The 244,012-nt window shown below is 42.7% G+C and overlaps 2 protein-coding genes across 3 annotated transcripts; both read left to right on the top strand.

Moving 5' to 3' along the window:
- Window positions 1-7,953: 7,953 nt before the first annotated feature.
- On the top strand, window positions 7,954-16,395 carry LOC138737119 (mitoregulin). Its single transcript, XM_069887657.1, has 2 exons — window positions 7,954-8,202; window positions 14,787-16,395. Exon 1 carries the CDS (start codon window positions 7,999-8,001, stop codon window positions 8,167-8,169), a length of 171 nt encoding a protein of 56 aa, XP_069743758.1. The 5' UTR covers window positions 7,954-7,998; the 3' UTR covers window positions 8,170-8,202; window positions 14,787-16,395.
- Window positions 16,396-37,058: 20,663 nt separating this feature from the next.
- On the top strand, window positions 37,059-154,575 carry nphp1 (nephronophthisis 1). 2 transcript variants are annotated; one of them, XM_069887655.1, is made up of 20 exons: window positions 37,059-37,190; window positions 51,059-51,117; window positions 54,119-54,179; window positions 55,783-55,928; window positions 59,430-59,619; window positions 64,056-64,157; window positions 72,832-73,004; window positions 88,652-88,700; window positions 101,584-101,668; window positions 104,742-104,836; window positions 109,030-109,158; window positions 116,182-116,256; window positions 122,883-122,993; window positions 123,298-123,380; window positions 126,979-127,055; window positions 127,137-127,230; window positions 135,148-135,260; window positions 138,142-138,215; window positions 138,756-138,800; window positions 154,241-154,575. In XM_069887655.1, the coding sequence occupies exons 1-20, from the start codon at window positions 37,113-37,115 to the stop codon at window positions 154,517-154,519; spliced, it is 2,118 nt and encodes a 705-aa protein (XP_069743756.1). In that variant the 5' UTR covers window positions 37,059-37,112; the 3' UTR covers window positions 154,520-154,575. The 2 variants fall into 2 exon arrangements, with proteins under 2 accessions (XP_069743756.1, XP_069743757.1); XM_069887656.1 differs by lacking the exon at window positions 122,883-122,993.
- Window positions 154,576-244,012: the final 89,437 nt, after the last annotated feature.

Here is a 244,012-nt window from a genome sequence, read left to right as displayed (position 1 = left end):
TCGACATGACGGTGGATCAACACGGATATCATGGAAACTAATGGACACAAGGTTGGGTTGAGATAACAAGAGACTAACTGCCTACACAATTTAATTAGTGAGAATAGTGACTGTTGAGAAACATTGTGGTGAAAAGAAAAAGACAACAATTAAGAGTTAATTGACATATACATGATAGAATGTACATTTGCACAAGAATTCTTACTTGCTGCAGCTGAACAGGTACTTCAATAAGAAAAGACTACAATAGTATACATAATTTAAATAAAAAGAGAATAAATATAATAGATAGATAATACATTTTCAGAGTTATTCTGGAAAAAAGGTGACTTTGCATTTGGGGAGTCAAAGCAGTCCATAATTAATGTAACATGGGGAGGTTGAAAGGCCTGAAGGAAACAGTCAGGTGTGACCAGGGTGATGGGATTATCACTTAATAAAGGATTATACATATTTTTTAAAATGCATACGGTATATCCACCCACCCTCCCCACCACCCACCTATCCACCCCCCCCCCCACCAAACACCCCAAAGAAAGAAGAAAGAGATTATCAATGAATATATAAATTCTAATTTACTCCCATGGAGCCAAGTACTGCCCAGAATGAGTCATTGAGGTTGGGTTAAAGGCACTACTGCGCCTGATCCGGCTTGGGCTAGGTCCCTTACCGAGACTGTGTCCTCCCGCCCGTCCGGGTACTCAACGTAGGCATAATGCGGGTTCGCATGGAGCAGAGTCACTCGGTCAACCAAGGGGTTGTTCTTTGAGTACCAGACGTGGCGTCGTAAGAGGACCAGACCGGGAACTGTGAGGTATGGTCGTTCCTGATTTGGATTTCCTCGGGAAAGAGAACATCCTTTCATGGGGGGTAGCACTGGTCACCGTGCATAGGAGGGAGCGGATGGAGTGTAAGGCACTAGTGAGCACGTCCTGCCAGCAAGAGGTGGGGAGACCTTTGGACCGGAGAGCAAGCGTAACCGCTTTCCAGATGGTGGCATTCACTTTTTCGACTTGCCCATTACCGCATGGGTTATAGCTGGTGGTCCTGCTTGAAGCAATACCACGCTCCAGAAGGTACTGCCGCAGCTCGGCGCTCATAAACGAGGACCCCGTCTCTGTGGATGTAACTAGGGTACCTGAAGATGGTGAAGATGCTGTGCAGGGCCTCTATGACTGAAGAGGCAGTGATGTCTGAGCAGGGCACAGCGAATGGGAAGCGGGAGTACTCGTTGATGGCCGTAAGGATGTAGGTGTTACGGTTGGTCGATGATAGGGGCCCCTTGAAGTCTACACGGAGATGCTTAAAGGGCGGGTGGCTTTGATGACGTGGGTGTTCTCCGGATGGAAGAAGTGGGGCTTGCACTCAGTGCACACCAGGCAGGCTCAGGTCATGGAGTGAATCTCCTCGACCGTGTAGGGCAGGTTGCAAGCTTTGACAAAGTGCGCGAACCTAGTCACCCCTGGATGACAGAGATCCTCGTGGAGTCGCTGCAGCATGTCCAGTTGTATGTTGGTGTAAGTCCCCCTGGAGAGCGCATCTAGTGGGTCATTGAGTTTACCAGGCTGATACAGTATGTCATGATTAAAGGTGGAGAGCTCGATTCTCCACCTGGCGATTTTGTCATTCTTGATCTTACCTCGCTGGGTATTGCTAAACATGAAGGAGACCGCGCGTTGGTCAGTCAGCAGTGTAAAGCACCTGCCAGGGAGGTAGTGTCTCCGACTATGGCCTGGGCCTCCTCTCGACAGAGGAGTGTCGGCTCTCAGGACCCTGGAGGGTCCTGGAGAAGAAGGCTACCGGCCAGCCGGCCTGGTTCAAAGTGGCTGCCAGTGCAAAGTCGGATGCATCGCTCTCGACTTGAAATGGAATGGACTCATCGATGGTGTGCAGCATTGCAGCAGCGACGTCCGATTTGATGCGGTCGAAGACCACTCTGGCTTCGGTTGACAAGGGGTGGTCTTGATGAGTGGCCATGCTTTTTCAGCAAGGTGTGGAACCCATTTGGCATAGTAAGAGAAAAAGCCCAGGCAGTATCTGAGTGCCTTCTGGGTGTGGGGGGGGGGGGGGGGGGGAAGTTCATGAGGGGACACATGCAGTCAGGGTCTGGCATGACCACCCCGTTCTCCACCACACAACCTAGAATTGCAAGCCAAGTGGTCTGGAAGACACACTTGTCAAAATTGTAGGTCAAGTTCAGCCGAATTGCAGTCTGAAAAAATTTCTCAAGGTTGGCATCATGATCCTCCGTGTCACGGCCTCAGACGGTGACATTGTCCAGATACGGGAAAGTAGCAGTAAGCACGTTCTGGTCCACCATCCGGTCCATTTTCTGCTGGAAGACCGTGACGCCATTTGTGACCCGAAAGGGTACCCTGAGGAATTGATACAGCCGCCCATTCGCTTCGAAGGCCGGGAAAGGTCGGTTTCCTCGGCGGATCGGGAGCTGATGATAGGCCGAACGTAAGTCAATGGTGGAAAATACATGGTATTGGGCGATCTGATTCACCACATCCATGATCCGTGGAAGGGGGTACGCATCCAGAAGCGTGAAGCGGTTGATTGTCTGGCTGTAGTCAACCACCATCTGCGGCTTCTCCCTGTTTTTAACAACCACCACCTGGGCCCTCCAGGGACTCGAGGTAGGTTCGATAATGCCCTCGTCCAGCAGTCTGCACACCTTATTTGTGATAAACTTCGTGTGTTCATAACTATATTGCCAGCTTTTGGTGGCCACAGGCTTCCAGCCAGGGGTGAGGTTTGTGAAAATTGCTGGTGGAGCAACTCGGAGGGTGGAAAGACTACAGGGGAGGCCCCGGGGCGGGTGGTTCGGGCTGCTGCTGGCAGGAGGCTTCCGGGAAGGAGTGGTTACAGACAGAGAGTGGAGCGTGAGGCCCCCCAAAGTGCAGGCGCTCTACAATTTTATTAACTAAAATACTGGAGCATATCACAAGTAGGTCGACCAGTCCAGAATGACCTGGTCTGGCTAGGACCAATCCTTTAAGACCTGCCAGTAGGTGTGGCTACACTCTCAGCCAATCACAGTCATCCTACACTACCATCTGTACATAGACACATTGGTGATAGAATCTGTACTATCACAGGGCGTTCCTGTGTTGATGGTCAGAGGAGTGGAGGTAATATTTCTGATCTGCACTGATTGGGGTTTGCCAATGAGGAAGTCAAGGATCTAGTTGCAGAGGGACGAACAGAGTCATAGATCTTTTAGTTTTGCTGATATGTTGGTGTTAAATGCCAAGCTGTAGTCAATAAAACAAGAACTGGATCTTGGTGCTACTGTGGTCTTGCTGATCCAGTGCACTTGCTGCTGACATGTTGTGACAACAGGGAAATTGAAATGCATTCAGGTCCTACCTGAGATAGGAATTGATTCACTCCATAACCAATCTTTCAAAGCATTTTATCACAATAGATGTTAGTGGAACTGACCAATAGTCATTAAGGCATATCACCTTGCTCTTGTTGGGCACCGGAATACTGGATGTTCTTTTGAAGCAAGTGGAGGCCTCTGAATCGCATTGAGAGGTGGAAAGTCAGCAAAAGCTCCAGCCAATTGGTTCATGCAAGTTTTAAGGACACAATCCGTTCACTGTCTGGGTCAGATGCTTTTTGAGGATTCACCCTCCTGAAAGTTCTATTCCCATTTGCCTCGGAAATTGGGAGCCCAGAGTCACTGAGTTCTGTGGGGCCACACAAAGGGCCCACAGAAGGCATTAAGCTCATGCGGGAGAGATGTATCATGATTAATGATTCTGCCTTCGTATTGCCTTATAATTGTGCGCAAGCCCTGCCACAGCTGTCAAGCGTCGTTCTGAGACTCCATCTTGGTGCAGAATCACCTTTTTGCATCGATAGTGACCTTCAGAGGTTGTAACCTGGTTATTCCTGTATATTTCTGAATTTCTGCATCTGAACACCACAGACCTGTCTTCAACAGTTTATGGATCTCTTGGTTCATCCATGACTTCTGATTCAGATGCATCTTGATAGTCTTGGAAGGAAGACTCTTGTCCATGCACTTTTTGATGAAGTCGGTGATAACTGCAGCATATTTATTCAGATTCGGGGCCGGATCCTTGAACTTTGCCTCCGATTCCAGACAGTCACAAAGCTACTCTTCTGTCTCCCCATCTCTCTCCAGCCTCTATCTGTGTGGAGGAAGGAGGAACACAGCCATGTAGGCATGGATTGGAATTCATAGTGCACCAATGGTCAAGTATGCTTGATCCCCTGGTGTTGCAGGAGACATGCTGGTAGAAGTTTGCAAGTTCCTTCTTTTAGCTGGCCCAGAATAAACCCCACAACAGTGTTCTCATGCTGCCCTTGTGGTGTACTCATTGACTCAGTAACTCTTTTTGCCGTGCTTCTTTTTACAGCCCACTCAGAGGAGAAACCTTTTCACTGTATCAGGGTATAATCAGGCAATCATCTTAAAATGAAGGGCAGTTAAGGGTCAAACACATTAGTGGTGGTCATAGAATCACTAGCAGATTTCCTTTACTTGAAGAATGGAAGGAAACCAGGAGGAAATTTAAGGACAATTCTGGAGTTTTGTTTTTAAATGTTGTTTGTGTTAATTTTTAAAAATACTAATTTAAATTGATGGGATTGGAATAAATGTCTCTGCATCAACATACCAGATTTCTATCCTCTACTCCAGTTTTCAACCATGTGTTACTGTTACTATTGGAATCAGGCAATGAAATTTTAGGCCAGAATTAAATCAATTGCTTAAATGGCAATGATTCTTCTTAGGAAGATAAATAGCCTCTTCTTAAAAAACACTTGGGTTACTTGGAACTAGAAGAAACTCAGGTTTTTTTTTTCAATGCTTACTGTTTGTTGGTGCACCCAATTACAATCTGCTGGCAATTGAGGTTGAAAATCCAGAACAAAAATTTGCATTTTAACAAAATTCCTTGCTTACAACTACTTTCAATGTAAATTTTGGGGTTCGATTTCAAATCTGCAGGGGTCATCTACTGCAGCCATTGCTCCTTTTGTGGTCTCCTCTACATTGTAGAGTGGGCATAGTCTCGGTCAGTGTTTCTCAACCCGGGTTCCCCGGAACCCTAGGGTTCCGCAAGAGGTCGCTTGGGGTTCCGCGAGAAACAGTGATAAATAGGCTAATGCATTTTTGAGTAATTTTTGTTTTTTATATTCGTAATTTTACTATACACAGATGGCATATTGTTGGAAAATCCTTGGTTATTATAATAAAGGCTTCAATCTCTTATATTATTTAAAATTAAAACCTTGATGTGAAGTTTCATAAATGAGCAGTATGATTTTTTTGCTTTGCCAATAAATTTGACAAAATAGCGGCTTTTTCTCCTTAAATAAGTTATCCTAAAAAAAATGTTCACCTCGTGAACTACGATAAAAATATAAAAGAGATAGATATTAATAATGGTATATAATAATTTTTATGTAGAGGTTGCTGAGACATGAAAACTATTTCAAGGTTGAGAAACGGTGGTCTGGAAGATCGCTTCGTTTGAAATAACAGGGACCTCTGGTGGCCACCTATTTTAAATCCTCACACCATTCCCACACCAACATGTCTATCCATTGCCATGGGCATTGCCTAACTGAGCTTACCCACAAATTGGAGGAACAACATCTAAAATTCCATCTGGGCACTCTCCAACCAGACAGCATTTCATTTGGAGAGTGGCTGTAGTCCTGTAGTTTGCATCTTTAGAATTCCAAATGCAGTTCATGATTATTGTGGTTACGACCTCCCAGGAGACCTTTAACCACAAGATCTCTTACTAATCCATTTTTACACATGGCCAATGTAAAATAGCCTACAGTTAATATCCATGCTGCTTGGAAATAGCAGTTCCTGATGAATTTCACAAATTCTTCAATGATACTTTTGTCACTTGGATTTGACAATGTAATTGTCAATTGCAGTTTACTTCCAAAATACCCAAGATATTTCCCCATTGATGCTATACCTTATCCAGAGATTACATTTTGGGGCTCTGTTCCCAACTATGTCTCATTTTGGGGGACTATACCCATCCATATCTTATTTTCCCTAGGTATTCATGATTTCAACCCAGTCTGCTTCTATGATCTCCTGTCTGATACAACACCATTCTGATTGGTTACCAATCCCGTTCTGTCTGGTTTCCCTTTCATCTTGTTTTTTTGTAACATCGTATGAGGGGCAGTACGATTAGTGTAGCTGTTAGTGCAACACCAATGACTCGGGTTTGAATCCAGCACTGTCTGGAAGGAATTTCTACATTCTACCCATGTCCACATGAGTTTCCTCCCACCCTTCAAAACATACAGGGGTTATCGGCCAACTGGCTGTCATTGGACAGCATGGGCTCCTGTTTATATGTCTAAATTTGAAAAAAAAAAGCTGGTCAATTGAGCACTCAGTCCTGGTTACCCTGCAACTCCACCTTTGAAATGATATTAGGCATGAATTTGATTGAGACCTCTTTAGGAAGGCCATCATAGACATGTTCAAATATGCTAATCATTTTCCAAAAAAAAAATTACAAGGTGGAAGCCGATTCCAGCCCTTTACAACATGCCACCCAATTAACCGACAACCCTGTGTGCTTTGGAAGATGAGAGGGAACCAGAGCACCTGGGGAAAACCCATGCAGTCACAGGGAGAACATATAAACCTCCTTGCAGACAGCGCTGGATTCAAACCGAGGTCATTGACACTGTAATACTCTTGTGGTAATTACTATGCTGAGCATGTAGGGATTATGAACAGCAACACCTCCCCCCCATAATCCTACACAGAGCCCAGTGTACATTTCCCCCTTTTGACTGCTTATAGGTGCCCTTTTTTTTAAACACTTCGCTATTAGATACAGTGCCCTCCATGCTTAAGACAGACACTTTTTCATTTATGGGCCAGTGCTCCGGTTTTAAATTTGTAATCAAACAATTCACACGTGATTAAAGTGCACAATCCAGAAATTAAGCGATCAAGCAACATCTAGCTCTCATTTGCTAAAAATTTAACTGCAGACAGCCTCCAATCAGTTGACCACCTTGGTTATCAGAAACACTCATGAAACGGCTGGCAGCCGCAAAAGCACAAGGACTGACGTACAAGGCATATTAATTAAGTTTTACAGTTTGTAGGACACTATCCGTAACCACCAAGACTAGGCTGAGGGAACGATAAGCTTTAATATACAGAAGAACTTTGCTGGCCCGGATCGAGGTATAGGAATGGCGGGAAGGGTAAGGTGGCTCAACCTTTATGGCCCAAGACCATGGGGGAGGAGTCCTAGGGCATGAGTCATCAGTGGACAGGCCAGCTCCATATATCCAAGTAACCTACAATAACTATATGCAAAGGAGAAAACAGTTGGAATGAGGTCAAAAAGGGTCTCACAAGGACAGTCCTCCTGGAATGTCTCAAGCCCGAATGAGGAAAGAACACCGTAGTTGAAGAACTGATACATGCTGTGTAGGCCGGCATACTGGAGAGATGAAACTTAACACGAGGATGAATTTGGAATTCTCTATTTCATGACTGGTTTCTTCGTTAACATTGAAGTTGCAACCTTTGGGGTTTGGGAGAGAATGGCCCATAACCATGTTATGTGTAGTTATATAAATCATATTTTTGTCAGATGCAATTGCTAAAACAAGCTAATAATATAGAGGGATTGCATATTCTGGTTTCGGCTCAAAACATCCACTCTCTTTCTCACTGATACTGCTCCACCCACTGAGTTCCTCCAACAGACTGTGTTGGAAGGCAACACTGTGTATCATGCCATGCTGTCGTCAGGCCTTTTTCACAGCGCCGTGCCTTCAGGAGGGCCGCACCTGTGCTCCAGCTGGGCCGCGCCTTCAGGAGGGCCGCACCTGTGCTCCAGCTGGGCCGCGCCGCGAGGGGAACTTCCGCCCTTTGAGTGGCAGCTGGGTCGCGTGGCCCGGACGGCGCCTGCGCAGTTGGGAAGCTGGCCGCCCGGGCCGGCCAAGATGGCGGAGGTGTCCGAGAGGACGTGGCTGCTGGCCGTCGCCCTGTCCTTCGCTGCGGGCTTTATCGTCGGTTGGCAGGCCAACATCACGAGAAGGCGGTTCCTGGACTGGAGGAAGAAGCGATTGCAGTCGAAGCTGATCGAAACGCAAAAGAAACTGGACTTGTCTTGAGGGCCAAGTTGAGGCAACTCCACGCCCCTTCAAGTGAGCAGACCCAGTTGGGGGGGAGATGGGTTAATATTTGGGTCTTCTGGCCCTTCCCATCGCGTGGGGGTCCCTGCACCATGAGGATTGAGGACAAATGGCCTTGTAGCTGCTGAAAGGTGCCCCCTGGACACCGGTTTGGTGAAAATATAGGAATGGGCCATCTGGTCTCGACCCTGCTGTGCCTTTTTCAAGGTCCTGGTTGATCGGTGCTAGCAGCAGCACTTTGCAATGTTATCCTCATCACTTCTGGAATCCCTCAATGGCCGGAAATCTGTCCATCAGAGTGACAGAGCTCCCAACCAATATGCCCATGCTCATTAATCCATTAGTTCCATTTGTCTGTTTGGCCCACATGACAGCTACAGCACAGTCCTTTGGTCCACAGTGTTGTGCCAACCTAATATTTAAAAACAACACCGAAATGCTGGAGGAACTCAGCTGATCTTGCAGCTTCCATAGGACATAAAGATATATTACTGACGTTTCGGGCCTGAGTCCTCCTTCAAGGTATAAGCAAAAAGCAGGTGGGTGTCTGGAATTGAAGATCGGGGAGAGAAAAGGGTGTAGACTTAAGCTTGAGAGCAGCAGGGAGTGCAGATGTGGAGCAGTGAGAGAGAGAGAGAGGAGCAATGAGAGAGAGAGACTCGCAGAACTCCCTTCGAAGAGAGGAAGAGAACTTCTTCAGGGTAGGCATCTCTTGAAGAAATTTCACGCTGGAGTAACTGAATGGAGTGAAACGTGAAAGTCTGTAGGCACCGATTGAAGTAAAAACACAGAAATGCTGGAGACCGGTTGAGTTCCTGCATTAATGTGTTCTTTTACTACAATTATGGCATCTGCAGACTTTTGTGTTTGACTGCCAATCTAATAGCCTACTCGTAACAACTGCTAGAACCTCCATTTTTCTCAGTTCCATGTACCTATCTAACCTCTCAGATTTGAATACATTTAATTACAGGACATATCCAGATTGTGGATCTAGATGACAAGCTACGCTGGTCCCAGCACCGATCCCTGCAGCACACCACTAGTCACAGGCCTCCAGTCTGAGAAGCTATTGTCAACGGCCACTCACTGGCTTCTCCCACACAGCCAATGTTTTTGAATATTTTAATATGAGATTTCACATCCAAAGTACAGAGAACCTATGGATAGATGTTAAAATTCTCAAAGATACACTACACTTAAAATCACCAATGCCTGAAGAGGGCACACAAAATTAGTGAACCGGTGCGGACTCGAAAGGCCAACATGGCCTGTTTCCGCTCCGTAAATGGTTATATCTCTCCATGGTGGGAAGTTCCAAGGATTTGCCACTTGAGTCAAATAAGTTTCTTCTCAAGCCATAGAGTCATAAAACAAAACAAAATAACAGACACTTTGACCTGTCATGTCCATGCTGACCATTATGCCCTACCTTTATTCATCCCACCTCCTGGCACAGTAATTTAGGTGCTCATCTTGAGAGCCTGTTTGCCCTACTCCATTAGGCAGTGCAATACAGATTCTAGTCCCTAGGTGATGATATTATTTCAGAGTCCCTACTTGGGTCAAGGCAATTCTGGATTTGGTGCTGAGCAATGAATTTGATAAGAGAACTTCAGGTTAAAGAACCATGAGGAGCATGATCACAGTATAATAGAATTTACTCTGCAGTTTGAGAGGGAGAAGCTAAATTCGGATATTACAGTTGAGTTCAGTTAAAATAACTACGGATGTCTGAGGAAGAAGGCAGCCAAAGCTGATTTAAAGGGATCCTAGTTAGGAAGATGATAAAGCAGCAGATTTATTATACACAAACTGTACACAATGTCGACAGGTAAACAAGTAAAGAAATGTAAACAACTAACTGCAATTCAGAGAGGGAAAAAAAACAGACGATAAAGTGTAAAAGCAAGAGTCCTTAGATGAGTCCCTGATTGAGTGTGTTGTTGAGGAGTCTGATGTTGGAGAGGAAGCAACTGTTCCTGACCTGATGGTGTGAGTCTTGTGGCACCTGTACCTCTTTCCTGATGGTAGCAGTGAGAACAGAGTGTGTGCTGGGTGGTGTGGATCCTTGATGATTGCTGCTGCTCTCTGACAGCAGCGTTCCTCATAGATGATCTCAATGGTGTGGAGGGTTTTGCCTGTGATGTTCTGGGCTGTGTCCACTACCTTTTTCAGGACTTTATACTCAGGGTGTGCCCACACTAGACCATGATGTAGCCAGTCAGCACTATTTCCACCACACGTCTGTAGAAATTTGCCAGGGTTTCTGATGTCATACTAAACCTTTGCAAACCCCTAAGGAAGTAGAGGCCCTGATGTGCTTTCTTCACAAAGCCATTAGTGTATTGGGTCCAAGAAAGATTCTCTAAGACATTGACTCCCAAGAACTTAAATTTGCTCACCTCTGATCCCCCAATGATCACTGGATCGAACACATTTAGTTTTCCCTTCCTGAAATCAACAATCAGCTTCTTGGTTTTGGTGGCATTGAGTGGGAGATTATTATTGGTGCACCATTCAGCCAAGTTTTTAATCTTACTCCTGTTTGCTGACTCATTGCCTCTTTTTTATACAACCCACTAACGTGGTATTGTCAACAAATTTGTAGGTGGTGTTTTTGTCGTACCAAGCCACACAGGTGTGTACAGCAAGTAGCGTAGGGTGCTCCGTTATTGATGCAGATTGTGGAGGAGATGTTCTTACCAATCCTCACTGATTGTGGTCTGGAGGTGAGGAAATCAAGGATCCAATTACACAGTGGGGTGTTGAGTCCCAGGTCTTGGAGTTTGCTGATCAGTTTTGAGGAGATGATGGCGTTAAATGCTGAACTGTAATCAATAAAGAGCATGCTGATATTTGTATATTTGCTGTCCTGTCCAGGCAATGGCAGGATTTTCTGGGAATAATTTGAAAGATGCAGGATTGTTTCATCTCAAAGATGAACCAGCATTCCAAGGGGAAGGTGAGGCTACTGTAGCTTACAAGGGAAATGAAAGACAGCATATCACCAAAAGATGGCGTATGGTATTACAAAAATTAACAGGAAGCTGGAAATTACAATTTCTCTCACTTCCTCAGTCACCGTTGCATCTGCTCACAGGACGAGGTTTTCCAGGCCAGATGAATCTGCTCACAGGATGAGGTTTTCCAGGCCAGATGCACCTGCTCACAGGACGAGGTTTTCCTGGCCAGATGCATCTGGTCCACAGGACGAGGTTTTCCAAGCCAGATGCATCTCCTCACAGGACGAGGTTTTCCAGGCCAGATGCACCTGCTCACAGGACGAGGTTTTCTTGGCTAGATGCACCTGCTCACAGGACGAGGTTTTCCAAGCCAGATGCATCTCCTCACAGGACGAGCTTTTCCAGGCCAGATCATCAGTGATGTCTTCTCTCTACCACTATCAAGTCAGCCCTCACCTGCATATGCTCCATTACCCACATATCAGCCCTGGGCCCCTCTGCCTCCATGCACAACAAAGACAGGAAACCCCTTGCCCTTACCTACCATCCTCCATGTCCAACATATCGCCAATGTGGCTTTCTCTCCTCCACTATCAAGTCAGCCCTTACCTGCGTATGCTCCATTACCCACATATCAGCCCTGGCCCCCCTCTGCCTCCATGCAAAACAAAGACAGGAAACCCCTTGCCCTCACCTACCACCCCACCATCCTCCATGTCCAACATATCGCCATCTGCCATTTCCACCACCTATTCTGCGATTCCCACCACTAGACACAAATTCTCCTCTCTGCCTTGTACTGGGACTGTTCCCTTCATAACTCCCTTGTCCACTCCTCTCTCCCCACCCTTGGCACTTACCCCTGTGGCCACAGGGGATGCTCCACTTGCACCAACACTTCCTCCTTCACCACCATTTGGGGCCCCAAACAATCCTTCCAAATGAAGCAAAATTTCACTTGTGAATCTCTAGGGTTCATCTACTGCATCTGGTACTCCCGTTGTGGTCTCCTCTATATTGGAGAGACTGGACACTGACTGAGAGATCACTTTGTTGAGCACCTCAGCTCTGTCCGTTGTAACAGCATAGATCTCCTAGTGGCCACCCATTACAGTTCCCCATCCCATTCCCTTGCTGACATGACTGTCCATGGTCTCATGCACTATCAGATTGAGACCACCCATAAATTGGAGGAACACACTTCATCCTCTATCTGAGCACCCTCCATCTGGACAGCATCAATTCCTCTGGTTTCTGTTAAACCTCCCCCCGCCCTTCTTCTTCCCCTTTCGCCTTTACCCCAGCTCTCTGACTCTCTTCCCTTTTCCCCTCTGTCTCCTTTCACAGAGCTAAAATCAATTCTCACCTCTACTCTTATCTTATCTAATTCACACCTTTTGCCTTGGTCAGTCTTCAGTCTTTATTCTGATGCCTTCCTGTTCTGTGCTTATTCCTTGAAGAAGGCCTAAAACGTCAGTAATATTATCTTTGCCTCCTGTGAATGCTGTGAGACTGGCTGAGTTCCTTCAGCATTCCTATGTGTTTTTATGACAATGCCAGCGCCTTCAGACCTTCGTCTTTCACTCCTTAAAAGTCGGATAGCCTAACTTCAGTGGTTGGCAAGATTCCAGAGTCCATTGTAAAGGATGAGCGTCTTGGAATACTTGAAAGCACATGATAAAATAGGCCGAAGTCAGGATGGTTTTATTTAGGGCATATGTTGTTTGACAGATCTGTTGGAGTTTTTTTGAGAAAGTGAATGAGAGTTAGTGGATGTTATTTACTTGGATTTTCAGAAGGCCTTTGACAAGTGCCACACCTGAGGATGCTAAACAAGATAGGAGCGCATGGTGTTATAGCAAAGGTACCAGCATGGATAGACGGTTGGCTGACTGCTAGAATAAAGGCCTTTTCTGATTGGCTGCTGATGGCTAGTAATGTTCCACAGGGGTCGATCTTGCATTTGCCACATTTCACGCTGTATGTAACTAATTTAGATAATGGAATTGATGGCTTTTTGGCCAAGTTTGTAAATGATGTGAAGTTTGCAGATGGAGATTACATTAACCAAGTAGACAATGTTCAGAGGGACTTGGATATGTTGGGGGAATAGGCATAGAAGTGGTAAATAGGGAAATGCATGGTTATGCACTTTGGGAGAAGGAATAAAGTAGACTATTTTCCAAATGGGGAGAGAATTCAGAAAGCTAAGATCCAAAGGATTCCATAAAGGTTAACTTGCAGATTGAGTCAGTCATAAGGAGGGCAAATGCAATGTTAGCATTTATTCCGAGCGGACTTTACAAGACGTTAGTCATGCCACATTTGAAATATTGTGAGCAGTTTTAGGCTCCATATCCAAGGAAGGATGTGCTGATGTTGGGAGAGCATCCAGAGAAGGTTTATGAGAATATGGATTGAGATGAGAGGGTTTGCTTAATATATTTATTTGCATTTTTGCATTTGATGGATTTGGGCTTGTACTCACTGCAGTTTAGAAGAATGCGGCGGGGGGGGGGGGGGGGGAATCTCATTGAAACAGTCCAAATATTGAAAGGACTAAAGAGAATATATGTGGAGAAGTTTCCAATGGTGGGAGAGTTGAGAACCAGAGGTCACAGCCTCAAAATAAATGAATGGCCATTTAGAACAAAGATGAGAAGTTTCTTCAGTCAGAGGGTCTTGAATCTGTGGAATTCATTGCCATAGACAACAGTGCAGGTATACTTAAAGCAGAGGCCTGATAGGTTTTTGATTAGTAAAGATGTCAAAGGTTATGAGAAGAAGGCAGATGCATGGGGTTGAAAGGAAAAATACGTCAACCATGATTTGAATGGCCTAATTCTGCTCCTTGGTATGAAGGTCCCCAAACTTCCAGTCCCATACCTTAAATATCTGCCCTACAGTTTTTGACCTATCTGCTATGGTGATGTGTCCCTGCTTTTAGAATCATTCATGCACAGAAACAGGCCCTACTCGTCCAAAATGATGAAGGGCTTTCCTGATCTGTTTGTAGTTGCCTGCATTTACCCGTATCCCTCTAAACAATTCCTGTCCAAATGTATTTCTTAAATGTTGTAATTGTATCTATCTCAGTCACTTCCTCTGACAGCTCGTTCTAAATACCCACCACTCTGTCTGTGCAAAATCTTGTCTTTCAAGTTAACCATTATCTTTCCCATCATACCATATTCACCTCATAACTCTAAATTCCTCCATCAACTTCTCCCTTAATCTAGCCTACCCATAAATTAATTGATCCACATCCTGATGAATCTCCTCTGCACCCATTCTGGCACAAATGTGTCCTTCCTGCACTGCCAAGGCCAGAACTGGACAAAGTTGTCCAACTCTGCTCTCAGCAATGTTTTGTGAAGTTCTGCTATACCCTCCCTGCTCTTGTATTCTGTCTTAGCTAATGAAGACAAATATTCTGAATTCTATTTTTTGAAATGTTGGCTGCATCAGCAGTGGTATACAATTCACAACTTTCTTGTGTCATAAATTGCGGACATCAGTTAAGTTTTATTGTTTCTTAGCTAAAGCAGATAATTCATATTTTTTTAGATGAAGTTAGAATGTTTCTGTACATCTAATTGTAATTTGTACTGTTGTCACTTTTTTTTCCAGACAAATAATCCATATTCACAGAATAAGTCCTGGAATGGCTGTGAGGAAACTGGTTATCAATTCTGCATTGCAAGATATATGGAGCACAATTTATAAAGCCAATAACTCCTTGATTACTGAGATGTCGACAGAAAGCTATTGCTTCCACTGTTCATCATGGTGCCCAAGAGATTGAAATGCTGCTTTAAAATCTCTTTTTATATGCAAAATATGAACCGATTTAAGTAGTTTCTAAATTTGAAATAAGATTTTTTTATGTGTCTGCATCAGAAATGACAGAAAACATAACCAAAGTTACCAGAACACTTTCCAAGACTTCAATTAATTGAATGTGGAAAATCATCTCTTTTAAAAAGAAATCCTGATTTGTTTGAGAAATTTTACAGAACTGCTCTGGGTTAAAAAGTCACCTGCATCAAACAAATTTAAAGTCTACATGTGCTTGTTTTGTTTTAGTGGTGAATAATAGAATGGTTTAAAAGCAAGTCATTCTTGAAGTTTGAATATTATCAGCTTTCTATCTCATTTGTCCTAATTTTGAACTGCACTGAAAAATACTTCAGTTTTTTGGTTATGTATCTGCCCCTAAAAGTACTGGAACAGTAAATGAACTTCTTGGTAACAAGAAGGATACAGTAGGAAAGCACGATGTTGGATCAGGGTTTGTAAATGCAAATGGTGTAGTATTGAAAAGTTTTACCTCAAGATGAATCGGCATTTAAGAGATAATGAGATTATGCAAATGAAGAAAAATACAAGCAGTAGGAAAAAAATGGGAAAAGAGATTGATCTGGGAAACTCCATAACAGCATGGGGAAAATGGGATTAAATCTGTATTAGTAAATGCTCTGCATGCCAAACTCCAGCCATGTTGAGATGAGCAAGAACCTGTAAAATAATTTGATTTTATCCTTTTCCCTGTTGTCACAATTTGCAGTGTTTGTCACTACTTAAGAGTTTTGTATCTCTTTACAGGGGTGCGCACATTTTTTTTTCCGTTATCGCTGGAAACTGATTGGTGTGAATTTTTTTTTACCCCTCTTGGTTTTGCATTGTGTATGAAAAACTCAGGGCTATGACTGGATAAACGTGTCATTTGGAACACTAAAAAATTCAAAGAAATGCCTTGCTGCAGGTGTCTCAGGTATATCCTTCCTTCTAGAAGAGCTGTTTGAATAAAGCAGGGGATTTTGTGGTCGCGGACTGTGCTCTTTTTCTGCCTCCAAGCATTTGTCTTAGGTTAATAAACAGGTTAAAAAAAAACCTGCACATTTCGTGAAAGCTTCTTTCAAGAAAGAACTTGCACCAGGAACATTGTCATAAATTTTCTACATCGTGTCTTTCTCATACTTTCACAGTTTTTTCTTTCTCTTTCTTCTTCTATTCTGTATAACATCTAACTACATATCGAGTTAACATGTGGTTTTTTAGGGATAGTTAAATAAACTGATGGTATTGTTAATTTGCTTGAAACCAGGTGCAGGGATGGGTGAGTGTGGATTTCAATCATCTGTGGAAACAAAGAAAGCAGTAATATTTATCCTTGGATTTCTTTTTTTTTTATCCTTCAGTGTGTTGCCTTCTAATAAAATTTTCTAAAGATTTAAAATGCCAGTGCCTCTTTGTTGGAGGGAGATCTGGAGAATTCATGGACAGAATAACACTAGCATGGTGAGAAATCATTGAACTCTGATATTCGAATCAATGAAATCAATCGATTATCCATTAAAAAATCATCAATCCGTGAGTAAGTATGATGAACAAGAGAAAAAAAAAAATTCTCTCCTATTAGAGTTTTTAAAAATGCTATCCATCTGAGATTTGATCAAAGTAGGAAGTTTAGAGGATCCAAAGCAGGGTCTCACCAACAAAGTCTCTGCCCAGCACCAATGAGTAAAGTCCCAAATCTGGTAGAGCTGTAAAAAAAAAACTGTCAAAAAAAATCCCACATCATCAAATGTCTGGGTAGCAAAAACTACAATTTTATTATATAATTTGCAATGATAATGTAGCGCCCATTTTGATCTGATATCACATTATGATGCATGAAAGGGATGTTTTGGTTATTTAAAATGGAGACCCCTCCCTGGCTTTAGCATTGAAGGAGAAATAAAAGAGTTGCCCTCTCCATTTTGACGTGTGATGAGAATTATCAAAGTGCAGCGAGGTGCTACTGCAGAGAGAGAAGAACAACACACACACAGATCGAAGGGAAGTCAAGACTGATTTATTGATCTCCCCAGCCCTGATTTTATAGGATGTGACATCACCAGTGAGTTGGCCTTTGATTGGCCATGGTTCCCGCTGTGCAGGCTCTTGGACAGTGAAGCCCATTAGTGTGTGCGGGCTTTCCGCGCTCGCTGAGTTAGTTTGAGTGCTGGTTCGCTTGCCAGGTTGTGGGTCACTACACGACCCTCCCCCTCCCAAGAACTGACGATCTGCTCCTGAGACATCGTGTCTCTGTGTTAACTGGTTGGTTTGCGTCTAGGTGTGCTGGTTAGAGGCAGTCAACAGTGAAAGCCTCTTCTTTCCCGCTTATGTCCAGCAAGCATGTTGACCCATGATGCCTGATCACCTTGTACGGTCCTTCATACAGCCATTGTAACGGTGTCTGGTATGCTCCCCTGCGGATGAAGACGTACTTGCATGTCCTCAAGTCCTTGGGGATGAAAGTTTTTGTTTGCCCATGCTGTGTGGGTGCTCTGGGGCCAGGGTACCCAGTCTTTCCTTGAGCTTCGCCAGGGTTTCTGCAGGTAGCTCATGCGGGTCTTTGGCGGTGGGCACAAATTCCCCAGGAATGACCAAAGGTGCACTGTACACTAGCTCTGCTGCTGAGGCATTTAGGTCTTTTTTGGGGGCTGTAGAGGTCCCCAGCAGGACCCACAGAAGCTCACCTATCCAGTTGGGTCCCTTGAGCCGAGCCATCAGTGCCGCTGCACCAGCCAGTTTACCTGGGGGTGGCATGCTGTGGTATGGTGGAGCTGTGTCCCCAGTAGGTTTGCCAGTGCTGTCCACAGGCTTGAGGTGAACTGTGCACCTCTGTCCGAAGTCATACGTTCTTGGACTCCAAACCTTGCCACCTGAGTACTTATCGGGGTTTGGCGCAGGCCTCCATCGTCATATCTGTCAGTGGGACTGCTTCCAGCCATCTTGTGAAGCGATCGACCATTGTCAGTAGGTAGTGTGTCCCCAGGTCACTGGTAGTCGTCCCACAACGTCTATATGTATGTGGCTGAACCTTCTTTGTGCCAGCTCGAACGACTGGTGGGGAGGGGGGGTGCCCTGATGTGCTGTTGGACTTTTGACGTCTGGGACAGTGTGCAGTTTCTGACCCACTGGCTGACCTGCTTCCAGAGGCAGTGCTGCATGAACCTTCTGGCTACCATGCAAATGGTTTTCCTGATGGCTGGGTGTGCCAGGTTGTATAGCGCATTGAAGACGTCGCCTCCAGGTCGTGGGTACTATGGATTGGGGTAGTATGGATACACTGTTGCCTAGACCTACTGGGAAGTCTTCCAGACAGAGTCCCAACACCGCGGTCCTGTATGCTGGTATCTCTGGGTCTGCCTGCTGCGCTTCTGCCATGGCCGTATAGTCTATCCCGAGGACAAGGTTTGAATGCTTTGCACCACTTTGGTTTTCCCAGCCTTGTGCTTGATGTCGGTGGTGAATTCTGACACATATGATGACAGGTCCCTTTGCTGCTGAGCCAACCTCGGGTCTGACACTTTATACTAAATGCAAAAGTCTGGTTTATGGTCCATAAAGGCTTTGAATTGTCTTCCTTCCAGAAAGTAGCAGAAGTGTTGGACTGTGAGATACCATGCCAAGAGCTCTTGGTCAAAGGCACTATATTTCAGCTCGGGTGGTCGAAGGTGCCTGCTGAAGAAAGCCAGAGGCCACCATTGTCCCTCAACCAATTGTTCTAGCACTCCTCTGACCACCATGCTAGATATGTCCACCATGCGGGCTATTGGGACGTCTGCCCTGGGGTGTACCAGCAAAGTGGCATGGGCCAGTGCTTCCTTCACCTTCTTGAAGGCTGCCAATAATTCCTTGTCCCAGGTGACTTCTTTCTTCTTCCCTGCCATTAATGTGAACAAGGGGCGCATGATGTGGGCCACTGCTGATATGAAATGGTGGTAAGAGTTGATTATACCTGCAAATCCTTGTCGGCCCTTCATCATGTGAGGTTTATTGAAGTTTCTGATAGCTTCTACATTCAAAGGCAGTGGCGTTGCTTCAAGCCTGTTAATCCTGTGGCCCGGGAAGTCGATGGTTTTGAGCCCAAACTGGCATTTGGCCAGGTTGATTGTTAGGCCAAAGTCACTCAGTCGGGTGCATAACTGTCGCAGGTGGGCTGCGTGTTCCTTGCGGTCTTGGCTGGTGACTAGGATGTCATCCAAGTAGATGAATGCAAATTTGAGATCCTGTCCCACTGCGGCCATCAGCCTCTGGAACGTCTGGGCTGTGTTTTTGAGTCCGAAGGGCTTCCTCAGGAACTCTTAACAGGCCAAATGGGATGATGAAGGTGGTCTTTGGGATGTCGTCTGGGTGGACCAGGATCTGGTGATAGCCCAGGATGAGGTTGACTTTGGAGAATATGCGGGCTCCCTGTAGATTTGCTATGGAATCCTGTATGTGCAGTATAGGATGTCTGTCTGGCATGTTGGCCTTGCTCAGCAGTGGTAGTCTCCGCATGACCTCCAACCTCCTGCTGCCTTGGGCATCATGAGCAGTAGGGAGGCCCAGGAGCTGTCCGAGCACCGCACGATCCCCATCTCCTCCATGTTCTTGAACTCTTCTTTTGCAAGGTTGAGTTTTTCTGGAGGGAGGCGACGTACCCTGGTGTGAATCAGAGGCCACTCTATGAGAATGTGATGCCTCACCCCATGCTTGTGTTTGGTCGAGTTGAACTCGGAAGGGGATTCTGCTATGTTGTGGGTGAACTTTGCCTGAGAGGTTACGATGTCCAGAACATTGGCAGTTTTAGCGAAACTGCGTGGAGCATAAACGGATCAGTCATCTTCAGGTCCCAATTCCAAATGGACCAGTTGGGGTCACCAATGTAGCGATGCACTACTGCAGAGCAAGAGAAGAATGACACACACACAGATATAAGTGAAGTCAAGATTGATTTATTGATCACTCCAGTTCTGCTTTTATAGACCTAGCTTCCCACCACTGGGCCCAGTATTCCCGCTGCTGCGGGCGGATGTGACATCACCAGTGAGCTGGTTTTTGATTGGCCATGGTTCCCGCCTTGCAGGCTCCTGGCCAGTGAAGGCCATTAGTATGCGTGGGCTTTCCACGCTCACCATGTCAGTTGACCATTTTGTGTGTCGGTTCACTTGCTAGGTAGCAGGTCGCTACAACAGCTACAAATATGGGTTTCTTGTAAGAAAACAACCTCCGATCTCAATTGTGCAAAGACTCCTTTGCTTCATTGGGTTGTTTAAATCTTTCACTTCCAAGTAAGAACTTTGATAAGATTATTCATGCTTTTTAATTAATGTTACGAAGAAAGGCAGGCACAAATTATCACCAAACTCCAAGTGGCCACCTTGAAGCTGTGCAGTAACACAGCTTAACCAGAAGTTAAAGTTATAGCAACATTGTAAACCCGACACCTTAAACCAAAATACCCACCCTCCTTTCCAAACAACCAGAATCGGAAGGTTGCTGTTTGAAACAGGAATGTGCCCCAAAAAAGACATTTTAACCCCAAAATTCTTCTGCTGTAAATTCTAATTATAGCTATTTTTTCAAAAAAGTTATTATTAATGTTTCCAAAGATTATTTGTATTTAAAGCTACCACCAAAGTGAAAAAGAAAGAATTTACATTAAAGATTCACATTCAAGTTCCTAATGCATGTGCATGAATGTTGTATTCATTCACCCTTTACCATTGTTAGCTATAGAATAAAATGCGCGCTTAATGCATCGATGTCTCAAGCGTTTCTAAGCAATAAGTATCCGAAACACAATTTCAAAAGGGTTGAAACCTAATGACCCCTGCACAGCCTCCCTTGTTGCAAATAACAATGAATGAATACCTTCGTCCCAATCTTTTCCATTCTCCAGATAATAAATTCTCATCATATTTTTAAGAGTAAAATGAAATCTTTCCAAAGCTCCCTGAGTTTCAGGATGGTATGCAGATGAAGTGATCTGTTTTATTCCCAACTCATAAACCAACTTCTGAAACAACCCAGACATAAAGTTAGATCCTTGATCACTCTGGATATCTTTCAGTAATCCAAAAACTGAAAAATCTTTCCAGAGCCTTTACCACCATTTTGGCTTTAATATTTCTCAATGAAATATCCTCTGGAAATCTCAACGCTGTACATATAATTGTTAATAAGTACTGATTCCCAGACTTAGTTTTTGGCAGGGGACCTACACAATCTACAATAATCCTAGTGAAAGTTTCCCCAACAACAGGAATAGGTTGTAATGGAGCCACTGGAGGACCCTGGTTAGGTTTCCCCACAACCTGACAAACGTGACATGTCCAGCACCAATTTACAACATCCTTCCTCAAATCAGACCAGAAAAATTGTCTCAAAATCTTATTCCTGGTTTTCTTTACACCAAGATGACCACCTAAAGGTGTACTATGGGCTAGATTTAATATTTCCTTCTGATAATTTTTAGGAACAACCACCTGATGAATCACTCCCCACTCTTCATTGGCAAGAATATCAAGAGGTTTCCATTTTCTCATCAACCTTTCAAGTGATATCCACAAGCCACTTCTTTAATCTCCTGTTCAGTTACTGCTTTGTTGCTTAAGACAACACGGTCTGTATCTATTTTCTGTTGCCTAATTAACTCTTTCTTTGACGAAGAAAAATCCTTACTCTCACAGTGACCCTGCTCTTTCACAAGTACTTCAGCAGTACTGGGCAAGTCTCTATCAACTGGATCTTCTTCAGCTCTCATCATTTTCTTACAGACCTCGTTACAGCACATGCAGGATATATTTCGCAATCCTCTTTAACCTCATCCTTACTAGGCCGATTTGTTAATCTCAAAACTGACCCAACTTTATCCTCTGCCAAATCATTCCCAATTAAAAACGAGACACCCTGCATAGGTAACTTTGAAATTACTCCTACTACAACAGGTCCTTTAACTAATTCTGAATTCAGCACTATGTGGTGAAGAGATATGACTCTACCTCAGCTCCAACACCTTTAATCAAAGTTGTCTCCCCTTTGTCAGTCTTCTGATCCAGAGTTAAAACATTTTCCAACAACAGTGACTGAGCAGCCCCGGTATCTCTAAGGATTTTAACTGGAACCTGTGATTCTCCCTCCTTTACTGAAACCAAGCCCTCTGACACAAAAGGTTTGAAAACTTCCATAACATCCTTACCAGGTTTGGAACATCTGGTCTCCTTAAATTCAACTGTCTGAATACCTGCTTCTGGTAAAACCTCATTTTCTTGTTTCTTTTTCAATACTAGACAATTTGCAATAACATGACCAGGTTTCTTACAAAAATGACATACAACTGCAGAAGTTCTGTCCTTTCTGTCCTTTATCTTTTCTTTTGTGGCGATGTGAGCAGTGGAAGAAACACAGCCACCACGTTGAGGGTCGTTAACGTCTTTTTATTCACATTCAGCACGTCCCTATAAGGGCAGCATGAGCTCAGTCACCTGGTGCATTGTGACAACATAATTGCTGCCCAGGGTGGGCGCTGGAAGGGATGCTGGAGTCAGAGAGAAACCTCTGACAATGCTATTTCCCCATGGCTGCCCCGCCACGTGGCGATACAAGCGGGGCCGGTTCACCATTAGGATGTGCGCCGCCACACAACACCCCCCTCCCCCCAGAACCAGCAACGCGTTCTGTCGCTTTGGCGGCTGGACTCGGTGCTTGGGCGCGGCTGTCTGCACTGGCGGTCCACCGTAAAAAGTTCCTCTCTCCCTCAACGTCCAGGGTGAAGGTTCTGCCGAACCGGTGCAAGACTTTGTATGGCCCCTTGTATGGTCTCTGTAGCTTGTATGGACCTTGTGGTCCCCTCTGCACGAAAACAAACTGGGCCAAGTTGAACTCTTTGGGGAGATGAAACGGCTGGGTGCCGTGATGTGCCGGGGGTGGGGGAGCTAGGGAGGCCAGTCGCCTGCGTGGTCCGCCAGCAGGTTTTTGTCAGTAGCCGTGGTGTCAGGGTCTGGGCCGAAAAACTTACCCAGCAGGGAAAGCGGTGCGCCATAGACCATCTCCGCTGCTGAAGCCTGCAGGTCCTCCTTGGGTGCTGTCTTAATCCCGAGGAGGACCCAGGGTAGTTCGTCCGCTCAGTCTGGTCCAGAGAGCCTGGCCATAAGCGATGCCTTCAGGTGCCTGTGGAGCCTCTCCACCAACCTGCGGGTCGTATGCTGTGGTGTGGTGGAGGTTGATCCCCAGGAGCTTAGCCATCTGAGTCCACAGGGCAGACGTGAACTGTGCCCCTCTGTCGCTAGTGATGTGTGCCGGGACTCCGAAATGGGCAATCCATTGGCTGACCAGAGTCCTGGCGCACGTCCCCACGGAGGCCTCCTTAATCGGGATGGAGCTACCTTGTGGCCCGATCCACTACCATGAGGACGTAACGAACCACCTTGGACACTGGCAGGGGCCCGATGACATCAACGTGGATGTGTTGGAATCTGTGAACCGCCGGGTCGAAGTTCTGGATGGGGGCTCGCGTGTGTCACTGGACCTTGGAGGTCTGGCACCTTGTACAGTTCCTGGGTCAATTCCACCACCTCCTTCTTCAGCCCGTGCCACACAAAGCGCTCCGATATTTTACTTGAGAGACCATGCTTCCTCTGGAGGGTACACTGTTGGGAGCGCTTCATTCGACTGACAAAATGATCTGATTTCCCTGATGTTGATAATTCTCTTCAGTAGAGTTCTAATGTAATACTTTTCATTGATTTCTTCCAAAATAATGTTTTTTTTTCCAGTGTACATTGGAAAAAAAATAATTTCTGTAATTATATAATACTTTTCTTTCTTTGGCTTGGCTTCGCGGACGAAGATTTATGGAGGGGGTAAAAAGTCCACGTCAGCTGCAGGCTCGTTTGTGGCTGACCAGTCCGATGCGGGACAGGCAGACACGATTGCAGCGGTTGCAAGGGAAAATTGGTTGGTTGGGGTTGGGTGTTGGGTTTTTCCTCCTTTGCCTTTTGTCAGTGAGGTAGGCTCTGCGGTCTTCTTCAAAGGAGGCAGTACTTTAAATACCCTCAATGCTTTCATCACCCCCCCCCCCCTCCTTTCCCTGGGAACTCTAGAGAAACACCACCTTCTATGTTGTTAAAATGCAGATCAATTTTAAATAACCATCCTCCAATCTTGTAACTAGGTCCCTCATTTGAGATTTTACTAATAAAATAGACTCCACATAATCCCTGTCATGCCTCCCTCAGTATTTTGTATACTTTTATAAGATCGCCACTGATTTCTCTGAACTCCAAATAATAAAGATATAATTTCTTTAGCCAGGTGATAGCACTATTTTATCCAAGGAATTAGCCCAGTGAACACCTTGGACTCCCTTCAAGGTATATGCGCGCATGCACCAAGTTTTTGGCCACAAGCCAAATATTCTCAATGCAACATGACCTCCTACCTATTTTTTAATGTTATCGGTTTGGATACATCACACACTACCATACCTTTAGGTCATTGTCATGGGTAAACGTGTACCTCTCACTTTGTTCGTTTTAGATTGGTCACAGTGTTTGAGCTACCGAAAGAAAACAGAGACACACGCCGCGAGAGCACTTCAGCTTATACAAATCTTTATTACTAAATTTAAAGCTGATTTCAAACTACAATATCCAAGCCCTTCCCAATTATACTTATCAACGCTTGGACTGGTCCCAACTGCCGAGGCAAGGCAACAACCGCACACTTGTAGTAGGTTGTCTGGGCGCCGGGAGCAGCCTCTCCACCTCCCCCGACCGGGATGTTGGTTGGACTCTAGAAGTTCTTCTTGCTGAGAGACGTTTCCACCCCTCAGAGAGTCTGAAACTTCAGCAGTGGGACCATGGGTTATATTACCCAAAATTATTACTCACAGCTTATCACTTTGAATAAATGGCAGTCTGCGACCAACAAAAGAACTGCATCTCTGGGCCTCGTGGTGTAAAGTAGATTATGTCTGCTGATTCACACATGCAACTCTGGGCCCCATGGTGGAATTTAGAGTGTGTCATACATTATTCTCAAAGTAGGTTACTGATACTCAGCCTTCCATTGGTTTAAATCCTCCATTACAGTTGTTAACGTCAATTATAAATAATGAATGATGATCACCACATTGTTTGATTACTGACTTTCTGAGCAAAAGCATTTTCCTCAAACTTCCTTTTCGATGGATTCATGATTTTAGACATTTCTAGCAGACCCCTTGCAACTATTCAACTGCGGCTGCTGCAATATATTTACCTACATTTTCTTATCCCTGAAATATTTTCAGAAGGTTTCTTTTACACCCTCTCCAGTGCTTTCAGGCCATTACCCAAAACTGGACAGAATACGTAAGTTATGGTCAAAATAAAAGCTTTATGATGGATTGTCATGACTTCCTATTCATCCCTCTTCCCAAAGTGTAACACTTTCAGTTCCTCAGATTTAAGTTGGATATCTGTATGTTGTATACCTGTCCAGTCCTCCAGCCTGTCCCTAAAACCTTTCACTAACATTTTTTTCCCCATGGCAAGTTTTGTTTGCCAAGAAAGCAGAGAAGTCAAAAGTAATTCCTGTCAAAGGGTGAGGCCAGGGCTGTGCTGTGTCAATAACAGTAGTTTGACTGAAAGTAAAGAAGCATAACCTTTTGTGAAATGCTGGGAGGTGGGACATACACTGAGGGACAGGCTGCATGATTGGAAAGAGAAAGAGAAAGAGAAAGACTGAACCAGTATCACAGATGATGACAGCAGTTTTGGAGCAGAGAAGGTGAGTTACCTGAAGTTGAACAATTCATTGTTGAGTCTGGAGGTTGAGGTTGAGGTACAGTTCCTCAAGTTTGAATTAAGCCTGTTTATATCAGTGTCGATCACTGATAGATAGGTCAGAGTGGGTGTAAGGTGGAGAATTAAAGGAGCCAGCAATAGGGAAGCTCATGATCACTCCTGCAGACTGAATGCATGCTTCTGCAAAGGGCTCAAAGGATTTCTATAATGTAGAGACCAAAACACGGTACAAAAGATTGGAAGAAGGATATGCAAATTGCAGATTTATGTGGAAAGCCTTTATTTCTGGAAAGGGTTTTGTGATGGGTATATTATATTTTATATTATATATAAATATGTTTTTAAAGGAGATAGATTGTAAGGGGGGGGGTTTCGTGGAGGTAACAAACAAACACAATGGTGAACCGGCCCCGCTTGTATCGCCACGTGGCGGGGCAGCCATGGGGAATCAAACACAGCCCTCTCCGGAAAAGTTGAAAAAAAACACACAAAACACAAAGGTACAAGAATAAAAATTAAAACAAAGTAAAAGTAAAGGTGAGAAGAAAATGGCAGCGAAGAGAGAAAAGTCAAAAGCAACGGGAAGAAGAGAAGATGAAAGAACGTCGGAAGAAGAAGGTGAAGGCCTTACCTGTCCGAGGAGGCCCGCCGCGGAGAGGGAAGCCCGCTCCCTAAGGTCGGTGGAAGTCCCGAGCTTGGGACTACAAAAATGGCTCGCGGAGCCGAGTAAAAGTGCGCAACCGCACATGTGCGGCTCCTCGCGCATGCGCGATGCGCATGAAAAAAAACAAACTGACGGGAGGGGGGAACAGCTGAGGAGTCGATCTCCACAGCTGAGAGTGACAGCTGCCACAAGCAACAGGAAGAGAACAGAGAAAACAATGAGAACAAGAAGAGAGCAAAAAGAAAACAAGGAAACAACAGATGGCCAACCCAGAGGAAGAAGAAGAAGAAGAACATCGAGAAATGGAAGAAGAAGGGAAAGGCAGGACAATGGATTTTTTTTTAAAGAATATATGGAATCAGTAAAAGAATGGCAATTACAAGAATTTAATGAAATAAAAAGAAGAATTAAGAGTGCAGAAGAAAAAATGAATAAAATAGAGATGGTCATATCAGAGATAGGAAAAAGAGTGGATAATGTGGAAGAATGAGAAATAATCGTAGAAATGGAAGTAGAGGACTTAAAAGAGAAATTAGAAGAATCTAATAAAAAAGTTAAAGAGGCACATGAGCTGTTAGCTCAGAAGATAGATATAATGGAAAACTATAATAGAAGAAACAATATAAAGATAGTGGGCCTTAAGGAAGATGAAGAAAGCAAGAATATGAGAGAATTTATAAAAGATTGGATCCCCAGGGTCCTAGGAAGACCAGAATTACAGGAAGAAATGGAAATAGAGAGGGCACATAGAACACTAGCCCCGAAACCACAACCGCAGCAAAAACCAAGATCCATTTTAGTAAAATTCTTAAGATATACAACAAGAGAAAATATATTGGAGAAAGCAATGAAGAAAATAAGAGAAGACAAAAAGCCACTGGAATACAAAGGTCAAAAATTTTATCCAGACATAAGTTTTGAACTCCTGAAGAAGAGGAAGGAGTTTAATACAGCAAAAGCGATCCTATGGAAAAAAGGATATAAATTTATGTTAAAGTACCCAGCGGTACTTAAAATAGTTATTCCAGGGCAACAAAACAGACTATTCTCGGATCCGGAGGAAGCACGAAAATTTGCAGAATAACTACAAAACAAGCAGAGAGATGAAGACGTAATGAGAGTAAAAATGACCACGAACTATATGTATGTGTGTATATGGGTATGTATATATATATATATATATATATATATATATTCTCTTGTGTCTTGGTGTGAGCTTGCAGGCGCCTCAGATTGAAGAGACTGCCATCCGTGCGGTACCGGATGTAAACAGCGTCTTCATTGTTGGGGTCTTTCATGGCTTGGTTCAGCATCATGCTGAAGAAGATTGAAAAGAGGGTTGGTGTGAGAACTTGTCCGTGAACTACTCTTTGCAGACGATGCCGCTTTAGTTGCCCATTCAGAGCCAGCTCTTCAGCGCTTGACGTCCTGCTTTGCGGAAACTGCCAAAATGTTTGGCTTGGAAGTCAGCCTGAAGAAAACTGAGGTCTTCCATCAGCCAGCTCCCCCCATGACTACCAGCCCCCCCACATCTCCATCGGGCACATAAAACTCAAAACGGTCAACCAGTTTACCTATCTCGGCTGCACCATTTCATCAGATGCAAGGATCAACAATGAGATAGACAACAGACTCGCCAAGGCAAATAGCGCCTTTGGAAGACTACACAAAAGAGTCTGGAAAAACAACCAACTGAAAAACCTCACAAAGATAAGCATATACAGAGCCGTTGTCATACCCACACTCCTGTTCGGCTCCGAATCATGGGTCCTCTACCGGCATCACCTACGGCTCCTAGAACGCTTCCACCAGCGTTGTCTCTGCTCCATCCTCAACATCCATTGGAGCGCTTTCATCCCTAACGTCGAAGTACTCGAGATGGCAGAGGTCGACTGCATCGAGTCCACGCTGCTGAAGATCCAGCTGCGCTGGGTGGGTCATGTCTCCAGAATGGAGGACCATCGCCTTCCCAAGATCGTGTTATATGGCGAGCTCTCCACTGGCCACCATGACAGAGGTGCACCAAAGAAAAGGTACAAGGACTGCCTAAAGAAATCTCTTGGTGCCTGCCACATTAACCACCGCCAGTGGGCTGATATCGCCTCAAACCGTGCATCTTGGCGCCTCACAATTTGGCGGGCAGCAACCTCCTTTGAAGAAGACCGCAGAGCCCACCTCACTGACAAAAGGCAAAGGAGGAAAAACCCAACACCCAATCCCAACCAACCAATTTTCCCCTGCAGCCGCTGCAACCGTGTCTGCCTGTCCCGCATCGGACTGGTCAGCCACAAACGAGCCTACAGCTGACGTGGACTTTTACCCTCTCCATAAATCTTCGCCCGCGAAGCCAAGCCAAAGAAAAATATATATATATATAGATGTGTATGTATATATGTGTGTACATGAGTGTATCCGTATTTAGAGGAAAATATATAGAGTATAGATAAGAATTAATAAGGGAATGAAAGGGAACAGAGGAAATAAGGAGGGAATTAAAAGAGTGACCTTTGTTATATATGAAAATTGAAATCTTTTCCGGGGTGGGGGCTGGGTGGGGAGGAGTTACGGTCACTGCAAAATCAGTTGACGCTTGCGAGTGAATTCGCAAATCCAAATTGAGAGGGATGTGGTTGCCCGACAAGGGATAAAGGGCAACTCAGGAGGGGGAGGGGAGAATGGGATTAAAGAAGTTTTAGATAGGAGAATAAGGGAAATGTTTGATATTGTAGAAATGTTGTCTTACAAAGTGTTCAAAACAAGAAAGCAGAAATAGATAAGAAGGAAAGGTGATGATGAGGAAACGGAAAGGGAAGATAAACAAAGTATGAAATGGCTACGTTGAACTATATAACTTTAAATATTAACAGAATACATAACCAAATCAAAAGGAAGAAACTGCTAAATTTACTGAAAAAAGAAAAAATTGATATAGCATTCGTGAAAGAAACACATTTAACTGAAATGGAGCATAAGAAATTAAAGAGAGATTGGGTAGGACATGTAACAGCAGCATCGTATAATTCAAAAGCTAGAGGAGTAGCTATATTAATCAGTAAAAATGTACTAATTAAAATAGAAGAGGAAATAATAGATCTAACAGGGAGATATGTAATGATAAAATGTCAGATATATTCGGAGTTTTGGAATCTACTCAATGTATATTCACCTAACGAAGAAGATCAAAAGTTTATGCAAGATATTTTTTTGAAGATAGCAGATACGCAAGGGAACCTATTAATAGGAGGGGATTTCAACCTGAATTTGGATTCAAATATGGACAAAACTGGGAAAAAAATTAACAGAAAGAACAAAGTAACCAAATTTATAATTAAATCGGTGGAAGAAATGAAACTTTTGGATATATGGAGGAAACAACACCCAAAGGAAAAGGAATATTCATATTATTCGGGTAGACATAAAACATACTCAAGAATAGACCTATTTTTGTTATCAGCTCGTATGCAAGACAGAGTAAGAAAAACAGAATATAAAGCTAGAATATTATCGGACCATTCACCCTTGATATTGACAATAGAGTTAGAGGACATCCCTCCAAGAATGTATAGATGGAGATTAAACTCCATGCTACTTAAAAGGCAGGATTTTAGAGAATTAATTGAAAGACAAATTAAAATATACTTTGAAATAAATACGGAATCAGTAAAAGATAAGTTTATACTATGGGACGCAATGAAAGCGTTCATCAGAGGGCAAATAATAAGTTATGTAACCAAGATGAAGAAGGACTATAATCAGGAAACAGAGCAGTTGGAAAGGGAAATAGTAAATATAGAAAAAGAATTAGCAATGAAGGAAGATACAACTAAAAGAAGAGAATTGGCAGATAAAAAAATAAAATATGAAACACTACAAACATATAAGGTGGAGAAGAACATAATGAAGACAAAACAGAAATATGAACTAGGGGAAAAACGCACAAAATTCTCGCATGGCAGCTTAAGACAGAACAAACTAAGAGAATGATATTGGCATCAAAGAAAAAAGACAAACAAATCACATATAATCCAACGGAGATTAATGAAAACTTCAGAGAATTCTATGAACAATTATACCAAACTGAAAATGAAGGGAAAGAAGACAAAAGAGATGAATTTTTAACTAAAATTGAACTACCAAAATTACAAATAGAGGAACAAAATAAATTAACAGAACCATTTGAAATAGTAGAAATACAAGAGATAATAAAAAAACTACCAAATAATAAAACACCAGGAGAAGATGGATTCCCAATAGAATTCTATAAAACATTTAAAGATTTATTAATTCCTCCTCTCCTGGAAGTAATCAACCAGATTGACAAAACACAAAGCTTACCAGATTCATGCAAAACAGCAATAATTACAGTAATACCAAAGGCAGGGAAAGATCCACTCGCACCAGCGTCATATAGACCAATATCATTACTTAACACAGATTATAAGATAATAGCTAAACTATTAGCAAACAGATTAGCAGATTATGTACCTAAAATGGTAAATCTAGACCAAACTGGATTTATTAAAAAAAGACAGACAACAGACAATATTTGTAAATTTATTAACTTAATTCATGCAGTAGAAGGGAGTAAAGCACCAACAGTAGCAGTTGCTTTAGACGCAGAGAAGGCCTTTGACAGAGTACAATGGAATTATTTATTCAAAGTATTGCAAAAATTCAGTTTACCAGAGAAGTATATTAATTGGATTAAACATTATATAAGGGGCCATTGCCGAAAGTGACAGTAAATGGATATATATCAAAGCAATTTAACTTAAGCAGGTCAGCACGGCAGGGATGCCCACTATCACCCTTATTATTCGCGTTAGCTATAGAACCACTAGCAGAATTGATAAGAACAGAAAATAAAATAAAAGGGATTAAAAAAAAGACAAGGAATATAAAATCAGTTTATTTGCAAATGATGTTATAGTATATTTAACAGAACCAGAATTATCAATAAAAGAATTACATAAGAAATTGAAGGAATATGGAGAAGTGTCGGGTTACAAGATTCACGCAAATAAAAGTGAAGCAATGCCAATGAATAACGCAGATTTTTTCAAAATTTAAGAAGGAATCACCATTCAGATGGCAAATGCAAGCAATAAGATACCTAGATATACAAATAAATAAAAACCTCGGCCATCTATATAAACTCAATTATTATCCACGAATGAAAAAATTACAGGACGATTTAGAGCAATGGAAAGATTTACTACTAACACTAATAGGAAGGATAAACTGTATTAAAATGAACATTTTCCCAAGGATACAATACCTATTTCAGGCATTGCCAATACACTTGACAGAGAAATTCTTCAAGGAGTTAAAGAAAATAATAAGGAAATTTTTATGGAAAGGGGGGAAACCGAGGATAGCACTAGATCAATTAACAGAATGGTATAAACAAGGAGGCTTACAACTGCCAAACTTTAAAAATTATTATAGAGCCGCACAATTAAGATACCTATCAGATTTTTATCAGACAAGGGAAAAGCCAGATTGGACTAGATTAGAACTAGATAAAACAGGGGAGAAGGTACCTGAACATATATTATATAAATGGGATGAAAAATTGGTACAACGTAGGAATTCTCCAGTATTACATCATCTGCTCAATATTTGGAAGTAAATTCATGTAGAAAGGAATAAAACAAATTACCAATTACCAAAACTAATGCTGATGCAAAATCAGTTAATCCCTTTTACAATAGATAACCTTTCCTTTAGAGAATGGGAGAAAAAAGGGATCAAAAGAATAGAAAATTGTTTTTCAGGTAATAAATTACTATCCTTTGAACAAATGAAGGATAAATATAATATAACTCAAGATACAGTTTTGGCATACTACCAACTGAGTTCCTACTTGAAGGACAAATTGGGAAGTAGTCTGAGGTTACCAGAGGGAAGTAATTTTGAATATGTGATTACAGATACAATGATAATCAAAAAATTTATAACAAATATGTATATTAAACTGCAAGAAAAGGAGAATGAGGAAACAAATGGTAAAACTAAACAAAAATTGGAACAAGATTTAAACATAAAGATAAAGAAGGAAACATGGTAGAAGTTATGCTCTGGAACTATGAGAAATACAATAAACACGAGGTTACGTATGGTACAATATAACTGGATACACAGGCTATACATTACACCTCAAAAGTTAAATAAATGGGACCCAACAGTATCTGACAGATGTTTTTTTTGTAAAAAAGAAGTGGGAACAACAATTCATGCAATCTGGACATGTGAGAAAGTGGAAAACTTTTGGGAAGATCTAAACCAGATATTAAATAAAATTACAGAAAACAATATACCAAAAAACCCAGAGATCTTCCTCCTAAGTAACATAAAAAACAAAGAATTTGGACTTGATTTGGATGGTGCACAAAAAAGATTTGTTATGATAGCTCTTGCCATAGCAAAAAAATGTATTATGTCAACTTGGATATTAGAAGATAACTTGAGAATACAACAATGGTATATAGAAATGAATAAATGTATTCCATTAGAAAAAATAACATATAATTTAAGAAATAATATTGAAATATTTGAACAAATATGGGAGCCTTACATGAAACACAATAGAGAAAACCTACCGGGGACATCTAGCACCTAAATTAATGAAAGGAGAAGGAAATGAAAAGAATTGACTCAGTGGAATTTCTTGTTTATTTTTATTGAATGACAACATTGTTTGACTGGTTTAATGTATCTTAGATTCTGTACTTTAAATGAATGGGGGGGGAGGTAGGGAGGGTGGGATGGGAGGAGGGAGGGGGGGGAGAAAATGACACTGTATATATTTGAAAAGGAAAATGTATGTATCTTGGTCAATGTGGTTTATGGTGTGAAAAATAAAAAAATTAATAGTAATAAGTTCAAGTTTGATCCTGTTTTTATGTTTAAAAAAACTTAAAAGTAACTTTTGTTTAAGTAACCATTTGTCTTGGTGAATTTCTATTGTTGCTGGGTTTTGGGGTCCTCTGGGCCCGAAACAGTTTTTTTTAACCTTCACAGAATAGAGTGCTGTAAGAAAGGGTGGTGACGGAAGAGCAGAGAAGGGAGTCATAAGAAGATTGGTCCTGATGCATTAACAAGGCTGAAAACTGCGGGAGGTGGGGGTCCTACAAAGAAACTTCTACAGGTGTACTGTGGAGAGCATTCTGGCTGGTTGCATAACTGTTTGGTATAGAGGTATCAATGCTCAAGACAAGAAAAAAAACTCCAGAGATATTAAATCAGCCTGCAACATCACGGGCACTAATCTTCACTCCATTGAGGACATCTACAAGAGGCGGTGTCTTAAGAAAGTAGCTTCTATCCTCAAGGATCCCCTCCACTCGGCAATACCCTCTTCCCTCTGCCACCGTTGGGAGGGAGGTACAGAGAATGAAGGTGAGCGCTGAGCAGCACAAAGACAGCTTCTTCCTCTCTGCCATCAGATTCCTGAATGAAGAATGAACTAGTGACACTACCTTACTTTATCTTTTTCTAGCAATATATATATTTATTTATTATGTATTATTTATTATAGTGTCGCCGAGAATGTTCTCCCAGAATCACAGTGTGGCTTTCGCGCAAACAGAGGAACTACTGACATGGTCATTGCCCTCAGACAGCTCCAAGAAAAGTGCAGAGAACAAAACAAAGGACTCTACATCACCTTTGTTGACCTCACCAAAGCCTTCGACACCGTGAGCAGGAAAGGGCTTTGGCAAATACTAGAGCACCTTGGATGCCCCCCAAAGTTCCTCAACATGGTTATCCAACTGCACGAAAACCAACAAGGTCGGGTCAGATACAGCAATGAGCTCTCTGAACCCTTCTCCATTAACAATGGCGAGAAGCAAGGCTGTGTTCTCGCACCAACCCTCTTTTCCATCTTCTTCAGCATGATGCTGAAACAAGCCATGAAAGACCTCAACAATGAAGGCGCTGTTTACATCCGGTACCGCACAGATGGCAGTCTCTTCAATCTGAGGCGCCTCCAAGCTCACTCCAAGACACAAGAGCAACTTGTCCGTGAACTACTCTTTTCAGACGATGCCACTTTAGTTGCCCATTCAGAGCCAGCTCTTTAGTGCTTGATGTCCTGTTTTGCGGAAACTGCCAAAATGTTTGGCCTGGAAGTCAGCCTGAAGAAAACTGAGGTCCTCCATCAACCAGCTCCCCACCATGACTACCAGCCCCCCCCCCCCACATCTCCATCGGGCACACAAAACTCAAAACGGTCAACCAGTTTATCTATCTCGGCTGCACCATTTAATCAGATGCAAGGATCGACAACGAGATAGACAACAGACTCGCCAAGGCAAATAGCTCCTTTGGAAGACTACACAAAAGAGTCTGGAAAAACAACCAACTGAAAAACCTCACAAAGATTAGCGTATACAGAGCCGTTGTCATACCCACACTCCTGTTCGGCTCCGAATCATGGGTCCTCTACTGGCATCACCTATGGCTCCTAGAACACTTCCACCAGCGTTGTCTCCGCTCCATCCTCAACATTCATTGGAGTGACTTCATCCCTAACATCGAAGTACTTGAGATGGCAGAGGCCGACAGCATTGAATCCACGCTGCTGAAGATCCAACTGCGCTGGGTAGGTCACGTCTCCAGAATGGAGGTCCATTGTCTTCCCAAGATCGTGTTATATGGCGAGCTCTCCACTGGCCACCGAGACAGACGTGCACCAAAGAAGAGGTACAAGGACTGCCTAAAGAAATCTCTTGGTGCCTGCCACATTGACCACCGCCAGTGGGCTGATCTCGCCTCAAACTGTGCATCTTGGCGCCTCACAGTTCGGCGGGCAGCAACCTCCTTTGAAGAAGACCGCAGAGCCCACCTCACTGACAAAAGACAAAGGAGGAAAAACCCAACACCCAACCCCAACCAACCAATTTTCCCCTGCAACCGCTGCAACCGTGTCTGCCTGTCCCGCATCGGACTTGTCAGCCACAAACGAGCCTGCAGCTGACGTGGACATTTACCCCCTCAATAAATCTTCGTCCGCCAAGCCAAGCCAAAGAAAATAATGTAATTTGATTTCTATAAATGTTTGCACTGTGATTCTGCTCCAAAACAACACATTTTGTGAAATGTTCATGACATTGAAAATCTATACAAATAAATAAATAGATAGATACATTTTGTTTCATGGATATGAGAGTCTCAGATGGTTAGTATAAACTGTTCCTTTGGCCGTTCAGCATTCTCACTGTCTGTGGGAAGAAGCTGTTCCTCAGCCTGGTGGTGGTGTTCATTGACTTCAGCTTGGCATTTAATATGATCATTCCACAGAGGCTGGTGGAGAAGCTGTCCTCGCTGTGACTCAACATCTCTCTCTGCAACTGGATTCTAGACTTCCTAACAGAAAGACCACAGTCTATCCAGGTCAGTAGCAGAATGTCGATAATCATCACACTGAACCTCAGGACTGTATGCTCAGCCTGTTCTTATTCACGCTACTGATTCACGACTGCATCGCCAGATCCAGCGCCAACAGTGTCAACAAATTTGCAGAAGACTCAAAGGTAATTGGCCTCATCAGCTGCAATAATGAATTGCACGACAGAGATGGAAAATCTTGTGAAAATGATGCGAGAATAACAACCTGAGTCTCAATGTAGACAAGATGAAGGAGATAATCATGGACTTTAGGAGGACCAGGAATGACCACCTTCCACTACCCATCAACAACTCTGTAGTAGAGAAAATGGAGAGCACAAGTTCCTTGGAGTTCACTTAACTAGTGACCTATCATGGACACTCAACATCTCCTCACTTGTCGAGAAGTATCTGCACTTCCCAAGAAGACTGTAGTGGGCAAGGCTACCGGACACCATAATGCCAAGCTTCTACAGGAGCTCTATCGAGAGCATCCTGACCGGCTGCATCTCAGTACGATACAGTTGCTGCAGGGAAATGGATCGAGGTCAATCCACAGGACCATAAGCGTGGCAGAGAGGATCACTGGAGTCTCCCTCCCCTAACATTCATATAAACCACTCTCCAAAAATAAATAAAAATAGAGCACAAAAAGTACCCCTCCATAAATCTTCGCCTGCGAAGCCAAGCCAAAGAAAGGATTCAGGAATCTGATGGCCGCGGGGAAGAAGCTGTCCTTGCGCGGCTGCAGGCTCGTTTTGAAGCTGCTGTACCTCCCCACCCCCGCCCCCCCATGATATCTGGATGGTTGTCTGAAGAGGGTGTGCAAAAGCAGTGAGGGCCCCTTCCACCTGCACACAGCATCTTGCAGCGGGTCCCCCCTAGGATCAGAACCAACACACCAGGCTGAGGAAGAAGAGAATGCTCCCACTAACCATCTCACCTATTCATCAAACAACATTGATTGATTTGCATATCTGAGAAGTTGTCCTGCACATGTATTGTTTGCCTGGACGTGTGTTAAGTCTGGTTGTGTGTCTGCGTGTTTTGCACCGAGGTGGGGGTGGAGGCTGAGACGGGGAGGATGCATTGGCAGGTTGAATGAATTATGGGGGGTGCATTACTGGCAGGGGTTTGTTGGAGACGGACGCACGCACGCGCAGCTCCCGGCCCCGCAGCAGCGCAGCTCCCGGGCGCGCGGCTGCGCAGCTCCCCCCGCCACGCGCGTGCAGTGACGTCACGGGCTGGCTGCGGCTGCCTTTGGCGACGGTGCCGTGGCGACCGCTCGGAGGCGGGATGGGACGTGCGATGGCTTCGCCGCGGAAAGGATCGCTGCGAGCGGTGCAGGTCGCCACCGACGGCCTGCAGGGCCAGGTACCGGCTGCCTGGATCCAGAGGGCCGGGGGCTCTGTGCCAGGGAAGGGCAGATGCCGACCTACCGGGGAGTGGGGGGGGGTGGGGTATTAGGCGCGCTGGGAACCCGGGAAGGGGGGGTGGGGGGTGGGGGGACATGGAGCCTGGGACAGGGCGCAGAGTTTTGGCCAAGACTCGGGGCTCTAGAGCAGAAGAGATCTTATTCAGGAGTCAATGGGTTATAGATCCATAAAACAGTGGACCAGAAAACGGCTATTCAGCCCATCGAGTCTGGCCCCTCCATTGAATCATCAATGGATCAATTTCCCCACTCAGCCCCTCCACCACCCCATTAACCTTTGATGCCCGGGGCTAATCCAGAACCCATCAATCTCTGCTTTATAAGAGGCTCTGTAAAATCTCCCCTTTAACGGGACAGCAAGGCTAGTGGAGCGGATGGTCCACTGCTGTTATAGCCCCAACGATCGGGATCAGAGTTCAAATCTGGTGCTGTGTGTTTGTACGTACCCCCAGGGTCTGTGTGGGTTCCCCCGGGGGGTGGGGGGCTCATGTTTCCTCCCACCTTACTGGGGGTTGCAGGTCAATGGGCTTGTATTATATGTCGAAAATAAAAGCCCACCTTACTGGGGGTTGCAGGTGTCGGACTCTGGCTTTACCCTACCCTCAATTTAGTCTATGTGTCGTCTGAGTCCAGCGTGCTCATTGAATGAAGTGATAGGAGAAGGTATTCGGTTTAACAATCAGGTTATTACACAGCACAAGAATAAAGCTTAACAGAGCTCTGGTTCAGTTGTTAGTTCATAGGTCACCTGCACAGTGAGCTATTCCCCAAGACTGACCTCTACTGTCCAGTCTCTACAGTTTATATAGCTCAACCTTATCATACAGAACAAAAGTTGGCTTTCTTTGCTAGATTTCTTGCATAAGATTTATCACAAGTAATTTCCTGCTCTGCAGATATCTGGGGTGTGGAGCTCCCATCTTAATCCTCAAGGCCAGAATATCCTGTTGTTTTGATCAGAAATCAATTCATACCCCAGATATTTCTAATTATTTCTTTGTCCTCATCTGGCCATATTCTTCTGTTCTACTCAACACCTCCTTCTGTCTTAGCCTTCTTACTGAGTTAGTTTCCATTCTCTTTGTTTCTGACAGTCTCTGTCAGGATTCTCTTTGTTCTTGTTTGGCCATCGTCTCCTGTGCTAATCAACACCTCCTTTTGCCTTAACCTTCCTACTAAATTGTTTCCTACCTATCCTCTCTTTTGCATTTTGGGAGCAGGCAATTCTAAACCTACTGTAATCAGCCAACTTTGCTACATACTCTGGCTGCCCCTTACTTACATTACTCTTTCCCTTCACCATGAGGTAAATATTAAATTGTTACATAGTACTGGATTCATGTATACAAATTGAATAGTACATAAGCATATATTCTACATATTTTCTATGATTAATTAACCCCTATATTCCAACACAGGTCAATGGGTTTGTATTATATGTCGAAAATAAAAGCCAACCATTTCAACTCTGTGGCCCACTCCTGCGGTGTCGTGTCTGTCCGTGGTTTTGTGTACTGTCAAACCATCAGTAAATTGGAGGAGCCTCACCTAATTTTCCATCTCGGCCCTCTCCAGCTGGATGGCATTAATATCGACTTTTCTGAATTCTGCTAGCCTACTTACTCCCTGTTCTTCCTCTCCTCCATCCCTCTGCCTTTTTCTCCTCCAGCTCTCTACCCTGTTTCCTCTCCACATGCAGAGCCATAACACTGTTTTGCTTGCTGAGTTTCTCCAGCATTGTGTTTTTCACTTCAACACCGGTGTCGAGAGACTTTTGTGTTTTACTTCTGCCTTAAATGCACCCATTTGATGATTTAAAAAAAAACCCACCACTATAATAATGTCTCATTTCTGGCTATTGCTATTTGGTTTCAAACTAGCATACAATCTAAGTGCGAGCCCTTTGGTCCACCATGAACACTGCTTTCAGCATTGGCCCATTGCCTTTTATGCTGTGGTATTTCAAGTGCTCATCTGAACAATTATTAAATGTAAGAGCCTCTACTTCTATCTATACTTATTGTAACTTTGTACAGTTCAATCAGGCTTGTAGCTGAAACATTTCACCTAGGAACCATTCCACCTAGGAACCATTCCACCTAGGAACCATTCCACCTAGGAACCATTCCACCTAGGAACCATTCCACCTAGGAACCATTCCACCTAGGAACCATTTCACCTAGGAAACATTTCACCTAGGAAACATTCCACCTAGGAAATATTCCACCTAGGAACCATTCCACCTCGGAACCATTCCACCTAGGAAATATTCCACCTAGGAAACATTCATCCTTGTGAATCCCCCTGTGATATTTTCAGTACATTTATATTCTTCCTATCATGTGATGATTCACAAATGTAGATACTATTTCGATTGTAGCATAACCTTCCTATTCTTAGAAACCTTAGTTGTAGACTGATTTCACCAATTTTCTCATTGTACTGCTGCCTTCAGTGATCTTTGAACATCTACACTAAGGCCCCTTTGTCCCTTGATACTTCCTTGGGTCTTAACATTCAACGTTTATATCTTTGTCTTCTTTATTCTGATGTATAATACATTTTTCAGGATTAAACTTCAATTGCCATTTCTCTGCCTGTCTTGCAATTTACCAGTTTCATCCTGGAGCCACCCATCAACAGCACCATCAATTTTTGTGCTGTCTTCAAACTTACTTATTATTTCCTCCATTTACAGATGGTGCAGCGTGTGGTGAATGAGCACAGCGAAGAGACTGAGATAACTGGCTGTGAGCTCTGGTATCACAATTGCTTTATTTTGAATCTTGCACTGCTGCCTTTAAGCTCAATCTCAGTCCCACCCCTAATGTCCCGCTGCTTGCGTATGTGACCTCTGGTCTGGACAAGTGGGGCAGGTTCGCCACTACAAGCTTGTGCATCGCCACACATCCACCGCCCCACCCCCCCCCCCCCCCCCCGAACCAGCCTCAATAATCTCAGGATGTGTCAAGGTAGAGGTGTGCTGTTTCAGTGGCCGACCTCCATGTACTAGTGGGGGGACCTGCACTGGGTGCGACATGTCCACAGGCACTGGTTTCAAATGATCCAGCATGAATAACTTCTTTTTTCCCCCATTATCAAGGGCGAACATTGAAGCGTTTCTTTATAGCACCTTATATGGGCCTTGGTTATTCAAGGGGAGTCCTGTATGTGTCCCTGCGCACGAACACAAACTCACAGGAAGAGAAGTCCAGGGGGTAGATGCAGGGCAGTTGACTGTGTCACAGTGGTGCGATAGAATCCAGTTTGTCATGAAGCTTCTCAAGGACTACGATGGTGTTGGCGTCATGCTTAGTTGCTGGAAGGAGGAATTGTCCAGGCACTGTGATGGTCTCTCCATAGATTAGTGCAGCTGAGGAGGTCCTGAGGTCGTCCTTTGGTGCCGTGTAAATGCCCTCGAGAACCCAGGGAAGTTCATCCACCCAGTTGGGCTTATGGATGTGTGCCATCAGTGCCGATTTGAGGTGGCGGTGGAAGCACTCGACTAGTCCATTGGCTTGAGGGTGGTAAGCTGTGGTATGGAATAGCTGGGTGCCAGGAGTCTGGAGAGTTGTGTCCACAGGGTGGACGGGAATTGTGCTCCCTGGTCAGTTGTAACATCTGCCGGGTCACCGAAGCGGGAGACCTAAGTGGTGAGGAAAGCCCTGGATCATGCCTCAGTGGAGACGTCCGGGATGGGTATGGCCTCTGGCCAGTGAGTGCATCTGTTCATCACTGTAACAGGTAGTGGGACGCTCGCGAGCCTGGCAGGGGTCCGACTATGTCAAGATGGACATATTGGAACCTTTAGATTGAGGCATCGAACTATTAGAGTTGATGCTTGGTGTGCTGGTGGACCTTGGATGTCTTTAATTTTTCACCTACTTCGTGACTTGTTGATGCAGGCCGTGCCAAACCAATTTTGCAGATACTAGCTGCACTGTTGAGCAGATGGAGGGGTGCGATTAAACCGTGGATTATGCTGAAAGCCATTCTCCTCCACTGGGCAGGGATGAGAAGATGGGGCTGGCCAATGGAAACGTTGCAGAGGAGTGTAGTGCCGTTGGCATCAAGCGGGAGATCTTGGAGCTGCAATCCTGTGATTACCTTTCTGAAGCTGAGTGTCTCGGGGTTTTTCTGTTGTGCCCAAGCCAGATCACAGTAGTTGATGTCCTGTGACATAGGCCTGGAAAGTGCGTCAGCAATCATGTTGTGCTTTCTGGACAGGTGCCAGATTGCAGTGGTGAACTCCGAGGCATAGGATAACTGTCTCTATTGTTGGCAGAGCACAGGTCGGAGGACTTTGCGAAGGCAAAAGTAAGCAGATTGTGGTCAGTGTAGACAGTGAATGGGTGCCCTTCCAGGAAGTGGCAGACGGACAGGTAGAGGGCGAGTTGTCCTCTTGTCAAATGCACTGTACCTCAATTCAGGCAACCACAGGTGTTGACTGAAGAAAATGATGGGTTGCCATGAGTCATCAGGACCGCGTCCACGGCTGTGTTGGACGAGTCGACTGTGAGGGCTGTTGGTACATCCATCTGTGGGTGTACTGGCATTGTAGTATGGGCCAGGGCTTCTTTAGTCTGCTCGAACGCACTGTGCGTCTCCTCTATCCATTCAAGCTCCTTCGATGAGGCCGACATTAACATGAAGAGAGGGGGCGTAATTTTGGCTGCTGTAGGGATGAACCTCTTGTAGAAATTCACCATGCCCATGAATTCTTGAAGCCCCTTGTCGGTCTGGTGAACTGCTGGATGGCATCAACTTTGTCTGGTAAAGGGGTGGCGCTGGCTGGGGTGATCTTATGGCCCAGAAAGTCTATTTCCGTGAGGCCAAATGGACACTTCTCTGGGTTAACGGTGAGGCCAAACTGTTCGAGGCGAGTTAACAGCTGGCGGAGGTGCGTCATGTGTTCTGCTGGCGAGCTGCTGGCTACCAGGATGTCATTGAGATAGATGAAGAGCAAAGGCAAGTCTCTGCTGACCACATCCATGAGGCACTGAAAGGTCTGAGCCGCATTTTTCAAGCATACATAAGAACTCGAACAGGCCAAATGGGGTGATGATAGCAGGGATCTCATGGTATCCCTGGATTAGGTCAACTTTGGAGGAAAGTTTTGTGCCGTGAAGATTTGCTGCAAAATCCTGGATATGGGGGATTGGGTAGCGGTCCAGTGTCATTGCATCGAGACGTCTGAAATTGCCGCAGGGGCTCCATACTAGTATGGCTTCTCCTTTCATCGGTTGGGCAACGTACTATGTCAGGAATCCTTCTTGATTTCGCCACTCTGGTGGCGATTACATTGTAAATGCCAAATGCAATGTACTAGTTTGGAAGAAGTGCAAGTGAATAACTGAAGAATATTTGGGTTTCTTGGTGGGAAGGAAAGAGTTGAGAGGACAGGTGCTGGATCTCTTGCAGCTGCTGAGGAAAGTGCCATTTAAGTGGTTGGAAGGGGCGAAAGATGTGTGTAAACACAATTCCCATTTTTGCCAGTGTGATGTCTATTAAAAGCAGGTAAATTTCCTTGCCAGTGTGATGTCTATTAAATGCAGGCAAATTTCCAACTCATCGGTTAGTAGCTGCCATGACATTTAAAGAAGACCCAACCACGCAGATTCAGGGATGGTGGGGGAGCCACAGGTTAAGATAAGAACATTGGTCCCTGAGGCTTCTGCTCTTTACCATCCCGCTGTCCAACGTACTTGATGAACTCTGAGTCAGATTACAACATCAGAGAGTGCCGTGTGATGCACTTCACTGAAACATGGTTAAACGAGGACATTGCAAACACGGCAATACAGCCCAAGGGCTACACCCTCCACCGCGCTGACTGGACACTGGCATCAGGAAAAACCACGAGAGGTGTTATTTGTGTCATCATCAACTCATTGTGGGGCACTGATGTGATGGTCATGTCCCAGACCTCCTCCCCCCAACCTGGAACATCTGGCAATGAAGTGCTACCCATTTTACCTGCTGAGGGAGTTCACTGCCATTATCCTGGTTGCAGTGTACATTCCACCCCAGGGTAACATCAAGCTGGCACTGGAGAGCTGAGCACTCTGGTCATTGCAGGGGACTTCAATCAGATCATCCTGGAGAAGACTCTGACAAATTACCACCAACACATCACGTGTGAGACCAGAGAAGCCAACACACTCAACCACTGCTACACCATCATGAAGAACGCCTCCTGGGCCATACCATGACTACACCGGCAAGTCTGACCACCTGGCTGTAATTCTATTCCTGGTGTACAAGCAGAGAATGAGGTTTGCAGCACCAGTAATGAAGACGGCGAAAGTATGGTCAAGGGAGGTGGAGAAGCATATGTAGGACTGCTTTGAATTGGTGGACTGGACTCATCCATAGACTTGCATGAATATGCAACAGGTGTCACCGACTTCCTCAAGGCCAACACTGGGAATTCCCCAACTAGAAGCCTTGGATGAATCAGAGGATTCACAACATGCTGAAGGTGAAATCAAGGGCATTTAAGGCTGGGGATCCAGATCGCAACAAGAAGTCCAGGTATGACCTGCGGAAGGGTACCTCTGACCAAAGTGGCAAGTCCAAAAGAAGCTAGAGAGAGATACAGGCCAGCTGTGACAGGGTGTGTAGGCCGTGACAGGGTGTGCAGGCCATGACAGCCTAGTAAGCGAGGGCGAACAGCATAGATGGCTGTGATACTTCTTTACTCGATGAGCTGAACACTTTCACTGCCCGCTTTAAGAAGGAGAACCCAACAGTGCCTATGAGATCCCCTGCAAAGGCAGAGGACCCTGTAATATCTGTCTCAAAGGCTGATGTCAGAACATCATTCAAGAGGGTGAACCCTTGGAAAGCATCAGGCCCTGACGACATACCTGGCAGGGTACAGAAAATCTATGCCAACCATCTAGCTGGAGTGTTTATGGACATTTTCAACCTCTCATTGCTGAAGTCAGTGGTTCCCTCCTGCTTCAGAAGGGTATCAGTTATCTTGGTGTCCAATAAGAGCAGTGCGAGCTGCCTCAATGACTGTCGCTCAGTAGCATTAACTTCTACTGTAATGAAATGATTTGAGAGGCTGGCCATGGTTAGAATTAACACGTACCACAGCAAAAGTCTGGACCCCTGCAATTTGCTTATTGTCACAATTGCTCTACAGCAAATGGAATTTCGCTGGCTCTCCATTCAGCTCTGGATCACCTTGAAAACAGAAATTCATACATATGGCTGCTCTTTGTAGATGTCAGCTCAGCCTTCAACACATTTATTCCCTCAATGCTGGTTTAGAAGCTTCAAATCCTGGGCAACTGGATCCTGACTCCCTCATTGGAAGACCACAGTCTGTATGATTTGGAAACAATGTCTTTTCCTCACTGACTATTAACACAGGTGCACCTCAAGGATGTTTGCTTAGCCCACTGCTCTACATTCACTATACACTTATCAATGTGTGGCCAGGCTCAATTCCAAAGCTATCTACAAGTTTGCCGATGACACCACAGTTGTCGGTAGAGTCACAAACAGCACTGAGGAAGTGTACAAGAGGGAGAGAGATCAGCTCATTGAGTGGTCTCATGTCAACAACCTTGCATTCAATGTTTGCAATACCAAGGAGAAGATTGTTGACTTCAGGAGGAAGTCAGGAGTACAAGATCCAGTCCTCTTCAAGGGCTCAGTAGTGGAGAGGGCAGGAACTTAAATTCCTGGTGTCAACATCTCTGAGGATCTGTCCTGGACATGTTGATGCAATCACAAAGAAGGCTCGGCAGCGGCTATACTTTGTGAGCTGTTTGAGGAGATTTGGTATGTCATCGAAGACTCTCAAAAACTTCTACAGGTGTACTGTGGAGAGCATTCTGTTCGTTTGCATCACTGTCTAGTTCAGACCTGCCAATGCTCAAGTTAACCCGGCCTGCGACATCACAGACACCAGGCTTCACTCCATTGAGAACATCTGCAAGAGGGGTTGTCTTAAGAAAGCAGCCTCTATCCTCAAGGACCCCTATCACCCAGCCCCCTACACACTGCTACCATCAGGAAAATGGTACAGGACTTTAAAGACAAACACTTGGGAGCACAAGGACAGCTTCTTCCCTGCCGCTGCCATCAGATTCCTGAATAATCAATGAACCAAAGACACTACCTTACTTTGACTTTTCATGCACTATTTTTAATTTATTTTTGTAAAGTGGATTATATGACTGTTTGCACTGTGACCTGTTCATTGACTTTTCCAATGATTGATAATACTGCTTCCTGGGGGGGTGGGGGTGGGGGGGGGGGGGGAAATATATATATTGTGCCTATTTTTAAAAATGCATATTGAATAGTTCTAGTGGTTATTTTAAACAGAACATGCAAATATGTGCTCTTCCCCACCTCACCCCTCAACAATATCACAATTTACATAGAAATAGGTCAGCTGGGACTTTTCTCTGTGGAGCAGGTTGGAGGTAAAGAGGAGTATTTGTGGAGGTCTGTAAATCAAGAGAGACTTGGATGAGATAAATAGTTGTGATCTTTTTCCCAGGGTAGGGGAATCTAAAACTAGAGGCCTTGGTGAAAGGAAAAAGATTGAAAAGGGTGTATCTTTTTTTGCACAGAAGGTGATGAATATATGGAACAAGCTGCCAGTGGAAGTCATAGAAGCAGGTACGATTGTCACAGTTAAAATACAGGTGGATAGTTTTGTAGACATTTAGAGAGATGTAGGCCAAACACAGACAAATAACTTGAATTGACAGGGTCAAATTGGACTGAAGCACCTGTTTCTGTAATGTCAAACACATTAACTAAATATTGGATTATCAATCAGTCCAAATTGTACTGAACAATCATTAAAGTTCAAATATATTGTCAGAGTACATACATGTCATGTCATCACACAACCCTGAGATTATTTTTACTGGAGGTCAGGAAGAATTTCTACTTATCTGTAGTGTAAAAAACTGTACTCAAGAAAATGTATTGGTGAGAAATTTAAACAAACTGACTATGCAAATAGAGAAAAAGATTTCAGTAATAAATAATATGCAAAATAAAAAACCTTAAACGGGTCTCTGAGTCTTTTTAGGAGTCTGATGGTTGAGGGGTGGCAACGATTTCTGAATCTGGTGGCTTGATTCTTGAGGGACATAGCGCTTTCCTGCTGGCAGTAGTGGGAATAGACCATGAGCTGGATGGTATGGAACCTTGATGATTGCTGCTGCTCTCTGACAGCAGCTTTCCATGTAGAAGTTCTTGATGGGAGGGAGAGCTTTGCCTGTGATGTTCTTGGCTGTATTCACTACCTTTTGTAGGGCTTTCAACTAAGGTATTGGGGGGCCCCCCTCCCCCCCCCACTCTATACCAATCTGAAATGTATCCAGTCAGCACACTTTTCACTACACATTTTTTAACATATCTTTATTGAGTTTAATAAAAAAAATATTAATCCAATATATGGTATGAAATGTATGAAAAAAATAATAATACCTCTAATAATACCTAAAGCATATATGGTATAAATTGTGTGTACCCTTCTCAATCAAATCAATTTTCAAAACACTTCAAAAGAAAAAAAGAGAAAAAAAAAACCCTATTAATCAAGCCCTCATCTCTAAACAAGGTTAATTTGCATATTTAAAATACATAGGAAACAAAAGATTACATTGGGAAACCAGACAACACTGCTTAGGAGCATCCAAGTACCCTATTTTTAAAAAAATAATGGTAATACTCCATGAATGGGGCCCACTTTGTATAAAAATTCCTCTTTACATTTTTGACATAATATCTGATTTGTTCTAAACTTAGGAAGGACATAACCTCCTGTAACCATTGAGTATGGGTAGGTGGGGTACCTTCTTTCCATTTCATCAGAATTGCCCATTGTTACGAGCCCAGAAGACCTCAAACCCAGCAGCAATAGATATTCATCAAGACAAATGGTTACTTAAACAAAAGTTGCTTTTAATTATCTTTAAACATGAAAATAGAATCAAACTTTAACTTATCACTATTGACTTACTTTACCTAAATTAACCCCCTTCTAATCCTAAGCGCACGTGTATGTAATGTTCAGAAAAGTTATTTGGTTCGCAATCCAATCTCACTTCTCATTACTCCAAGTTCACTGGTTGCAAGTAATTCTTATACTGTGCACAGAATTTAACATTTCTAAAGTTCACCAGGTTTTGGTGCTTGAAAGGTAAATGGTTACCACTCAGGAAGGTTCTTGTCAGTTTTCAGAGAGAGATTTGTTGTTCCTGTTACTTCCATCAGCCATCTGACGAAACTTGCCCCCTTCAAGGTTCTCCAGATGATAACCTCTTTCTTTCAGGTCACCACAGAGTGCCTTTTTGTTTTTTTTAAAATTCCAAGTGAAACATTAGACAGCCAGTCCTCTCCTCTTGCATGAACCACAAAGGCTTTGACCAGGCTGAATCAAGCATTTACAACCTGTCTTCCACATGGGGTTTTCCACAAGCTTGCAAGCTTGTCCTGTTCCAGTCCCTGTTCCTAGCTGTAACACTGTAGAAGTGATCTGCCTTCTCTCTCTTTCTCTCTCTCTCTGAGAGAAAGCCTGTTTGACTCTCTCTGCTTGCAAAACCACATGACCTTCTTAGAACAGTTCCAGACAATCTGTTGCCTTTTTGTAAACAACAATCTATTAGTGAAGTCTCTTGGGCACTCTCCAAAACTCTTGCAAAGACTGTTGGCCCGAACATGTCTAGCATGGGGCAGAGCTCCAGTATTTTAAATAAGATCTGTTTAAAAGTGTTTGTATGTGACCTACTCCAATAAACCTTTCCCAATTTACTTCCCAAAAAAACATATCTATACACTCTGTCACACCATCAATGAGGCAAATACTAAAATGTACTTTTGTGATGGTGAGTAGTATTTTTCTTATTTAGAAAAAATAATTAGAGCAATTAAGGGGCATGGTTCTAATTTGACCTTAAAAAATAGTTGATAAAGTTTGAAAGTAATTTTTCCAAAAATTTTCTAAACTAGAGCAAGACCAAAACATACGTTTTGAAGCCTCAAAAATTTTACATTTATCACATAATGGATCGATATCAGAATAAAAGTGAGATAACTTGAAATATGTGCTCTACGTACCCCTCCCTTTGATTTGCAACAAACAATGTCGCGCACAAAATGAGGGTTCATTAATCAGATTTAGAACAATATCCCAACCCTCATCTGGAAGTGACAAATCCAGGTCATGCTCCCAAACACTCTTGATCTTAGCTATTCTCAAATCCATCAAATCACTATAAATAATTGATATTGAGCCACTATGAGAAAATTAAAAGTCAAAAAGTGAATCAAGAATGTTTGTTTCAGAAATCTGTGGAAAATCAGAAAGCTTGGACTGAACAAAATGTTGGACGTAAATATCTTGAAAAAATGACTATTGGGTCATTTAAATTTTGCCCTCAATTGTTCAAAACAAACAAAATGATCTCAAATAAAAATATCTTTAAAATTATTAATCCCGACTCTACACCACTCTCTGAAAACTGCATCTGGCAGAAAGTTTTCTTTAAAAAAAAAGGATGATTGGTTATCATAGGACTGGCTAGAGAAAAACTCTTGATTCCAAAAAATTTCTAAATTGTGCCCATATTCTCAACCTATGTCTCATTATCAGGTTATTTGTTAATTTAGAAAAAGAAAGGACTGTCAACATAGATTTTTAAAGAAAAATATGTTGGGCTGTGTCCACTACATTTTGTGGGGGTTTATGCTCAGGGTTATTGATGTCCTCATACCAGACCATGATGCAACTGGTCAGCACACTTTCCACTACGTATCTGTAAAAGTTTGCCAAAATTTTCAATGTCATACCAAACCTTCGCAATCTTCTGAGGAAGTAGAGGCGCTGACATGCTTTCTTCATGTTGATATTAGTGTGTTGGGTCCAGGAAAGGTTCTCCATGATGGTGACTCCTTGAAATTTTAATTTGCTCACCCTCTCCACCTCTGATTCCCCGGTGATCACTGGATTGTACCCCTCTGGTTTTTCCTTCCAAAAGTCCACATTCAGCTCCTTTGTTTTGGTTAAATTGAGTGCAAAGTTGTTGTTAGTGCACCATTCAGCCAAGTTTTCAATCTACCTCCTACATGCTGACTCATTATCCCTATTTTATACAACCCGCTACCATGATATTGTCAGCAAGATACATAATTGGTGTTGTTGTACCAAGCCATACAGTCAAAGGTGTAAAGCGAGTAGAGCAAGGGGATAAATATGCAGCCCTGTGGAGCTCTGGTGCTGATAGAGATTGTGGAGGAGATGCTCTCATCAATTCTCACTGATCGTGGTCTGGAGGTTAGGAAATCCAGGATCCATTTACACAGTGGGGTGTTGAGGCCCAGGTCTTGGAGTTTGCTGAACAGTTCTGAGGGGATGATGGTGTTGCTGTTGTACGCTGAACTGTAGTCAATAAAGAGCATCCCACGTATGTGTCTTTGCTGTCCGGGTGTTCAGAGTTTTATGTCGAGCCAATGAGATAGCATCCGCCATAGACCTTTTGCTGTGGTAGACAAATGGGAGTAGATCCATGTCACAGCTCAGTCGACAGCCTCTCAAAACACTTCATCACTGTGGATGTGAGTACCACTAGTCGGTTGTCATTTAGGCAGGTTGCCACACTCTTCTTGGGCACCAGAATGGTTGAGGCCTATTTGAAATAGGTGGGCGCCAAGCCCTGCCTGAGTGATATGTTGAAGGTATCCATGAATATATTGGCAAGTTGGTCAGCATGGATTTTCAATACTTGGCTGGGTACTCTGTCCTGACCAGATGCTTTCCTTGGATTCACTCTCAGGCAACCTGCATGTCATCCTCTGATATTGACAGTAGAGAATCATCAGGGACATGGCGATGTGCAGTGGCTCTTCCTTGTTCTGGTCGGCCAATGGGGTGTAGAAGGCATTGAATTCACCTTGGAGTGAAGGTTTGCATTTAGACTCCTGTTGAGAGAATAACTGTGTTAAAGTATTATGATGCAGGTGGAGGTGATTGACAGTGATTGGTTCCATTTAGTGGTTGACTAAAGACCAGGGGTTTCTTTAAGCAGTCCTTGTACCTCTTCTTTGGTGCACCTCTGTCTCGGTGGCCAGTGGAGAGCTCGCCATAGAACACGATCTTGGGAAGGCGATGGTCCTCCATTCTGGAGACGTGACCCATCCAGCGCAGTTGGGTCTTCAGCAGCAAAGAGGTACAAGGACTGCCTAAAGAAATCTCTTGGTGCCTGCCACATTGACCACCGCCAGTGGGCTGATCTCGCCTCCAACCGTGCATCTTGGCGCCTCACAGTTTGGCGGGCAGCAACCTCCTTTGAAGAAGACCGCAGAGCCCACCTCACTGTCAAAAGACAAAGGAGGAAAAACCCAACACCCAACCCCAACCCACCAATTTTCCCTTGCAACCGCTGCAACCGTGTCTGCCTGTCCCGCATCGGACTTGTCAGTTACCAACGAGCCTGCAGCAGACGTGGACATACCCCTCCATAAATCTTCGTCCGCGAAGCCAAGCCAAAGAAAGACCGGGGGATAGAGATTCAAAATACAGTAGTGTGTAAAAGATACAAGTGAGATGTGAGGAAAAACCAGGATTTGTTATTTGGAAACTGCTTGTGTGGACATTGGAAAAAGCTCAAAAGGGAATTGGGTTGACTCAAAGAACAAAATAATGTGTCGAGCTAAGGGGAAAGAGCAGGGGCGTGGATTAGTCCACAGCGAATCAAAATACATTTAATGGCCTCCACCTGTGTTGTAACAATATAATTCTATACCACACCATTTTGTTCTGTTCAAGGTTGATTCCTTATTAAAGAAATTGAAGCAACCTGAAAAAAGAGAGGAAGTTTATGAGAGGTAAGTTGTTTTAATATTTGGTATATAATACAAAAATGTGAATGTTAACTTTCAGTACTGTGTCTTTGAAAATATGATTCCATGTGTGTTGGAATAGTGCGACATTACAGTTTCTGATGTGTCGTTATATCGTCATTATTGCCATGTTGAATGTGGCTAATGGATGATTGTTTTTTTTTTATTTTGGATAATAATGGACTCTTTTATTTTAGAACAACAGCTTAGAGGTTTTGATCTGTCTTAGACTGATTTAGACACACATCTGGATCGTAAACATTGCGAGAATAGTCGTGTATCCCCTTCTCTCTCTCTCTCTCTCTCTCTCTCTTCTCTCTCTCTCTCTCTGTCTCTCTCTCACACTCTCTCTCTCTCTCTCTCTCTCTCTCCTCTCTTTCTTCCCCCTCTCCCCCTTTCTTCTCTCCATCGCCACCAAAGTTCTGATAACTCGTGAATGTTGGTGATGTATATATCTCAAGGTAGCATGATGAGCATTTACTCGGTCGGGTCGCTGGGTTTGAGAGCGGCATCATATGTTTCCTGCCCCCGGGACTGCTTCTCCGAATCATGCCCCTTCTCCTCTGGGGTTTTATGGCCTTTGGCCACCGAGGCACTTCCGTGATTTCCTCCCTTTTTCCATTTCATTCTCCTGTTCTGGAACCAGATCTTAATCTGGCGCTCCGTTAGGCACAGAGCACTGGCGATTTCGATTCGCCTCCGGCGCGTCAGATGATTGTATTGTTGATGGTACTTTTACTCATTTCTGTGCTCTCCTTCCATTATTTATCTATTGTTATTTTCTCCCCCATCAGGATCTTGCTGAATAATTGCTTCCTTTTAACAGATTCAGTAATGTTCGTTGAACTATTTTAGTTTTACAACCTTAAAATGTCACACTGCTTTGAATTAAGAATATGTAGCAACCAATGAAAACAGTCAGGTTTTCAACATTTCTGATCTAGACCCTGCTTTAGGACCAAGTATGTGAAGTGGACATAGTCTGTATAAAGAGGTGATGGGGAGGTGTAAGGCAGGAGCTGTCAAGCAATAGTGACTCCAGATGAAGAGGGGTTGCAGAGCATATGGAGCTAGGTGGGAGAAAGAAGAGTGGCAATAGAGACAGAGGTCAGAAGGAGATGTGGATCCTCTAAGGACTGCAGAACATGGACTCTGATTCAAAGGAAGGAAGGTGATGAGTGGAACCAGATAATGGAGGGCAGATGCGAACAGAGTGGGGAGGGATTTACAGAGGAGTGTGTGGGTGATGGACAGGTGGAGCAGGGGAAAGAAAATGCAGTAATAGAGAGCAGGCTGGTGTTTTGATTTGGAATGGAATGGGGGCATGAGAAGACCTGGTTGCATTAGCATGAGGAAAAAAAAGAAACATGAATGTGGATTAGTTGAAATTGGAGAATTCAATGTCTGCACCATTGGGTCATGGCCAACATGGGGGAAATATGAGTACTTCTCCTCAAGTTTGCATTTGGCTTCACCCTGGCACCAGGAGAGACTAAGGACACAGGCTGGTATTGGAATAGAGAAGGAAGTTAGTGTCAAACAACTGGAAACTCAGGATGACCATGTGGACAGAGGATGTGGTCAGCAAAACCATCACTGCTTGATTTCACTGATGTAGTGGAGGTTATATTGAGAGCACTGAATGTAATAGATATTTGCGAGGAGGTGCATATAAATATTTGTCTCACCTGGGAGGATTGTAGGTCCATGGATGTAGTGAGGCAGGGGGTGTTGGATTTCTTTCAGTTGGAAGGAAAAGTACCTGGAAATGGGGAGACATAGGTGGACCATAGAGTCACGAAGAGAATGGTCGCTGTGGAAGGCAGAAAGGGAAGGGAAGTTATGACTGGTGGTGGATCGTATTGAAGCTGGCGGAATTAACAAAGAATCATGTGCTGGATGTGGAGGCTGATGAACAAGGCCAAGGAATCTTTACCTCTGTTCTGTCTGAGGAGGAGGCAAGATAAAAGCTGTGGGAAGTGGCAGAGATGTGTGTGATGGTTCCATCAATGTCTGTAGAGGGAAAGCCTATAAAAGAAAGACATTTCAGACGTCCTGGAGTGGAAAGCCTCACCTCGAAAACTGATGCAGCAGTGATGGAGAAACTGAAAGAAAAGAGTGGTCTCCTTCTGAGAGAAAGTGGGAGGAGGTATAATCGAGGTAGCTGTGGGGGTTTGTCGTAAATGTCATTGGATAGTTTGTCTTCTGAGATAAAGACAATGATCTTGAAAGGGGAGAGAGGTGACAGAAATGGTCCAAGTGAATTTGAGGGCGAGGTGGAAGTTAATAGTGGAATTGATGATGTGTTCAGCACAGGTACAGGAGGCAAGCACCAATGAAGTCATCAATATAGTGGGGATAAAGTTGGAGAGTAGTGCCAGATTGGTTTGAAGTTAGGACTGTTTCATGAGGCTAAGAAAAATCCAGGTGTAGTTAAGGTCCATGTAAAAGGCCATGGCCACACCTTTTGATTTGTAGAAGGAGAAATCAAAAGAAAAGTTGTTCAAGGTATGAACAAGTTCTGATAGGAGGAGCGTGTTAGTAGGGGGAAATTAATTGAATCAACAGTTTGGAAAGAAACTGAGGACCCTCCACTCTTGTGCAACTTGGGGGCTGTCTGTACTTCATCACATTGCCTTAATACTGCAGCACTATTTTATGTTTATTCCTCTCGTGGTGAAAAGCTAATATAACAAAAGCCTGTTTGTTTTCACTCTAAATGATCTCCCCAGCTGGGTCACTTATTTAACAATGTAACATTTGCTCATCTTTTCACCACAATTGAGAGGAAAATTAGAATTTGAAGTTTATGTTTAAATCATGTTTATTTTTAAAAGTAATACCATTTATTCTCAGTAATCTTTTGTGGCATCTCCGCTCCCTTCACAGCTTTTTTTCATGTATCTGCTTAATGGTTTTTTGGGTTCATCGTTTTCATCTATTTGTGTATTTATTGCTTATAATGGATATTTTGATGTTCTCATAGTTGTATTCAAATAAACAAATCTGTCGATGGAACTTTGGATATTCTTCGCAAGTTGAAGAAGGTAAACCATAAATTTAATAAATGTTGACCATCTTTTTCGTTTGAGGTTGATTTTATTTTCCATTTTCAGCCTTTGTTTTGTCACTTCTGCTATGGGAAGAAAATTCTGTTTTAACTACTCTAGATGTACCCTACATAATTTAAGACATCAGTTCTCCCAAAGCCTCCTCCACTCCAAGGAAAACAAAATTTCCAGAGAAAATTGTTTACAACAGCCAAACTAGCTTTTCCTTTGCAATTGATTTAATAGATGTGTTACTCAATGTTGTTTGAATATTATTTGAAAGTTAACGTCAAGTGAATTAATTTGACTTCAGTTCATAAGGCACATTTCACATTTTCTGGAAATAAAATTGTATTTTTAATAACATGTCAGACTCTAGCTATAGAATGATCAGATTAATTGATATTTGTATTTTTCAAGAACAGTTTTATTGCCCTTCTCAGGTTTTTCTGTGCAATTCCAAAGCCATTTAAGGCTACATTACATTTCTTTCCTCGATAAATCTTTAGTTGTAAGTATCACCAACAAGCTGTCCTGGTTCAACTCTTAAGTATGGCTGGCTGAAACATTAGGGGCATTTAAGAGACTTAGAGGCACGTGAATGGAAGAAAAACAGAGGATTACAGGATAGGGAGGGTTTGTACTTTTTTTTAAAAGGAATATGTGGTCAGCTTAACATCAAGGGCCAAAGGACCTGTCCTGTGTTGTAGTGTTCTATGTTCTATAACCGGAACATTACCCTCCACACACATTGTCCTCAGGATGGCTGCGGTGGAGTGGAGACTGTTATCCACCTCTTTGCTGAAGTTGAATCGCAAAATAAGTGTGGAGAAAGATATAGGGGTCTTTGTCATGGTTCATCCCCAGCAACAGTGTGATGGAGGACTCTCTGATTTATGGGCTGTACACACTTTGAGTCTGACATCCAGAACTACTGGAAGACCATCATCTCAGAGAAAGATGCTCTTTGGTCTGCCAGTGTTGGTCTTTCAGCAAACTGGGAATGGTGCTGACTGGCTTATTCGAGGCTGCTGGAGTATGTGCTTGGTGCAGTTTGGTGCAGCCAATGTAAGGGCCCTGTGAGGACCACAGTCTAGAGTCCTCCCATTGCTGGGCACTGAGGGGCTGCGACTGTGGGGAAGCCTCCCTAAAACCAATGGGGGGAGGGGGCGTGACATGTCAAGGTGCCACAGGGGTAGTAATAGGATATTGAGAGAACAAATGTAACAATTTACATGGATGAGAAGTGTATATAATATATATTATATATATATATATATATTTTTTTTTACAGATTCTCATCCATGTAAATTGTTACATTTGTTCTCTCAATACCCTATTAAGAGTGTAAAGAGACTTGAACTCTTGTTTGTAAATGATTTTTCTGGACAAGATATGTCTAATAACAATGTGTAGAAAAGACAAGGTGCCACAGTTGTGGTAACAGGGTATCAGAGAGCAAAGTAACAATGTACATAGATATGACTGGCACTATTGAATGTAACAAGTCTCGAACAGTTTTTTTGTTTGCAAATAATTTATTGTGAATAAAGTATATTTTGGAAAAAAAATGTTGTCACAAGGACGGTTTTTTCCTCAGGCAAATGAACTAACTCACATCAATAACTATGATCAACGGAAACGAGCTGAAGAGAGGCGGCTGACAAGTATGTCAGAACTACTTCAAGAAGTTGCTCGAAGATTAGATAAAGAACGTCTTAAACAGAAAATGGATGAAACTGATAAGTAAGGGTCTGCTAGACTAAATCTTTAATAAATTCACTCTTCTAACAGGAAATGAATTAGAGAGACTTTGTAAAGCTGTGTACATAGTGTCCTTATTAGAATGGATGAGGTAAATTCTAGACATTTTTGTGGTAATAAACAATGACTGAAGTGACAAAGAGTAAAAGGTGGGGTTTGGATTAATATAATTAAATAGACTTTCTTAATATCAGTAAGCTGCACAAATATCCCAGGAACTGTTGAGGAATCTGTAATTTTCTAAAGAATGAGATTTGCTGATGTTTTTCTAATATAAGTATATGGGTAATACTGAATTGAACAGATGGATAACTAAATCTCAACCTACCCAAAGCAACTACTCTGGATTGAACTGCAGAGCAGAATTAAATCAATTAATACATTTTATTGTGTTTGTTTTTAAATTTGTGTTTTCCTACCAATTGCTCATTTTCTGATTTTAAAATCCCAACACAAAGCTGGGACTTTAAATTGGACTTTAAAAACTGAAGGTATTTCTTTGGTGATGGTGATTTTAACTTCTATTCACTCTCATTTCAAGATATTCTTTTTTTTAATTTTCAAATTACATAAAAACAATACATAAAAATAATAACAAAATAAATGAGAATGTTGACAGGATTTCAGGGTCTGAGTTACAGGGAAAGGTTGTGCAGACTGGGGCTTTTTTCTCTGGAGCGTAGAAGATTGAGAGGGGACTTGATAGAGGTGTTTAAGATTTTAAAAGGGACAGACAGAGTAAATGTGGATAGGCTTTTTCAATTAAGAAAGGGGGAGATTCAAACTAGAGGACATGGTTTAAGATTGAAGGGGGAAAATTATAAGGGGAACATGAGGGGAAATTTCTTGACGCAGAAGGTGGTGGGGATGTGGAATGAGCTTCCGGCAGACGTGGTCGAGACGGAATCATTGGTTACATTTAAGGAAAGACTGGATCGTTACATGGATAGGAGGGGACTAGAGGGGTATGGACCGGGTGCTGGTCAGTGGGACTAGGAGGGTGGGGATTTGCTACGACATGGACTAGTAGGGCCGAACTGGCCTGTTCTGTGCTGTAAGTGGTTATATGGTAAACTAAACCAGTATAAACCCACCACACCCTCCCTCCCACCCTCAGCACGCCCCGCAAGGGGAGCAAAAAAAAATATATCAACCAGCTACAAACATAAACTACATAATATCTTAAGCTATTTCTAAACCCATACATTCCAAATAAGGTGACCACATTTGAACAAAAAAATAATTATTATCATGCAATTTGCATATAAATACAAGATCTCAATTCATTGTGCCGATGATTTATGTTTACTTCTACATCATCTTTCCAGGTAATCGCAATACGCTTCTGTGCTACTGCTAATGCGAGACGAACAAAAACTATCTGAAACTTGTCCAATCCCAAACCAGTCAGCGAAACAATATAACCCAGCAAAAACAATTTCTGGATCTAATGGTAATTTAATCTTAAAAAATTTTTCAAAAAAAAACCTCTAATTTTTTTCCCCCAAATGGTTGAACTTTATCACAAAGCCAAACTGCATGTAAAAATGTTCCAGTATGTAGTTCACATCTAAAACAAATCCGAATTACTAAATTCATTTTTTTTTCAGTCTCTCGGGGGTCAAATACACTGATATAAAAAATTATAATTAACCAAACTATATCTTACATTAAATAATTTAGTCACCCCATCTTGGCACATAACTTCCCAATTCTCTTGGGGTACATCATAAGATAAATCACCTCCCCATTTATTTATAGATTTATTAAAATTTGGTTTATCCATACTATCTTGCAACAAAGCATACATATCAGAAATAAAGCCCTTTTTTAATGTATGCGAAATCAGAAACTCAAATTTCATTAATTCAGGTAATTTTATTTCTCTTCCATAATTATCCCTTACCGAAGCTCGAACTTGATAATACACAAATAAAGAATTAACTGATATTCCAAATTTTTCTCTGTCGATTAAAAGAAAGAAACTGTCCTTCTTCAAAACAATCCTCCATCACTTTTATACCTTCAGATTCCCATGTCTTTAAATACCTATTATTCATCGAAAAAGGAATAACCCTATTTTGATATAATGGAATTTGAATTGATATTTCACCCTTCGTACCTATAGCAAAATTCCTTTTAGTCCAAATCCCTAATAAATGTCTTAAAACAGGCATATTATATCCCTGTAATAAACCAGAATCCCACTTAAATATAAACTGGTGAACCTGAGACTCAGAAATACAAACTAATTCCACTTTAGCCCAACTAGGAGGTTGCGTGATATCCGACATTCTATTAATAAATTTTAATTGTGCGGCTTCATAATAATTTTGAAAATTAGGCAATTGAAGTCCTCCTAAAGCATATTTCCACGTCAATTTCTGTAATACTACTCTCACTAACTTCCCCTTCCATAAAAACTTCCATACTGGCGTATTCACATCTTGAAAAAATACTTTTGGAAGTAAACATGGAATCGATTGAAAAAGATATTGAATACGTGGGAAAATATTCATCTTAATACAATTTACTCGACCTATTATTGTCAACGGAAGATCTTTCCATTTAATCGAATCCATCTTAATCTTTCTCAATAATGGTACATAATTTAATTTGTATATCGATTGATATTTCACATCAACCATTACTCCTAAATATCTAAATACTGAATTTTATCAGGCCATCGTAATTTTGTAATCTGTTTACACTTACTATAATCCCCATCTGAAGTTGGCAAAATTTCACTTTGTCCCAGTTTACTTTATACCAAGATAATGCACCATATTGCTCCAAGCATTTTTGCAATTGTTTTAAAGATTGTTCTGGATATGTTAAATATCATTTCAACATATTCCTACAAAAAACAGGAAGTGTTTTTGCCTGATGAGATTATCATAGTGACTGGATGAGATGAAAAATGGTTGCCTGAAGTTAAATGAAATTAAAAGCAGGTTTCCCATGCTGCATTTTAAAGGAATAGGCTGTTCAAAAGCCTGAAATGATTGAAAACAGAACACATTTTAGAATGAAGCTATGATATACAGCATTTATCACCTGTACCATGATTAAAGTTGTCTTTTTTTTGTGCAATGTCATCATAATATCAAAAGAATGTGATGTGAAACTGTTCAGCCCTTTGGGTCAGTATGTTAAAGACTGCTTCTTTTCTGTTCTGTGCGAAACGAGCCAGCCGGAGCCCACGGAGAGATAAATCATGAGATTGCCACGGTCAGAATTTTTCAGTGATGGAAAATGAGGGTAGTTAAGCTTATTTTGGCCTAGATGATGTGAAGTAGCTTAATTCTTCAACACACCAGGTCCTTGTAATGCAAAATATGCGATGTATTTGCATTATTGAAGCTTGAGCTGCACATGCTTGCTGGAGATCTGTTCTCAATGACTTGAAGATACCGTAGCACGCAGAGTTTGATGTGCAGCTTGGAGCTTATGGAAATAACCTATCCAATTCACTTTTGTTAGGAGCACCAAGGACAGGGCGACTGCTGCAAGAAAGAATGATGAGGATGAAGAGGAGGAGGAGGAGGAGGAGGAGGAGGAGGAGGAGGAGGAGGAGGAGGAGGAGGAATGTGATGAAAATCAAGATACTACAAGACTGTTTATTACCATCAGTAACTTTCAAGCTCAGGAACAGCATGATCTGTCATTTAAGGTCAAGTTTTATCATTTGTTTATATCAAGAGAGAAAAATACTCGAATATTTAAAGTAAAATAAATATTGAATAAACTTTACAGTTCCACACTGCTGGACTGCTTTTAATAATAAATTGAGATTTCATTAAGATATCACACCATATACCTTTTAAATGCACACTTAAATCACAAATACATTGGGGGAAAATTTTTGCCTCTTGATAAAGAACCTAATTTGACCAATAAACCCCTGAAATTAGATGGTTTTAAAAAAGAATTACAACCTACATTAGCAGATCTTATTGATCAGATTTCCAGAATCTCTATATCTCGCTTTCTGATTATTAAAAGTTTAGGTGAGGTTCGACTGGTGGAAAGAGGGGGTTGGTGGGAGTGCACTGTTCGCAGGGCCTAAAACATCTGTGAAATGATTTCTCATTTGATACTTGTATTTTACTTTATAATGTTTATGAATGGAAACGTTGACAGATTTTCATTTTTCGTTTGATTTTTGTCTCCTCAGCCCTGAGGCAATAGCATGAATCGTGGCAACACCACAGCTGTATAAAATTTTGGTTACCCTCTATTTGGGATACTGTGTGCAATGTTGGTTAACTCCATTACAGGATGGATATGGAGACTGTGGAAATGGCACAGAAGAGATTTACCAGACTGCTGCCTGGAAAGATTTGTTTTCCTCTCCATGGGGGTCCAATGACTCTCCCCCACCCCCACCCCCCTGGAGGCCACAGCACATTAAGTAAAAGCCTTGTTTTCTCTTCACCTCACATGACATTGTTAAGTTTTTATGAAATTGGTCGGAGAGAAGTATGGAAGAAACCAAAACTTGACTGCTTCACAGTTAAGAGGGGGCCAATGAACTTTGTCCAGAGTCCTCAGGAGCCCATAGCCAAAAAAAAGGTTGAGAATGGCTGCACTAGACCATCAAAGGATGAAGGGAGAAGTGATAGAATTTTACAAACTTTCAACAGGCAGAATAAACAGTCAGAATCTTTTTCCTTGGGTAAAGGAGATGCAAAGGGTGATGAATACCTGGAAAGGACTGCTAAATTAGTAGGAGAAGCAGATACAATAGAGCTTTTTAGAGGCCCCTGGATAGAAACATGACTATTCAAAGAATGAAAGAATATATTATGTGCAAGCAGCAGAATTTTGATTTAATTTGGACATTCCTGTTCAGCGAAGACATCATGGGCCTGTGCTATTCTCTGTTCACACCCACTGCGTTTGGCTCAACAGTCCAGGCATGAAGTTAAAACACAATGCTGGAGAAACTCAGCAGGTCAAACAATGTTCTTTATATAGCAAAGATAAAAATACCTAACTTGCATTTCAAACTTAAGGCCTTCATCAATGTATGGAAATTAAAAGAGATGATTGAAAGATTATATATAAATTGAGGTAAATCTTTGTAATTGTCATTTTAAATGATGGTTCACAGAAAATCTTCACAGCAATAACTGGGAGAACAATGGTTCTATGTCTGTGCCATTTCTTTGGTAGAGCTATTCATCTGGTCTCTTTCCCCTGTGTTTGCCAATTGTTTTCTCTTCTAAAATAAAAAAAAGATATGCACTTTAATTTTTATTATTTACTGAAAAATTAGTGAAAATTCCAGCATAGTATTGCGCAAAGTGACTTGTGCATAAATTGCAAAATGTTAGCTTGCTGACGCAGCAAGTGATCAAGAACACAAATGGGATTTTGGCCTTCATTGTTGGAGGGATTGAATTGAAGAGCAGGAAGGTTCTGCTGCAACTTTAAAGGGCTACATCTGGAGTACTTGAGATATACTGGCTTTGGGGGCAGCACAGACAATGTGCACCTGGTTGATTCCAGAGATGAAGGGGTTATCCTATTAGGAGAGATTGAGTAGCCCTGAATCACTAGAGTTTAGTAGTATAAGGAGGTATCATATAGAGATGTCCAAAATTATGAAAAGAATAGATAAGATTGAAGCAGAAAGATTGTTTCCATTGGCAGTTGAGACTAGAACTAGTAGTCTTGTCTTCAAGATTTAGGGAATAGATTTGACATATAAGGAGGAACTACTTCCCATAGTAAACAGTGAGCTTGTGGAATTGTTTGCCAAGGAAGTAGTTGAGGCTGCCTCAATTAATCTCTTCAAGTTACAAATAGATTTTTGAAGTATGGTGGAATTGAGGGTTATGGGGAACAACTGGTAAATGGAGCTGCATCCATGGCTAGGTCAGCCATGGACTTGTGGAATGGCAGAGCCGACTAGATGGGCCAAATGACCTACTTCTGCTCCTATTTCTGATGTTCTCGTGCACTTTTAGGTAGTTCATTCTGAACAGTTATAATGGCACGTCCCCGGCTGTTTAGCCAATTATCTTGTGACGGGCCCAGAGGACCCCAAAACCCAACAGCAATAGAAATTCACCAAGACAAATGGTTACTTAAACAAAAGTTGGTTTTAATTATCTTTAAACATGAGAACAAGATCAAACTTTAACTTATTACTATTAACCCCCTTTAAATTCTAAGCGCACATGTAAAGTGTATATAAATTCAGAAAAGTTCTTTAATTCACAGTCCCTTCTCACTTTTGACTCCTCCAAGTTTACTGGTTGCAGGCAATTCTTATACTGTGCACAGAATTTATCGTTTATGTATTTCACCTGGCGTTGGTGCTTGAAAGGTAAATGGTTACTGCTCAGGAAGGTGGTTGTCAGTTTTATTGGAGAGATTTATTGCTCATTGGACACCCATAACTGATTCCTTCCCATCAGCCATTTCAGTGTCTTGCCGAAGAAACTTTCCCCATCAGGGTTTTCCAGATGATAACCTCTTTCTTTCAGATCTCCACAGAGTTCCTTTTTGTTTCCCTTATTTAAAGTGAAACATTATGCAGCCAGCCATTTCCTCATGCATGGACCACAAGGGCTTTGAACAGGCTGAACTAATAACTCACAACCTGTCTTCAAAATGGGGTTTTTCCACAAGCTTCCCAGCTTGTTTTGTTCCAGTCCCAGCTGCTGCTACTGAACTGTAGAACTGAATTCTCTTTCTCTCTCACTCAGAGAGAACCACATGACCCTCTTGGAACAGCCAACTGCACTCAGACAGACTGCAGCTCCAGACCTAATCTTCCGAGTTCGTTCATCTTGCTTTCCAAAACAATAATCCATTACTCCACAGCAGGTCCAATTAACACCTACTTGTGAAGCCCTTATAGCTATTCTTCAACGATTTTGCAAAGGTACCCGGAGCCTGGACAGTCTGGCTTGAGCAGAGCTCTGGCATTTTAAATGAGATTTGTTTTGAAGTTTAATATGTGACCTACGCTAAAAAACCTGCCACATTTATCTCCTTTAAAACATATCTATATGCAATATAAAATAATCTGTCACAATCTTAAATCTATGTTCATTGATAACTGACTATTTTGACAGTTTTTGAACAAGCTCTGCTTTTTCACACTATCAAAATGTCATGATTTTCATCAATATCATATCTCCCTTTAATTTTGCATGCTATCTAAGCAAATCTATCCATATACTCAAGTAAAGCAGGTAGTGCAGTCATAAGTAGAAAAGTGCAGGATATAGCATTCCAAAGACAAAGTGCTGGGAATGGCAAAAAGTACAGTTACACAGTGCAAATGCAATCTTTTCCCAATGTTAACTTTGAGAGTCTGATAACAGCAGGAAATAAAGTCCTTCAATCTGGAGGTTCGTGTTGTCAACCTCTTGTATCTTTTGCCCAACACAAGGGAAAGAAAAGAAGGTGACCGGGATGGGATGGGTCCTTTCATACGTTGGTAGCTTTTCCGAGATGGCAGGAGGTTTAGACTGTCGAGAAGAGGTCTGTTTGCGTGATGTCTTGAGTTGCATGAACTGCTCTCTGCAGTTCCTTGCAGTCTTGGGCAAGCAAAAGGGAGATTTTAACATGTATAAAATAATGAGAATTCTAAATGGTGTAAATACCTATTTCTGTTTGTTGATAGGTTAAAAACAAGAAGTCATTGGTTTTTAACATAACTGTTAGAGGGGATTTTTGTTTTCTACTCGGAGGATTTAAGAATCTAATTCATTGCCTGAAAAAAAAATGGAAGAGAGAAAAACCCTCATTACACACTTCCAAAGATTGTGAATGTGAACTTGAAAAACTGTGACTTGGGCTGTGGGACAAAGATCTCGAAGATTGGATCAGACTGGGTATAGGTCTTCAAATCGTAAAGCCACAATGGTTCCCACCTACTTCATAAAATCGCTATGAGTCTCAAATGTCACCAGATCATTTTCCTTCCTGCACTTGATTTCCCCTGAAGAAACTAAAGATAGTTTTCAAGGATCTTGAGGGGACTTTTATCTTTGCAGAGTCCCTTTAATTGACTTGAGCTTTTTAAATAGTTTGCTCATTGTATGGTTTTACAGGTAATTATATTCTTGACTTGTTCTGATATTGCAGAAAGGTGAAGTTATAACAATCCTTGATCAGAAACCTGATGGATGGTGGCTTGGAATAAATGCTCAAGGAAAGAAAGGTCTGGTGCCTAAAACTTATTTACAGGTCAGTTTTGTAATAATTGTACAATAATTGCAGTGTCTGGAGAAGTATTAAAATAGTGAAAAATAACTGACACTATCTAATGTGTAAGAACTTCTTGTGGTTGGTTATGGAAACTTTAGCATTCATTGGAACAGCATGAAAGTCTGCAGATGCTGGGGTGCTGGAGAAACTGAGCAGGTCATAACATCCAAAGCAAGTAAAAGATAATCATGTTTCAGGCCTGGGCCCTCCGAAAGTCAAGAAAAAAACCAGACAGATGCATAATTGGAGAGGAGGGTGGAAGAGAAGAGGAGCACAGGCTAGCATGCAAGAGATACAGGTAGGAGGGTAGAAGAGAAAAAGGCTGAGAAGTAGTAGGGGAAGAGAGCCAAGGGTAGTTGTCTGATGGAAGGAAGGAAGAGAGGGGGTAGGAAGCTGGAAGAAAGGAGACCGAGGGATAGGGAAAGGGAGAGATATGGGGGAGGGGGTTAACAGAAATTGGAGGTCTATATTGATGCCATCTGGTTGGAGAGTGCCAAGACTTTGTTCCTCTAATTTATGGACAGTCTCAGTTTGGTATTAAGTGAGGCTGTGGACAAACAGGTTGGTGTGGAAATGGTGCATGGAATTACGTATTGGCCACTGGGAGATGCTTGCTGTTGGCAGTGAACAGAGTGAAGGTGCTCATCGATACTATCTACCAGTCTTTGTCCAGATTCTCTGACGTGTTGAAGTGAAGAACTGCTTTAATATCTTTAAATTTGGATCAGAACAAATTTCCAATATAGTGCAAATGATCAGCAAACAAGCTGTACTCTCAAAATTTCAAAGGTAAAATTTTGAGAGTAGAGACTTTGTATGTTCCTGTAAGGATTAAAGGCAAAGTTAGCAGACAGGGGAAACCTTGGTTTTTAGGAGTTATTGGTGATCTGGTTTGGAAGACCTATAGAACATTACAGCACAGAAACAGGCCCCTTTAGCCCTTCTAGTCTGTGCCGAACCATCTTTTGTCTAGTCTCACTGAACTGCACCCAAAATGTATGTTTGGTAGAGATATGATTTTACCTGAAATGACTAAATTTGAGACTTTTCTTATGAAGGTACCAGAGAAGGGTTATATTTCATATATTTATCAAATATTACAAGATGGTATAAAAAGGGTTGGGATAAATCCAAAAGTAAATGGGAAGCGGATACTGGTTTTATTTTTTCTGAAGAGGATTGGTTAGATATCTGTTATGATAGTGTAACTAGATTGATAAATGCATGTTATGCAATGATTAACTACAATTTTTTACATCAATTATACTTAACACCTGAAAAATTAAAAAAGTATGGTTTCATGAATCAGATTTGTATTTTTAATGTGGTGAATCGGTTGGAACTTTTTTTCAAGCTGTTTGGTCATGTATACATATACAATCTTTTTGGAAGAAAATTCATTCGTTTTTAGAATATCTGTATAAGATTAAAATAGTTTGAGATCCAACAGTATTTTTATTGGGTAGTTTGCAACCTCTGAAAGGTTCGGGATTAGATAAGTTTCAGCTTGCTTTTGTATATTTAGCTTTATCCGTAGCGAAAAAATGTATTGCTAGTACGTGGAAAGATACAAATATGATTGATATTAATAGATGGCATAATGAGATGAAATATTGTTTAATAATGGAAAAAATTACGTATGTTTCGTGTGATAATTATAATTTTTTATTAATAAGTGGTTGTTATATTCAGAATATTTACATTTCAATTTACATTGATTAGATCTTAATATGTATATTTAATTTTTCTTTAATATTTTTTCTTTTTTCTTTCTTTATGGCTCTCCTTAGGAGAGTTGGCTGAAGGGGGGGTTCTTTTCTTTTTTTTCTATATATATAAAACATAACGTTCATGTTTATGGTTAATTGTTGTATATGTCATATATTATTTGCTTTTTGAACGAATAAATAAAGTTTAAAAAAAAACTGAACTGCACCCAGTCCATATTCTTCCATATCTCTCCCATCCATGTACCTGTCCAAGTTCTTCTTAAATGTTAAAATTGAGCCGGCATTCACCACTTCAGCTGGCAGCTCATTCCACACTCCCACCACTCTCTGTGTGAAGAAATTCTTCCCATATTCCGCATAAACTTTTCCCCTTTCACTCTTAACCCACTGAGATACTCTGGTTTGTACCTCAGTGGAAAAAGCTGACCTACATTTACTCTGTCTATCCCCTTCATAATTTTAAATACCTCTATCAAATCTCCTTTCATTCTTCTCTGCTCCAGGGAATAAAGTCCTAACCTGTTTAACTTTTGCCTGTAACTCAGTTCCTGAAGTCTGGGCAACATCCTAGTAAATCTTCTCTACACTCTCAAGCTTATTGATATCTTTCCTGTAGTTCGGAGACCAAAACTGCACACAGTACTCCAAATTTGGCCTCACCAATGACTTATACAACTTTAACATAACATCCCAACGCCTGTTCTCAATACTTTGTTTTTTGAAGGCCAATAGAAGGCAAAGCATGGAGCAATTGAGGTGCTTGAGGAGTATTAAAAAAATGCAAGAAAAACCTCAGGAAAGAAATCAGGAAGGCTAAAAGAAAACATGAGGTTACTTTGGCAGACAATGTGAAGGAAAATCCTCAGGGTTTCTACAAGTATATTAAGAGTAAAAGGGAAAAAAATTGGTCCCCTTGATGATCAGAGAGGTCTGCTTTGTATGCAGCTAAAAGAGATGGGGGAGACCTTAAATGTTTTTTTTCTCATCAGTATTCACTCAGGAAATGGGTGCAGTCATGGGAAGTGAAGTGCTTGGTGACTTAAAGCAAATGATATATCCCCAGGGCCTGACAAGGTAGTCCCTCGGACCTTGAGGGAGGCTAATGCAGAAAATGCAGGGGTGTACCCGCACGCTACTTGAAATAAGACACACACATGTAGTGTAGTCAGGTTAAGTTCTATGTTTTATTAGGAGCTCAGGCCTGACTTTTATACTCATGCCGTTCCCGCTGTTGCCCCCCCCCTTTACTGACATCACAACCCGCATACAAAAATAGGTTTCCCATGCGCAAGTACTTTCCTGCATAACAATTCCCATCTTTCCCGCACGCTGTCCCTGTCTGTTGGCTGTGCAGCAAGGCCAGTGCCATTTTGGGGTCACTGGCTTTTAAGCTGCCCTTGCCGTTCATCCATCGGTTCGCTTGTTGTGGCCAGTTTCGCTGCGCTGGCTGCTGGCCTTTGGTTGCGCTCACCACCCAGAGTGCTGGCTTGACCGCCGTGGGGGCGGGCCGCCACATGACCCCCGCCCCCAGAACCGGCACTATTGTCCTTGGTTCCTAGAGGCTGTCTCTGCAGGCTTCAATGGCCTGCCTCTTCAGCGTGGTGCTGGTGTCTCGACTGGGCATGCCAGGTCCAGGTGTGCCAGCTCAAGCCTATCTGTGGTGAAGACCTCCATCTTGCCTCCAACCTCCAGCTCGAACATGGCCCCATTTATGCGGATGACCTGGGAGTGATCCTCGTATGGCCTCTGCAGTGGTGGACGATGTGGACTCCTGCAAATGAAAGCATACTCACAGTCCTGGGTCTTTGGGTATGTTGGTTCTCACTTGTCCCTGCCTGGAAGGTAGAGGTAGGGCCGGTTACAGACTCTTTCCCTCAGCCTGCTGAGGAAAATTTCTGAGTTGTCCTGCTGTTCACCTGGGGATGGTATGAATTCTCCTGGGACCACCAGTGGTGGACAAGTTCATCTGAAGAGGTGTTGAGGTCCTCCTTCGGTGCCATGCAGATACCCAACAGTGGCAATGGTAGATTGACTACCCAGTGAGGTCCTTGAAGACTGGTCATGAGCACAGTTTTGAGGTGCCTGTGGAAATGCTCCACCAATCCATTGGACTATGGGTGGTAGGCTGTTGTGTGAAGCAGCTGGGCACCCCACAGGCTGGCAAGGCTGGACCACAGACTGGAGTGAACTGGGCCCCTCTGTCGGACATGATGTGGAATGGTAACCTAACCGTGCCACCCAGGATAAGATGAGCACGAGGTCGTGGACATGTCTGCCAGCGGGACTGCTTCTGGCTACCTGGTGAAGCGGTCGGCCGTCGTGAATGGATAGCGGAAACCCTGGATTACTGGAAAGGGTCCTACTATATCCACATGGATATGGTCAAACCTTCATTCCGTGGGCCCGAAGTGCTGAGGTGGGGTCTTGGTATGCTGCTGTAACTTGGTTGTTTGACACTGCATGCACGCCTTCCCCCACCCCCTGACCTGTTTCCGCAATCCATCCCACATGCATTTGATGGCCACCAGCCAGACCATGGTTCTGATGGATGGGTGAGCCAACCCGTGGATGGAATCGAAAACCTGCTGTCACCAAGCTGCTGGGACGATAAGTCTGACCTGGCTGGTGACCATGACGCACAGGAGAGTGGTGTTACTTGTGCCGACTGGGATATCCTGGAGCTGCAGTCACGATATGCAGTCCTGTATTGGGGCATCTCCTTGTCCTTCTGTTCCATCTCTGCCAGTGCCACAAAATCCCACTCCCCTTCATAGCGCGTCGATACTTTGCCTGGACAGTGCATTGGCTACTACGTTGTCCTTGCCGGAGATGTGCCTTACTTCTGTGGTGTACTCCAAAATGTAAAACAGGTGTCGTTGCTGGCGGGCTGACCAGAGGTCTGAGATCTTAGCCAAGGTGAAAGTCAGGGACTTGTAATCTGTAAAAAGCACGAAGGACCTGCCCTCTAGGAAGTACCTGAAGTGGTGGATGTCTAAGTACAGCACCAGTAGCTCTCTGTTGAAAGTACTGTACTTCAGTTCTGGAGGCTGCAGATGTTTGCTGAAGAAAGCCAGTGGCTGCCAACTTCCTTGGATCTGCTGCTCTAGAACTCCGCCGATCGTTGTTCCTGAGGCATCCTCTGTCAAGGCTGTTGGAGCGTCTGAGCTGCAATGAGCCAGGAGTGAGGCGCCCACCAGGGCTTCCTTGGCCTTCACAAAGACCACCGCTGACTCCTCATCCCAGGTGATGTCCTTTGCCTTGCTTGCCATCTGGGCGAACAAGGGCCGCATGATCCTGGCAGCTGAGGGGATGAACCTGTGATAGAAATTGATCTTCCCCATGAACTCCTGTAATCCCTTGGTCATATTGGGCCGAGGAAACTTCCGGATGGCCTTTACTGGATTGTGGTGTGGCTCCTTCCCTGGTTATCCTGTAGCCCTGGAAGTCGATGGCCTCCAATCCGAACTGGCATTTGGCTGGGTCGATCATTACGCTGAACTTACTCAGTCGGGTGTAGAGGTTTCGGAGGTGTGTCATGTTTTCTGCTCGCCACCAGGATATCGTTCAGGTACACAAAGGTACCATCAAGGTCTCGGCCCACTGCGTCCATGAGCCACTGGTAGGTCTGTGTGGCATTCTTTAGCCCGAAAGGCATTTGAAAGAATTCAAAAAGGCCGAATGGGGTGATGATGGCATCTTGGGGATATCTTTGGGGTGTACCGGGATCTGATTATATCCTCGCACGAGGTCCACCTTGGAGAAGATATTTGCCCCGTGCAGGTTAGCTGCAAAGTCCTGGATGTGCGGCATGGGGTACCTATGGGATGAGGTGGCCTCGTTGAGCCGGCAGTAGTCGACGCATGGTCTCCAGCCCCCAGTTGCTTTGGGTACCATGTGCAGGGGAGAATCCCATAAGCTATCCAACCGCCATACAATGCTGAGCTCCTCCAGCTTCCTGAATTCCTCCTTCGCCAGATGGAGCTTCTCTGGGGGAAGGCGACTTGCCATTGCATGGAGTGACGGGCCCTGGGTTGGGAAGTGGTGCTGTACTCCATGTAGGAGCATCGCCATGGTGAATTGGGGGCTGAGCACTGCGGGGAATTCAGCCACGACCCTGGCATACTCGTTCAATCGCTGTATGGAGTCCAGGTGAGTGCTGGGAGCCTGGTGTCTTTGAGGGGGAAGGTTTGAAAAGTCTTGGTGTGGACCAATCTATGTCCCTTGAGGTCCACTAGCAGGCTGTGGGCGCAGAGGAAGTCTGCCCCGAGGAGTGGCTGTTCCACTGCGGCCAGCGTGAACACCCACTAGAAAAGGCTGCCTCCCAACTGCATTTGGACCTTGTGGGTACTGTAGGTCTGGATCGTGCTGTTGGCACTCCTCAGAGTGGGGCCCGTCTGCCTGCTCCTGGTATCCTGTCCCAATGGGAGCAGAAAACTGACCTCTGTTCCTGTGTCCACAAGGAAGCATCGTCTGGACTGGCGGTCCCAAACGTACAGGAGGATGTCTTGTTGATCAGCCATCGAGGTCATTAGTGACTGGTGGCCCTGGCGTTTCCCTGAAATGTGCATGGCGGCTTGCACCGGCGGGCTCTGGTGCCCCATCTATGATCGTAGAAACACCACTGGTTATTGGGATCGCCTCCTCTGTGGGGCTGCTGTTCTTTCGGCGGGTCTGCATGGGTCTGGCTGCGGAGTTTATTGACGAGGCCCACGGAAGCTGAGCACTCTTCCTTCTGTTTGTGCTACGACTTTCTGGGGGTCATTCAAGTCTGTGTCAGTCAGGAGTAATTGGACGCCTGCAGGCAGTTGCTCGAGGAATGCCTGCTTGAACATGATGCGGGGCTTGTGTTTGCCCAGGAGGGCCAGCATCTTGTTCATGATAGCTGACGGGCCTGTCCCCTAGCTCATCCAGGTGAAGCAGACGTGTCCCTCTCTCAAACTGTGAGAGCCCGTAGGTTTTGATCAGCAAGTCCTTGAAGACAGTGTATTTGCTTTCTGATGGGGGGTCCTGGATGAAGTTGGCCACCCGGCTTGGTGTATCCCGGCCCAGCACGCTCACCACGTGGTAGTACCGGGTGCATTCTGCGGTGATCTCCCGGATCTAGAACTGTGCCTCAGCCTGGTTGATTCGTCCAGAAGGTCAGCTGCTTGAGAACAACTTCCTGGACAGCTGCCAGTTTGCTCATCGTTGGGTTTAGATGCCGTCTAAACCATCGGGGTCACCAATTGTAGCCACGTGCTACTTGAAAGAACACACACACACACACACACACACACACACACACACACACACACACACACACACTAGTCAGGTTAATCTCTGTTGTTTTAGGAGCTCAGGCCCAACTTTTATACTTCCGCCGTTGCCCCCTTTTACTGACGTAACAACCCACATAACAGTGCGCAGGTACTTTCCTGCATAACAATTCCCTTTTTCCCTACGCGCTGTCCCTGTCTGTTGGCTGTGCAGTAAGGCTAGTGCCATTTTGGGGTTGTTGGCCTTTAAGCTGCCCTTGCTGTTTGCTCACCGGTTCGCTTGTTGGGGCCAGTGTTGCTGTGTGGGCTGCTGGCCTTCGGTTGCGATTGCGGCCCAGAGTGCTGGCTTGATCGCCACAACGGCAGGCCGCTACAATTAGATATAATTGGGCAAGCAAGAGAAAAGCTCTGAAATCCAAGAAAACTTTCTAAATGATGTCCATATTCTCAAACTGTGTTTGAAGACCAGATTGTCAGTTAATTTGTTGAAAGAAGAGGATTAGAGAAGACCCAAGAAGGTGCCAAAATGGAAACATTCTTTGTAAAATTTAGTTCCATTTCTACCCATGTAAGGGGGGGGGGGGGGGGTCAACTTGGTTATCAAATTGCAACAAAAGGATCAGTTTACGAATATTGATTGCCCAGTCATTGAATCTGAAAGTAAGAAACGATATACCACCATTCTTTTTAGATTTTTGAAGATGAACTTTATTTAAGTGGGGACATTTTCCTCGCCATATATAAGATATAAGTGAACCAAGATAATAAAAAAGAGATTTAGGAATAAAAACTGGTATAGATTGAAAAAGATACAAAAATTTAGGTGAAATGTTTATTTTAATACAGTTAATACGACCAATCAAGGTGACCATCTCATTAAAGGATAACTTAACATGTTTAAGTAGAAAACTTTTCCTTAAAACGATGTTTATAATTCTTGGAAATTGTAAGGAGATAAATAAATGGCTGTCTCACAATCTTAAATGGAAAATTAAAATACCTTGGCATACGAGCATTTAAAGGAAAAAATTCACTCTTATGCAGATTCAACTTATACCTTGAAAACTGACTAAATTGAGATAGCAAAGGTAGAATGAATGGTAAAGAAGTATCTAGATTAGATAGAAAAAGAAAGATCATCTGCATATAGGGGAACTTTATGTTCAATGCCCTTCACGTAAATTCTTGAAAAATCCCTGCCCACACAAAAGGCAATTGCTAATGGTTATAAAACCAAATCAAAAAGTAAATGACTTAAAGGACAGCCTTGACGAGCTGACCACATGTCTGATGCTTACTGCCCCATATTCTCCCTTTTTCCACACCACTCTCCTCTAAATTCAATGAGCAGCTGAGCTGACTTGTAGTAGTGTGAGACGTGAGGGGAGTTCTTTGTTCACCTGGACAATGCCGTAGTTTTAGCTCAAGGCTGCAATTTCGCAACTAGTGTAGCCTCAACACAAAAGTGGTGCAGGCTTCACATGCACCATCCATTTATGCAACATATTTGGCAACTTTTTAATTTTACTTGATGCATATCTCACCTTTTTTATATGATTTAATTTGTTATAATTTATTAGGTTTGAAATTGATTGGACTTGCCCAAATATAATTTTATTTTAACATAGATTCAAACATAAATTGCATTTCCAATTTCTCCATTTCTAGGTATACAGCAAACAGAGTCAGGAGACATCAAATAATATTGAAGATGAAGAGGATGAAGATGAAGAGGATGAAGATGAAGAGGATGAAGATGAAGAGGATGAAGATGAAGAGGAAGATGAGAATGAAGAGGAAGCTGGAAGACAATATATTAAAAAAGTACCTGAAGTACAAAGGTATCCTATTACTGTGCTATATTGGTTTCATGTTTTAAATAGATGGTGGTTTGGTTTAGGATTGCCATTATAAACTGAAAGGTTGGTTTGGGGCAAAGTAGAGAATTAGTTGAGGGTCTTGAGAAGGAAATCAGTTAGATTTTGAAGAAGTGTACTGAAAGTATTAAGTAAAATAATTAAAATCTTTCTGAGAATGAAGTAAAATGCTTTGAGTATCTTGAAAAGTGAATTTGGTCATCAGATGTGGGTGGCACGGTTAGTGACCTGGGTTCACATCCGGAACTGCTGCTTGAAGTTTGTACTATTTCCCAGTGTCTGAGACATGCAGGGTTAGTTAATTAATTGGTCACATGGGTATAATTAGGCAGTGACGGTTCATGGGCTCGAAGGGCCTGTTACCATGCTTTATCTCTAATTCAGTGGTTCTCAACCTTTTTCTTTCCACTCACATTCCACTTTAAGTATTCCCTAGGCCATCGGTGCTCTGTGATTAGTAAGGGATTACTTAAGGTGGGATGTGGGTGGAACGAAAAAGTTTGAAAACCACTGTTTTAATTGTCCTTAATTGACTCGTTATGTGCACGATTTCATAACTCCAAAGGAAATGGACCAATGCCATTTTTTCTCAAGCAAAATATTTCAGTAACAATTGGGTCTAGAGCAGTGATTCTCAACCTTCCCTTCCCACTCACATCCCACCTTTGGGATGTGAGTGGGGAAAAAAAAAGGTTGAGAACCACTGCTCTAATGTAAACAAATTGAGGAGGTAATTTCTCAGGAAGGAAACAAATCCTGGGTTTTGTAGAGTGAGGAAGATTATACAGCGTTAATAGCATGGTTTTCTGAATACTAAAACTTTTCCTGCACTTCCAGCACTTGGCTTCAGAGCTGCATTTGAACTGTGGGACATCATTCCATTTCTCATATCAACCTCTTTTACGATTTCCTTGATGAAAGGCTCAGGCCTTAAACATTTGTTATCCTGTACTTCCTGTGGATGTTACATGACTTGCTGGATTTATACAGCAGCGCATTTGTGTATTGCACTCACCCCCAGCATCTCAGGCTATTTTGTTTAACATGAATATTACTTTATTAATTCATTGTACTGCTTTTAAATAATCCAGTTAATTTCCCTTCCTGATCATTTGCTTGCAGCAAAGTGTTTTGGGATGTTCTGCTTGAAGTAGTAGAGCATAAATCCAGTCTTTTGAACGTTTATTTTAAATGTTGGTACAGCCATATCTGCAGAGTTCCCAGTTCCATTTGATGATAAGAGTATGGAAACATTTAAGGCAACCTTGAAAAGGTAAAGCAGGGGCTGCACAGTAGCATAGCTGGTAGAGCTGCTTCCTCTGCTTCACAAGCAACCTAGGCTCAGTCCTGATCTTGGGTGCTACCACATTCTCCTGTGAGGGTGTGCTCTGGCTTTTTTTCCCCACGTCCCAACGGCATGTAGGGTGATAGGTTAATTGTATGGTGTAAATTGCCCTCAGTGAGTAGAATCTTGGGGAACTAATGAGACTGTGACAAAAATAAAAACAAGGTCTTTGGCTTGGCTTCGCGGACGAAGATTTATGGAGGGGGTAAATGTCCACGTCAGCTGCAGGCTCGTTTGTGGCTGACAAGTCCGATGCGGGACAGGCAGACACGGTTGCAAGGGAAAATTGGTCGGTTGGGGTTGGATGTTGGGTTTTTCCTCCTTTGTCTTTCGACAGTGAGGTGGGCTCTGCGGTCTTCTTCAAAGGAGGTTGCTGCCCGCCGAACTGTGAGGCGCCAAGATGCACGGTTTGAGGCGATATTAGCCCACTGGCGGTGGTCAATGTAGCAGGCTCCAAGAGCTTTCTTTAGGCAGTCCTTGTACCTCTTCTTTGGTGCACCTCTGTCTCAGTGGCCAGTGGAGAGCTCGCCATATAACACGATCTTGGGAAGGCGATGGTCCTCCATTCTGGAGACATGACCTACCCAGCGCAGTTTGATCTTCAGCAGCGTGGATTCGATGCTGTCGGCCTCTGCCATCTCGATGTTGGAGATGAAGTCGCTCCAATGAATGTTGAGGATGGAGCGGAGACAACGCCTGTGGAAGTGTTCTAGGAGCCGTAGGTGATGCCGGTAGAGGACCCATGATTCGGAGCCGAACAGGAGTGTGGGTATGACAACGGCTCTGTATACGCTAATCTTTGTGAGGTTTTTCAGTTGATTGTTTTTCCAGACTCTTTTGTGTAGTCTTCCAAAGGCGCTATTTGCATTGGCGAGTCTGTTGTCTATCTCATTGTCGATCCTTGCATCCGATGAAATGGTGCAGCCGAGATAGGTAAACTGGTTGACCGTTTTCAGTTTTGTGTGCCCGATGGAGATGTGGGGGGGCTGGTAGTCATGGTGGGGAGCTGGCTGATGGAGGACCTCAGTTTTCTTCAGGCTGACTTCCAGGCCAAACATTTTGGCAGTTTCCGCAAAACAGGACGTCAAGCGCTGAAGAGCTGGCTCTGAATGGGCAACTAAAGCGGCATCATCTGCAAAGAGTAGTTCACGGAAAAGTTGTAGGATGTCTGTAAATGTGAGGTTGATAGTTGCCGCAGACTTGGTGGACCTCTGATTCTAAAATGATACAGACATGCTCATATTTTTGGCAACATTTGCTTAAAAGTAAATCATGGACTGTGGTGTATAATGTTAAAGATTGTGAGATCATGAAAGGTGCTATCTGAATGTGTCTTTGTTTATCAAACTTAAAACTAATGACTAAATTCTTCATCATGTTGGAAGTTACAATTCAGATATTTGCTATTCAATGGAGGATGAACAAGACAAATGTTTTTCATGGTTTGTGATATGTGGATTAAATCTGAAAGAAAATAATACAAGTGTTATTGAAGGATAAGGAGGCAGATAATGGATAACCATATAACCATTTACGGAGCGGAAACAGGCCATGTTGGCCTTTCGAGTCCGCACCGGTTCACTGATTTTGTGCGCCCTCTTCAGGCATTGGTCCCGGTAGATCTTCATTCCAAGCAACGTGAGATCATTTTCAAGGTTGGATGCATTTCGAGACAGTCCAGAATGACCTGTTTTAGTTAGTGGACCAGAAAAGAGTTGTTGAAGCAATCTATTCTCTGATGTCCTAAGCACAACTACTATATCTGCAGGAAGTGTATCTCTATTTTTCTTAAGGAAACCATGTGCATCATAAAAAACCTTAACGTTCAATAAGGATTAGATTTTGGGCCCAACATCCATATATTTGTCAATCTGGTAAGTGTAATTTTCATCAGTGTTCTAGTGCTCGTGTCCTTCTAGACTGCTTTGTCTGTAAGGATGAAGGCATGCATTCCTAAACTCGCCCTCTGGTTGCAGCACTTGATGTACATGTCGCAATCTACAGAATATGAATGCACATGTGATGACATAAATGGTTCTGTTAACTGAAAGGGAAATTAATCTCCACTTTGAATAGGCAAATATTCCCAGACTTGCTGAGTTCTCAGAGATTCAGAAAAGCTTAGACTGGACAAATTCAGCACTCTGCATTTAAATTATCAACCATTTGTCAACTCTGCAGGCTATCATTCCTTGTGGATGATGATTGAACTTTAACCCTCCATACTTGTATGCTGGGAAATCCAACATGATCCATTCATTTATTCCGAGACAATTTCTTGAATGACATATTTCACTTGCCATACCAAATAGATGTCATCTATCCTTAATTTTTCATTTCACTCTGAGCACGACGTCATGTCGAAGAGCAGATGTGGGGCCACATGGAATAAGTTGGAGATGACTTCCTGGGAGCTAAAGATTCCGTTTATTTCCCAGAATGCTCATTGGGCATATAGTGCGATCCATTCAGGGTATGTTCTTTGTTGTAGTCTGCTGAATTTGCTATGCTCTGATTCTCATGGGACCAGAAGTCATAGGAGCAGAGTTAGGCTCTTCAGCCCATCAAGTCTGCCCTGCCATGGCTGATTTACCATCCCATTCTCCTGCCTTCTCCCTGTAACCCTTCCTAATCAAGAGCTTACTTATCTCTTAAATAAACTGTTTCATTGGATGTAAAGGGTGTTTCGGTTGCAAAAGAAAATTTCCATAGCTCCAAAGATACTCCATGAATGAAGCTACAAAGACGCAAAGTGTCATTTGTAATGTAGGATTGCAATCACCGTTGAAAACTCTTAACTCTGACATTGATATGAGACAAGTTCTGAAACCAATGGCAGCAACTGCTCAAATTTTCTCCCCTTGTACCACCAAGAATTGAGCAGCGAGCGCTTAACACCTTGAAGCTTAACACCTACAAATTCAACTGCAAGCTTTCAAGCCATTCAGAACATCATTTATATCATCTATTGCTTCCATCTGACAGCATGACTAAGTTGCCATTTCTATGACTTAGCCATTTCTATGACTAAGTTGCCATTTCTACGACTTAGCCATTTCTATGACTAAGTTGCCATTTCTATGACTAAGTTGCCATTTCTTTAAGCATTTCTATGACTAAGTTGCCATATCTTTAAGCATTTCTATGACTAAGTTGCCATTTCTTTAAGCATTTCTATGACTAAGTTGCCATTTCTTTAAGCATTTCTATGACTAAGTTGCCATATCTTTAAGCATTTCTATGACTAAGTTGCCATTTCTATGACTAAATTGCCATTTCTATGACTAAGTTGCCATTTCTATGACTAAGTTGCCATTTCTTTAAGCAGCCATCCAGCATGGCTTTTTGGGGTGGTTAGATTCAGTAATTTCTTGCAAAAAAAAGCATTAATTAGTGCAGATTATATGTACCATGAACAAAAGAAATCAAAATTTTTGATTGTTGCAGCTGTATGGGTACTTCGTGGAAAAAAAACCTAAAACAGAAGTCCTTTCTCTTTTCTTTTTAAAATATTTTTATTGAGAACAAAGAACAAGTCCTTTCTAAATATTCAATTGAATTGAAAAGGCAATAAATGCACAAAATAATGCAAAAAATAACAGCAGTAGTGTAGATTGTCCTTTTGTGGTATTGGAGCAGTCCTTAATTAGTGTAATAAAGGGAGGTTCAAGAGCCGTTGGAATGAAACTGTTCTTGAAGCTAGAGGTGCTAGCCTTCAGGCTTCTGTGCCTGTGTGAAGGTAACAGTAAAAAGAGGTTGTGACCAGGGTGATAGGTTGCATATGATGGCAGCTTTCTTGAGGCAGCGCCTCATATAGATGTCTTCAATGGGTCAGAGTTTGGAGGCCATGATGGTCCTAGATATGTTTCTTATCTTCTTCAGTCTTCTGCGTTCTTGGGCAGTCAAATTACAAACATTAACAAATTACAAAAGAGATGTACCAGGATGTTGCCTGGATCAGAGAACACATCATGTGAAGCAAGGTTGACTGAGCTAGGGCTTTTCTCTTTGAATTGATGAAGGATGAGAGGGGACTTAAGAAAGGTATATAACATTGTGACGTGGAGATAGAGTGAACAACCAGTACTTTTTCCCCATGGCAGCAAATACTAGAGAACATCTGTTTAAAGTGAGTGGAAGAAAGATGAGGGGAGATGTCAAAGATTAGTTTCTTTACACAGAGAGTAGTGGGTGCCTGGAATGCTTTGGTGGTGACGGTGGAGGTTGGTACCATGTGGACATTTAAAAGACCCTTAGATAAGGACATAGATGTAAGAAAAATAGAGAATTAGAGGCTGTGAGGTTTGGAAGGATTAGACTGATGTGGGGTAGGTTGGCATTACATTATGGTTGAAGGGCCTATATTGTCCCATACTAGACAGATCACATGCCTTACTATTTTGATCAGAGGGAAGACCATCCTCAGCTCACAGAATGAAAGGAGATTTAGATGTTTAGACTATTACTTAGTATTTTTGCAATTGGCTCAGTCAGTTTTTTTTTGGAACATTTTAATTTTGATTTTCCAATAAACAAAATATTGCATTCTCTTTCCACATAATATGATTTGCAGAGTCTTTATTTTCTCCCTCCTTACACCCTCCCCTCCCTATCACTTAAATTATAGAAATACCAAGATATAAAAATACAAACATACAAAAACCACATAAATACCAACAAAGACGACGATCCTCCTCGAAGAAAGAGGACCTTGAATCTTAAATAAAAACAAGTAGGTAAAAACACGTTGTCTGCACTGCATTACCCATTTTATACTCTTAATCTTTTACCTGGTGGGATGGATTCTTTTCTCTTATTTTGAGGGAGGGGGGATGTGAATTATATCTGTGCACCTATGCGCCCTCAGATATGGTTGCCACACTTCATTGAATGTGACATATCTTCCGTAAATTGTAGGTGATTTTCTCCAGGGGAATGCAACACTGTATTTCCATATTCCATCTTGTGATATTTAGCTGGGAGTTGGACTTCCACGTAATCGATATACACTGTTTTAATTATACCTAATTGACTTGTTATGTGCATGGTTTCATAACTCAAAGGAAATGAGCCAACAACAATTTTTCTCAAGCAAAATATTTCAATTGGGTCTAGAGCCACTTACATACCACCTTAAGCAATCCCTTACTAATCACTGAACACCAATGGCATAGGGATTATAGAGTGGTATCTGAGTGGAAAGAAAAAGGTTGAGAACCACTGGTCTAAACTATACTTTCCTGTTGTCCCCTAGAAGTTACAACTCTAGAACCTGTGGAAAATCGACCTTTGTAATTTTTATTCAGTGTCCCCATGTCTTTCCAGAAAGATCTCACTTTTGTACATAGCCAGGTGGACAAAACTTCTAATCTCAACACTGCACTTAAAGCACATTTACACACAATCCCCTTTTGAATTAGCGTCTCCATGTCACTACAGCCAGGCAGGGTCATTGTTGGTCCCAGTTTGTCTGTTAAGAAGATCTTAATTGCAGAAAGCAGAAGAATGTTCTATTCGATAACTGCTCAAATGATATGAGCTGCCCTTGATAGTAACAATCTTCAATACACCTGATCCCCTTCTGTCCAGGATCTTATTGCCCATAGTCATTGGTATTAAATTGTTCCTGGTTCAGGGGATTTTAGGAGATGACCTCACCTTCAATCCAATACATCGATTTATTCTTTGCCATGTCTGGCATATGTTTTATTAAGGGGTTATCTGTTTTTTTCGAAACTAATTTGGCGTCCCATTTATATATAAATTCTCCTGCAATCTTTTCTCCTACCGCATGCAACCCAATTTGTGCCCAAGAAGGGGGACCTCCCCCTCAAAAAAAATAAGGCAACAATCCTCACCTGTGACGCCCAGTAGTATTTTTTTTAATCTGAAAGTTTTAAAACCCCCAATTTATATTCCCATGTCAAATTTGCCATGGAGACCTTACCATTCCACAAAAGATTTCTGACCCATCCATTGAACATTTTAAAGAAGCACTGGGGCAACAAAATGGGCAACGTTTGAAAACAATATTGTAGTCTTGGCATCACCTTCATTTTTACACAGTTGACTCTTCCCACCAATGTTATGGGCAGAGTTTTTCATCTAGGCAGATCCTCCTCAATCTTCTGGAGCAAAGGAAGGTAATTTAATTTATTTTTTTATATATAAAATATACTCCATAGGTCTTTATCCACTCTTATCCCCAGGTATTTAATGCCTTCCTGCGGCCATGTGAATTGGCTTTCCCATTGATAGGGTCTATAATCTCCTTTTGACAAAGGCATGATTTTGCTTTTATCCAGATTAACCTTATACTTGGAGACCTTCCCATAATTCTCCAGTATTGTACTCAATCTGGCCAATGACCCCCACGTTCCACCAAACACGCTAACACATCGTCAACAAAAAGGTTGATTTTGTGTTCCATCTGGCCCACCTTGAACTCCTTTATGTCTGGATCCTGCTGAATGGTTTCTTCCAGCGGTTCAAAGCTAGTATGAATAGAGCTGGGGACGATGCACAACCTTGCTTACTAGATCTACTCATCGGGAACACTGGAGACATCTTCCCGTTTGTGATGATTTTAGCCTGCAGTTATAATACAATGTCCATACCCAATTGATAAATGTTTGACCAAGTCCAAATTTCTCCAATGCCTTAAACAGCAAATCCCACTCCAATCTATCAAAGGCCTTCACCGCATCCAAGGATACGGCCACTCCAAGGTCCTCCCCCAACTGTGCCAGGTGTATTATCTTTCTTTCTTTCTTTGGCTTGGCTTCGCGGACGAAGATTTATGGAGGGGGTAAAAGTCCACGTCAGCTGCAGGCTCGTTTGTGGCTGACAAGTCCGATGCGGGACAGGCAGACACGGTTGCAGCGGCTGCAGGGGAAAATTGGTTGGTTGGGGTTGGGTGTTGGGTTTTTCCTCCTTTGCCTTTTGTCAGTGAGGTGGGCTCTGCGGTCTTCTTCAAAGGAGGTTGCTGCCCGCCAAACTGTGAGGCGCCAAGATGCACGGTTTGAGGCGATATCAGCCCACTGGCGGTGGTCAATGTGGCAGGCACCAAGAGATTTCTTTAGGCAGTCCTTGTACCTTTTCTTTGGTGCACCTCTGTCACGGTGGCCAGTGGAGAGCTCGCCATATAACACGATCTTGGGAAGGCGATGGTCCTCCATTCTGGAGACGTGACCCATCCAGCGCAGCTGGATCTTCAGCAGCGTGGACTCGATGCTGTTGACCTCTGCCATCTCGAGTACTTCGACGTTAGGGATGAAAGCGCTCCAATGGCGGCCCCGGCCTCGGTCGAGTGAGGCAGGCGGCGGCCCCGATCCGGGCAGGAGCAAGGGGGAGACGGCGGCCCCGGCCTCGGTCGAGTGAGGCAAGCGGAGGCCCCGGTCCGGGCAGGGAGTGGGAGGCGGCGGCCCCAGTCCGGGCACAGGGAGAGCAGCAGCGGCCCCGGCCCCGGTCCGGGCGAAAGGTAGACGGCGGCCCCGGCCTCGGTCGAGTGAGGCAGGCGGAGGCCCCGGTCCGGGCAGGGAGTGGGAGGCGGCGGCCCCAGTCCGGGCACAGAGAGAGCAGCTGCGGCCCCAGCCCCGGTCCGGGCGAAGGGTAGGCGGCGGCGGCCCCGATCCGGGCAGGAGCAAGGGGGAGATGGCGGCCCCGGCCTCGGTCGAGTGAGGCAGGCGGAGGCCCCGATCCGGGCAGAGAGTGGGAGACGGCGGCCCCAGTCCAGGCACAGGGTGAGCTGCGGCGGCCTCGGCCCCGGTCCGAGCAGTATGGACCGACCTAGGAGGGGAGGCAGGCCCCTCCAGCCCGGGTAAGAAATCTGCATAGGAGAAGGCCACTCCGATATAAAACCTACGACCCAAGGACCTCACTGCCACGTCCCAGCTTGCTTGGCCACGGCACACGAACCATGGGTGTAAAGGGTGGGGCCAGTACTGCGCACACTGCACTCCACCTAAAAGCTCCTTTGCGCAGGCCCGAGGACAGGTCCACGTCCTCCCCCTCAAAAGATGTTCACAAACTCAAGCTAGCATGCTGGAACATCAGAACCATGGTAGACAAGGCTGACAGCCACCGACCTGAACGTCGGTCTGCCCTCATCGCACATGAACTCCTCAGACTTGACATCGACATAGCCGCTCTCAGTGAAGTCCGCCTGGCAGATGTAGGCAGCCTCCAAGAACGCGGGCTACACACTCTACTGGTCTGGCAAGCCTTCGGATGAACGACGCCAGGTGTATTATACTGAGTAATCTAACTTCATTATATGTTGATTGCCTCTTTTGAACAAATCCAGCCTGATCTGGGTTAATTTCAACAGATGTTTCACCAACCAATTGGCCAATGTTTTTGCTATAATTTTATAATCTACATTCATTAATGATATAGGCCTATAGGAGGAGGGTTTCAGTGAATCCCTGTCTTATTTTTGGGATCACTGTAATGATTGCTGTTGAAAAAGACTCCAGGAGGGTATGGTCTCCACCGCCTGATCCACCACCTTTATAAGGAGGGGCATTAAAAGGTCTTTGAATTTTCTATAAAATTTGATGGGTAAACCATCCTCTCCCGGCAGAGTGCTCAGAGTATGTTCGATCTCTTCTCTAGAGAAAGGAGCATCTAACTCTTCTTTATCCAAATTTGAAAGCAAGAAATCATCCATTTTGGCAGGGTACCCCCATTTCTTCCCCCCCCACCCCCACAAATTCAAATTTATACAGTTTTTTACAGAACATACTAAAGGCATCATTTACTTATTTTGGATAATATGAAATCTTGCCTTCCACCCTTTTGAATCACATTAATTCTTCTGCCTCTTCTGCCCTCACCTGCCAGGACAAGTCTTTATGCACCCTTTCCCCTAGCTCATAAAACTGTTGCCTTGATCTTAAGATCAGCTTCTCTGTTTTGTATGTCTACAATGTATTGTGTTTGAGCTTTTTATTCTCTAAATCTCAATATTTTCCTCAGACCCCCAACCTTTGATAATCTTTTTCCAATTGAGCTATGTCCTGTCCAAATTATTAATTTCCTTCATATATCCCCTTTTTATTCCCAATTATATATCCCCAATATATTCTCAATTATCTGGCCCCTTAAATAAGCCTTCAATGTGTCCCAAATTTTGAAAAAAATTATCAGTAGAGGGGCAGTTTATTTCTCAGAACAGTTCTATCTGAGTTCTGACAAAGCTACAAAATTCTGGCTTTCTCAACTGCAATGGATTTATTAGCACCATAGCCTGCCTATCTGGCATTGTGATGGACAAAGTCAGGGGTGAATGGTCTACTTTCCAACTGGGCTGATGCCAGAAAAAAAAATTCTAGTATAGGAATTGTGTGCCTTGAGTTAAAGTAATAGTCCCTTTCTCTCAGATTCAGCCTTCTCCATGAGATTCAAATCTTTCATGAAGGCCAGGGTGGACTTAGCCGCCTTGGCCCTTGTCACCTTCTTGGCTGACTGATCCATGACCGATCCAGGCAAAAATTGAAACCCCATCCAATCAACATATTCTCACCACCCCCCCACCCCCACCTCCAGATACTTTCAAGAATATATCTTGTATACATTTTTCATCATCGAAATTCAGGGTATGTATATCTTCATAGATGTCAAGGATTCTGAGTATATTTGACAATGCATCATCATGTATCTCCCTGACGGGTCAGCGACTACCCCCTGGACCATCACTGGAACATTATTTCTTATTAGGATTGCCACTCCCCTGGCTCTGGAATTGACCTACCCATCCACTTTTTAATTTCGAATGTTCCTGATTTGTAAGATGGGTTTCCTGCAGGAACACTACATCTGCCTGCAACTTCTTAAGGTGTGCAAACATTATTTTTCTTTTAATCATTCCATTTAGCCCATTTATATTAAAACATAAACTTAATTGTTTTACCCATCACCCCAGTGCTTCTCCCACTCCATTCCTGTCCTCCAATATTTACCTTCCGTCCCTTTTGTCTTGTGTCGACTCCTGGCGCAGGTGCTCGTGTACAAAATAAAACCTAAACAAATTGACAAAATCAAAACCAATAATTCAAAAGAATACATAAAAAACCCCACATGGTCCCTTTTCCTTTCCTTCTTTCCCCCACTCCACTCCTACCCTTCCTGGCTCCCCTATCCCCTACAAGGGCACCAACTCCCCCTCCAATCTAGAGCATGCCTGTGGCACCCATCAAACCTCCCCACCTCCTCTGCCACTTCAAAGCTCCCCAGATACCTTTCCTTTTTAACATTAGAACCTTAGTAATAAACGTGTAACCATTTCCCCCTTTTTTTTAAAAGAAAAACTATATATACATTATTTTCAGCCAGATCCCTTCCTGTCATTGACCCATATCATGTCATTATTTTCCTTAGGAATCCTCCTGGGCTATGACTAGGCTCTTAGCAAACCTCGCTGCCTTGTTTGCTTCTGGGAAAAACTTCTCCCCCCACACCACCCCTCCCCCTCCCCGCCCAACCCCCTTGCCCTCCAGGCAGGGACACTTTTAAAGTTTCTGGATATGGTAATGCAAACTCAAGACCTTAATTTTTTAAAAGTTTTTTTTGCTGTATCAAATTCATTCCTATCTTTTTTTTTAATCAATTCTACACTTATATCTTGGGGAGGAAAAAAGAACCTTTCCCCCCTCAACTACTAATGGGCCACCTCTTTGTTACATACAGGATACATTCTCTATGTTGGTATCCCTGGAGTCTTATGAGGACTGAATGGGGTCTATGTCTCGGTCATGGTTTGGCAAAGGGGGATGGATAGGTCCCTTTCACCTGAAGTTCCTCTCCTCTCCTTTCCATTCCCAATATCTCAGGGATCCACCTTTTTTAAAAAAATGCAATGGGGTCTTTCCCCTCCTTCCCCTCTTTTAAGTCCTACAATTTTTGTTATATCTCCTGTTAAGGTTTTATAATATATCTAATTTATCCCAAATCTTTTGCCTGTCGTTTATCTCCATGTCTCTATCATCTTCTAACCTTTCTACACTGTTTTTCATCGTTTTGACCTTCTCTTCTGCCATATTTTGTTTGAAAACTTTATATAGTTTTACAGTCTCATTTTAGCCAGGTGTTATAGGGGAACAATCGTGGATAACAAGGGAAATTAGAGACAGCATTAGGTCCAAAGAGAGAGCATATCAATTGGCCAAAAAAAGTACCACAACCGAAGACTGGGAGCAGTTCAAGATGCACCAAAGGAGGACAAAGGGATTAATCAAGAGAGCAAAAATAAATTACGAAAGTAAGCTTGCGGCAAATATAAAAACCGACTGCCAAAGCTTTTATAAATATGTCAAGAGGAAAAGATTGGTGAAATCCAGAGTAGGTCCCTTGCAGTCGGAATCAGGGGAATATATAATGGGGAATAAGGAAATGGCAGACCAATTAAATTCTTACTTTAGTTCTGTTTTTACAAGAGAGGATACAAATAACCTCCCAAGGATGTTGGGAAACATAGAGACTAATGCAAGGGAGGAACTGAAAGAAATCAGTATCTCTAAGGACATGGTCTTGGGGAAATTGATGGGATTGAAGGCAGATAAATCCCAAGGGCCTGATAATCTACATCCTAGGGTACTCAGGAAGTGGCCATTCAGATAGCAGATGCTTTAAGAATTATTTTCCAGAACTCGATAGACTCAGGATCAGTACCCATGGATTGGAGGGTAGCTAATGTTACCCCACTATTTAAAAAGGGGGGTAGAGAAAAAGCGGGGAATTATAGGCAGGTGAGCCTTACATCAGTAGTGGGCAAAATGATGGAATCCATTATTAAGGATGTAATAGCAGAGCATATGACTAGCAGAGAAGGGATCGGACGGAGTCAACATGGATTTACAAAAGGTAAATCGTGCTTGACAAATCTATTGGAATTCTTTGAGATGGTGACAGGTAAAATAGATGGGGGAGAGCCAGTGGATGTGGTGTACCTGGACTTCCAAAAGGCCTTCGATAAGGTCCCACATAAACAACTGGCTTCCAAAATCAAGGCTCATGGGATTGGGGGCAAGGTATTGATGTGGATTGAGAACTGGCTGGCAGGTAGAAGACAGAGAGTTGGGATAAATGGCTCGTTTTCTGAGTGGCAGGCGGTGACCAGTGGGGTGCCACAGGGATCTGTACTGGGACCCCAGCTGTTCACAATTTACATTAATGATCTGGATGAGGGGATTGGATGTAATATCTCCAAATTTGCAGATGACACTAAGCTAGGAGGGGTTGTGTGCACAGAAGAGGGGGTCAGGAAGCTCCAGTGTGATTTGGATAAATTGAGGGACTGGGCAGATACATGGCAAATGCACTACAATGTGGATAAATGTGAGGTTATCCACTTTGGTAATACTATCCGGAGGGCAGATTACTATTTGAATGGCAATAGATTAAGAGATGGGGAAGTGCAGAGAGACCTAGGGGTACTTGTACACCAGTCTCTGAAGGCGAGCATGCAGGTACAGCAGGCGGTTAAAAAGGCAAATGGTATGTTGGCCTTCATATCAAGAGTGATTGAATATAGGAACAAGGATACCTTACTGCAGCTGTACAGGGCCTTGGTGAGACCCTACCTGGAGTATTGTGTGAAGTTTTCGTCACCTTATCTAAGGAAGGATGTTCTTGCAATGGATGGAGTGCAGAGGCGATTCACCAGGCTGATACCTGGAATGGCAGGAATGACTTATGAGGAAAGATTGCGCAAATTGGGATTGTACTCGCTGGAGTTTTGAATATTGAGAGGGGATCTCATAGAGACCTATAAAATTCTGGCAGAACTGGACAGAATGGATGCAGATGGGATGTTTCCAATGGTGGGAAAATCCAGAACCCGGGGCCATGGTTTGAGGATAATAGGCAAATCATTTAGGACCGAGATGAGGAGGAATTTCTTGACCCAGAGTGTGGTGAATCTGTGGAATTCATTGCCACAGAGGGCAGTAGAGGCAGGTTCATTAAATATATTTAAGAGGGAATTAGATCTATTTATTCAGTATAAGGGTATTAAAGGTTACGGAGAGAAGGCGGGGACGGGGTACTGAACTTTAAGATCAGCCATGATCTCGTTGAATGGCGGAGCAGGCTCGAAGGGTCGAATGACCTACTCCTGCTCCTATCTTCTATGTTTCTATGTTTTTACAGGTCATTGCTCTTCCACCATATTCACCCTTCCAGATACCTCCCCCATGGCCCTCCTGAATTCCCCTATTTCTGATGTTAAATCTTTTAAAACATTCCTCAATCTTTTTTTGGAGGCCTCAACCACTGCCTCCATTGCCTTCATGATGTTTTCTATGTCTCCAAGCCTCCTCCTTCTCTTCTCCCCATTCTCTTCCTCTCTCCTGCCTGTGATGATGACCCTCTTAGTCGACCGCTCTCCCCTTCTCCCTCCGTGTCACTGCCACCGCCACCACTGCTGCTTCTGCTGCTTCCAACATGCAGGTAAAGCCGTTCTCCCGGCTCAGCCTGCTCCTCCACCCCACCCCAGGATACGTGGTTGGGGTCGCCATCTTCCTCCACACATTCTCCCATGCTGCCCCTCTCCACCTGCGGGCCCATCTCCATTGCCACTGTCGCAACTCCCACCTCTGCCGTCTTCACTGCTGTAGCCACTCACACCGCTGCCGCCGCCTTGTCGCTTCCGTTGTTTGCAGAGCTGCTCTGTGGTTGCCAGCAACACCTTCTCTTCGTTGCTCTCCTGCTTGCTGCCTCTCTCGACCCATTCCTGTTGGTTTCTGCGGGTCTCACTTCGATGTGCAGCATTGGCTCTCCCACAGCGACACCTGCACTCTTTTCTGGGCCCGCTGAAAAGCGGGTCCCGTTGTCTTCCAACTTGACAACTTGAGCAGGTAGGTCGTTCTTTTCTTCACACGGATGCCTCGAACAGGCCCTGCCATTTTCTTTGCCACGAGGTCGCCTCTCCTGGTCTTCATGCTGTGCTGGGGTCGCTGTTTCTTTCTGAATTGTCTTTTTTTTCTTTCTTCCCTATAATCTAGAAGTTTTGAACTTATGACTGTGTTTTCTGTCATTTTTCTGGCTGTTTTTTGACTATTTTCACTTGTTTTCTCGGGAACTCTGAGAATCATGTCTACCCCCTCTATTGGCTCAGTCAGTAAATGCATCTAGCTTATCTTCCAATATTTCTAAGAGATTCCTTGCTAACAACCTAAATGTGTCTGATACTGTATGTACAATAGACCTACATGCGCTGAAAGGTTATATGTTGTTAAAGATATTAACAGAATTGTTACTTCTACAGTGAAGAATCAAGATCACACAGGCTGGCTGTCAAAAAAGTTGTTTCAGAGGTAAGCAGATTTTCTAATTTCTTAAATTTACTTCCTTTTCTGGTTTGTGGGCAAATTTCTACATTACTAGTTTGTGCATTAGCAATTTAGGTTTATATTTTTGGACAGTTAACTGGACATAAATGTTGATATCAGAATCTAATCGCAATCAGTTTTAGGTATTTATCTGGCAGTTTATCTCATGATGCCTGATAAGGAACTAAATATTTTGTAATATGTAATTGTCTGACCTGGAGAAAGAAGTAGGTGAATATGATTAAACCAAGATCTATGCTTGAATAAGCACCTGTAATTCTGTTCTGAGTGCGAATCCACTTGTGATTTTGATGACACCCTAGGCAACCGTCATAGATGTTGAGGAGGTGGCGCAGGCTGGCTGAAGCAGACCCTGCTGAAGGCGATTTTTGGAAACCGGCTCCTTCGATGTTTACCTTGTCATCTTCAAGAGCCTTTGGTGAGCATCTTTTGAATGTTCACCCTTGCCCAGTTGGTGGATCATGCCAACCTCATTATGTCCATGATCTCCACATTGAAGATAGAAGGATTGGCTTCTTCTCCTTGTCAACAGGAGTAAATGAAACTAGAACATCTTCTTACTGTGCCTTGTGAAGTACCAGTACCATATCAATCGAAGACGACACCAGCACGATATCAATCAAAGATTAGAGCAGAAAATGGCAGCACTGACTATGCAGGTCCAGTTTTGGGCACGCAACCGAATTCTTGGTCTTAATCGTGGTGGTAGAGCCGACAGATGGCGTATTTGTTGGAAGCACCAGAGATTTTGTGCTGCTACATGGTCCTGTCAGCTACCTTTTGACTTCTACAAATGGGAGCTGGGAAATGACTAGGCCCAGCAGTAGAGGCAACTGCTGTCCATAGGCACATCAGCTACCATCTTTTCCTCAAATACTATCTATCAGGTGTTCAATTTCTTGTCAATTCTGGTGCAGAAATTTCAGTGGTCCCTCCAACTACAGAGGAAAAACAGACACCCCAATATGTCATGTGTTCTTTCAGCCATGAATGATTCTCATATTCAAATATACGGCTAGAGGTCACTCACGTTGGACTTCGGTCTCGAGAAACCTTTTCGGTGGGTTTTCACGGTTGCAAACACGGCAAATTCCATTTTGGGAGTGGGTTTCTTGTCACATTTTTCTTTGTTTGTTGATTTCAAAAATCACTTTCGTGGACCTCAGCTCTTGTATGCAAGTTAGCCAGCATATATTGTCCCTCCATTGTCGTCAGCTACCTGATGAGCCTTCAACCTGACTCCTGCCCTTTCCAAGCCTTGCTTAAGTGTTTCCCTCACCTAGCGACCCTATCATATTGGTATACAGATGTTCTTTCTTTGGCTTGGCTTCGCGGACGAAGATTTATGGAGGGGGTAAAAAGTCCACGTCAGCTGCAGGCTCGTTTGTGGCTGACAAGTCCGATGCGGGACAGGCAGACACGATTGCAGCGGTTGCAAGGGAAAATTTGTTGGTTGGGTGTTGGGTTTTTCCTCCTTTGCCTTTTGTCAGTGAGGTGGGCTCTGCGGTCTTCTTCAAAGGAGGTTGCTGCCCGCCAAACTGTGAGGCGCCAAGATGCACGGTTTGAGGCGTTATCAGCCCACTGGCGGTGGTCAATGTGGCAAGCACCAAGAGATTTCTTCAGGCAGTCCTTGTACCTTTTCTTTGGTGCACCTCTGTCACGGTGGCCAGTGGAGAGCTCGCCATATAACAGATGTTAAGCATACAGTAACCCACCATAGAGAGACTTGGGGTCCTCCGGAGGTAGTGCGGGCTCATAGATTACCCCAGGTCCATCTTAAAATTGGAATTCAACCACATTCAAGAGTTGGGCATAGTCCGTAGATGTGATAACTGCTGGGCCTCACCGTTGAATATGGTTCCAAAAAAAATCTCCTGGGGATTGTCAGCCTTGTGACGATTATCGTGCCCTGAACAATTCTACCATGCCTGACTAATACAACATTCCCATTTTCAAGACTTTTCTGCAAACCTCCATGATAAATATGTATTTGTGAAAATAGATCTAGTACACGCTTACTATTAGATTCCAGTTGAAGATCATGAAGATGACCGTAATGACCCCTTTCAGCATCTTTGAGTTTCTCTGAATGCCATTCTGTCTATGGAATGCAGCTCAGACATTCCAGCAGTTTATGGACCACGTCCTTGCCAACCTCGATATTGTGTTTGTTTACATCGAGGATATTTTGGTCACAAGTGTGGATGAAGAGGAGTACAAGCGCCACCTTATCTCATTGTTTCAGAGGCTTGATGAGTTTGGCGTTGTGATCAACCCCAGGAAATGCGTTTTTGGCACGGCTGATGTTATAATTTTGGGATATAGAGTTACGCAACATGGTACTCATCGTATGAATCAAAAGTGCGATAGATTTGAGAATTTTCTATGCCCATTACGTTTGGCCAGTTACGACGTTTTTTAGACATGATGGATTTTTATCGCCGATTCCTGCTGAATGCTGCTGCATCTCTATTACCTCTTATTGAACGACTAAAATGATCCGATAAGTCCCCGTCCAAAAGACCATTAACTTTGGGAGACTGTGCTGTGCGTATTTTCAGTGATGTGAAGACTGCGCTTGCAAATGTCGTGATGTTTGTGCATCAAAAGCCCAATGCTCTGCTCTCTCACACAGAGCTGCCAGTGCTGTGGGAGCAGTGTTAGAATAACGAGTCTGTAGGCAATTGGAACCTCTGGCATTTTATTCAGGCAAAGAATTGTACGTTTACTCAAGAACTCTTGGCCATCTATCTCGCAGTGAAACATTTCTGCTTTTTATTAGAAGGTCGTCCTTTCACCATATATACAGACCACAGCCTTTTACACATGTTGTGGAGTAGAAGCACACATCTCTGTTCACCCAGAGAGATTCGGTATTTGGACTTCATCTTACAGTTTTCATCGGACGTAGGGAACATCCGAGTAAAAGTGAATGCCGTGGCTAATACCCTGTCCAGGCGCGACATTGACGCCTACTGCCATCGATTTCACCACCATGGCTCGTGAACAGCACATCGATCCTGATCTCATCCAGTATCACTAGTTCAAGTCTGGTCTCCATCTTCAAGATGTGACCCTGGATGAATTGGGTGAAAAGTTAGTCTGCGATTTTTCCATAGGAAGGCCAAGGCTTTTTGTGCTGGTGGCTACAGGTGGGAGATTTTTGAGTCTCTTCACAATCTCGCATCTTGGTAGAAGAGCCTCAGTTAAACTAGTTACAGAATATTTTACCTGGCCTCATGTTAAACGGGATGTTAGATTATGAGCAAGTCCTGCTTTCCATATCAATGTTCTAAAGTTTCCATTTGCACAAAATCCGCGCTAGAGGATTTTGTTGATCTGGATTCCTGTTTCCAGCATGTGTACCAAGAGTTGCTAACCCACTTCTACCATTTCAGGGATATACTTACCTACCCACATGTGAAGACCGGACAACCAGGTGGCAGGAGGAATTCCTATCACAGACATCTCTATGAAGATGGTTGCTAGGGATTGTTGAAGTCCATCTTTTGGTGTCTGGACACTATTACAATGGATCGAGGGTCTCCGTTTGAGTCAACGTTGTTCTGAGCTCTCACTAATCTTCTGGACAATTCTGAGAAACTTATTACTTTTACAAATCTTTTGTTCTTGCTGGATATCAGAAATATAACTGCAGTATAACAATTTAAACGAAGGCTTGTATTCACTGCATAAAACAGTTGCAGTCACAGTGAACTCCAACAAGCAGGAATCTGATAAGGTGCCGATTATTTTTACATATTGGTTGACGATATATATGGGGCAGGGCACTGTGAATCCTTTTTTCTGCTTTGCATTGACAGGGATAGTTGTGTGTCCATCCTAGGATGTTGAGCACCTCAGTTTAACACTTCAACTCTTGATAGTGCAACTGTCCCTATAGCAGCCTTTAGTTCCTGTTGAAATCTTTGGAATTGGGCTTTAACCTATAAAATTTATCAGTTGCTAGAATGCTGAGTCAGAGTTGCTGCATTTGGACAGGACATTTTTATACTACGTAAATGCAATTTATTGTGGGCAAGTATGACTAGAAGCTAGTAATGTGAAATGGTCTTTTTATTTTAGAAAAAAATTGAAGCTGGTATTGGTATAAATATCTGCTTAAAATGTGCTTTTCAGTTAAAATATTATAATAGAAGTTATAAGTGTATATGTGCACTGCATTCTATATTGACTAACAATAAATTGGTCACTGATTGATAGAGAAACAACAAGTTCTGGAGCCACCAGTACAAAACAGTCACTTGTCCCCTTAACTTTCTTCCTGTTCTTCTTCTCTCCCATATTGATCTTTGCCAAGTAGTTATCAAATCAATGCAGTCCAACTAAAGAAATAAATATAGGTAGTTTGAAACTGATATTTCCCTGTCATCTCATGGATTGATCTCAAATGAATCAATGACTTAAGTCTTACCCATGGATATTAAAACCTGCCCATTTTCATTATATTATGAATGACTTAAATTTATTTCTGCCTAAAACATTAACTGCCCAATAATTTGTAAAAAGCAAGCTTGAGTAGGCTATGCACTCTCTTGTTAGTAATTTATTGCTTTATACCACTTATTAAATGAGATATTATTTCTATATTGCAGGAACTAGAACAAATGTTACATATGTAGTACTTGGGGTGTTGCATTATTAGTTATGTCATGCCTTTCAGAGAGAATCTTAAGCCTAGTTCCTGCTGACACGAACAAAAAAGGATATTAAAGGTTACTTCTACCACCTCATTTAATTTTTAACTACATGTTATATCCAATAATTTTAATAGAACTGTAGAAAACTATAGAACCTTCAGTTCTTCTGTGCTGATCTAATATTCTGCCTAGTCCCACTGACCTGCATCTGGACTATATCCCTCTATACCACTCCCATCCATATACCTGTCCACATTTTTCTTCAATGTCAACATTGAACCTGCATTCACCAATTTATCTGGTAGCTCATTACATACCCACCACTCTCTGCATGAAGAAGTCGCCCCCCATGTTCCCTTTGAACTTTTCCCCTTTTACACATAACCCATGTCCTCTAGTTCTTATCTCACTTAACCTTAGTGGAAGAAGCCTACCTGCATTTATTCTATGCCCATAATAATTTTGGATTCCTCTATCAATCTCCCCTCATTCTTCTATGCCTCAGGGAATAAAGTCCTAAACATTTTAACTTTTCCCTATAACTCAGTTCCTGAAGTCCTCACAACATCCTAGTAAATCTCCTCTGCATTCTTTTAATTTTATTGATATCCTTCCTTCAGTTAGGTGACGGAAACTGCACACAATACTCCAAATTTGGCCTCACCAATGTATTGTACAACTATATCATAACATCCCATCTCCTATACTCCATATTGTAATTTATGAAGACCAATGTGCTAAAAGCTCACTTTGTGACCCTATCTACCTGTGATGCCACTTTCAGGAAATTGTGTTTCTGTATTCTGTTTTACAGCTTTCCTCAGTGTCCTATTGTTCACTGTGCATATCCTACCTTGATTTATCCTTCCAAAAGAACAGCACCTCACATTTGTCCTCATTGAAATGCATCTGGCATTTTGCACCCTATTTTTCCAGTTGGTCCGGATCCCTCCGCAAGCTTTGAAAGTCTTCCTCTCTGTCCGATATACCTCCAATCTGCAAATTTGCTGATCCATTTGACCACATGATAATCCAACTCAATTATATAGATAGTAAACAACAATCAATGCAGCACCGATGCTTGAGGCACATCTCTAGCCACAGGGTTCTGGTCTGAGGCACGACTACTTCTCCCACAAAGCCAGTCTGATCCAATTTACTACCTCACCATGAACAGTGTCTAATTCAATTTAATACTTTACTATGAACTCTGAACCTTCTGGACTAACCTCTCATGAGGGTCCTTGTCAGATATATAAAAAAAGTAGACGTGCAGCATGGTCAAAGGTCATTGTGGCTCACGAGCCCGTGCCATATAATTGCACGCAATTGACCTACGGTATGTTTTTGAATGGTGGGAGGAAACAGAGCATCCTATGTGGAGACATGGGGAGAACGTACAAACTCCTTACAGATACCGTGGGAAATGAACCTCGGTCACGATCACGGTCACTTGCACTGAGCTAACCACTATAAAGTCCATGTAGATGACATCCACAGCATTTCCTTCATCATCTTTCCTAGTATGCTCAAAAAAACTGTAAGATTGATTAAAAATGACCTACCACACACAAAGCCAGGTTGACTATCCCTAATAAGTCCCTGTTTATCCAAATATTTTTATAACTGATCTGCTAGAACTCCTTCCAGTAACTTATCTATTACTGATATCAGGCTCACTGGCCTATAATTTTGGATTATTTTTAGTCTTTTTTTAAACAATGGAGCAACATGAGCCACCCTCTCATCCTTTGGCATCACACCTGTGGCTAAGGATGTAAAATGTATATTTCAGAGCCCTTGCAATTTCTACACTAGCTTCCTTCAAGGTCTGAGGAAATACCTTGTCAGGTCCTGGGGATTTGCCATAAGACAGCAAGCACCTCTTCCTCCTTAAACTGTATAGGTTTCATGACTTCAACTTATTTTCCTCATTTCCATAGCCTCGGTGCCAGATTCTTGAATAAATACAGATACAAAAAAACAATTTGAAATCCCCCCCCCCCCCATCTCTTCTGTCTCCATACACAATCTTCAAGAAGATCAGTTGTGTTCCTTATGATTCTTTTGCTCTTAATAGAGCTGCAGAAGCCCTTGGGGCTTTTCTCTACCATGACTATCAGTGCAGTCTCATGCCTTCTTTTAGCCCTCCTGATTTCGTTCCTTGGATTTTTTATCCTCCTCCTTTGCTCCATGTTTACTATACTCTCTCTTCGTCATAACAAGATCCCCAATATCCTTTGAAAGCCAAGGTTCCCTATACCTGTTAACATTCCTTTTATTCCTGACAGGAACATACAAACTCTGTACCCTCAAAACTTCACCTTTGAAAGTCTCCAACTTCTCAAGCACATCCTCACCAGAAAATAACCTCTCCCATTCCACGCTTTCTAGATTCTTACTCATTTCCTCAAAACTAACCTTTCTCCAATTATAGAATCTCAACCTGAGGACCAGACCTATCCTTATCTATAATTATCTTGAAACTAACGGCAAAATGTTCCCCTACACACACTTCAGTCACCTCTCCTGTCTCGTTCCCTAATAGAACATTACTGCACAGTACAGGCCCATGGGCCCATGATGTGTACCAACTCATATATTCCTTAAAAAAAGTACTAAACCTTCCCTACCCTGTAACTTTCTATTTTTCTTCCATCCATGTGCCTGTCTAAGAGTTTTTTAAATGCCCCAAATGTTTCAGCCTCCACATCACAACACTCTAAGTGTGGTTTCACTGAAGATTTGTAGAGTTGCAATGTGACCTCTCTTGAATTCAATCACCCTTTTAATGAATCACAGCATCTTATGGGCCTTTTTAACTATCCTATCAGCCTGTGCGATCTTGAGGGAAGTATGGATTTGAACTCAAAGATCCCTCTGTTAATCCATATTCTTTAGTAACTGACTATTAACTCTATACTCAGCCTTCTGGTTTGTCTTTCCAAAATGTATCACCTCAAACTTATCTGAATTGAACTCCAGCTGCCACTTCTCTGCCCAACTCTGCATCCTTTTTATATCATATTGTAACCTTTGACAACCCTCAGCTCCATCCACAACTCCTCCAATCTTATAATCTGCAACCTTGCTGACTCATGCTTCTGCCTCTTCACCCAGAACCAGGTCCTTGTGGTACTCCACTAGTCATGACCTCCAGACAGAATACCTTCCTTCCTCTACTACTCTCTGTTTTCTACCTCCAAGCCAATTTTTTATCCACACGGCCAAGGTTCTACTGATTCCATGCCTCATGACCTTCTGAACGAGTCTCTCATAGGGGTCCTTGTCAGACGCTTTACTAAAATCCATATGGACTACATCTCCTGCCCTACCCTCATGAATTTCTATTGTTACCTCCTCAAAAAAAAGTAAATTAAACTCATGAGGCACAACCTTCCCTTCACAAAGCCGTGCTGAGTAGATTGTATTTCTCCAAATGCTCCTTAAGAATCATCGCCAATAGTTTCCACATCACTGACGTAAGACTCACAGGTCTATAGTTTCCAGGATTCTGCCTATTACCTTTTTGTAAAATAAGGGGAGTACATTTGCCGTTCTCCAATCCTCTGGCACCTCCCTTGTGGCCAAAAAGGACTCAAAGATAATAGCTACTGCTCCAGCTATCTCTTCCCTCACTTCCCACAGCAACCTGGGTATATCGCATCTGGCCCCATGGACTTATCAGTCTTGATGATTTTAAAAAGATCCAACACTTTCATCATCTCAACATTGTCCTACACACAAGCCTGTTCTATTCTTACTTCACCCTGATCAAGGTCCTTTTCCCTTGTGAATAGTGAAGCAAAATATTCATTTAGGACCTCTCTAACTTCCTCTGTTTCCAGGCATGTGTTGTCTCCTTTATCCTTTAGCGGCCCCACCTTCATTCTCATCATCCTTCTGTTCTTCACATAAGCATAGAAGGCCTTGGGGTTGTCCTCAATCCTACATGCCAAGGCCTACTTATGCCCTCTTCGAGCTCTGCTAACTCCTTTTTTAAAGCTCCTTCCTGGCTACCATATACTTCTCATAAGTCCTTCCTGTTTCCTTCTTTCTCTTGACTAGCTGCCTAACCTGCTTTGTCAAGCACACCTTGTCCTACCACCTTTTCCCTGTTCCAGTGAGACAAACCTATCCTGAACCCAACACAATTGGTCCCTAAACTTCCTCTACATTAGTTCTATGCATTCACCCTTGAACTCTCGCTAGTTCCTGCCTTATCCCATCATATTTAGCTGTTCCCCATTTAAATACTTTCCCATTTTGTCTGCTTTTATTCTCTCCATAGCTATGCTAAATCTCAGGATGATGAGGTCACTCTCACCAAAATGCTCCACCACCAAGAGGTCCGCCACCTGAACAGATTCCTTACCCAGAATTAGATCCAGTATGGCCTCTCTTCTCATTGGCTGGTCCACATACTGTGTTAGGAATCCTTGAACGTACCTGATAAATTCAGCCCCATCTTTGCAGTCAGGAAGCGCCAGTCAATATTAGGGAAGTTGAAATCACCCATAACTATAACCCTGTATTTCCTGCACCATTCCAAAATCTGCTTGCTTATCTGCTCCTCAGTGTCCTAAGGACACTGAGGGCCTAGACAGTGATTGTTCCCTTCCTATTTCTGACTTCCACCCACACCTTCTCAGTAGATATTCCCATCTACAGCGGCCTCCCTTTCTATATCTGTGATACTATCAGTACCAGTAATGCTACTCTTTCCCCCCAACCCCCCCCCCCCCCCCAACCTTTATCTCCTAACCTATTCCATTTAAACCATTTAAGCCCCAGTACCTGCATCAGGCAATCTTGCCCTTCCTCCAGCCAAGTGTCTATTATGGCCACAAGTTCATAGTTCCACATACTCATCCATGCTCTAAGTTCATCCCCTTTATTCCTAATACGCCTAATATTGAAATAGTCACATTTCAACCTCTCTAACTGGCTACTTTTATGTTTTGTCCCCTGCCTGTCCTTCTTCACAAACTCAAAACACATAGTATCATGGTTTTGACCTTCTGCCCTATTCTCTGCTCTTATAGTCTGGTTCCCACTCCCCTGCCAAACTAATTTAAACCCTCCCCATCAGCTGTAGCAAACCTCCTGCCAGGATATTGGTTCCTTTCCAGTTCAAGTGCAGTCCATCCTTTTTGTACAGTCAGACCTTCTCCAGAAGAGAACCTAATGATCCACAAATCTGAACCCCTGCCCCTGCACCAAATCTTTAGTCATGCATTTATCTTCCACAGCTTCCTATTCCTACCGTCCCTGGTGCATGGCACAAACGAGAATCATGAGATTACCACCCTTGAGGTCCTGCTTTTTAACTTCTTTCCTAACTCCTTATATTCCCTCTTCAGGATCTCAACCCCACATGGACCACAACATTTGGCTGCTCACTCTCCCCTTCCAGAACGCTGTGAAATCAGACATCCCTGACCCTGGCACTTGGGAGCCTCCATCTCGTTCGCAACCTCCTATCCACCTGCGTAACCAATGTGTCTCTAAGCACCATAGCTCTCCTCTTCTCCCCCCTTCCCTTCTGAGCCAAGGGGCCAGCCTCTGTGTCGGAAACCACCGTGACATCTCTAGTAGGTCATTCCCCACCCCTCGCCCCCAACAGTATCCAAAATAGTATATTTATTGTGATGGGGAACGACCACAGGGTGCCTTGCCTTCTCTCATTACAGTCACCCAGCTATCTGCTTCCTGACATTTGGGGGGTGGGGGGTGGGGGGGGGGGGGGGGTGACTGTCTCTCTATCACCAGCTCTGCTTCCCAAAAGATCTGGAGTTCATCCAGCTACAGTTCCCTAACTTGGTCTCCCAGGAGCTGCAGCTGATTTCACCTCTTGCAGGTGTAGTCCCAATTGTGTTGTTCCAGATTACCCACTTGCTGTACTCAGAGCATTCCACTGCCTTAGCTGCTCTCTCCATTAGCTCTTCCTAATTTAAATACAAAGGTCTTACCTTTCTGGGAACAAGCTTGTCCTCAGCCTCTAATAAGAGTTCCAGTATTAGATACTCTTTGAGTTATTATCTCTATTTGATGAGAAAACTTTCCTCAGCACATTTGACAGACCCTAACCCATTAAGCTCTTTTACAGTATGAGAGTCCCAGTCAATATGTGGAAAGTTAAAATCTCCTACAATCACAACTTTATGTTTTCTGCAGCCGTCTGCTATCTCTTTACAGATTTGCTCCTCCAATTCTCGGTGACCCCATGAGTGTGGTCATACCTTTCCCATTCCTCAGCTTCACCCATCCAGCCTCTGCAGACAAGCCTTCTAGTCCATCCTGCCTGAGCACTGCTGTGACATTTTTTCTGACTAGCAATGCCACTTCTCCCCCTTTGCATCTGGCTCTTTTGAGTCTAATATTACAGATCCCCTGAACTTTGAATTGCCAGTCCTTCCCTTCCTGCACCCATGATTCACTAATGGCCACTATGTCATAATTCCATGTACTGATCCACGCTCTAAGCTTGACTGCCTTTCCTACAATTCTCCTTGCATTGAAAAAGATAGACCTTCGAATATTGTTCCAACCATTTTATTCCCATTGTAACATAATCTTTATCCAACCCCACTCCACTATAAGCTCTGGCATTCTGGTTCCCACCCCCCAGCAAATCTAATTTAAACTCCCCCCCCCCCCCACCAAAATCGGAGTAGCACGAGCAAACCTTCCCACAAGGATATTAGTCCCTCTTTAGTTTAGATGCATATGCTCTGGAAGAGAGCCCGATGATTTAGAAATCTGATTCCCTTTATTCCTTTTGCCACCTCATAAGCTGCATTATTCTCCTATTTATAACCTAACTAGCACTTGGCACTGGGAGCAATGCTGAGATCACAACCATGGGGGTCCTGCCCTTCAACTTAGTGCCTAACTCCTTGAACTCTCTTTGCAGGACCCCTCCTACCCTGCCATTGGTCCCATCGTGGACCGCAGCATCTGGCTGCTCACCCTCTCTCTTGAGAATGCTGTAAACTCGATCTGAGACTTCCTGGATGCTGGCACCTGGGAGGCAACATACCATCCAAGATTTTCAATCTCTTCCACAGAAGCTTTTATCTATTCTCTTAATTGTTGAATCCCTATCACTACAGCTTGCCTCTTCTCCTCCCCTTCTTAGCCTCAAGGCCAGACTCCATGCCAGGGACCTGACTGCTGTGGCTTGTCCCCTGGTAGGTTGTACCTCTGGACAGTATCCAAAATGGTATAGATGTTACTGAGGAGAATGGCTGCAGGGGTACCTACATTGACAGCTTGTTCCCTTTCAGATTTCTTGTCAGAGTATATGCACGGTTGGCATAGCGGTTAGTGTTACGCCTTTACAGCACCAGCTATTGGGACCAGACCTGGGTTTGAATCCTGTGCTGTCCATAAGGAGTTTGTACGTTTTCTCTGTGTCTGTGTGTGTTTTTCCTGGGTGTTACAGTTTCCTCCAATCCTTCAAAACATACTGGGGTATAGGTTAATGGTATGTCAGTTGGGCAGCATGGATTCCTAGGGCCAAATTGGCATGTTACAATACTGTATGTCTAAAAAAAAATGACTTCACATACAATCCTGGTGTTCTTTTTCAAGAGGGTGAGGCAGAATGACTACTTATTTGTCGCGCAAAATACTGTACTCAAGAAGATGCATATGCTGTACATGTAAACAAATAAAGAAATGTAAACAAACTGTGCAAAACAGGGAGAAAAAAAAATCAATAAATGGCAAAAGAAAGAGTCCTTAAATGAGTCTCTAATTAAGTTTGTTGAGTGAAGATTCTCGATTTCTCCTGACTGGCAACCAGCTATGTTCCTCCTGCCTCCTAGGTGTTATTGCTTCCTGTAACTTTTGTCTGCTGCCCCCTCAGTCACCTGGAGTTCACCCCGGTCCCTGACACCATTTGTAAGGAGATACATCTGGATGAAAGCACCAGGGATATTAATGGCTTCCTTGACTATTCACATCCTGCAAGAGGAGCATGTCCCTGCTCTGTCTGTCATTCCCACTGTCTATGAAATACGTAAAAAATGAGAAAACCTGCCCTTGCCTGCACCTCCTGGCTGAATCCTGTTTTTCCTCTGTAGGGCCATCTTGCCTCAACTCCTGCACCATCACCTCAGCCTCTACTCTCCAAAGCTGTAAGGTCCACTCATTAATCTAGAATTCTTTTACTTCATCAGATCACAGTAATAGATATGCTAATGGAAAAGGGATTCATTCCAGAAGGATTCAGAGCATCTACACTTGCACAACTATTAGCTGAAGGTAATTGTGTTTGAAATTAACAAATTATTATGAAATATTAACCAATTAATTTGCATAGGTTGTGCTAATTTGCACTCCATATATGTAAAATGAATCTTAATGAGCACACACAAAATCTGCTCTGTTATGGAATAGATGAAAGTGAGCAGTTTTAATTTCATGAGAAGATATAGACTGCATTGTTTCTTTCTAAAATATTTTATTGATGTTTACATTATACACAATTGAACAGTACGTTGTAAGATTCAAAAGAAGAGGAAAAAAAAAACCCTTATAATTCAGAACCCCGACAACCAAGCAAGGATAAAAGCTGACACATAGGAATCAAATGATAACAACCTGGAGATGGACAGCACAGCACCAAAGCTTCAGAACAACCCTAATTCTTTAGGTTATGATAATAGTCCGTAAGTGGGCCCTACATCTTTTGGAAGTTAATATTTGACTCTTTAATGACATATCCTATTTTTTTTCTAAACTTAAACAAGACTTAATATCACAACCATTGTGTATGTGTAGGAGGAGTATTGTCTTTCCATTTACTTGAAATTGCACGTCTGGCTTTCAGTGAAATAAAAGATAAAATTTGGTTTTGAGTTGGAGTCAGTAAAACATCATCATCTTGAAATGATCTGAATAGAACAATTAAAGGGCAGGGTTCTAATCTGATCACCAATAATGTTTGAAATATTTTTCCAAACGTTTTCTAAACTAGAGCAAATCTAGAACATGTGAACCAAAGAAACATCATCAATTTTACATCTGTCGCATAGAGGATTTGTATCTGAATAAAAATGAGGCAATTTAACTTTATTCATATGTGCTCTATGGACCACTTTAAATTGCAACAAATAGTGCCAGCAAAAAAAAATAGGTCATATTCATCAAATTACAAATAGAGTCCCAAACCTTATCTGAGAATGAAAGATTCAAATCCTGCTCCCGATTGTTCTTAATTTTAACTAATGAGGCGATTCTTAAATCTTGCAAATTATTATAGATAAGAGAACCTTTATGAGAAAGTTGTAAATCAAAAAAGAATGTTTACCTTGGGGATTCTTGGAAGTCAGGGATCTGTGATTGAGAATCATTGTGAGAATTTTCTTGAAGAAGAGTGGGTTGCTTGATGGTCAATTGAACATGTTACTATAAATAAAATTGGAAAGGCAAATTTAAATAGGTCATCTACATTGAATGGTAGACAATTGAGGAGTGCAGAGCAACAAAGGGATTTAGGAGTGATGGTAAATAGTACCTTCAAGGCTGATACTCAGGTAGATGGTGTGGTGAAGAAGGCGTTTGGAATGTTGGCCTTCATAAATCGGAGTATTGAATTCAAGAGTAGGGAGGTTATGATGAAATTATACAAGGCATTGGTGAGGCCAAATTTGGAGTACTGTGTACAGTTTTGGTCACCAAATTATAGGAAAGAGATAAACAAAATAGAGAGAGTGCAGAGAAGGTTCACGAGAATGTTGACAGGATTTCAGGGTCTGAGTTACAGGGAAAGGTTGAGCAGACTGGGGCTTTTTTCTCTGGAGCGTAGAAGATTGAGAGGGGACTTGATCGAGGTGTTTAAGATTTTAAAAGGGACAGACAGAGTAAATGTGGATAGGCTTTTTCAATTAAGAGTGGAGGAGATTCAAACTAGAGGACATGGTTTAAGATTGAAGGGGGAAAATTATAAGGGGAACATGAGGGGAAATTTCTTGACGCAGAAGGTGGTGGGGATGTGGAATGAGCTTCCGGCAGACGTGGTCGAGACGGGATCATTGGTTACATTTAAGGAAAGACTGGATCGTTACATGGATAGGAGGGGACTAGAGGGGTATGGACCGGGTGCTGGTCAGTGGGACTGAGGGTGGGGATTTGCTACGGCATGGACTAGTAGGGCCGAACTGGCCTGTTCTGTGCTGTAAGTGGTTATATGGTTATATGGTTATTTCCTGATGTAGCAGTAGCATTTAGTACCTGTTTCCATGCTGTGAAACCCTTTGGCTCATCTTGTCCATATCAATCAAGTTGTCCACTGAAACTACCTGCCTTTGGCCCATATCTATCTAAATCTTTTCATGCAACTGTTTAAATGTCTTTTGAATGTTGCAGATGTACCTGCTTCTATTACTTCTGACAGCACGTTCCACTCACCACCCTCTGTGTGGGGGAGATAATCTCCTCTTGGATCTCTTTTTATATCTTTCCCTTTTTTGTCTTAAAACGATACCCTCTGATTTTCGGCTCTTCTTCCCTGAGAAAATGACAATGAGTATTTATCTTTAACCCCTGATTATTTTATAAACTTCCATAAACACCCCGCCCCCCCCCCCCACCCCTTTCAGTTTCCTGTGCTCTGGAGAGGTCCTGGTTACATCCTCCTGAATCTTTTCTGTACCTTTTTCAGTTTAATGTCGTCCTTCCTATAATTGGAGAATTAGATCTGCATGCAATACTTCAAATATGGTCTCACCATTGTTTTGCATATTTGTAATGTGACATCCCATCTCCTGTATGCAATGCCTTCCAAATGAAAGCAAATGTGACAAATGCTTTCCTGATCACCCTTTCTACGTGTGTTGTCTTTTTTTGAGATGCCAAGTGAAATGACTCCTTGATTCCTTTGCCCAAAGAGTTTTATCAACCAGGGTTGCATTTGGAGTCATACGGCTATGAGACAGGCCCTTCAACCCACCAAGTCTGCCTGACCATTCAGCACTGATTTACTTACAGTAAAGCTGCTTTAATCCTATTTTCCTATTTTATTCTCCTGTCATTTATCTCCTTTCCCATCCCTCGCCCCCCCCCCCCACCCCCCACCCAAGATTCTATCATTCGCTTGTACATATACAGTGTCCAATGTCAGAGGAAACCTCAAAACCCCACAGACAGTGCCCAAGGTCAGGATTTGAGCCTGGGTTCTTGCAACTGTGAGGGAGCAGCTCGATCATCTTGCACCACTGTGCCACCTGATTGTGAAGATTGACTCTGCCTCGCAACTGACACATGTACTGCAACTCAAAGTATTTTATTGTAATTGGTATGCAAATAGTCTCTCTATATTGCCTCTACCCCCCAGGAAACAAATTCCACATGAGTCACTATCTGGAGCCTACTTTAACCCAATCCAAGTTGTGTTTTAAAGATCTTCACTGGGATCAAGAACACAGTGGTGTAAGTATATTTAAATTATCATTCATTTGTATGTGTGATTCTGCATGCAACTTACAACTCTTAATACAGACAGTTTGGTTTTGGCAAACAAATGGTACTCCCAGCAAACTTCCCATATGACTTTAAAACCATATCCCAATGTCCATACATATTAATATTTTAATTCCCATCACTGATTCTCACTTTAAATTCCACCTTTTCACAGCACTATTCTGTTTTATATTTCTTCACTATTGTGGTGGTACACCGCCGGCCTACTGCAGGGGGCAACCTCTGTAACTGCAGGAGTGTACCGCCGGCCTACTGCAGGGGGCAACCTCTGTAACTGCAGGAGTGTAAGCGGACAGGACAACACCTGGCTGGCTGTCAATCAGTTGGCCTGAAGGGATCAAGCCCCACCCGGTCGGGTGTCAATCACCCTCCGGGATATAAGCCTGCACCGGCCTACCGAAGCTCACTCAGAGTTACTGCAGCTACAGCCAGCCTGGCTCTGTGGAAGTCTTTGTGGATTAAAGCCTGTTGTACAGTCTTTACCTTGTGTGCGTCTGATTCTGGCTAACAGCGCACCACAACTGTTGTGACTTTAAGTGACCCTCACGGAGCCTGGATATGTAGATGTAACATTCAGCATAACCAAACACATAGGGAAGACTTGGTGGAAGAATCTCACCTAAGCCTAGTAATTATAGACCTGTGAACTTAACACCAGTGAAAAGAACCTATGTTTCTCCAATCTCTCTGGACTACTAACAGTCCAATCCAGGCAAAATCTCTCTACAAATCCTGTCTGAGACACAGAAACTGCAGATGGTAGTATCTTGAGCAAACAACGAGAAGCTGGAGGGACTTGGCAGGTTGGGTGTTGATGTCATCATCAATTCATCGTGGTGCACAGATGTTACAATCACGTCTCAGTTTTGCTCATCCGACCTGGAACGTCTGGCGATCAAATGTCATCCATTCTACCTGCCAAAGGAGTTCACCCCCACCATCCTAGTCACAGTGAACATTCCGCCCCAGGCTGACATCAGGCTGGCACTAGAGGGACCGAACATTGTGATGAACAGCCACGAGACAGCACATCCTGATGCCTTCCCGATCATTGTGGGAGACTTCCATCAGGTGAACCTGAAGAAGTCTCTGACAAACTACCACCAACACGACTCATGCAAGACCAGGGGATCCTACACACTCGATCACTGCCACATCACAATGAAGAACGCATACCTCGACTGCACTTGGGTAAGTCTAATCATCTGGCTGTACTTCTACTCCTGGTGAACAAACAGAGACTGAAGATCACAGCACCAGTGGTGAAGACAGTGAAAGTAGGGTTGAGGGAGGCGGATGAGCGTCTACAGGACTCCCTTGAATCGGTGGACTGGAACATATTCAAGAACTCATCCATAGATTTGAATGAATATACAACAGGCGTCACTGACTTCATCAAGACCTCCATTAGTGGAAATTAGTGAGTTCCCTAACGAGAATCCCTATATGAAATGGAATTAGCCACCTGCTGAGGGTGAAAACAAGGGTGTTTTAAGGCTGGGGATTGGGATCTTTACAAGAAGTCGAGGTATGACCTGCGGAAGGCCATCTCTGGAGCGAAATGGCAATTCCGGAGGAAGCTATAGACAGAGACAGATACACGCCAGCTGTGGCAAGTAGTGCAGGCCAATACAGCCGACAGAATGAGGGCGAACACTACAGATGGCTGTGATGCCTCACAACCCAATGAGCTGAACACCTTCTATGCCCTCCTTGAGAAGAAGAACCAACAGTGCCTACTAAAATTCCTGAAAAGGCTGGGAACCCTGTGATATGTGTCTCTGAGGGTGATGTCAGAACATCATTCAAGAGAGTGAACACTCACAAGGCATCAGGCCCTGACGACGTACCTGGCAGGGGACTGAAAATCTGCGCCAACCAACTAGCTGGAGTATTCACAGACATTTTCAACCTCTCATTGCTGCAGTCAGAGGTTCCCACCTGCTTCAAAAGGGCATCAATCATCCCGGTACCCAAGAAAAGTAGTGTGAGCTGCCTCAATGACTACCCCCAAGTAGCACTAACTAACTTCTACTGTGATGAAATGCTTTGAGAGGCTGGTCATAGGCAGAATTAACATGTACCCAAGCAAAGATCTGGATCCACTGCAATTCACCTATCGTTACAATCGCTTCACAGCAGATGCAATATCGCTGGCACTCGACTCAACTCTGGATCACCTCGAAAACACCGATTCATACATACGGCTACTCTTCATTGACTAAAGCTTGGCCTTCAACACCATTATTTCCTCAGTGCTGGTCAAACTATAGGCCTCTGTACCCCCTCTGCAACTGGATCATTGACTTTTTCATTGGAAGATCAGTCAGTACGAATTGTAAACAACAAGCCATTTCACGTCAGGCCCCGCCCTCCAGAGCTGATGAAGGCGGGGCAACTGGTCCTGTAGCACCCCCCATCATAAATATGAGGCAGAGCAATGGCCGTCTTCCCTACCCATAATCCCCCATGCAGCTGGAACTGCTCTGTGGTTCCCAGAACAGTTCCAGCTGCGTGGGGGATTATGGGTAGCGAAGACGACCCTTGCTCTGCTGCGTTTTGAGCCACTGAAATGGCCCAGTGTGGCTGTCTCAGCCTGCATCAGCTGCCCCCTGGTGGCTCCCGCTGGCTCCGACAGCCCCCACCGCCCCGACAGGCCCCCACCGGCCCCCGCTGACAGCTCCTGCTGCCCTGCCGGCCGCCGCTGAGAGTCCACGCCAGCCACCCTCGCTGACTGCCTCTGCCAACGGCTCCCACTGCCCCGCTGGACCCCACAGATGGCTGACAGTCCCCCGCCCAGCCGACGGACCCTGCCAGCTCCCACTGCCCTGTTTGCTCCCACCCTCCGCTCCTACCTTGGAAGGGGAGGGATGAGTGGGGAGATGGGTCATGGGTTGATGACATCATCAAGCCTCCCCTAACCAGATGCTTCCTGCTTCTGTACATTCAGGTCAGACGGTGGAGCGCTATGCTTCGCCTATTATCCTTCCCCGAGAAGGGTTGGAATAGCTGCCTCAGAGCCAGCCATGACCCATTCGGGAGGGTATGTCTTTAGCCATTAGGGTGAAGAACCTCTGCCTTTACAGACTGGTGTTTTCCCTGCTTGAAAGAGCCTAACGTCTCCTCACTCATTATCAACACAGGTGCACCCAAAGGATGGGTGCTTAGCCCACTGCTCTTCTCACTATACACCATGACTGTGTGGCCAGACTCAATTCCAATGCCATCTACAAGTTTGTGATGACACCATAGTTGTCGGCAGAATCACAAATGGCAATGATGATGTGTACAGGAGGGAGATAGAGCAGCTTGTTGAATGGAGTAACAACGTCAGCAAAACCACAGAGATGATTGTGGACTTTATCGAGGACTCAGTGGCGGAGAGGTTCAAGAACTTCAAATTTCTGAATGTCAACATCTCCGAGGACCTGTCCTGGAGCCTCCACATTGAAGCAATCTCAAAGAAAGCTCGCCAGCGGCTATACTTTGTGAGGTTTCTGAGGAGATTCATTATGTCACTGAAGACTATAACCTCTACAGGTGGTCCGTGGAGAGCATTCTGGCTGGTTGCATCACTGCCTGGTATGAAGGCGCCAACTCTCAGCACAAGAATAAACTCCAGAGTGTTGTTAACTCGGCCTGCGACATCACAGGCCCCAGACTTCACTCCGTCGAGGACATCTACATGAGGTGGTGTCTTAAAAAGCAGCCTCTATCCTCCAAGATCCCCCACCACCCAGACCATGGCCCTCTTTACTTTGCTTTCATTGGGGTGAAGGGTACAGGAGCCTAAAGACGAGCACAAGGACAACTTCTTCCCTGCTGCTATCAGATTCCTGAATCATCAATGATCCAAAGACACTGTCTTACTTTTTGTGCTCTATTATTTATTTTTTTTATAGTAATTGTCGTAAGATGCAGTAAAACATTGAATTTATGACTTACGACAAATTCTGATTCTGACACAGGGAGAGAAATGGACAGTCAGTGTTTTGGGTTGGGATTTTCTCAAGACTGATGAGTAATTACAGCACTTAGGTTGTTCTTATTTAAATTTTCAGTATCTGCTTCACTAATACGTAAATATTGAGAATTAATGTAAATTGCTCAAATGTAATTCTCAATTTGTTCCATGTTTGCAGGTCCGCCCCAAAAAGACGCACATTGAATTAATGTTTACATTGTGGAGCTGTAAAATGATTCCTTTGCCGCGGTCTGGTGTCCAGGTGTTAAGCAGACAAGTTCGCTGCTGTCTTTTTGATGGTCAAAAGGTAAGAAATTCATAAATCAGTCCTTCAATTTTAACTCATACTATGGAGCATAAAATGGTTTGCAACCGGAAGCACAAGATATTCACTGTGGACAGAGCCCAGGTGCTCAGCGTAGCAGTCGCTGAGTCTGTGTTGGTATCGTCACAGGGTCTGTTATTCACACTGCCTACTATTCCCATCTGTCTACCAACCCTCCCATTTTGGTACCATTGTTTTCTAATCGCTCTGCAGCCCTTTGTTACCTCTGCTTATCACCTCCCAGCATCTGTCACTCGCTCCACCCATTTTCTTGCCTGATTCCATCTGCCCAACAATCCATTCTCAATAGAATCCACCTACTGCTTGCCAGCTCCTGTCTTGTCCTGCCCTCTCTCCTCTTTATACTAGCTGTCTCCCTTTACCTTCTGTCCTGATGAAGGGTCTTGACTGAAATATCCCTTTGTCTCCATGGATGCTGCAAAACCCACTGATTTCTTGCAGCAACTCATTTTTTTGTTCTTTTCATCACCACCCCCCCATTTGAGTACTATTTTAAATCATTCCCTCATGCAACGTAGGAAAGGTTGGGATGAATTACCTCCTCCTGTTTCTATTCTTTTCGACGTAAGAACTTAAGTGGAAGCAGAAGTAGTACATCAGCACCATTTTGCTGTGGTATTCCAATATCTATAAAATTTACAGGTCTCTGTTTTGTAGGAACCTAATGACTTAGGTTCCACAGCCTTCTGAGGTAGAGAATTCCAAAAATTTAACACTGTCAGTGTGAAGCCATTTCTTTTCATTGCTGCACTGAGATGAAGACCTCAGATTCCAGACTTCGTGGGTGGACAAGCATATTCCCTGCTTCCCTCCATTGTCAAAACCTGTAAGAATTTTGTAGGTTTCAAAGAGATCTCTTCTGAACTCTGGAAAATCCAGCCTCGGCTACTCATCTGTTACCATGGCAAATCAGCCATCACTGGAGCCAGACTGGTGAGTCTTTGCTGCACTCTTTGGTAGGTTCATTCTTTTTAGGTAAGGATGCTTAAATTGTACACAATACTCCAGGTTTGATCTGAGTAGGCCCACATGTAATTGGACCAAGACAACTCTACTCTTGAATTTATTGTCGACTTTAAGAAAGGAAAACCAGAAGTATAAGATCCAGAAATCATTGGGTGATCAGAGGTGGAGAGGGTAAATTCCTGGGAGTCACTATCTTGGAAGACCTGTCCTGGACCCATCATATTATTGCCATTGTGAAGAAAGCATGAGAGGACCTAAACTCTCTTACGAGTCTACGGATGTTCAGAGTGTCATCATAAATCTTGGCAAACTTCTACAGATGTGCGGTAGAAAGTGTGTTAACTGGCTGCATCATAGCCTGGACATTAATATTTCTGAGTGAGAAATCCTACAAAAGCTAGTGAACTCAACCCAGTATAGCACAGGAAAAACACTCCACACCATTGAGAATTTCTGCATGGAATGGTTCTGTCGAAGAGTAGCATCAATGATCAGAGATCTGCATCACCCAGGACATTCTCTGACCTCGCTGCTGACATCAGGAAGGAGGTGCAGGTGCCATAGGACTCGTACTGCCAGGTTCAGGAATATTTGCAACCCCTCATGTCTCAGAATCTTATACAATAGATTCATTCAGAGACTCATTTAAGGACTTGTATTTTGCTCTTTATTTATTACTTTATATTTTCACATCTGCATTTGCACAATTTACAGTTATGGTATAGAAATTTGGTCTGTCCTGCGGAAAATGAATCATGTGATGTCATCTATGTATTCTGACAATACATTTGAACTTTGAACTTAAACCCTCTCACAGTAAAGGCTATTTTCACTCCTAATGCTTTATCTGTTTTGTGTACTGGAGAAACTGAGTATAGTTTGAAGTTCCATTCAAAAGAACGGAGACAAAGTATGGATGACTTGAGAGAGTGAGATCAAAAACTCAAGTGCTTTATTTACATATGGACCAACCAGTGGTCAAGTCACAGTCCAAGGCGGTTCAGTCAGAGATATACCCATCTGGCTACAGTGGACATTCCTTGGGTACTAATTATGTAACAGATCATTTACAGATAACAGGTTAATGACAGCATAATAGCTTAGTCATGAGATAGTTACACTTTATCAACATGTATGCTGATTTATAGGTTACTACAATCTGCATGTTGGCTTTCAGTGACTTCTGTATAGAAATACCTAGGTCTTTTTGAGCATCAACATTTCCTCATCACTTTTGTTTAAAAAAGTTTGCAATTCTATTTTGTATGCTAATTGCATAACCACAATTTTCTAAATCATACTTTGCCTGCTATTTTCTTGCTCACTCACATAGAACCATAGAACATTACAGCACAAAAACAGGCCCCTATGGCCGTCCTTGTCTGTGCCAAACCATTCTTTTTGCCTATGGCACCCAGTCCATAGCCCTCCATCCATGTACCTGTCCAAATTCTTCTTAAATTTTAAAATTGAGCCCACGTTCACCACTTCAGCAGGAAGCTCGTTCCACATTCCCACCACTCTCTGTGTGAATTTCCCCCTAAACATTTCCCCTTTCACTCTTAACCCATGTCTTCTGGTTTGTATCTCACCTACCCTCAGTGGAAAAAAGCCTATCTCCACTTACACTTACTTCATCATTTTAATACCTCTATCAAATCTCCCCTCATTCTTCTATGTTCCAGGGAATAAAGTCCTAACCTGTTTAACCTTTCCCTGTAGCTCAGTTCCTGAAGTCCAGGCAACATCCTAGTAAATCTTTTCTGCATTCTTTTTATCTTATTGATATCTTTCCTGTAGTTAGGTGACCAAAATTCACTCCAAATTTGGTGTTACCAATATCTTATTCAACTTTACTATAGCATCCCAACTCCAATACTCAATACTTTGATTTATGAAGGCCAATATGCCAAAAACTCTCTTCACAACCCTATACACCAGTGACGCCACTTTCAGGGAATTGTGTATCTGTATTTCCAGATCCCTCTGTTCTACCACACTCCTCAGTGCCCAACCATTTACCGTATATGTCCTTTCTTGTTTTGTCCTTTCAAACCGCAGCTCCTCACCTTGTCTACATTAAATTCCATCTGCCATTTTCAGCCTATTTTTCCAGCTGGTCCAGATCCATCTGCAAATTTTGAAAACTTTCTCTGCTGTCCACAACACCTCCAATCTTAGTGTCATCTGCAAAGTGGCTGATCCAATTTACCATATTATCATCCTGACCATTGATATAAATGACAAACATTGGTCCCAACACCGATCCCTGAGGCACACCCAGTAGTCACAGGCCTTCAGTCTGAGAAGCAATCATCCACCACTTCTCACGTCCAGGCATTTTCAAATCCACTTCACTACTTCACCATTAATATCTAGCATCTGAACCATCCTGTCTAACTTCCCGTGTGAGACCTTGTCAAAGGCTTTACTGAAGTCCATGCTGAAAACATCAACTTTCCTGGTAATCTCAAAAAACTCTTCATAGCTTGATTTTGCGAATGAAGATTTAGAAAAGGGGCTGTCCACATCTGCTGCAGACTCGCTGGTGGCTGATGAAGCCAATGCCTGGTCACAGTGGCTGCAAAGGAAATTCTGTTCTGGGTTGGTGCTGATGAGTAACAGTTCTTCCTCCGTCTCCTTTTGTCTTCAAGACCAGCTGAGGGTAGAGCAGACCACTAGCGATGGTCAATGGGACAGGCACCAAGAGATTTCTTCAGAGAGCCCTTGTACCTCCTTTTCGGACCCTCTCTGTCATGATAGCCATTTGACAGTTTGCCATACAGCACAATCTTGGACAGGTGATGATCCTCCATCCTAGAGACGTGCTCTGCCCAGCGTACCCACGTCTTCAGCAACATGGTCTTGATGCTGATAAACTCCACCTGTTCAAGGACTTCACTGTTGGTGACAAATTCACTCCAGTGGATGTTGAGGATGGTGCAGAAGCAGCATTGGTGGAAGCACTCAAAGAGTTGTATATGGGATGGTAGATGACCCTTGAGGATGGTCAGTACAATGGCTTTGTACACACTGATCTTTGTGCCTTTCTTCAGATGGTTGTTGTTCTAGACTCTTTGGTCCAGCCTGCTGAATATGCTGTTTGCCTTTGTCAGTCTGTTGTCATACTCCTTATCGATCTTGGCATCTGATGAGATGGTGCACTGCAAATAGCTGAACTGGTGGATTGTCATCAGCTCAGTCTCACCGATCGTAATGGGTGGGGGGGAGCATGGTACTCTTCCAGAGGTGCTGTTCTTCAAGCTGACTTCCAGTCTGAAGAGCTTGACAGCCTTCGCAATGCAGGATTTTAGACGCTGCAACTAGGTACTTTTCAACGAAGAGTACCTCTCGAATGAGTTGCTCCAGTGTCTTGGTGTGGGACTGCAGTCACCTCAGGTTGAACCGGCTGCCATCGGTGTGGTATCAGATGTAGAAACTGTTCTTGTCATCAAGATCTTCTATGGCCCTTTGCAGCATCACGTTGAAGAAGACAGTGAAGAGAGTCGGGGTGAGGATGCAGCCTTGCTCAAAATACTCTAAGATTGGTTATACACAACCTATCGTAGCCGTGTTGACTATCCCTACGCATTTTCTGGCCATCCAAATAATTGTATATCCAATCTGTTAGAACACCTTCCAATAATTTACCTACTACTGACATCAGGTTCACCTGCTTATAAATACCAGGATTAATTTTGGAGCCATTTTTAAACAGCTGAACAATGTGAGCTACCCTCAAATCCTCCGGCACCACACCTGCGGCTAAGGACATTTTAAATATTTCTGCCAGAGACCCTGCATGTTTCACATAGTTTCCCTCAAAGCCTGAGGGAATATCTTGTCAGGCCCTGGAGATTTATCCACCCTTATTTGCTTTAAAACAGTAAGCACTTCCTCCTCTTTAACCTATAAGGGTTCTATGACCTCACTGCTTGTTTTCCTTACTTCCCACAACTCTGTAGCTGTTTCCTGAGTGAATACTGATAAAAAGAAACATTTAAGATCTCCCTCATCTCCTTTAGCACAATACAAAGCTGACCACTCTGATCTTCAAGGGGACCAATTTTGTCCCTTACTATCCTTTTGTTTATATTCCTTGATATCTAAATTTGACAGAACTGCAGAAGCTCTGTCTCTTGGAAAGATACACTAATGGAGTTGGAGAAAGTTTAAACAAAATCAGAGATGAATGGGCACCAATATCGAAAGTTAGAAAAGTAATATGTGCAGGGCACAGAAGTGCAAGAGAATCTCAGCAGGTCATGCAGCATCTACAGGAAGCAAAAACACTGTTTATGGCCAGAGCCCTTTGTCCAGGTATAAGCAAAAAGCAGGCAGGTGCCTGAATAAAAAGGTGTGGGAGTGTGGGGGCAAGGCGGGAGGGAGGAAGGAGCAGGGAGAGGAGAACATAGGTGGATACAGGTGGGAGGGTAGAAGAGAAAAAAAAGCTGACAAGTGATAGAGGGGTAGCTCTCTGAATGGAGAGGGAAGCGCTGGAGGAAGAGAGAAAGGAGGATAAGGAAACATAGACTCTGGGCAGGGGTTTAATGAAAAGTGGAGAAGTCAATATTAATGGCATTTGGTGGAGAGTGCTCAGATGAAATATTAGATGTCGTTCCTCCAGTTTGCTGGTAGCCTTATTTGGCAGGTAGCCTTATGTGTTGGTGTGGGAACGGTGTGTGGAATTAAAATGCTTGACTGCTGGGAGGTCCCTGTTATTGAAGTTGTCAAAACAAAGTTGCTCAATGAAATGATTTCCTAGTCTGCATCCAGTCTCTGCTGTGAGAAGAGGTGTGTGACCTGGATGGTGGAGGTTCTTTATGATGTTGGCTGCCTTCATGAGGCAATGCCTCACATTGATATCTGCTGTGGATGGGAGATCAGAGCCTGAGATGGATCTGGCAATGTTTACTATCTTCTCGTTCCTCGGCATTTGGATTTCTAAACCAGGCTGTGATTCAACCAGCCAGTGTTCTTTCCGCAGTGCACCTGCAGAGGTTAAGAATGTCTGACCACATGCCAAATCACCATGAACCCCTTGGGAAATAGAGACATAGGTATGTCTTTTTCATGATTGCCTGGATGTGCTGGCTCAAGGAAAGGTATTCTTAAAAAATGTACTCTCAGGAACTGGAAGGTTCTGACTCTCTCCACATCTATCTCATTAATGCTCCAATGGTGATCCCAGTTCTAAGCTAATTTAAGTTCTAGCAACAGTTTTTTTTTAATGTTTATGAATGCATTTTGAAAGGACTGGATAGAATGGACATTGGAGAAGTTGTTTCCAGGAGTGGGAGAGTCTAGGAATGGGAAGCACAGCCTCAGAATAGAATAGAATAAATTTCTCCAGCCAGAAGGTGTTGAATTTTTAGAATTCATTGCCACTGATGGTTGTGGAGGCCAAGTCATTAAAGTGAAGGTTGATAGGTTATTGATTAAATTAAATTTTTAAATTATATTTACCACACAGTAGAAGCTGATTCCGGTCATTTAAGCCTGTGCTACCTAATTACAACTAAATTAACCTACAACCCTGTATATTTTAGAGGGAGTGAGGAAATATACGCAGGTACGGGGAGAATGTATAAACTTACAGACAATGCTGGTTTCAAATGGCATTGTAATACCATCGTGCTGACCATACCACCCACGATTAGTGAGAGCATCAAAATGGGGTTGAAAGGAAGAATTCATTAGCCATGATTCGAATGGTAGAGCAGACTCAAGGGATCAATTGTACTAATGCTGCTCCTATTTCTTAAGAAACATCCAAGTTTGGCAAAGCCACGTTGTGGTTTTGCCTTCTCAGCAAAAGTGCACTATCATGTAGTGCAAGTCCCTAGTGTCATGCAAGGCCTTGGTGATCTGGTTTAGAAAGCCTTCATTGGCAAGTTCTTTTACAATTGTTTGGAGAACATCTGTAATGGGCTGCCATTGTTAATGGGGAAAGTAAAGAACAAAATGTATTTTAGTTTACATCGCTTAATGAATTCCTACATTGTTCTTGTTTTTCAGGTTCTCAGTAATATACATACCATCAGAGCAACTTGGCAACCAAAGAATCCTAAAACATGGACCTTTTCTCCAAGAGTAGGTTTGCCTTTCCATTAAAAGTGAATTATGATACAATGGAATGTGTTATTTGAGTTAATGATTAAAGCAGATTCAAAGTATATAGGAGCAAGTCAAGCATAAAAGGGTCTGTCTGATTACATTACGTTTAGAGTTTTGTTGCCAATGTGATGGGCTAAATGGCACATTTGTGTACCATTTCTACGTAAAATGAGTTTTTGTAAATGGAATAAACAAAGAAGCTAATTGGTGAACTTTTTTTTTGCTGTGTAATATTTGTCTAGTTTGTGGACAGGTTTGTTAGGTTGGGCTGGAGGAGTTCTGCCCACAACAATACTACACTTCTAATGTAAACAAAACCAAAAGGTGGTGAAAATGCTGGCAAGGCAGTTACTGGGAAGAGGGAGTCAGGGTGAATGTTTCCGTTTCTGATGAAAGGTCATTGACCTGATATATTCCTTTTTTTTAAAAAAAGTCAGCATGAACCTGAGTACTCCCTGGATTTGTTTCCGCATCTCTTTATGGTGAATAGTATGTATGTACTGTATTTGAAGATGGATCTTCAGTCTGACATCTTTGATGCTCTATAGAGTTGAGGTGATTTTGGGGGAGGGGGGGGAATAATTTATGCCGAAGATCAACTCTTACTAATGAATTCTTCCTTTCAACCCCATGATGTCAGCTCTTTTGAAATGTTACGTTATGGGGAGCAGTTTGAGATCCTTGATGCATGCTACATAATCGCAAATATTTAACTTTCCAACCTTCAAATGCATTAACAGGAATTTGGTGTTGATTAAATTTCTTAATTTAGCTTGAATTCTAGACTGTTATTAGTATTGTAGAATGGGGCCAAATTTCTAAAAAGTTACCTTGTAAATTATTTCAATCAATTATTGTTTTGGACTACTGAACAAATATAATTGGGCAATGTTCCCAGAAGTTTGACAAGATTAGTCATTATTTACTGATTATTCTTTATTGGCTTCATTTAGAAAGAGCTTTAATGGAACGTAATATTGGCATCTTAGGTGAAACTCTTTATTGAGAAGTAACCATCAGACAGTTAGAGCTGCTGCCTCTCCACTATAGAAATCTGGTTTAACCTGACATAAGGCACTTTCTGTGTGGAGTTTGCATGTTCTCGTCATGACCCTGTGGGGTTCTGGCAGGTTTCTGCTCACAAAGAAAAAAAAAATGCTGGTAGGTTACTTGGCTACTAGTTATTTGTTTGTGTAGTTCAGTGACAGAAGAACCAAAGGAAGATGGCAGGCTTGTGAGAAAGAATAAATTGCAGGTTTACATGGAAATAATAATAAGAATATAGGACGTAGGATTTTCCATTTGGGAGCTGAGATGGATTTCAAAAGGCAAATCACAATAAGTAATATTTGATGCTCTAAAAGCAAAACAAAAAGCAGATTGCTAGAAATCTGTAACAATGAAGGACAATCAACTTGAAATGTTAACTGTTTCTTCTTCCATAAATACTGCTTAACCTGCTATTTCCAGAATATTCAGTTTAAATTTAATGGTTAATAGTTCCAAGACAATTCACTGGAGTAAAATCTCTTAGAACTTCAGGGAAGGAAATCATAAAACATGACCAAAAATGTGTTCAAAGGATGAGGTTTTGAGAGTCCCAAGGCAGAGAGATTGAAAGTGCCTGCCAATAATTACTATGATGGCATGTAGGACCCACTGGCATTTAGGACCCCCCCCCCCCCACCAATTTTTAGTGTGAGATTTCAAGAGAAATTTGTTTTAGTGTATTTACTTTCACTCACCTTGCTGGAAACTCCCCCATCCTTGGATGACCAAGATGCCAAAGCCTCCTCATGCACGAGCAATACGTTCTCCTGCTTGTCACACGCTGAGGCTCAGGCAGCTTCCCCCTCCACTGTACAAAAGGCAATTGATTGACAGGCTCGCCGGGACACACGGGCATGGGAAGGAGCAAAGCCAGCCACCAAGCAACGGGCAGGGCCCACCTTCGCAGGGAGCAGACGATTGATTGCTTGCTTTGAGGGAAGCACTGGGCCTCATTGATCAGGCTCCAAGCTTCCCAAGCAGATTGAATGAGGTGTGGGGGCGGATCGCAGTGAGTGAGTGTCCTGTTGAGCTGATCTTGACAGGCCGCTCGCTCACTGCCACCTGCCCCTGTACCTTATTCAATTTGCTTAGAGGCCATGCTTGTCAAACAAAGCCTGATCATCAAGGCCCAGCAATCCCCTCAAAGCACCATGAGAGAGAGAGAGAGAGCGCGAGTGGGTGGGAGGGAGCAGGTGGAAAGGAGAGAGTGAGCAAGTGGGCAGGAATGAGGGAGAGAGTGAGCAGGAGGGATCGAGCAAGCGGGCTTTCTCAATGGGGGAAGTGAGTATCGACGGTGACTCCGGAAAGCATGGGCCACCCGAAGGAAGGTGCCGCAGCACCTCCGCGGGTTTCTTGAAGCTGGGTGAGTAGTTTGAGTGCTTTCATCCTGTTACCATCTAATGGAGGAAAGACTCCTCTACATTTGCATTTCAGTGCCCAAAAAGGCGGCAGCAAAATGTCACCTTTGTGTCTGGAACCTGGGGTGGTTTTTGAGGCTATTTTGGAGGGGGGGGGGAAATGGGGGGTCCTATATGCCATCAAATATGGTATGTTTCAATCATTGGATGACTTTACAAGTATATTTAATTACACTACCCAACATATCCTAATTCAAAACATTTAGCCATCCCATGTCATACCTATCATTCACAGAATTTCTATTCAAATTGCATAAATTTGTCGTTTAGTCATCTATTGCACTATCCTGTGAAATAACACCAATCAAATCTGTGAATGTGATCATACTTTGTTATCCCTCCTTGTCAACAGCTTTTCCATCAAATGCCTAGACGGATGAACTATTCCACGTTGAGGTTTTGCATCTAATAATTTTTTAAAAAGGCACATTATTCTAATAGAGATTGGAAATCTGCTGTGGTTCCTTTACTTGTTTAATTATTCAACATGTATGTGCATTCCTTTAATCATAGAATTCAAAGAGTTAAAAATTCAAATTTTAAAAATGATCTCAGATGATCATTACAATGTGCAATTGCTGCTTTAGGCTAACTCATGCCAATAGAATTACAGGAAAAATATTAGATTGGCTGTTCGGCTGAAAGCTAAAGATGGGAATAAAGGGATCCTGTTTTGGTTGGATGCTGGTTACTAGTGGTGTTCTGCAGGGGTCCCTGTTGGGGCCGCTTCTTTTTACAGTTTATGGAGTGAATGGTTTTGTGGCAAAGTTGGCAGATGACTCCAAGATAGGTGGTGGAGTAGGAAGTGCTAAAGAAACCGAAAAGTTGCAGAGGGTCTTGGACAGCTTAGGAGAGTGGGCAAAGAATTGGCAGATTAGATACAATGTTTAAAAATGTAAGGTTGTACGTTTTGGAAGGTAAAATAAACATTATTATTTGGATGGGGAGAAAATTCAAAATTTGGAAGTGCAAAGGGACATAGGAGATCCTCATGCAGGATAACCCCACCAGGTTTGATTAGCAGTAAAGAAAGCAAATGCTATGTTGGCATTTGCACCAAGAGGAATAGTGTATCAGAGTAAAGAGGTGTTGAAGAGGCTCCAGAGGGCACTGGTGAGACCTCATTTGGAGTACTGTGTGCAGTTTTGGGCCCCTTATCTTAAAAAGGATGTAATAATGTTGGAGAGAGTACAGAGAAGATTTACCAGGATGATTCCTGGAATGCAAGGGCTTACATATGAGAGAGTAGAGTTGGATACAGTTAAGATTACTAGAGAAATTGTGCTAGGTAAATTGAATGGATTAAAGATAGATAAATCTCTCTGACCGGACGTGGTACACCCGCGTGTTTTATAAGAGATGGCTATGGAGCTTGTAGATCCTTTGGTGACTATCTTCAATAGTCTCTGGCCTGGTTCCAGGGGATTGGAAGATTGCGAATGTGGTTCCGTTGTACAAGAAAGGTGGGAAACAGAAAAAGGGAAACTATAGACCTATAAGTCTGACGTTGGTGGTTGGGAAGATAATAGAGTCAATCCTCAAGGATGAAGTTATGAAATACCTGGAAATGCATGACAGGATTGGTCCGAGTAATATGGTTTATTAAAGGGTAGATCATGCCTGACTAGCCTATTAGACTGTGGATGTTGTATATTTGGAATTTCAAAAGGCTTTCGATAAGGTGCTGCATGTTAGGCTGATAAATAAGCTGAAGGTCCATGGAATTACAGGGATCCTATTAAAATGGATAGAAAATTGGCTGATAGGCAGAAAGCAAAAGGTTGAAATTAAGGGATCCTGTTCAGGTTGGCTGCCTCTAACGAGTGGTGTTCCGCAGGGGTCGGTCTTGGGGCCGCTGTTGTTTACAATTTATATTAACGATTTGAATTGTAGAATCAATGGTTTTGTGGCTAAATTTGCGGATGGCACTAAGATAGGTGGCAGAGCAGGAAGTGTTGAAGAAACCGTAAAATTGCAGAGGGATATTGACCGATTGGGAGATTGGGCAAACATATGGCAGATGAAGTTCAATGTTGAGAGTGCTTGGTTCTACATTTTGGCAGCAGAAATAAACAGGTAGAGAACTGCCTGGATGGGGAGAAAATTCAATCCTTGGAGGTGCAGAGAGACCTGGGCATCCTTGTGCAGAGTCATCTAAAAGTTAATGCCCAGGTGGGATTGGTAGCGAAGAAGGCGAATGCTATGTTAGCATTCATTTCAAGAGGTATAGTGTATAAGAGTAGAGAGGTGTTAATGAGGCTCTATGGGATACTGGTGAGACCCCATCTGGAGTATTGTGTACAGTTTTGTCCCCCTATCTTTGAAAAGTTGTGATATTGCTGGAGAGGGTGCAGAGGAGATTTACTAGGATGATTCCTGGAATGCAGGGGCTGGCGTATGGGGAGCGTTTGACAGCTCTTGTGTTGTATTCGTTGGATCATAGGAGAATGAGGGTGGGATCTCATAGAGATGTTTTGAATATTGAAAGGTTTTGATAGAGTGAATGCAGATAAGATGTTTCCCTTGATGGGTGAATCGAGGACAAGAAGTCATAGTCTTAAAATTAGAATTTATCCAATTAGAAAGGAGGAAGAACTTCTTTACTCAGAGGATCATGTATCTGTGGAACTCACTGCTGTACAAAGCAGTGAAGGCCAGATCACTGGGAGTGTATACACAGGAAATGGATAAGTACCTCATTAGTAAGGATATCAAGGGATATGGGGAAAAGGCTGGAAATTGGAACTAGGTGAGAGCATAATTCATCTTAGTGTAGAGTCACAGAAAAGACTCGATGGGCCTAAAGGCCTGCTTTTGCTCCTTTAACTTGTGAACTTGCGGTTCTTGGACTCTATTCATTGGAATATAGAAGAATGAGAGGGAATCTCCTAGAAACATATTGAATGCTGAAAGGATTGGACAGAATAGATGTGAATACGATGTTTCCCTTGGTGAGTGAATCCAGGACAAGAGGGCACAGTTTTAGAATGAGAAGGTACCCATTTAAAACAGAGATGAGGAGAAATTTCTTGTTAAACAAGAGGGTGGTGGATTTGTGGAATTTGTTGCCGCATCCAGCTGTGGAGGCCTGATCATTGGTGGAATTTAAGGGGGTGATTGATAGGTGTCTTAGTCATGGTATCAAGGGATATGGGGAAAAGGCTGGAACTTTGAACTAGATGTGAGAACAGTTTAGCTCAGGGTGGATTTACAGAGCAGACTCAATGGGCCAAATGGCCTACTTCTGTTCCTTTTTATTGTGATCTTATGAACTCATCTTAAAGCCAACTATAATAAGCTATTAATAATTCTCCACGTGACTTGGTCCCAAAATTTGTTTGATGTCATTCTTGCTGGGCACTTTTTTTTGTACATTGAAAATACTACAGAAATATAGTATGTCTTATAAGAACATTGATGCTTTGACCCCAGTGACCGCAGTGTCTCACACGATTAGATTTAGCAATTATCAGTGAAATGTGCATCTATTTGGCTTTTCTTTCTTTTAAGATTCTCAATTCTTGTTTGTGATGTACTGGAATTTTGTAATTGCTCATCTCTGACATTGGATTCGAACAAATTTTGCAATAATCTTGCACGATGTTTAGTTATCCGTTCTAAAGGATGTAAAGCATTTCAAAACATTTGTAACTGTTTCTTTATGCAAAATTTTCACAAAGGCCATGTCCCTGTGATGTTTTCCCAAGGGAAAATTTCAGATAATACAGTACATTATGGATCATGTGGGTAATCTGGTTTGCAGTTACAACCAGTGAATGAACTTTAAAACATTGCTTGAGTTATATATGCATTGGTGTCTTAACATTTCCCTGTTGTCTCTGAATATGCAATACATTGAAAATTTTCAGTTCTCTCTTGTAGAATATCTGCAATGAATGTTAAATATTTGGGTAGATTTCTAAAGCATCGGAGATTGGCTGCTCCTCTCTGATTATAGAGCCTTATCTCTGGACTATTAAGATTTATTTTGTCAGAAAGGAAGACAACCTATCATGTTTAAAACTGATTATAATGTAGATGATCCCATTTGATGTCTTAATTCTCCATTGATATATTTGATTCCCAGTTGTCTAAAAATAGTTTATTGATATTTATTGTTCTGTAATGTTGCAGGTTACAGGTATTCTTCCCAGTCTTTTGGATGGTGAATGTTTTGTGAGGTCAAATTCACAATCTCCTGATATTGGCATTCTGTTTGAAGTGGGTGTAACCTACATTTGTAATGTAAGTCGTCTGGTGATAATTTATGTAATTACAACTTCAGAACAATTGATTTGCCATTAAAAAAAACATATTTATTCATTTTACTGTTTATAAAATCCAGTAGATTTCCCCTAAATGAATAATGTACATGATTGTAATAGGAGATTTTTCTTTCCTATTTGGTTCACAGGGCCTCTAATTAATTTTAATTTAGATGGATGAATGACAGAGGATTTGGTTATAACTGTCAGTGATCAAAGAAATCAGTTAAAATAAAAAGAATAACAGCTCCTATTGTTCATATTTAAACTCTTTTACATTTTAGTCAACTGGCCACCAAGGAGAGTTGAGCTGTGGTTGGGTTTTTTTGCCACTCTTTACTGCAGATGGAGCTGCTGTTCCCCACAGGTAAAAATGTGTTTTGTTATATGTCAACTCAAAGGTAAAAATAAATATTAACCTTTTATATATTTTTTGCAGATTTAGGTTCCTTGGCAATATTGTTGTTCAACCACTTGATAATATTTCACTTCCATGAACTATGAACCCATGACCATGAGTACTGATCTTGCATATAGTACTGCTACTAGATTTGACTGTTACAAACATAGGAAGTCGGAACAGGAGTAGGCCAAAAATGGCCCATCGAGCCTGCTCCGCCATTCAATAAGATCATGGCTGATCTAATTTATGACCTAACTCCACCTATCTGCTTCTCCCCATATCCCCTAATTCCTCTGTAGTAGTATCCAATTCTGCAGAGTACTGCTATTACAGATACTGTATGTTACCAAACTTGGGCATTGGCAAATAGGGAATCTAGTACAATGAAGGATGAAGTGCAGTTTTTCTTTTTCAACAATAAGAAATGGCTTCAGAGATAAAAACAAAAAGCCATGAGAAATGAGGGCAGGAATAAAAAAGCAAGATTAAAAACAAGACTTTAAAAAATCAAGGTGCGTCATAAGTTGGACGGTTGCGGAGGCCAGATCATTTGGTGTATTTAAGACAGAGATTGATAGGTTCTTGATTAACCAGTGCACCAAAGGTTATGGGGATATGGCCAGGCAGTGGGGCTGAATGGGACAATAGATCAGCTCATGATTAAATGGTGGGGCTGACTTGATGGGTTGAATAACCCTTTTGTGCTCCAATGTCTTATGATCCTTGAAGTGTCAGTCTGGCATTTGCATGGACACACTTTGACTACATGGGTTTCCACTGGTTGCTCCAGTTTGCTCCAAAAAATTGTGTGAATGGTAAGTATGGGAACAGTTCTACTCAAGATCGCAAGAAAATGCAGAGAATGGTAAATGAAGCAAAAACTAATATCACTCTATAACTCTTCATTTTCTGGGAGAGCAGCTAAAATATTGAAAGACTAGATGTTGCCTGGCAATGCTCTCTTCTCCCTCCCCCCTTCCATTGGGCAGAAACTACACATGCTTGAGGCACAAACCTCTTCAAGGACAGCTTCTTTCCTCGTGTTATCAGACTCTTGAATGGATTTCAAACTGACAAAAGGTGATACCCTTGAACAGTCTTTTGTAGCTATGCTTTCCTTTATTCCCTGCACTAGGTTTTTGTAATTTCTCTATACTGTGATGGATTATTTTATATTTTATAATACATATAAATATGTTTTTGGAGGAGATAGATTGTGAGGGTTTAGTGTAGGTCACAAACAAATATAAACACTTCACAAAACAGATCTAATTTAAAATGCAAGAGCTTTACTCAAACCAGACACTCCAGGCCCAGTGCCTTTGTAAAGACAGTTAAAACTGCTTTGCTAAAGTTTTTCACAAGGAGGTGCAAATAGAAGTACCCGAGTTCAAGAGATTTCACAAGTAGGTGTTAATTGGACTGATGCTGTGTAAATGGATTATTGTTTTGAAAGCAACAGATGAACAGGCTCAGAAGATTGGGTCCAGTGCCGCAATCTGTCTGGTTGCAGTTTACTGTTCTAAAAAGGTCACGTGGCTTTTCAAGCCGAGATAGAACAAAGACAAAACAGGTTTTCTCTAAGAGAGAGAGAGAGAGAAAATTCAGTTTGAGTTCTGCAGTGGCCTTTGGAAGCTGGCAGCTTGTTTAAACCCTATTTTGAATACGGGTTGTGAGTTCCGAGTTCAGCCTGTTGAAAACCCTTGTGGTCCATGCAAGAGGAAATGGCTGGCTAGAGTGTTTCACCTGAAATAAGGGAAACAAAAGGAACTCTGTGGTGACGTGGAAGAAAAGGTTATCATTGAGTGGTAACCAATTACCTTTAGGCACCAGAGCTTGGTGAAAATTCATAAATGTTAAATTCTGTAAATTGCCTGATACTGGTGAACTTGGAGGAGTGAGAAATGGGCTTGGAGTGTGAATCAAAGAACTTTTCTGAACTCGTACACATTACATACACGTGCACTTAGAATCAGAAGGGGGTTAAGTTAGGTTAGTTAAGTTAATAGTGATAAGTTAAAGTTTGATCCTTTTTCAATGTTTAAAGAAAATTAAAAATGAGAATTGTTGTAGAAACCATTTGTCTTGGTGAATTTCTATTGCTACTGGGTTTTGGGGTCCTCTGGGCCCATAACAATAGACTGATTATCATCACTTACTCTATACACTTGTTTGTCTGTTTATTGTGCATTTTTATTATTACTTTATCTACTGTATATTTTTACCTGAACAGCAAAGCAAAACAAAACTTCTTACTATATTTCATACAAATAAATAGACCATAAAATTTAATTCATTTGGCTATGATAAATTGCCACCCAGTGTATAGGTGTGTGGTAGAATCTTAAAAAGGGCGGGGGAGGGGGGGGTGGAAATGCGAGAGAATACAATACAAATAATATTGGATGAGTATAAATGTGTGCTTAATGGTTAGTGTGGACTCTCTGGCCTGAAGGGGCAAATTGTATATTGTCCAACTGCATGATATCAAATTCATGGGTTGGGAGTTTGACTGACAATTGTCATTAGGTTGGTTCATCTGCAAAGCTGACTGTTTTGTGCATAGTATGTTCCACTAAGAAGACAGGCACTGATGACTGCCCAAGGACAGGCAAGTAGTTTAGGAGATCTCTGAAGGCACCTGATTGCAAATTAAGAAAGAGGTTTCCCTGGAATTTCAGCCATGCTAAAACACAGATGAAAGTAGGAAAAAGTTTAAAGAGTGATAATTGTATAATTTGGTTTGCTTAGGTGAGAGATGGTGCTTCTGTGATCGCAGAATGGGTTGTTTCAACCTTAGTGCCAGGGTCAGTTTGCCATCTCATAGCTGCAGGATATTTTAATAAAAGCTAAAATGTCAGTACTTTCGTGTCAACAGCCTATGTAGAGAAATACTTCAGATAGTACAGGATTAATTTAAGAAGCTGGCTCTGTTTGGGGAGGGGGGTGGGAAGGAGGGAGGGAAGGAAGGGGGGAAAAAGGGGAGAAAATGACACTCTGTATGTGTATATTCAAGAGAGAAATGTTTATGTGTATTTTGGTCAATATGGTTCATAGTGTGAAAAATAAAAAAAGAAGCCGGGAAAGAGATAAAGAAGCAGGTCATCAAAGATACTGCTGATTATTCTCAATTATAGAAGAATGAGTAACGGCAGAGATTCTTGGGGCAATGGGACCAGTTGTGATGAAGCTGCAAAATCCTTATGACCATTTTACTGTTGTGGAGAGATAAGCAAACTTGGCAGAGGGGTGGTAAATTGAGAATTGATTTAGGCGAAGAAATCACTTTATTTGCTAATGTGAATCATGTCCCCTTTCATACCCAGCCCTCACCCATTCTCATCTCCCATCCTCTACCCTCCACCCCATTTCTCCACTCCACTTGATTCTTGTGTTCTTTCTTGCTGGATTTCCTGCTCCATTTGTACTCCCTTTTTCTAAATCTTCCTTAAATGAGAGACACTGTACAAATGTGTTTTTAATGGATTATATTCTCGCAATAGTTCTGATTGTATTGCACTTTTGTGGTTTTGATAATATTGATGTTTTTCTTGAAATACAGGACTTATGAAATTGTATTAAATGGTGGAACACCTTATGAAAAAGGCTTGGATGTCGATCCAATACTCTCTAAAAGAGGTAAGGCATATCTGTTTTTTTTTAAGCAGGTATTCTAGGTTTCTTCCAAGGTCCTAATCTTGTTTTGCCTTGTTGTTTTAGCTACCTTTTTTGAGCAGATTCTGGTGGCCAGGAAGCAACCTAAACTCCTCATGAAGTTGAAGACATCAGCTGGTTATATGAGAAATATCCTGAAGTAGGTATTTCTGATCTGTGATATTTCATTTACCTAGCAAGGCATGTTTACTACACAATAAAAACGTGGCCAGACCTAGTCACACTAACGAACAATACTTTTTTGTTGTGAATAAGCAACTCTATTTTAGTAAACTACAGAGGTTAGTTTTGCAAAGCTACTACGGTAAAAATCCCCATTATCTGGAGTTCAAGCAACTGGCAGCCTCAAACAAATGTGAAAAAAATATGAAAGTTTAAAATTGGCGCCCCCCCCCCAGTGGTCAGCTCATGCAACATGCAATCTCAAGCAATCAGCAAATTCACCTATCCGGCATCTACCAATCCCCATAGGTGCCATATACAGAATTTACTGTGAATGTGTTTGAAACAAAAAGAAACAAAATGAAACTAAGGTAAAAGTGAAGATAAGACCGGGGAACTAACAATCAGGGAAAGAGTTTTTGACCAAATATCTTATCAAAAAAAGATAGTAGAGGGGAGTAACGTGATTGAGTGGCTGGTCGGGTAGAAACAGCCCTCTCCAGAGAAAGGAAAAAAGTGTAAAAAAACAGAGCTCAATAAACATAAAACATAGGAAGAGAAAGATAAAGTTACAGAGAAGAGACAGAAGATGGCACCCAAAAGAGAAAAAATAACAATAACAGAGAAAAGGGAAGAAGGAAAATCACTGGAGAAGAAAGAAGAAGGCCTTACCTACACATCGGAGCAGAGAGCCACCGTGGAGAGGAGCGGCTGATCTCCGGTGTTGGTGAGTCCCCAGAGGAGCAGTGTCCTCCCGACCGATGGACTCCAAAAATGGCTCTCAGAGCCAAGAAGAGGTGCGCAGTGTGCAAGTAAAAGAAAAGGTTAACGCCGACAGGAGGGGGACTCGGCTGAGGAGCGACCAGCTGCGGAGTGGCCAGCTGAGAGACGCCCAGTATCGGGGCGTTCGGTTGGTGGAAATAAACAAGAAAGAAGAAAAGAAGAGTGGTGAGAAAGGGAATGAAGGGCTGGAAGAGGGTGAGTGGCTATGGGACAACCGACAGGGGGACGACTTGCGGCAGGAGACCCAGCAGCAGGTCGACCTGCAGCGGGAGGCCCAACAACAGGAGACACAGCAGCTGGAGGCCCAGCAAGGATACAGAAGCAGCTCACCAGAGAAGGATGAAGATACACAGATACAGAGAAGAAGATGACACAGACTCAGAAGAGGAGGAGGAAGAAGACCAAGAATTTGAAAGGAAAGAAGAGGTAAAATAGAAAGACAAAGTTTAGATAAAGCCTTTTTTGAAGAACAAATTAGGTCATTAAACGAATGGCGATCATTAGAATTTAGTTCAATCAAAAGAAAAATGAAAAGAGCTGAAGACAGAATAAAAAGCTTAGAGTTGGTCATGACTGAAATAGGGAAAAGAGTAGAAAATGTGGAGGAACGAGAAGCTGCTGCAGAAATGGAGATAAATGATTTAAGAGAGAAGTTGGAAGAGAGCGGGAAAAAAATTGAAGAGACACTATGGCGGCTCACCACTAGGCAGGCAAACCGGCCCTGCTTGTAAGCCACGCGGCAGGGCAGCCGGCCAAAATGGCGCCATCGGGAGTGTTCCCTTCCTCCCAGCACGGGGCTCAGAAGCCTGCGCTGGGGGACCATGTGTCGCCCAGGTGACGTCGGCGCCCTCCAGCGCAGTTCTCAGCCAGGTCCAGGCTGGGAGTATAAGTACAGCCCAGCAGCCTTCAATAAACTAGTCTGCTCACAGAGCTCAACGCGTTTGGTTGTGTGTGTTCTTTGAGGAGCAGTGTAGCTGCCGCTACAATTGGTGACCCTGATTGGTTCAAACGTCTTTGAACCCATCATGAGCGAGCTTGGGATCAGCGCTATAGCCGTGAAACTGCCTGAATTCTGGGTTCAGGAGCCAGAGACCTGGTTCGGCCACGTGGAGGCTCAGTTTCACCTCCGCCAGATTTCGTCCGACATGACCAAATTTTACCATGTGGTCGTTGCCCTGGACCAGGCCACCGCCAAACACGTGCTGCACCTCGTTCAGCACCCACCTGCCGAAGACAAATACGAGACCATCAAGCGAGTACTTACTGGATCCCATGGACTATCCAGACACGACACCAGCGTGCCACTTGGATGCTGCACCTCGACGCCCTGGGGGACAGGTCCACGATGGAGCTGATGGACGAGATGCTCACACTCATGGGTAAGCGCACCAACTGCCCACTCTTCCAGCGCATTTTCCTTGACAATATGCCTGGGGACATCCAGCCGCTGCTAGTCTAGGAGAGCTTCACCGACCCAAGGAAGGTCGCCCAGAAGGCCCAAGAGCTATGGCTCGCATAATTCCCGGAGGGCTCAGCGGTCCAGCAGGTCACGAGGCAAGGGCACGACCACACCAAGCCCGCCCCTAGAGCTGTGGTAGAGCATCTGGCCCCTGCAGGGGCACCCAATAGCATACCAAGGCCACAGCATCCATTCCAGGCCTCTGCTTCTACCACCAGTGCTGGGGAGCCAAGGCTCGGAAGTGTTGTCAGCCCCGCTCGTTCCAGGGAAACAACCAGGCCAGCTGCTGTTGATGGCTCTGGCGGCTGGCCAAGGACACAGCCTCTTCTACCTGCGGGACTCTGTCAGTGGCTGGCGGTTCCTCGTTGACACTGGAGCCCAGATCAACGTCATCCCAGCCACGGTCATTGAGACCAGGAACTGACCTCGTGGACCTCCCCTCCGTGAAATCCGGACGTATGGAGACAAGACAGTCCACTTCCAAATTGGCCAACGAAATTTCGAGTTGAGGTTCACCGTCTCGTCCCTCTTGACTGCCATCCTGGATGCAGACTTCCTCCTCGCACATGGGCTTCTGGTAGACATTCGAGGTAGGCGCCTTGTGGACACCTTGTTCGAATTTCTGTGCATGCCGTTCAGGCTCAAGAATGCCGTTCAGACCTTCCAGCGCCTCATGGACTTTATGGGCAGGGACTTGGATTTCTTCTTTATTTATTTGGACGACATCTTCGTCGCCAGCAAGGACCAGGCGCAACGCAAGGCCCACCTACGCACCCTTTTCTCCCAGCTGGCCGATTTCGGCTTTACCATCAACCCGGCCAAGAGCCAGTTCGGGAAAAAGTCCGTGCAGTTCTTGGGCCATACCATCACGGCCGAATGATCACGCCCACCGCTGCGAAGGTCGCCGCTATCAGGGAGCTCCTATGCCCGGACAGCCTCAAGGGGCTGCAGGAGTTCGCGGGTATCGTCAACTTTTACAACCGCTTCATCCCGGGAGCTGCGTGCATCATTCAGCCGCTTTTCGCTCTCATCGCAGCCAAGCACAAAATGCTCGCTTTGAACCCAGAAGCCTGCAACGCATTCGAGGCCACCAAGGATGCCCTCGCAAAGGCCACCATGCTCGCCCACCTACACACCGACCTGCATATGGCACTCTCTTGATGCCTCTGCCACAGCCGTCGGTGCCATTCTGGAGCAGCAAGTGAATGGACATTGGAAGCCGCTGGCATTCTTCAGCCGCCTGCTCTGCCCGCCGGAACGCAAGTATAGTGCCTTCGACCACGAATTACTGGGCATGTACCTGGCGGTACAGCATTTCCACTATTTTTTGGAGGGGAGGACTTTTACCATCTTCACCGACCACGAACCTCTCACCCAGGCGCTCTCGATGGCAAAGGGTCCCAGGTCGGCTGGCCAGCAGTGTCACCTCTCCTTTGCGTCAGAGTTTACCACCGACATTCAGCACGAGGCGGGGAAGGACAATGTGGTTGCTGATGCACTCTCGCGACCGGTCATCTGCGCGCTGATGCCCGACCTCGACTTCAACCAGCTCATCCGGGACCAGAAGACTGATGAGGAGACGAGGGCCTTCAAGACAGCTATCGCGGGCCTGCGGTTCCGAGACCTCCTGACTCCGAGCGGCGAAGGCACCATCTTGTGCGATATCTCCATGGGCACCCCACAACCAGTGGTTCCCCAGCAGAGGTGCAGGCAGGTCTTCCGTCACATCCACGACCTTTCATATCCGGCCATCAGGTCCACTGTCCAATTGGTGGCAGAACGGTTTGTATGGCATGGGCCAGAACATGCACCCATTGCAAGACATCCAAGGTGCATAGGCACACCAGGGCACCCGAACAGGAGTTCGAGCACGTCCGGGAACAGTTCAGCCACATTCACGTGGACATCGTTGGGCCCTTACCCATTTCCCAGGGCAACCGTTACCTGTTTACGATGGTGGACCGCACCACTCACTGGCCTGAGGCAATCCCGATGCCAGACTCCTCTACCGACTCTTGTTCCCAGGCACTGATGCATGGTTGGGTCGCCCAGTTCGGCGTCCCGGATTACCTCACCAGCGATCGGGGCGCCCAGTTCACATCTGCTCTCTGGACACAGCTCGCCAACAGGTTGGGGATCCACCTACACCGAACCATTGCCGACTACTTGCAGGCCAATGGACTGGTCGAATGCCTGCACCGCCACCTTAAGTCAGCACTCATGGCCCACCTCACCGGTCCCAACTGGGTGGACGAACTGCCTTGGGTCCTCCTGGACATCCACTTCACTCCCGGTGCGGCACTGGCACTAGCTAGTGAGTTTGTCAATGCACCTCACAATCCCCAACAGTCACCACACGAACTACTTCCTCACCTCAGGGCACGCTTGGACTCGTTCGAACCCCCACCGCCGCCCAGGCATGGCACCCGCCCGTCTCACATTCCCGGCGAACTGCTTTCCGCGGAGTACATTTTCTTTCGGCGGGGTCTGACCGCGGCACCTCTGCATCAACCGTATGAGGGGCCGTACAGAGTTGTACAGCGTTCCAGCTCCACCTTCACGCTGGACGTTGGTGGCAGATGGGAGCTGTTTCCTGTGGACAGGCTGAAGCCAGCGCACCTCGATCCCACTGAGCCTGTGGTCGTAGCCCAGCGCAAGAAGCGAGGCGTCTGGCGAGAAAGGACATTGGCGGCGGTTCTGGGGGTAGGGGCTGTGTGGGGGCTCACCACTAGACAGGTGAACTGGCCCCACTTGTAAGCCACACGGCAGGGCAGCCGGCCAAAATGGCGCCGTCGGGAGTGTTCCCTTCCTCCCAGCACGGGGCTCAGAAGCCTGCGCTGGGGGACCATGTGTCGCCCAGGTGACGTCGGCGCCCTCCAGCGCAGTTCTCAGCCAGGTCCAGGCTGGGAGTATAAGTACAGCCCAGCAGCCTTCAATAAACTAGTCTGCTCACAGAGCTCAACGCGTTTAGTTGTGTGTGTTCTTTGAGGAGCAGTGTAGCTGCCGCTACAACACAAGATTTATTGTCACAAAAAATTGATGTATTGGAAAACTACAATAGGCGAAACAACATAAAAATAGTGGGCCTGAAAGAAGGCAAAGAAGGGTCAGATATGAAGAAATTTATGAAAGGATGGATCCAGAAGGTGCTGGAAACGACAGATTCACATGAAGAAATAGAAATCGAAAGGGCGCATAGAGTGCTAGTACTGAAACTGCCACGACATCAAAAACCGAGATCCACATTGGTAAAATTTCTAAGATATACGACAAGAGAAAACATACTAGAGTTGGCAAGAAAGGAGGTTAGAGAAGACAATAAGCCATTGGAATATAAGGGACAAAAAATATTTTTTTACCCGGACATAAGCTCCGAGCTTTTAAAGAAGAGGAAGGAATTCAACATGGCAAAAACAATCTTATGGAAGAAAGGTTATAACTTTATATTAAGACATCCAGCAGTACTCAAGTATTAATTCCTGGGGAACGAAATAGACTGTTCTCGGTCCCAAAGAAAGCCCAAGAATTTGCTGAACATTTGCAGGACAGGAGAAGAGAGGAGGAGGAGTGACAAGAAGGAAGACTGGCAAGAAAATATAAAGATAATGTACATATAAAGATGGATAAGAGAAAGGGAAGAAGGGGGGGAAAAAAGAGAGTGAGCTTTGTTATAAGTATAGGAAAATAGTGTTCTCTGGGGGAGAGGGGAGTATAATGGTCACTGCGAAATAGGTTGACGCTTGCGACTAAGTTCGCAAGCCAAATGGAAAGGGGTGTTGTGGTTGCTATCAAGGGACAGGAGGCAATCCAAGGAGGGGAAGTTCATTTGGGGTTAAAGGGTTTTTGATTGTGGGGATAGTTGGGGTATTTCATGTCTTAAATGCGTTGTCATATATTGAGATTAGAAAGGAAAACTTAAAAAACAGTAATGAAATAAAAGGGGATGGAGGTGGTGAAGAGACGGAAAAGAAGTGAAAATAAAGATATAAGATGGCCACATTGGACTATATGACTATAAATATTAATGGAATATATAACCAAGTTTAAGTGTATCCCATTGGGAAAAAAAATCACATATAATTTAAAAGACAAAAAAACCTGGGAACCATATATAGAACATAACAGAAAGAGCAGGCCTCGGACCACCACCACATCAAATGATAAGAAGATAAACACGATCAGATTTAATGTGTATAAGTAGGTGATACGTCTTTTTTGTTTGTATTCCTTTTGTATAAAGATATTGTTTTATTGTATTTTTAAATTTCAAATATTTACTGTTTTTGGAGGGGGGTGGGAAGGGGGAAGGGAGGGATAAGGGAAAAAAAAGAGAAAATGTCACTGTGAATATTTAAAGAGATGCGTCTGTAAATATATTGGTTTATACAGTTCAGAGTGCAATAAATAAAGAATTACAAAAAAAACAGAAGATAGTAAAAGCATCCCAAATGATTTTAGTACAAAAGTATGGAACTTAAACAATTATTACCGTTGATTTTCCTGGTTGTTAATCTGACAAACTCTGGACTTGGTGGCTTGTGTTCTATGCTATTAGAAAATGTTGCAAAGACGCTAGATGTAAAAATTCCTAAATTTGGGAAAATCTCCTGCAGATTGGCAACCTGCAAAAGTATTACTTCTCTTCAGGGGGGAAGGCAGAAAATCTATTGATCAGTTAGCGTAAACTCAAATGTAGGGAGAATGATAAAGAAGTTGTAATGTGGCTGTGTGGCTGAGCAGGAAAGCTGTAGACTTTCGTACAATATGGATAGTTTAGTCATTTGATCCCAAAATATCAAATGAAATTTATTCCATAATTGGAAGGGAGAGGAATATATATTAATGGGGACCCGGAGAGTTCTTGTCGAACAAAGGAGGAAAAACCCAACACCCAACCCCAACCAACCAATTTTCCCCTGCAACCGTGTCTGCCTGTCCCGCATCGGACTTGTCAGCCACAAACGAGCCTGCAGCTGACGTGGACATTTACCCCCTCCATAAATCTTCGTCCGCGAAGCCAAGCCAAAGAAGTAGTTCAGGTGCATTGTTCCATGAAATTTGAGATATATGTAGACAGAGTGGTGAAAATGGCATTTTGTGTGGTTGTATTCATTGATCAGAACATTTGAGGAATGTGGGATAAATACAGATAAATGGAACTAGCTTGGTTGGCATTGCCAAGATGGGCCAAATGATCTGTTTCCATTCGGTAGAATCCTATGACGAGTGAATACAGGAGCTAGGATGTCATGTTACAACTGTACAAAATATTAGTGAGACCATATATATATGTGCAGAAAAGATTCACAAGAATGTTATGGGGATGGGTGGGCTTGAATTATTAGGAGAGACTGGATAGGTATACACTAGAGGGCATGGTTTGAAGCTGAGAGGAGAAATATTTAAAAGAGACAGGAGGGTCACCTTTATCCACACACGCAGAGCAATGTATCTGGACAGGTTCATGGATAGGATAGACTTAGAGGAAATATGGGGTGAGCACAGGCAAATGGGACTAACTTGGATAGACAACTTAGTCAGCGAAGGTAAGTTGGGCCAAGGGCCTTGGCTCTGACTTAAAGACAGTTAAACTTCTGTTACTGATGGGTGACTCCAATTAATTGATAGCTCACTCTGTTACTCTGTTTGCAGCTTGCTTCCAGAAACTCTGGTTGGACCCAATTGCTACATCCACCTTTTGGCCTTTTATCGACAATTACTTGCAGAAGCACTTCTTAAGGACAGAATTCATAAACAAAGTGCTGGTGAGAATACAGAGCCAAAGGCCTTCATTCTATTCAAATGTGAAAGTTGCTTTGTTTTGGCAGGTTCTAATCTATTCGACCAGGGAAATGCTCAACAATAAATATATGTATAAAAAGTTTATTTTGGGTTCAGCTGATGGTTGATTGAATTTATACAGCCAGTAGCATGCTATGATAAACCACTGGTTGGTGCTGTTAGCAAATCTCAGTCAGTATTGCCTCTGCATTAGGCCCAGGGAGGATGAGCTGCATTTCCTGCAGTTGATCTCTTCCCCATGTCCCTTTGCTTGAAATATGACTCACTAAACAAACCATAGGTGTACTTAATCTTGCCCTCCTTTCACCATCAAGGTATGAATTGTAGCCATTTGGTAAATTAATGGATGAAAACTCACGCCCAGGCAATTGAGAGGAAGGGTGGACGGTTGTGAAAGTGACATCTCATTGCTGCAGACACAAAATCAATTAAGTTGTAATCTACTGCATTTGCTGAATCGGAGATTTGTGATTAATGTGTGTGACCAGGAAGTTTTGTTAACAGTCATGATCAATAGATTTGTAGTTTATCACTTTTTGTAGTCATAAAAATCATGTGCAGAGGGAGAACCATTTCTATCACATACTGGGATTAGCTGCTGCTAATTTGACATACAGTATTAAGGTGAAGCCATAAGGACACAATTGGGAAGAATCTACAGCACAATTGCACATATTATTTTTGTTACAAAGAAATATGCTCTCATAGAACTATAGAGGTTTGCAGTACGGATGGAGTTATCTTTGTTTACTCTTTATAAGATCAATCCAAAAGTAATTTCAATACCTATTCCTGTCTCAATTACCTGTAGCATCCATTTCAGATCAAATACTACTTATTGTCATGCAATAAAACAGAAATGCCATATGACATGAAATTGTCGTTAGTCTGCCATCAGGCATTGGCATTGCCCAGCACCCCTTACAGCAAAAGAGTTTCCTCTCAGAGTCACTGAGAGTTCTTGAATTTCCTTCCAGTGCTCCTGCAGCCATACATGCCTCCAGTTCAGTTCCAACCATTGACAACGTGAGCACAGATCCAAACCTGATGAGGAAGCCTTCAGTGTCCAAGGTCCTTCTTGCCATCAGCACCCACTTGAATCCTGGTTCTGGTATCTTGTTCTCATGAGCCATTCACCAGGCAACCCATGGTCTGTGTGGGTTCCTTGCCTGCAAGTCGCCAACAGCCATCAGCACCCTCTTGAATCCTGGTTCTGGTATCTTCTTCTCATGAGCCATTCACCAGGCAACCCATGGTCTGTGTGGGTTCCTTGCCTGCAAGTCGCCAACAGCCTGCCGCCTGTGTGTGTCCTTTAGACACAGAACCCCTTGCTGGTCCACCACCGTGGTCACCATTCTTGGGGGAATCTTCTCTATTTCTCCTCAACATGGGGTGTTCACTCTGTTTCTGGTGCCCTGCAGACTCCCCTGGAGTCTGCCACACCTCGAGGCTGCTGCCGCACACGGGCCCTGCCATTTTGGGACTAGACCTCGCAGTCGCAGGATTTTAAATAAACACCTTTGGCTCCTTTAACAGGTCATTTAAAGCCTGAACAGAGCTGATGGCTGTCGGACAGGGTGGTATGTCCCTTCAGGGGAGTGTAGTGCCCGCCATTTTTTCTTGAAAACATATTTCTCTCTTTTTTTAAAAGAACAGTAATTTTGGCCTTGATTATTCTGTGTGGTAAACCATTCTGTCGTTCTACGATCTTTCGTAGAACGAAATTTGATGACAATATCACATGAATGACTCTTAACCCATCTGATTTGCAATGCTGATTTGCTTGATATTGGTCTTTGAGGTTTAGATTAGCAGGGGAGTAGCTACGTCATATACCCTAGACCGGCGGAGCGGTCCTCTTCTAGGGGGCCATCCTCTGCGACCGAGCGCTGAGCTTCGGGAGGGACGCACATGGAGCTGTGAGGGAAGGGTGACACCCAGCCAGATCAGCCGAATCATCCCTAGCGATCAATGGGGTGACAGATGTCGCAGCCAGATCGCCCTCACAACCTTTGTTTGATATTGGAAATTTATTTACTGTGTCAAAACTATTCACAATGCTCAATTTCTTGCCTTTCACTGTTGCACAAGAGTTAGTAGTGCAGAAACTTAGTATTGTTGTAATGTTTCTTTTATTTTTATTGAGTTTATCATGAGCACGGCTACAGAAATTTGAAAACCACTTGACAATTCATTCGTATAGAAGCAAGCACACACAAAGAAGAAAAAAGTAAACAAATTACATTGAGGATTATAACCATGTTAAACCCGTTTATTGAAATAAATCATGAAAAAACATAAGGGAAAAAAAAAACCATAAAAACTAAAACCAAAAACTACATCTAATCTAAACCCCTCCCTCTGAACAAGGTTACCTTGTATAATTTAAAAAATAACGTGGAACTGCTGGTAACCTCCAGAGAACAGGCAGTGAACCACCAAAACATACAATGAATTCTAAATCCTTCCAATTGTAAAAGAACGGGCCCCAGAATTTCATAAATTGAAACATTCTATCTTTGATAATATACCTGAATTTCTCTAAACTTAAATAGGATATTACATCATATAACCATTGTATTGTAATATTTCTGCTTAAAGCACAGTCCCTTCACCATAAGATCTCCTATTGACAGTCTTTACTCTGCCAGTGTTTGGATTGATTACCTTTATTGATAATGCAATTCTACGTGCTACCTATTCCATCATGTTTCCTAGGCAACCCACTGCAATAATCGTGATTTTCATGAGTAGAATATATTACTGGTTCCTGGTCAGATCTTGTACTTTTGTTTGACTCGCATTGCAGATAGATGTGGGATGTTTTTCTTCTTTGCATTACAGATCTCATCTGTAACCCAGTGCTGGCAACGTTTCCTGAACTTCTGGAACAAACTGATATTGTAGATGCTCTCAGGGTAAGTCTTGCTGTTCTGCACAATGTTTCTGGCAGTAGACTGCAGATGGTTTAAGTATCATATGCCACCTCTATAGCATTACGTAAATCTGGTTTCTTCTCATCAAATTGCCAGTAAAACCTTTGTTCAAACTTCAGTTACTTCAATCTGTGGGAAAAAAAAGCATACATGAAATTACCCCAGGACAGAAAGATGCAATAACAATATTTCACACTTGGAAGATGGTTCAGTTCTGGTTGCATCATTATAGGAAGGATGTGGAAGTTTTGGAGAGGGTGCAGAGGAGATTCTGATTTGTAAAGCTTTTAAAGAGCCAACTTTAAAGAGATATAAAAATTCAAAGAAAAATTTTCAGGTGGTGGATTATATAATGATTTGGCTGTTGACCCAGTTCCATATTATTTTTTTTAAGAAGTATTTTCAGTATTTTATTGGCAGTATTGTATCTAGGAATAGGAGTAAACTCTCTCACAGATTTATAAAATGATAAACTTTAGACATTTCCTTGATATTGATGCCTGGTTGCTTTCCATTTGACAGAGTGCTTGGTCTGAAAAGGAATTAACTGTGAAACGATCTGAGAAGGTAAATTTTATGTTTAATTTGATTTACATTAGTCTGATGTTTTTGAAAGTTAACAATATTGCAAAGTAAATTTAGAAAGAGCTTCAGGCTTCTGAAAGATTGCTAGTTACTGCTGCACAGCTATGTAAAGTTATCAGTGGGCAGGCTACTGTGCTGAAGTAAAAGGAAAATGCACCAATACCAATTAGTAGTTGCATTTGTCTACTGCCTTTAATGTTAACAAATGCCCCAAGCTCTTTGTAGGCATGTTATCTAACAAAATGTCTCAGCTGAAGAATTGACTTGGAATAAGCTTTTCAATATCTTTTACTAGGCCCTTTTATGCAGAGAAAATGCCTTGAAAAGTATTGATCACACTTGCCTTGCTCTTTTTCCCCTCACTACTCTCCCAGAAGCTCTTATATTCAGATAAACTGTTAAAGGTGGAGATTCTCCGCCCTTGCGTCGGGAGACTTACCTCTATAAATGCGCTGTGGCTGGCTCCAAGGCGCTGACTGCAATCCCTCTTGGCGAAGGATCATTGGTGGAGCTCTGCACTCTGTCACCTCACTTAAATGTAATGCCGCAGCCAAGGGGCGGGCAGCCAGCGACCCATCTACCCCATCTCTCCCTCCCACTCACCCCTCTCCCTCCATGACCGCCTCAGGGCAGGGATGGGCGGTAGGAGTTGTCAGGTCATGGGCCATTAGGGCAGGGGCACCCAGCAGGGGCCGTCAGAACAGGGGTGGGCGGTGGGAGCCATCAAGTTAGGGGTGGCCAGTGGGGGCCCTCAGGCTGGGGGCCATCAGGGGGTGGCGGGTGTGGGCTGTGACGGCCACTCCGGCTGCTCACCAGGCCATCAGAGGCACAAAATGCAGCAGAGCAATGGCTATCTCCCCTACCCATAATCTCCCACGCAGAGCGCATGGGGGATTATGGGTATGGAAGGGGCCATTGCTCTGTCATGTATTTATGACGGGTAGTGCTACGGCACCAGTCGCCCCGTCTCATTGGTTCCGGAGGTTGGTACGAGGCACTGCTCAACATGAATGTGTCACAAGAACAGCTTTTTAGTGCTGCTCCATGAAAGGTGTTTATATTTTTCCCTCCGCGCTTACAGCCAGCCTCCAGGGGGAAAATAGCGTGAAAGGTCCTACTGACTGAGAACAGCAATGAAAAGGCAATAAAACGAAGCTTCTATTTGAGCCTTGATGAAGGGGTTTCACCCCAAAGCATTGATTTTTTTAAAAAACTTTATTTATTCGTTCAAAAAAACAAATAATATATGACATACACAGCAATTAAACATGAACATGAACATTTTTTTTATATATATATAAAAAAAGAGAAACCCCCCCCCCCCAGCCAACTCTCCTAAGGAGAGCCATAAAAAAAGAAAAAAGAAAGAATATTTAAAAAAAGTTAAATATACATATTAAAATCTAATCAATTGAAATGTAAATATTCCGAGTACAACAGCCACTTATTAATTAAAAAATTATAATTATGTGAAACATCCGTAATTTTTTTCCATTATTAAACAATATTTCATCTCATTATGCCATCTATTAAGAATAATCATATTTGTATCTTTCCACATACTAGCAATACATTTTTTCACTATGGATAAAGCTAATTATACAAAAGCAAGCTGGAACTTATCTAATCCCAAGCCTTTCAGAGGTTATAAACTACCCAATAAAAATACTGTTGGATCTCAAACTATTTTAATCTTATACAGAAATTCTAAAAACGATTGAATTTTCTTCCAAAAAGATTGTATATGTATACATGACCAAACAGCATGAAAAAAAGTTCCAACCGTATCACCACATCTAAAACACAAATCTGACTCATTAAAACCATATTTTTTCAATTTTTCAGCTGTCAAACACAACTGATGTAAAAAATTGTAATTAATCATTGCATAATGTGCATTTATCAATCTAGTTACACTATCATAACAGATCTAACCAATCCTCTGCAGAAAAAGTAAAACCAATATCTGCTTCCCATTTAATTTTAGATCTATCCCAACCCTTGTTATCCATACCATCCTGTAATATTTGATACATAAATGAAATATAACCCTTCTCTGGTACCTTCATAAGAGAAGTCTCAAATTTAGTCATTTTAGGTAAAATCATATCTCTACATACATTTTACCAAAGATCGAATTTGATAATAAAGAAATGAAGAATTCTTATCAATACCAAAATCTTCCCTCATCTGATTAAAAGATAAAAACTTACCCTCTTTAAAACAATCTCCCAAATTTTTCACACCTTTAAATCTCCAATGCAATAAACTTTGATAATGTATTGAAAAATAAATAAGTCAAAGCCAATAATTTACCCCTAGAACCTATCATTTTATTTTTCTTTATCCATAACTTCATTAAATGTTTAAAAAGGCAATATCAATTTTCATTTTCTTAATATACGCCAAGACTCGCTTACGCTTAATCAGACTATTTAAACCTCAAACATTAAAAGTAGCAAACCTCAACTTTGACATGACATATCTATTATTATTACTAAATACCAATAATATTTTATATAAAAACTCAAATCAACGTATATAGGCCCTCCAATAAAAAAAATCACAAATTAAAAACTAAGAAAAAAGTTTTTAAAAAATTTAAAAAAACAATTAAAAAAATCCCCCCCAACAAAATACGACTAAAAGGTAGTAATCCCCTAAACAAAAATTGGATGTGGATCACCCACCAGTGGGTGATGTCTAGTAAAGAACTTAGTGCAAATCTCCCCCTCCCCAGCCAAACAATCAGTAACATCCAAGTATCATAATAACAAAAGAAAAAATAAAATAAGAAAATTCTTCTTTTCATCCAAAAGACTCCAGTCTCAAAGATCCCATTTCAGAAGGAGGTGGACTCTTTCCATTCCCATTTTTCCCATTTCTGCCATTTCTTCTGTTTCCAGAGCAACCAGATTTTCCTTTAGGAGATAATGGTGGACTACGTCTTTGTCCTCTTATATCTGGCAATGAGTCAGCAAAAATCATTGCTTCACAATCAGTTTCAAAAAACCGAAATTGATAGTCACCGTAAAAGACCTTCAACACTGCAGGGTAACGAAAAGTAGACTTATAACCTTTACGCCACAAGACTTCTTTAACTGGATTGAATCGACGTCGACGTTGAGTGACCTCTTGACTCAGATCAGGATAAAAAAAAGACTCTGCTATTCTGAATCAATAACGGGGCTTGTCGTTGTCTCGCATTTTGCACTGCAAGTCAAAATATTGCTTCTCTATCCAAATAACTCAGACATCAAATTATTACCGGTCTCGGGGGTTGACCAGCTGAGGGTATTCTTCTTAAAGCTCTATGGGCTCTTTCCAGTACCAATCCCCCAGAGAAAAATTCTTGCCCTAATATTTGCGGAATCAAGTCTTTAAAAAAACGAAGAGGATCTTGTCCTTCTATACCTTCTGGTAAACCAACAATTTTCACGTTATTCGTTCTGCTTTGATTTTCCAAATAATCTATTTTTTTTTCTAGCTCCTTCTCACGATCTCCTAATCCTATGACTGATTTTTCCACCTTCAACACTTTTTCTGTGTTAGAAGTCACTTGTTGTTTACAGTCCAAAAAAAGCAGTCTGAAATTTTAAAAATTCTTCATAAGATGCATCCACACGTGTCTTAACTATATTTAATTCTGAACTAATACCAGCATTCATTTGAACCATTTCATTCATTTGAGATGTCAACAAATCCATTCCAGGTTTTAATACAGCTTGAATAACTGCATTCATTTGCATACACTGTGATTTGGTAAATCTCAGCTCTACTCTCTCTGACCTGGTGGCAGAACAAGGTAACTGCAGCTCCTGCTGCAATTCAACAGAAGGCATTTTAAAAGTTTTACTGCGAGTCTGGACTCCCAGCGACGGCATCCCGACTTCTTCAGGGTTTCCCCCCGCATCTTGTTGTTTTCTCATCAATTCGCGAAGAAAAACGATTTCTTCAGATTGTAATGCTGCCTGATGCTTTTCCTTTTCAGCCTCCACAGGCAATCTTTGGGATTTAGGCAATGAAGAAATTGAGCCTGGGGCTATTTCAAGTCGTCTAGGCCCCAAATCTTCAACACTTCGAAAATGTATCTTCTTTTGGACTTGAGATTTAGTCTTTTTACATTAGTGGCCATAATAATTCCTTAATACTTTAAACTAAAATTTAAAAAGTTTAAACTTGGAAACAAAGGGTTAAAAAAACGGGTATTTAAAAGTCTGGCCAGAGAGGTCGTGATTGCAATTCTAGACTCTACGCCATCTTGCCAGGCCCCCACCCCAAAGCATTGATGACCTTTTTCTTCCACTGATGCTACTCAACCTGTTCTGTTTCTCCATTTGATTGTTCTTTGCTATCATGTAACTATTTAGCTCTTGATTCTGAAAACAAATTGTACTTTTGAAAGGCCAGAGTATTTTATCGCTCGACATTGTTTCAAGTCTGGTAGTCCAGAAACAGTTCTCTATTTAATCCTTGGTAGGACAGAAGGATTAACTGTGATGAGATGAAGGTTTGGTTTTCCATATGGTCTCAATGTTTACTGGTCAATAGGTTAATGAGAGCAGAGAAAAGAAACAAGGAAACATGCTAAAACTGAATTGTAGGTCAGAAATGAGCAGCCAGAAACTCAGCAGGTCAAACAGATGCTGGGATCGAATGCAATACACAAATGTGCTGGAGCAGATCAACCTAGCATGTTTGTGTATTGGACTCGACTCCAGCATTTGCAGACCTCTTGTTTAACTTCATTTGTAAGTCAGAGCTGCTGTTGAAACCCAAAATCAAAAGGAGAATCCTGGAAAATCCAGAATGGAATGGAATCTTTGCAGGAGGTATGGTGAATATATTTGAATAAAGTTTATAAAAGTGGTGGAGAAACTCAGCAGGTCATGCAGCATCCGTGGAAAGCAACCTCCAACCTCTGGTAGACTCCTCTCCCATTCGCTTGCTTTTCATCATCTGCAGAAAATATCTTTCTCAGGCCTCTGCACCTCCCCATCACCTTTCTGCTCCTTTCTCTTATTCCCCCTCCCGTCTGCGCATCTGCCTGTATTTCGGCATACCTGAAGAAGGGCTCAGGCCTGATAAGTCATCTGCCTATTATTTTATGTGGATGCTTCATGATCTGCTGAGTTTCTGCAGCACTTTAGTGTACTTCACTAGACCCCAACATCTGCAGACTTCTTGTTTACCTGAATGAAATTCGTCATATACAAAAGTGCAATGAAAGTCTTACTTCCTGAGCTTTTCAGAGGCATAAAATATATAAGAATAGAAAATATAAAAGGAAAATTAATTGTGTTGCTCCAAATTATATGTTAGTGAGTAAGGTGAGCGGATTGGAGGCAAGAAACTAGTAGAGGGTATTGGAGGTGTTTTGAATAGAAGTGGAAAGGGCCTGTATCAGAATGAGTTAAAGGAATGGAGTTAAGGTGGCAAGAATTGGATTCAATGGGGTGAAGGGCAGGGTGAAGCAATGGCTACCTCATACTTGTGGATTTTGTCATAAAAGTGAAAGCAGTCTATGTACATTTAAGGGAAGGTGTGGAGGGAAGATCCTGAGGAAATTAAGTCATTGTCTATCTGGGAGACCTTGATGTGACATTCAGTGGATGGGTTGTGTTTTCACTTACAGGTAAGGAGGTCATTCAACCCATCAATTCTTTGCTTGCAGTCAAATCAATCCCATTCCCTGATATTTATTCTGTCTTAGTACCCAGTATGTCCTCATACTTATCCTACCATTAACATTCAGGGGATATATACAATGGCCATTATCCTAACAACATGTCTTTGGGACAGTGGGGGGGAAAAAATCAGCTCACCTGGGGTTCAGAATCCAGGAGGTGTCTGAGATCTCACATTTGACCTCTATGATGTATAAAACCTCACTGCACCACTCTTGTTGATCAATTTGATAATGATATGAAGTTCAATTTTGTTTATTGTCACATGAAAAAACTACAGGAAGAAGTTTATTTTGTTAGCTAGTCAATCCATGCTAATATAACAGTAAAGATAAAGTGCAGAGTTTCAAAGGGAAATCAGAACAGAGCAAAAGAGTTCTACAAATATGTTAATGGTAAGAGGAAAGCTAGAGACAAAATTGGTCCCTTAGAAAATCAGAGCGGAAAACTGTGTGTGGAGCCTAGAGAAATGGGGGAGATATTGAACAGTTTCTTTTCTTCGGTATTCACTAAGGAGAAGGATATTGGGAGATGTGAGATAAAAAAAGCAAATTGGGTAAATATGGGGAATATAGAGATTACAAAAGGTGTAGTTTTAAGGCTTTTGAAGAATATAAAGGTGGATAAGTCTCCGGGACCAGACGGGATCTTCCCCAGGACATTGAGAGAAGTGAAGGAGGAAATAGCAGAGGCTCTGGCGGTAATTTTCCAAATGTCATTAGATATGGGGATAGTGCCGGAGGATTGGCGCATTGCGCATGTGGTTCTGTTATTTAAAAAGGGTTCAAGGAGGAAGCCTGGCAACTATCGGCCTGTAAGTTTGACGTCTGTGGTAGGTAAATTAATGGAGAAAATTCTTAGAGATAGTACTTATAAACATCTGGATAGACAGGGTTTGATCAGGAGCACTCAACATGGATTTGTGGGAGGAAGGTCATGTTTGACCAATCTGATTGAATTTTTTGAAGAGGTGACTAGGAATGGATGAGGGTAGCGCAGTGGATGTTGTCTATATGGACTTCAGTAAGGCCTTCGATAAGGTACCACATGGAAGGTTAGTTAGGAAGGTACAGTCTTTAGGTATAAATTTTAAGATAGTCAAATGGATTGAACATTGGCTGAAAGGGAGAGGCCAGAGAGTGGTAGTGGATAATTGTCTGTCAGGTTGGAGGCCGGTGACCAGTGGTGTGCCTCAAGGATCTGTATTGGGCCCATTGTTGTTCGTTATATACATTAATGATCTAGATGATGGGGTGGTGAATTGGATTAGTAAATATGCAGACGATACTAAGATAGGTGGAATAGTGGATAATGAAGAAGGTTTTCAAGGATTGCAGAGGGATTTGGGCTGCTTAGAAAAGTGGGCTGAAAAATGGCAGATGGAATTTAATGCTGATAAGTGTGAGGTGCTTCATTTTGGTAAGAAGAATCAGAATAGGACATACGTGGTAAATGGGAGAGCATTGAGGAATACAGAAGAGCAGAAAGATTTAGGAGTGACGGTACATCGTTCCCTGAAGGTAGAAACTCACGTGAATAGGGTGGTGAAGAAGGCTTTTAGTATGCTGACCTTTATCAATCATTGCATGGAATATAGGAGTTGGGAGGTGATGTTGAGATTGTATAAGACGTTGGTGCGGCCTAATTTGGAGTTCTGTGTGCAGTTCTGGTCGCCTAATTATAGGAAGGATATAAACAGAGTGGAGAGAGTGCAGAGAAGGTTTACCAGAATGTTACCTGGGTTTAAGCATCTAGAGTATAGGGAGAGATTGGACAGATTAGGTCTTTATTCTTTGGAGCGTAGAAGGTTGAGAGGGGATTTGATAGAAGTATTTAAGATTATGAAAGGGATAGACAGAGTGGATGTGGATAGACTATTTCCGTTAAGAGGAGGAAAGATTAAAACAAGAGGACATGAGTTAAGAATTAAGGGGCAGAGGTTTAGAGGTAACATAAGGGGGAACTTCTTTACTCAGAGAGTGGTAGCCGTGTGGAATGATCTTCCGGGAGAAATAGTGGCGGCGGAGTCAATTGTATTATTTAAGAAAAGGTTGGACAGGTATATGGATGAGAAGAAGATGGAGGGTTATGGGTATTGTGCAGGGAGGTGGAACTAGAAAGGGGTGTTTGGTTCGGTGCGGACTAGAAGGGCCTAATGGCCTGTTTCCGTGCTGTAATTGTTATGTTATGTTACCCAAAGACAACATTATATTACTCGTGTGAGCTTCAGTCAGGAATCTGGTAACAGTTGGTGAGAAACTGTCCTTGAATCGAATGGGATGAGCGTGAAGAGATTGTGTTTGGTTTGGCATGAGTCTTTAATATGTTGGCTGTACTTTCTGAAGTAGTGGGAGGTAGAGATGGAGAGAAGTGACAGACTGGGCCACATTCACAACCTTCTGGTTTTTTGAAGCCTTGGGTGGAGCAGTTCATGATTCCCAGGCAATGATGCACCCTGATAGGGTGGTGCAATGGTGCATCTGAAGAAGTTGTTAAAGGATGAAGGCTTCTGAGAAAGTAAAGACACTGGTGTGCTTTAATGACCATTGTGTCAAAGTGGGTAGACCACAGCAAGTTACTGGAGAGGTTTCCTCCTCAGAACCTAAATCTGCTTACTTTCTCTGCCTCAGCACTGCTGATGTGGCCAGAGGAGTGAGCTCCAATCTTTTTGGGAAGTCAATGACCAACTCCTTAGCCTTGAAGGAGAGATTGTGGTCCTGGCACTAAGCCACATGTCTCTCTATTTTGTTTCTGAACTCTGTGAGAGATATAGTTGACAGTTGTGGTGGCATCCACGACCTTGCAGTTGGAGATGGAGTGGTGTTTGGCTGCACATTCATTGATGTACAGAGAGAATATTAAGGGCAAAATGCGCTGCCTTGCAAAGCCCTGGTGTTGTAGATGGTCATGGAGAAAGTCACTAATTCTCTTTGATTGCAACCTGTAAGATCGAATCAATGAATCTAATTGGAGAGTGGGAGTTGAGGCCAAGGCCACAGCTTTTGAGAATGTGCTTTTTTTTCCCTCATTGTCAAGACCAGGCTCAAATATTGAATCACATTTTTCCATTTACTTGAGTGGATTCTGAGGTGGCTGATGAAGTAAGTGTGGAAACCACAGAAGTTCCCACAGATTATGCAGAAGGTGGTCAGTGGAACATGTGGATGGGCAGTGTGCAAGGTGGTTTGTGCCTTCTGCCATTGAATGTATATGTCACAAATTACCTAGTCCAGTGAGAAGGTGAAGTGCCAGTTGATGAAGTAGACAAAGACGAAGTGGACAAACAATATTTATGGATTTTATTAGCAGAAACTTCTGGTACAATAGTGAAAGACAATGGGTGCATATACAGTTATATCCAAGGGGAGGTCCTTAACGGTAGAGATAATGCACAGCCAATGTTAGTACAGCAAGGCTCGCCAGAGGGGAGACAGGCAGCTTAGCAGAGATTCACCACAGAAGGATCTTCTGTGAACAGTCCAATAGGTTGTCTCTAGCAGTACAAAACCTGTATAAAAAGCACTATTTACAGAGTGCAAGATTACAATGAAAAGGAATATCAATTAGCACCAAGCAAGGACTGCACAAGAGCTCTGTTCCAGGGTTCATTCAGGAGAGTGATGGTTGCAGGGGAAGAAACTGTCCTTAGTACACCCTTTCAAACTCTTTAGCCTTCTTCCTGATGGGACCACTTGCAAGAGGTTCTGGGTTGATGGGCCCTACGGAGACCGGGGAAAAGATGGGAGCCCTAGTTGCCCAAGGAAATGAGTCTCCTAGTTAAGAGGAAGAAGGAAACATAAAGGTTTAGGAAGTAAACCCTAACTAAGGTTAGCACAAGACTGTGTTACACCACCAGCGAACAGGATTCAGACCCACTACTGTCTGAAAGGAATTTGCACGTTCTCCCTGTGTCTCCATGAGTTCCCTCCAGGCACTCCAGTTTCCTCCCATTGTTAGGTCTGCTTTGTTCATGAATGAGTGAGTCAGACACCAGACTGAGTCGAAATCAAGGTTCTTTGTTCTTTATTACCGGATTGTAACACTTGCAACTAACAGTGTTAGTTGGAGAAGGCGCATTCTGCCGTGATCAGCAAGTGGTGTTTTTTATATACCTTAGGATACGTACTTAGTAAATGATCATACCATGACATTGTCCAATGAATAAACTGTTGCTATCCTTCTCTGCTAGTTTCCTGCACATCAATTTGTCATCCCCACTCTTATCTTGAGAGTACAAGGTCACAACTGCATCTTGTTACGGCCCAGCACTGGGTGACTCCTTCTACATTCCCAGCTCATGATGTTTTTACCTAACACCATCATTCAAAAACTTACCAGGTTCTCGGTTAATTGGGTGTAATTGAGGGGCACAGACTCCTGGGCTGGGGCTTTGGCGATGATCTTTGTGTCTTCCTTGGCTACAGGAGATATTGGAGGATTGAAGAATGGCGAATTTCAGCCCCTTGTTAAAAAAGGTAACAGGGAGAGTTGTGGGAATTCTAGATCAGTGAGTCTTGGGCAAGTGGTAGGGAAACTATCAGACAGGGTTGTTAGTGACAGGATTTGGGAATATTGAGAGAAGCATTGTCTTCTTAGGGATAGTCAACCAGTATGGCCTTGTGTGGGACAGTTTGTGCCTCATGTGCTTAACTGAGTTTTTCGGAGAAGTGAGAAAAGAATTTGAAGAAGGTCCAGGTGGGAGATGTCTTTTCAGGCTCGGGGTGGGGTGGGGCTGGGGGTGAATCTGTGGAATTTGTTGCCACAGGTGGTCTTGGAGGCCAAGTCATTGGGTGTATTTAAGGCAAAGATCAATAGGTTCTTGATTAGCTAGGGCATCAACGGTTACGCCAAGACGGGTTGAGTGTGGAAAATGGATCAGGTCACGATTAAGTGGCAGGGAGATGATGGGCCGAATAGTCTATTTTTTCTCTTCTGTCTTATGGTCTTGTATGTGGATTTTAGTAAGGCATTTGACAAGGTCCCCCATGGCGGACTTGTTCAGAAAGTCATGAGGCATGGGGTCCATGGGATTCAGAATTGGCTTGCCTGCACCAGGCAGAGGGTAGTAGTAGATGGAACATGTTTTGCCTGAAGATCGGTGACGAGTAAAGTTCAAAAAGGATCTGTTCTGAGGCCTCTGTTGTTTGTGTTGCTTATAAATGACCTGGACGAAGAAGTGGTAGGTTGAATCAGTAAGTTTGCAGATAATACAAGGGTTGGAGATGTTATGGATGGTTTGTTGTCTTCGATTACAAAAGGATATAGACAGGATACAGAGTTATGATAATTGACGGTTAAGAGTTCAGTCTGAAGTGATAAATTTTGGAAGGTAGAACTTGATGGTGGAATACATGGTTAATGGCAGGATTCTTAATCAGTGTGGAAGAACAGAGGGACCTTGGAATCGAAATCTGTAGATCCAAGGTTGCTACACAGGTTGATAGAATAGTTAAGAAGGCTTGTCGTATGCTGGCCTTCATTAGCCAGGGGATAGAGTTCAAGAGCTATGAGGTAATGTTGCAGCTTTATAAAACTTGAGTTGGATCACATTTGGAATATTGTTTTTGGCTTTGGTTGCCTCACCAGAGGAAGGATGTGGAAGCTTTGGAGAGGGTGCAGAGGAGATTTACCTGGATATTGCCTGGATTCGAGAACATGGCTAATGAGGCAAGGTTAACAGAGCTCGGGTTTTTAATCTTTGGAGTGAAGAAGGATGAGGGATTACTTAATAGAGGTTGACAAGATTATGAGAGGCATGGTGGACAGCCAGCATCTATTTCTGGGGTGACAGTAGCAAATACCAGTGGTCATCAGAATAAGGTGCATGGAAGAAAGTTTAGGGGTGACTTAAAGGGCAAGTTTTTTTTCAAGCAGAGAGTAGTGGGTACCTGGAATGTATTGCAAGGGGTGGTGGTGGATGCTAGGACAATAGCGACATTTAAAAGACTCTTAAACAGGCATGTGGATGTGAGGTAGGAAAGGTTTAGATCAGTGGTTCTCAACCTTTTTCTTTTCACTCACATACCGCTTTAAATAATCCCTCCGCCATCAGTGCTCTGTGATTAGTAAGGGATTGCTTAAGGTGGTATGTGGGTGGGAAGGGAAGGTTGAGAACCACTGCTCTAGACTCAATTGTTACTGAAATATTTGCTTCAGAAAAATTGTCATTGGTCCATTTCCTTTGGAGTTAGGCAACGGCACATCATGAATCAATTCAGTATAATTAAAACAGTGGTTTTCAAACTTTTTCTTTCCACCCACATACCACCTTAAACAATCCCTTACTAATCACAGAGCACCGATGGCATAGAGAATACTTAAAGTAGTATGTGAGTGTCTGCCTGTCCCGCATCGGACTTGTCAGCCACAAACGAGCCTGCAGCTGACGTGGTCTTTTTACCCCCTCCATAAATCTTCGTCCGCGAAGCCAAGCCAAAGATGTGAATGGAAAGAAAAAGGTTGAGAACCACTGGTTTAGATTATTGATTAGGTTTGTCTGGGTTGACACAACATCGTAGGCTGAAGGACTTGTACTGTGCTGTAATGTTCCATGTTCAAAAGAGGGCATGTCTAGGGTGTGATAGGTCTTTCGGTATCTCGTTGTCTTTCTAGGCAGCATAATGGAGTCAATGGAGGATGTGGAATTTTTTCATTACGTTCTGAAGTCAATTGCAAATATGCAAGAAATCAAGTTTATTGTCACCTGATTGCACAAGTACAACCTGACGAAACAGCGTTCTTCAGTCTTCAATGGAAAACACGCGGACACACAACCAGACACACTACACATACAGACAAACAATACATATGAAGGACAAGTGTGTGTGTATATATTATTGTTTCATAAATTTGAGAATCTTGGATGGTTAGTGTGAGCAGTTCCTTTGGTCGTTCAGCATTCTCACTGCCCATGGGAAGAAGCTGTTTCTCAGCCTGGTGGTGCTGGCTTTGATACTCCTGCATATCTTTCCTGACGGGAGCAGCTGAAAGATGCTGTATGCAGGGTGGAAGGGGTCCTCAATTATTTTGTTTGCCCTCTTCAGATAACGACCCCGCTGGATCACGCCAGTAGGGGTGGAGGGAGAGAGACTCCAGTGATCCTCTTTGCCAGTCTTATGGTCCTGTGGATTGACTTCCAATCCATTTCTCTGCAGCAACCGTACCACGCTGTGATGCAGCCGGCCAGGATGCACTCGATAGAGCTCCTGTAGAAGGTTGACAAGATGGTGACCAGTAACCTCACTCTCTTTAGTCTTCTCAGGAAGTGCAATCGCTGTTGCGTCTTCCTGACAAGTGAGGAGATGTTGTTTGTCCTCAATAGGTCACTAGTTAAGTGAAAGCCAAGGAACTTGGTGCTCTCCACTCTCCCTACTACAGAGTTGTTGATGTGTCGTGGAGGGTCGTCATTTCTGGTCCTCCTGAAGTCCACAATCATTTCGTTTGTCTTGTCCAGTTGAGACTCGGGTTTTTACTCCTGCACCATCCCCTTAAAATTGATCAGCAAACTCCAAGACTTGGGACTCAACACCCCACTGTAATTGGATCCTGGATTTCCTCACCTCCAGACCAATCAGTGAGGATTGGTAAGAAGATCTCCACAATCTCCATCAGCACTGGAGCACCAGAGTGCTCTGTTGTTAGCCCCCTCCTCTACTCGCTAGACATCTATGACTGTGTGACAACAATATCATCTATAAATTCACAATACCACTGTAGTGGGTGGAATAAAAAGAGGGAATGAGTCAGCCTACAGGAGGGAGGTTGAAAATTTGGCTGAATGGTTCACCAATAATAATGTCACCAAAACCAAAGAGCTGATTGCTGACTTCAGGACGGGAAAACCAGAGGTGTACTTGGAAAATTTATATAGATGTGTGGTGGAAAGGGTGCTGACTGGCTGCATCACGATCTGGAATGGTGACTCCAAGGCCCATGAGCATAAAGCCCTGCAATAGATAGTGGACAAAGCTCAGGACATGGCAGGTAAATCCGTTGAAAATCTTTACAGGAAATGCTGTCATCGGAGAGCAGCAGCAATCATAAAGGATCCACACCACCCAGCTGCTACCATCAGGAAAGAGGTGTCGGTGCCACAAGGCTCGCACCACCAGGTTCAGGAACACCTGCTCCCCCTCCACCATCAGACTCCTCTACAACAAACTCAATCAGGGACTCATTTAAGGATTCTTACTTTTGCACTTTGTTGATTTTTTTTTCCTCTTTCTCTGGATTGCACGGACCATATTCGTTTACATGTGTATGTTGAGTAGGTTTTTTTTTGCTCTACCAATAAGTGATAATTCTACCTTGCCGGCAGGAAAAAGAATCTCGGTTGTATGTGATGTCATGTATGTCCTCTGACAATAAATCTGAAATCTGATTTTCCACCTCTTCTCCGTAGTGCAACTCATTTCCTGTTGCTGATGAGACCAACTACTATTGTGTCATCTCCAAACTTGATGATATATTGTTGGTGCTGGGTCTGAAGATTCAGTCATGGGTCAGTAGCATTTTCAGGAGTGGGCTGAGGACACATCCCGGAGGTGTGCCTATGCTCAACATATCAGTGCTCGACATTCTGCTACCCACCTGGACAGTATGTGCTCTAACTGTTACAAAGAGGGGTGTTGAGACCCAGTAAGGTTAGTTTCTTCAACTTCTGCGGAATTACCATATTAAATGCCAAGTTGAAGACAATGGGCCTGGCATATGAGCCGTTATTCTCTAGGTGGGACAGGATAGAGTGGAGCAGGCAAGGCATTGTCTGTGGAATGGTTTCTTCTTTTGGCTTATTGGAACAGGTCCAACGTTGAAGCATTTCATAATGGTGGAGGTTCATGCTTGAGGCTTGTTATTGTCTTGGGGACCAGGAAGCTGCCTTAAACCCTTTGAGAACAATGGACTGCTACAATGAGGTGTTGAAGATGTCAATGAAGACGTCTGCACAGTCCTTTAGTATCCGACCAGTCACGTAATCAGGTGCGTAGGGGCCCATGCACAAAATGTTGGTTATGAATTTTTACCTTTGCTACATAAAGGACACTGACCAGCTGAGAGTATCTCCAGAATTTTGTGTTTTTACATGTAATCTAGGCCTGTTGCCCTGTGTGGGTTCACCTGGGATAGGGTTTTAATTACCTCATCCGCGGCTATGCAGGGGGCCATTCATCAGGGGAGCACTGAGCTTTCTTCGGCGTCATCCTGCTCTTCTCATTAAATAGTGCATAGAAGATATTCATCATAAAAGATGTGCTTTTTCCAATTGTTTTAAGTTTCTGAAACTGTTGTGGATGTTTTGCATTTCTGAAACTGCTTCACAATGCACTTTATTCTATCTAATCAAGAGGGACAAACTTCTTAATCATCTATCTGGCTTCTGGTAATGTAACCTGGTCATGCAACATGATAATGTTAATGTCACAATGCATTCCATAGGTGTTTGTCTAATTGGATGAGATCCATGGAACTAAAGATCTAGTGCACCATGCAATCTTGCTTAAACTTGGCTGCTGCTGGACTTCTCAAGGCTGCCAGTGCTTTGTTTTCAGTTGTTTATTTTGTATTGGTTGGGTGCACCAGTTAAAGGTTTGTTGCTAAAACAGGATTGAACGGGTTTTTTTCATGTTTTCAATACTTCACATTTCTTAACAACTATGTTGTGCAAAGTATATGGTTTAAATAAATGTTAAAAATTCCTTAACACAGAAGTAGCTTGCATTTTATCTTTGTTTGCAGAGAGATGAAGAATTTATGAGACGTTTATTTGTCCAAGTCTACCACGACAGTGCATACCCACTACTTCGTTCCACTACTCTACCAGCAAACAAATGGGCTGACGAGGAAGTTGAAAATAGCCGATGGAAGATCATTGCTAACTTTTTACAAAAAAACCAAGAGAAAAACGGCTCACTTTACAGCCTACTTTCTCTGGAACATACTTATGGTGTTTTTGATATTTCTGAGATAAGCTATGATTTCCTGGGAGTGACTCAAAAGGCTGTTTCAGTGGACTGAGCCATGAGCCTGTATGTAAATGTGAGTAGAATTATTAAAGGGTGGTTATCAAAACATTTAATAATTGTTTGGCAGAAAAGGAATGAAGATAGCCAAAGATATTTATATTAATTTTATCCTTTGTAAGGTCACTGAAAGCTGCCATGATGGTCAATACTTCTTCCTGATTTTAAGTTGTCACAGATTCCTGGAACGATTTTTCCCTTCGGCCTGTTCTTGTGGCGGAATTTCAACAGGTTCTGTGTGAAGATCATATTTTATTATGAATTCTCTGCATCTTTTCTTAGCCGTTCATTTTAAATGATCTTGTTTCTGTTGCAGTAGATACTGTTCGTAAAACATTTCATATAAGATCTTCTTTGGCTTGGCTTCGCGGACGAAGATTTATGGAGGGGTAATGTCCACGACAGCTGCAGGCTCGTTTGTGGCTGACAAGTCCGATGCGGGACAGGCAGACACGGTTGCAGCGGTTGCAAGGGAAAATTGGTTGGTTGGGGTTGGGTGTTGGGTTTTCCTCCTTTGTCTTTTGTCAGTGAGGTGGGCTCTGCGGTCTTCTTCAAAGGAGGTTGCTGTCCGCCGAACTGTGAGGCGCCAAGATGCACGGTTTGAGGCGATATCAGCCCACTGGCGGTGCTCAATGTGGCAGGCACCAAGAGATTTCTTTAGGCAGTCCTTGTACCTCTTCTTTGGTGCACCTCTGTCTCGGTGGCCAGTGGAGAGCTCGCTATATAACACGATCTTGGGAAGGCGATGGTCCTCCATTCTGGAGACGTGACATACCCAGCGCAGTTTGATCTTCAGCAGCGTGGATTCGATGCTGTCGGCCTCTGCCATCTCGAGTACTTCGATGTTGGAGATGAAGTCGCTCCAATGAATGTTGAGGATGGAGCGGAGACAATGCTGGTGGAAGCGTTCTAGGAGCCGTAGGTGATGCCGGAAGAGGACCCATGATTCGGAGCCGAACAGGAGTGTGGGTATGACAACGGCTCTGTATACGCTAATCTTTGTGAGGTTTTTCAGTTGGTTGTTTTTCCAGACTCTTTTATGTAGTCTTCCAAAGGCGCTATTTGCCTTGGCGAGTCTGTTGTCTATCTCGTTGTCGATCCTTGCATCCGATGAAATGGTGCAGCCGAGATAGGTAAACTGGTTGACCGTTTTGAGTTTTGTGTGCCCGATGGAGATGTGGAGGGGCTGGTAGTCATGGTGGGGAACTGGCTGATGGAGGACCTCAGTTTTTTTCAAACTGCATGAGTTTTTCAAGCTCTGCTGGGACCAAGGAAAGCTGCCTCAGGACCTTCGTAATGCCATCATCATCACCCTGTACAAAAACAAAGGCGAGAAATCAGACTGCTCAAACTACAGGGGAATCACGCTGCTCTCCATTGCAAGCAAAATCTTCGCTAGGATACTCCTAAATAGAATAATACCTAGTGTCGCCGAAAATATTCTCCCAGAATCACAGTGCGGCTTTCGCGCAAACAGAGGAACTACTGACATGGTCTTTGCCCTCAGACAGCTCCAAGAAAAGTGCAGAGAACAAAACAAAGGACTCTACATCACCTTTGTTGACCTCACCAAAGCCTTTGACACAGTGGGTAGGAAAGGGCTTTGGCAAATACTAGAGCGCCTCGGATGCCCCCCAAAGTTCCTCAACATGGTTATCCAACTGCACGAAAACCAACAAGGTCAGGTCAGATACAGCAATGAGCTCTCTGAACCCTTCTCCATTAACAATGGCGTGAAGCAAGGCTGCGTTCTCGCACCAACCCTCTTTTCAATCTTCTTCAGCATGATGCTGAAACAAGCCATGAAAGACCTCAACAATGAAGACGCTGTTTACATCCGGTACCGCACGGATGGCAGTCTCTTCAATCTGAGGCGCCTGCAAGCTCACACCAAGACACAAGAGCAACTTGTCCGTGAACTACTCTTTGCAGACGATGCCGCTTTAGTTACCCATTCAGAGCCAGCTCTTCAGCGCTTGACGTCCTGTTTTGCAGAAACTGCCGTATAAGATATAGGAATGGGATTAGGCAATTTTCAGTCCTGCTCTGCCAATCATCTAAATCGTTGCTGATCTCCTTCAACACCAATTTAAATTTTAAATTTAGAGACATGGCACAGTAACAGTCCCTTCCGGTCTCCGCCCAGCCAATTACACCCATATGACCAACATGAGTAACTTACTGATGACATGAATGTATGTGCTATGGTGAACAGTATGGAAGGTTTACCAGGGTTTACAGCAGGATCTAAATTAGACAGGGAATTTGGCAAAGCAATGACATGCAGTTCTATTTGGAGAAGAGTGAGGTGCTGCATTTGACTTAGGACTTGCTATAATTGCAGTGTCCTAAACAGTCTTATGGAGCAGAGGGACCTGGGAATGCAGGTGCATAGCTCTTTAAAAATGGCAGCATGGATATACAGAGCAGTAAAGAGACTGTAGGGGATGCTTGTCTTCATCGGTCAGGGCATTAAATGCAAGAGTTGAGAGGCTGTGTCTTCAGTCAGAGTATGATGGTCATATGGAATGATCTGCCAGATAAAGTGTTAGATGCAGGCATGTTAGTGTAGCCACGCGCTACTCGAAAGAAGACACACATGTAATGTAGTCAGGTTAAGCTCTCAGTTTTATTAGGGCTCAGACCCAACTTTTATACTTACACTGTTCCCTGCCATGGCCCCCCTTGGCTAACGTCACAACATGCATAACAAAAGTGGGGTTTCCGCACGCGGGTACTTTCCTGCATAACAATGCCCTTCTTCCCCGCACGCTGTTCCTGTTGGCTGCGCAGGAAGGCCAACGCCATTTTGGGGTCGCTGGCCTTTAAGCTGCCCTTGTCATTCATCCACTGGTTCGCTTGTTGGGGCCAGTGCCGCTGCGTCGGCTGCTGGCCTTCAGTTGCGCTCACCACCTGGAGCGCCAGCTCAATCACCTGGGGGGGTGGGGGGGGCGGCGTTGCCACATTAACTTCCTTTAAGAAACACTTGGATGGGAGGAGCTTGGAGAATGGGCTTAATGTGAACAAGTGAGTTTGGCATGGACAGGCTGGATCTGCGGGCCTGTTTTTATGCTGTAAGATTTTAACTTTTGGACATTTGGATTTAGGGCTACATGCTACATGTTCAGTTGTAAAGGTGAGGCTGCCGGTGGTCGGGGGAGGCAGCCGAGGGACCACGGTGGGGGAGGAAGCGACCGAGGGACCGCGGTTGGGGAGACATCCGGGCGACTGGATGGGGGTGGGAGTGGATATGGCAGCACAATTCAGGTGGGCTTTCCAAAATGCGGAAAAATCCAAAATTCGGAACACAATGTCCCCCAAGGGTTCCAGATAAAGGATCGTGTACCTGTCTCCTGCTAAAAAGGCCTCACCTTCACAACTGAACATGTAGCATGTAAACACATTCCTGTTTCAAACCCACATCTAAAACACATCTCTGATATATCAGATTTTGACCTATGTAGCCCTAAACAAATCCATGTCTTGCATTTATAATTGATGTCATATTATCCTAACACCCATCAGACCAACATCTTTCTGATATTACAGCACCCAAGTCCGACTCTCATTGGTCTCTCTCTCTCAAGCTCTTCAAGCGTGATTTTGCACTTTAGGTGCATTCCCCAGCCAAATCGTTCTTCCATTTTACTAATTTCAGTTGTATTCTTCTTCTCAAGAATGAACCTTAGCTGGAGAAAGCAGAAGAAAGTTTCATTAGCTACTCCATATTTCTGTTTTAGTTAAGCAAAAGACATAATAATTCCCTCTGTATAGTAATCTTCAATTTATCTTGTCACTCCAGGAGTTTAGTATTCTGTTACCTAGATTCAGAGGCAGTAAACACATTCTTATATAATATGATGCTCTTAATGACATCCCTGCTTTATTTCTCAATACATTTATTGAGTTTTTGCCATACTCTAATCCTATATTAATATAGGATTATCTGTCTTTTTTGTTATTGACTTAACAAATAAAATCTTTTGTTGTCCATTGAATGCAGTCCCGTTTGAATCCAAGAAGGGGGAGGGGCTGCTTTCTTTAAAGAAGAATGAAATAAATCTTGCTTGTTCCACCAAATAGTATTTTTTGAAAACCGATAGCCCAAGTCCAACCACCCCCCCCCACCCCCCACCCCACCACCCAGCTTATAGTCCCATGTTAACTTTTCCAACAAAATCCTTGACAATTTATTCCAAAGGAACTGCCTAATGCAATTACTTAGTAATTTAGTGAATTTTTCGGCAAAGAGATAGGCAGCGATTGGGAAAAGATATTGTAATCTTGGCATCTCTTTTATTTTAACACAATTAACCCTTCCCACCAAAGTAATTGACATATTTTTCCATTTCTGCAAATCCTTTTCTATCTTCCCTAAAAGAGGACTATAATTATACAAATTCTGCAAGTTATTATCCATCATTATTCCTAAATATATCATTCCATCTACCTTCCATTTAAATCGACTTCTTCTTTAATATCTTTCGTAATCAAAGTTCTGTGAAAATGAGCATTATGCAATGTGGACGTTGTGCGAACACCATATTGCTGTATATACTTAGCGAAGCTGTACAAGATACTGAACTTGAGTAAAATAAACTTTTTAAACTTTTATGTAAACACTTTCTTAGCCTATATCACGCACAATTTAACAAAGAGGATCAGGATCATCCACGTCAGTGTTCTCAACTTCCTCATAGTGTTCTACTGGAGGAGTTTCAAGTCGAATAACCTCCATTGATAAACCGTCACTCTGTAATGCCTCAGGGATCTAGCTGATAGTCTTCTTGGGGAGGTGTTGCTTTCTTCAAGAATATGTCCAGTGTTGTTTGCCTTATCTGCCTTTTCTTTAATTCATACTTATGTCCAGTTATGTCTGCAACGTTGCATTCTCTGATTGGAATTGGCTGATTGTATGGGACGATGGATGTATATACGGTCGGACAATGCCCAGTCACGTTAAGAGATGCATACCTGTATATCGTGTATATTACATTTTTTGTTGTTGCATGACAAAAAAAGGCATTTTGATCTTTAAGATAAAAATCAGGCCAAAGGTTCCTTGTTTATTTTTAGAAAAGAAAAGCTTTGAGCACAGCTTACATTGACTAGTGAGTGCAAGAGTATGATTGTTCCTGGTTTCGTGCCTTTCATCTTAAAAATTCAATGTGCAAGTATATACTTTTTTTAAAAACTGAGTATGAAGTTGATTCATTTACTTGGGTAAATAATATAAGGAATGTTATAAAAATTGTAATAATTTAAGTCAACACCTTTGGGAGAAAATATTTTATCTTCTTAAAACAAACCAACAGCAATGGCTGGAATTATTCTGGAGTGGATTTAAACACTATGGTGTGCAAAACTGGAAAGTGCATTTCTTGGCTTGGACACCTTCAAGGTAGATAGTGACTGGCATTTTTTCTTTGAATCTATGACTTTAATTCATCAGGTGCAATTCACCAGCATTTTCCTGTTAATTAATCCAGAACATCTCAGATATTAATATAATGTCCAATTTTTTTCATCATTTTTTAAAACCTTACATCTTGTGAAGGATTTTATCTGGATTGTCCCAATTCTTAGTAATCTCATAGACTGGAAAATATAATTCTAGTTGGCATCCCAATTTCTGTACCTTATTTATAACAAGAAATGATCATAATTATTTATATTTATTTGTTGAGCTGGACTCAGTAGGTCATCTCCTCTATAGAAATTTAGATTCAGTGAGTGAGACTTAACTGTTAGTGACCCTCTTCTCTTACGTCTTTGCGTTTATTTAATTGGGCTGTGTGGAAAAAGAAACACAAAGACTATTTTATAGTACTACAGCAAAGCTGTTGCACACAACACCAGGACCGTTATAAGTGAGGTCACAATTTTTCTTTGAATTCCCACCTTTCCCATTCCCGTAATATGCGATAGCAGACATGGCCCAGGTGGTGCAAAACACTCAAAGTACACCGTGGATTCCTGGACAAGTTAACAGGATTTTCTTGCTAAGTTTTTAAAGGAGCTCCCCATTGTGCAATGGAATGCATTCATGTGTTTTACTTTATCGCAGAAGTGAAGATTATAAACCTGCTTGTCAGTTTCAACAAAGTGAACACGAGTTTGCATGGAGGCATTCGTTTTCTCTCACCTATGTAGAACATATTAACATGGAGTGTGAGGCATGTATGCCAATGGCAGGGAGTGGCATTCCCGATGAAGGGTTTTTGTTCTAAAACGTCGGCAATCTATTTCTTTCGACAGATGCTGCCTGACCTGCTGAGTTCCTCCATATTTTTGTGTGTTATTTCAGTTTTCCAGCATCTACAGACTTGCTTACGTAGAATAGATGGCTTTCTTTTAACTTCTGATCAGGGTGTTCACCATTTAATGCTCACCCACAACTGCAATGTGGAAACCAAATGCACACATTGTTCCAGGACTCAACTAATATCTTTGCTGCATATCAATACGATTAAGAGCCCTGCTATTAACTGTATTCATTCTCTTTACATTGGACCTCCCAAAGTACAACACCTCATACGTGCAGAGTAAACTCCAATGCCAGTTCTCTGCCCATTTCTGCAACTAATTCATATCCTGCTTTGTTCTTTGATGGTCCTGAACACTATCCACAACTTCACCAATCTTTCAATCATCTGCAAACTTACTAGCCCACCTACTTACTCATCCAAGTCATAAATAACACAAACAACCAGACCCAGCAACACCGACGTAGAACAAATCTGTAGACACTGTGGTTTTAAATTTTTTTTTATTTTTCACACTATAAACCACATTGATCAAGATACATACATTTTTCTTTTCAAATATATACAGTGTCGTTTTCTCCCCCCCCCCCCTCTTCCCATCCCACCCTCCCTACCTCCCCTCCCATTCATTTAAAGTTCAGAATCTAAGATACATTAAACCCGTCAAACAATGTTGTCACTCAATAAAAATAAACAAGAAGTTCCACTGAGTCAATTCTTTTCATTTCCTTCTCCTTCTGTCATTTTAGGTGGTAGATGTCCCCGGTAGGTTTTCTCTATTGTGGTTCATGTATGGCTCCCATATTTGTTCAAATATTGTAATATTATTTCTTAAATTATATGTTATTTTTTCTAATGGAATACATTTATTCATTTCTATGTACCATTGTTGTATTCTCAAATTATCTTCTAATTTCCAGGCTGACATAATACATTTTTTTGCTACAGCTAGGGCTATCCTAACAAATCTTTTTTGTGCACCATCCAAATCAAGTCCAAATTCTTTGTTTTTATGTTACTTAGGAGGAAGATCTCTGGGTTTTTTGGTATATTGCTTTTTGTGATTTTATTTAATATCTGGTTTAGATCTTCCCAAAATTTTCCCACTTTCTCACATGTCTAGATTGCATGAATTGTTGTTCCCATTTCCTTTTTACAGTGAAAACATTTGTCATATACTGTTGGGTCCCATTTATTTAACTTTTGAGGTGTAATGTATAGCCTGTGTATCCAGTTATATTGTATCATACGTAACCTCGTATTTATTGCATTTCTCATCGTTCCAGAGCATAACTTCTCCCATGTTTCCTTCTTTATCTTTACGTTTAGATCTTGTTCCCATTTTTGTTTAGTTTTACCATTTGTTTCCTCATTCTCCTTTTCTTGTAGTTTAATATATATGTTTGTTATAAATTTTTTGATTATCATTGTGTCTGTAATCACATATTCAAAATTACTTCCCTCTGGTAACCTCAGACTGCTTCCTAATTTGTCCTTCAAGTAGGATTTCAGTTGGTAGTATGCCAACACTGTATCGTGAGTTATATTATATTTATCCTTCATTTGTTCAAAGGATAATAATTTATTTCCTGAAAAGCAATTAGTAGACACTGTGGTTGAAGTAAACACACCATGCTGGAGAAACACAGCAGGTCAAACTGTCCTTTATATAACAAAGGTAAAAATACATAACCAATGTTTCGGGCTTGATCCCTTCATCAAGGTACCAACATCATCCCTGCGGAACATCACTGAGTGAAACACAAAAGTCTGGAGATGCTGTGATTGCAGTAAAAGCACAGTGAAATACTGGAGGAACTCAGCCCATCTTGCAGTGTCCACAGGAGATAAAGAGCACCCCTGATCACAGGTCTCCAACCTAAATCACTCCCCTCTGTGCTTTATGGACCAGCCAATTCTATATCCAAACTATTAACTCACATTGGATCCCATGCATGCTCACCTGTATCAGCTTACCATGTCAAGTGCCTTACTGACTTCCTTGTAAATAACCTCTACCAACTTTGACACCTCCTGAAAAAAAACCTCAATAACATTGGTAAAAGTTGCCCCTTATCTGAACATGATTTTCCAAATGTGCATAAATGCCATCCCCGAGTATCCTTTCCAATAGTTTCCCCACCTCTGATGTGAGGCTTACTTGCCTATACTTTCCTGGACTTTTTTTAAAACCCTTGAACAAAGGTACCATAATAGCTACTCCAGCTCTCTGGGAGTGTCATGGGCTCGAGAGCTTCTGATTTGCTGCATAGGAGACTCTGCCCCATCAATTAAAACATGGTTGGGTCCACATGTGTTGAAACAAAGCCGGCTGTCAGTTCCAGCCTCTGCATAAAACCCCGTGCGAGGTTACAGCACGGCTCTCCAATGCTCCCTGACATTATGTGCGTGTTGTTGGACAGGCTTTTCTGCTGCCTCAGCATCTCACTCTGAGCATTTGTTGAAGCCCACTCCCTCAACGTTCTGTTCTAGAAGACAAATAAGAGGTTGTGGACAAAGTTGGACGGGCATGCAATCTGAACTGCTGGAGGCAGCAGCTGTGCAAATTGGGCAGAATTTCAGTACCACAGTGGAGTGTCAGCCTATATTTTGATCTCCTCTCTGGAGACTTGAGTCCAGTAACTTGCTTTGTTCAGAAGAGACAGTGCAAACTGCTGATTCATAGCCGAAAGCAAATGGAATGTGTCAAGATTTCTTGTGGGTGAAGCAACGTCTATCAAGTATTGAAGAGCAAGATAACCTGCTGCTGCCGAAAGGCATGATATGCAAACCATTATCAGAGCTAAGAAGTGGGGCATTGAAAATGGTAGCCAAAATAATTTAAGTGAATTCACCACAAAATGTTCTTGCTACACACCCTCCACCTTCCATGATTGATGAAGATTGGAGATACAGTGTCAGGGGAGGGTGCTGTTTATGTTTGGGAGTGACAAACTAATGAGATAAATGGAATGTCTTGCATACTATGTGATCCTGACAGATTTCAATTGGATTGTTGAGGAATACAAACTATTAGATGCAAGAGAGCGAGAAAAAAAGATCCCTGTGTTATTTTATGCTGCTGGATTTTAATCAAAGATACCAGATAGTTCAGTCACCACTGAATAAGAACTGTTATTAAGAATTAGTTGAGCATGTGTAGAAAGATTAGGTTAATCCATTTCCAATACACATTCTGGAAGAGGGACTTTTTTTTCACATTCCAGAAGACTGTCCTTTGCCAACCTGAATATTTAAAATTCCTTCTCCCTGTCATTCTTATATCTGATTTGAAAATAAAGGTGTTGAATGCGGGACGTGTTCTGGCAAGAAGGAAATGCCAACATTGTACCCTGTACAATGAGATGGGTTATTTGATGAGCATTTATACAGCTATATGAAGTCACAATGGGGGGGAAACAAAATCAAAATTAGCGCAAAGCAAGGGCAGTGTAAGAGGACAGTTGGATTCATTTAGGGGCCCAATGGCTGCTATTGGTACACAATTTCACACTCTAGGCCTTGTCCCAGATCGGCGAAGGGAGAAGAGAATGTATCCAGGGATGATGGGTTGAGTGTATTCAGTGTTTCCTAGCCTGTGGGAGATGCAGATGGAGGATGGCAGTGGGTGGGGGTGGGGGTGTCATGTACTGAATTAAGTCAAAAAGGGAACTTTTTATTGCGACCTTTTTATTGACTCATCTGTCCTCTTGTGATGTGCAGCAAATGTTTTGCATCCAGAAAACTGGTTGTAATACAGTGCCTTCCATAATGTTTGGGACAAAGATACTTTTTTCCTTTATTTGCCCCTGGGCTCCACAATTTTAAATTTGTAATTATATAATACACAGATTAAAGTGTATTTTAATAAAGTGTAATTAAAGTGCACATTCCATATTTTATTTAAGGTTATTTGTATACATTTTAGTTTGACCTTGTGTTCCCTCATTCCAGTGCACCATAATGCTTGGACATTTGGCTTCACAGGTGTTTGTGATGTGACATAGTATATAGATATGTTTTTGGGAGATAAATTGGGAAAGGTTTGTTAGAGTAGATCACATATAAACACTTCAAAACAGATCTTATTTAAAATACTGAAGCTCTGCTAATGCTAGACATATTGGCTCCACAGCTTTTGCAAGAGCTTTGAAGAGTGCTCAAGAGACTTCACTAATGGATTGTTGTTTACAAAAGGCAACAGATGAAAGATCTTGTTGGAGCCACAGATTGTCTGGAAGAGAACTTGCTCTAAGAGGATCATGTGGTTTTGCAAGCAGAGAGAGTCAAACAGGCTTTCTGTCAGAGGGAGAGAGAGAGACACACACACACAGAAACAAACACACACACACATCACTTCTAGTGTTACAGCCAACAGAAGCAACTGGGATTGGAACAAAACAATTTGGCAAGCTTGTGGAAAGCCCCATTTGGAAGATGGCCTGGTCAAAGCCCTTGTGGTTCATGTAAGAGGAGAGGACTGGCTGTCTAATGTTTCACTTGGAATAAGAGAAACAAAAGGAACTCTGTGGTGACCTGAAAAAAAGAGGTTATCAACTGGAGAACCCTGAAAGGGCAAGTTTCGTCAGCAAGACACTGAAATGGCTGATGGAAGTACATCAATTGTGGATGTCCTGGAATAATAAATCTCACTCTGAAAATCAACAAGTACGTTCCTGAGAGGTAACCATTTACCTTTCAAGCACCAAAGCCTGGTGAACTTTATAATTCCTAAATTTTGTGCACAGTATAAGAATTGCTGCAACCAGTGAACTTGGAGGAATGAAGAGTGACATTTGACTGTGAACCAAAAAACTTTTCTAAACTTACACACACGTGGGCTTATAATTAGAAGGGGATTAAAATAGGTTAGTTAAGTTAAGTTAAAGTGTGATTCTGTTTTCATGTTTAAAGATAATTAAAAGCAACTTTTGTTCAAGTAACCATTTGTCTAGGTGAATCTCTATTGCTGTTGGGTTTTGGGGTCCTCTGGGCTCGTAACAGTGAGAACTTGGGTATGTTTAATTGTTTCATTGGCGCAGGTATGAGAGAGCTGGGCTTGCTTCTAAGCTTTTAATCGCCTTTGGAATCTGTGGTTGCCATTTTTCAACATGAGGACCAGAGTTGTTCCAATGACAATCAAATAAGTCATTATGAGGCTGAAAAACAAAAATAAAAGAGTAAAGGACATCATCCAAATCTTAGGATTACCAAAATCAACAGTATGGAATATTATTAAGATGAAAGAGCGTACTGATGACCTCGGTAATTGCAAAGGGACTGATGTTCCAATGAAGACCTCCCCGTGTCTGTTGGTGGCAAAGGCTCTTAGTCTGAAAGGGCCTGTAATCAAACTGTATTACTAATTTTAAAAATATATATTTTTACTTGAAATATAAACAAATTTGTTGTTTAGAACAGGGTGACTAAATTGATCTTAGAATTACAGCCATGATGGAACTAATTAAGGATACTCAGGCTTTTTCTTCTCTAGAATGTGATGTTAATTTATTTATATTTTTTATTACTTACTTTCCTGGTCGATAATAAAGAAGCGTTTTCTTGCAGAGGACTTTCAACTTAAAAGAAATACTGCCAATTAATCTCCAAAGCTGAGGTAAAAAGCTACAAGTGGTGCAGCAGGTAGTGCTACTGTTTAGCTCCATTTGCTCTGACTAGATCTTCACCTCTGATGTTGTCTGTTTAGAGTTTGCAGATAATCCTCCCTTCACTCAGTACCCTAGTTCACAGCCACATCTCAAAAAATATGATGCCTCATAGGTTAACTGCCCAGTGTGAAATCTCCTTTGGTGTGGGCCTGTGGTTCCCAAACTTTTTCAGACTGCCACCGCCTTAGCTCCCAACCCACATCCCTAGTGCTTCCCCCCCACCCCCCACACACATATACAACTAATACACACCTCTTTCTTGGTATTACGTCTACCTTAAATTTCATGCAACAACTAACTTAACACTCGTCAAGCATATGTATTTCATAAATAAAACTTAAACCAATTTATTTAGCAATATGAAAGGGAAAACTTACATCTCAACTGTAATTACATTGTCTTTGGGCTGTTGGAAGCTTGATGGGTGGACAGCTGGGGTGAGTATCTGCCATCAGGTGCTCGATGGGCGGGTGGCCGGGGTGAGGATCCACAAATAAGCTGTCAGGAGCTTGATGGGCAGGCAGTTGGGGTGAGGATCAGCCATTGTGTGCTGGATGGGTGGGCAGTTGGGGCGAGGATCAGCTGTTGGGATCTTGATGGGCAGGCAGTTTGGGTCAAATATAAGAAAGGGGTCATTTATTTATACATAATTTAAATGTACATTGCAAGCTGAAGATAATTTGAAATTCTTACAAACCTGGAGCTTGGCCCTTGCAGACGTGAATGTGGTGTGTGTCCTGTCCAGAGCATATCATCAAGAAACAAACATTCATAGCCCCCTGACTGCCCCCTTTATCCTCATTGCCTCCTTGGATCTTTCCACCACCCCGGGGAGGTGGGGGGGGGGGGGCAGCAGTGTCCACTTTGGGAATCACTAGTGTAGCTGGATGGTGCAAGAATTCAGAGGGATTTGATGGACATGTGAAAGAGATATAAACCCTGGATCCCCCACCAAAACCCCAATTCAGTCCAAAGACTATTGTGTATTATTCTTAATGAATAAAAGTGTGTTGTACTCTCTCTGGTCTTGAGTGCTCTCAGTCGTGCCACCATTTTATTCAATAAAGAAGAAGATGGAAGCTCTGTTGAAGCCAGCAATGCTCATAATCGACCATCTGTCCCCAGAGGAATTCACATACTGGATGGAATGCTTCCAAATGTACTTGGTGGCCACACAAACGGTCTACTCCACAGATGAACTCGAGGTCAGTGCTCCTCTCACGCATCAGACCTAAAGGATTCCCAATTGTCAGGAACTGCACTACCTGCAAGTCAGCCATCAAAAGGCTGAAGACTTGCTACATGAGGTCCATAAAATGTCATCCCAGTGAGGCATCAGCTCCATTGAACATTTTGTCCTCATCTTACGAGCACTCGTGAGGAACTGCGGTTACAAAGACAGCATGGCCCAAAAATGGGAAGACAAGCAAACCCGGGACACTGTTGTCAGTGGCGTGAGGCCCAAGTATTATTTGGCTACAGTTGCTGGAGCAAGGCAGCATGGCCAAGTCCCTGGAGATGGCCCAACTGGGAGCTGATAACCTGGAAGGCTCCCTCCAGGATGATCTGATTACCGGAGCAACTTCACACACGGCATCAGCCCTGATGGCGGCGGCCTCCAGCAACAAGGGTTGCTTCTGCGGTCAGTAGCAGCACCCAAGAACTTGATGTCCTGCTTAAAACTCCATCTGCTCTTGTTGTGGTAATAAGGGGTACTGGGTGAAGGTCTGCAGGGTAAGGGATCCAACGCATATGCGACCCCTGCTGGGCTGATTGAGGTGAGTCCAAAGCCCAATCTCATGATCTCCCAATGCCAGTGTTGTGCGTAATGGCTTTCCTGTGGGGCTGCACGGCGAGAGCAGCAACGTGGTAAACCTTAGTGGCCATCTTGCCGTGTTTTGAAACTAGCCCTATCCTCATCAGATGAGGAAGGGGTATGGCCATATTGCCACCCCACGTGGTCTCTGCCATCTTGCAGGTTTCCAAAATCGGTGCCAACAGAAGAAAGAGGAGGGCGGCCATCATTGCTGTGCCTCATGGCCTCCGCCACCTTGCCTGTCTGACAATCAGCGAGGGGAACAACTGCACCTCCGGAGTCCTGGCAGTGATGGTGTTGGACCAGGAGAAACCACACCAACTGAACAAATCCACGATCAAGATGGGGGTTAACAGACATAAACTGTTTAATTGACTTTAGCTCGACTGAGAGATTCATAGATGCAGAGACAGTCCAAAAACTTAATCTTAAAGTGAATCCTTCTAATTATTGTATTTTTTTAGCATCCCATACGCAGTCTGTAAATATTAAGGAACATTGTTTGGTTCATTTATCTTTGCAGGAGGGGGAATTCTGTAAGTTCAGAATGTATGTATTTAAGAATTTATGTGCACCCGTCTTGTTGGGTGTTGACTTTTTAAATAATCAATATACACACACACACACACACACATATATATATATATATATATATATATATATATACACACACACATACCTCCCTACCACCCTAACTCTCTACCTCCCCCAACAAATCCCCCCCATACCAATCCCATATTCACCCACCCACTCCAAAAAAGAAAGGAATGAAAAAAGAGATATAACCTACAAGAACATAATTAATTAGCATGGCTGGAGAATTCACAGTTTTAAATAAGGGCTCCAAACTTTCCTATAGAGAAAAAATATATCATGTAAATTATGGGATACCCAAATCGATCTCGTTTTTCCATTTAATCGTTATACGTTTTCTAGCAACCACTAATGACACTCTCAAGAATGCAATTTGAAATTTAGTCATTCTCAATTCTAAACTCAATTTTTTAATACTACCTAACAAAAATAATAATTGATCCAATGTAATTTTAACCTTAAAAATATGCTCTAATAATTTATGTCGCATCCAAAAGAATTTAACATATCACTTGATCAAGTAGATTTAAAAGAGAACCAACCTCCTTCCCACATCTAAAACATAAATCTGAAGAAGATAAATTATATCTCTTTAATTTTTCTGGGGTTAAATATAATTGATATTTAAAATTATAATAAACTAAATCTCACATAAATAATCTTAGTCAAACTATATTTACACAAATTCCCATAATCTTGATTGATCACAATCCATTAATCATTTTCCCATTTTAATCTAGACTTACTAGATTACTAGTCTGGTTTAAGCATTTTATTCGGTAATAACAAATACATTTCAGATATAAATCTCTTCTTCCCACCTTCTATAAGTAAAGTTTCAAATTGAGATTGTCGAGTCAACCTCAAAGTTTATTCATAATTATCCAAAAACAAAAAATAATATTTGGCAGTATTTCATATTTCTCTTTCATTCTTTGAAAAGAAATAAAATAACCTGCTTCAAAACAATCCTTTACTATTTTAATTATTTTTTGATCCCATAAATTCAAAAACTGATTGTTAAGTGTAAATGGGAAAAGTTTATTCTGATATACTTGTGTACCTATTTATTTATCACAGTCCATAATTCCATCAAATGCATTAAAATAGGTGACTTATACTGATGTAACAATTTAGAATTCCATTTCTAAATAAATTGATCCATTTTATTCTCACCAATCCAGGATAATTCAATATTCGCCCATACCAATGAATTTCCCAAATCAAACATTCTATTAATAAACTTTAATTGTACTGCTTTATAATTTTGAAAATTTGGTTGCTGTAAAGCCCATAACTCATATTTCCAAGTATTTTTGTGAAGATACTCTTGCCATCTTATCCTTCCACAAAAATTTTCTTATAGCAACATTCAAACCCTTAATTTTTTTTTTAGCAACTTTGCATGGAATAGACTGAAAAAAAATATTGTAACCTTGGAAAAATGTTCATCTTAGTACAATTTACTCTGCCTATTAACATTATCAGGAAATCTTTCCATCAATTTAAATCATTTCTGATTTCATCAAATAAAGATAGATCATTTAATTCATATAAATGACTAAAATCTTTATCAACTTGAACTCCCAAATACTTAATTTGATCCAACCATCTAAATTTAACAATATAAGTATATATCCGCTTCAAACAATGACATAATTTCACTTTTTTCTATATTAATTTTATAACCCGATATTTCTCCACATTGTTCCAATCTATCATCTAACTTTTAAAGATTTCTGAGGTTCTATTAAATATATCAAAACATCATCAGCAAAGAAAATAATTTTAAACTCATCAGATCTCACTTTAATACCTTTAATATTATTAACTTGCCTTATCAATTGTGCTAAATGTTCAATACTAATGCAAAAAGAGCTGGTGACAGTGGACAACCCTGTCCGGTAGATCTTCCTCATTCAAATGGTAAGGACATCTGTTCATTCGTTACAACTCTAGCAATAGGATTTTTATATAAAGCCTTAATCCAACCAATAAACAAAGAACCAAATTTAAACAAAAAACTCCACTCTACTCTATCAAATGCTTTTTCAGCATCCAATGATATAACCATGGGTAGGTTGGATTCCTCCCAAGAAATATGAACCAAAGAAATCAATTTAACAATATTATCTTCAGAATAACAATTCTTGATAAATCCAGCCTGATCTAAGTGAATCGAATTTGGTAAATATTTCACCTTTGGCTTGGCTTTGCGGACAAAGATTTATGGAGGGGTAATATCCATGTCACCTGCAGGCTCGTTTGTGGCTGACAAGTCCGATGCGGGACAGGCAGACACGGTTGCAGCGGTTGCAAGGGAAAATTGGTTGGTTGGGGTTGGGTGTTGGGTTTTCCTCCTTTGTCTTTTGTCAGTGAGGTGGGCTCTGCGGTCTTCCTCAAAAGAGATTGCTGTCCGCCGAACTGTGAGGTGCCAAGATGCACGGTTTGAGGCAATATGAGCCCACTGACGGTGGTCAATGTGGCAGGCACAAAGAGATTTCTTTAGGCAGTTCTTGTACCTCTTCTTTGGTGCACCTCTGTCACGGTGGCCAGTGGAGAGCTCGCCATATAACACGATCTTGGGAAAGCGATGGTCCTCCATTCTGGAGACGTGACCTACCCAGCGCATTTGGATTTTCAGCAATCTTCATTACAATCTTATCCACATTTAATAACGAAATAGGTCTATAAGATTCAACTTTCAAAGGATCTCTATCTTTTTTAAGAATAACTGTAATTATTGCCTGTGAAATAGAATCTGGGAATAAATGAACCTTTATCACTTGTTTCAATACTTCGATTAACAAAGGCATTAACAAATCTTGAAATATTTTATAAAATTTCACAGTGAATCCGTATTCACCTGGAGATTTCCCATTAGACATAGATTGAAGCGCTTTCGTTAGTTCTCTACAAGTAAAAGAAGCTTCCAAATTTTTGATATCTTGATTACTCAGAGAAGATAAATTAAGATTAGACAAAAAATTATCAATTTTAACTTCATCCTTCTCTGATGCAGAAGTATACAATTTTGCATAAAATTCCTTAAATGCATAATTTATCTCTTGGTGTCTATACTTAATTTTAGAATCTTTCCTAATCGCAGTAATCATTCTAGAAACCTGTTCCGACTTCAATGCCAAGCTAAAACTTTATGAGCTCTTTCCCCAATTCATAATATCTTTGATTAGTTCTATATACTAATTTTTCAAACATAAGTTTGTAATGAATTATATCTTAATTTCTTATAAATCAATTGTATCTTTTTAATCTCATTTGGATTCCGCTATATATCTTTTTCGCATAATTCTATCCTCTAATTTATTAACCTCAGAAGAATACTCTTTCTTAATCTTTGAAAAACTGATAATCTGTCCTCTTAAATGCGCCCTCAAAGTATCCCCAAAAACAAACTTACCATTGACTGAATCCATATTTATTTTAAAATATTCATGTATTTGGTCCCTCATAAAATTACAAAACTCATCATTTTTTGATAATAAAGAATTAAACCTCCATCGATATACAGTAGCTACCTTTTCCGAACCTACACGTTATTAACAAAAGAGAATGATCTGATAATGTTCTACTTCTATATTCTGCAGATATTACACGACCTTGCAATTGCACTGATATTAAAAATAAATTATTCTAGAATAAGAATCATATTAGAATCAATAAAACAAAAAGTATCTTTCTCCTTAGGATTTAACCTCCTCCATATTATCAATCAAATTCATTTCCTTCATGAACATTAAAAGTTGTTTTGCCATCTTAGTCTTAACTACCGTTTTTGGGGTTTTATCTAATAAAGGATCCAATCAGCAATTAAAGTTTCCTCCAATCATAACTTTATCATATGCCTTCAACAAATTAAGAAAAGAATCTAACAAAAATTTCTCATCTTTATTAGGAACATAAACATTCATCAATGTCCAAGACTCTGAGTAAATTTTACAATCAACAATCTACCCATTGATCAATCATTGATTACATTTTAAATGATAACTTTTTATTAATCAAAATAGCCATCCCCCTTGCTTTGGAATTAAAAGAAAAAGCTATAACTTGGCCAACCCAATCTCCTTAATTTCAATTGTTCCTTTTCAGTCAAATGCGTCTCTTGCAAAAAAAGCAATATCAAGCTTGAACTTTTAAATATAAGCCAAAACTCTCTTCCTCTTAATTGGATTATTGAACCCGTTAGCATTAAATGTATAAAAATTCAAATTAGACAGCATTTCAATCTATATCATTAAGCCTCCACGCCAAATATAGTGGGGCTCCAATTCATGGTTAAACAAAAGAAAATATTCAATCTCCTTAGTTAAAGAAATAAAACAAAGAAAGGAAATCATAAAAAGAAAGAAAAAAACACCAAGCAAAAAGTTCTGAAGGACAGTACTTCCTCTCTCTACTGTGTGGGAAGTGACAAATGAATTTGGAAGGAGAAATGAACAATACCACCTCCCCCGCTCAGAACAATAAAGAAATCAATTAAAAAAACATTTCAAGTATGGTAATCTTCCTCCAGATCTCTATTAACTTGATTATCATCAATATCAATTTAAACTAATTGACCTCATTCCTTCTCCTGTAAACCATTTTTTTTCTCTTCTTCAGCTGATTTCAACTGATAAAAAGAATGTTCTGGACTTTTCTTCTGCTTATTATCTGGCAAAGAATTGACAAATGCAAGAGCTTCAGCATTACCAGTAAAAAACTGTGATTGAAAGTCACCATAAAAAAAACTTTAAGAACAGTAGGAAATCTAAAGGCAAATTATAACCTTTCTAACATAATACAGCTTTGGTATAATTAAAATCTTTACGATGTTTAATAATAGATTGACTCAAATTGGCATTAAAAAAATGCTACCATTCTTAACCACCAATGGATTCTGAACTGCTACACGTAAAATCATCTCCCTATCTTGGTCACATAAACACCTAATCAATATAGAGCGTGGTGCCTGTCTGGGAAGAGGCTTTTTTTCTTATTGCTCCATGAGCTCTATCCAATTCCAAACCAGTTGGAAAGTATTCTTCCCTCAAAACTTGAGGAATTGGGAGGAGTCACGTGATGGAGTAGTGGCCGGACGGTGAACTCCAGCCCTCTCCAGAAAAGTCGGGAAAAACAAAGGAAAACACAAAGGCACAGAAATAAAAGTTACAGAAAAGTGAGTATAAAGGTGGAAAGAAGATGGCGAGAAAAAAATAAAAATCGAAAGCAACGGTAAGAAGAGAGAAAGAGAAGACAAAGGAGGAAAAAGGTGAAGGCCTTACCTGTCCGAAGAGGCCCGCTGCGGAGAGAGAAACCCGCTCCCTCAGGTCGGTAAATAATGGACTACAAAAATGGCTCGCTGAGCCGAGTAAAAGTGCGCAACCGCGCATGCGCGAGGAATCGCGCATGCGCGATGCGAATGAAAAAAAACACACCGACGGGAGGGGGGACCAGCTGGGGAGTCGATCTCCACAGCCGGCAACGACAGCTGCAGAACACCTGCAGCAAGAAGAGACCACAGAAGACAATAGAAACAAGAAAGAAGAGAAGGAAAGGGCACCAAAGAAACAACAGATGGCCAACCCAGAGGAAGAAGAAGAGGAAGAGGAAGAGTACAGTGAAATAGAAGAAGAAAAGAAAGGCAAGATAAAGGATATACTTGCTCTTATTAAAGGATACGTGGAATCATTTAAAGAATGGCAAACACAGGAATTTAATGATTTAAGAAAAAGAATAAACAACACAGAAGAGAAAATGAATAAAATAGAGATGACCTTAACAGAAATGGGAAAGAAAATGGACAAGATGGAAGAGCGGGCAGTAGCAGCAGAAATGGAGGTAGAAGACTTAAAAAAGAAATTGGAGAAATCTAATAAAAAAACTAAAGAGACACAAGAACTACTAGCTCAAAAAATAGATACAATGGAAAATTATAACAGAAGAAATAACATAAAGATAGTGGGCCTTAAGGAAGATGAAGAAGGCAAGAATATGAGGGAGTTTATAAAAGAGTGGATCCCTAAGACCCTAGGATGTCCAGAACTACAGCAAGAAATGGAAATAGAAAGGGCACATAGAGTATTGGCCTCTAAACCACAACCACAACAAAAACCAAGATCTATTGTAGTAAAATTCCTAAGATATACTACAAGAGAAAAGGTACTGGAGAAGACAATGGAAAAAGTAAGAGAGGGCAACAAACCACTGGAGTATAAAGGGCAAAAAATCTTCATTTATCCAGATATAAGTTTTGAACTCCTAAAGAAGAGAAAAGAGTTCAATACAGCAAAGGCGATTTTATGGAAGAAAGGGTATAAATTTATACTAAAGCATCCAGCGGTATTGAAAATATTTATTCCAGGGCAACAAAACAGACTATTCTCGGATCCAGAAGAAGCACGAAAATTTGCAGAACAATTACAAAAATAGACTGAGGGAGGAAGATGGGTAATGAGAGTTAAAATGATCACGATTGATATGTATGTGGGTAAAGACAAAAATAGACTGAGGGACGAAGACGGGTAATGAGAGTAAAAATGATCACGATTGATATGTATGCGGGTAAAGAGGTATAAGAGTGAATAGAGACAATGTGCATACGTGAAAGTATCTGTACTTAGAGGAAAATATAGATAGTATAGACAAGAATTAATAAGGGAAGGTAATGGAATAGAGAGAATAAGGAGGGAATTAAAAGAGTGACCTTTGTGACATATGAAAAGTGAAATCTTTTCTGGGGGGGCGGGGTGGGGGGAAATAGCGGTCACTGCAAAATCAGTTGACGCTTGCGAGTGGATTCACAAATCCAAATGGAGAGGGGAGATGTGGTTGTCCGACAAGGGATAAAGGACAACTCAGGAGGGGAAGGGGAGATTGGGGATAAATAAGATAGAAATAGGAGAATAAGGAAAATGTTGGATGTTGTAGGAATGTTGTCTTATAAAGAGTTGAAAATAAGAAAACAGAAATGGAAAAGGAGGAAAGGTAATGATGGAAAAACGGAAAGAGAAGATAAACAAAATATAAAAGGGCTACGCTGAACTATATGACTTTAAATATTAATGGAATACATAACCAAATTAAAAGGAAGAAACTACTAAATTTAAATGAATAAATGTATTCCATTAGAAAAAATAACATATAGGTTAAGAAATAATATTGAAATATTCAAACAAGTATAGGAGCCTTACATTAAATACAATAGCGAAAACCTACCGGGGACAAACATTACCTAAATTGATGGAAGGAGAAAGAAAGAAAAGAATGGACTCAGTAGAATTTCTGGTGTATTTTTGTTGAATGACAACATTGTCTGACTGGCTTAATGCAACCTAGATTGTATACCTAAAATGGATGAGAGGGGGGGTGGGGGGGTGGCTTGGGAGGATGGGGGGGGGAGAAAAAGTCACTGTATATGTGTGAAAAAGAAATAGTGTATATCATGGCTAATGTGATTTATGGTGTGAAAAATAAAAAATTAAAAAAAAACTTGAGGAATTCATTACAGATAAAATTGAACCTGGACCTTCAAAATCTTCTGGTAAACCAACAGTTTTAACATTATTGATTCTCCAAAGTATCAATCTTCTTCAATAAATAATTTATCTGAATTTCTCATCCAGTAAATGAATCCTCCATCTGTCCCATCTTTTCTTAACATTGCTCTTCATCAACCTGACAATCATGAAAATCCTCCTCAATCTTCTTAAATTTGTCTTGTATTTCGTCCGCCATCTTCAGACATTTTGCCATATCAGACTTAATTGACATAATTTTTTCTTTCATACCAGTAAACATCTTTCAGAGACAAAAAAAAACCCTTGGTTCATCTGATTTACCATAGTTGCTATTTGTTTAGATAATGTATCAAGTTAATTTGACGAGCCAGAATAACAAGTATCAGATTTAAACGTCCCTTGTATCTGCTTAGATAAGGGCCCACCCTTATAAATTACAGTTTCTTCCTCGTTTGTGTACTGACAATAACCACACCAGCATTGTATAAGGCAGCTTTAATAAACTAATATGTACACTAAGAGGTCTTGTCTCTCTGCAAGTCGAACCTGGAAGGCTAGACTGTAGCTCTGGACTGCTTTATATACAAGGTCACCAGGATGACCCCTGGTGACCTAGTGGTGTAATTACATATCACCACATTCACCCCCCCTTAAAAAAGTGTTATCTCCCCCCCCCCCCCCACCTCCCCGTCTTCCTTTCCTTGTTTGTAAGTTCATAAGTCCAAAATTTTTCATGGCTTCCGTTGCCTTCTGGACCTCCCCGGTAGTGGTATAGGGGTGGGGAGTGTGGTCTGCCTTTTGGCCTTTCTTGGTGGAGGTGTGGGAGTGGGATGTACTTTATAAGGGTGGGCTTGGGATCCTCTTGTATGGGATTAGGTCCTGCCATCAAGTCTATGGTGGTGGGGGGGCGTGGCAAGATGGCGTAGGGAACAGACGTGCCTTCCAGACCTCTCCTGACTCTGATTTATTGTTTTGTCTTTAAGTGCCCGTTAAAGTTCTTTTAAAAGTTTATAAATAATAAGAGGTGTTGGATTAGTGCCTAATGGTTTATATGCAAAAAAAGAGGTAAGAAAACATCAACAGGCTGTTAAAAAACTACATTTTCCGAAATTGTCTGAGCCTACTTGTTTACAAGAAGCCAGGACTCAGCGTAGAATGGAACCAGAGGAGGACATGCATAGTTCGGCATTGAAGCTCCGTTTTAAGCCGGTGAGGCTCTTTGAAGGTCGCATTCAACAGCTTTCGGACCAAGGAGCTGGACGGGTGCCAGTATTTCACACAACGGCCACTGTGAGTGCTGTTACTAAGTCTTTGACAGTTGAATCATCTGGGGCGCCACCAGCTGGAGAGTTAAAGAGCTGTCATTCGACTGCTACAGTGGTGGCGCTGCAAAATGCATCTTCAATTACAATGGTTTTTCCAGACATCAATTCAGTGAAGATGATTAAAGAGATTTGTCTTAAAGATAACTCTGATCTTCAGTCTCCTGGCATTGCTGGGACTTTGAGAGGGATTTTTATATGAAGTCAAACTGCTAGAAAAGATATTAAATTAAGGGAAGGGACAGAAGATCCCATGGTCTCTAAGGAACAGCAAGACCCCATTATGCCTGAATCTACTTCTGTTGAAATGTCTGTTAAGGATCTTGAAGATAAGATATATTCTGTATCGAGTCACTTAGCTAATTTTGTTAACCTGTTTATTTCCAAGATTAATGCAATGGCGGAAGTCATTAATGGAGCTTTTAAGCTTGAAACCATTGAAAGATTTGAAATGTGTGATCAAGGCTTAGTCGATGCACAGGATCAACTGCAAGATGAAAATAGAATAATTGAAACATTGCAGATCCAAAATAAAAATTTAGCAAAAAAGGTTGATTATTTGGAGAATCAATCTAGACGGAACAACATGAAAATTGTTGGTTTGCCAGAAGGCATAGAAGGACCAGATCCAAGAAATTTTTTTACTGAATGGATTCCACGAGTGTTAGGACAGGATAAATTCCCTGAAGGTTTAATACTGGAACGTGCTTATAGAGTTTTAAGAAGAAAATCTTTTTCAGGACAGAATCCAAGATCTGTTTTGATCCGTTGTTTAAACTATTGTGACAGAGAGACAATTTTACATACGGTTACTAGAAATGCCCAGCAAAATAGATCTCCTTTGATGGTTCAGAATAATCCTGTTTTCTTCTATCAAGATTTGAGTCAAGAAATTATGTTTCAACGACACGAATTTAATTCTGTGAAAGAACGGTTGTGGAAAAAAAGACATAAGGCAACATTCAGGTATTCTGCGGTACTGAAGATTTATTAGGATGGAAATTAGCCAAAGTTCTTTGACAATCCTAAAGAGGTTATGGACTTTGCTCAGTCTCTACCAATCATGCAGTTTCAGGAACGATGTAGTCCTTCAAGGTCTCCAAAGAGAGTAGAGATGTAAGGTGGGATCCAGATTTTTAAAAGAAATGGAAGCAATGGTGACCGAAGTGGTAACGTTGATTTAAAAAAATAAATCTTTTATCTTTTTTTTTGAGAAGAGTTTAAATAGTTTAAATAATGATGATAGTTTAATGAAATGGGAGTTGGGAGAGGGAACTGGGTGGGCACTAGTTTCCAGAAGTCATCAGCTACCTGTGAGTTATCTCACACCCAATATTTTGGGGGAGTTACCGCATTGGGCGGTTTAAACAGGAGGAGGTAGATGTGACTTCCGACCTGTTTGTTTTTCTTTTTAATTTTTGGGTTAAGAAGTGAAGGTTTTTTTTAATTATTATTTTTTTAATAAATAATTTTTTTAAAAAAACTCTTTTTGTTTTCTGATTTTAATTGAGAGGGAATTAGGAGGTTTTTTTTTCTCTCCTTTTTTTTCTCTTTTTTTGGGGGGGGTTTCTCTTTTTTCTTTCTTTTTTAAGAGGATGATGTCACAGAAGATAATAAGTCAAAAATTGAGGATGTTGAATTAGATGAAGAGGAAGATGAGGGGAAAGGTGATAAGAAGAAGAAAAAAATTAAGTACAAATACATTGAGGGAGAAGAGTTTAATAAAATTAAGTTAATTTCGATAGAGAATTTTGAAGATGTTATAAATGAAGAATATGGAGAATTTTATAAGAGTTTGAACTTTTTTTCTTTTTTTTATATAAGGGGAGGGGAAGGGAATAAAAAGATTATCTGATTGTTTTTCTAAGGGATGTTTTTGTTCTCTCGATGAATTATAAAGGAAACTTGGTATTAATGGAAATTCTGTATTTATGTATTATTAATTATGATTTTTTGTATAACAGATATGTGGTTGATATAAGATTTTAATATTTGAATTTAGTTTTAAAGTGGATTTCATTTGTTAAATACATGAATTATGTTTGATTTAAATATATGTTTAAGGGTGTTATTTTAGTATTGATTTTTTTGTTGTTAGTAATTTTTTTTGTTGTTAAGTTTTATCCTTTTTTTTGTAAGTGAGGTTTTTTCTATTTTATTTACAACATTGTTAATTAATTCTTCACTCTTTATTTTGGGGAGAGGGTTGGATTAATTTTAAACTAGATGATTAATGTTGTGTTATAATTATTGCGGGGGTTAATTTGTGTAGTTTAATGATGTAGTATTCTAATTTTTATTATCTTATTTTTTATTATTTCTTTAAATGTAATTTTTATTTTATTCATGTCATAAAATTTTAAATAAAGTTTTAAAAAAAGTCTACGGTGGTGATATTTTGTGGGGTGGGCGTACCCAGGGTCCTGATTTCCGGGGTGGGTGGTATAGTCCTCTGGGGTGACTCGATGGACGACTGTTCTAGTGACTGCCGCTGCGTTCCTTGTTGATCCGTAGACATCTGTGTTTCCTCTGTATTGTTCGCACATCCGGCCGGCGCGAGATCCCTGGTGGTCACTGAGTCTTCTCTTCCATCTGGGAATGTGACGAAGACGTACTGAGGGTTCGTGTGCCTCAACTCCACTTGATCCACCAGTGGTTCCGCTTTGTGGGGTCTGCAGTGCTTCTGGAGGAGAACAGGTCCCAGTGTCATCATCCATTTAGGCAGCACTGTGTCCGTCGTGGCTTTTCTTGTGAAAGAAAAGATACGTTTATGTGGGGTCATGTTAGTGGCAGTACACAACAAAGAACATATAGAGTGTAGGGCTTCTGGCAACACTTCTTGCCATCTAGTAACAGGCAGGTCTTTTGCTTTTAAAGTCAAGAGGACCGTTTTCCAGATAGTGCCATTTTCCCTTTCGACTTGTCCATTCCCCCTGAGATTGTAACTTGTAGTGTGACTGGTAGCAATCCCTCTCTCATGCAGGTACTGCTGTACTTCTGCGCTCATGAATGCAGTTCCCCTGTCTGTGTGAATGTAGTTCAGGTACCCAAATATGCTGAAGATGGGTTGGAGGCATTTTATAACAGTGGCTACTGATACATCAGAACACGGGATTGCGAAGGGGAAATGGGAATATTCATCTATTACATTTAGGAAATAGACATTTCTATTATTGGATGGGAGCGGACCTTTAAAATCGAGGCTGAGGCCCTCAAAATGTTTGGTAGCTTTTATCAGGGTGGCTTTGTCTGGCCGGTAAAATTATGGTTTGAATTCCACACAGATGGGGCAGCTCTTGTTCACTGACCTCACTTCCTCTACCGAAAATGGGAGGTTTTGGGTTTTAATGAAGTGAAACAGTCTAGCGATCATTCCATCTGGGAATGTGACGAAGACGTACTGAGGGTTCGTGTGCCCAGCTCATTGTGCAAGTTCTGCAACTGGGAAGTGTGGTTAAGGATGGCACAAGTGCCTCTGGACAGCGCGTCCGGGGGCTTGTTGAGTTTCCCGGGGCGGTATAGAATGTTGTAGTTAAATGTAGACAATTCTATCTGCCAGCGCATGATTTTGTCATTCTTAATTCTCTCCCTGTTCTGGTTATCGAACATAAAATCCACAGACCGTTAGTCCATGACGAGGGTGAAGTGTTTGCACGCCAGATAATGTCACCAGTGCCTTACTGCTTCCACAATGGCTAGGGCCTCCTTCTCTACTGCTGAGTGTCTTACTTCTGACCCCTGTAGGGTTCGCAAGAAGAAGGCCACCGGTCGTCCTTCTTGGTTTAGGATGGCTGCCAGAGCCACGTAGGATGCATCCGTTTCTACTTGAAATGGAATCAACTCATCTATGGACCGCATGGTAGCTTTAGCGACATGGTCCCTAATGTCCCTGAATGCTCTGGTGGCTGTTGGGCACAGTGGGAAAACTGAGGCTTTTATAAGTGGACGGGCCCTGTCGGCTTAGTTGGGGACCCATTGGGTGGTGTAAGTGAATAGCCCCAAACACCTTTTAAGTGCTTTCAGCGTGTGTGGCAGGAGGTCTAGGAGAGAGCACATACGGACTGGATCTGGGCTGATTTCCCAGTTCTGCGCTATGTAGAACAGGATTGGCAACTTCCTGGCGCTAAAGACACATTTGTCCATGTTGTACGTTAGGTTCTTTTCCTCGGCTGCCTGGAAGAAGCGTTTTAAATTCGTGTCATGATCCTCCTGAGTGTGGCCACAGATTGTCACGTTGTCTAAGTAGGGGAACACAGCTTTCAGTTGGAACTCATCTACTATTCGGTCCATTTCTCTCTGAAACAGGGACACTCCATTGGTTACACCGAAGGGAAGTCACAGAAATTGATACAGCCTGCCATCTGCCTCAAATGCTGTGTAAATGTGATCGCTGTTTCTAATGGGCAGTTGGTGGTATGCTGCCTTCAGGTCTATGGTGGAGAACACCTTATACTGTGCAATGTTGTTGACCATGTCTGCTATGCGTGGCAGGGGGTAGGCATCTGGTTGTGTAAATTTGTTGATTGTCTGTCTGTAATCCACTACCATCCGCAGTTTTTCTCCTGACTTTACTACAACCACCTGGGCTCTCCAGGGGCTGGTGCTCTGTTCTCTGATGCCCTCCTGTAGTAGCCTGCGGACCTCTGTCCTAATGAAGGCTCTGTCCCTTGGGCTGTACCTCCTGCTCTTTGAGGTTATTGGTATGCATTCTGGGGTCAGGTGTGTGAACAGCGGAGGGGGTTCTATGTTCAGGACAGACAGGCTGCAATGTTGTTTCTTCGTAAGGTGTAGTGGGGGGGTGAGGCCCGTTGTGCACTATTGTAATGCTTTCTAACTGGCACTGAAAATCTAACCCCAATAGTACCGGGGCACAGAGGTGAGGGAGTACTAGTAATTTGAACCCTTCCTATTTTGTGCCCTGGATTTCTAGAGTAACCCTGCAAAACTGTTTTACCTCAGCCGCAAGGCTGCTGGCTGCTAACAGGATCTGGTGTTCACTCGGGCGTGTGGGGAGGGGAAGGCGATTGACTAACCCCTGGTCAATAAAACTTTCAGTGCTTCCACTATCTATTAAGCAACTTACCCTCACATCATTAATTTTGATGCACACAGTGGTGTCAGATAAATTGTGTGGACTCGCCTGATTCATGCGTAGGGAAGCAAGTCTGGCGTGTCCTTCCATCCGATAGAACTCGGCGTCATATTCACCTCCTGAAGACTGTGTCCTCTGCTCTGTAGCATTTGTCCAAGATGGCCGGCTGCACATGGCATTCTTCTTTTTCTGTTTGTTTGTGGAGAAAGAAGAGCTTTCCCACCTCATTAGCATGAGAATGGGCCTTGGCTGAGGCCTTGGGGCATAATACCCACGTTTTCCACAGTTGGAACAGACATTTTCTCTGGCAGGGCAGAGGGCTCTGGGGTGCTTTCTTTGTCCACAGAAAAAGCACTTGGGACCCTCAAGGTGTGCTACTACTGCTGTGAATTCCTGTGAGGCAGCATACTTTTCTTTTCGTGGGGCTAGAGAGTCTAGCAGTGTGACGTTTGTCCCAGTCCCAGGGTCCTGAGAGTACTCCTCCAATTCTTTCCTGGTGCTTTCTGAAGCTTCTGCAATAGTCTCTGCCTCATCTAGTCCCACCATTCCTTTCTCCAGCAATCGATGTCTCGTCTCAGTGGACCGTATGCCCGCAACAATTCTGTCCCTAATAAGGTCCTCCGCATACTCCTGAGCTGATACTGCTTTAAAGTTGCAGCCTCTCGCCAGGTCTTTCAGAGAGAGTATAAAGTCTCTGGCAGACTTCCCTATTTGTTGTGACCTGGTCACGAGTCTGTACCGGTAGTGGAGTTCACTATGCCCCTTACTGTAATGCCTCTGTTAAATGCTCATTGCCTCTTGGTAGGACCTTGTATTAGGGAGTAAGGGTGGTCTCCCAGCTGAGCTAACAGCAGCATTAATAGCTCTTTATCCGATGCCTCCACGTAATTCAGAAAGCATCTCTGCCAGCGGCTGTGTGCGTGCTGGCTCCGGGATTTCTGGGGTCGAGCTCCAGCCTGTCTGGTTGCAGCACATGGCTAAGCCGCAGTCTCTGGTCCCCAGGGTGGACCCTGGGGTACTGGGAGCTGCTGGTAGAGCCTCTGTGGGGCTTGTGTCTGCTGGAGGAGTAACCTGGGTGCTTGGGGCTGTTGGCTGGGTCTCTGGCTTTGGGACATCTGCAGCAGGCTTAGGGGGGATCCCAGCAGTAGCGTCAGGTCTCCATGGTACTGGGGAAACTGCTGCTGGGGGAGTAACGGTAGCGGTGTCTGCTTTCCCTGGCTCTGGAGTGGTTGGGAATTCTGCACATATGTGACGATCGGGAGCACGACTTGGGGAGATCCACCCGCACTTGTAGTAGCCCCTTTCTGATCGGACCATGGTTTATGGTTGGCGGCGCCTGTGCTGGTGAACCCACGGGCAGGGAGGGCTCTTGGCCATTTTTTACCTGCCCTATCGTACTTCTGTGGTCTTCCCTGCATTCCACCATGATTCTAGTACAGCGGTTCCTCGCCGTCTCTATCCTCGGAAGCATGTGTGTGCTAATCGTCCCCAGATTCCATTCTGCAGGAAGAGTCTCCAGGTGGTCAGGAATGTGCGTAGGAGCAAAAGCAGCTTCCATCCTAGTAGCTATCATATTAGTTTATTAAATTGTACTGACAATAACCACAAGAGCAATGCAAGTATAAGACAGCTTTAATAAACTAATATGTACACTAAGAGGTCTTGTCTCTCTGCAAGACAAACCTGGAAGATTAGACTGTAGCTCTGGACTGCTTTATATACAAGGTCACCGGGATAACCCCTGGTGACCTAGTGGTGTAATTAGATATCACCACAGTCTGTACCTGGATAGATTTCTTCTTCCAGTCCTCCCACGATGTCTTCTTCTTCCTCCTCTGTCGATATTGATGGCAGATCAGCCTGCCCGTGGGTCCTAGTCCCCCCTCCTGGCAGTCCAGATTCACTGGGCCGTGAGAGGTCTGGTTCTCCCTGCCGCACAGGCCAAGCTCGGTATAGCGCGGTTACTCCTCGTACTCGGGAGGAAGACGTCTTCGATCCCCAGCATCATCTTCCCTGATGCTGCATTATATTGGTGCCAAGGTCAACTGTGGCTTTCCCAAAGGCTGCCGTTGAGGTCTAGGATGTGCAGAAATTGACTCTCCAAGCACCACTTCAAAGGTAGGCCCAAACTCTTCAGTACTTGAAAGTTGTTTTTGGATTTTTTTTGACAGTTTATGCTTTTGTTTTCCTCATCATTACCTTGGAAAACACACTAACTTTATGCTCAATATTAAAAAAAAATGTTAAAAATCTTTAAAATCAGGTTTTTAATCGTTCTGTCGGGAGAGGTGTCTTCCCAAGTCTTCCACTTATGGTATTCCACCACGCCCGCAGGTGTTGACTTCTTGTGTCACTTTAAAAACATGACCCTGGAGTATTCTGGCCCTCTTCCTCCCATTATGGTTCAGAATTGAAGGCCCCAAAACTCTGATGCCTCTTGGCATCTCTCCACAATGAATATAGTTCCACCTCCTCTGTTCCCAAATCTGAGCGCCAATTACAGACCAATTGCTACATATAGCTGGCACTATACCGCAGAGGACCGGTCATTCATCAAGGCTGAGACACAACGACTGCTCGATGTGAGTGTTATCGAGCACAGTACCAGTCTATGGAGAGCACAAGTGGTTGTGGTGAAGGGGGAAGAAAAGTCCAGGCTAGTGATTGACTATAGCCAAACCATTAATTGTTTTACACTCCTGGATGCATACCCCCTCCCTCGTATTTTGGACATGGTGAACAAAATTGTGCAGTGTAAGGTTTATTCGACCATCGACCTTAAACCTGCCAGTTGCCAATCCATTCCGAGGACTGTGCCTACACCACTTTTGAGGTTAACGGGAGACTATCAGTTCTGGAGGGTTCCATTTGGTATTATAAATGGGGTCTCAATCTTCCAGAGACAAATGGACCAAGTGGGTGGATGAATTTAAGTTGAAGGCCACCTTCCCCTACCTTGACAACGTTACCATTTGTGGCCACTCTCTGGAGGACCATGACGCCAATCTCCAGAATTTTCTCCACGCAGCTGAGGCCCAGAACCTCACTTACAACACCAGTAAATGCATGTTCAGAGCTAAACACCTCGCCATCTTGGGCTACAAGATGGAGAATGGCTTCATTGGTCCCGACCCTGACAGGATGCGTCCTCTGTTGGAACTCCCAATCCCGAGGACCACAAAAGCTTTGAGGAGGTGCCTGGGCTTCTTCTCACATTATGCCCAGTGGGTACCTCAATATGCAGACAAGGTTCATTCCCTCTTAAAAACCATCTCCTTTCTGTTGACAGCTTTCATCTACGTCAGAAGCCACATTGTGATGGTCACCATGCAAGCTGTGGGCGAGAATGTACCTTTCCAGGTGGAAAGTGATGCTTCAAATGTAGCCCTGGCTGCAACCCTTAATCAGGCGGGTAGGCCAGTTGCATTTTTTTTCCAGGACCCTACAAGGTTGCGAGCTTCAGAATCCATCAGTGGAGAAAGAGGCTCAAGCCATTGTGGAGGCCATCAGGCACTGGAGGTACTACCTGGTGGGCAGAAAATTCACACTCCTCACAGACCAGTGTTCGGTAACATTCATGTTGAATAATACAAAACGGGGAAAAATTAAAAACGATAAAATCGCTTGGAGGAGGATTGAACTCTCCATCTACAACTACGATATAGTTTACCAACCTGGGCCCCTCAATGAGCCTCCAGTTGCCTGTCCAGAGAAGCTGTGCCTCTGCACACACCGGCCAGTCCTTGCAGGAAGATTTCCTTGTGCTGCACCGGGGGTTTTAAACAAGATTTGCAGGGGAATGGGAACCAGAGTGCCAGAGTAGGTCAAGGAGTGGAGGGGGCAAAAGATGAAATGAAGACTGCATGTAATGTCAGAAGTCAACGGGTTGGACATAATAGCAGTTTTCTCAGGTGTATCTATTTAAATGCAATAAGTATTGTAGGAAAGGCAGATGAGCTTAGAGTGTGGATTGGCATGTGGAATTATAACATTGTGGCCATTAGTGAAACTTGGTTGCAGGAGGGGCAGGGCCGGCAGCTCAATGTTCTGGGCTTCCGTTCTTTCAGACACGATAACACAGGGGGGAGAGTGGCATTGCTTGTCAGAGAAAATATCACAGCTGTGCTCAGGCAGGACAGAGGAGAGGGCTCATCTCCTGAGGCTATATGGTTGGAGCTGAGGAACGGGAAAGGCATGACCACACAGATAGGATTGTATTATAGACCACTCAATAGTCAGCGAGAATTGGAGGAGCAAATCTGTAGAGAGACAGCAGACTGAGGTAAGAAACAGAAAGTTATGATAGAAGGAGATTTTAACTTTCGCATACTACATACAACATACTAAAGGGCAGGATGGTTTGGAGTTTGTCAAATGTGTGCATTCAAATGTGTTCAGGAAAGTTTTCTAAATCCATATATAGAGGTGCCAACTGGATCTCCTATTAGGGAATGAGTCAGAACAAATGACAGAAGTAGGTGTTGGGGAACATTTTGTATCCTGTGATCATAATGCCATTAGTTTTAAGTTAATTATGGGGAAGGATAGGTCTGGCAAGGCTACATCATGGTGCGATACAGTTGCTGCAGAGAAATAGATTGGAGGTCAATCCATGGGACCATATGACCACTGGAACCTCCACCACACTCCTCAACATGATCTACTGGGATCATTGTCTGAAGAGGGTGTGCAAAATCATTGAGACCCCTTCCACCTTGCACACAACATCTTTTAGCTGTTCCCGGTTCCATTTCGTCGGGTTTTGCACTTGTGCAATCAGGTGACAATAAACTTGACTCTATCTTGCACCCCTCATCAGGTCCAATTTTCTTCAGGACTTCTAAAAGCATAGATGTGCAGTGGGATCTGGGGGGCTTCAGGTCCATTGCTCCTTGAAAGTGGCCACATAAGGGGATAGGGTGTTGAAAAAGATGTACAGCATGCTCAGAGCCTTTGGTCGGGGCAGTGAGTACAGGAGTAAGGGTGTCATGCTGCAGCTCGATAAAACCTTGATGAGGCCACTGTTGGACTGGACACTCCTGGAGCGCTGCATCCAAATCTGCTCGCCCCATTACAGGAAGCATTTGGAGACTTTCAAAAGTGTACAGAAGTAATTTACCAGGATGCTGCATGGATTGGATGGGCTGCGTTACAAAGAGAGGTTGGGTGAACTTGCAGTGATGCCACTAGGGGTGGTGTCACCCAGTGCGGTAACTCATGGTGTCATCTCCACACTCCCTCCACCAATGGACTTGCTCCCATACCAGACCATACAGAATTCTTTACTCGTAAATCGTAATTCCCCTATATCACTGAAGGTCATGGCAATAGTGGTGAGATAAAGAACTAGCAAAATTAAAATTACACCTTTAAATTACAATATACGCACAGCCTGAATGTATTTGTATTTACATAGTTTCATGTGTTTTTTGGTAAGAAAACAATAGAATTTGAAATAAAAATGTTCAAGGACTACATCAAAATTATGTTGATTTTTTTTAAAAAATTTTTTATTTTTCACACCATAAATCACAATAGCCATGATATACACTTTTTCTTTTTCACACATTTACTGTTGATTTTAATGTTAAATTTATTGTTGCATGAGATACATTAATGGATTAGGTTTGCATAATCAATAATGGCCCAAATAACATTGAACTAACCTGTAGACAAATGCATATAAAAACATACTCATAAATAAAATAATACCATAAAAATGAACAGGAACAAATACATGAGCATTTCACCACGGGGTTCAAAGCGTCGTCATCAATGAGTAATAATGACAGCTCTGACCGGAACGCACTGGAAGGTTCAAAAATAAATTAGCATCGAGTTTTAGCCTTGTAGGTAAATTGATATATGTAAGCCGGGCTTATGAAAAATCTTTTTGTTATAAGTAACTACAGGGAGATTTTTATTAAAAAAAAATAATGAATTTCTGCTGAAACACTGCACAAAAATTTTATATACAGTCACTTTGGTGTCACCCCGTCACCCGGTGCGGTCCGCACACCCCCTAGAGACGCCTGTGCAAACATGGGTTACTTTTACTTGGACTTCAGAGTTTGACAGAAGTTTATAACATTTCAAAGGCACAGACAGAGTAGACAATAAGAATCTATTTCCCTGGGAAAAATGTCACCTATCGAGAGGGTGTGCATTCAAAGTGAGGGCAGAAGGTTTGTAGGTGTATGGGAAAAACGTCACCTATCATCTGTTCCCCCTCCTCCCTTTTGTTTCTCGCTGTTTTGCAGTGTTCCCCACTGTTCCTCTTTACTCATTGTTCCCCCGTTCCCCAATTCTTTCCTCCACTCTCCATTGTTCTGCACTGAACCCCACATGTCCGCAATGCTCCCCATCTGTGTGGGGAACAAAATGAGGGCAGAAGGTTTGTAGGTGTATGGGAAAAATGTCACCTATCTAGAGGGTGTGCATTCAAAGTGAGGGCAGAGGTTTGTAGGTGTATGGGAAAAATGTCACCTATCGAGGGGGTGTGCATTCAAAGTGTGGGCAGAAGGTTTGTAGGTGTATGGGAAAAATGTCACCTATCATCTGTTCCCCCTCCTCCCTTTTGTTTCTCGCTGTTTTGCAGTGTTCCCCACTGTTCCTCTTTACTCATTGTTCCCCCGTTCCCCAATTCTTTCCTCCACTCTCCATTGTTCTGCACTGAACCCCACATGTCCGCAATGTTCCCCATCTGTGTGGAAAACAAAATGAGGGCAGAAGGTTTGTAGGTGTATGGGAAAAATGTCACCTATCTAGAGGGTGTGCATTCAAAGTGAGGGCAGAAGGTTTGTAGGTGTATGGGATGTTTTTATTTTACACAGAATAGCAGGTGTTTGAAGCAGGTTACCAGGGTGGAAACAGATGCAATAAAAAGGCTTAAGTTGAGATAGCGACATGTATGTTCCGGAAATCAGGGAAGAGGGACAAATATTGTGCATGCGGCAGAATTTTATTTTAAATTGGCCGTAGATAACATGGGCCAAGGACTTGCTTCAGTGCTCTGTTCTATGTATATTCAAACCATAAAGCATTGCTGGTTCTTTTTCTAAATCTTATTGATGCTTTTATTGCTAAAGTTGGCTAGATAGTGTAGTGTCTTTTTTTTTCATTTTTGAACAGACATTTCTTGCTCAAAGCTCCAGAATGAAAAAGTACATTACAGATGTGTAGAAATCACAGGCCTGAACAATGACTGTTATTTGTTTGTTTTTGTCTGACAAACAGGATTTCTGGGTGGGAGCAGGTTGTGAACCAAATTCATTCTGAGGCTTCATGTTACATTAATCTCCTTATGACAGGGAAGGGAGTGAAACCTCAGCGGTGCAGGCCAACTGGCCAGGTGATGCTCCCTTTATCCATGTGCACCAGCGGATACTTCTTAACCCATGTTCCATTTTCAAGCTTCTTTATATTTTCTCACTGAGAGAACAATTACCGAGTGAACGCAAAGCTGTGGCATATTTGGGAATGTCGGCGACAAGTGGCCCAAACCAGTTTTTTGGTTGAAAATATTGGAGGAGGTGTGTCCAGGTCTGTGCTCAGTTCGCAATGTCACAGTTGTTAACCGTTGTAAGGTTTTAATACAATTTCCTGAAGGTTGGGGGAGGGGATTGAGGAATGGGGGCTAAAATTCTCTAGCATCACCAAAGACCCAGCGATGTTCAATCTCTGTCAGCTTCAATTATTCCTTCAGGGACAAGATTACTCACCACCAGCCCAGATTTTCCCCCTGTCGCCCAAATACCCCAATTAACCTACGACCCCTATATGTTTTGAAGGATGGGAGGAAACCAGAGCATCCGGAAGAAAACCCACTCAGACACAAGGAGAACGTGCAAACTCCTTATGGTCAATGTCAGATTCAAACCTGGTTCGCTGGCACTGTGACACTGCAACATTAACCATGAAAGTTAATGCATTTATTGATCGCTTTTACATACACGTACAAGTTCATCCATAGAATCAATTCAGTTTTTTAAAAAAAAATTACAAATGACAATATTGTATCACCATGTAAATCTGCAAAATAGTGCCTTTTGAACTTTGGATAACATGGGGAGATATATTTCTTAACATTAAGGGGACCAAGGAGAATAAGGAGAAAACAGGAAGAGGATACTCTGGAACAAGCCTGAAGGGCCGAATGGCCTACTCCTTTGGTTTCAATACTTCCGTGGATCCAGGTCCATTAATTCTGATTTTTAAAGTATCTTAGCACAACCTACCATTTACTATGTTGGACGTGGGTTAATGAGCTCCAGGCACAATGGAACGAGTGGAGCGCATCTTGGTGAAGGGAAGACTTACATATATATAGCATCCTCCATGGCACCAGGGGATCATAGAGGTGTGTGCCAGGGCTCCTGCAAATTCTTTCCCAGCTTCCCACAACTTCTTTGGTCTCAAACATTTATCTATTTTTACGCATTTTAAGACCTTCTGCAATGCGAACTCTCTTGACGTTGCTATTTACTTCCTTGAGTTCCATCTTTGTCCACAGCAAATATAGATTAAAAATATTTGTTTAAGACTGTCACCCATTTTCTGTTGTTCTACTCATGGATCTTTAAGGAGCTCTATTTCGCCAGTTACTTTTTTTTGCCTTTACTATACTTGTAGAATCTCTTGGGATTCTCCTAATCTTCCAGAGCCATCTCAATACTGCATCTCCCCCACCTTGCCCTCATTATCATACCTCTCTCCCCCCCCTCCCCATATTGCTGTTTGACAGCCTATATGTACCATCCATCAATATTTAAAATGTTAATTTTAGATATACAGTCCAGTAACTGGCCCTTCTGGCCCAGGAGGACATGATATCCAAATACACCCTGCTAACCTACAACCCCTGTATATTTTGAAGGATGGGAGGAAACTGGAGCATATGGATGAAGCCCATACAGACACAGAGACAACGAACAAACTCTAGACAGCGCTGGATTCGAACCCGGGTGGCTGACATTGCAACAGTGTTGCGGTCACCACTACACTAGCCTTGCCACTCTTGCTATTTTTCCCTCAAAATTCTATTCATGGTTGTCCAAGATATTTTCTCTCTATTCCTTTGTTTATTACCAAGGCTACACTTCCTTTTCCATTTTGTCCATTTCTTCTAAGAAGTAAAATGTACAAGAATTTGTTTCATCTCAACCTTGTTCACTTTATGGTCAGAATCTGTCACTGCTGTTTGATTGCACCCATTTATTTCAAAGTCGCAAAGTCAAAGGCCTTCCAGATCATGCCAAGCGTCCCATTTTAATCCTCCCACATACTCAACAACTTCCCACCCAAGGGACCAGTTAACATTCCAACCTGTGCAATTTTGGCATGTGGTTTGAATCTGGAGCACAGGTGGAACTTACGAATCACAGAAAGAATATGGAAAGTCCAGCAGTCAGGATCGAAGCTGGTGGAAACTGTACTGTAGGGAGGATGTGTAAACTCAGGATTGAATCTGGAGGTGGCAGTTCAGCTCGCGGCACTGCTGTGCCTTCGATTCATCTATCTTGTGATGAATGTCTTGTGCAATTGATGAGGGGGCTTCAATTTTGTCTCTATCACATTTTCCTCCTCGACCTTCATTAGAATTGTATTCTCTTTTACTTTTTTTAATGTTCTGACATTTCATGTCCTCACTCACATAGTCCCCGCAGGGTTTAAGACTGCCTCTATCATCCCAGTACCAAAGAGGGCAACTGTAACAGTCCTTAATGTCTACAACGCATGACACTGATCTCCACCATAGTGAAATACTTCAAGCATTTGCCGTGAACACATCAAACTCTGGACGCATTTCAATTTGCTGACAGGTGGAACTGTTTCACTGATGACGTCCCTTGATTCTGTCTTGACTTACCTGGAAAATGACACCTTATACGTCACACTGCTGCTCATCGACTTCAACTCGGTGTTTAATACGACCATTCCCTAGAGGCTGGTGGAGAAACTGTCCTCGCTGGAACTCAGCACCCTTCTCGGTAACTGGATGCTGGACTTCCAACTGGAAGGATATAATCTGTCTGAAATGGCAGCAGAACATTGAGCACTGGCGTGCCTCAGGGCTGTGTGCTCAACCCACTCCTGTTTGTAGTCCTGACCCACAAGTGCATCGCCAGGTCCAGCTCAACAATGTTATCGAGTGTGCAGTCATTGGTCTCCTCTGCAACAACGACGAGTCACCCTGCGGGGAAGAGGTGCAAAATCTCGTGATATGGTGCAAGAGTAACAACCTGATTCTCAATGTGGACAAGATTAAGGAGATGATCATGAAGTTCAAGAGGACCAGGAACAGCCACTACACATCAGCAACTCTCATGGTGAGAGTATAGAACACCAAGTTCCTTGATATCCTCTTAAGAAGCGACCTATCCTGGACACACAACATCTTTTCACTTGTCAGGGTGGTGCTTCCTGAGAAGACTGAGGTGAGCAAGGTTATCAGCTACTATCATGTCAACTTTCTACAGGAGCTCTACTGACTGTAGAGCATTGAATTGGAGGTCAATCCGCAAGACTATAAGAGTGGCAGAGAGATCACTGGGGTCTCCCAATCCCACATGGACATGATCTACCAGGAAGGACTCAAGTCCAAAACATTGATAACATATCTTCATCTTTGCTATATAACGGACACTGTTGGCCTGATGAGTTTCTCCAGCATTGTGTTTTTTCACCAGAATCGTTGTTTGAAGAGGGCCTCGATCACCGCGCACGTGGCATCTTCCAGTGACTCCTGTCGAGAAAGAGATACGCGAGTATCGGAGCTAGAATCACCAGGCTGAGAAACACCCTCTTCCCACAGGCAGTGAGATTGATGAACAACTGATGAACTCCTCATACAAACACTCCAAGACTCTACAGTGTATTTAACGATATTTATTTATGCATGCATGTCGTTTGCTTGTATGTGAGTTGGCATTTTTTGCACCGAGGACTGGAGAACACGGTTTCATTGGATTTTACTTGTACATTGGGATGATAATGAACTTGGCGTGTGCCAAAGTAGAGCCCAGGCTGCACTTCCTGAAACGTAAACTTTGGCTGCTGCCTGACCCCTCTAAAAAAAATGGACAGTATTTTCTGGAGTTGTCTCTCCCAGTGGTCATATGAATGGGGAGAAACAAAACGTTCGGAACTGCGATTCAATAAGATCGTAGATGATCTGACTATTCCCCAATTCCACGCCCCTGACGACATCTGGTTAAACCCTCATCCTCCTCACGCTCCGGTACATTCAGCAGTCCTGATCAGGCTGTGGGAATGAATGAGTGCCAGAAGCAGAAGTATGCATAAATTTACCTGTTCGGGATCTCTGTCACTGCGTTGGCATTCATTAACTTATGCGATGATCGCCTGATGACATATGGACATACACAGTGAAATATTGCAGCCTAAATGTTTCTTCTAGTGTTCACACATCATAAAAACAGCTTCAATTTAAAAACAAATCCAGACGCTATTAATAAAACCCCTTGTACACGTAGCACACTAGGCCTTTTAGAATTGTTCTCAATGTGCTTTACACGAGCAATCAAGTGACAGGGTGTTAAATCCCCCCACTTTCCTGCCTTCCCCATGCATACTTCCTTCTTCTCTTTTCGAGCTTGTAAAAGGACATGTTGCCCTTGAAAAATGACCACCACGTGACCCAATTGAAACCTCAGTGTGTTGCTTGGAAACTTGTTTTTTTTTAAATTTCCGGTGTACAGCACGGTAACAGGCCTTTTCAGCCCAAGAGTCCAATTCACACCTACACTCCTGGTACATTTTGAACGGTAGGAAGAAACCAGAGCTCCCGGGGAAAACTCACGCAGACACAGGGAGAACGTACAAACTCCTTACAGACAGTGCTGGATTTGAACCCTGGTTCCGATCACTGGTGCCGTAAAGGTGTTGCGCTAACCGCTATGCCAACCGTTATTATGGGAGTAAAATGAAGAAATATATGCACAGAACAAATAACGTTCAGCTATTCACATGCAATTAAAAAATGCACTGGAGAAATTCAGAAGGTCACGCAGCATTCACAGGACATAAAGGGGAACTAACATTTCTGCAATTGTTTAAGATTCATTTTCAGGTGTTATTAGATCATAAGATCATAAGATATAGGTGCAGAAGGAGTTCATTCAGTTCATCGAGGCCACTCCGCCATTCCATCATGGGACGATCCACTTGGCCCCAATCCCCTGCCTTCTCCCCATAACCTGACTGTTCAGATCCCTATCAATCTCTGCCTTAAGTACACCCAATGACTTGGCCTCCACAGCTACCCATGATAGCAAATTCCAGAGGTTCACCACTCTCTGGATAAAGAAGTTCCTCTGCATCTCTGTTTGAGGTGAGCACTCTTCAATCCTGAAGTTGTGCTTTCTTGTCCTGGACTCCCCTTCCATGGGAAACAACTTTTCCACATCTACTCTATCCAGGCCTTACAACATTTGAGGTCCTCTCTCATTCTTGTGAACTCCAAGGAGTATCGTCTAAGAGCCTTCAAATGTCCATCATATGCTAATCCCTTCTTTTCAGGAATGTGAGTCTTCTCTGAACCCTCTCCAATGCCAGCACATCTTCTCTTAAATAAGAAGCCCAAGCCTGTACCCTGAACTCTAAGTGAGGCCACACCAATGCCTTATAAAGCCTCAAGATGCACTCTTTCATCCTATTCCTCAAGATATGAATGCCAACATTGTATTCGCCCTCTTCACTACCAACTCTGCAGGCTAACCTTTAGGACAGGGTTGGGCAACCTACGGCCAGTGGGCTGGATCCAAATTTATTTTGCCCGCAGGGCTCTGGATCTGACCTATGATCTAAATTTATTCCTACAGCGCCGCCACCACCCATCCTACCCATCCAAGACCGTCGCTGTTCCCCCCCCCCCCACCCCGTCTGATGCTGCTGCCAACTTCCCTCTTGGTACCCCACCCCCAGTAGGCCGCTGTCGACACTTCCCCAAGCCTGCCATTCAACCACTGACTCACGCGTGGTAAAAGGTTGTTCCCTCCCCACCACGCTTTAGGGTGTCCTGCATGAGTCCCTTTGCAGCTCCGAATTTTGAATTTTCTCCCCATCCGAATAACAATGTGCCTTTTTATTCCTGCTACCAAAGTTCACGAATGTACACTTTCCAGCATTTGTAGTTCATAGGTCATTTCTTTCCCCATTATCCAAATCTCTCCGCATCCTCTCCGTTACCTCATCACTACCTGGTCCTCTTTGCATCATCTGCAAATTTAGCCACTAGGCCATTTATTCCACAATCCTAATTATTAACTAACAATGTAAAAAAAAAGTTGCCTCAACTCCAACCCCTGTTAAACACCACTAGTAACTGGTTGCCAACCTTTTTTCCCACTCTCTGTTTCCGACCGATCAGCCCATGCTCTACCCATGCTAGTATTTTTCCTGTTATTCCATGGGCTGTCATCCTGTTAAGCAGCCTCATGTGTGGCACCTTGTCAAAGGCCTTTTGAAAGTCCAAATATACCACATACACTGCACCTCCTTTGTCTAAAACACACACAGAAATGTGGGAGGAACTCAGCCAAAAGCAGGAGGGAGAGAAGGGAGGTGCATAGGTCGAGCTAGGTTGTGACTCTGGTGGCCGACAATCAGTAAAGTAGCTAAGATGACTGAGATTTAGGTCCTTCTGAAGTGGATACACCTACTGTTTAAGAGCAGTCAAATTTGATGCTTGTAACAATAATTAATTTGAGATGATATTGTTAATTCAAGAAACAGTTCAAGTTTATTGTCACATGTACTGAGGTACAATGAGAAGATTCATTTTGTGAGCAGGCCAGCTAGTCAATCCATACATAGTACAGAATGCAGAGTTACAGAGAAAGATGTCAAACAAAGGCAACATAATTCCACAAGAACAGAAACAGGCCCTTCAGCCTATGTCGTCTGTACTGAACTTTTATTCTGCCTAGTCCTACAGACCATATCCTGCTATACACCTTCTATTCATGCACCTGTCCAAATCTTTCTTAAAAAACCGAACCTGCATTCACCACTTCAGCTGACGGCTCGTTCCACACTTTCACCCCTCTCTACTTGAAGATGTTCCCCCTAATGTCTCCTTTAAACATTTCCTCGTTAACCCATGTCCTCTCGTTCTAGTCTCACCTAACCTCAGTGGAAAAGGCCTGCTTGCATTTCCTCTACCTAAACCCTTAGGGTAAGGTTTGTTTAGGAGTCTGACGATTGCAGGAACAATGGGATGAAAATCCAAGTAAGGTCGGATGCAGAAACGAGATCAACACCAGGGACGTCAACATTGCTGTATAGATCCCTGCCCATGGAAACCAGCATAAATCCCCAATATCTGGAATTCAAGCTTCAAGCAGCTGACAAAAAAAAAGATAGCGGAAAATAAATGGGTTAAAAACATGGAATTTTAAAATTGGCGCTTCCCCTCCTCCCAGTGGCCAGTTCGCCAATCTACGCAATATGAAATCCCAAGCAACCTGTAAATACACTTATCCAGCCATTACCAATCCCCATCGACTGGGCGTTTGACTGTTTGTTTGATTCCTGCTCATTTGTTGAGCTTTCTTATATCTGCACTCAGTTGGTGTAGTTGGAGAGCTCACTGGGGAGAAGAGCCAGGGATGTAGATCTGACAACTTTCCCCTTTCAGACAGTGGTGACTGCTTAGTCTATCCGTCAGGGCAAATGATGAAGGAATTGTGCGTGCTTCCTGGAAACACGGCAACAACCATCAGAAATTCCTCCTGCGAAGCAGCACCAGCAGGGCATTGTGGGAAGCCTGTTCACAAAATGGACTGTAATGCTGATGAGCACGAGGGGGCAGTCAATGGTTGCCTGTGCGTGTGGGAAGCCAGCAATAGTGGCAAACCCCAGTGCTTGGGGCATCTCCCTGAAATCAAGGCAGAAGAATCGATTCTTTGTAAATGCGGTACCTGGGTGACCTTCCTGAATGAGCGGTGGACAAAAAGTGGGGAGGTACAACAGTGACCGTCTGCCTCCACTTCGATGAATCAAGCGGAGAAGAATCTTGGAGTCACTGTTACCTTGACCTCCATGGCATAAGCAGACCAGGGATGAGAAGATGGCCAAAGGTCTCGTTGCAAATATGACGTAGCTCAGTGATGGCAACTTTTACAATACATGACAGTTTATGCTTTAGCAGGAGACAAGGAGTCTTCATTGATAGGAGATAAACAAGAGCATCTGCAGTTGCTGGGTTCTAGTGCAGTACACAAGTGGCTAGAGAAACTGAGCAGGTCATGAAGCATTCAGAGGAAGCAAAAGGCAGTCAATGTTTCAGGCCTGAGCCCTTTAGCGGGAATGTCAAAAATCAGGCAGTCGCTCCCGTCTCTGCTTCAATGATGCAAGATATGTGACGAGCTCTCTCTTCTAATGTCTGCTTCAAAAGGCAGATCTTTCATTTGTTGTTTCCCAGTGATCATGGCCGTTCTCAGTGACTGGTGCATTTCACACTGTACAGATGCTCCTAAACTTATGATGGGGTTACCTTTAAGTCGAAAAAGAATACCGCCACTACCATTTTTAAAAATGAGTGTGCACAGCTGAAACCCCCACTGGGCACGAAGAATGTTGGAAGCCTTGAGACTGCGAGCCTGTGAGAGAGAATGCTGTACAATACTCCCACGTAACGCTGTCATCCCCCAGCATCACGAGAGAGCAGCGTACCGCGTATTGCAAGCACGGGAACAGATCAGAATTTGAAATTGAAAGTACGAATTCGAACCATCATAGCTTTTTAAAAAATCATGTCGGACCATCGTGAGCAGGGAAGCACCTTGTGTTGTCTTAGCTTGGGTGGGGGCTTGGATGTGATCCAATTTGCAAAGCCTTTGTGTCTCAGTCATCTTCCAGATGGTGTCAGTACATCTGGCCAATCCAAACCAGAGTATCTCATGATCATGGCACTTTAGGTTTGTCCAAATGTTAAAGGAATCTCTCTCTATATCTTTGTGGAGTGAGGAACCAGCCATTGCCTCGTCAGTTTCAAAAGTACTTATACGCTGAGTGGCTTCTCACTCTTGGCCGGAAGCAGTGAACGATGTTGTTTACCCAGATTGACAGAAGGTGGTGAGGGAGTGAGCTATACCTTGTAATTTCAAATATATTAATGTTCACAAGTGATGTTTGAAAGTACTTGAAAGGTTGGTTCTTGCTTACGTTGATAGTTGCTGCATTAAACATATACCCTTGGACCATAGCTCACGATACATAAACTAAGCAGAATCAACTGATTTAATTAGTTTTCTGCCATCCAGGACAAATGCTAATGCAACATTTCAAGAGCTCCAGATGGTAGTGGCTGAATGTGTGAGTATTATTTTATTCTGCTTCTAGTATAAATGTTGTTTGGAATTTATGATGTGAATTGAATACTTGATATTACTCTGGGTATTCAGAGAGAAATGTATAATTGGTAAGTAAAGAATAAGTTAAAGATGAGGGATCAATCAGAGTGAAAGACAGAAAGAATGACTGACAAAAGGAGAGAGCAGACAGAAAGAAAATAAAGAGGCAGGTGTGAATAACATATTCAAAAACATTCAAAATAGGGGCAATTGGATCGCCGAAAAAAAGGGCATTGATGGAGAGGAGGAGAAAGGGAAGGAGATAAATGAGAGGAAAACTAGATGAAGAGTGGAGAAAGGAAAGACAAAAAGAGCCATATGTATGGATAAGGGAGAGAAATGGCACGTAGTGTGAATTGTGGAGAGTCATGTGATCTCTCGGTTGGGAACCGGGTGGGAGTGTGGAATGCAGAGAGTCAAGTGACCTCTCCGTCTGGAACTTAGTTGGAGGTCACGTCACCTGCCAATCAAGGTTGGACTCTGCCCACCCATTCGTGCACACCTGACCACTGGCTCTTTAATCACCCAGTGATTACCTGGGCTGGAGACTCCAGCTTACTGTACTATAAAGTCCACCATGTGCAGTAGTTCTTCTTTTGCTCTTCAGTCCTGAGACGAATCCCGCTCCACTCCAGGTCGCAAACTGTGGACAACGCTGGAGGAATCATGGGCAAAGTGTACACAGGGTTTGGGGCTGTTAAATAGTATTGGAGCCATACCCATGTTAGACAAGGAACAGTGAGTAGCATGTTCTAATCCTTGTTATAAGTCTGTACACAGTTGCTAATATCGGTAGTGTTAAGTCCGCTGTGACTGATTATACTGTGTTTGTAGTATCAGTTGCTAGTATCAGTCCATTATGACTGATCATGTTGTGTTTTGTGATTGAGAGCAGTAGTGTGTTTTATCTTTGCTATAATCCCCTTACGTGTGTTTTAGTAAAGATCCTTTCTGGTGTTCAGCCGGTGTCCAGACTCGTTACCCTTCCCACACATCACGCCATGATGTGTATTTAAGATAGTAGATTTACTCTAGGTGTAGGTGGTGAAAGATTTTTTAAAAAAATTTTTTTATTTTTCACACCATAAACCTTTTCAAATATATACAGTGTCATTTTCTCCCCCCCTCCCTCCCTCCCATCCCACCCTCGCTACCTCCCCCCCCATTCATTTAAAGTACAAAATCTAAGATTTTGCCCAGTGGGGGTTTTCAAATGTCATTAGATATGGGGATAGTGCCGGAGGATTGGCGCATTGCGCATGTGGTTCCGTTATTTAAAAAGGGTTCAGGGAGGAAGCCTGGCAACTATCGGCCTGTAAGTTTGACGTCTGTGGTAGGTAAATTAATGGAGAAAATTCTTAGAGATAGTACTTATAAACATCTGGATAGACAGGGTCTGATCAGGAGCACTCAACATGGATTTGTGGGAGGAAGGTCATGTTTGACCAATCCGATTGAATTTTTTGAAGAGGTGACTAGGAATGTGGATGAGGGTAGCGCAGTGGATGTTGTCTATACGGACTTCAGTAAGGCCTTCGATAAGGTACCACATGGAAGGTTAGTTAGGAAGGTGCAGTCTTTAGGTATAAATTTTAAGATAGTCAAATGGATTGAACATTGGCTGAAAGGGAGAGGCCAGAGAGTGGTAGTGGATAATTGTCTGTCAGGTTGGAGAGGTTAAGAGGAGGAAAGATTAAAACAAGAGGACATGAGTTAAGAATTAAGGGGCAGAGGTTTAGAGGTAACATGAGGGGGAACTTCTTTACTCAGAGAGTGGTAGCTGTGTGGAATGATCTTCCGGGAGAAATAGTGGCGGCAGAGTCAATTGTATTATTTAAGAAAAGGTTGGACAGGTATATGGATGAGAAGAAGATGGAGGGTTATGGGCATTGTGCAGGGAGGTGGGATTAGAAAGGGGTGTTTGGTTCGGTGCGGACTAGAAGGGCCTAATGGCCTGTTTCCGTGCTGTAATTGTTATGTTATGTTATGTTATGTTACATTAAACCAGTCAAACAATGTTGTCATTCAATAAAAATGAACAAAAAATTCCACTGAGTCAATTCTTTTAATTTCCTTCTCCTTTCGTTATTTTAGGTGGTAAATGTCCCCAGTAGGTTTTCTCTATTGTGTTTCATGTATGGCTCCCATATTTGTTCAAATATTTCAATATTATTTCTTAAATTATGTTATTTTTTCTAATGGATTACATTTATTCATTTCTATATACCATTGTTGTATTCTCAAGTTATCTTCTAATTTCCAGGCTGACATAATACATTTTTTTGCTACAGCTAGGGCTATCCTAACAAATCTTTTTTGTGCAACATCCAAATCAAGTCCAAATTCTTTGTTTTTTATGTTACTTAGGAGGAAGATCTCTGGGTTTTTTGGTATATTGTTTTCTGTAATTTTATTTAATATCTGGTTTAGATCTTCCCAAAATTTTTCAACTTTCTCACATGTCTAGATTGCATGAATTGTTGTTCCCATTTCTTTTTTACAACGAAAACATCTGTCAGATACTGTTGGGTCCCATTTATTTAACTTTTGAGGTGTAATGTATAGCCTGTGTATCCAGTTATATTGTATCATACGAAAACTCGTATTTATTGTATTTCTCATCGTTCCAGAGCATAACTTCTCCCATGTTTCCTTCTTTATCTTTATGTTTAAATCTTGTTCCCATTTTTGTTTAGTTTTACCATTTGTTTCCTCATTCTCCTTTTCTTGCAGTTTAATATATATATTTGTTATAAATCTTTTGATTATCATTGTGTCTGTAATCACATATTCAAAGTTACTTCCCTCTGGTAAACTCAGACTGCTTCCTAATTTGTCCTTCAAGTAGGATTTCAGTTGGTAGTATGCCAACACTGTATCTTGAGTTATATTATATTTATCCTTCATTTGTTCAAAGGATAATAATCTATTTCCTGAAAAACAATTTTCTATTCTTTTGATCCCTTTTTTCTCCCATTCTCTAAAGGAAAGGTTATCTATTGTAAAAGGGATTAGCTGATTTTGCGTCAATATTAGTTTTGGTAATTGGTAATTTGTTTTATTCCTTTCTACATGAATCTTCTTCCAAATTTTGAGCAGATGATGTAATACTGGAGAACTCCTACGTTGTACCAATTTTTCATCCCATTTATATAATATGTGTTCTGGTATCTTTTCCACTATTTTATCTAGTTTTAATATAGTCCAATCTGGCTTTTCCCTTGTTTGATAAAAATCTGATAGGTATCTTAATTGTGCGGCTCTGTAATAATTTTTAAAGTTTGGCAGTTGTAAGCCTCCTTGTTCATACCATTCTGTTAATTTATCTAGTGCTATCCTCGGTTTCCTCCCTTTCCATAAAAATTTCCTTATTATTTTCTTTAACTCCTTGAAGAATTTCTCTGTCAAATGTATTGGCAATGCCTGAAATAGGTATAGTATCCTTGGGAAAATGTTCATTTTAATACAGTTTATCCTTCCTATTAGTGTTAGTGGTAAATCTTTCCAATGCTCTAAATCGCCCAGTAATTTTTTCATTAGTGGATAATATTTGAGTTTATATAGATGGCCGAGATTTTATTTATTTGTATACCTAGGTATCTTATTGCTTGCATTTGCCATCTGAATGGTGATTCCTTCTTAAATTTTGAGAAATCCGCATTATTCATTGGCATTGCCTCACTTTTATTTACGTTAATCTTGTAACCCGACACTTCTCCATATTCCTTCAATTTCTTATATAATTCTTTTGTTGACAGGTGTCTGAGGCACCTGCAAGCTCACACCAAGACACAAGAGAAACTTGTCCGTGAACTACTCTTTGCAGACGATGCCACTTTAGTTGCCCATTCAGAGCAAGCTCTTCAGTGCTTGACGTCCTGTTTTGTGGAAACTGCCAAAATGTTTGGCCTGGAAGTCAGCCTGAAGAAAACTGAGGTCCTCCATCAGCCAGCTCCCCACCATGACTACCAGCCCCCCCACATCTCCATCGGGCACACAAAACTCAAAACGGTCAACCAGTTTACCTATCTCGGCTGCACCATTTCATCAGATGCAAGGATCGACAACGAGATAGACAACAGACTCGCCAAGGCAAATAGCGCCTTTGGAAGACTACACAAAAGAGTCTGGAAAAACAACCAACTGAAAAACCTCAAAAAGATAAGCGTATACAGAGCCGTTGTCATACCCACACTCCTGTTCGGCTCCGAATCATGGGTCCTCTACCGGCATCACCTACGGTTCCTAGAACGCTTCCAACAGCGTTGACTCCGCTCCATCCTCAACATTCATTGAAGCACTTTCATCCCTAACGTCGAAGTACTCGAGATGGCAGAGGTCGACAGCATCGAGTCCACGCTGCTGAAGATCCAGCTGCGCTGGGTGGGTCACATCTCCAGAATGGAGGACCATCGCCTTCCCAAGATCGTGTTATATGGCGAGCTCTCCACTGGCCACCGTGACAGAGGTGCACCAAAGAAAAGGTACAAGGACTGCCTAAAGAAATCTCTTGGTATTTATTTCCGTATTTATTTCAAAGTACATTTTGTCTTTCAATGAATTCTCTAAAATCCTGCCTTTTAAGTAACATGGAGTTTAATCTCCATCTATACATTCTTGGAGGGATGTCCTCTAACTCTATTGTCAATATCAAGGGTGAATGGTCCGATAATATTCTAGCTTTATATTCTGTTTTTCTTACTCTGTCTTGCATACGAGCTGATAACAAAAATAGGTCTATTCTTGAGTATGTTTTATGTCTACCCGAATAATATGAATATTCCTTTTCTTTTGGGTGTTGTTTCCTCCATATATCCAAAAGTTGCATTTCTTGCATCAATTAATTATAAATTTGGTTGCTTTGTCCTTTCTGTTTATTTTTTTCCCAGTTTTATCCATATTTGAATCCAAATTAAGGTTGAAATCCCCTCCTATTAATATGTTCCCTTGCGTATCTGCTATCTTCAAAAAAATATCTTGCATAAACTTTTGATCTTCTTCGTTAGGTGAATATACATTGAGTAGATTCCAAAACTCCGAATATATCTGACATTTTATCATTACATATCTCCCTGCTGGATCTATTATTTCCTCTTCTATTTTAATTGGTACATTTTTACTGATTAATATAGCTACTCCTCTTGCTTTTGAATTATACGACGCTGCTGTTACATGTCCTACCCAATCTCTCTTTAATTTCTTGTGCTCCATTTCAGTTAAATGTGTTTCTTGCACAAATGCTATATCAATTTTTTATTTTTTCAGTAAATTTAGCAGTTTCTTCCTTTTGATTTGGTTATGTATTCCATTAATATTTAAAGTCATATAGTTCAACGTAGCCATTTCATACTTTGTTTATCTTCCCTTTCCGTTTCCTCATCATCACCTTTCCTTCTTATCCATTTCTGCTTTCTTGTTTTGAACACTTTATAAGACAACATTTCTAAAACATCAAACATTTTCCTTATTCTCCTATTTAAAACTTCTTTAACCCCATTCTCCCCACCCCTTCCTGAGTTGCCCTTTATCCCTTGTCAGGCAACCACATCTCCACTCTCCATTTGGATTTGCGAATTCACTCGCAAGCGTCAACTGATTTTGCAGTGACCGTAACTCCTCCTCACCCAGCCCCCCCCGGAAAAGATTTCAATTTTCATATATAACAAAGGTCACTCCTTTAATTCCCTCCTTATTCCCTCTATTCCCTTTCATTCCCTCATTAATACACTCATGTATACACATATATACATTCACACCTATATATATATATATATATATATATATATATATCTTTCTTTGGCTTGGCTTCGCGGACGAAGATTTATGGAGGGGGTAAAAGTCCACGTCAGCTGCAGGCTCGTTTGTGGCTGACAAGTCCGATGCGGGACAGGCAGACACGGTTGCAGCGGCTGCAGGGGAAAATTGGTTGGTTGGGGTTGGGTGTTGGGTTTTTCCTCCTTTGCCTTTTGTCAGTGAGGTGGGCTCTGCGGTCTTCTTCAAAGGAGGTTGCTGCCCGCCAGACTGTGAGGCGCCAAGATGCACGGTTTGAGGCGATATCAGTCCACTGGCGGTGGTCAATGTGGCAGGCACCAAGAGATTTCTTTAGGCAGTCCTTGTACCTTTTCTTTGGTGCACCTCTGTCACGGTGGCCAGTGGAGAGCTCGCCATATAACACGATCTTGGGAAGGCGATGGTCCTCCATTCTGGAGACGTGACCCACCCAGCACAGCTGGATCTTCAGCAGCGTGGATTCGATGCTGTCGACCTCTGCCATCTCGAGTACTTCGACGTTAGGGATAAAGCGCTCCAATGGATGTTGAGGATGGAGCGGAGACAACGCTGGTGGAAGCGTTCTAGGAGCCGTAGGTGATGCCGGTAGAGGACCCATGATTCGGAGCCGAACAGGAGTGTGGGTATGACAACAGCTCTGTATATGCTTATCTTTGTGAGGTTTTTCAGTTGGTTGTTTTTCCAGACTCTTTTGTGTAGTCTTCCAAAGGCACTATTTGCCTTGGCGAGTCTGTTGTCTATCTCATTGTCGATCCTTGCATCTGATGAAATGGTGCAGCCGAGATAGGTAAACTGGTTGACCGTTTTGAGTTTTGTGTGCCCGATGGAGATGTGGGGGGGCTGGTAGTCATGGTGGGGAGCTGGCTGATGGAGGACCTCAGTTTTCTTCAGGCTGACTTCCAGGCCAAACATTTTGGCAGTTTCCGCAAAACAGGACGTCAAGCGCTGAAGAGCTGGCTCTGATGGTCAGAACACTTCCAATCTCTTTTCAGTGCCAACCGCTCAGTCCAAGATTCCGCCCTGCTCCAGCTCCCTCAACAGCCCCTAAGGCTAGAGCTGGATGAGGTCCTCACCCAGGATGAGACATATAAGGCAATCGAACAACTGAAAAGTGGCAAAGCAGCAGGTATGGATGGAATCCCCCCAGAGGTCTGGAAGGCTGGCGGCAAAACTCTGCATGCCAAACTGCATGAGTTTTTCAAGCTTTGTTGGGACCAAGGAAAACTGCCTCAGGACCTTCGTGATGCCACCATCATCACCCTGTACAAAAACAAAGGCGAGAAATCAGACTGCTCAAACTACAGGGGAATCACGCTGCTCTCCATTGCAGGCAAAATCTTCGCTAGGATTCTACTAAATAGAATAATACCTAGTGTCGCCGAGAATATTCTCCCAGAATCACAGTGCGGCTTTCGCGCAAACAGAGGAACTACTGACATGGTTTTTGCCCTCAGGCAGCTTCAAGAAAAGTGCAGAGAACAAAACAAAGGACTCTACATCACCTTTGTTGACCTCACCAAAGCCTTCGACACCGTGAGCAGGAAAGGGCTTTGGCAAATACTAGAGAGCATCGGTTGTCCCCCAAAGTTCCTCAACATGATTATCCAACTGCACGAAAACCAACAAGGTCGGGTCAGATACAGCAATGAGCTCTCTGAACCCTTCTCCATTAACAATGGCGTGAAGCAAGGCTGTGTTCTCGCACCAACCCTCTTTTCAATCTTCTTCAGCATGATGCTGAACCAAGCCATGAAAGACCTCAACAATGAAGACGCTGTTTACATCCGGTACCGCACGGATGGCAGTCTCTTCAATCTAAGGCGCCTGCAAGCTCACACCAAGACACAAGAGAATATATATATATATATATATACATACCCATATACCCACATACATATAGTTCGTGGTCATTTTTACTCTCATTACATGTCTTCATCTCTCTGCTTCTTTTGTAGTTGTTCTGCAAATTTTCGTGCTTCCTCTGGATCCGAGAATAGACTGTTTTGTTGCCCTGGAATAACTATTTTAAGTACCACTGGGTACTTTAACATAAATTTATATCCTTTTTTCCATAGGATCATTTTTGCTGTATTGAACTCCTTCCTCTTCTTCAGGAGTTCAAAACTTATGTCTGGATAGAAAAAAATTTTTTGACCTTTGTATTCCAGTGGCTTTTTGTCTTCTCTTATTTTCTTCATTGCTTTCTCCAATATATTTTCTCTTGTTGTATATCTTAAAAATTTTACTAAAATGGATCTTGGTTTTTGCTGCGGTTGTGGTTTCGGGGCTAATGTTCTTTGTGCCCTCTCTATTTCCATTTCTTCCTGTCATTCTGGTCTTCCTAGGACCCTGGGGATCCAATCTTTTATAAATTCTCTCATATTCTTACCTTCTTCATCTTCCTTAAGGCCCACTATCTTTATATTATTTCTTCTATTGTAGTTTTCCATTATATCCATCTTCTGAGCTAACAGCTCTTGTGCCTCTTTAACTTTTTTATTAGATTCTTCTAATTTCTCTTTTAAGTTCTCTACTTCCATTTCTACGATTATTTCTCGTTCTTCCACATTATCCACTCTTTTTCCTATCTCTGATATGACCATTTCTATTTTATTCATTTTTTCTTCTGCATTCTTAATTCTTCTTTTTATCTCATTAAATTCTTGTAATTGCCATTCTTTCACTGATTCCATATATTCTTTAAAAAAAGATATATCCATTGTCTTGCCTTTCTCTTCTTCCATTTCTTTCTGTTGTTCTTCTTCTTCTTCCTCTGGGTTGGCCATCTGTTGTTTCCTTGTTTTCTTTTTGCTCTCTTCTTTCTTGTTGTCGTTATTTTCTATGTTCTGCTCCTGTTGCTGTGTTGCAGCTGTTTTGCGCACTTTTACTCGGCTCCGCGAGCCATTTTTGTAGTCCCGAGCTCGGAACTTCCACTGACCTTAGGGAACGGGCTTCTCTCTCCGCGGCGGACCTCCTCGGACAGGTAAGGCCTTCACCTTCTTCTTCCGACGTTCTTTCATCTTCTTCCCGTTGTTTTCGACTTTTCTCTCTTTGCTGCCATTTTCTTCTCACCTTTACTTTTACTTTGTTTTAATTTTTACTCTTGAACCTTTGTGTTTTGTGCGTTTTTTTTCAACTTTTCCGGAGAGGGCTGGAATTCCCTGACCGGCCACTACTCCGTCACGTGACTCCTCCCTGGTTAAAGATTAATGCAAGAGCTGGGAAGGCAGAGCCAAATCTTATTGAATGTCAGAACAGCATAAGGGGCTGCATGACCTCCTCCTGCTCCTAGTTGAGTGTTTGTACCCTGATTGTTGTTTCTTGTTGCAGCTGTGAGTAATTGGGGAGCGCACTAGTACGAGGGGCTATCGGTGAAGGTGCAGCTGAGATTCGTTCTTCAAAATGATGAGAACCTTGGACAACCACTGTCTGTGAATGCATTGTTCACCCAAGAGGTCCGGCTGGAAGCTCTGAAGACCTCTTCACTGAAGGGCATTTCTTTGCCTCCTGCCCCAAGCTCTCTAACCTCACGGCCAACTCCAGCTACAATGACAACTTCAGTAATGGAATGTTGCCATCAGTACTTCTCATGAGGCACCCATGGAACGAGAGTTTCAGCACTAGGTGTTGGAGAAGACACTCAGTGTTAACTGCAGCACACAATGTGTACTTGGGATGATTGCTGAGCATCTTACAGTAGCTGCCTATTCTAGACTCTTATGCTTGATAGAGTGGTCTTTCAACAACGGGGAAAGCACCAGAGTAGTGCAAGGTGCTCCTCCCCTAGTTTTATTGAGACTGGTCCACGATGGTGGTAGGTTCCAGCTTGGAGCTGGTGCCAGTGGAAAAGTTCGGATTTATTGTCAGAGTACATACATGGCACCCTGAGATTCTTTTTCCTGGGGGCCAGGCGGAATAACAATATATTGGTAGTGCAAAGAACTGTACTGAAGAAGATACATGCGAACAAATAAGGAAACAGCAGGAGGGTTTGCATAGTGGTGAGCGCAACGCCTTTACAGCGTCAGGGATCGGGACCAGGATTCAAATCCCCTGCTGTCTGTAAGGAGTTTGAATGTTTTCCCCGTGTCTGCGTGGGTTACCTTCCAGCCCTCTGGTTTCTTTCCACGGTTCAAAACATGCCAGAAGTTGTAGGTTAATGGGGTGTAAATTGGGAGGCACGGATTCGTGGGCCAAACTGGCTTGTTACCATGCTGCATGTCTAAATTAAATTAAAACATGTTGTGCAAAACAGAGAGAGAAAAAAAAAACAATGCTTTCAAGATTCAAGATTCAATTTAGTGTCATTGTAATAAAACAGGGCCATATTACATGAAATTGCTTTTGCCCGCTGAAAGGCAGACAGATTCACCAGGCCTGAAGTGCCTTTTACAGTCAGAGAAATAGAAACGAAAGAGAGTTCCCCCAGAGTCACCATGTGTCCATGGTTTTGCCTCCAGTGTTCTCACACTCACTGTAGCCACAAAGTCCAGTCCAAACCATTGGCAACCCAAGCTCCAGATCCGAACCTCCGACGCAGTCAGCACCTTCGGCACCCCCTTGCATCCTGAATCTTGCCCCTTTCACACTTGCAAATGATCCCACAAATTAACAGCCATTCGACTTTTAAAGTGTCGAGTGTGAAAGCAAAATCAGAGGTGACATCATCTCAAGCTAGGGATTGACGGCCTTGACCCCCTGGTACAATTCCCGGCGTCTGCAATCAGGCAAGTTGAAACGGGCAATTGCTTTGTGGGATTGAAATGTGTGACTGCAGGAACATGAAGGAAGAGAAGATTAATATGAAGGTGTAGTGGGCTGAGTGATTGTGTGGGTAGACGGGCCGAATCGCTGCCACAGTTGGCCATTTCAAGATGGCGCAGGCCCTCCTTCACTACCGAGAAGGTGGCCACGGTTGATGCCATGTGCAAGCTGTGGGAACCCCCCACTTCTGCCGGCCGAGGAGTGTTACAGCGACATGCTGACATCACTTCCGGAAGCTGGCACATACGTCACTGGAAGTGGGCGTTTCCCATGGGGCAATGTGCCAAATTCAAATAAAGTCAGTTTTTGTTTCACTCTCGTACTGTGTGGACGTCTCTTTATTCTATAGCACTGCTGTAGCAGTCATGGAAGCAGTCAACGTGACCCTGATAGGTCCAACATCTTGGAACCCACATCGAATGCATCAAAATGCAAGAATCCACCACTACTACAGTTGCAACGGCTGCGACCAACACGGTGGGCATGCATTTACTGCCCAGGAACTGGATGCAACTGGCTGAGTCCCAGTTACACATCAGGGGAGTTGTCTCAGAGGACACCAAGTTCTGGCACGTCGTCAGCACTCTGGATGCCACCACTGCTGCCAAAGTAAGCTCCTTCATGGAGAACCCACCAATGGAGCGCAAGAATGAGCAGTTCTGCAGTTCCTCCTCGACTCCCTAGAACTCAGCTGGCACGAGCATGCCATTCGGATCTTAAGCATGCAGGGCTTAGGCAACTGGAATCCCTCTGAGCTCATGCACGAGACGGTGGCCCTAGCGGATTGGCATACAGACTGTTTCCTCTTCGAGACCCTGTTCCTCTCCAAGCTGCCAGTACACGTTTCCTCGGCAGTTTCGGACATGGATTTCAGCTCCATGCACCTGGTAGCCAAGGAGGCAGACAGGCACTCCGCACCCCACTGCAGAGCTCCTTCCACGTGCAGCTCATCTACGCCATTGGCACCACCATTGCGACCAACCTGTCGGAAACCACAACAGTGGCCGTGGCACAGCAGCAACGTGATGGGCACACAGAGAAGCATGGTGAATACTGTTCCTACCACCGCTGATGGGGCTGGAATGCCCGGCAGTGCATCCCCTCATGCTCATACCCCACTACCAAGCCTAACATGGTGACTGGAAACTGGCAAGCCAGCCGCCAATAGTGGCATCAAAAAGGCCTACTCTACCTCAGAGACCAACGGATGAAGAGGGACTCTCTGTCGACATGGGTGCAGAAATCAGCCTCGTCCCGCCGACGTATTTCGAGGCCAGACACAACCCCAAGGATCTCCCCCTGCAAGTGGCCAATGGATCCTCCATCTCGAGCTATGGGACCCGTCTGGTCACCATCAATGTCGCAGACATGGTCTTCCAGTGGGAGAGCACAACTGCGGATAGGCACTACTTGGAGCGGACTTCCTCATGATGAGATGCTGGTTAGTGAATGCTACCATGTTCCAGTCTTTCCCCCTCACACTGTGACGACACTTCTTCTTGCCATTAGGGATCCACGCCCTAGACCAAGATGAGTACACCCGCCTACTGGCCAGGTACCCAGCCTTTCTGGCCCCAAACTTTCATAACCCTAACCCGCCACATGGCATGGAGCACCACATAGAGACCGCTGGGCCCTCAATGCACGCATGGGCCTGGTACCTCCTGCAAGGAAAGCTCCAGCATGCCAAGGCTAAGTTCGGCTCCATGGAAGAGTTGGGGATTGTCCACCGTTCAAGCAGCCTGCTCCTCGTGGTGCAGAAGAGCTCTGGCTATTGGCCCTCACGTGTGACTACAGATGGCTGAATGAGGCAACAGTCCCAGACAGATACCCTATCTGACATGTCCAGGACTTCGTCACGAGGCTACAAGGCTGCAGAGTTTTCTCCAAGGTGGACCTCGTCAAAAGATACCACCAGATCCCAGTACACCCCAGCAACGTTCTGAAAACGTCAATAATCACACTCTTCAGCCTTTTTGAGTTTCTGTGTATTCCCTTCGGACTTGATGACCCAGATGTCCCAGTGACTAAAGGACAGGGACCTTGATTTCATCTTTGTCTACCTAGATGACATCCTCATCGCTAGCCCTGATGCCAGCACTCACAAGACGCATCTGACCCTCCTGTTCGATAGACTGCAACAGTTTGGGCTCACGATGAACCCGGCCAAGTGCCAGTTTGGGTCAGAGAAAATAGACTTCTTGGGGCACTGCATCACCACGGAGAGAGCCATGCCACTGCCAGACAAGGTTGAGGCCATTCAAAATTTCCCCAAGCCGAGTAGTGTGTAGTGTCCAGAAAAGATCCTTCAAAGTGGTTATTGGTCGAAAGGTGGCATCGTCGTGTGGGTACCTGCCGATGGGGAGTAGATGCAACACCATGTAGAAGACCAGATGTGATTTCACTGAGAAATATCACCAGCGCTGTCCACAACATCTGCACGATTTGTTGATTAGACAGTTCGAGCCTTCTCTTCTGGAAAAGTGCCAGATAGACAAACGTGAGATTCTGACCATAAGGCCCTGCAGAGGGTAGTGAGGTCAGTGGAGAAGATTATTGGAGCCCTTCTTCCTACAATGACGCATATCTACACACAACAATGTGCGAGGAAGGTGAAGAACTTTTCACATCTGTCTTGTAAACAGTTCTCCTTTCTGCCATCTGGAAGGAGGTACTGTAGCACTCGGGCCCACACATCCAGATTGGGCCACAGCTTTTCCCCCCAAGCCATCAGGCTTCTCAATTCCTACAACATACATGTACTATCATGGATTTTTATTGTATTGTATTTTAATATTTAACTCTTATTTATGTAAATTTGCTACTTGGTCCTGGAGCAATGTTACCTTGTCCTTACTGTGGATTGTATTCATAGTTATGGTATGAATGACAAATAAAGGGGACTTGATTTGATAATGATGGGAAAGGAGCTGTCCTTGAATATGCTGGTCTTATACTCATAAATCTTCTTTCTGGCAGAGGAAGTGATGAGAGCGTGGCCGGGGTGGGGTGAGTCTTTTAATATGTTGGTTGCTTTTCCAAGCCCGTGGGAGTTATAGATGGAGGGAGGGGGTAAGGGGGTGTGTTTGGTGGTCTGAGCCATGCTCACAACAGTCTGCAGTTTCTTTCCGTCTTGGTTGGAGCAGACCTTGTGCCATCCACCGACATGCAGTGATAGAATGCTTTCATTGGTGCCCCCATAGCGGTTCACCTCCGAGGAAGTAGCGATGCTGGTGGGCTTTCTTGACCATCGTGCTGATGGAGGTAGACCAGGAAAGCCATGGGAGAGGTCTACACTTAATAACATAAAGCTGTCCACTATCTCCACCTCAGCACCATTGATAAAGACACGGGAATGAGCTCCAACCCTCTTCTGGAAGTCTATAACTAACTCCTTGGTCATGCTGAGATTGAACAAGAGGTTGCTGTCCTGGCACTAAGCCGCTAGTCCCTCGATCTTCGTTCTCTCCTACGTCTCGTTGTTGATAGAGCTCCTGTCTATGAGTGCCAGCTATATATTAATAGAAGGAGTTTAGTCATGCAGTCGTGAGTGTACAGGGAATGTAGTAGGGGGCTGAGTATTAATCCCTGTGGGGTCCCGGTGTTGGGGATGATTGTGGAAGAGGTGCAGTCTCCAACCCTCACTGATTGTGGCCTGTGGATCCAGATGCAGAGAGGGGTGCAGAGACCAAGTCCTGGATCTCTGGGGATGAATATTTTGATTTCAGATTTATTGTCAGCGTACAAACATGACATCACCCTGAGATTAGAACATAGAACAATACAGCACGGTACAGGCCCTTCTGCCCCTCAATGTTGAGCCGACCCACATATCCCTTCCTAAAAAAAAGTACGAAACCATCCCTATCCCACAACCCTCTATTTTTCTTTCCTCCATGTCTCTGACGAAGAGTCTCTTAAATGTTCCCAATGTTTCCGTCTCCACCACCATCCCCGACAAGGCATTCCAGGCCCCCACAACTCTCTGTGTAAAAAAAACTATGTCTCCCCTAAACTTCCCTCCTTTCACTTTGTACATATGTCCTCTGGTGTTTGCTGATCCTGGCCTGGGAAACAGGTTCTTTTACTGCGGGTGAGGCAGAATCACTGCTTATTGGTAGTGTAAAAAATAAACTGTACCTAGCATATACATGTAAACAAATAAAGAACAGTAAATATAATGAATGCAAACAAATTGTGCAAAACAGAGACAATTTGGTCCTTTTATGTTGGAGGCAGAGCTGTCATCAATGATTAGTGGACTGACGTAATTGTTGCCCTTGTTGTTCAGGTGTTCCAGGGCTGAGTGTAGGGTCTGGGAGATGGACCTGCTTTGTCGATATGCAAATTGGTGTGGGTGGCGGGAGGCGGGAGGCTGGAATTAATGTGAGCCATGACCAATCTCTCAAAGCACTTCTTGATGCCGGTGGTTGTTTAAGTCCATCACTACATTCTCCGTTGGCATCGAGATGACAGTGGCCTTCTTGAAGCAGGTGCATGGTCCATCCTGTTGGAGAGAGAGTGGTTGAAGACGTCTGTGAATACTGTTGCCAGTTGGTCTACACATAGGACACATCGGGAGGATCCATCTGGTCCAGTTGCTTTCTGCATGCTTACTCTATGGCAATGACTGTGGGTATGGGCAGGCTCGGTCGGAGAAGTGTGTTCTACCGGCTTCCAGCTTAAAGCGACTGGGGAACGCACTGACCTCACAGAGACTTCCTATGAACCTCCTGTCTCTGGGCCTCTGTTGTAGGATATGTTTTCTGCAGAATTATTCTCCCCCACCTCAAGCTCTACGACCATGTGTTTTAACATCACTTACCCTTTGTTGGAATGGAAGATCAGAAAATATTATTTTAATGGAATGTGATTGCAGCCTGCTGACATGCAGGAGGACTTGGGAGTGGTTGTGCATGAATCACAAGAGGCTGGTTTGCAGGTACAGCTGGCTATCAAGAAGGCAAATGGAATGTTGGCCTTCATTGCGAGAGGGATTGAATTCTGGAACTGTACAAGGTACTGGTGAGACCGCATCTGGAGTGCTGCGTGCAATTCTGGTCTCCTTACTTGAGGAAGGATGTACTGGATTTGGAGGTGGTACAGAGGAGGATCACCAGGTTGATTCCAGGGATGAAGGGGTTGGCCCATGAGGAGAGAGTGAGTCATTTAGACAGTACTCGCTGGAATGAAGAAGAATGAGATGGGATCTTATAGAAACTTATAAAATTATGAAAGGCACAGATAAGCGAGAAGTTATTTCCATTGGTAGGGGAGACCAGAACATAGCCTCAAGGATATAGGGTAGTAAATTTAGGACAGAGATGAGAAGTAAGTGCTGCTCCCAGAGGGCGGTGAACCTGTGGAATTCGTTGCCCATTGAAGCAGTAGAGGTGACCTCAGTAAATATATTTAAGACAAGGTTGTATATACTTCTACATAGTAAGGATATGGAGAAAAAGCAGGAAGGTGGAGATGGGCCTTTCTTAATATCAGCAATGAAAACATTGAATGGCAGAGGAGGCTCAATGGGCCGGAGGGTCTACTTCTACTCCTGCTCCTGCTTCACGTCTTCTTATTTCCTATGGATGCTGTGTGATCTGCTGAGTCTCTCCAGCACTTGTGTGTACTACACTTGACCCCAGCATCTGCAGAGTTTCTTGTTTCACGAGACTATTCACTGCCAGTCTGTCTGGGCCCCTCCCACCCCTGGTAGCTCATTCCCAGCCCCACCCCTCTCACATCATCACAGACTCCACCAATTTCAGTGAGTGTTCCAAGGGTGTTCCCTCTATTGTGGTCTCACCCTACAGGTGATTGGATCTGTTGCTGCAAGAACTTGCAACATATTAGGGAGTGTTCTGTACTGAAATCGCTAAGTCGTGCAAAAAGGGTTTAATGCAAATTAAAAGGTAGTAATTTCATCATCTACTGAGGCTATATGGGTGGAGCTGAGGAACATGAAAGGTATGACCACACTCATGGGGTTGTATTATAGAACACCCAATAGTCAGCGAGAATTGGAGGAGCAAACCTATAGAGAGAGAGCAGACGGCTGCAGGAAACATAGGGTTGCAACAGTAGGAGATTTTAACTTTCCATATATTGACTCAGACTCCCATACTGTAAAAGGGCTGGATGGCTTGGAGTCTGTCAAATGTGTTTGGGAAAGTTTGCTAAATCAATATGTAGAGGAACTAACTAGGAAAAATGAAATACTGGATCTCCTTTTATGGAACAAGATAGAACTGGCGACAGAAATATGCATAGGGGAACATTTTGGGTCCAGTGATCATAATGCCATTAGTTTCAAGTTAATTATGGAGAAGGATAGGTCTGGGCCTCAGGCTGAGATTCTAAATTGGAGAAAGGCTAATTTTGAGGAAATGAGAAAGGATCTATAATGCGTGGATTGGGATAACATTTTCAGGCAAGAATATGTGAGGTAAATGAAGGATCTTCAAAGGTGAATAATTGAGAGTACAGAGTTTGTCTGTTCCTGTCAGGGTTAAAGGCAAACTAAGCAGGCATAGGGAACCTTGATTTTTGAGAGATATTGGAGATCTGGTTCAGAAGAAGAGAGAGGTGTACAGCAGGTACACCAGGCAACATGGAGCAAATGAGATACTTGAAGTGTATACAAAAATGCAAAAAAAATCTCAAAAGAAATCAGAAAGGCAAAAATAAAAGACATGAGGTTGCTTTGGCAGACAATGTGAAGGAAAATTTTAAGGGTTTCTACAGATATATTAAGAGCAAAAGGGCAATAGGGGACACAATTTGTCCCCTTGAATATCAGAGTGGTTGGCTTTGAATGGAGCCAAAATAGATGGGGGAGATCTTAAATTTTTTTTGTCATCAGTATTCACTCAGGTACTGAGTCGTGGGAAGTAAGGAAAATAAGCAGTGAGGTCATGGAACTTCTACAAATTAAAGTGGAGGAAGTGCTTCCACTCTTAAAGCAAATAAGGCTGGATAAATTCCCAGGGCCTGACAAGATATTCCCTCAGACTTTGAGGGAGGTTTGTGTAGAAATTGGAGGGGATCTGGCAGAAATATTTAAAATGTCCTTAGCCACGGATATGGTGCTGAAGTTTTTGAAGGGTAGCTCGCGTTGTTCCATTGTTTAAAAAAGTTCCAAAAGTAACCCTGTAAATTATAGGCCAGGGAGCCTAACGTCAGTAGTAGATAAATCAATGAAAGGCATTCAAGAAGATCGGATATACAATCATTTGGATAGTCAGAAACTGATTAGGGATAGTCAACATGGCTTTGTGCGCAGTAGATCGTGTTTAACCAATCTTATAGAGTCTTTCGAGGAGGTTACCAGGAAAGTTGATGAGGGAAAGGCTGTGGATGTTGTCTACATGGTCCTACATGTGAGGTTAGTCAGGAAGGTTCAAATGCTAGGTATTCATGGTGAATTAGTGAACTGGATTCAACAATGGCTAGAAGAGAGAAGCCAGAGACTAGTGATGGATGGTGGCTTCTCAGACTGGAGGCCTGTCTCGAGTGGTGTGCCTCAGGGATCATTGGATTATTGTTGTTTGTCATCTATATCAATGATCTGGATGTTAATGTGGTAAATTGGCATATTTGCAAATTACACTAAGTTTGGAGGCATTGTGGACAGCGAAGGAGGTTTTCAAAACTTGTAGAGGGATCTGCACCAGCTGGAAAAATGGGCTGAAAAATGGCAGATGGAATTTAATGGAATTTAAGGCATTTTGGAAGGACAAACCAAGAAAGGACATACATGTTAATGGTAGGGCACTGAGGACTGTGGTAGAACAGAGGGATCTGGGAATACTGATACATAATTCCCTGAAAGTAGCATCACAGGTAGATAGGGTTGTAAAGGGAGCTTTTGGCATATTGGCCTTCATAAATCAAAGTATTGAGTATAGGAGTTGGGATATTTATGGTGAGGTTGTATAAGACACTAATGAGGCCAAATTTGGAGTATTGTGTGCAGTTTTGGTCACGTAACTACAGGAATGATATCAATAAGATAGAAAGTGTTCGGAGAAGATTTACTAGGATTTTGCCCAGACTTCAGGAACTGAGTTACAGGCAAAGGTTAAACAGGTTAGGACTTTATTCCCTGGAGTGTAGAAGAATGAGGGGGAGATTTGATAGAGGTATTTAAAATGATGAGGGGGACAGACAGAATAAATGTAGATGGGATTTTTCCATTGAGGGTAGGTGAGATACAAACCAGGAGACATTGGGTAAGGGTGAAAGGGGAAAAGTTTAGGGGGAACATGAGGGGGAACTTCTTCACACAGAAAGTGGTGCGATGAGCTGCCAGCTGAGGGAGTAAATACCAGCTCAATTTTAACATTTAAGAGAATTTGGACAGGCACATGGATGGGAAGTGTATGGAGGGCTATGGACTGGGTGCAGGTCAGTGGGACTAGGCAAAAAAAAGGTTCGGCACGGACTAGAAGGGCTGAAGGGCCTGTTTCTGTGTTGTAATGTTCTATGGTTCAATGATCTGCATATCTTCCTTGCATCTACTATCAGCAAATTTGGAAATATTACACTGTTTTTTTTTAAAATAAATATATAAGATCCGAGGAGCGGGACTGTGCATTTATATCAGTGAGAACTGGTGCCAAATGTCTCTGTTGTGAAGTCCTTCTGTTCACCTGATGGTGAAATACAGACACTTCTATGTGCCCAGGGAATTCTCAGCCTTACTTTGGTCTCTATCAGCTTTGGCTAATGAGGGTCAAGCCATGAAGGAGCATTTCGGGGCCATCTGTGAATCCCAGAATTCCCACCCTGACGGTGCCATGATTGTTGCCTGGTGATTTCAATTATTGCCAACCTGGAAACAGTCTGACCACGGTTTCAACAGCATGTGAATTTTGCCACCAAAGGAGAGAACACCCACCTTAATTACTTGGATTACATATCCATCCTGCTCACCCGAATGTACAAATCGTTGGCAAACAAACTTGGTCAGTTCGCAGGGAGATCAAGCTGTGGCCAGGGGTGACCATAGCAGCACTACAAGGCATCTTTGAGACTACGGACTGTTTCAGGGAGGCAGCCACCTAAAATGGCCATGAAAATATAGAGGAGTACATGAGCTCAGTGACTGGGTACATCAGCAAGTGTTTTCAGCATGTCCCTGAGATCACAACCAGGGCTAACCAGAAGCCACACTTGGATCCAGAGTCTGGGCACTTCTCAGAGCTTGTGACGCTGCCTCTAGGACAGAGGACAGGATGGGACTAAAATCAGCCAGGGCTGCACTCTCCAGTGCAATCTGGAAGACAAAGCAAGGGTATGCAGAGAAGATTCACAGACGCTGGCGAAACAAGGGTTCGCGTCAGCCTTGTGAATTAAGGAGAAGGAGAATTCCCTTTTGGACAGACTGAACATCTTCTGTGTCTGGTTTGATGAGAAGAATAGGATAATGCTGAACAAAGCTCTGTGACCCCCTGAACGGGCTCCCTGTATAGCCACAGCTGAGGTGAGGAGAACCCTATCCAGGGTAAACCCACACAAGGCAGCAGGACCAGACAACATACCTGGTCAGGTACCGAAGGGCGTCGCAGACCAATTGACGGAGGTCTTCACGGTCACCTTCAACACCTCACTGCAGCAGTCCATCATTCGCACAGGGTTCAAGACAGCCACCATCATCCCGTTACCCAAGAGGGCGACAATAACAGGCCTCAATGACGACTGCCCTGTGACATTGATTTACGCCATTATGAAATGCTTCGAACGTCAAGTAATGGAAATGCATCAAAGCAAACCTCCCAGAGATGCTGGATTCATTTCAATTTGCCTATAACAAAACCATTCCATGAATGACGTGACTTGTCACTTCACTCCATCCTCATCCACCTGGAGAACCGACACCTCAATAAGCCAGGCTGCTGCTCATTGACTTCAGCTCGGCATCAAATACAATCATTCCCCAGAGGCTGGTAGAGAAGCTGTCCTTGCTGGGACTCAACAGCCCTCTCTGTAACTGGATTCTGGGCTTCATAACAGAAAGACCACACTCTGTCTGGGTTGATTGCCGAGTGTGGAGCACCGTAACAATGAGCACTGGAGCACCTCAGGGCTGTGTGCTCAGTCCACTCCTATTCACGCTACTGACCTACGGCTGCATCGCCAGATCCAGCTCCAACAGGGTCATCATTTGCAGGTGATCCAAGAGTCGTCGGCCTCATCAGCAACAACGAGAAGAGGCGGAAAATCTCGTGAGATGGTGTGAGAATAACAACTTGAGTCTCAACGTGGACAAGATGAAGGAGATGATTGTGGACTCCAGGAGGACCAGGAACGACCAACTCCATTACATATCAACAACTCTGTAGTGGAGATAGTGGAGAGCACCAAGTTCCTTGGAGTTCACTTAACTAGTGACCTATTGTGGACACTACAGTGAACTGGAATTCACTGTGTGTAGATTAGACAGCCGACTTCTTCTCTTGATTCCGCCTGTCGGGTCACGATATAAACCCTGTTTTCCCACCTTACCCCAGATTCACCTGAAGACGTCTGTAAATACTGGGTGTTAGTTGTAAGTTAATAAAAGTGTGTTTGAGCTCCTCACAAGTCTCCGAGTACTATCGATCACATTACAATTTTATTAACTTACTTTTGAAGATGGGACGAAGCCCTATTGAAGCCAGGCATGCTCCAGGTCGACCCTCTGTCCTCGGAGGCCCTGGAGGAATTCACCTAGTCGTCAGAGTACTTCCAGTCCTACATAACGGCCACCCAAAAAGTCTTCCACTCCGATGACCTCCGGAGATTGGCCTTCCTCTCTCGAGTGATACGCGGTCATCGGGGACTTCACAACATACAAGACAGCCATCGAAGGCCTAAAGGCCCACTACATGAGGTCCCAGAACAACGTATTGGTGAGACACCGACTCTCACAATGTCAGCAGCGACCAGGTGAATCGCTGGATGACTACGTCCTGGAACTATGGACGGTGACGAGAAAGTGCCACTACGAGGCGGTCTCAGCCCAGGTGAGGGAAGAAGTATACTCTTGTGGCTGGAGTGAGTTCAAAATATGTGAGGCAGTGACTGTTGGAGTTGGGGAAGAAGTACCCTTGATCTAGTGAAATCCCTCAAACAGGCCCAACTGGGAGTGGACCACCTCGCTAATGAAAGCGGCGCCTTCTCAGAAAGCAAGGCCTACCAAGCACAGCTACCCCAGGTACTGACTACTGTGATTGCACGCGACCGGCAGTGCAACTTCTGCGGATAATCCAAACACCCCTGCGCCAGATGCCCCACGAGTGACTTTGCATGTTCTAGATGCAGTAAGAGGGGACCTGGAAACCCCAGGAAGGCTACCGCGTGTGCAGCCCTCGATCTGTCATACACCCCATGCCCAAACCCAGAGGCGCTGAATCCCGCCTCTCCACGCTGCTCACCGCCACCATCTTGCTGCACCTCATGGCAGGAACTGCTGCTGGAAGAGAAGCAATGGCGGTAACAGTGGCCGTCACCACTACCAGAGGAGAAGCAACAGTGGGAACGGAGGCCATCTTGCTGCTCCTCGTAGTTGATGCTACCTCTCTGGCCTTTGGATCAAGACAACAGCAGCAGAGGGAGCAATGAAGCCTCTGGAGCGCTGGCATCATTCGTCCTCGACCAAGCGAAACCCCACCAGCTGAGTAACTTGATGATGTAGGTGAGGGTAAACGGACATCTGACGGAGTGTTTAATAGACACTGCCTCGACGGAGAGCTTAATAAACTCTACGACTGCTTGGTAGTACAAATTAAAGGTCTACCCCACCGATTACTGTATATATCTAGCATTGCAATTGTATTCAGCGACTATTCAGGGGTATTGTACAGTGCACTTATCTGTAAAAGGGAGGGAATTTTGCAAGTTCCGACTGCATGTATTGAAAGGTTTGTGTGCTTGTGGTGCACTGTTAGCCAGAATCAGACACACACAAAGATAAAGACTGTACAACAGACTTTAATCCACAAAGACTTCCACAGAGCCAGGCTGGCTGTGGCTGTAGCAACTCTGAGCGAGGCCTCAGGAGGCCGACGCAGGATTATATCCTGGAGGGTGATTGACACCTGACCGGGAGGGGCTTGATCCATTCAGGCTGACTGATTGACAGCCGACCAGGTGTTGTCCTGTCTGCTTACACTCCTGCAGGTACAGAGGTTGCCCCCTGCAGTAGGCCGGTGGTGTATCACCACAGTGGTTTTGTGTTGCTGGGACTAGACTTCCTGCGTCACCTTAAAAGTGTGACCATGGAGTACTCAGAGGCTCACTTCCCCCAATCACAGTGCAGAATGGAAGGTCCTAAAACCCAGACGCTACATGAGATCTCTTCATGCTGAATATCAACCCCCACCACCCCCCCCCCCACAACCAATCCTGTTTCAGAACTTAACCTCCAACTGTAAGCTGATAGCCACAAAGAGCAGGCAATACAGTGCAGGGGACCGAGAGTTTATTAGGACTGAAACACAGTGGCTGCTTAAAGAAAAAAATAATTGAACCCAGCAACAGCCATGGAGAGCCCAGGTAGTAGTCGTTAGATTGGCAGGCTAGTGATTGACTACAGCGAAACTATTAATTGCATCACACTCCTGGACACATACCCCCTCCCCCGAATCTCAGACATGGTGAATGAAATTGCGCAGTACTGGATCTATTTGACCATTGACCTGAAAGCTGTATATCACCAGTTACCAACCTATTCTGAGGACCATCGCATTCAAGGCAGATGGACGGCTTTATCAGTTCCTGAGGGTCCCTTTTGGCATTGCGAATGGGGTCTCGGTCTTCCAGAGGCAGATGGACTAAATGGTAGATAAGTACGGGCTAAGGGCTACCTTCCCCTATCTCGACAATGTCACCATTTATGGACGTGATCTGGAGGACTACGACGCCAATCTCCAGAAATTTCTCCGCACAGTCACCTGGGCTCATCATTTTTAAAAAAAAACTTTATTTAAGATTTTCAAATTACAGAAAAATGATACATAAAAGCAAAAACCGAGTAAACTAAACACTAAAAAAAAACCCAGCTCCACCCCCCCCCCCCCGCCCGCCGGGCTCATCATTTATGAGCGAAGAGCTACACCAGTATCTGCTCGCAAGAGGCATCGTCTCAAGCAGGACAACTAGCTATAACACCCGGGGGAATGGATAAATTGAAAAGGAGAATGCAATGGTCTGGAAGGCTTTAAAGCTAGCCCTCCATTCTCTAGGCCTTCCAGACTCACACTGGCAAAAGGTTCTGCCCACAACGCTCCACTCCATAAGGTCGCTTCCCTCTACCACGACCAATGTGACTCTTCACAAGCTAATGTTTGCATTCCCGAGGAAATTCATGTCGGGGCTCACTCTTCCAGCATGGCTAATGACACCAGGACCAGCCCCGCTGAAAAAGCATGTGAGGAGAAGCAAAACTGACCCACTGGTCAAGAGAGTGCGCCTACTGCACGTAAATCCGATGTATGGCTATGTGGCATACCTGGATAGTAGGGAGACACGGTCTCCATCAGATATCTGGCACCTTCAGGAACTGAGGTCCCAATGCCCACAATAGGTCTGGGACCTCCAAACTCCACGTGCAAGGTTCCGGACGATGTGGTTCCAACGGAGCTACCATTGGACTGGATTCCCCATGAGCCCCATGACTCAAGAACCACAGGAGGCACAGAAAGTTCTGGAAGAGCAAAGTCCACCAGTGCTCAGGTGCTCGACCAGAATAACCAGGCCCCCTGACAGACTCAACTTGTAAATAACTAAACATTTTTTTTTCTTTTGCTGAATGTGGTCTCTGTTTTCACCCGCTGCTGCTTTTCTAAAGGAAGGGGTGAATGCAGTGAACTGGAATTCACTGTCTGTGTGCAGAGTAGATGGCTGACCCCTGCTCTTGGCTCCGCCCCATCCATCTCACTATAAACCCTGTTTTCCCACCTTACTCCAGATTCACCTGAAGACCTCTGTAAGTACTGGCCATTAGTTGCAAGTTAATAAAAGCCTGTTTGTGCGACTCACAAGTGTCCGAGTGCTATTGATCACATTACAGACACACATCTCTTTTGACAGGAAGATGCCACAGCAACTGCACTTCCTGAGAAGACTGAGGTGGTCAAGGCTACTGGCCACCATCATGTCACCCTTCTACAGGAGCTCTATCGAGAGCGTCCTTGCCTCAGAGTGTGGAACAGTTGCTGCAGAGAAATGGATTAAAGGTCAACCCACAGGACCATAAACGTGGGAGAGAGAATCACTGGAATCTCCCTCCTCCCCACCCCATCGACATAATCTACCGGGATTGTTGTCTGAAGAGGGTGCAGAAAATCTTTGAGGATCCCTTTCATCCTTCATACAGCATCTTTCAGCTGCTCCCATCGGGGAAGAGATACAGGCATATCAGAGCCAATGCCACCAGGCTGAGGAACAGCTTCTTCTGAAGGCCAGTGAGAATCCTGAACGACCAAAGGAACCATCCGAGACTCTCATATTCACAAAACAGATATTTATTTGTTTATTTTTATCAATGAATACTTGTCCTGCATATGTATTGTCTGCATGTGTGTTATATCTGGTTGCGAGTCAGCGTGTTTTGCACAGAGGACGAAGGAAAGCTGTTTCGTTGGGTTGTACTTGTACAATCGGATGACAATAAACTTGAAGAGATTAAAGCAGGAGTCAGTCATCTGCTTTGCCATTAAATACAATCACAGCTGATCTGGCCATGGGCTCAGCTCCCCGTACCTGTCTTTTCTCCAAACCTTTATTTCCCCTTCTATACAATAATCTATCTGTGTCTTGAATACAGTTAATGAGGTAGTCTCCACTACTTTCTTGGGCAGAGAATTCCACAGATTCACTACTACTTGGGAAAGGCATTTCCTCCTCACCACCATCCTAAATCTACTCCTCGAATGTTGAGGTGATGTACCATTGTCTTTATTTTTAAATGTTGTAATATATTTTTTGCTGGTTTACTTTAATAGCTGAGAACATGTAAGTGAAAAGGTATTCAGTATTCTTGCTTTCAGAGGTACTGGGTGAAGAGGAATTCACAGAGAAATTCACTGGGTCGAGCAGCATCTCCAGAGGGGAGAAAGGAATTATCGGTTTCAGGTTGAGACCCTGCATCTCGACTAAAAGTGGAGGGAGGATAGACAATGTAAAGAGAAATGAGGCCGGGATGAGTCATGGGCCAGTAGATGATAGATGAATCATGGAGAGGGGAAGGGTAACAGGAAGAGAGTCGCAGGTGGCCGAGGGGAATGGGTGGAATTGAAATACTGCTGACGAAGGCGAACAAGAGGCAGCACGGTTAGTGTACCGGTTAGCGCAATGCTGATTCAGCGCCAGCGATGGGGATTTGGATCCCACTCCGTCTGTAAGGAGTTTGTACATCCTCTGTGTGGGTTTTCCCTGAGTGCTCCGGTTTCCTCCCACTGTTCAAAAACCTACGAGGGTGTAGGTTAATTTGGTGTATTCGGGCAGCATGGGCTCAAGGGGCAAAAGGGCCTGTTGCCATGTTGTATTTCTAAATTTAGATTAAATTATAAAAAATTAAATTAGGACACAAACACTTGCTGCAAGCTGACCAGCAAGGAATGTGAAACCATTGGGGATAAGAGTTGTCCAAGATGGAAGAGTGCATTTGGTGGGTGTAATGTGTGGTTGGAAGTGGAAGGGGATGAGAGGCCAGGTCACTGGATATATTTTAGACAGAGATTGATAGGTTCATTATTATCCAGGGCATCAAAGGTTATGGAGAGAAGGGCGGGGAGTGGGGCTGAGTGGGGAAATGGATCCGCTCATGATTAAATGGCATTGCAGACTTGATGGGCTGAATAGCCTATTTCTGCTCCTATGTTTATGATCCTATGGAGAGTGTGTGCTGTTTGGAAAAGGGAACAGAACCGGGAGAATGGGAGGTGGATTGGAGGGAGCAAGGAGAATGCAGGCGGTTAGAGTTACCTGAAATTGGAGAATTGAATCTCAATCTAAAGTGGGCAGAAGGTGATTTTGTATAATATTACATGCTCTGCAGGATTACATGAAAATAAGGGAATCTTGAATCTCGAATTGGGTTGTAGTCTGCCCGCTACAAGGAATATGAGGTTTCTCAAGTTCAGAAATGGTGGAAGTTATGGTAGATGTGTAGTGAAAAAAATGTAGATCAAATTATTACTTCAATGGTGAAATACTGCATTATGCTGAGTTTGGCGTTCTCACGCATGAATCACGGAAAGGTTGGTTTGCAGGTGCCACGGGCAAATGGAATATCGATCTTCATTACTAGAGGGATTGAATTTAAGAGCAGAGATGCTCTGCTGCATCTGTAGAAGGTATTGGTGAGGCTACGTCTATGTGCAGTTCTCCTTACTTGAAAAAGGATATCCTGGCTTTGGAGATAGTGCAGGGGAGGTTCACCAGATTGATTCTAGAGATGAGGGGATAAGCCTATGAGGAGAGACTGAGTTGCCTGCAACCACATTCACTTGAGTTCAGAAGAATGAGAAGGATCTTGGATAACATTAAGAAAGATATAATGTTACTGTGTTGTATGTTTAAATTTAAAAAAATTAAAACAAATTTATATATTGATAAGATAAAGGCAAGTTGTTTCCACTGGTAGATGAGTTTAGAACGAAGGGACATTCAAGTGGGGTAGATATGGATTGAGATTAGAAGGAACTGCTTTTCCCAGCGAGTTGTGCATCTGTGGAATTCTCTGCCCAAGGAAGCAGTAGAGACTGCCTCGTTAATATATTTAAATCACAATTGAATAGATTTTTTGCATTGTAGGGGAATTAGCGGGCCTGGTGAAAAGGCAGGCAGGTGGAGCTGAGTCCATGGCCAGATCAGATATGATCTTATTGAACGTTGGAACAGGTTTGATGGCCAGATGGCCAACTCCTGCTCCGACTTCTTATGTTCTTACATTTAAGTTAGGCCTCAACCCTGGAAGCGGGGAAGGCTGAGGATGGACATGTCAGTTTGGGAACGGGACTGTCTTGGGTAAACTTATACCTCTCATTTTGTTCGTTTTAGATCGGTGGTCACAGTGTTTGAGCTACCGAAAGAAAATAGATACACACACACCGAGAGCAGTTCAGTTTATACAAATGTTTATTAGAAATTCAAAAGCTGATTTCAAACTACAATATGCAAGCCCTTCCCAACTATACATATCAACACTTGGACTGGTCCCAACTGCCGAAGCGAGACAACGACTGCACACTTGTAGTAGGTTGTCATGGCGCCGGTAGCAGCTTCCCGGTCTCCCCCGACCGGGACATTGGCTAGACTCTAGAAGTTCTTCTTCTTGTTGAGAGATGTTGCCACCTCTCGGAGAATCTCAAACGTCAGCAGCGGGACCATGGCTTATATTACCCAAAAACTGCTTACCCACCTATTCCCAGCACAGCAAGAAAGATAAGCGACCAAGCTTGCAAGCGAGACTTCAATCGAATAATATAATTTTCTGCTTATCACTTTGAATACAATGGTTTATTTTGCATCAAGGCTGGGCCTCTGACAGTCTGTGACCAAAACAAGCAGGAAGATTAAATGTTCTTGGTACACAGATGTCCTTTCGTCAGATAACTGCATCTCTGACCCCTGGGTGGAATTTAGCTTATGTCTGCTGATTCTAAAACACAAGCAGGTTCTCAGCCCTGCAGAAGCAAAGGACGCAAAAGTAAGAAACACGGTTAGAATCTTCCATTACAGGGACGCAAAGTGGAAGTGATGTGTAATCAGAATCTCAAGTCGGCTATTGTAGACAGGGCGCGGGTGCTCTGCCAATCGGTCACCTCGTCTACTCTTGGTCTCACCAATGCAGGGGAGGCCAGGTTGAGAACACCGAAGGCAGTTGACAAGATTGGAGGAATTTTTGCCTCACCTGGAAGGGCTGTTTTAGACCACTAAATAGCTGTGAGGGAGGAGGTGCAAGAACAAGTGTTGCACCTTCTGTAGTTGCATGGAAAAGTGCTGGGGGTCATGGAGGAGAGGGTGAGCAGGGATGAATGAAGAGGCTGATCCTGTGCTATATATATGTGTAGATATAGATCAATTAATTGAGTGGTGTCACAGCAAACACCTTGCACTCAATGTTAGCAGCACTAAAGAGATGATTGTAGACTTTAGGAGGAAGTCAGGAGAATACGAACCAGTCCTCATTGAGGGGTCAGCAGTGGGCCAAGAACTGAACATTTCTGTGTGTCATTATCTCTAAGGATCTGTCCTGGATCCTCCATTTTGATACTTTCTGAGGAGTTTGAGGTGGTTTGGTATGTCACTGACGACTCTCGAAAACCTTTATAGGTGTACCGCAGAGAGCATTCTAGCTGGTTGCATCACCGTCTGGTATGGAGACTCCAACGTCCAGGACAAGAATAAACTCCAAAGGGTTGTTAACTCGACCTGTAACATCACAGGCACCAGAGTTCACTCCAAGGACATCAACATGAGGCGGTGTCTTAAAAAAACAGCCTCTATCCACAAGGACCCCCACCACCCAGGCCATACCCTCTTTACACTGACAGGAGCCTAAAGACGAGCACTCAACGGCATAGGGACAGCTTCTTCCCCGCTGCCATCAGATTCCTGAATGATCAATGAACCCAAGACACTGCTTTAGTTTTTCCATCTTGCACTATTTTTATTTACTTGGTATTGTGGTTTATTTGGATGTTCGCACTATTGACGCTGCCACAAATCAACGAATTTCGCGACATGTTCATGACAATAAATTTGATTCTGATCCTGATACTGACTCTAATTTTTTAAGAGCCGAAGGCTCTCCCAACCTGATAAAGGCCCTGCTCTTTCCTGGCACCTTTCAATCTGTTAATGCATTTCCTCTGTGTGTGAAATACTGTATATTTTCAATACTTTCTGCTTCCTTTCTGTGATTTGTGATTTTTCTTTTTATTGTGGGCATTGTACCTGATTCTTTGAAGTTGGCTTTCTCATCTGTTCAATGCCAATGTGCCAAAGGCATATTCAGTTAAATGCTGTATAGTGATGCAATCATTAATATTACATCAATGCTTAAGAATTTGGGCATTATTTTTTTTTTTTTTTTTTTTTAAATTTTTTATTTTTCACACCATAAATCACAATAGCCATGATATACACTTTTTCTTTTCCACACATTTACAGTGACTTTTTCTCCCTCCCCCCTCCCTCCTCCCAAGCCACCCCCCCATCCCCCCCCCCTCTCATCCATTTTAGTTATACAATCTAGGTTGCATTAATTCAGTTAGACAATGTTGTCATTCAACAAAAATACACCAGAAATTCTACTGAGTCCATTTTTTTCTTCTCTTCTCCTTCCATCAACTTAGGTAATGTTTGTTCCCGGTAGGTTTTCGCTATTGTATTTAATGTAAGGCTCCCATACTTGTTCGAATATTTCAATATTATTTCTTAAACTATATGTTATTTTTTCTAATGGAATACATTTATTCATTTCTATATACCATTGTTGTATTTTCAAATTATCTTCCAATTTCCAGGTTGACATAATACATTTTTTTGCTACAGCTAGGGCTATCTTAACAAATCTTTTTTGTGCATCCTCCAAGTCAATTCCAAATTCTTTATTTTTTATGTTACTTAGGAGAAAGATCTCTGGATTCTTTGGTATATTGTTTTCTGTTATTTTATTTAATATCTGATTGAGATCATCCCAAAATTTTTCTACTCTCTCACATGTCCAGATTGCATGAATTGTTGTTCCCCTTTCTTTTTTACATCGAAAACATCTATCAGATACTGTTGGGTCCCATTTATTTAACTTTTGCGGTGTAATGTATAGTCTGTGTAACCAATTATATTGTATCATACGCAGCCTCGTATTTATTGTATTTCTCATCGTTCCAGAGCATAACTTCTCCCATGTTTCCTTTTTTATCTTTATATTTAAATCTTGTTCCCATTTTTGTTTAGTTTTACCATTTGTTTCCTCATTTTCCTTTTCTTGCAGTTTAATATACATATTTTTTATAAATCTTTTGATTAACATTGTATCTGTAATCACATATTCAAGGTTACTTCCCTCTGGTAAACTCAAGTTGCTTCCTAATTTATCTTTCAAGTAGGATCTCAGTTGGTAATATGCCAGCGCTGTATCTCCCGTTATATTGTACTTATCTCTCATTTGTTCAAAGGATAAGAATCTACTTCCTGAAAAACAATTTTCTATTCTTTTAATCCCTTTTTTTTCCCATTTTCTAAAGGCAAGGTTGTCTATTGTAAAAGGGAGTAGCTTATTTTGCGTCAATATTAGTTTTGGTATTTGGTAATTTATTTTATTTCTTTCTACATGAATCTTCTTCCATATATTGAGGAGATGGTGTAATACTGGAGAAGTTCTATGTTGTACCAATTTTTCGTCCCATTTATATAATATGTGTTCAGGTATCTTTTCCCCTATTTTATCTAATTCTAGTCTCGTCCAGTCTGGTTTTTCCCTTGTTTGATAAAAATCTGATAGGTACCTTAATTGTGCGGCTCTATAATAATTTTTGAAGTTTGGCAATTGTAAGCCTCCTTGTTTATACCATTCTGTTAATTTGTCTAGTGCTATCCTCGGTTTCCCCCCTCTCCATAAAAATCTCCTTATTATTTTCTTTAACTCTTTGAAGAATTTTTCTGTCAGTTGTATTGGCAATGCCTGAAATAAGTATAGTATCCTTGGAAAAATGTTCATTTTAATACAGTTTATCCTTCCTATCAGTGTTAGTGGTAGCTCTTTCCAATGCTCTAAATCGTCCTGTAATTTTTTCATTAGTGGATTGTAATTGAGTTTATATAATTGGCCTAGATTTTTGTTTATTTGCACACCTAGGTATCTTATTGCCTGCGTTTGCCATCTGAATGGGGATTCCTCCTTAAATTTTGAGAAATCCGCGTTATTCATAGGCATTGCTTCACTTTTATTTACGTTTATCTTGTATCCCGACACTTCTCCATATTCCTTCAATTTCTTATATAGTTCTTTTATTGATAGTTCTGGTTCTGTTAAGTACACTATCACATCATCCGCAAACAGACTGATTTTATATTCCCTGTCTTTTATTTTTATTCCTTTTATATTATTATCTCTTCTTATCGATTCTGCTAGTGGTTCTATAGCTAGCGCAAACAATAATGGTGATAGTGGGCATCCCTGCCGCGTTGACCTGCTTAAGTTAAATTGCTTTGATACATGTCCATTTACTGTCACTTTCGCTAACGGTCCCTTATATAATGCTTTAATCCAATTAATATACTTCTCCGGTAAACTGAATTTTTGCAATACTTTGAACAAGTAATTCCATTCTACTCTGTCGAAGGCCTTCTCTGCGTCTAAAGCAACTGCTACTGCCGGTGCTTTATTTCCTTCTACTGCATGAATTAAGTTAATAAATTTACAAATATTGTCTGTTGTGCGTCTTTTTTTGATAAATCCAGTTTGGTCTAAATTTACCATTTTCGGTACCTGTTCTGCTAATCTGTTCGCTAATAGTTTAGCTATTATCTTATAATCTGTGTTTAGCAAAGATATTGGTCTATATGACGCTGGTGAGAGTGGATCTTTCCCTTGTTTTAGTATCACTGTAATTATTGCTGTTTTACATGAATCTGGTAAGTTTTGTGTCTCATCAATCTGGTTGATTACATCCAGGAGGGGCGGTATTATTAGGTCTTTAAATGTTTTGTAGAATTCTATTGGGAGTCCATCCTCTCCTGGTGTCTTATTATTTGGTAAATTTTTTATTATCTCTTGTATTTCTACTGTTCCAAATGGTTCTGTTAATTTATTTTGTTCCTCTATTTGTAGTTTTGGTAGTTCAATTTTAGTCAAAAATTCATCTATTTTCCCTTCTTTCCCTTCGTTTTCGGTTCGGTATAATTGTTCATAGAATTCTCTGAAGTTTTCCTTAATTTCTTTTGGATTATATGTAATTTGTTTGTCTTTTTTCCTTGTTGCCAATACCATTTTCTTAGTTTGCTCTGTCTTAAGCTGCCATGCTAGGATTTTGTGTGTTTTTTCCCCTAGTTCATAATATTTCTGTTTTGTCTTCATTATATTCTTCTCCACCTTATATGTTTGTAATGTTTCATATTTTATTTTTTTATCCGCCAATTCTCTTCTTTTGGTTGTATCTTCCTTTATTGCTAATTTTTTTTCTATGTTTATTATTTCCCTTTCCAACTGCTCTGTTTCCTGATTATAGTCCTTCTTCATCTTGGTTGCATAACTTATTATTTGCCCTCTAATGAATGCTTTCATTGCGTCCCATAGTATAAACTTATCTTCCACTGATTCCGTATTTACTTCAAAGTACATTTTTAATTGTTTTTCAATAAATTCTCTAAAATCCTGTCTTTTAAGTAGCATGGGGTTTAATCTCCATCTATACATTCTTGGAGGGATGTCTTCTAGCTCTATTGCCAATAACAGGGGTGAGTGGTCCGATAATAGTCTAGCTTTATATTCCGTTTTCCTAACTCTCCCTTGTATGTGGGCTGATAACAGGAATAGGTCTATCCTTGAGTATGTTTTATGTCTAGTCGAGTAGTATGAGTATTCCTTTTCTTTTGGGTTTTGTTTCCTCCATATGTCCACAAGTTTCATTTCTTGCATTGATTTAATTATAAATTTGGTTACTTTGTTCTTCCTGTTAATTTTTTTCCCCGTTTTATCCATATTTGGATCCAAATTCAGATTGAAATCCCCTCCTATTAGTATGTTCCCTTGCGTATTAGCTACCTTCAAAAAGATATCTTGCATAAACTTTTGATCTTCTTCGTTAGGTGAATATATATTAAGTAGATTCCAAAGCTCTGAATATATCTGACATTTTATCATAACATATCTCCCTGCTGGATCTATTATTTCCTCTTCTATTTTAAATGGCACATTTTTGCTAATTAATATAGCCACTCCTCTTGCTTTTGAATTATACGATGCTGCTGTTACATGTCCTACCCAATCTCTCTTTAATTTCTTGTGCTCCAATTCAGTTAAATGTGTTTCTTGGACAAATGCTATATCTATTTTTTCCTTTTTCAGTAAATTTAGTAGTTTCTTCCTTTTAATTTGGTTATGTATTCCATTAATATTTAGAGTCATATAGTTCAGCGTAGCCATTTTATATTTTGTTTATCTTCTCTTTCCGTTTTTCCATCATTACCTTTCCTCCTTTTCCATTTCTGTTTTCTTATTTTCAACTCTTTACCAGACAACATTCCTACAACATCCAACATTTTCCTTATTCTCCTATTTCTATCTTCTTTATCCCCAATCTCCCCTTCCCCTCCTGAGTTGCCCTTTATCCCTTGTCGGACAACCACATCTCCCCTCTCCATTTGGATTTGCGAATCCACTCGCAAGCGTCAACTGATTTTGCAGTGACCGCTCTTTTCCCCCCACCCAGCCCCCCCCAGAAAAGATTTCGTTTTTTATATGTCACAAAGGTCACTCTTTTAGTTCCCTTCTTATTCTCTCTATTCCATTACCTTCCCTTATTAATTCTTGTCTATACTTTCTATGTTTTCCTCTAATTACAGATACTTTCACATATGCCCGTTGTCTCTATTCACTCTTATACCTCTTTACCCGCATACATATCAATCGTGGTCATTTTTACCCTCCTTACCCGTCTTCATCCCTCAGTCTATTTTTGTCTTTACCCACATACGTATCAATCGTGATAATTTTTGCTCTCATTACCCGTCTTCATCCCTCAGTCTATTTTTGTAATTGTTCTGCAAATTTTCGTGCTTCTTCTGGATCCGAGAATAGTCTGTTTTGTTGTCCTGGAATAAATATTTTCAATACCGCAGGATGCTTCAGTGTAAATTTATATCCTTTCTTCCATAAAATCGCTTTTGCTGCATTGAACTCTTTTCTCTTCTTTAGGAGTTCAAAGCTTATATCTGGATAAATGAAGATTTTTTGCCCTTTATACTCCAGTGGTTTGTTGCCCTCTCTTACTTTTTCCATTGTCTTCTCCAGTACCTTTTCTCTTGTAGTATATCTTAGGAATTTTACTACAATAGATCTTGGTTTTTGTTGTGGTTGTGGTTTAGGGGCCAATGCTCTATGTGCCCTTTCTATTTCCATTTCTTGCTGTAGTTCTGGACATCCTAGGGCCTTAGGGATCCATTCTTTTATAAACTCCCTCATATTCTTGCCTTCTACATCTTCCTTAAGGCCCACTATCTTTATGTTATTTCTTCTGTTATAATTTTCCATTATATCTATTTTTTGGGCTAGTAATTCTTGTGTCTCTTTAGTTTTTTTATTAGATTCCTCCAATTTCTTTTTTAAGTCTTCTACCTCCATTTCTGCTGCTATTGCCCGTTCTTCCATCTTGTCCATTTTTTTCCCCATTTCTGTTAAGGTCATATCCATTTTATTTATTTTCTTTTCTGTGTTGTTTATTCTTCTTCTTAAATCATTGAATTCCTGTGTTTGCCATTCTTTAAATGACTCCATGTATCCTCTAACAAGAGCAAGTACCTCCTTTACCTTGCCTATCTTTTCTTCTTCTATTTCCCTGTACTCTTCCTCTTCCTCTTCTTCTTCCTCTAGGTTGACCATCTGTTGTTTCTTTGGTGCCCTTTCCTCCTCTTCTTTCTTGTTTCTATTGTCTTCTGTGGTCTCTTCTTGCTGCAGGTGTTCTGCAGCTGTCGTTGCCGGCTGTGGAGATCGACTCCCCAGCTGGTCCCCCCTCCCGTCGGTGTGTTTTTTTGTATGCGTATCGCGCATGCGCGACTCCTCGCGCATGCGCGGTTGCGCACTTTTACTCGGCTCTGTGAGCCATTGTTGTAGTTCTCTTTCTACCGACCTGAAGTAGTGGGGTCTTCTCTCCACAGCGGGCCTCTTCGGACAGGTAAGGCCTTCACCTTTTTCCTCCGTTGTCTTCTCTTCCTCTCTTCTTTCCGTTGATTTTGATTTTTCTCCTTTTGTCTCCATCTTCTTTCCACCTTTATACTCACTTTTCTTTAACTTGTATTTCTGTGCCTTTGTGTTTTCTCTTGTTTTTCCCGACTTTTCTGGAGAGGGCTGGAGTTCACCGTCCGGCCACTACTCCATCACGTGACTCCTCCGGGCATTATTTCTAATGTAGAGTGTATAATTACCCCTTAATTGTTTGAATAAAAGTTTTAAATAATTGCAGTTCTTTCTTCCCAATTAGTTTTCCCACTGCAATATTGTCCCTACTTTGTCAAGAATAAAATATCCCACCCTGCTTTCAATTGACTGTAACATGTTAACTCAGGATTTTTTTCCACTGGCGTGTTACAAAAAAAGGTTGTTTAGCAAGGTTGTTGTTGTGTGATTCAAGTTCATTTTCACATCATACTTGGTGTAATGAAAATGGTTCTTCTGCGAGCAGTCCAGCAAGTCAACTCTGAATGGAGTTGAAGAAAAAGGGTACAGGGTGTGGTGATACATTGAAAAATTAATAGAGCAGAGTGCAGAAATAGCATAAGAGCCCTGGTGTGAATTTGAATTAGGTGGTTTACAACGTCCACTTTTTCAAAATTATTATAAAGCTGCACAATTGAAATTTATTAAAGCAATGTTTGATTTAAATAAACCTTCAATTTGGGCCAGTCTAGATTTAGATAAAATTGATGAGAAATCTATGTCCAAATTTATTTATAAATGGAATTCAAAATTGTTAATTGGTAGGGATCCACCAATATTGAAACATCTAATTGAAATATGGAATAAAATTGATTATGAGATAGTGGAAAGGGAAAGATTTCAGTGAAAATGAAATAAACTTTACTGTCAATAATCAGTTTTTAAAGATATGGAATCAATTGGGGATTTTAAAAAGTTGAAGGTTGTTTTGAAGCAGGGAAGTTTGTATCTTTTAATCGGATGAAGGAAAATTTTCAAGTTCCTAGTAATACTTTTTTTTGTTATTATCAGGTACAAACCTTTTTATTGGAAAAATTAGGTCATAGTTTAAAATTACCTAGACAATTGGCTTTAGAATTATTACTTACTAAGGAAGAAACAAATACATTTATTTCTGAAATGTTTTAAGTTATTGCAAAATAAAATATCTAGGTTAAATGTTCATAAATCAAGATTAAAATAGGAATTTAACTTAAATAGGAAGATAGATTGGAGAAATTTGTGTAAGGATAATATGACTAAGGTTATAAATGTAAGATATAGATTAGTACAATATAATTTTCTACATCAATGGTAGGCTCATCTGGAAAGTCATGAGACATGGGATTCAGGGAAACTTGGCTGCATGGATTTGGAAATTGGCTTGCCTGCAGAAAGCAGAGGGTGGTGGTAGATTGAATGTATTCTGCCTGGAAGTTGGTGATTAGTCATGTTCCACAAGGATCTGTTCTGGTATCCAATTCTTTGTGTTTTTTATAAGTGACTCAGATCAGTGTTTCTCAACCTTTTTTTTCCCACTCACATACCACTTTAAGTAATCCCTATGCCATCGGTACTCTGTGATTAGTAAGGGATTGCTTAAGTTGGTATGTGGATGGAAAGAAAAAGTTTGAAAATCACTGTTTTAATCGTACCTAATTTGTGCAGTTTCAGAACTCCAAAGGAAATGGGTCAATGACAATTTTTCTCAAGCAAAATATTTCAGTAACAATTGGGTCTCGAGCAGTGATTCTCAACCTTCCCTTCACACTCATGTACCGCCATAAGCAATCCCTTACTAATCACAGAGCACCCATGGCATAAGGATTACTTAAAGAAAAAGGTTGAGAACCACTGACTTAGATGAAGAGGTAGAAGAGGTCAGTATGTTTGCAGATGACATGAAGGTTGGAGGTGCTTTGGATAGTGTAGAAAGTTGTTTTAATGGAAAGACTCTAATGGTTCTCTCATATCATGTCTTGTTTAAATTTAGAAAAATTAGATATTATGTTTGATTCCTATTTGAATCATCGGTGAAATTTGAAGATACATGATGACCTTTTATGTCTTGTGTGCATTTTCTGCAAATGTTTCCAATGTGATTAGATGCACTTACTCTTCCAGATGAGATACAGTTTTACCTTTGTTTTTTGATTTATGGTAGGAACCAAAAATTGCAAAACATATGTAATCCTCAGGATGAGCTGTTCAGCTGTTTTTTTTGGTTAGTTTTTTTATATTAGAGTAGGTTAGGTGGGATTGTTCTTTTTTATACATTACTTTTGATTTTGGTTCTCATTTTCACCTATCGTAGAGGAGTGGGGAAATTGAATTTAAACTGAAGTTTTATATTAATATATATATATGTACGTATGTGCGTGTGTATACACACACACGCGCGCGTGCGAGAGGCACTGTATTTTCAGTTTTGTTCCTCCTTCATGGTGTTGTATTTCCTATAAAATGCAATAAAAAAAGATTGAAAAAGAAAGAAGATTGTCGTAGATTACAAATAGATATGGACAGGATGCAGAGTTGGGTGGAAAAGTGGCAGATGGAGTTTTATCTAGAAAAACATTTGAAGGTTGAACTTGAAGATGGAATACATGGTTAATGGTAGGATTTGTAACAGTGTGGAGGGCAGAGTGGTCTTGGGGTTCAAATCGATTGATCCCTCAAGGTGGCTGTGCAAGTTGATGGGGTAATTAAGAAGGTGTATGGTCTGCTGACCTTCTTTAGTCAGAAGACTTGAGTTCAGGAGCCATGAGGTCATGTTGCAGCTCTGTAAAGCTCTGGTTGCCCACATGGAGTTCTGGTCACCTCATTACAGGAGCTGTGGAGAGGGCGCAGAAGAGATTAACCAGGATGTTGTCTGGATTGAAGAACATCTTATGAAGGAAGATTGACTGAGCTAGAGTTTAACTCTTTGGTGAGTGGTGATTTAATAGATAAGACGATGAGGGACCTAAGTAGGGTGGGCAGCCAGCACCTTTTTTCTAGGGTGAATTTCGTGACATGTTCATGACAATAAATTTGATTCTGATCCTGATACATTTCAATGACTCTAATTTTTTAAGAGCCGAAGGCTCTCCCAACCTGATAAAGGCCCTGCTCTTTCCTGGCACCTTTCAATCTGTTAATGCATTTCCTCTGTGTGTGAAATACTGTATATTTTCAATACTTTCTGCTTCCTTTCTGTGATTTGTGATTTTTCTTTTTATTGTGGGCATTGTACCTGATTCTTTGAAGTTGGCTTTCTCATCTGTTCAATGCCAATGTGCCAAAGGCATATTCAGTTAAATGCTGTATAGTGATGCAATCATTAATATTACATCAATGCTTAAGAATTTGGGCATTATTTCTAATGTAGAGTGTATAATTACCCCTTAATTGTTTGAATAAAAGTTTTAAATAATTGCAGTTCTTTCTTCCCAATTAGTTTTCCCACTGCAATATTGTCCCTACTTTGTCAAGAATAAAATATCCCACCCTGCTTTCAATTGACTGTAACATGGGTCATGTCTCCAGAATGGAGGACCATCGCCTTCCCAAGATCGTGTTATATGGCGAGCTCTCCACTGGCCACCGTGACAGAGGTGCACCAAAGAAAAGGTACAAGGACTGCCTAAAGAAATCTCTTGGTGCCTGCCACATTGACCACCGCCAGTGGGCTGATATCGCCTCAAACCGTGCATCTTGGCGCCTACAGTTTGGCGGGCAGCAACCTCCTTTGAAGAAGACCGCAGAGCCCACCTCACTGACAAAAGGCAAAGGAGGAAAAACCCAACACCCAACCCCAACCAACCAATTTTCCCCTGCAGCCGCTGCAACCGTGTCTGCCTGTCCCGCATCGGACTTGTCAGCCACAAACGAGCCTGCAGCTGACGTGGACTTTTACCCCCTCCATAAATCTTCGTCCGCGAAGCCAAGCCAAAGAAGATAATAGCAAATACCAGTGGATGACTGTGTGGAAGAAATTTTAGGAGAGAGGTAATTATTTTACACAGAGCATGGTGGGTACCTGGAATGTATTGTCAAAGGTGGTGGTAGAGGCTAACACAATAGGAACATTGAAAAGACTCAGAAAGATAAATGGATGTAAGAAAAATAGAGAGTTAGAGGTGTGAGTTGATCAAAAGAGTGAGAGAAAATATAGAGCGATAAATATCTGCCATAAAGTTTGGTTCAAAACCCTACTCTTGAAGATTATGCCAAGGGCACTTCTACATGAGAGAGCAGATTGAGGCCGATGATCTCAATGCCCTTTTAATCTGGTAGAGTCAGAGCATGGAAATACAGGACGAAAACTGGCCCTTTAGCCTAACTCATCCTTACCAACTAATTCATCTAAATGACAGGCTGACACAATAGGAGCACTCAAAGGACTCTTAGACGGGCACATGAATGTAAGAAAAATACAAGGTTATGGGGGTGAGGTGGGGAAAGATTAGATTGTAGTCGAGTAGGTTTACACGGCATTGTGGGCTGCAGGGCCTGTACTGAGCTGCGATGTTCTACGTTCTATGAGGTGGTCCCATTTACTCTTGTTTGGCCCATATCAGTTTTATTTTGCAAAGTGGCTCGAGAGCATGCGATACCTTGGTAGCCTTCGAACGGCTTGCAAAAGAAAGGTTTTCACTGTATCTTCGAGCACGTGACAATAATATATACATCGAAAGAAATAAGGCTAAATATCCACCTAATCCATTCCCTCCATATGCCTTAGGGTTTGAAGATGCGTAGTGAGAAAATGATGAATGGGAACTGCACCAACAGGGTTATCAACATGTTTTATCACTTTTACACAGAAACAGAAGGAGTTTGTCAAACCATCTTTAAGTGACCCAGTGGAATAAATTTCAAGAATTTTTTTTTGCAAACATACATTTTTATTCACAATAAAATAAACACACATTGGAAAACAGTGCAAAGTGTTTTTATATTTTTGTGTTTTATCGCCTTTTCATCTATGCAATTAGTTCCAGTAGAATGTAGAGTTAGCCCATCATTATTCTGTACCTTACAGTGTGAGCCAATCATTATTCTCCACATTATAGTGTGACCCAATCCTTACCTGCTAATGTGGCTCGCTGGATGATACACCCTTCGGCTATTTGAGGGGCTTCCCCACTGGTCTTAGTCCCAAAATTCCCAGCAGAAGGACCAGAGACTCCGATCCTTCAGCACAGAGTTCTTGCGTTGGCTGCTCCAAGTCTCAGTGCATCCCTCAGCACATACGACTGCAGTCTGGAATGTGCCAGTCTTGTGCTGACGTCTCCGTGTGCTGGAAGACCAACAAGTTTCGAGCAGGTCAAATCACCGAGTTAGGAGTAAAACCTAAATGTCTGCAGACACCGTGATTGAAGTTAAAAACAGTGCTGGAGAAGCTCAGCAGGCCAAACAGTGTCCTTTTTTATAGCAAAGATACGTAACTAATGTTTCGGGCTTGAACCCTTCATCAAGGTGTGAGCAAAATGTAGGCAGGTGCCCGAATAAAATGGTGGGGAGGAGGGGGCAGGGGGAAGAGCATAGTCCCACAGGCAGGTAAAAGGTGGATAAGGGAGGGAGGGCACACCAGCAAAAATGGGGAGGGGTGTGGCTCTGTGAATGGAGAGGGAAGGGGGTGGAGAACTGGAGGAAAGCAGACAGAAGGATGGGGAAAAGAGGGAGAACAGGGAACAGGCTAGCAGAAAATGGAGGTTGATGTTAATGCCATCTGGTTGGAGAATGACCCGATAGAAAATTGCTCCTCCAATTTACGGGGTCACCAACTGGATAAAGTTCCAGTAGTTTTGGATGTCTGTCTCTGCATTTTTCCCCAGGACCAGCCTGTAAATGAGAGGTCTCTGACATGCTGTTTAACCATGACAAGGACCACTCCATCCTTCTCCACACACTCTGAACAAATGTGCAGTTTGCAGAAATGGTTGACAACTGTCTCCACTCCACCACAGTCATTTTGGGGACAACGTACGTGGTGGATGATTTTTATGATGTACGGGAAGGATCTGACCAGGAGAGCTCCTCTCACCGCCTGCCAGTTCACTGCGTGATGGTCAAAGATGTTTGTCTGTAAAATCTTTTCCATGAAGGTGTGGCAAAGTCCAGCTGACTGGGACATTGAGTGACAAAGGAACCAGGCCCATCCTTCGCAACATCTGGGACAGGTAGAAGCTCAGGACGTAGTGACACTTGCAGCCCTTATACCTTGATTCCACTCATTGCCTGATGCAGTCATACACGAAGGTGGTCAACAGCATGAGGGCCATGTTGATTACGCCCCTGCCCCCGTTGACTGGCATCTGGTACATGACCACACTTGATACCCTTTCAGATGAACTGGAAGACAGTTCTGGTTTGTTTAAATGAAAAGGTATCTTGGCTGACTGCATCAGATTGTGGCATGGTTGCTCTTAGACAGTGATTTTCAAACTGCCCCCCCTATACTCACATTCCACCTTAAGTGTTCCCTATGCCATCGGTGCTCTGTGATTAGTAATTGATTAAGGTGATAAGTGGGTGGAAAGAAAAAGGTTGAAAACCACTGTTTTAATTGTCCCTCATGTGCACAGTTTCACAACTCCAAAGGAAATGGACCAATGACCATTTGTCGATCAAAATATTTCAGTAACAATTGGGTCTGGAGCAGTGCTTCTCAACCTTCCCTTCCCACTCACATACCACCTTAAGCAATCCCTTACCAATCACAGAGCACCAATGGCGTAGGGATTACTTAAAGAGGAATGTGAGTTTGGGGGGGTGGGGAGGTAGTTTGAAAACCACTGATGTAGAGCATCAGATCGGAGGGCAATCCTCCGGACCAGAAATATGGCAGAGAGGTTCACCATTGACTTGATTTTCTTGTGCAAAGAGGGCTAGAAAATCAGGGAACACCCCCACCACCCCGTGCAGGCATCTTCCAACTACTCCCATTGGGAAAGAGATACAGGAGTATCAGAGCCAGACCACAAGGCTGAGGAACAGCTTCTTCCCACGGGGAGTGAGACTGCTGAACTCCACAATTTAAACAATATTATTTATTTATTTTAATTTTTGTGTACAAGTTCAGTGCATACCGTGTATATGCATGTAAAAGTTGATACCATGCAAGTTGAACCCCCTATTTTTGGCCAAAAAATCTGGTATTTTCCATTTGCCCTCACCCTGACCGCTCGCCCGTCCGTGCTCCCGACCGCCCCAAAAGTGGACTTGCAACCCAGTCCCGGTCGCCTGCCCACCCGAGCTCCGGAATGAAGCCTGTAAGAAATGACTCTAAATTTGACCCTAAAAATTAGTCCACAAAAATTGATCTGTCTATGTGCTTGCACCAAGGACCAGAGAATGCTGTTCTGTCGGGTTGTGTGTGTCCAAGTAGATGATAAATAAACTTGAACTTGCAAAGAAAATTGTCCTGCTTATAAATTTCTGGAACTTGAGCAATTCAATTCAGCACCTTTTAAACTTAACTGAGAACTGATTAAGTGAATAAATCCTTAACTGAACCATGAATATAAATTAGGTCAACCAAACATTGGAATTCAAAATATTTTGCACATTTTCACTTCCTCTCCTTCTCACCTATACTTTCACCTGGGAATTAGTGGCCTGCCGGAACGAGGAGGAGTTAGGGGATGAATGGAAGAAGTCGGAGAGACACACCTTAGCCAGGAGGAGTATAATCCTGAAACACATCAGAGGTGTCAGATAAACGTGGCTGACTCGCACTTGCCAAGTAACCATCGTTGAGTCTCTCCTCGGTGCACCATGTCAGCTGCAAATGATCCAAGTAGTCCTTTTGCACGACTTTTCCAGAACTCCTGATGTTTCCTGAATTATTTTATTATCAGCTTGAATAAAAATGCTGCTTTGCATTGATACTGTGATTTGCAGTATGATTTTACTGGGGCTCGTGACATTCCTATGAGAGGTACCCAGGGAGGAAAAAAAGTAATTGGTAAGTGGTGCCATTGAATTAAATAATACAGACAGTCCCCAGGTTATGAAGGTCCAACATCCGAACTTGTATTTATGAAAGGACTACGCATGGCTTCAGCGATTCGTCGGCTTAAGGAAGAACGCCGTCTGCCATTTTAGCTCAGATCATTACTTCAGCAGCATTTCCACATGCGCTGGCTTCACAATCTTCAATGGGGAATGAAGTCCCAGCAAATGGGACAAAATGAAATGACCCGTGGCATCCGATCATTTGGAAATCACCCCGGATAAACGTGGCCTGACAACCGCACACAGGAGTCCCGCCTAAGCCTCACCAGTCCTTCGCATTCAGTGCATCCCGGGCTCACCGTTCCAGTTGCCCCACGCTAGGTGTGGAGGCACCCGAGCTTGTGTCAGAGGCTGTGGGTTCATTCAGTTTGCCTTCTAAGAAGGCAGAACCGCCGTTTCCGTGCTCAGATGGAGAGTTTGCTGTTCCTTTCCACCCCCCCCCCCCCGAAATACCTTTCCTCTGGGTGTCATTATACCAAGGTCCTGGTGGCTCTCTCGGAGTCCTCAGTCCAGAGGCATGTTTAAACATCAGCTAAACAACAGATGGAGACTGGTGTGCAGCTCCAGTCTACACACTCTAGACCAATGGTTCCCAACCTTTTCTTTCCATTCACAAACCACTTTAAGTATTCCCTATGCCATAGGTGCTCTGTGATTAGTAAGGGATTGCTTAAGGTGGGATGTGAGTGGGAAGGGAAGGTTGAGAAGCACTGCTCTAGACCCAATTGTTACTGAAATATTTTGCTCAAGACAAATTGTCATCGGTCCATTTCCTTTGGAGTTGTGAAACCGTGCACATAACGAGTCAATTAGGTACAATTAAAACAGTGGTTTTCAACCTTTTTCTTTCCACCCACATCCCACCTTAAGCAATCCCTTACTAATCATAGAGCACCGATGGCATAGGGATTACTTAAAGTGGTTTGTGAGTGGAAAGAAAAGGTTGGGAACCACTGCTCTAGACAGAACATGTTGCATTAGAGAGAGTCAGAGCCTAGGCTGCAGTATTGCCATTGTGAGAAGGCTGAGTTTGTTTACCCTAAAGGCTGGGGTGGGGATTGTATGGGAGGGGGAATGTCCGGATGGAAGTCTACAACATAATGAGGGGAATGGATAGGATAGTTAGTACATTGTACTAAGACAAACGTTTGACTAATGGACACTAAATAAGGACTGTATGTACCTGTTCCGATTTGCCTCCAAATTCGACAAAGACAGACTTAGGAACGGATCACGTTCTTAACCTGGGGACTGCCTGTACACTCAAAGGGAAGGAATCAAAGAGAGTAAATGAGGCAGAAAATAAAAGACTGACAAGGAGTGGGTTGGACAAAAATAAATAGAAGTGACAGGTGTGAATGAAAA

The sequence above is a fragment of the Narcine bancroftii genome, chromosome 6 (assembly GCF_036971445.1).
Source record: "Narcine bancroftii isolate sNarBan1 chromosome 6, sNarBan1.hap1, whole genome shotgun sequence".
Classification (NCBI taxonomy): domain Eukaryota; kingdom Metazoa; phylum Chordata; class Chondrichthyes; order Torpediniformes; family Narcinidae; genus Narcine; species Narcine bancroftii.
The sequence above is the reverse complement of the archived record's forward strand: the minus strand, read 5'-3'. Positions and strand labels throughout refer to the sequence as shown.

Bases quoted from the DNA above. Each gene is read 5' to 3' on its own strand.
- LOC138737119 (XM_069887657.1), top strand. From the start codon at position 7,999: ATGGCGGAGGTGTCCGAGAGGACGTGGCTGCTGGCCGTCGCCCTGTCC.
- nphp1 (XM_069887655.1), top strand. From the start codon at position 37,113: ATGGGACGTGCGATGGCTTCGCCGCGGAAAGGATCGCTGCGAGCGGTG. The intron at 37,191-51,058 runs GTACCGGCTGCC...GTTCTGTTCAAG, and splicing joins CCGACGGCCTGCAGGGCCAG to GTTGATTCCTTATTAAAGAA. The intron at 135,261-138,141 runs GTGAGAATACAG...TTTGCATTACAG, and splicing joins AATTCATAAACAAAGTGCTG to ATCTCATCTGTAACCCAGTG.